This window comes from Dreissena polymorpha, chromosome 6, assembly GCF_020536995.1.
Source record: "Dreissena polymorpha isolate Duluth1 chromosome 6, UMN_Dpol_1.0, whole genome shotgun sequence".
In the NCBI taxonomy this organism is placed as follows: Eukaryota; Metazoa; Mollusca; class Bivalvia; order Myida; family Dreissenidae; genus Dreissena; species Dreissena polymorpha.
In genome coordinates this window covers 10,244,679-10,504,568 of record NC_068360.1, presented here as the reverse complement: position 1 = coordinate 10,504,568, position 259,890 = coordinate 10,244,679, and the positions used below count along the sequence as shown (strand labels likewise).

Sequence of the window (259,890 nt, the reverse complement as noted above, 5' to 3'; positions counted from 1 at the left end):
CTATTATCACAACTGTACCATGCGTTTGTGGAACGTGATTTTTCTACAAGTCAAGCTTTTTTTTGCGAAAAATCTTAAAGGTATTGCGAATTCCTTTCTTGCAATGATCGCAAGGGATTTGCGCGTATAGGTTTTTAAACTCATGTAAACTTTTTACGTTTTTGCTATAAAATTACAGTAATACAAAGGACCATCTATTGATGAAATGCGGACTTTATTTTCACATAATATGGAATTTAAATAAATCTTTACACAACTGAAAATATGAATATAAGGGACTCGTAATCAACCATTGTATTCGTATGATTTTTACCATATGTGATTAAAAATTGCCCCTGTGTCAAACTGTGGCGTGTTTAATTTCGTAAAATAAGGACTGCTTATATGGCTTTCTTATCAGATTGAAAACAATAGCAAAACCCACTTGACATATGTTATGCGTTTTCGGAAACGCTAATGTATGACACTTGGCGATAAAAACTGTATTGTAACAATTAAATGCTTACTTCAACAAAAACCGGTTATCGAGACTAAAATTGTGTCGGACCTCATTAAACGTGAAAGTGTTTTGTACAACGAATGACACAGCATCCTAATTTATATGAACATGATGAAGTATTACACGATATGTAACCTGACCTTCGCAGATTGATATTCGTTTTGATTCCGTTTATAACCGTAGTCGGCTCTATTTTATTAGTTATCATATTGTTACATTATTATAAGGATATTGAAAGAGACCAGAAAAAGCGTAGCTTTAGACCAGTCCGTTCAGGAGCGAGCCTGTCCCCTATTAAGTCACGCAAGCACGTGTTTGCGGTGTCATTAGCGGAAAGCATAGCTCCTGACTCTGGATTTTGTGTAACTTAAGAACCCTGTTTGTTGATTTTTGACTAGCAAAACGATGGTGACAGTGTCAAACTTTTTCCGTAACGAACTGCATTATATTCAAATGTTTATCAAAGGATTTTACGCTATCACCATACCCACGACTCAAAAAGAACCCACGACTCAAAAAGAACATATCATATTTTATATGAACCACTGCATTCAAAATAAAGAAACTCCTATACACACTATTCACTAACTGAATACCGCGAAAAGTAGAAATGTAGAGACATTTTGAAAGTTATGAAACAGATAAAGAGTTTTTATAGCTAACCGAAATAAGTTTTTTTTATCAATAATATTTCACTGCGATGCATGTGAAGCGCTAAGAATATAGGTTATTGTAAATTTTAAATAAACAGTATACATAATTTGTGTACATGTTTTCGTGTTATTGTTTGTTATCAAATTGTTTAAGAAATTGTCAATTCGAGCATTCGTGAAAGGCAATCGGATGATGTTAATATGTAAAATATTATAACGTAAAAACGTGAAAGAGTGTTAGATTCATTTCGCGGAATATAATGTACCACTGAGTGTTTTTTTTAATAATGCCCAATACAAATCTGGTATTAAAATGATTTATTAACGAAAAAAACTGCTAATACTTCGTCTGTACCTTTTTGAACCATAGAGCTATACGCTGTGTAAAATACAATGTGAATCGAATTTACGAATAACTGACCTATAGTTTCACACGACTCCTTTTGTACGTGTTTCCATATGGTGTTCGATAATTGTTGCCTTTATAATATTTATACATATATGTGTCGTGTTTCTGAGAAAACTGTGCATATGCATATGCGTATTACTACTGCAATGTGTGTATTTAATCAATAGTGTTTTACAGCTTGTAAGACGACATTGACCAGTCTAGTGTTTATCATTGAAATCTGAACATACTGGTTGCTTGCAGGGAAACGGGCTTAATGCAATCAAATAAGATAAGCCTGTGTACACTGATAAGCCTGTGCAGTCCGCACAGGCTAATCAGGAACGACACTTTCCGCCTTAACTGGATTTTCGTGTGGAAGAGACTTTCTTTAAACAAAAATACCATAAAAGCGGAAAGTGTCGTCCTGATTAGCCTGTGTGGACTGGACAGGCTAATCTGGGACGACACTTTACGCACAAGCATTAAGCCCAGTTTTCTCAGAACGCGTCTCATTTAAACATTAATATTATTCAATTGCAGTATGATGAATGTCTCAGTTGACAATACTTAAGAAACGTGCATTCACATTTAATTCAGCGAAAAAGAAGCTAACACTCGTTTCTTGAAAAAAACAGCATTATTTAAATAATATAGTCCGCAAAATAGCACTTACCCATAAAATAATCCCTAGGCATGTTCGTATAACTTCTTCCAGCTTATAATAGAAGCCCGTACTCCCTCGCGTTACAATTATTGAAGGCTGCCTGGCGAAGCACAAAACGTTAGGTAATAGTTCGAACAATTTATTTTATCACAGAAAATTTCCACGCCACTGTCTGTTTTATACATCCATGATCTTAAGTGGTGGCTGACTTCAGCACGATGTTAAGTACGGAACCAGACCTGTATGTAAACACTTCAAAGGCGTAGCACTAATATCCATAGAAATGATGACTGCGGTGATTGATATACGTATCCATATATTGATAATGGTGAGATTAGGACAGTTCTACATATATTGTTCTTATTGATGAGTCCGTTATGAGGAAGCTGGTGACGACACAAATAGTGCTGCTGCTGCTGCTGCAGCTACTTCCGATGATAATACTCACTATACTGATGAAAAGGACATTATGGTTATGAAGAACATCATTATGATTTCATGGTGTGATGATTATGTTGATAATGATGATGATGATGATGATGATTTATGATGATGATGATGATGATGTTGTTGTTGTTGTTGTTGTTTAGTTGATTATTATGATGATGATGATGATGATGATGATGATGATGATGATGATGATGATGATGATGATGATGATGTGGTGGGTGGTGATGATCTTCTGCTGCTGCTGCTGCTGCATGCTGCTGCTGATGATGCTCTGCTGATGCTGCTGCTGCTGCTGATGCTGCTGCTGCTCTTGCTGCTGCTTCTGCTGCTGATATGATGATGCTGCTGATTCTGATGATGCTGGCTGCTTGCTGATGCCTGATGCTGCTGCTGCTGTGCATGAGCTCTTGATCTGATGATGATGCTTGGCTGCTTGATGATCGTGATGATATTCTGCTGATGACGACGATGATGACGATGATGACGATGATTAAGGCTGATGCTGCTTGACGACGATCGATGATGATGATGTGATGATGATGATGATGATGATGATGATGATGATGACGATGATGAGCTGCTGATGATGATGATGATGATGATGATGATGATGATGATGATGATGATGATGATGATGATGTGATGATGATGTTGATGATGATGATGATGATGATGATGATGATGATTGATGATGATGATGATATGATGGATGATGATCATGATCATCATTTGATCATCTGATGATGGAGGTTAGAGATGATTCATCATGATCATGAGGAGGAGGAAGAGGAGGAATTTAGAAAGCAAGGCCAGCTACATGTATGTTGATAATGTCAATACATTTAATGAGAAGTCGAGCTACGGACGTGTAGTATAACAAACTATCCCGTTTACAAATGATGCGACTTGCTTTTTAAGACGATGATAGGATTGGTTTATATAATTGGTTTGTCTCTTTCACCGAACATGTTAGTCACTTTCATTTGGTTATAACCTGGCTCGATCGTATCCGAGATTGGAATCGAAGTAATTAAACGGGCGCGCCGTATTTCTGTTTATTGCATTTCTATTGCAACCACAGGGCATTGAGAAAACAAAAGCTTTCATAACTCGACATACATTGGTAATTACGCCGCAATGAATATTAATGTTATGAATAATAGCGAATCTGCGTTCTTTAAACATTAACTTTGTGTTAATACGTAGTACGATAATAATATATTAATTTCATCAAAGCACTGAGTGGAAATAAAACAGTCAAGTTTTTTGGGGAAAATTCACACTGGTGCAGTTAATGTGTGCGGTATGATTATTCTTATTATATGTATAAAACAACAAATAAAATAATTGGAATATCAATAATGTGACACATGCAGTATAAATGTAAGGTTATAAACAATTTCTATACCGCGTGAAACTGAAAAAATGTGTAATTTACCATATAATAGCCGTTTAAAATCATACCCTCTTAAGTTTTAATCAATCACAATAGTAAGTGATCCATTTTTATGAAGTGTACTATCGCGTCTCCAAGTGCTCGAGCTTCTTCAGTTATACTGGTCATTTTGCAAGAATTGAGTGCATTCTACTTTATCTCTTAAACAAATCAATTATAAGCGGGTCGTCTTGTTATTCCTGTGACGTCATCGTTGTCTGAACTTCGTCTTTACGACCACGAGCTTTGGAAAACGAATGTTGTGAACAAGTGAACGAATTAATGAGTCAACTAAGGAAATGGTATATCCTTATGAACATGTTGCCTTAAATTAATGTGTTTACTACTTGAATTAAAAAAGAAAATATATATAGTGCCACTAACACATTATGCAAATTACAAACAGTTTAAAACTCTAATACAATGCAAAGAGAGTATCATGTGTTTCAAAAATGCAACAACATCATCGGATAGTATGAATACAAATAGGTGTATTTGTCTTAAAGAACAGAACAGAACAGAATGGTTTATTTTGACTTCAGCATATATACAGCTCATCGTCATAAACATACATATACAATAACAGCATGCGTTTCAATTAAATACAAAACATACATCATTTAAAGAAAGATCGATTCACAAAGGAATGATATACAACATGTTTAAGTGAGAATGTCACATGGAAGAGGTTAATACTTAGTGATCACATAAGATAAAAACGTTGTTAAATGATTGCAACAAGTATTACATTATTATACGCTTATTGGCTTTATGAAAAATATATAATGCATACTACATATAAAAGACATTTTCTCGCATTTCAAAGCCTTTTAAACAAAACATGGCTAGTTTTCGTAACACTTTTTTCTTTGAACTATTAAGTAGTTCGATAAACTTAAACAAATTTTGGCGAAATCTATGTATGTATATGTCTTAAAATATATTGGACTGATCAGATATCGTAGCCATCTTTAAGTAAAAAATTCAATAAAACACAATACAACAGAACACTCTGTGATAAATTTCAAAAGCCCACAAAAAATTGTCTACTTAAATGGTATATCGACAGACACAACACTGTCTCTCTTGGTAGGTTTTGCCAGTGGGCAACGTTTAAATGAATAAAATTGCAGTGTGTGTGTGTTTGCAAGTTCCGCCAAAAATGTTTGTGTTAGTAGCCTTTCGCTACTTGTCCAGTACTTACATGTGCTGAATTTACTTTCAGAATAGTAAATCATACACGATTGATGAAGAAGTTTTAAACCAACATCTGATCCTGTTTTCTAATTAAATGATTAATTGAAAGCAAAAAACGATGCGCACCCCTAAAATCAAACACCAAACAACACTACGTAATACTGGGGTTAACGCACTGGAACGGTTACTTTTAGAGCAACACTGCGTAATACTGATGGTAAGTGTATGTACTTTTGATATAAAGTACACAATTGTTTGATGGAATCATAAAGAAATTATAGATATGATGCGCAGTATCCCACCATAGGAACAAGGCAGTAATTTGAGTGAGGATCCTGGGAATGTCGGTCGGATATAAACATAACAACCCATCGACCAAGACGTTGTGAAATAATGGCAAATAATCAAAAGGAGAAGCTCATACGCAATATAATGATGTTTAAAAAATGTATCTCATTCTGTAATATGTACTTTGCGATAGTAATTAATTTCCACTAACAACACCCAGTGGCGTTCGTAATATTACATTTTATTTATACCCTGTTAATGCGTTTGTGTTTCAAAAGAAACTCATTATAAATATATTTACCCTGCTTTTTATGTATGGCATGAATTATTTTAACTTATCAAGTTTCACATGATAAAATCATTATAATTATTGCTTAAGCCATGAAATCAAAAGCGCTTTTGCGTAGATAATGCGTGCGGAATTTAATTTGTTAGCCGATCACAACAAGAACAAATCGTCTGGTAAAGGTGTCTTTGAATCTTCCGAAGATAAACCTTTATTTTTACCAAAAATTTAAAACAAAGTATTTATTTGAGCAGTGACTGATCTGATGCATATGTTACGAGAAGTATTACATTTAATGTTAAAAACATGGATGACATTACTAAGTTACATTTAGAAGATATGTTTTCCCACAAGAAATAAACATATTTTGCTCAAAGCGGGTCGTGTATCATTTATTTAGAACAAGAGGTCAAGTTGACAAGAGGTCAAGTTGAGTGTTTTCTTCATGCTGCAAACATTTTATAGGGATATTATGTCATTTAAATACTACATTATAAAGATTTACCTTCATTGTCGAACATATTGGTATGAGTTAGTTTATATAAAAATGAATGTGTATATATTGCCTTGGCTATCTATTTGTAATGGTAGTACATGCTGATGGAAATTGTATGACATGAATATATACGGAACTTGATTAATTATTATCCCTATAGCATAATAAGTGAACTGTTTGTCTATATGAAACGTATTAACTTTATGCCTTTAATTGTTTCTTTCCCAATAATGATGCATTTGAAGTCATTTTTTGATAAGCGCATCCTTGTTTATTGATACAGGTATTCATGCTCACGTAGTGCACCGATATATTAAAATCATAGATGATAATTGACCCGTGGTAAAACCATTGATTGTAAGATATGTCAGCATTGCACCGAAATGAAGCCAATAACAGTAAATCCATACAGAATGGAGAAGATTTTAACGATGTTATCAAGTTCACAAAAATTCAAACAAAGAACATAATTTAAACATGTATAACACTCATAAACAATATACATTAATTATATGTTTATGTTGTTCTAAATGAATGTCATTTCTTCAAAAGTTTGTACTAAAGTATTAAACATCAACGTAAACATGTTTGTCAAAATCGAAGCCATGCGATTCGACGGTCTAACAGCCAATGAAAATGCACAAAATGGCAACGGACGCATATCTAAATTACCAATATTCGTAACGGTTGTTCATCAACTGCATGAAGGTCTCGAATATTATATCAACGGCGGTTTATTTGCGTATTAACAAATACAACACACTCAATTTTAAAAAGATATGTTTGCTTGTCATCTAAACTGCGTCGTCATGTATGCGGCGCAAACACATATTTTATTAAATCTTTAGAAATGACATGTTTGTCTCATCTTATGAAACTTTGTAAGATTATTGTTACCAGTGACATTTCGCCTGAAAAAACATGGGTGATGCTTTAAAAACATTGCGTCACTATGGCACATGGAAAGAAAACGTACAGACAAACTCTGGAACCTCATTAAAGAGAATCGACCAATGAAAAAAAAACGCAATACAGAATAACGTCCATCACGTAAAATAAAAGCCTGAAAATACGGTGTAAAATTAAATGCAGTGCATTGCAGCATCAAATACAAGGCAACGCACTTGAATAAATTAAAAGAAATGTATACAACAATGCGCAATACACTGAACCCGTAACAAGACCAGATGTACCTGGTATTACCTCTTTAAACATGTTAAAACAATTAGAAATATCCCTACGGCATGGCAATTGTGAATTTATTGCAACATTTAGTGCAAGAACATTATCTTTATTATAAGATATAATAAATAAACACATTTCGTTAATAGTCGCATTATCAGAAAGAGGATATATAAACCAAAATGAAGTGCCAATATTTATGCACCAGTTAACGTGTTATAATAAATGTTTATTTATTTTGTTAGGATTCGTTTTTCCCCCATAACTACGTTGCAACTTCTGATTTATCTAGCAGTACAGTTGTTTATGCCTACTGGCCGTGCACGCTTTACTATACGCTATACACCATGGGTGGTGAAGTCGAGTGGTAACACTCTGGTCTACCATTTCAGAGGTCCCCGGTTCGATTCCTGGCCGGTGCACTGGTTTCAGAAATGCTTCAAGTGTTTCCAACCCAACTAGAGATGTACTGGTATAAAAACTCAGGTAATTCTTGCGTGTATCGGTGCTAAACACTAAGCACGTAAAAGAACCAGGAGATCTTTTCGCAAAGTGGTAGGGTTCCGCACCCGGATTCACTGCATCTCAATACTGTCTCTTCTGCTTGCTGCCTCTTCAGCAAAACCAAAGGACCCAATGAAAATAAGTGCTTGCACTTTCATGGGTTATCTTTGACTCCAAGGTCAAAAGAAATACATACATCTGAACATATGGCTTTATTTGTCTATAAGATCAAGTCATGATACTGAACATACGCCACAAACACAATTTTACTATACTTATTCTTAAAGACATCATTTCAATAGAGAAATAGCAAAATTTTAGAAAATACTTATTTCAGGAAAAACAAATCCAATTTGAATATAACAAACATTTATAAGATCTTAAAAAGTATGTCCGATGAAGATTAAAAATTAATACTATACATTTACTCGCTGTTTTTGTTGAATGTTTATATTTTAGCAAAAGCGTTTAAGTTTTTAATGTCATGAACAGGATACTTAACTGCTCGTCATTAATTTTCTTAAATACAAGTTAATGTTAACACTTGTATTATTATATCACCGAAATTGTCACGTGCAATGTATTACTGAGTCAAACAACTTACTCACACGTCTTCCCTCGCGAACCCGTTTTCCTTGCCCTTGCATTACGGAACCTTTAGTGAATTGATTTTAAACTCTAAAAATAAACCCTTATGAATTTAAATAGAATGTTCACTAAGTAATTAATGGTAGTAATTAGCCCAAACTGTTTATGATTAGATGGTGCGTCAATATATTTAGATAGATGTCAAATTTAATGAATGAATATTAGTACTATTTTGTTATAGTTCAGACCCATATGAAATAAATTGATGAACACGTGTACAAACAAGGTGAATGAAACCATGATATGAAATTAAGTACATACCAAGAGTATATCAAATCTTAAAAAAAATTGTCGTGACAAAAAAATAAATGAGAAAGGTGTTTATGTATATTTACATTTATGCCAAATCCAGCATATATGTTTGATCGATATTTTCCACATATTTTTTTACGTAACATAACATAATATTGAATGATACAAATGCGTAGTATACGATCATTAGTTCTCTTTAAGCACGACTGAGTCATATTTACTGTCAAGGTAATTGAACCACACAAGACAGACGTTAGTATCTATATTTGTTTTGGTATCTCTTTATAGTTTTTAATCGTGTTCAAATTTCAAATTGAATAGTGTTTTAAGTGTAAAAACGAACTTACTTTTTCTTTGTCATTGTCCGTTCCCATATTTGACGATATTAATTTATATTGTAACATTCTTATTGTATAGCCTAGCGCGATAATTTAAAAACCCTTCTAAAGAATTGAATCATTCATAACAGAGCATCACATGTTGAACAAAACATAGCCTAAATTAAAAAATAATTAAGATTAAGAATCGCAACTAAAAAGTAATACAAGGGCATATAAATTAGATTTAATTCCAGAATATTTAATACATTAATTTAAAATCACTATTGCATCTATACAACTTTTAGAGGAATTGGAATACATTATATCTCTGATCGAGAACGCATATTTAGTATGGCGAACCATCACCCAGACTTGACAAAGACGGATTTGGTGCATTTGCATGCGTCGTTCTGGGACATTGACATAAATAACCATCCAGTGATTCCTTGCAAACTATTTTTTCATGCTATCGATGCGTATTCGTGACATTACAACCGAACAACTGAAGCTACCATCAAATCTCAATACATGTATTCAAATTATAATTTAAAAATTTGTGGTAAAACAAGGATACACATGTTTGATGAATAATACATTGAAGAAAAGCTTAAATGAGTCCATCCAGTGTGGCCATTTGATTGATGGACGTCTCTGAAAACGAACATTTCGAATGTCGCTTTAAATGTGGTATTCTTTCTATTATTTCTGTGTGTGCAGATTGGCCCAAAGCCTGTATGACATCAATGCCTACAAGATGTAAACGCTACATGAAACTCCAATGCTATGTGCGATGTCGTGTTATGTGTGAAACATATCACTTTCATGGTTATCTTTTCATGGGTTATAACAAAAAAGGAAATCATTTTTGCAGTATGGTTATATAAGTTCGAATATTTGTGTGATTTGTTTCTTTGATATTTATCGAGTCTGTGAATTAAGTTGATCGTCAACATCAATATGTCTCATAGAAAGGCACACCACGTCCTTCCTTATTTCTAATAATGGGTGCGTTTTGACGCATATAAACTGAAGAAACAGGATGAGTTTGTTTGTATATCTATATTACATTATTTCACCATTTGTTATTTACAATGAGTAAACAGGGATGACTTACACAAAACTCGTGTCACGTTTGAAATATCAAACCTACGAAAAATATCCTGTTTTTATTGTCATATCCGAGTGTGTCATCAAAAAGCTATAGATGTTGATATATAAATGGTTTGGCGCAAGAAGAGATTTGTATCGATATCGGACGTTAAACAATATGTTGATAGTGAAAACAATGAGATAAACTTTAATTGCACTTTAAAAACAATCATGACAATATGAACGGTAATGTAAGTACACATTGTGAATGTTAAAGATTTTAACTAAGCTTTGTGATAGCATACAATAAAGATTTACAGATCATAAAAACATTTAAACAATAAGCAATGATCTATATAATCTCATCACAAATGTTTGAATTTGAACTCAATATCCGATGCATGACAATGGTCAGTCAAAGTTATTATTGCATTCGACCAATGATGAATATTAGTATAATAGGATAATGCAAACACAACTCAAAACCAGAAATTGCATTATCAATATTATCTGGTATTATGGCATTATGCATCTCATTCAATATCGTAGTTATATACTTAACACTCCAAACATACTGAAGAGGACCTTAGAATGTCATTAGAAGCCATGCAATTGCTAGTCATAGAAATATATGTGCTTGCAATAATAGAAAATGAAAAGTGTATTGGGTAATTAACCGAGTTAATGAATAAAGATAGTATCGGCATAAAGAAATTTCATATGTAATCCTTTCAATTAATATGAATACGGCTGAACAGTAAAACTCCAAGAATAATATCAGGAGTAAATTACTTGCAACATTCGATAATGCGTTTGTTTTAGGCAAGTTACCCTTTGCCTATACAATACACGACATCATATATGAAACAAGTCCAAAACCAAGACCTGAGTTCGATTAGTGTGTGAGTCAGACCATATTCTATCAACTGGATAGTGTACAGTTCTTAAAACAATAAAGAAAACATATTAAACAATCGAAGACAATAACTATTTAATATATCACTTAAGTATAGCGATTGGGATTTAATTGGATCATATAACTTATTAAAATGTACATTCTATGCGATTAAAAGAGACGTTCTAGAAATACGCACATTTTGTTCGTAGTGATATATATATACCAAATAATATACCAATATGTATTCACCAGGTTAAGTTGATAATTTGTGATATGTTTTGTTAGCAAAAACATTCAGTTTGCGCCTCTGAGTTAAAACATGTGATACTTTAAGGCGTTGAATGTTTGTGCATAAAACGCTTATGCAGGTAATTGTCCTTTAATTTATGAAATGTGTTCCGTTCTTAAGATTGTCTCTTACTCCTTCATCAGTTTTCTGAATTTACCACAATTACATAACGCTATCTACATTACTGGACATTCATTTTAAAAGCGGATAACGTAAAAAAAATATTTTTTCCTGAAAATGAGCAAGTTGTATATAAGATATGTTGATAACAATTTATTAACATTTGCTCATTGTGAAGAATAGATGAAATTGAATGTGTTGAACAATGTACAATCGCCAATGACAACTTATTACCTCAATACATTTTTAATAAACACACTTTTATAAAAAAAAAATAGCGTATGTGTTATCTCTTCAATCTCCTTATTGGATGATACCCATTCCCTACCCATTGCCTTGATTCGTGCATGAATGTTTTATAATTTTTTTGATTATTATTTTAATTATAATTATAATAATAATACTAATAATAATAATAGTAATAATAATAATAATAATAATAATAATAATAATAAATAAATAAAATAAATAATTATTATTAAATTAAATTATTATTATTATTATTAATTATTATTATCAATTTGTTATTTTGTTTACGAGTAAAATTTCGGTGTTAATTAAACGAACGTGTTCATTATCGTAATGTGCGCCGATGTAAGGACATGTTAGACCAATATATATATTATTGATTCTAGTGTTGTTCCAAACTGCACCCACATGAAAGTGCAGTCACATTAATATAACGTTCATGGCATACATACAATTCTGCTTAACACAAAACATTTAGCAACATGGATATGTTGATATCTTCTAATTTTGGTTATTTCTAAATTGATTATTTCTACAGCATATTTTCAAAAACATAATATTGAAAAATAGTATGCATTAACACGTGATTTGTTCTAACACGCCATAGTTGTTTTAGCCCGGGTAAAATTTAATGGGTGGACGAGACAGATTGATTTCCCTATAGTTTGTGCAAACTTGTGCCGACTACCGAATAGGTGTTTGTTTCTTAATTCTATTTTCAGCAATGACTTCCAAGACAACAAAAGCAATCAAATTCACGATGTTTGTAGTGTTTGAAATGTTAATAACCGGCATGCACATTTACAAACTGTATTACTTGTATGTAGTTAAATAAAAAATCTTTATTTCGACCAAAATATGTCGCAAGTTCTGACGCGCATGCTTATTATGTCTGAAACAAACAACGCCTTATAGATGTCCGGTGACGCTATCAGTACCGACTCTGTATGTTAATAATGTAGTTATGAGCGTACGTGATAACCACTTCAGCCATAGGCATAATAAGACTTTTTCAAGTACAAGTACATAGAAAAAAAACAATCACGATAATGGCTTAGCCATTTTATTCAAGAAATATAAAGAATAATATACAGTGTGGAATTGCTATAACACGTCATAGCAATATAAGTACGTGCGTGGCAAGGTGTTGCGTCAGCTTAGCTGCTTTGAACAAAACATGAGACTGGAATAACAACGCTTAACGTCCCGGTCACACCGAGGTAACGGACGAGAAACGGACATAAAATCATTGTATCCGTTCGTGTCCGTTCTTATCCGTGTAATATCCGTTTCATATCCGGTGAATCCGCTCCTTGTTCGGCGATGTCCGGTGACATCCGTTCCGTCTGGTGGGAAGTTTTGAGCATGTTAAAAGTTTTCCACCGGATAAAACGGACAGAGATCTCCGTTTATTGTGCGGTCTTCATACGTTAGTTTACGGTTTGTTCGGAACTCGTGCGTTACTTCTCCTGTACGTATCCGGTTAATGTCCGTTAATGCCCGGTTGTACTGGTCCTAACGCATTTCAACAAATAATAACGGACAGCTAACGTATACAAATTGCATTGTGTATAGTTATTGGTATAGGAAAAAAGGCAAATATATGATTGCGCGCACTACAACACTAACCTCCTAAATTATATATTACCATTAGTACTGTCTTGTGCGCATATCTTGAAATGCACATAGTTATATGCACCGTTTATCAAGTAGTATATTTTTACCTAATCATCCACTCGCAAACAGTCATGGATTATCTACTGTGTCATACACTTATAGTCTACGCTAGCTTATCATACTGTTATCTTTTACACGTCAGATTTGTAGAGCAGTCATAGATGGGTATGCTGACGAGGTGATGCCGTTGCCAACAACAGCTGCCGATTGGACGCAGAGAATAGCTGACGGCTTCAGGGGCAGTCGGAATTTTCCCCATACTATTGGTTCTATTGATGGCAAACATATTGCCTGCAAATGTCCACCAAGATCCGGGTCTACGTATTTTAACTACAAAAAGTACTTTTCCGTTGTCCTGCTAGCTCTGGTGGATTCTGACTATAAGTTCGCCTGGGCTGACATTGGAAGTCGTGGTGCTGCATCCGATGCACAGTTGTGGAACGAGTCAGACCTGAAGGCAGCAGCTGATAACGGAGACCTTGACCTGCCAGAAATTTCAGCTTTGCCACATGATACTGAGGATGTACCTACTTTTTCATAGGAAAGAAAATATAAAAGTGTTCGACCGGCCAAGATTTATTTTTGGCTTAAATGTGCCTAAACATTCATGATACAGAAACAAACAAGCAATTCCATTAAAAACAAAGCAAATAAAGTTATGATACTTTAAAATATAAATAAAGCATGCCATAATATGACCGTTTTTTGTACGTTGGTGTTCGGTACTTTTCCGTTTTACTCACGTTGGGAGGACGTTTTTTCCGGTACTAATGCGTTACCCTGCCGTTTTATCCGGTATAAGTCTGTTACTGGCACGGTAGTATCCGTTAGCAGACCGTTGATTATTCGGTATATATCCGTTAAACGTACGTTTTTTCCCGTTACATCACCGGTACTTGTGCGGTCGTTGTGTGTTTCATACGCTTCACACACCGATTGCGAGCGTCTTGAGCGGCACAGCAGGTAAATTGTATCACCGGATAACCAAAATCTGCATATTTTGTCCGTTTTCTCTCCGTTACATATTCGTTAGTCGGTCTGACCGGGCCTTAAGAAATTAAACACACGTTGGGCTGACATCTTTCACTTTACGATCAATATAGAGTTACTTACATATATCATTCCGTATGGTGCAGCTTTCAGTCAATGTGTTTATTGCGTGAGGGCTATAAATGTTTACAGCACATCAAGAATGATCATGCAGACGTAAACTGTAATATATGTTTCTATTGGCAAAGTGGAAAGATATAACAAATTATGATGAAGATGTTTCTGTTTTGTTAAATTTGTCGATGGTGAAAAGCCATAGTTGCTGTTAAAAAGCTTGAGCTTATCAAGATAGAATCCTCTTTATTAAACAAATTTATATTTCTTTAAAAATTATACTTTACAACACACACTTAGTAGTACGATAAACATAATAACGACGTCATTTTACTGCACGTATTGACTGTATTCAAAAGGGTTTTAATACAGCTAAGTTTAGCTAGGTGTCATGTTGTTAATGTAGACTTGAAAAAATAATAAATACAGAAAACGTTTGAAGATGTAGCTTAATACGCAATGCGTCGACCTCGGTCATTCCATACGCGATGCTCAGATTCGATCCCGGTATGAACGCCGCGTTTTATATTTTACCGTACCTTACCGTTGTAATACCGGTATAGTTTGCCTAAAGGTTTTGTTTCTAGGTACAGGGAGAGGGCAGAGGTATGTAAAATATATGTTGATCGTATCCAGATCGCTTAGGTTCCGACGGTTTTGTTTTTAGATTGATGCTGATTTACACATACATGATAGAACTGAAAGGCAATATGGCACAGTGTTTTTCTACCTATATAACCATGGCATACATGTCTTAAAACGTAATGTTTTAGTACAAATACTTGAAACCTCAGAATAAATATCAACATTGCAGCCAATCGCTTATTGGTGCTGTTCAACACACATTCAACTGCGTGGAACTCCTTTTCACATCTTTGTGTCCTCCTCGCCCATGGCGGTGTTTTTTTCATTATTTAACATTCTGACGACAACTTAATTTGCATATCCTGATACATGTAGAGTATCTTTCACCGTGTTCGTAAATCACAAGTACGACTGATCAGAGCTGTATCCACCTGGAGAAAATAAAGATGAAATAAGTAATCTTATTCTAATTGAGTGGATTTCAACAACGTTTGTACGACTGTCTTTATCATTATCGGAATTACTAGTAAATGCACAGTACAACGCCACTGGTTCTTAGACGCAGGATCAGGTAGGGGATTGACGATCCGATTATCGGTTTAAGATTAATGCCCCATATAATTGGGACAAAAGAGTGCTGATTATCGTCTTTATATGTGTATGTTGCAGTGCCGGTTAGCACCGTGAATGTCCATCCCAGTAAAACTGGTGGGGTCCAAGAGCCAATGCTGGCAAGAAACAAAAATGTGACAATTTCTTTTTATATGTATGAAATGTCATTTAAATACCGTAACCCCAGTCTGAAAATCATTATGAATATCTTAATAACGAAATCACCAGCAAAACAATGTTGTTTTGCAAATAGTTAATGATTGTTATTTGGTTGTCTTTAATCGGAACAAAACATTGATAAGAAATAAGGAAAATGATACAGCAACACAGAAAGATAGACATATCGTTAAACGAACACCAAACAATGCAATAAAAAACTGCGGCAGCTCATTCAAACAGTCAATTTAAAACCATATTACATTTAACGTTTACCGGTTCAGAACTAACGCAATCTATTTGACTAATTAATATTCATATAACTAAATGTTAAACAATCAATTCAAAGCCATATTTCGTTTACTGTTTGAGAAATAACGCAACTCATTTGACTAATACAAATATAACTGAACGTTAAAATTCGCAATTCTCTGAAACAGCAACAAGACAGCATATGTACCCGGTATAATCCTAGTGATATCTGGAACAACATGGTAGAAATAATATACATATCCCTCCAGCGTATAAAAGTTAAAATACTTGCATCATATAACAAACGAGCATGGTCATAAATGCTCTTTTAAGCGATTGAAAATAGGTTCTTTTGAAGTTACATCTTCAGAAAGCATTAAACTAAGTCATGCGAAGACCAATAGGTGTAAGTCTGTTTGAATTGATTGCTTGATTATTTATTTGTGATTCATGAATTGTTTCGAGATCTTTGTTTTAGTTTGTTTTAGATATACCTAAAGGTTTGTAATGTATGAGCTCAACAAATTATGTAATTGGTGCACACTGGTCCTAGACATTATATAACTGCTACTGCACTGTCCGTATTGTTATAAATGTGAGATGTGAATAAAAATTTGATATCAACAAAAAGCGTTTGATGTTCTAAAGAATAGATCAAGATATAACTCATGTCGAGACCACGTTGTAATAGGTTGTCATATAGTAAATGAAACGTGTTGACTAGTGTACACATTTTAATACACAAATCAGAGTATGCAATTTGTAATCTCATAACTGAGTGTACGTCATCCCTCTCCCACTAGGTTCCCTTGTTCGTGAAGATTTGCACTTGTTTTTCTTGAATTTTTATTCTGAAAGTTTATATAATCGTTTACGAAGAACATCACGATGTTTATTAATCACAAATATTAATGGTAGGATGGTGTGCCTCTTATTTATAGATTTTAAACATCATAAATTATAACTATTTTTGTTTTTAATTCTCCCAGCTTCCTCATAAAAGGAAGTTCAGTAACATAGTTTCAAAGTAGCGGATTAATATAATAAAAACAGTAAATACCACAAACAAAGATAATCGTGTGTGCTTAACAAAGCTGATTTCTTTTGGCAAAAGTTTCGAGGAATCTGTTTGTTACCCTACTATAGAAACATAAATGCACAGTAACGCTAATGGTACCAAGACTCTCAATGTGTTAAATCACGATATTTCGAAGAAGAACGAGGCAGATCAATAGCTCATATAATTGGTGTAAACTAGTGCAGATTTTCGTGCTTGTTTTTGTTATTTACATCTTGTTTCAAAGAAATCAATGTCTGTGAATCTCGTTGTTAATATCAGTTTTAATTTTGTAAGAAGTGGTATAAACTTATACGTCTTTTGTTTACTGAACTTTGATGTGTGTCAAGAAAGTAAAGTCCAGTGTCGTTTCCATTATTGTACGATTTATTTTCTATTGACTTGATAATTCGATGGCTTTCGTCGTTTTTAAAAGGTTCGAAAGTTAAATATCTGATTTAAACTTGGAAAACATGCATTCAAAGCATCTTAATCTACACAATAACTTGTTCAAAGCACTTTCAGAACGGATTGCAAGTTGAGACATTCAGGCCAATGTATGACAAAGACAGACTAGTACATAGCTGTCTATCGAATAGGCAACAATCTAAAGGATGAATACCAGAAATACGTGTTAATAAAGTGGGTGGCGTAATAAAGACGGCATAGTGTGTGCGTTTGTTTTTGCTGTTTATAATTACATATTCCCTGCAGCTCTGACCCGTCTTTTTTTCTCAATTCTATGATATATTTGTTGAAAACTGGACTGGATAAACACTTAAGTTGCTTTACTTTGAGGAAATCATATCACAGTATAGACCACCACACTTAGTGACGTGGCAGGCAGACATATCAATTTATTCCACAAACATGTCGAACCCAAATCATGCTATTATTTCGACAGAACCCGCAATATTCATAATTTATATGTCGTATCCAGTAATTCAATCATGTACACATTATTTTATCGTTAAATGGTTTTATAAGCGCTCAAAAAAGAATTAACAACATCCGCGGAGTCATTCCGTATGCTAGAACTACCGGTCATCACGTACAGGGTCTATAATAATTGGTCGGGGCGGCACATGTATTGACTATAATGCAAATCAACAAGTAAGAACAATTTATATCAGGATGAGGTAATTCATTTCGCACAAGTGGCAAAGTGCGAAACAGTATAGAGCAGAGGCATGAAATACGGCACAAAAACGCGCCACAAACACAAACATGACGAAAACTACCGTCTACGGAACGGTCAATTTAAAACCATTATGGACTATAAGCACTTTTGACAAAACAGCGATACTAAAATAAGCTGAGACAATTACCTGTCCGGTCTTTTGCTATCGCGGATACAGAAGTAAGCTTTAAGAGTGAACCGTTTCAATAATTTATAATAATCATTATAAGTCGTTTAGTGGGAAAACATATGAACATCATCATAACGTTTCCTCGTGCATTAAAATAAATGTCTTTCATTTACACATCACTTTTTCATGACATTCAAGTTATAAAATGGAGATAAAAAATAAATGTCATATTTATAGAGCAGCTCTAATAACGGTTTATTTGTACGTATATGCATGGAATGTTCAAACTTCAATAACAGAGCTTCGTGATATTCATTAAAAAGTGGAGGACGCAGAGATCAATTTTAAAACACAAAATTAGCGAGACATCGCCAGTAACTCGATCATTTGTAGAATATTCGTTCCAACCAAGCGTTACTTTTAGCGCGTATTCCTATAAAAAAACTGGTTCATGTTATTACCTTAGGTAAGTTTAATGTACAATTCTCGCATATTGTATGGATTAGTCTGCCCAATGTGTAATGTCGCCTGTAAAACGTCAATTGCAGATTGCTTCTTTGCTTCATTACATTTTTCACATAGACCTCTATAAATCAGAGTCTTTTGAAGTGACGATGTGTGTGAAATCAGTCTGTTTTCAATGCTGACACGATGTAAACAAAACATAACGTACGGCTGTTTATCTGTTTCAATAACATTGTAGCCCGAAAAATTGACGGAATGCCTCGAACAGTCCGTTAGTAGGGCTAATGATTAATTGTTGAAATCGCATCAAACACTGACACATTCGGTACACATGGTTTTCGTATATTAAAGTAACAATCACGCTAAAAAATATCGAATATTTCGTTAAATAAAGCTAACCCATAAAAAAATCACTGTTCCTTTTAGCAAAATGCAAAGTTTCAACGTTAGATGTTGTCTGGTAGCATTGATTTAACGAGATACAAAATGCTCGTTTTTATTTTTTGTGGCCACAAATAATTCCATTTATATCTCCCGTGAAATATCCGAACATTTACGGGCGAACACGAAATTGGATACGGTACGCGTCGGAAGCATGACGTAGCTCTCATGAATAATCATTCTGTGAAATCAAAACGAATTCTGGGTAACTGGAACTTAGCGAATGCGAAAATGGCTTGTATAAATTGTAAAATTAACGCAACCCGAATGAATCTGATCCTGACTCGAAAGCGAAAGTAGATTACATCGTGGAACGATATTTAGATATTTAGATGCTTAAAACTTGCCGAATGCTTGTAATATAACGTTTTTACATCAATGTTACTTGTTTTTATGGTCTTCCTATTGTAATTAACCATCGTATGGTACTACTTGTTGTCGAATGTTTTTATATAGCATAATACAGTAGCCGTATGTATTGGTGAGCGTGATAGTGACTTTAAAATGGGTTGATAATGTTTATATCCAAATATATTTAAACACTTAATGAAAAATAAATGTAATACTCAAGTGTTTAAAAAAGTGCATAAAATGCATGTTTTCGATAAAAATCCAGCATGCGTTTAAATGAATTTGTATTGCATGTTTCACTAAATTGAAAGTCTATACGAAACGTACATTTATAGTTTGGTATATCAAACAGGGTACATTATGTTTACGTTTGTTTGAACAAGCGTGACTCAGCAGTGTAACGGACCGAAGTGTGTTGACAAGATTTAATCTGAGTCCAATAAGTGCGAACAAGTTGAAACAAACAAAACATTTAGGATTTCGTTCTGCACCAAAGTATTTCTCCATATCACATTGACGCGCTATTGAGAGGTCGTGATGACCACTTCAGGTATGTAAACAGCAGGACTTGTCTGTTTATTAAAGATTAGGTAATCGTGAAAGTGACTTTTGTGGTCATACACGTATTTCCGAACCAATCAAACAACCAATGATATGCGGAAAGGTTTTGCAAAAGTCGTAATAATTCAATTCTGTTTGTATTTAACTGGGTATTGTGGCACTTTTGCTTTCTGGGGACGTTTCGAGATTGCGCTCATAAGAAAAGTACGACTTGTAAACCACTTGCAATTCTCTTGTCGTAAAACAAAAATCAATGGACCATGTTTACGAATCTTCTAGATTTTGTGTCTCAAACATTTTCCATGAACGGAAGGTATGTTACTAAGGTCGGGCTACATCGCTTCTTTGGGTGGATTACTGCACTGGTTCCTTGTGTTAAGGATAAGATCCAAGCCCTCATTTTAACTGCTTAAACATAAAACAAGTTATAGCGCAAAAAAAGCAAAGTTTACAAGGATACGTTAAAGAAGATATTGTAGCATTTGCATTTTTCAAAGGTATATATAATTTGACGATGCAAACGTAATGATTTTACTTTATTTGTATTTTGTTTATGGCTTCGTTTTTTTCACGTACACACTTAAACAAATTAACTATGTTTAAAATCTTAAATTTTGTATATGATCACTCATGAGTACCTATATTGCTGTCAATTAGTCACACAAATATGTTTTGACGAGATAATGATTCGCAAACGGACGTGTTTAACGTTCATACGTCACTAAAAAAGTACGTTTTTAGTATCCATTTCCTGTTGACAATTCACTGACGAATTTTTGGTTGTTGACGTAATAAGTTGATTTCCCGACTTAGCATAGTGATATACAAACGATATGACATAGAGGATATTTGTTCATGTCAGTGTAAGATTGCTTGTTATTTCACTCGTGCTCATAGAAAAAATTATTTTTCTATGATCACGAGTGAAATAGCAAACGATCTTACACTGACATGAACACATTTTCAGTTTCTTTTATGCCCCTTTAACAAGAAAATAATTAACAGCTGTTTCCCTTTCGCTGAAAAGTTTCCATTTCTCCCGTGGCTTGCCTCAATACATTTCATTACACAAAATGCCGTCATTATTCCTGCGAAATTCTCCAGTTTAACTCTTTAACAATGTAACTAAACGGTGAAAAAAGCATAAAAGTATAAAAGAAAAAGAAAATTTGAAAAAGCATAAAAGTATAAAAGAAAAAGAAAATTTGTTGGATTCGGTGGAATACCGATTTTAATTCACTCGTGATCATAAAAATATGATAATCTTGATATGATAATCTAAAAACAGAAAAAGTAGTTTCGACAATGTGTTATTTTCACCAGTGAAAATAACAATTTGTTTATTTTCACTGCTGTTATTTCACTGCAGACATGTCATGTTTTATCATAAGATATAAAAGAAAATTTAAGATTCGAATTTGTAAAATGAAGTCGTATACTTAAAATGTTATGTTTCTATGTTAAAAAATCAGTGACGATTTTTATGGCAATCACAGAGAATGCGTTTGAGTCATAATATTACCGACGTTAACATGTTGTAGTAATACGTATGTTTGCACTAGTTTTTTAGCACGTATACTTTACAGTTAACGACTGTGTACTCAATTTCTTATGATAGATAGCCCGTTTTGATTTGAATTAAAAAAATGGATCGAGGCAAAAACCATTTGTAGAATGCATCACTCAAATCATCCATTGCTCATAAAACAACAAAAGTGATGACTTACAACCATGTTCTAGGATGTGTTTGAAGTTATCAAACACACATAAAAGCTTTTGTATGAATTGCTATTTCCGAATGCACTTGTACTCGATGAATGACCTGTCTTTATCCAAAATGACATAAAAAGACAACACAAGGCAATCATTTAAGTATCATTTAATAATTATTTCCTTGTGTTTATTACTAATCGGAAGTGAACTATTTATTGGTATTGAAGTGGGTTATTTTTAACGCTCCTTATAGAGGTTGAAGTGAAATTGTACGAGTTACAGTATAGTTTGTGTGTGAAGGAACAAATTAAAATGTTTGTCTCTGAAATGTATGTATTTGTTTTATAACGATTAAACATCGGGACTTTCGAGCCGTGCTTGAAGAACATTTTTATATTAAACGACACACATTGAATAATATATATATATATATACCTACATGTATATACTTATTTGTACAGCAATTAAAAAAACACACTATACTACTCGACAAACATATATTTATATGACGTCACTTTTATCATTATAACGTCATTTTATTGCGCGTGTATGTGTTTGAAATAATCTAAGTTTGTCCTTTGTGTAAAATCATAATTGCAGACAGGTTGAAAACTAGACTCCACTTAGAAATCGTCAAAATACACTAAATTGAATGCAACTATTTCAATAAATGTACATTTAATGTATAGAACGAGTCCGACTTTCTGGGGCCTCCACCAAGCGATATGTTCGCAGGCAGTCTCACAATAACCGTTTGCCTTCCGGCGTGGTCCGAAAGCCAATTACATAATAATTATAATAATAAAAATAATAAAAATAATAATAGTAATGAAAATAATAATAATAATAATAATAATAATAATAATAATAATAATAATAATAATAATATAAATAATAATAATAATCATAATAATCATAAAATAATCATAATAATAATACTAATAATACTAATACTACTACTACTACTACTACTACTACTACTACTACTACTACTACTACTACTACTACTACTACTACTAATAATAATAATAATAATAATAATAATAATTAATATAATAATAATAATAATAATAATAATTATTATTATTATTATTATTATTATTCAATAAATAATTTTCCTCGCGCTGTTTGCCTCCGATTTAGTATTAAGTTTGTACAATGCGGCATACAAGGGAACTCTAGAGGGTCCTCAGCTTTCCTGATCTCAATGAGGTCCTTCTGGAGCGAACCTGCCTCAGCGTATCCCGCTTCTTCGAAACTTCTTGCATGAATGAAGCCCTTAAACACCGCTCCACTTACTCAATTATTGTTTTAACGTAATAATCTGTTCATCGTACTGATGATGAGATTATGCGACCGCACATCGGCATCGCCCATCGCCCATAGAACACCGTTAGTCGTTCAATGTCATGAACTATCTTTAGAAAACACAAGCAGCCATAGTTAATACCCTCTCGTTCTTAAACTTGGTAAGATTATTTAACACCATGATATATCGGCTATAATTGAAATTTTATAACGTGGGTCAAACATTTTACATCAAATATACGCATCAACACATACAGAAACTCCTCACAGAACGATGCCCATACCTTAAAAATCATTTAATGCAATAAGATTCTAGCAGATGCATAACAACTATTAATAAAAATAGGCATTGCATAGTTATAATTACAGATAAACGTGTATATGTCCATGTATCCTCAATCTTGTTAGTTTATTGAATGATATTTTCCACGTACATGTTACAAAAATGCGAGTTTAACATAATTTGTTTTCACGCGCTTTGGTTGCCCAAGAATTTTTAAGATCTCGTGAATCCATGGGGTCGAATAATATCCCATACATTTGGGACAAAGGAATGCGTCTAGACAACCGTCCTTATATTGTTGTGAATTTTTATCATCGGTTTAAAAAAACAAGCATACAAGGTATGAGAATATCTCACTGTTTATATTGTTTGAAACGTTTTTCGGCGATTTAACTTTGATTTTCAGGAAACTATGTAGTCATCGTTAAATACGTGTAAATTTATTGTACATTTATTGTACGCAATATTCTACCATACAAACCATCCTAAAATACTTATTTAAGATATAAATAACAATCTTTTTTTCGACAAGTGTCAATAAAAGATAAACTGACATACTTGTTCAACCAAAGCTGACCTATATCATTTCTTTTATCAACGAATTGTGCTTGATTTTACTCCACTATGCTAGTGCGAAGAAAAGTTAGTTTACGCTTTCTTCACTATACAAAAGTTTAAATTATAAAGGTTTACAGTATTCTAAGATTTTAAGAACATGGGATTATTTATTGCGGTTTGCAATTGTTTATGGTACTCAATAGTTTTCGATGCCCATATTGTAAAGTTAGAATTACGAGTTCGATTATTCTAGGGTTTAAGTATTAATCAGTCTCCATGATTCGAACCTCACACAAACAATTGTTGAAATCACTGTTCTTAATATCTTTTGAAAGCATGCGTTCAGAATTACCTCTTGTAATGTTAAAAATGGTGCACGCCTTTTTGCATTGATTCTCGTAGAGTAGTTTGAGACAAGGACTGGATGCTCTATAAGTCTGATCAAGGTATGACTCGCAGACTTGTGCATCGCTAAACATTGCAAATTACTTATATAAGAAAGAAAAGGTGTATATGTGCTTGACGTATAATGGACGATATTATGGGGGGTTTCATCAGACATTCCCTGCTGCCCTGCACCGATTTTTAATTTATAAAAGCAGTTGCTTGTTAAAAGTTTACAAAAACAATAAGCGAAAAAGTGTTAATAGTTGCTTTATTATTAATTTCTTATAATTGCTTAATAAGCTGCATTATTCTGTATTATTTTCACCAAACGTGAAGAGTGTATCTACTGAAGTGAACAATTGAGATCTTAAATATCCGCTTTGTTAGTAGTAATCTAGTGTTCAAAACATTATTAAAAACTAGCCAATGCGTGTTGCAGTATTCTTTTTAGAAATCATTCCTCTAGAAACAGTATAATAAACGAATGCTTTACAAGAAGCATAAACTGGATATTGCAAGATGTCAAAACGAGAGAAATCCTACTGCCGGCATGTGATTTATGGCGTTGAAGCAAATTTCAAACAGTTAGATAAAGCATGAACGCTGTAGAAAAACACAACAGCACTAGTCACAACATATAAACACTAGACACAGCACAAAAACACTAGACAGAGCACACATACATTAGACACAGCAAATGTGCACTAGACACACCATTTAAACACTGATAGCAACACAAAAACAATAAATACAAGACATAAACACTAGACACAACACATAAATACAAGACACAGCACAAAACAGTAGACACAGCACATGTGCACTAGACACATCATTTAAACACAAATTGCAAGAGAACAGCGCTAGGCACAGCATATAAACACTAGGCAGAGAACAGAAACACGTGGCAAAACACAATATACAGAGCATAGAAACACTAGACAAAGCATTAAAGCACAACACACAGCACACAAAAAAACCACTAGACACAGCGCAAAAGCTCTTCAAACAGCACAGACGCATTACATAGCAAAGAAACAGTAAACACCGTACAAAAGCAATAGTCACAGCAAAAAGCGCTACACACAGCGCAAAAACACTAGATACAGCTAAACACTGTACATCAGCACAAAACACAGAAAATGCGTACTAGAAATATTACAATAATACCAGACACTGCGCAGAAGCAGTATAAGCAGAACAAAAGCACTAGACAAATCAACGAAGCACTAGGCACAGCACAGAAACACAAGAAAAGCCCAGAATCACTAAACACACTTAAGAAGCTCTAAACACAGCACAGAAGCACTAGATACAGCTCAAATGCTCTATATACATTACAGGAGCTGAACACACAGCACAAAATCACTAGACACAGCAAAGAAGACATTGACACAGCACAAAAAAAACTAAACACAGCACAACCACACAAGACACAGTAAAGAAGGACTAGACGATCACAAAAATATTAGACACAGCACGGAAGCAGTAGAAACAGTACGAAAGTATTAGACATAGAACCGAATCACTACACATATCTTTAAAAACGTGCAATAAACATAAACCAAAAAGATCCAACCTTGGGTCTGTCTTGGTAAATTCAAACCATAAGGACGACCGTGAAAACGTAAGTGAAAATCATGAAGGACTGTTATCAAAATTGACAGGGGAGCCATACCAAAATTTAGAGTAATATAATATAAAAACAATGATTGCTCTCTGGCTTAGGGTTTCACGAATATAAATGTTAACAGATGTAATCGCCAAGCATTTCAAAAATACGAAATACTAAGACATGGTGCATGAGCAAGATTATATAACGAGATATATATTATGACGATATATAAAGAAAAACACAAATAACCATGCGAAATAACGTGTCTTAAGTATTTATTTGACACATCGCGATTTCGTTAGATCTAAATTGTACAACTGGAAGTAAAATAATGACACGATTTTTAATAAAAAGCGATGTTTAAAATTTAGTCGTATACACATTGTACGAGCAAAAATTAGTTCATTATTCGATACTTATATTAAGTCTATTGCATATGGATATCGAAGAATTCCTTTCCAATCGGTACGCGGACATGAAATTAATATGTCCTTACAAGTTATCCTAATATTTTTTAATAAAACTTGCGTTCCTTCGAAGCGTTTTTATTATCAACCGTTTTTGTACCACCGCACATGCGATGTTCTTATGTGCGGAACGTGTTCGTGTTGATGTATGTATAATGCAGGGGTCGTTCAGTGAATTTGACTGACGCCCGTTAACCGGCCCGCTGCATGTCGTTACTTTGTTTCACTGGATATTATCCACACTAATTTAGATTCTTACTTATTTGCGTTGATTCTGACACGATGTAAACAGAACGTGACGCACTGCTGTCTGATTTGTCTCGTGTGTTCGTTCCAGTATATCTAGGAATTCTGACGATATTGTTCATTGTGGTCTGATGACGGGTAGAAATTGATATATTTGCAGCAAACACAACCTATGTTGTTTCCTCGTGTTTTATCAGTTATTAAAACATTAAATATAGCAAATTAAAGAAAAATTAAACCATTGAATTAAACAAAAAATCGACTATGCTATAACATAAAATAAATTGTGTCGAAATAAACAATCCAGTGAGCAATTCAATTTGAAAAGCTTTCAGTTCATGTCATTTGCTGCATTTCATGTTGTTTTTTATATTGACAGTATCATTCAATTTTTTATTTCAGTCATACGTAGTTTTTCTAACAAAATATTTGTTACAATGCAAACAGGTTTGTGTTAACAACTGTTTGAACCAGTAAAACTCAGCAGTGTACCGGACTAGATGGAAACTGTCTTTTATCGCAAGTGGGGGTATTGGAAACAAACAAAACGGTGGATTATCTGTTGATACAATAACAAATGACGTATCGCAGTATTGGACGCGCATGATGAACATGTCAACCATGTAAGCGATGAGACGTTTGTTTAGAATCCAGAAGTATCAAATAACGATAATATATACCTAGTTATTACAAGAGGATCCGCCAAATCAATCAACACAGTAATAGGGCTGTTTGTCTGCTGGAACCATTGAAAAGTACGTATGACGTCCGTTGCAAGATGATGCGGTACTCACCTTACAGAACAGATGTAATCAGGGTGCACGATCACGTGACTTTGTGGAGTTCCCCCTTTTAACTTTAATGGATGTATAAACGACGCTAAGGTGTGCTTTATTTATAAAAAAAAATAACATTATTTTTCTTAAGAATTTCAACAAATGCATAAAAGAAAGATTTGTATGCTGCTTATGGAAATGTGAAATACATCGGAATTATTGTATTTAATACGCATGTGTTCTTGTTAATAAATTCTACTGCATTCATAGTACACGGTTATTCTTCACACAAGGTGAAATTTTGTCAACGATTTCAGACGTATTCAAGGATTTATTCTTACACTATAAGATATCGGTACACACTGAAAGAAAAACTGTCTTTTATGCGCTAAAGATTTTTGCAAATGTATTTCAATAACTTGAGATTTTGCAAAAATAAAGTTCTTAACAGTGTGTTTACACTCTGTCCAGCCCGTGTGTAAAACCCGGGAAACCCCGTTGATTCTGCACCCTCGTAATATAGATCACAGCTTATAAAGCGCATTTGACACGAACTAAAGTTTGAACTTCATCGTGTCCTTGAAGAGTTTATCAGCTGTACCGGTATGTGTATACATGTTCATTTTGTAAAGTTTAAATTTTAAGTCCACAGGCGTTTTGATTAAACTTCATTTATCATTTATAAACGGTATTTACACGAGATAGTAAAATGTAATATATAGTGATATGGTCAATTTGAAAAAATAGTAAATGGCCGGCATTAATGAACGAGAAAGTAAAAATTGTACTATATTACGATTATTTTATAGATCCGCTGCGTTAAAAAAATACTTCGTCAGTTATATTTTCTGTCGAATAATTGTATTCTTGTGTGTCTTTCAGATATTTTTACGTTATAAGCAACATGAATCAATTTTCGTTTTATTGGACGAAAAGATGGTATTCAAACGATATGACCATATCAAGTTCGAATTGGTATCATGAAGTCATGTACAAGTCTATATTACTATGACAAAAGACTTAAAGAGGTTTATTTATATGACAAGTAGCCGCAATGTCCCCAATATCCTTCATGAATAGTGTTCATGAAAACTAAGTCGTCCGTAATTCATGTCTTTTGCTCAATTTCATGTTGTTTTTATATTGACAGTATCATTCATGTTTTGTATTTCAGTCAAAAGTGTTCATGAAAACTAACTTGTCCGTAATTACTCATAATGGATCACGTTTTTATTTGGATTACTGGATCAGTACTTATATCTTCGATTGTTGCATGTCTTATTACCAATAAGTAAACAGAACTTGATGACTTTCAAAAACGCACCAGGATAAGCTTTAAGTATCAAAGAAGAATACAAGCTTTCGTATGATTGTCATTTCCGATTGTGTCATCCAAACACTTGTGTCTGATGAATATGGACGATATTAAATGACAACACAAGGCGGTCATTAAAGCAACGGATTAAATTTCTGTTGTGGTAAATCACTCATCGGAAGGGAAAATATGTATAGCTATTGAAGTGAATGTATTTACAATCGTATTGCAATGACAATGCTAACTTTCACGTGTTCAGAGTTTGAACTCATGTAAATGCTGCGAATAAGGGGAGCTTAGAACCGAGAAAGATAGGCGCCTTATATTTAACACATTTACTAGTGTGTTTTTTTTAAATTATTATCTAAACGTGTTTGCATTTATGTTGCAAACATAGATTAAAACACTGTACAACAATGCCGTCACTTTCATCAACAAAATAACGTTTTGTTCGTTGTCTGTTGTTGTTGTTTCAGTCATTTCCTTTTGTTTATTTTTTTAATCGTAAGTTTAAAAGTTTAAAAGTACCGGTATATTTGCTCAGCAAAAATTCTGAACTTCCGGCCCATTGTGCTGGTTATAATGGAAGATCTTGGCAAAGGTAGAACTAAAACCCGTATTAATGGGATTCATACGGTTATGTAGTACGGGTCTTATTGATTTATATATACAGATTGAACTTAAAACTGTTTTTAACAATCGTGTTTTTCTTCAAATATACATTTATAACATGAACAAACTGAACAATAAAAATAGAATCATTTTTATGAAATCTTTATTTCAATGAAATAACTAAATAACATGACAGTGAATGTATGAGTGTATTTATATCAAACCGCTTTACCATCTAAGGAGCATAGTTTTAAGTTTATACATGTAATTAACTACGTTTTTTATTCATTAAATCAACTTGAGAAGATACAAGCTTTCACATGGGTCTTTGCATATATGTAGTCTACTCTTCGAAAACAAAGCACCGCATAAACCTGTTAACTAATCCAATTAATTTGTTTTTTCAAATACATAGGGCTGCATTCTCTAGATAACGAAACAGACGAAAACTACCAGAGAATGTCGGAACACCCAGGGAATGCTTAAATCTCTGTTGGTTAAACATACCACGTTAAAGCGTGAACTTACATGCAATAGGCAAACGTTCATAGAACATAAAAAGAAGGTCGCCAACACGTCAGCACAAGAAGATGATAAACAGACCCACCACAATTACTCAGAGGACGGCAATACAAGAATTATGACATCAATTGTCCTGTGTGTCGTTCTGGTGGGTCTATTTGTCGTTCTTCCATGGTTTTGTATTTGCGACCTACAAACCCGCAATAACGGTATGACAGAGATCAGTCGCCGTGTGAACGCGCGCATGCATACAACTAAGCATACATTTTAACACTGACATTACCACGAAATATCATTCTGACATACGGGCCTTACTTTTTTACCTATCGACATATGAAGTTATTTCACCCGATAATAAAGTAGACATTTCTCGTTGGTTGTAAAGTAATTAGAGTTATAAGAGTCCGCAAAATGCATTGTCTGTTTGAGGTGTTGTTTTTGCACTTCTTAACCAGATTGTAATAGACATATACAAAACTATGGACAGATCTTTTTACCAACATTTTGGAATGGTCAGATATGCAATATACTTTTATAAAAGAATATTATATTGTCTCGGAAAAGTGTGACTATTGCATGAACTGAAACTGTAAATAAAAGGAATTGTTTCCACATAACAACTTGCACCGAGTCTTTGTAGCTAGTATCTGATGATATAGTGAAATACATATTGTGAAAAATGCTTGGAACACTCTATTTTGTATTCGTGAGATGGACAAAAGAACTACAGGAATTTACTTAAGTCTATCAAGCACATGTAATGGATACCAATATGTAGAATATATTAAAAACTATGATCGTTTATTTTGCTTACAACTGATAATGGATTTACGAAAACTAGTACACTATCTAAAAAGACGTAGAACAGCAGAATCAAATATAAAATGACTGGCCGAATTTGTGACTGCCTCCGCTACCACCAGAACAACCAAAGGAGCTTCTCGAAGTTTTCATGGCGTCTGCTGCACCGACACCACCAAAGCTCCCGGTGTTCCCAAAACTTACGAATTCGCCGTTTCCGGTAAGTGCTCCAGTTTTGCCTCCGAGCGCGATGCCCCCGGTATTTCCCGACTGATGCCGCATAACCGTACTCTCTGTCATCGTTCGGGCATTCTGTTGATGATTCATACCATTGATATCCCCAACGCTTCCCAAACCAGAGAACCCGGTGTTTCCGGTCAGCGAGCGAAGGACCTCGTCGAATAGGTAGCCTCCGTTGTTTCCGGCATTGCTTAGAACGGTGTTCTCCATAACCGTCCGCGTATCTTGTTGCTGACCAGGATAATTGAACGCAACACTACCGCGCAGAGTATCCATGTTGCCGCCGCCTTCGGATGCATTACCGGAAGTCACGTAACTCGCAAATGATCCACTTCCGGTTTGATTTTCCGTGGAGCCACTTTGGCCGAATCCGCTTGTTCCTCCGAGATAATTCATCGAATGGCCAGCTGTAAGCGCTTGGACGCTGCCTCCCTCGACGGGTTCAAAGTTCGGTGGACCCAGAATCCGGGTAAACAAGTCCAGGGTTTGATTCCCGTCCAGTACAGCCTCTTCCTGACCTTGCCTCATCAACTACATACATAGGATGTCAACATATGAAAACACCGTGACAAAACTTATAAGCGTTAATAAATCATATTTCAATGCGATATGTTTTCTATCTTCAACATTTTCCATTCATTCATTGAATATTACATTTGCTCAGATGAGCTCACAAATTAAGTGGTCGCAGGGGGTGTCAGGTATTTTTGTAAACAGACTGCAGTTTTCTATGTTATAATTAATCTGAATTACCTGACTGGATTTGTCCATTTTAGAACGATATCCACACTTAATTTAACTGAAACTATGCGCAAGTATTCACTGTCTCTAAACTGAATCAACAAGTTTGAGCGCTTAATAAGCTTGTATTACTTACACATTAATATTAACCGTGATCATGTATGCTAATGTATATAAGCATCACTTTCGAGTTTAAAATTAGTTAGTTGAATTTAAGACTAAAGCATTTCATTTCAAGCAAAACTATAAGCACGTGATTTTAGTTATTTTGTCGAGGCATTATTATATATTTTATATATTGTCTGTGCTTTGATTAAACGAGATTTGTGTGAAACTAACCACAGTGGTCTCCCCTGATACACATTTTTCCAAGTTTTTCCGGGCTTTACTTGAAAATAGTCCTATTCCCAATATTATAAATATTCATAATGCACAACAATCGTATTTTTATCATAACAGTGCCTTGGTCAATTAAGCTAATAAATAACCGGCTTGAGTATCAAGACGTTGTTGTTGCCGGGAACCAATCCGTAAACGTTCCCTTTTATTGCGAAGAAATGGAGAGTGGGCATCGTTAGGTATTAAAAAATACAACATATAGATACATAATGCTTGAATAACTAAACGTGTATGATGCATCACTATTTTACTATAGACCAATAAAATTAACCTGATATCGTTTAACGCGATGTCAACATTGCCTCACCTGCTGGTACACCTGGCGGCGGTGTTGCGTCGCCATGAGGTCCACGTTGATGGTGCGCGTCACGACCGCCTGCTTCCGTCGCCACACGTCAAACTGCATGTCAACGGGATAAACGCGCTCTGCCGTCACCGTCACGACTATCTGCGCTTTACCGTCTGTAACAGACGCGCCAACAAATACCAATCATGTGTACACCATAGACTATTCCACAAATGTCAATCATATGTTAACTATAGACGACTCAACAAATTTCAATTATATTTTAATCAAAGACGAGTCCACTTATATCAATTATATGTAAACCATAGACGACTCCGCAAATATCAATCATGTTTACAGCTTAGGCGAGATCACTAACGTCAATCATATTCAAATCATAGACGAGGTCACCAATGACCATCATGTGTAAATCATGGCAGAGTTCACTAATGTTAATCATAAGTTAATCATAGTCCACTAATGTCATGCATACGTTAATCATTAACAGGTTCACTCATGTTAATCGTATGCTAAACATTGTCTTTTCCACTAACTTCAATCATATGCAAATATTTTACTACTCCACTTTTGTCAATCACATGTAAATCATGAACGAGGGCACTAATATCAACCATATGTAAAACGATTGATTTGCTAACTAATGTCAAGTAAATGTTAATGATTGACTATTATTTTCTGTCTCATCTAAAGCATAGACGAGCCCTTACATGTCGATCATCTCAGGTGTTTAACGTTTTCTCTACCACAAAGGAGCACAGTACACAAACTTGTACGGGTTTTGAGGAATCGAAATACATGTAATTTATAAAATAAATTAGATGCGTTTTTAAAGTAATTGAATATGTTTTAAAGAAATGCAGGAAACCGATATACTAAAAAAATGTACATAAAAGAGCATTTCATGGTATATTGCATAACTGTAAACAAATACGTTTTAATTACGTCTATTTAAAATATATATTAATTTCAATCCGTAAATTGGCTACACCACACTCATGATTCCGAGGATTACCTTTGATAAATAGGTCAACTTTTTCGTGCACTGTGTTGAAGTTGCCATCGTACGCCAGTCCGTCCGCGTTCAGGTGCCTTGGGTTGCCATGGAAATCGTCAGAGTTGTGCTTTACGGCAATCTTTTGCTGGATGTCCACGTTTTCCACGTGCTTCAGTCTGCTCAATAGATACTCGCTCAGACTCTGGCCCTTCCGGCGCACAAGTGCCATCTGGTTGCCGTCGGCGTTGTTTTCCGTATAACTGCCGCGAATAACGACGTCACTTTCATCGTAGGAGTACCGGCTTTCTTCGACGTCAGGTTTCTCCTCCTTTATAACTTTGTCGAAGCGGATACATTTCTCCTCTTGAACTTCGTCGAATTGGATATGAGATTCTTGTACTTCCGTTTGTGTAAGTTTAGGCTTGGGTTTAGGTTTTGACCTCGGGGGCGGAAGTGGTTCGATACTAGTTTTTACGGTCGTCATTGTCTCGTAAATCGGCGTTTCCGGTGTTCGGACCCTTAGAGGCTGGTTTAGCGGTTTTGGGGTTTCATCAACCTTGACAAGAGAGTAGTTGCTTCCGGTCTGAATACAAATCGGCAGAGGCGGTAAGAAGATCGGCGGGGGAGCCAACGGGTACTCGATAATCTCCCCATCGATGATGTATCGTTCAATAGTTCTGCTGCCTTTGTCGGCAGTCGGCAGAGACACGGTGGTGACGCTGTGTGTGTCGTCACCGCCGTATATTCCTTGCAGAGTTTGAGAGTAATTCTGGACCATGCTGCTGTCGTAATAGTTCATCATGGCCCCCGAGGCGGCGGTCTGATGCGAGGTCTGGTAGTTTTCGTTCGATGCTACCTTGACCCTTGGGAGAGTACCCCCGGGTTCTTCAACCATGTAAGGGGTCTTGAATGCGTCTTTGCTGTAACCACTTCTCCGGCATGGAATCTCATAATCGTACGATCTTTCGTTCCATTCCTCGTCTATTTCTCTCATTTCCTGTACGTCATTTCCGCCGAACATGGTCGAAAGGATTTCCTGAGCTGTAGAATCGCGAATTCCGCTGTTTCCGTTTGACTTGATTTTCGAGATGGTTTGGTATTCATTATTGTTGGTATGACTACTATAGTGGGAGCTTTGCTCACTTTCCTCCGTGATGTCTTCAACGTAATACAATTCCCCCCTGGAATCGTTCACCAAATATAGCTTGCTGTTTTCAAGGTCATCCACATGTATAACCGGATGTTCCTCTTGTTCCTGATCCTCAATTTGCCGAGTCATTGTCGTAATAACCAAGTTTCCGCCATTTTTCAGTTTGGTAATACTCTGCGTTATTCCGGGAAGAATCTCTTGCGCTTCGGTGTTCTCCAGCTTGCTGATGGATTCGGCAATCTTCGGTAAAATTGCGGACATCTGCTCCTCGGATAGAGTGTTCCCGGCTCCATCTTGAAACAAGAGCGTCTGCATCGATTCGCCATGTTCCTTCAGGAGCCCTTTATAGTCTCCCGGAAGTGCGGTACTCGTATGGTAGCGCTTGACGACCCTTGCCTCTGGTCCCTCCGAGCTCTGCTCTAGGCTTCTAATAATAGTCATCTTTCTGGTTAACAGATTATTTTCTGTGTAGGCCGTCACATCTACAACGATCAAATCAGTCACCAGTAATTTTGTTAAGGGCTTAATATACACATACATTCTACTTTTACTTCTTTAAGGCATATACTTTTGAATAAAATATAATCATTTGGCTTTGCAGATTTACTACGTGCAAACCGACCATCGTTACTAATTGACATGATAAAAAATCTTTTTAAAGCAATAGTTAAAAACTTTTTATCATAATTACACGCGGATGTATTCTTTCATCGTTTTCAACGCCTTTATGTACTTTATTATAGCAAATACAACCTCAAGTTTGTTGATGAAATTTAAAAAAAACTGTTAAATATATACGATACTGTAAATAAAAACGGCGATGTTTATCGGGTCGTGTATTTCCAACATAAAAAAGAGTTTTTTTTTTCAAGCGTTATACTAGCAATCGACAAACTAGTTCTAAAGCGTTAGATTTCTTTAAAATATAATTTCAATAATTTACATATATAATGTCGGTTTTAACGAGTTCACTGTGATTCGACCAAGCATCTACAAATGGTCACCACGGCGTTGTTGGTATGGTGTCCGCTTAGCGATCGGGAGTTCACGGGTTCGATTTCCACTGTGGAAGTGTTCCTATGATCCCCCACATAGACACCAAGTACTGGTTCTAGTCCCAGGAAACGGACTCAACAGTGTTTCAAATAAGCCATAGGCTTTCGATGCAATCGAGCTGAAATTATCAGGTTTAAACTGAGCGTCTTAAATAAGTATTCAACAATAATTGAAGAAATTCTACACAGATATGAATACTGATAATTGAATAACCAAGTTTGTTTTACTAATAAAATATCTTGCCTTCCTAATAAAACGCAAATTAATCCGCAAAACACGACTATCCACACACGCGTCTTGCTCACAAACGTTAACGGAATTAAGGAATGTTGACGTCGCAAGATTGTACAGCAAATAACGCGCCATCGTTACGGTGACAAATGGGGGCACGAAGGAGCACAGGCCTCGCCGACACCACGGGCAATTAGCAACACATTAGAAACATGCAATAAAAGGGATAATGTTTCATTTTTTTGAAAATTAAATGAAAGACACGCGGCCCATAAACTTTACATGCTCTACTACTAAAACGTTCTTAACCCTCACACTAGAATAATAATGCATATTTAATCAAATTATTTTGTTAAATTGAAATTATATAGAAACATATTATTATAAGTTGTTTAAATATTTTCGGTGTCTGCTTCGGACTTTTCAGTTTTACCGGTATATCATATCAAAAGTAGAACACCGAAACATAAGTAGCACATAAGCGACATACATGTTCATATTTATAATACATCATTGTTTATTGCGTACATTTTTCTAAACTCGTAGCTTAGTAAAATATTTTGATGTTTAGGTCAAAGATTCAGAAATAGGTCAACGTTACTTATTTACATGAACGCTCAGATGACAAAATGTGTCTTTGGGTTGGGTGAAACCTTGCGAGTAGTATAACTCTATAATTTGCTAGAATTTGGCACAGCCCATTAATCCGCCCCGTTAAAAGTCCTTTCAAAATCACATAGATGTGAACTAACACATATGAGGCCAATTTTTTATTGTCTAAATATTACAATCGACTACTCATTTTCTTACGATTTATGACATTAGAAGTGATTACGGGCCATGTGTAGCGATTGTGTTCATAGAGAATGCAGTTTCCGTGCAATTTTGTGCACTAAAGACTTTTCACCTGCGGTGGAAACTGGCTATATACTGGCTTGCGATCTTAAATCCCATATGTAGAAACGGTTTCAATCCCACGGCTTCCATTTTTTTTAAATTTAACAGGCAGTTTACGAGCGCGGTAGGCGCACCTTAGTCCAAATATGTACTTAAAGGTAGAACCGATATGACTACATGCTAGGTGTAGCAATGTTTAGCTTTATCTAATGACAACAGCGAGAGTCAAAATGGCATATTCAATAGCTGATATTTCTTTTTGATATTTTGATAATGAAAAAAGCAACAATGCTATTTTGCAGTAAATTTGACAGAAGATAAAAATACGGTGCATGTGTATGACCAAGTAAATTGTTTACTTCCACTATTTGTCCTAACAGACACTTTGATAATATGATGATATTTGCATTTGTATTAGAAATGTCAAACTATTGTGAATATTTCTATTTGATCGGGCATACAGCAAGACAAACATACGTACACGTCGCTTGACAACAAGCAACGCCCAGGGCTAGACACGGACACGTTTGCTCTCTTCAATCTCGCCCTGTCGTCTTGAAAATAAACTTAAGCCTCGCATCGCAGCATGGTGGATAGTTCAGTCTTGCACTGATACTGGCATGTAAAACTTGTTTTAAGTTGAAAACATCGGCAACGCCTATGGGTCATCCTTTCTGACAAATGATGGCTTCTCATTTGTCAAAGCAAAACGGCGTACGTCTTGGGCCATTTGGTCAAGTAAAGAAGCAATTAACTTACGGGATGTGGCAAAAACACATTTCGCGGTATTAATTCGTGAAGTGAAACAAACATACAAACATCGTGTCACCGGAAGGCCATTTTAGATATATTTGCATGTAATACGTATACATTTATTTTACATATTTACAAAGAATTTTCAAGTCGTTAACTTATAATAATTCGGTAGGTCAAATCAACGAGCATTTAACGTTTAACCAAAGTTTCCAAAGGTAGTTGGTATAATGTTGTACAAGTATTTATCGGGAGTTATTCTTCATCTTGTTTGGAAATTAAATCATATATAATACCGCCCATATAACACGCGCACAAAAGCATAGCTTTACGGGAAATTCGGTTGCACTGTAAAACAAAACGCGGGTGTGTAATAAATTATTTTATTCTACCGATGTAAACAATAATTCATTTCAATAAATCATGTATGGTTTTTATACAAACAATAATTTTAACAAAAACCGAAATTTTGTTTCAAATCACAGAAACATATATTGAGACATTTATATATGACTACATATTGATTAAACCATCGGTGCAATTTGTTCTTCATTTAATCAATACAATTCCCATAGGTCTGGGCCCGAGCTTATAAATCCATTCGTAGAATTAAGAAAACTAACTACCGTAGATACTAAATATAATGTTTCATCCATTTTGATTTTTTCCTTAAATCGTTTGCGGAAACGAGCAATTCATCACATAAAATAGAAAATGTCAAATATCAAAAAATCACCATACAACCATTGGAGTGACCAACCTCTGGATATGCACATAGCCGCACTATGGGGATATTACTTTTAAAAGTGTAATAAAGTTCGAAGCATATATTACGGAGATAATTTCGCAAAAACTAAACAAAGATCATAACAATATCATTTAATAACTTCAAGGGTTATGACTTTCAGCAAAATACTTGTAACTGAACAGCAAACCAATAAGTGCATGTCAACCCTTTATACCACCTTCAAGCGTTCTTAAGACGACCCAACGATGTTATTGGCGATTTTATCGCGTCCTAGGTCGCCGCAGGAACGCAGTTTAAACACAGTCCGGTATATAAAGTCCAATCAAATAAGTGACCACACGCGTTCTAGATCTGGCGAAAAACTTGTTTAATTTGGCAATAATTCTCTCAAATACATCAGGGCGAAGCAACCTGACAACATGCGCACACTGCATATACATTTGTGACAAATTGGTTGCTGTCATATCGCACGAAAACGAAAGGTTCCTGCAGAACTGCAACAATTAATGAAAGGAAAATAACTTATAAACAAGAAATGTGTTTGTCAGAAACACAATGCCCCCTATTGCGCCGCTTTGAAATAAAATTTCAATATATAATTTGGCAGGTTTAGAACTTATCTCCCTTTTAAAGCTTATTACTTCCCTTGGATTTTATTTTTTGACTTTTGAACTTGAAGGATGACCTTGACCTTTCACCACTCAAAATGTGCAGCTTCATGAGATACACATGCATGCCAAATATCAAGTTGCTATCTTCAATATTGCAAAAGTTATGGCCAATGTTAAAGTTTTCGGACGGACGGTCAGACAGACAGACAGTCAGACTGACGGACAGTTCAACTGCTATATGCCACCCTACCGGGGGCATACAAATCAGTGGAGCAGAAGGCCATGAACATGCGCAAGTTCGCTCTCCAGCGATGCTGAAAAGAAAGTTTTACCATAATTCAGGTCATTGGTGTCCGAGATCTCACGCGGAAACTAAATGTTGTTCAATGAAGAATAACTCCCTGCGGTCATTCGGGCGGAACGGAAGGACAATATGCAAGAAATAAAACTACAACGAATTTTACAAAATACCAACAATAAATTAATAAATGATGCGATTAGAATTGTGAACAACTAAATACATTTATTTGTGAACATTCTATGAATACTATCATTTACAAAGTAAAGTCTGATTATATCAATTAAAGCTAAATTTTCCCTTAATAGCACTGGTTTGATTGCAGTGCTGATTTTACACTCGTAGTATTCGAATATTAATTCAATTTAACATAAATTTGGTAATGAGAGCATATGCACAGATATAAGTTAATTTCAAACAAAAAGAAACCGAATGCACCCCATAACGGCGACAATAATTAATAATTTAGGTCATCATCCAGATGTAATGTAGTTAACTATTTTTAAGTCGGAACCTTATCAACAGAGGCTATAGAAGTGGATTGCACAAAAAGCATTAATTTTTTAAAACATAGTTAAGAGACGACCAATATAACAACATTTACAGAAAACACGGCTGCTATTAATTGCATTCATAACTGCAATGCTTTTTCGTATAGATATATTTTGGTAATATCAATTCCTGTTATATACCGTAATTAAACGCTAAAATGCGCATTTTTCACTGTTGAATTGAGCTGAAAAGAATTTACAGGTCAAAAGAGTTAGTTAAAATGTGGTAACTGACCAATTATCTGCCACTCATCTTGCTACCAGTTGTTTATAAAAAATATATATTATATTCGATATTTTACATGACTGTCCCAGTCCTCTAAGCCGAGCGGAACTGTCGTTTTATTAGAATCGGAGTTAGTGTTCGTGTGTCGTATGAACGAATCTGCAATAAAACTAAATTTAGATTCACATCATTCATCGAATCATTTCTGTCGTCAGTTGTCAAAACGAAAGTACGGTTGATATTCAAATGCATTCTTTTTCTCTTTCCGGGATATTGTTTTAGTATGTGGATGCTGCATTAACAAATATAAGTGTATATGAAGTGCAAACACCAAAAAATAAACAACGGTTGCGATAGACACCTATAAACATAGCATATACTGTTAGATGCGCATTATATCACTTTAATTAGTTTTTTCCGTGTCCGAAAATATAGATACGAAAACTACTCCAAATATACAGGTCTCCAAAAATTTACAGACATATAGATATGTTATGTTTTGTCAACGATTATAATAAATATAAACATGAATCCATTTTCAATACTTTTCGTGTGTTGTATTCTTCTTTCTCTTCTTTAAAATAATAAAATCTTCACATCATTGCATTCTCTTGACTGAAATTGTATATAATCAAGAGCTGTCACCATAGGATGACTTATGCCCCCTATAAACGCTTGATAGAAATTATGAGCTTTTTTCGAAACCTAAACACACATTTCGAAACCTAAACGCGGACCCTTAGTTCAAGGTCAAGGTCTCAGTGGTCAAAATTTGTGTGCGTATGGAAAGGCCTTGTCCATATACACATGCATACCAAATATGAAGGTTATATCTCAAGGAAAATAGAAGTTATGAGCATTTTTCGAAACTTAAACGCAGATTTCGAAACCTAAACGCGGACCCTAAGTTCAAGGTCAAAGTCACAGGGGTAAAGTTGTTTTGTGCGTATGGAAAGGCCTTGTCCATATACACATGCATACCAAATATGAAGGTTACATCTTAAGGGACAAAGAAGTTATGAGCACTTTTCAAAACCTAAACGCAGATTTCGAAACCTAAACGCGGACCCTAAGTTCAAGGTCAAGGTCACAGTGGTAAAATTTTGTGTGTGTATGGAAAGCATGCACATATATACCAAATATAAAGGTTATATCTCAAGGGACATAGAAGTTATGAGTATTTTTCGAAACCTAAACGCAGATTTCGAAACCTAAACGCGGACCCTAAGTTCAAGGTCAAGGTAACAGGGGTAAAAAATTGTATGCGTATGGAAAGGCCTTGTCCATAAACACATGCATACCAAATATGAAGGTTATATCTCAAGGGACATAGAAGTAATGAGTATTTTTCGAAACCTAAACGCAAAGTGTGACGGAAAGACAGACAGACGGACACCGATCACTATATGCCACCTTTTCTTCGAAAAGAGGGCATAAAAGTAAAACAATCAAACAAACTGTTTCCATAATACTATATCATTTAAAATGCTGTTGGATGAAAACATTGTTTATATGATCTGTATATGGTAATTTACCCAATAACGCAAATTTTATAACCAGTTGCCATCCGTCTGCCAATTTTTTTATTACCTTAATCCGGTGGTAAAAAAACATGGACAGGTAGTGTATTAAAGTCTAATGTCTGCACATACAATTGTATGATCGAATGGGCACCAGATAAGCAAAAAACAGGGCAAAAATCTGGTAGCGCTGTAAAATATGAAATCCGACAATTTAGAGTCATCAATTATAGACGCAAACCAGTATGCCCGAAAATTAGAGACACGAAAAATGTTTATTTTGGCTAAAACAGAGGTTTCCGTAAATGTAGAGTAGTAGCAATAGCAAGAAAGTACTAAAATTTCGATTTCTGATATGGAGCCCTAGGATTACGCAACAAGGGGGCCATATAACGGCGCTATGTCTCTTTGTCTGTTTAAAAAGAATTAGGACGTTCATCGAAGTTCACACATTTGTTTTTCCGTTAGTTTTTAGAGAATTCACAATTCTGCATAATTATTGTTGAAACAAATAATCTGCGCTAGTTGAAAGAAATCTGTGCTAAAAATATTAAACTCTAGTAAATGTTAATCAATTTGACCAAGTGACCTAGTTGTTGACATGACAGTTAAGACTTTGTGAAAAATATTAATATCATTATTATTATTTTGGGATGGTATTGATGATTAATGGCTATCACAATAGATCGGGTGCACAAAAATATGTAACACAATGAAATGGACATAAAAGTATTGGTGCATATAAAATACAAATCAGCATCAATTCTGGGTCACATCTTCATAAGTTCTGAATTTCAAATTTACACATAATTAATTTAGGGAATGAGATTCTAAGTTAGTATGTTCTTCACATATTTTAAGCAATCTTTTCAGTACAAATTGAAAAATGACATTGTTCATACTTAAATATAAACATATAAATAATAATCATATCACACAACTTATAAAACTGATATGTTTCTAATAGCTACATACACAACTAATATGTTTCTTATAGCTACATACACAACTAATATGTTTCTTATAGCTACATACACAACTAATATGTTTCTTATAGCTACATACACAACTAATATGTTTCTTATAGCTACATACATAACTGATAGGTTTCTAATAGCTACATACACAACTGATTTGTTTCTAATAGCTACATATACTGAAGAATGCTTTTTGTTGTCAATACAAAGCAAATATACATGCAAAATAATCAAATCCTAAACACATAGCAGCTGTTGTTGAGGTCCTTTTTACAAGTTGAATACTGGTACATGTAAATTAAATTACACGGCTTTGAAAGTTTCTAAGCAAAACAGGAGTCATGCTAAAGCCCAAGTACTCACTATTGCCGGTAGATCATAATGATGTGTATATTTTATCAATTTCAAATACAGTTAAACGATAATTAAATTTAGAAATGTTCTTTCATAAAATATGGCAAAACGTTCAATTAAAGTGATGAAAGCTTTGTAATTTTTTTATATATTAAAAGTACAACTGTCATAAAACCATTTATCAAAGTAAAATTAACACATACCAGTCAATAGTTTAAACATATTTGAAGTTTCGTATTCATTTCCAACCCAAAACAAGTTTTACATGTTTACTTTTTTGTCTGTCATGAAGACCGCCAGTATCAGAAATGATACCAAACCGCGGGAAATTTTATCAGAAAAATCCATGGTTTGACGTCTTATGCATGGGTTGTTATTATTGTACTTTGGTAGCAGTAACAAATAGAATGAATCCCGAACACAGGCGGAAAAAGCAAAAATGATGTGATGGAGTCAAAGTAGACATTATTTAAAGTGATCTGTAACCAACATCAAAAGGGTCTTTCTTAAACAATATTTTGTGACCTTGAGAACACCAAACCTTGAGAACACCTGATGTAAAGTGGAAGCTAATAAACATGCAATCAGTGTCGCTGATATTAAAGTTGCCATGATGTCAAAAGCAATTTACTGTGCTTTTGACTCAGTTAGCTTAAAAAAAACTGCAGTTTGGTAATGTCCAGGCTAACTGTCACATAGTCATGCACTAGACCAAGAGGCTCAAGCAGTAGAGAGAAAATATCAGGATCCACAACCTTAACCACAATCCTCACATTGGTAAATTGTTTCTATCCCTTATTCTCATAGTAACGGCCCTCCTCATAGTATCATGACTTTAACACACAAAAAATACACTGAAGAAGTGCTGAAAAGTTAATGCTTTTCAATTGTTAGTAACAAATCTTAGCAACCAATCAGCAGGGCCAATATTATCAAACACATAGTACTACAGGGAGCAAAGTCTAGCCAGTAGTTTGTCAAAATCATGCCGTTTTCAATGCAGTTTTCGTTGTTATGTCCAATAATGCACATTTAAATATAGATTGACATTATATTTGTTAACTTCCAAAATTCAGATGTATTCATGAAGAGGAACGATACCACGGATAGACATGCGTAAGGCTGTTTTTCATTCACTTTTTCAGAAGCAATGTGCTTAGGCATTGTTAAATGCAACAAATATGCCTCTGTGTAGGCTTTGAAATTTTTTTAAATCATGAAATCTTTCAGGAATTATCTTCCTTATATAAAATGTTTCAACACTGTTCATGGCAATTTAATTCATTTTGATTGAGGCTAAAAGCTAAATACCTTGGTTTAAGTAAAGCAATTATGACTAGAGTATTGCAATGTGTTGTTATTGTTTAAACATGGTATTAATCTTCTATGTGTGTCTTACAACACAACGTTGGAACAGCATGTCTGTAATTTGTACATTTCATTACAGAGACTCTTGTGTCCTATGGAGACATAATGTAACCCGTTTTACAGTTTCTTGAGCATGTTCCATCAAGTGCTAAATGTATCAAACAAATTACTTGAATTCTTAATATTTTAAAATTGTCTTTTTAAGACTTGTCACCCCATTGAAAAATTTCATTAAAGTATTTTGAGCTACTGCAGGATCACAAATGAACTGAACGATATATGGATGAAGAGCAAACATATAGCCCCCTCTGGCGAGCAGTGTAAGGGATTTAACAAAAAAAAAACTTTAAAAATTAAAACATTACATAAAAAGCAAACCAAACACAACTCACATTCACACTAAAAGAAAAATACAATAACATTACATCTATATTGAAACAAAACAAATAATTTAATTTTTAAAGAAGACCTTGACAAGGTCAAATATTAAAAAATATACAACATAATTTCATTTCATAATAATAAATACAACATTATTATTACTGGGTTATCTATAGATTGTCCGATAATATAATGAAATTTTGTAATAATTGTAAAAAATACATGTAAATAAAAACTCAAATCCAAACAAAGTGATACAAAATACAATAGAGTCAAAAATGTTAAGTAAATAACTATACCATGACTAAATCAGATCAACAGGTAAAAAAGTCATTGCCCTTATGTGATTTTGGCATCCTAGTTTGGAAATGATATATTTTTTTACCAAATCTTGGTATATTTATATAAAAATAGTGTTTTATTGTAAAAACAAACATTATAAACACAATCTACCACAGAAGTTGACATAATATTAATAACAACAAGAAATACAATATCAAATATCAAGTGATTCATCTCAGAGACTTTAAACGATTGATTCTCTCCAAAATAACAATAAAACTCCTTACTAACAAAGTGGAGTTAAATTTGCAGTCAAAAATATTACTGGGTCACATCGAGATTCAAAAGAAGCTGTATAAAGGAGGAGTGATATATACCCTGAGTCATAACAATACTGTGAGGAAATGAAATCTGTATTCAGTAATGATGAAATTATAACTCTTTCAGTGCTGGCACCGGATTTTCGAAGGCCTTTGCAAACAATTAGGATCCAGATGAGACGCCACTATACATGGCGTCTCATTAGGATCCAAACTGTTTGCTATTCTTATAGTATTATTTGAAACAAGACATGTGTTTGTCAGAAAGACAATGCCCCCTATTACGCTGCTTTGGATTGTATTTTTTTACTTTTTACCTTGAAGGATGACCTTGACATTTCACCACTCAAAATGTGCAGTTTCATGGGATACACATGCATGCCAAATACCAAGTTGCTATCTTCAATATTGCAAAAGCTATTGCAAAACTTAACTGTAAGGTTAAAGTTTTGGGACAGACAGGCAGACAGACAGACAGACAGACAGACAGACAGACAGACAGACAGACAGACAGACAGACAGACAGACAGACAGACAGACAGACAGACAGGCAGGCAGACAGACAGACAAACAGACAGACAGACAGGCCAAAAACAATATGCCCCCAATCATTCGATCCGGGGGTATACAAAATCGAAGAAAATGCTAATTTTAGAAATTCAGCAGACGACATATTAGCAGATGACAAAATTCCCAGCATGCAAAGGGTTAACACCTTTCCCTCTTTAACTTAAGAGATTATTTTCCATGTATCAATGTAAACAAACGTGAAATCACTGTAGTTTATGTGACATAGTTTGACTGTTAAACACAACAGTGTTCCAGTTTCACAGTATTGCATGAAATAAAGAATGATTGGTTTTTAGGAATCATTCTTGATGAGAATATGAAAGATTATTGCAAAAGGATACACAAAAAAATGAAGATCAATTTAAATGTGTTTGTCCTTGGAGAGAATGTCAATTGTACATGTATTTCTAAGTAAAAACAGGTCAATCTGATTATATATAGGACAACAGATTTTATAGGAATACAGGAAAGGATTTTGTAAAATATTGAAATACACAATAGATGAGGTATGTGACAGTTGCAAATCACTAATAATAAGAAAAAATACTATATTTAATGTTATTGTATCTACACTGTATTTAGGATTAGCCATATACTTACACTAAAAATGCCCTTTAAATGAATAATGCAAAAGCGTTTGTAAAAAATATTGAAACGCACAATGGCTGAGGTATGTGACAGTTGAAAATTAATAACATTTGAAAATAATACTATCACAACTTTATTGTATCTTCACTGTCCTTAGGATCATCAATATACTTAACACAAATAACACAATTTGAATAAAAACTAAAAGAACTCTTCTTAAGCTTCTACAATGATATTTATGTTGTTTTCCCGTCGTTTCTGAAGCCTCTCTACCATCGGATAGAAGAAGAGAAGCATGGAGCCAAGGAGGGCAGATGCTGAACAGACAATATGGACGGATACAAAGGACCCTTCAATATCCCTGATGGCACCTGGAACATAGCAATGTGAGGGATGGTGTTCAGGGACGACACTTTCTGCTTAAACTGGATTTTCGTTTAGAGGAAATTTCCTTTACAATGAAAAAACCCATTAAAGCTTAAAGTGTTTTCCCTGATTAGCCTGTGCACATTGCACAGGCTCATCTTGGACCAGACTTTACGCAGATGAATTAAGCCCAGTTTTCCGAGAACGTGGCTAAATCCCATCCTCATCCCCTTTAATTTACGGTTTAATGTAGCTGCAATAATTATACGTGTAATTATATTTGTTATAAACATTTAAATGAAGAACAAATGCTTTCAAATTACACTTCTGCAACATTAATGAGCGTGCACTATGTAAACAAGGGGCTTTGATGGCCCTTAGTTGCTTACTTCAGTTTAAAGGGACCTTTTCACAGATTTTGGCATATTTTGAAGTTTGTAATTAAATGCTAGAAATTGATAAATGTAAACATTGGAACTATATATACAATGTATCCAGTATAAAACAAAAATACAATGAAAGAAAGAAAAAAAAGTAATCCACAACTGGGTTCGAACCACTTACCCTTGGAGTAAAAGTCTAGCGCTGAAACCACTCGGCCATCCATGCTCATTTACTATGAGACGCATTTTATACCTCATATACACAATCCTCGTCATGTCACAAATTATAACTATCACAACAGAACTCTCCAAATTATTCAATCATTTCATGTTTGTAACGCTTGATAATTTTCAGGTTTTCAAATTGTCAAAAAATGCAAAGGATGTTTTAGAGCATGATTAATGTTCAGTATTACTGTTTCCTCGCAAATATCATAACTACAGAGAAAATTTGCAAATCTGAAACAGTTTTTTACAATTGTGTCAATTTACCAAAATATGAAAAGATCCCATTGAGGTATATACACTAAAAAACCTATTAACTAAAAGCAAAATTAATAAACAGCTAAAAGTTGCCGTGGTGCAAAGGATAAGGTCCCCTTATCCACAAGGAGGTCCTAGTTTTGAACCCGATTGCATGAGCGTTCTTTAGATCTCCCCTTAAGCACAAAGTATTGGTTCTACCCATAAAATGGACTCAAAGAGCAATTTATCATGAATTTGGCTTTAACTGAGCCAAAACAAATAGGTTTAAACTAAACAACTATGACGTACCTAGCAACGGTTGTCCAAAAGCAGCCCCAAGTCCCTGAATGAACAGCACTACTCCCAGCACCTTGGGCATTGCAGCCAGTCCCACCAGGTCTATGAGCACTGGAGCGTTAATCGCAACATAACACCCTCCCAGGAACCCGTACAGTCCAACTAAAATCCCCATCAACCAATACTGGGTGGCAAACGCAAATCCAAATATCACCAGACTGAATAGCAGGGATGCAGTGGCAAGGATTTTGTATCGGGCGCAGAAATGTAGGTCCCCCGCCACGCCAACTAGTATTCGTCCAACGAGATCGCATATTCCTGAAATGGAGACTAGGAACGCTTTGTCATATTTGGAATATCCCCGATCACTTGCTGTGGCTGGCATAAAAAGAACAAAGTTAAAATGTCCGAAGAAAATCAGGAAGCTGACTACTACAAACATATCTACGACAAAATTCTTTAAAACACTGAAGTCTAACAAACCAACAATGAACTGAAGGCATTTGTTTGTTATCCTATTTTTCTTCTTATTTCCTTTGTCAGCCACGTTTAATTTAGACTGGTCTTCAGTTTTTAATGCTATTGAATGCAGACTGTCAACACTTCCTATTAGCACGTCCTGATTGTTAATTTTGAATTTATAATCCTCCGCATCTCTATCAATATCATCAAAATCAAATGGCTTCTGCTGATCACCATGGTTTTCACCACTATCAACATGTTTGCGAACAGTTCCTAGTTCAACATGGTTTTCTGCAGGCTCGGTGCCCAGCAACTTGTTTGTTTCTGACTTAGTATCCACTTTGGGATCGGTGTAGTGGGAAACCGGTCGATACAGAGCACCTGCTAGAGCCGCATTCATATACATCCCACCTATTATTATCATTGTACCCTGAAATGAGACACAAAGACTTGTAGTTGAAGAAGAAGAAAAGTTTAATATTTTTCATATATGCTTTTTTTCTGTTGTTTTCATAAAACTTTAAAACAAGTAATTTAATTTGGTATATTTATTATTGAACATTGAACAATCCAAAGCTTTGTCTGGATGCAAGGTATTCATTTCATTAACTCCATTAGTTATTGCAAATTTAAGTGGGGTCCATTCGCTATTTTAGTAACTGTGATCGTGACCCCACCTATTTCATTCACAATCCCAAGTCTTGGTACAAATGAAGTCGGATGGAAATATTTCATTTAGATTAAAATGTTCAAAAAGTTCATACTAGAGTTTTCAAACTTAGCCTATGGTAAATACAAATTTTAAGTTTAAATGAAATCAATCAAGTTATTCCTTAACAAATATTTTAATGAAAAACTTTTACCAAACCCGGACGCAAAAGTTAAAGCCGGGCAAGTAGAATAGCTTGCCCTTTTTGTAGAAAAGTTCAGCTAAAAATATTTTGAAATAATGAGGAAAACTGAATACTGGTGGCCTACAATTCATGGCTTACCCTTAAGGAGTACGTATCCAGAAGGTACTGTAACAGAGGGGGCACTGCAAACATCCCAATGCTGGCCCCGGACAGGGCTAGACCATTGGCCAGGCTTCTTCTCTTCTTGAAATAGTGCCCAAGCATCACTAGGCCATTACCGAATATGCAAGCGTTGCCAAAGCCTGCAAGGGTTAGGTGCATTGTATAAAGATCAACACACTAAATAGTGATTTTAATGCATGCATTTCCAAAAGCCTGCATGGGTATGATACCTTGTAGATAAAAAACACTGTAGTGTTCTTTATGTATGCATTGCCGAAATCTGGATAGGTAAGGTACGTGTAAGGACATTGTATTTTGTAATAAGATCAAAGCACTAAATAGTATTTTTATGCATGCATTGCCGAAACCTGCATGGGTAAGGACTATTTTATTAAGAACAGCTGATGAAACATATCTCCAGCATCTCCAAGTCATTATGCACGCATTGCAAAACCTACTTTATCTTAATATTTATCAAAGTTCGCTACACATGTTGTGTAAGTGCCAATAACTTTTAATTTCTTCTCTTTTAAACAGTATGCTGGCGATTACTTGCAGTATATAGATTTATTTTATGCTTTCCGGTGGTTTATAGAGATAGTCCAGTCATTCTAGCCTTAAAATGGCTAAAGGTAGAAAAAATTGCAAAAGAATTTATTTGTTTGTTTTTAGGTATTTTAATATACGTAGAATTGCATGACAAGGTTAAAAATTACTTTTCTTTGGCGGAAAGTGCTCAAATTTGTAACGAAACAACATGCCTAGAACTTCAGCTGAAACAAGTGGAAATTTACAAAATTGATTATATGAAATGCATCTGGCCAGTAAGTATTAATTTTCATAGTTTATGAAGCATAGACGACATACAAAGCATGTCTAGATGCCGGTGATGATTCTTAAATTGACTTCTCTTTTTATTTTGATCATATTTATCGTATGTCGTGGGTCAATTTACCCCACCCACTTCTTACAAACAGGTCCATTGTAAACTCAAGATCATTCTTCTAAGAAGATAATTCATTGCAACCAGAAACATTTATGCAGCCCAAGAATATCTAATTTAAGTAAAAATAAGCAACTAATTTTTTACTTAAATTCCTTTTAATATATTCATGGTTAATATAATGTGAAGACAATATATACTTCACACCTTTTATATGAAAAGCATATTAAAATAAATGTACATAAATTGTCGAAAAACATATTTTTGACAAGCTTATATTTTCTATTTGTTCAATATGGAATTAAAGATCATATATTGATTTGATGTCGTTTAATAATAATATTATTAAATGAATGATTAAAGTATATTTTATATTTCAAAATTTTCCACAGATACTCTATTTTGGATACTTATCATAGAAAATAAACATCCAAAATCAAATACACTCATTGGCAAATCTGGCGTTGTCTAATTTGAAACAATAATTATATATGCACACACTAAACTAACTGCATTCTTAATGCAATATATAATTATTTAAATCTATACTTCTTTGCTTATATACATATTGCATCAATAATATCGTGCGAATGCTATTTAGTACAGAAATATACAAATAAATGATGTGCATAATTATTGAAATACCTGAATGGTTTAAAATATTATCTTAAATGCATTGAATCCTTTCACAATTTTTTATCTCTATATACAGGTCGTTCATATGAAACGTTCAGGTTTCAGACACAAGGTCGTCATCATCATTGACGGAGGAGGAGTTTGCGCAGTTTCCTCGACAGTTCCCACAGCCTTATGAACATTCGAGTCCATGTTTTCTACACGTGCATCGTTTTGAGTCACAACTTTGTCGGCAATTACAGCGTATGACTTTGAGTAGATGTTCAGGAGCAGGCAGCAGATGTGTCCTTACTGGAATCAATTTGTTGTTGGATATTTCCCAGCCCCAATCTACTGCATCCAGATTGTTGTTTCCTCGCCATATCTGTGTCTGTAGGTATGTGCGCAGTGAGTGAAAGCGAAAGGCAGCCGTGGTCGGTGGTAATGTCTCTACTTGGACGGATGTTTTACTTGTGCAAACCTTCTGGGTGAACTTTCGGAATCTCAGGATATCGAGCCCTTCAGAAGGAACACCGTTGTTGAGAAGAATCATTGCCTCTTCACTACGAGTTGTTATTTCGTTAACGTCTGGTTCCTCTTCATTAAATATCGCAATGGTCCGTCTGAATTCGGAACTGGTTTTGAACAACTTTAGTACGGCTTCTTTGCTGATACCATGTATCCTAGAAGTCGTATCACAACCTGTGTATGCATGTATGAACGGAAGCATGCTGCTTAACTCTGGTCCAAGTACAGTTTTCGTTTTCTTGATATCCCAGACTTTATTTGTCTTATTTGCTCGCCTTATATCTGATTTATAAAGCAGATTGTGACTTGAATCGTCCCCATGGTGACACAATAATACAAGCACGTCAGTGTCTTCGTCGACAACGACCGTATCATGCGATGTTGCTTCTTGAACTGCAGTGCTTACTATCAACGTATCAGCGTCATCGACTGCTTGTATTGCATCCACGTTGTTGTCTCTCAGGTATTTGCTCAGGATGGTTAGAAAGTTCTGCTTGTTTTCTGTGTTGTTGAGGAATTTTTCATTATCTGACCTGAACGTCGTATCAAGGTTAAATAATGCCTTTGTCCCTATTTCCTTTCGTTCGCCTCATATGTGTAACATCCTTGAGACTTGGTGAGGAGGAATACCCGTCAAACACAACTTTTGCTCTGTTGCCATAGTGTTGTTGAATACTTCGAAGGTATTGTTGGCATATCTGCTGAAATGTACTGTTTTTCTTCCATGGAACACGTTGCAGCAATGACCCACCATCTAAAACATATGTTGGTGATTGTAGGAAGGTGTTAGCTTGACAGTCACCCATATTCCAAATAGCTTCGGATAAATTCGGTTTGTTAGCCTCTCTTAGAAGTCCACTTTTGTCAAACATAGACGATGGAACTTGGCACAATTCATACTTGAATATATCTGGCATATTTGGCATGTTTCTGTCAGCAACAGTTATGAGACGCTGAAACAAAAGTTGTGGATCGAATTCTATCAGTTCATCATCAACTTTCAGAGTGGACTTGACATTCATTCTCACAACTTGGTCTGCTCTTCTAAATGTATACACATCTACATTTTTGTCTTTCATGTCCTTTAAAACACTGCTTCCAACGTCCTTTGCTTTGTCAATATTTACGTTCAGTTCAGCAAAAACACCGGTTTCAATGTTTCTTAGATCTTGCACAGCCTCGTCAAACGGGTTTCTCTCTGACAGAAACTTGATTATAGTTCTAGTTTCTGTACTGTCCTTTGAGTTTCTTGTTGTTCCTACGTCTTTGTGTTGATCACTGGTGGCATAATATACTCCTGTCAATTCCTGTACTGCAGCGTTCATTTCTGAACACGCAGGCATGGATAGTACCCATAGCGATCTCTGATTGTCAGTCATGCCTCGGCCACGTGTTAGTCCACCACTTGTCTTAAGCGCACGCATCAAAACTTGCTCGATAATCAAATCAGTTGACAAGCCCGCCCAGTACCGATCTGTTCTTCTGACCACATGGAGTCCCTGTGAGAAAGCTTCACTAACGTCTGGATGATCAGTGGACAAATTCATCATATCCATTAGGTATAGGTAGCACGACTTTAGATAGTGTGTATGACCCGCAGCTGCAAAATAGGGTAACATGCTTTTTACACTTGATAAGTGACCTTCCCAATCGCCTGTTCTCTCAGCCATCAAGAACTGCTGCAAAAGTGATACCATGTCCATGAATTGGAACCAAAGCTGAGCTGTCCTATTTTCTTTCAACTTCTGTCTGAAATGTGATATATTTTCATCAATCGCTTTCAGGTGTGTGTTTGTTTTGGTATCATCTAGTGTTGCATTGTCGCTTGAAATGGCGTCGTATAAGTGACCGATAGCTTCTACATCATCATTAGGAGCGTCGTAGATATTTTCATTATGGTCTATCGATTGTCTTGACGACTCTGATTCCTCTGTTAAACCTGTGTTTGGAAAAGCGATTGTTGAGCCATTCGCATTTTCTACAACATGGTTACTCAACTGCTCAGATATTGGTGCGTCCAGCGGTCTGTTATACAGTTCAGACAACATCAAAGCATGGAGTGCAGTGTCAAGCATAAAATAACCTCTAACAGCTCTGTGGACAGACTTTCCAGTCAACATGTGAACAACTGCGTTTGAAGCATAGACTGTCTCCAATATTTCTTGCAATCCAGTGTCAGTTAAAAAGTGCCCTATGCACCCCAAGAAACTCATCTGCATATGGAATCCACCCAGTCTCAATACTACCCGTCTTAACGGACTGTCAGCATTCTGTTCTCTTATTACTGTATGAGCTTTCAGGTACAGTGGTTGGTCAAAGGTTATGATAGGTGTCACACTAAATTTCTCTGCTTGCTTTGCAACAAACCATAAAGTAGAGTTGATACATGTGAGATCACTAGGCGCCATGTCTATCATTGGCAAAAATGTCATGTCAAAAAAAACATTTGCTGCCCCTGGATGTGTTCCTTGCTGAAATGTCTGCATAAATCCTGACCAATAAGGTCTTGTCTGTCTTGCAATCCAAACAGATTTGACCAACAAGTTGGCAGAATGGAAGAAATTCTTATTCTTTGGGGAAATCTCAGTCAGTTCATTAAATTTGATGGGCGGGACTGAAGCCTCGGATGGCATGTAATACTTAATTTCAATGTTGGCCTCTGATAACTGGCTATAGTTGGCATCCGTCCTTGGTATATTCCAACTGGTCTTCTGCCCTGGGGTTTTACAAGAAATTATACCCATTCCATGAAAAGTATTCAGTCCATCAAGTGTCCTCGAATTGTGGTCGACATTGTCTGCTACAAATTGCATGAATTGTCCAGGGAAGTAATCTTTGAACAATGTTGAGTTTGAAGCTGCTGCATTGATTTCAAACTTTTGTACTTCACCATATGATGAGCATAGGCCTAATTGAAACAAAATATCAATAAGGAACCTCGAACTAAACTGGTGATGCATTTGTAAGCCTAAGGACAAATAACATTTCTAGGGGCACAAGCTTGCATTATTGCTTGCCCGACAACAGCGATTTTCAACTTACAATCTTTCTCAACAAATATGTTGTTCAAAAATATCAGTAAACTCTTTGGCAAAAATGCTAAGTTGTCTTCAATTGATTTAACATTTTCTGATGCTGGGTAGAACGACTTATAATACTGCATGGGTTGGATGTCATTTTTGATAAGTTTAGCTGCTGTTAACAAGATATTTTCTCGTTCATTTGATACCTCATTTTTCTGACTCTTGTGAAAATTATGAATGAGATATGAAGCTGTAATCTGTAAGGTTATAATGTCACTTTTACCATCTAATTCTCCTATAACAATATCAGTACCAAAGTGTTCTATCAGTTTGTTTTTCATATGTTTTGTACTGTAAGACTTGTCACAACAGAGTTCAGTCATTTTTTGGACGAGGTCACTCACTGATATGACTTTACCTTCCGAACTTTCTACATATTTCACAACTTCTTGAAATGCTAACAATTGGTCCTTATCAACAGGCCTTCCTGGACGTTTTGAACTTGTTTTTTGTCTTTTATTTGAACGATATTTCAAAGGTATGTCTTTTCCAGTCCGGAAGTTTGTATTACATGTCTGGTGGTAAACTGCATCAGCAGCAGGCAGATCTATGATGTGCTCAATTCTTTCAAGCACTGATATACCCCAAAGGTCATTTCTTTCTTTACATTTCTTTATTATAGTTTCTTGAAAGTCAAAAGTTTTGACATCCCATACATCTCCACCCCTTTTCTTTTTGTCCGATTTAGCATAATTAGCACAGAATAAGCAGTCAGACTTAATATCAAAAGTCTCGTCCGATCTTAATATTCTGCTGTTCGCCTGGTCATCCATCATACCTTGTCCTGCAACAAAAATAATGTTTGCATAAATATATTTTAATATAATTGTAATACATACCACTGTAACTGAAGTAGAATAACGTTAAATAATGATTTGTGTTACTTCCAATAAAAGCCGCCCGGCATTTTGAATCAGTGTTGGTTGCATTTTTCGTGACCGACTCGATCGTGAAATATATGTTCTTTATATAGTAACATTCTTCAGTATACATGTAATTAGGTACAAACTGCATGGTGGCCTGAGTGGCATAGTGTTAATAACCACTTGTGAAAAGACAAAATCCAAATATCATGGACTAGCAGTATAATTATACTTTTAACTTATCTTTTGTTCTGATTATAATACATAAAATATTTCATAAAATCGATTGTTCAGTTAATGTAACATACCATGCTGAATGAGAAAGATGGCAAAAACTACATGATCTGCTGGTCTTCTCACATGCTGTATATCACTGATGTAGTGACCTGAAATGGTGTTAATATAGATAATATTTAATATTTAGCAATTTCATGTACTTAATGAACTTTTTTAAATCAAAGAATATACATAAAATGCGAAAAACTAAGAACTCATATTCCCCGAAATTTGCGAATTTTGACACAAACACGCTTCCGTAGTTTTAAAAATTGTGCAGACCTCGGTTTATAAGTTGTCAAAAAAAAGTTTTTTTTTTTCATGTATTTAGGATGCCTTTGGTAAATTTCAACTCTCCATGTGTATTTTATATGAAAAAAAGTCTACAAAGATGTATAAACGCCTCAATTCAATAACTTGATGATGCATGTCTTTTAAGAGGGCTCTGATATTCTTATAATCTTCTTTCAACTAGATTTCTGCTAAAACAGCGGCACCATTAAGCATTGCTCTATATTGAAATATTACAATTCACATCGTTTGAAATACAAAACTTCTACTTACTGTCTTTATAACGTCAAATCACAGTTGATTCCACATCGATCAGCACTTTCAACTGACTTTGCCCGCCATATTGAACTGTTTCACGTCACTTTATGACGTCATATTTATTGGAAGAAACCGTATGGTGTACTACATGGGACATAATAAAACTTCGCATTTTTCGCCATTTTCAACGTTGAATTTTAACACTTTCCCCATTGAGTTGAGACTTGAAAAAAACACTATGAATTAATAAGACGTATGAGAATACGACCCACACGGAATAAATTCTTTTGCAATTTTTTCTAGGTTAAAAATAGACCGACTGGAGTAAGAAATATCAGTGAAATAAAATTGGTATTCCACTGTTTTAAACAGTGAAAAATAACAGTGACAAATATCGATATTTTTCACTGTTTTACTGTGAAATGACGTCATTTTTTAGACGAAATGACGTCATTAATCCAGCGAAATTATCCAATTAAACTCATTTACAATGTAAATAAACGGTCAAAAAAAGCATAAAATAAAAAGAAAATTTGTTGGATTCGATGGAATATCGATTTTATTTCACTCGTAATCATAGAAAATATATATTTTCACTCGTGGCTTCGCCACTCGTGAAAATATTGTTTTCTATGATCACTCGTGAAATAAATTCCATATTCCACCGAATCCAACAAATATCCTCTATCTGTTGAGTTAAAAAAAAATATTACAAAAATTAGTATTTTCCTATAAATATGTGGAATGAACAGACTGATAGGTAAGATATGAACAAAAATGGTTGCTTAGGTTCCTTTTTATAATAAGCCAGTTACTAAGGAAATACCTGAGTGATATGTAAATGTTTGTGTTGTAAATACATACACAATTAAATTGAATATGTCAATGGTGTTGAAAATGTTCTCATTCTGTACACAAAGTCAATTTAACTATTTCATAAGTGGCTGAATATACAGGAAAAGACCCCAATATCAAGGTTGGTTCTAAGCAATCCTACCCTTGGAAAAATTATATCCCAACTTGAATTTGCTGTTTTATGTTTGATGACTCCTTAGAAAACAATTCCAAAATGTTGTTTCTAAACAAAGGAAACAAACTCAATACCAAACCCAGACGTCCCAATATGAGACAATTTGTCCGGACATTTGTAAAAAACGTAAATTTTATAAGTTCACAACAAAATTCGCTATTCAAGCTCTGTCTTATATTTACCATTTACCATTGCTTATCACTTTAAAGGGATCTATTCACGGTTTGGTAAATTGACAAAATTGGAAAAAGTTGTTTCAGTTTCGCAAATTTTCGGTTTAGTTATGATATTTGTGAGGAAACAGTATTACTAAACATTTACCATTGTCTAATATAGCCATTATATGTATCTTTTGACGATTTAAAAACCTAAAAATTATAAAGCGTTGCAACGCGAAACGATTGAATAATTTGGAGAGGTTCTGTTGTTGTCGTTTAAATTTACGTAACTACAAAGATTGCTTATATAAGGTATAAAATGCATGTACAAAGTACACTCGGCGGAATAGCCGAGAGGGCTAATGCGTTTTTACTCCAGCCTAACTCCAGGACTTCGGGGGTCACTGGTTCGAGCCCTGGCGCCGGCTACTTATTTTCCTTTTTTAAATTTTATTCTTGATTCTTTAATGGAGCTTTTAAGATAAAATGTTTACATTTATCAATATAAAGCATTTGATGACTAACTTCAAAATTTGCCAAAATCTGTGAAAAGGCCCCTTTAATGCCCACTATTAACAAACCATTTCTACTACTTGAGTGCATCTGGTCTGTTTTTGACAACTTATCAGCATTTGATTGGAAAATTATTGATTTTATCAAATATAAGGCATTCACACCATGGTGTTTTTATGATAAGGGTTGTTTATTGCTATAGATAGCCATCGTAGTGAAATTAAAGCCAACTGCTATTGTATTTCATTGCCAAATCAATTCCAAAGATACTACACTGTATTCCCTGAGATATACCACCAGAGGCTAAAAACCTCGTAAAGCACCAATTGTGTACAACAAATTAAGTGCTGACCAATGCCCATAGATTTTTTGCATAAATTCACTTTCATTTGCTACTGATTTTCATAAAATAGTTAGAACATATTGCATTATTAAATCTAAATTTAGAGTTAATTGACGATTGATTGAATAAAAACAGGGGTCCCTAAAAACAGTGTTTGATTCGTGCACATCACATTACATGATATACACATTTTCGATTGGGGCCTCTGTCCCGATTAGATGTCAAATAGAGGCATGCCCCACATTTCACTTTCTGTAGTATTTAGCCTAGTGCACACGAGTGTTTACTTCCCAAAAATGAAGAACATTTGTGTTCATGAAATTCTAAAATACATTTATCCTCAATATTGGCCAGATATTATGAGTTTTGGTAGTAATACATGTATACTGATTACTGACTACACTAAAGGTGGCATGAATGATTATTTTTGGTGTCCCACTTTTTGGTCAAATGCCCCAACAGTTCTGGCATGTATGCTCAAATCATTATTTATTTCTTAAATCTAAAAAATCACCATGTACACACCCAACATTGCCCCCGAGGTGAGTATGACCCACTCTATGCTGAGTAGGAGCCCTGCAAGTGAGAGCCCAAGACCGCCCACAAAGGCCCCTACCATGACGACCTTGCGCTGAGTGAAATGCTGACCAGCGAGTACACACACTGGAGCTGAAACACACAATAGTATATAGAAAATTGCTTTGGATACATTTTTACTTAAATGGTGTCTCTACATTTTTAATTTACTTTTTAATTTACTTTTTAATTACAATAAATTAGTGTTTACCTTCCAACCAAGGACATAAAAATGCTGAGTTAAATAGAATACCAGGTAACTGTCAGTAACACACATATTAAACAAGGCTTGTGTGTGCAGCCCTACCAAGAAAAACTTTCATGACCACTTCCAACATTAGTGATTTGGCAAGACCGAAAATCAAATTATGAAGACTGGATTTGCAGTCTAGTGCCAAGGTTTGTTTGTAAGGTTTTATATGCCTCTCTAATTAAATTAATATGTTTTAAACACTAACCTAGCCTAGTATTTTCTATCTTACCAACTTGCCATAGTATACAACCTCCCAAGAAATGATTTAATATATATATATATATATATATATAAATATAAATATATTTATATATATATATGGCAAAAGTTATGTGTCCAGGCAGAGAATCAAAACTGCGATCCTCTTATTTGTTTTTCCAGTGCCAAGACTAGTGGTTTAACCCCTTCACCCATAAGAAGCTAAGTGAAATTGGCTTTTGCAACCAGCATAAAACCAGAACAAACTACAAGTAACTCGCAGCCTGTTCAGGTTTTATGCTGTTTGCTGCTCATCAGTATCTGAGGGTTGGAAATGAAGCCTTTAAAACTTGAATATTGTAAGAAAGATCTTTTAATTAAATTCAACTTTCTAAGTTACTTCAAATGTGTCAAAATACATATCTGAGTGGGAAAGGGTTAATTTTTAATAAGCCTCGCTTTATAAACTAATCAGTATTGAACTCTAATCAAGTATTCTTTAAGTTATCTGGTTGCCAATTTATATTATACCCTGCCCAATATTTCAAGACAAAATCCCCAATAAGTTTTACAGCGCGGCATTGATCCTCAAATTTGTAGTTCAGTGCTCTACATATTGTTATTGTCACCCACCTGCCACGGTATACATCCCTCCTGAGACTCCCATCACTAGGGCTGCTTCGGCAACAGAGACATTGAAATAGTCAACAAACTCTTCCATCAGAATCCCAAACGACTTTCCAATTCCTACCATGCAGAATACACTCACAAAATAGCCTGAAAGTAGAAAATGGTGAATTTCAGGGCTTACTCTGCCATTCGCAAAATTAGCCAATGGCTACAAATAGACTTATTTGGCTTAAGAAAATTCTATTTGGCTACAACTTTTTCTTCATTAAAACGTGAATATAGCCAAAAATAGAAGAATTTTGCCATAGTAATACAAATTTGGCTAAAGAAGTTTTTGAGCCAGGGGAAGCCCTGAATTGGAACTTGATCATGATTAATAGTCATGAATTAATTACAGTAATATTTATTTTGTATTTAAATTTCAACAGTTCCAAATAATTCTGTAATATAAGTTCATTATTAAATATAAATTTCATATTTTAAATGTAAAAAAAAGCATGAGATTCAAATCCCTCAAAAATTGCGTTTTCTTCATGCTTGATAAAGAAACAAAACACAAACCAAGGCATATCATCCAAGCCCAGCCGGTATCCATGGGAACAGATTGTCTCACTGACATTGTACGAGTGGAGAATTTCTACTGCCATAAAGAAATCATAAAGACAACATTTTTTAGCTGCAACATGACATGCAAATGTAGCACAACTTCTAGATACATCTATTGACAGTTATTATTATTATAATTAAAATTAGTGTTTGCATTGCTCAAAACAATTATTTAAGCAGAAGTGCCCACATAAATATTACAAGCACTGAAACAAATTTAGTGTTAATTTTAACCAGGGACCCATACACAATTGTTTGTATAGGCCCCTGTTATAATAAAGATTTAAATTCACAATACATTATTCAGGGAAAACATTGTAAAATTAAAAAGCATTGTTCATCAAGAAGACTATGTTTTGAAATTGTCTGTTTATGCTAAGTGCAAGCAATTATTTTATTAACTGAACTCTTCTCAGTTGATTGAAACTGTAACACTTATTGACTTATACATGTCTGTAAGGCTATTTAGAAGAAATCATTAAGCTTTAAAGAAGTTCAGAGACGTCTCTGAGAAGTTCAAGCATTTGACTTTGTCAGTCAGTTCGTGGTCGAATTTCTGTCCCTAGTAAGGCTAGTTAGATTTCTTTCGTTTTCAGTTAAATATTAACATCGAGTACCTAAATCTGAAATACATAAAAACAGCTTAAACCAAGCAATTTACTTTTCGCAACAACTTTCCATAATAACCCAAACACAAATTGTCAAATTGGAAATTTAGAGTAAACAAACAATTAAAATGTCAACATGTTTGGCGAATTCTACAACACAAATATTTTTCGCTGGCACGAGGAAGGAAGAATCGACCAACCTGACGGTTCTAGAATTTTAATTATTTTACAATTTAACAATCACATTACATGCAATCTGCCTGCTCTTTGAAGGTGCAGATAACCGCTTATGCACAATATCATACAATGATTTTTGAAAATGCAATGAATGTCATTATCTGTTATTGTTTAAATTTCAAACATATCTGGCTGAATTCGGGACAGAACGGCCATGGCTAAAATGGCGTCGGTCAGCAAAACCGGTGGTCTTATAGCTAAAGAAACTTCAGCGTACAGTATATATAGTTTTGACATACCTGTACGCTGAAGCGAACCCCGTATCGAAAGTCAACCAGAGTCGTAACATATTTATGTCACGCTATAAATTAAAGAAAGCTCATTTTCTTGGATACATTTCTACATATGTGACGTCGTCAGCGAAAATCAGTCTTGTGTACGCTGACGTTTATGTCGGGAAATCGCGAGATAAAAATCTTGTACGAAAATGCGCTGGATGTTTCGTCTTTTTCATACAATTTCTCGGCTCATAATTTATGACATGCTTTGAAAATTTCCACAATATAGCATGAAGATGTCCTTTAAACACTGGCACAATTGGTGGTTTGTAATCCGCTTATTTAATTCAAATTATTCCCCTTGAAAGACACTGTTTCGTTTGAGCAGTTCACAGGTAGCGCAACCTCTCTCGTAGTGCTCATTTTCAATGGCTATTAAACGGTGTAAATCAAAATGACATCGTGTACTAATGGATGTCTTCAATCGAAGAAGGTTCGGAAATGATATTTCCACATGCTTAAAATAGGTAAGTGAAAGATATATGTGTATTTTGGCTTTGTGATTAATTTTCGCGACTCGCAAGTTTGTACCGGAAGTAAACTGTGCGATAGCAACTGAATTGTTTACATGAAATGGTGGAAGATTTAAATTTGACTTTAAAATATCATGTCTCAATTTATTAACACCAACACTATTCAATGTGAAATTTCACAAGACCAGGACATTTTGTTTTTAAATTTAAATGATTTATCGAATGTAAATGAACTTTATTTTGAAACTTCTCACCCCGCTACTCAAGATTTGTTTGATGTGGTAGATGATTATGAAAGTAACCTTGTGTCAAACCATATTGAGTCTGATATTGATATTGATGTAGAAGCTGTCAAAAAAACCATCAGATACTGCGTTTATTGAAAAGTCTGAACTTCATGTGGCAGAAGCTGATAAACAAAACAAATTTAAGGTTGACTTTTTAAAATGTTTAAGCACAAATTTAATTAATTATTATTATTATAAAAAAGTGTTATGTAGATAAATAACCAATAATTTGATATTCTACAGGTTGGGAAGTTATTTTTCAAGACCCCGAGGAAGTGTGAGGTGTATGGAATCAGCTGTGAAGGATCTGGTATATGAATTAATTTAATATCATTGCTATCCACAAACTGAATCAGTCTAAATGTAATCAACTACCAATTGATTATTTACTTTTTATTGTTGTGTGTGTGTGTGCGTGTGTGGTCTAGAGGATATCATTCTCGTCTATTATCAATCTTTTATGATAAGACAATAACCATGCATTATCTAAATGTTTCAAACCACCTATTAATTAATTGGAAAAAACAAACTATTTGGGTATCTCAAGTAAGTTATTACGGTTCATTATTGGTCTTCTGTTTCACAGGAAAGCAGGTGTTTTACCTCGCAGATAAAGGCCAGTCACATGGTAAAGATGCAAATGCTGTGGTCAGCAAGGTTCACCACTACCTCAACACATACGGTCTTGGCGAACAGCATGCTCACTTTCAGTGTGATAACTGTTGCGGCCAAAATAAAAACAACATAGTCATCTGGTACCTTCTGTGAAGAGTTCTTGTAGGTAATAACAAGCCCTTAGTTATTGTGTTTCTGATAGCTTTTTTAATGTTGAGAAATTAATTTAGCTAAACCTGTTGTTAAAAATATTTGTTTGCAGTAATGCAATTGCAAAATGGTAAAGCATGTTGATATGTAGTAAATATGTAAAAAAAAATTACTCTGGTATCAATCCCAAAAGGAAAATTCTCGTAAAATAATATATTGAAATGAGTCTACATTTTTAAGTCAGTCAATTACTACAAAATACATATTCTAAATTGTAGCCTGACCTTTTTTAATAATTATTTTTTAACATTTCAGGTTTACACAGAATCATCACACTAAGCTTTATGTTGATAAGACATACAAAGTTTACACCAGATTGGCACTTTGGCATCTGGAAGTCAAAGTGGAGGTAAATTCCTTATCACAGTATGGTGTATGTGACCTGCATGATCCTTCTTGATAAACCTTGTTTGCATTTCCATAGGTCTATCTGTTTGTATAGTTCTGCTATGTAATAAAATAGAAAAATAATAAAACATAAATCAATTAAAAATAGTGTGTAGGTACATTATGTCTTGTAACAGGAAAATAAATATTCATTTTAATAGTTTCAGCTGTTTTATTGGTATGAAATTCTTGATATGGCAAACAAAATCCCATGCAAAATCATCCTTCAAACTTTGTAGTTTTTATTACAACAAAAAAAAAAAAATTTGATAATAGGAAAACTATATTTTGCAATTGTTTCTTAATTAAATGGTAATCTTGATACAGAAACTTCAATGCAGAAATGTTGTCTGATGTCGCTGCGTCTGTGGGGTTATCGTCAAGGATGAGCCACAACATCCCCCAGCTTGTGGGGGACTCTTCCAATCCTGTTGTTATCTAAGACAGGAAGGATTAGCTTAGGACATTGTTTCACCACATAAAGAATGTCACCAAATTTCATCAATTTCCATGTGTCAGCGGAGCATCCTGGTGTTGTGGAATGCAGGGAATTTAGTGACTCGCCTGTAGTCAGAATCAGGAAGGTCTCAAAAGTGAATGTTAATGTGAGCTGTGACAACCTGCCATAAGAAATGTTTGCAAAAGGGCTTGATCTGGACCATCAGTGGTATTTATTTGAAAACATTCATGAATTCTGTCGCATAGATGAATAAAAAACTTGACAAGTCCGAAACGCGCTACTGGTGAGCAACAAAAAACAGACTGTGCCCCCCAAAAAAGAAGATGCATTAAGATGCGCATCTTATCTTCTCTGATAGTGCCACAACAATTACATACATCATGTATCAGTATTTATTTTGGCCAAGGTATTGGGTGATATATTTTCCCACAAACAATGCAAAAAATCCTCTATTCCTAGGAAAGCTAAAACATGTATACGATTGCTAAATGTGTCAGTTGATACAGGTTTTGAAATGTTCAATGCAAATGTTTGTTGTTCTAATTGCACAAGCTTGTTTTCAAGTTTTTTATATCTCATATTTACAAAACAAAAATCATTTTTTCCATGTAACCATGCAATTGTTTTCACCATATGGACACAGACTGCCTTTCCGAAAAACTGGAAAAAAAATCAGTGTGAATATTGTATTTATTTATGTTTTACAATGAAAATCCTATATTTTTGTTTGTTTGCTACATTGTTTCCATAGTAACAAAAACAAACAATTTTTATGTTTAAGTTATTGTTTATTTTGTCTATTTTTCTCTATCAGAAATAATGATAAATAATGATTATTTCATTTACTGAAACATTTAGTATCCAAGTGTAATTTCAACCAACACTTTTCAATGCTGTGTTTTTCCATTCTGTTGTGTTTAAGGTTACATCATACTTAAATACACATGTAACTGAATAAAAAAAGGAAATTGTTCATGGAACACACAAATTATTGATTGTTATTGTTCAACTAGTTACAAAACAGTGAAATTAATGTTGTGTTTGCCTTTAAACAAACACTTGATTGAAAATACAATTCATAGATTTATAAAAGGCGTGATTGTGTGCTCTGGTGATTATTAACATGTAGATCGGTTACCATAGCAACACAAATGGTACATTTTAAATGTCCATAATGCTGTTGTCAGTTTATTGCACTATAATTATGTATTTGACTAAAGGAAAGATTATTGTTTTAATAAAACAATGTGCTTGTTGTTTGAATGTTTTTGTTGTTTTTTTGTATTAAATGATATCTTTTAGTGACGGTAAAATGTAGGGTTGGTCACTTTGGAAGGTCATAAAATAAGTTTTGAATGTGCTAAATAAAAAATCTATATCATTTTTGTGAACTTCAATGATCAGAGAATCCAAAATTGCCAAAAAGTAAAAATGTGATTTTTTTAACACAAGACTGATTTTCCCAGCTTTGGTCACATATATTGGTGAATGAATATAAATAACTGCATCGGGGAATATTTTAAGGTTCAAATGTTTCAAATGCATCTGACAGTAGATGAAAATAACTGCCATCAGTCTGAAATTCACAATTTTGACGCCATTGTCGCATTGTCACGTGACGAGTTTTCATTTGGATACTTTCGGATCGACCTGGACATTTTTTGCTGAAATTGTAAACACAGTCTTCGAAATTAGCACACGCCTTATCGCCCGTGGCGAGTAAAATTACTGTAGGGCACATAAACAAATTCACGTTTGTGGCCCACCAGGCATGTAAAATATTGAAGGCAAGTGACAGTTTATAAAAGAAATCGTAAGTTTTTCTTGATATTTGTAAATCTATTTTTCAATTTTGCGAACAAACACCTTGCCGGAAGTTGTAAAACAATGAAATTTGATTGGTTTAACAACACGCACCTGCTTGCGCACGTCATTGTTATTGTTTTTGACAGATGCATTTCGGTAACATTCGGTTCTTATTGACGGTTTCTCTAGAAATTAATGGAGTAGATTCTTTTTGAATCGATTATTTCAATCAAGTAATACGCTTCCGTTTTTGTCAATGTCAACAAATGTCATTGTCGACATAGAGGCTGTGCAATATCTAAGGTATGTTGACGGGGCTAAGCCCGATAAAGCACTTCCAAAATAGAAAATTGACAATGATTTAGAGAAAAAGGAAGCCAAGAAACGGTACGATCAACCGTCTTTATTCTAGTGACTGATTAGATGTCATTATATTCACTACTATTAAAACAGCGATTTTCCTTGTCCAATTGGGAAAAGTACCTGTACCGGTCCAATTGGGAAAAATTGAGTCGTGAAAACCTCAAAATTGGGAAAAATCGAGTCGTGAAAACCTCAAATTGGGAAATTGGTGTATTTGATTTTTTGCTCCCAAATACTTTAAAATTGATAACCAAGTGTTTTCAAGCTGTCAATATTATATAAACCTAAGTTCAAGCTATAGAGCTGCAAAGGGAAACTAACTAAATGTTGCTTAAAAAAAAAAAAAAAAAAAAAAAATTTTTTTTTTTTTTTTTTTTTTAGCTTTAATTGGGAATTTAAGGACAGCAATTGGGAAATTTGTATTTTTTTCGTAATTGGGAAAGTGCCGTTTACCGGTACTTTATAAAGAAGGAGGAAAATCGCTGTAAAACAAATGTTTTGCTTTACTATGTGTAGCATTTAAGTGCTAAAATGTTGTAATTTGTTATATATTTTTGGTTATAAAAGTTCGGGCATGTAAAAAATGTGTTTGGCATGTAAAAATTCTTAAGTAACTGGCCCGACTGGCATGTAACTTTTCAAAGTTAATTTCAAAGACTGTAAACATTACTTTCGTTTTCTGAAATCTATTATTTTTTATTAACAACTTACGTCTGGTGGATTATAAGACTGATTTCAGTGTGAATCAGGTAGTTTTAAGTCATATGCACTTTGTGTTTGTATTTACACTACTATTTGTTTACAAAACAAGCCAGAATAATCTAAAATACCGGGAAATGTCATTCTGAATTTGAAAACACCTTAGCACATGGTATGTTACTAAAAATAGAAATAACGTCATATGACCGTGAAATCTCGGGAGATTCGCATTTCAAGAAAGTCTGTCACATCGCTGTTTTTCTCGATATGTAAGAGCAGAATAGATACATTTTAAATGTTTAAGATAGTATTTCGTGAAAGAATATATCAGTTAAATGTGAAAAATGTCAATCTTTCCAATCAAGTGGTTGATTTGAGCCAATAACTTCATTAAAAACCTGTTTTGGACCGGTCTTTGTTACCTGTCAACTTTTCGGGAATTTCTGGTTGACTTTCCTATTGGGGTTAGTCCATAACTATAAAGTCGCGCCAGTCAAAAATCATAAATAGCGACATTTAAAGTTATAGAAGCCAGAACTAGTGGTCTTACAGTTAGATTAGACTAACCAGCCAAAAAGTAACTAACGAACCCTTGTGGTTTTGTCAGTTGAGGTTCAAAACTTTTGGCAGCCACCATTGACGGAAAGGACTGAGGATGAATCATAGCTATGGGCTCTCTCTTCTTTTATCTCCAAACTCTTCTTTCTTCCTTGGCAAAATTGGAAAAAATATGCTGGTCATCCAGACAGGCATTTCAGAAAATGTGGCGGCCCGGAGAAAATTTAGCCGGACCGAAAAAAACAACATAAAAACGACATATTGGATGATGATCATCCAACGAAATATGTAACAGGGCATCTTATTAGTCAAACTATACTTAACTGACCAATTATATCCATTTAGGCATTAAAACAACGTAAACTAAAGAAACAAGAAGTATCGAAAATAAAATTGGGGTTAACGGACACTAACTTGTCAATGTAAACATTTTTGATAACATTTTTGGAGACCAATGACGAGTGCATGTTATAAAGATATTACTAGAACATTGTTTATATTTAATAAACAACCTTTTTAAAGCCATGCTTCATAAAGAAATCAGGGATGGAAATTAGTGGTTGCCTGTGAGCCCGGGGCAAGTAGATTTTGGCCTGGGCAACTTAATTTCAAAAGTTGGTAGTCCGGCCGGGCTACTTACTTTTTTTAAAGCTTGAAACAATTCAGTGCAATAAAAATTGGTGACTGTGGTTCAATAATGTTCATTATTCACTAAGGCATAGGAAATGATTCAATTCAGGCTCATAATAATGCATAATGCATTGAAAGTGTGTCATGTCAGCAATTTTATTTTAGGTTCTATTGTATTTAAAGAATAATTATTAGATACACATGACACGACATGTAGGTTGCCGATTTTGCGACTGAGTTTGAAGTCTGTGTTGTGTATCCAGTCTGATTTGCTAATTGTACATAACAGACTTATTGCAAACATCAAAACAATGAGCGAAAAAAAATCATTTTCATGATGTAGAAAGGGGTTTGCTCTTTGAATTTTCAACTTTGAAAAAAATATGATTTGTTTGCATTCATTTTACATTTTGCCAGTCGCCAGGACCGACATTCTTGTTAAACCTGTCGGACCAAATGGAAATTTGCCGGTCAAGACTGGCGGACTGGCAATTTCGTCAAGCCTGAAGAATACTATTTTTAAATCTTTATCATTATTCTGCAGCAAGAAACAATGTTGATATAACCCTAAGAACTAAACCCAAGTCAGCAAAACCAATGTTTTTAAAAAAAAATTATTGTCATCATTAATATGTTAATTAATATGAGATCTATAAGCATAAATTTCAATTTGAATTGTGTCTTCCATAGATTACTCATAATTGTGTCAAAATATGCCTATCTTTTTTTCTTTCATTGTAACACATCTTATTGTAAATGACATGAAAGTAATTGAGGGGGATATTCTTTTTTATGCTTCCAGGTAGGGGTGGCATATAGTAGTCACACTCCAGTCTGGGAAATAAGCGCACGCCGGGCGGCCTGGGCGTGTAAATTATAGCTCAGGCCTATTAAAATTGCCATATTATACGCCCGTCGGGCCAGTAGAAATTCTGTGTATCAATATTGTTTACATTTTTAAGTGTAATAAACGTCATTATTTTGTTAGTACTTCACAAAGATTTCCGACAGAACTTCGTTTAACTTCACCTAAAATACGAGATTTAAACGCGTTCCGATTGGTCCATACATTCAACGGTCATTTTCGAGTTGTAACCAAGGCCACGTGGTGAACAATTTAGACTGGTTATTTACTATTGGCACACTCCATGCTGATGTGTTTACTGCTGAAGTAAACCAATCAACGTCCGCGGCTTGCATTTCCGGAATAAACATCGTTTTATTTTGTAACCTTGTGTGTGTGTTTATTTCCAAAGTTATAAGTCTCTACAAGCATAAGGCTGCATAATGCTTAAATACGTAGCGGGAGCAAAGCCTGGCAAGAAACTGCCCACAACTGATCGTAAGTCAACAAATGACTATGAAAAATCACGGAAAACATGAATTTCAAGAAAGGTGATTAAAAATCAGTAATGAAAGAGAAGCTACTTCTGTAAGACAGAGTTTAATAAGCTATGCTTAAAAACACAGCATAAGAAAAAAGTCAACATGTATGATTGATAAAAGTATGCCAATCCAGTGTTTTTTTCACCTATAGGGGAATGGTGGCGAGGCCTGTCCAAAGGGGAAAAACACGTTGTCTTTTAGGAAAAGGGGAAAATTAAAATTTCACTCTTTTATATGTTATGATATTTATTATATGAATACACATTTATGTATGAATGTAATATTCACAGATGAAAGTCTTTGTCCTTTTTCTGATACATATGTCAATGATTTTTTCAACATTACTTTCAGACAGTTCAGCCGTCATGCACAGTCTCAGTTTTCTAAGCCAATTTGAGTCTAATTGGGATTTTGTTAACCAGGTTTTCCGAAGGAAAAAACTGGTTATTAGATTGGCGAATGCGGGTGGGCTGGCGGGCGGGCGGGCAGAACAAGCTTGTCCGGGCCATAACTATGTCGTTCATTGTCAGATTTTAAAATCATTTGGCACATTTGTTCACCATCATTGGACGGTGTGTCGCGCGAAATAATTACGTCGATATCTCCAAGGTCAAGGTCACACTTTGAGTTCAAAGGTCAAAAATGGCCATAAATGAGCTTGTCCTGGCCATAACTATGTCATTCATTGTGAGATTTTAAAATCATTTGGCACATTTTTTCATCATCATGGGACGGTGTGTCGCACGAAAGAATCACGTCAATATCTCCAATGTCAAGGTCGCCACGACAAAAAATAGATTTTTTTTAAAAACAAACTTACAAAGGGGGTTAATTTTGTTTGTTCATTTCAAAAGTTCAGTTTGAGTTTTCTCCCTTTATCAGATTTTTTTTTCACAATGAAAACCTGGTTTTGTGACAATTTTGTCCCTTGTTAATCTATAAAATGGCGAATTTGAGCATTTTTATGCCCCCCTTCGAAGAAGAGGGGGTATATTGCTTTGCTCATGTCGGTCCGTCGGTCAGTCGGTCCGTCCACCTGGTGGTTGTCAGACTATAACTCAAGAATGCTTAGGCCTAGGATCGTGAAACTTCATAGGTACATTGATCATGACTCACAGATGACCCCTATTGATTTTGAGGTCACAAGGTCAAAGGTCAAGGTCACTGTGACCCGAAATAGTAAAATGGTTTCCGGATGATAATTCAAGAACGCTTATGCCTAGGATCACGAAACTTCATAGGTAGATTGATAATGACTAGCAGATGACCCCTATTGATTTTCAGGTCACTAGGTCAAAGGTCAAGGTCACGGTGACCCGAAATAGTAAAATGGTTTCCGGATGATAATTTAAAAACCCTTATGCCTAGGATCATGAAACTTGATAGGTAGATTGATCATGACTAGCAGATGACCCCTATTGATTTTCAGGTCACTAGGTCAAAGGTCAAGGTCACGGTGACCCGAAATAGTAAAATGGTTTTGGATGATAACTTAAGAACGCTTATGCCTAGGATCATGAAACTTGATAGGTACATTGATCATGACTGGCAGATGACCCCTATTGATTTTCAGGTCACTAGGTCAAAAGTCAAAGGTCAAGGTCACAGTGACCCGAAATAGTAAAATGGTTTTCTGATGATAACTCAGGAAAGCTTATGGCTAGGATCATGAAACTTCATAGATACATTGATCATGACTCGCAGATGACCCCTATTGATTTTCAGGTCACTAGGTCAAAGGTCAAGGTCACAGTGACAAAAACATATTTACAAAATGGCTGTCACTACAACTTAGAGCCCATATGGGGGGCATGCATGTTTTACAAACAAGCCTTGTTTATCAATAATATGGACCACATTGGAATGTTTTTATCAACAAATATTGACAAAATAAAGATATAATTTAACATCAGGCCTATTCCTGGCCATTTTGGGAAAAAATGCAATTCATGTGAAAAGTCAACTGATTTGGGAAAAACTAATTTAATATAATTCTTTATAATAATAAAAAATCCTACTTATTATAGTAATAAACTTTGTAAGTTGTTTATGAAATAAATTTAAGATATATTTATCATAAGACAGTTGTTTTTAAAACTTTTTTTTTTTACTTTTGGAGGGGATTTTTTCTACAAAATTGGGGGAAAATATATACTCTTTTTTGAGGATGCGGCCAAATATCGACCCGAAATTGCCATAAAAAACACTGCCATCTATGCCTTCACTTGTCAAGTAAACGTCTTGAAAATAACTATCAGGTTCAGTGTTTTTTTTATGGCAATATCGGGGCCGAATATTCGGCCCCATTCCCCTAAAAAAAGAGTATATATTTTTCCCCGATTTTGTAGAAAAAAATCCCCTTCAGAATAATAAAATTTTATTTTTTTATTTTTTTAGAAAGAATTCTCTTATGATAAATATTCATTTCATAAGAACTAACAAAGTATATAACAAATTAGTATTTCCCAAATCAGTGTACTTTTCACAAAATGCTTATGTCTCAGTCAGTCCGTCAGTCAGTCCAATTTAACATTGGCCATAACTTTTGCAATATTGAAGATAGCAACTTGATATTAGGCATGCATGTGAATCTCATGGAGATCCACATTTTGAGTGGTGAAAGGTCAAGGTTATCCTTCAAGATCAAAGGTAAAATATATGGCTTCAACGCGACGCAAAAGGGGGCATTGTGTTTTCTGACAAACACATCTCTTGTTCATTATAAAGTTCACATGTACTGATCAGTTTCCTGTCTATATTTAGTTACAGCACATGGTCTGTTGCAACATGCACGCTTTCCATGGGTGGAACTTGACAGATGACAGCAACAATTTCGCTCTTGTATTGAAACATGGGTTTTGCATGGCATACATGTATAATAAAAGTATAATAAATGGTCAGCGACTTTTTCCCTTCTTTATAAAGTACCCTTAAAAGGTACTTTCCCAATTGCAGAAAAACTACAAAATTCCCAATTGCAGTCTAACAAATTTCCAAAAGAAAGGAAAATTTCGTCAGTTTTGTTCCAAAAGTGCATTATCTGCAAGTTAACAATTAAAATGTGCACTGACACTGAACATTTCAAGCCAAAATGCATGTTAATCAATATTTGAGTTGTTTTGTGCTATTGATACCTGCAAGCAATTAAAAAGAACCATAATTTCCAATAGGGAGATTTCACGACGTTCATTGATTTCTCTGATGTAAACTATTGTTCTCGCAGTTTTGATTGAAGTGTTGACAAATGATAATACAGGTCGAACAGAAATTGTTGTGTTTATGTCATTTAATAATTGATATTTGTGTTAACAAAGCAATTAGTTATAGGTGTTTTCGCAGTTAGGATTTTAGTTTGGATGGTTTTGGATTATAAACTATAATTCAAAGGTACTGCTTTAAAGCCTCTATAACGCTCCAAAATCAACGAAAATGTACGTAAGTATTTCGTAAAATAAAGTGAACACCTAAACAATCAGTGTTCCTTATAGCAATAGCCATAATTTCAACGCTAGATGTGGTATGATTACATAGATTTTTGTAGATACAAAATGCTCATTTTTATTTATTTGTGACACAATTAATTCCATGTTAATTTCCCGCGAATATATCTGTTCATACGACACAGGAACACTAGAATGGTACCATGTTAGTGTTCATGTGTGGTATGAATAGATAATGTTGCAAAACAATAATAAAAACGAGCATTTTGTATCTACAAACCTCTCTTTTACCAGACCACATCTGGCATTGAAATTTTGGCCATTGCCATAAGGAACAATGATTTTCAATTGTTTAGCTTTTATTTTACAAAATATTGTACGAACTTTTAGTTGATTTTGAGCAGTAATTTAAAGGCAAATGAGTGAGCTGCTAGTTTCCCAATTAGTGCACACACAATCTGTAGACATTGAAATGTTAATTGAAAGGGATGAGATAAGATAAACGACACCTGGGCAGTGTTCTGCCATGAATCTTTACTGTTGGGGACAGTGACCCGTTAGGGCTAAAAAAATGGGGACAAAATGAAAAATACTGGGGAAATATATTTGTAGCAGAATTAAATTTTCAGAAATGACGTGTCAAAGTACTTGTTATATAATTAGAATTACCCACAGTAAAGGCGTTTTCTTTTTTGTGCTTTATGCACAAACTGCATGTCATTTTGTTGTTGTCAAACAGTAACCAAAAAATTGTCGAAGCCAATTGGCTTGGAATGTACATTTAGGGGCAGACTTTTTTGTCATTGCTTAACAATGTTGGGACTTGGGAAGACTCTGTTGCAATGTTATTATTATCATCATATTTTCTAATTTTACTTGCTGGAGGAAAAAAACTCAAAATTAATTTTGTTTTCTTCGGCCGGTCACTTTCCGCCATTTTGATAGGTGTGGAAATTTCCTTGATATCTGGTTGTTATAATCTCAACTTACCAAAGAAATAAAGTGTTATTAAAAAGAAAATTTACCATTGGCTGTGAAATAACGTCACGTCCAATGAAATAACTAATTCTAGTTACGCATTCACTCGATTATTTTACCGACTTACAAATTGAATCTATTAGTTTTTATTCTTAATTCCTGTGCACCTGTGGACCCATGTACGGAAAACGGGTGGGGACTAATCTTTCTTTTTTTGCGCAATGCCTGGGGTAGTCCCTCGATGTATAGACTGATTGTCAAATACACGGGCATGAATGTCATAATGAGATTTGTTACCATGGAACTAAGATGCTAACTGTAAGACATGTGGGTAAAATTTTTGGTGCATCAAAATAAGGCACAGCAGAAAAAATAGTCGGGTACAAAACAAGTCATTTTCATTTGCTCGCGCCAATTTAAATGCAGTATTCTGCGTCTATTGAAATCCCTGATTCTGTTACTGTAATTGTGTACTATTACATTGGGATTTTGCTCTAACCATGCCATATAGCCACGACTCACTTAGTGACCAGTATTGTCTAAAGAAAGGTGTTTTGCTTGATTTGTACTTAATAGGCATTGTTTTTTAGCTCACCTGATTGCTCAGGTGAGCTTTTGTGACCGGTCTTTGTCCGTCGTATGTCCGTCCGTCCGTCCGTTAACATGTGCTCGTAAACACTCTAAAGGCCACATTTCTTGTCCCATCTTTATGAAACTTGGTCAGAAGCTTTGTCCCAATGAAATCTCGGCCAAGTTCGAAACTGGGTTGTGTTGGGTCAAAAACTAGGTCACTAGGTCAAAAAAAAGAAAACCTTGTAAACACTGTAGAAGTCACATTTCATGCCCAATCTTCATGTAACTTTGTCAAAATGTTTGTCTTAATGATATCTTGGTTGAGTTTAAAAGTGGTTCCAATCCGTTGAAAAACATGGCCGCCAGTGGGCGGGGCAGTTTTCCTTATTTGGCTATAGAGAAACCTTGTAAACACTCTAGAAGTCACAATTTTTGCCCAATCATCATGAAAGTTGGTCAAAACATTGGTTCAATTGATGTCTCGGACGAGTTCAAAAATGGTCGAGATCGGTGAAAAAACATGGCCGCCAGTGGGCGGCGCATTTTTCTCTATATGTATATAGCGGCAGTTTTCCCTATTTGGCTATAATAGAGAAACCTTGTAAACACTCGAGAAGTCACAATTTTTGCCCAATAATCATGAAAGTTGGTCAAAACATTGGTTTTATTGATTTCTTGGACGAGTTTGAAAATGGTCGAGATTGGTGAAAAAACATGGCTGCCAGTGGGCGGGGCATTTTTCTCTATATGTATATAGTGAAAACATGTGAACACAGTTGAAGTCACATTTTTGGCCCAATTTTCATGAAATTTGCTCAGAACATTTGTTTCCTTGATACGAGAGTTGACAGTGATTTTTTTTGGATTTTTTTTCTTACAGCCTGTGCCTTTTGGATTGGGAAAATTAGCGCGATAAACCATGAAATTGGGAAAAATTGCGCGATAAACCATGAAATTGGGAAACATTATAAATATGATTATAAGAACAGAATTAAAATTATTAAAGTATGTTTGACAGCATCTTTATGTTATAAAGTACTAATTTAATGTGTTCTTACAATGAAGACAATGTAAAGTTAATATCCTTCCACATTCAAATTGAACTTGCAATAATCTATATAGATTCTTAGATATACCATTTAATCATAACCTCATTAACAGTAAGAATTTAATTCAGTATTTTTTAAAATTAAATATCATATGGTGAAAACATTAACACATATTTATAAAAAAAAAACGCTTTAGTGGTCTTGCTATGTTAATGATGTATTATATGGAGTTAAAATAATTTATTTCATTTCTTTACCTTTCAACATCTTGCACTTCAATGCTATTTCAGTAAACTGTAAAGCGTGACAAACATAATAAAGCAGAATATGAATATGAATCTGATTTTACACAGATCCACTAACATATAAATCATATCATGTTTGTCTCTTTCCACTTTCGAACGATACTCATCTTAAATGCATTAACTTTGTGAGTAACGGTAGACTAACTCCAATTTCCCAACACTGATTTCCGTGATGTACATTCACTGTGAAGATTTGTAATAAATATTTGTTGTTTTTATCTCAAACGTTATATTTTGCGTTTATTGACACGCGCATTAAATTATTCCGTAATAACCATATGATATCCGTTGTTAATTTGTTATTTATCATTTACGCCGCGCATCGCAAATTTCTCGTCTGCTTGCCGCCATCTTGGGCGTGTGTAAAAACAGGCGTTTACAATCGGGATACATCGATTATCGTCGGTATCCTCCGCAATATAGAGAGAGATGTGGATAGCAACGTAAAATCGTATTCGGCTAAATTCGCGAAAAATATGTAAGTCAGTTGTTGTTCGGCGACGACTCAGCAACTCGATCGGCACTTGTTCGAAATTATTGCTTAATTACATTGTAATCTTATTGGCTTTATTGGGAAAATTTTGTCTTTTTTTGGGAAATTTTAATCAAATTTTTGGGAAAAAACGTCATTTTTTGCAATTGGGAAGCAGCCGAATATCGGCTGTAATTTCTGGCAAAAAAATCACTGGTTGGTTCAAAAATGGTTCCGGTCAGTTGAATAACATGGCTGCTGGGAGGGGGGCAGTTTTCTCATTATGCCCCCCCCCCTTTCGAAGAAGAGGAGGTATATTGTTTTGCTCATGCAGAATTTTTTATCTGATTTTGAGTAAAGGGCCTGTTTTTTTTTAGGGGAAAAAAAATCGCGCGAAATGCCGGATTTTGGGGAAAAAAATCAAGCGAAACGCCGGATTTTGGGGAAAAGAAGGAAAGTCTTTAATGATCAATATAACATATTTTGCTGTTTTTAAAACAAATTCAAGGCAACAGATAATTTAATTGTGCAATATGTTATATTTACTACACTGGATCAGGTTAACTTAGGTATTTAAATTAAAAAAAAAAAAAAATTTTTTTTTTTTTTTTTTTTAGGGAAAAAAAAAGAAGTCTGGGGGAAAAATTACCTCCTGAGGGGAAAAAAATCCGAGGGGAATGGGCCGATTTTCGGCGGGTCCCAAAGAAGGAAAAAAAGCCCTGTCATGTCGGTCAGTCTGTCCACCAGATGGTTTCCGGATGATAACTCAAGAGCGCTTATGCCAAGGATCATGAAACTTCATAGGTACATTGATCATGACTCGCAGAAGATCCCTATTGATTTTCAGGTCACTAAGTCAAAGGTCAAGGTTAGATGACCCGAAATAGTAAAATGGTTTCCAGATGATAACTCAAGAATGCTTATGCCTAGGATCATGAAACTTCATAGGTACATTGATCTTAACTCGTAGATGACCCCTATTGATTTTCAGGTCACTAGGTCAAAGGTCAAGGTCACAATGACCCAAAATAGTAAAATGGTTTCTGGATGATAACTCAAGAACGCTTATGCCTAGGTTCATGAAACTTCATAGGTATTTTGATCATGACTCGCAGATGACCCCTATTGATTATCAGGTCATCAGGTCAAAGGTCAAGGTCACAGTGCCAAATAACGTTTTCACACAATGGCTGTCAAGGTCACAGTGACTCAACTTAGAAAAATGGTTTCTGGATGATAACTCAAGAATGCTTGCGCCTAGGATCATGAAACTTCATAGGTATATTGATCATGACTCGCAGATGAAATAATGATGAAACTTGACCAGGATGTTTGTCTGGACAAGATCTAGGTCAAGTTTGACATTTGGTAAAGATTGAATTAACCGACTCCTCTCAGGTGAGGGAACTAGGGCCATCTTGGCCCTCTTGTTTTGTAGTGTTTAAACCAGTTTAATAATATCTTATTGATATTAAAAACACAACTTCCATGAACATAATTATTTCAAGATAAGTCAATATATGGTACTGCATGGTAAACTAAAACTTTGTATCCAAGAGAAGGTGTTGGAGTTAATGAAGTGCAATGTTCTCAACTATCGTATATGCTGCTTTTTAATAACTAATGATTGTTCCATTTGTGAATCGTGACTCAGGTTTTTTTTCCCACTTTTTGGGAAGATAGCCCATGGCTTTGGAATTGGGACTTTTATCGGCATTTTCATGAAATTGGGAAAATAAATTCATTAGCCTTTTTTTCCACACGAAAAGTCCACTGATTAGCTGATTAGGGAAATACTAAATTTGATATAACTCTTTATAATCATTCAAATTAAAAGAACAAAATCATATAATACTTTGTTACCTGTAATTGAATTAAAATTGAGATAAAATACGCATTAGACTTCATTAAAAAAAAAAAAAAAAAAAAAAATTTTTTTTTTGGTAATTGGAAATTTTTTGCCACATTTTGGGAAAAAAGTATACTTTTTGGGATTGGGAACATAGCCGAATTTCGGCTTTTAAATCGGGCCAAAAAAAACCTGTGACTCATGAATTGTGGATATGATTGTCAATTGCTTAATGATGCATATATATTTCTGACCATTTTATAATTTTCTTAATATAAGTTATGAATTGATCTTAGAAGTCAAATGTATAACTTAATTAAATACATTTATAAATATAAAGAAATAATCTTTAGATCATCATAATATTTTCAGGCCTGTTGGTCTTAGGGATGTGTGGGTTGTTAATTATACTTATGCCGCCCTTCGAAGAAGAGGGGGTATATTGTTTTGCACATGTATGTCCGTCCGTCCGTCCACCAGATGGTTTCTGGATGATAACTCAAAAATGCTTACGCCTAGGATCATAAAACTTCATAGGTACATTGATCATGACTCACAGATGACCCCTATTGATTTTGAGGTCACTAGGCCAAAGGTCAAGGTCACGGTGACCCGAAATAGTAAAATGGTTTTCGGATGATAACTCAAGAACGCTTAGGCCTAGGATCATGAAACTTCATAGGTACATTGATCATGACTCTCAGATGACTCCTATTGATTTTCAGGTCACTAGGTCAAAGGTCAAGGTCACGGTGACCGGAAATAGTAAAACGGTTTCTGGATGATAACTCAAGAACGCTTATGCCTAGGATCATGAAACTTCATAGTTACATTGATCATGCCTTGCAGATGACTCCTATTGATTTTCACGTCACTAGGTCAAAGGTCAAGGTCACGGTGACCCGATATAATAAAATGGTTTCTGGATGATTACTCAAGAACGCTTATGCCTAGGATCATGAAACTTCATAGGTACATTGTTCATGACTCGCAGATGACCCCTATTGATTTTCAGGTAACTAGGTCAAAGGTCAAAGTCACGGTGACTCTACTTAGAAAAATGGTTTTCGGATGATAACTCAAGAACGCTTACGCCTAGGATCATGAAACTTCATAAGTACGTTGATCATGACTCGCAGATGACTCCTATTGACTTTCAGGTCACTAGGTCAAAGGTCAAGGTCACGGGGACTTGACACAGTAAAATGGTTTCCGGATGATAATTCAAGAAAGCTCACGCCTAGGATCATGAAACATATAGGTACATTGATCATGACTCGCAGATGACCCCTATTGATTTTCAGGTCACTAGGTCGAAGGTCAAGGTCTCAGTGCCAAAAATGTATTCACACAATGGCTGCCACTACAACTGACAGCCCATTTGGGGGCATGTATGTTTTACAAACAGCCCTTGTTTGAGATGATTCTTTACAATGAAAGATGCTAACATTGTATTTGTTATAAATGTGTGAAAGGCTATAAGAAGGAACCAGAGATTATTAACCCTTTACCAAACACTAACAGGATTTCACGGGTTTGCAGCTGATGACTTTATAAATAATTGTGATAAAAGGAGAAATTGCTAAAGATTAGCAATTTCTCCTTTTATCACAATTATTTCTACCCTACCTGATCATTTCAGTCTCATCCAAACATGGCCGGACCGACAGACATGTCCTGTAAAATTGTGTAAGGTCCGGCCTGTCCGTCAAATTTACAAGACCGATTGTCCGGTAAAAAAAAGAGAACAAGTTTGTCGGTTTGACTTTTGTATAGAGGTTTGTTTACGGTTCTGAAAGTTTTCTGATTTGCAAAAATAGCGATTGCGTCTTCATACACGTGCTTTTCCATACCAACGCTCTTTCTGCTGACGGAATTTTCCGATGTAACCCGATTGGTCCATTTTTGTGCATCTTACGAATGCGGGTCATGACGGGCCGAATCCATGACAGCCTAGTCGCTTGACAAGATAATCATAAATCTGATTATTAAATGAAACATATATTCATTTGTGTGGTTGAAAAACATGTAGCAATAGTAATATATAATAATGATCATTGTCATTCGAACCGTTATTATCTTGGCTGTCAATGTCGATGCGTGAAAAAAGCAGGTCTTCATTTATCGAGGCCGTCTTCGGTTCAAGCCGTATTGACCAGACTCCTATCTAACATGGACGCTATTGAGAAGCGTAGCCGGTTGGTCCTGTAAAAAAAGAGAAGGTCCTGTATTTTTGCCATTTAAAAATTTGCCGAGTTTGGATTTGACTGTCATTTCCTTCATATTTCATTACAATTTAATTGTCGTCTGCAACCTCTTTCAAATTGGGAAAGTCCAATATAAGTCGTTTGGTAAAGGGTTAAGTCATTTTGATTCCTATGGCTCCTGTGAATCTGTTTCAAATCAAATGCGTAGATTTGATCTTCAGCATCTAAAAATATGTGAAATAGAAAGAACAACAATATCTTTTGGAGAGATAAATGTACCTTATCTCCTTCATATGTTCATTTGCAGTGATTTATTTATATTGAAAATCCATGGTGAATTGTTAATTTAACATCAACAAAACACAGGCAACACATGTGAACTGAAAGTTATTTATGGAAAGATCAAGCGTTTAAATAAATACTTGTCATAAAACATGGAGATCCTTAACCTAAAATTGTCTCCATGCATTCTTATTGTGTTATTTAAATTGTGCACTTCTTATAGTGAGTTGGATTTGGTCAGGTGATGCAACAACACTAGTTGATATTTTCATTTTGATATTCTTAAAATTGTCAATACATTGTATACATTTCTACTGATGTCATTTTCAGGACTAATGAGTGCCAGTCAGTTAGTACAGATGACCCGACGTTTTCTCTGGAAGAACCGTAGTGAAGTGGCCTTTGTCATAGTTACTGTCATCTTCTTGTACATCTGGACTGACGGATTTGGTAGACGGTCAAGCTATCCACTCGAGTATGTTGACCTTGATTATAATCGTTGTGGTGTTCCATGTGTAGGTCGAGACTGTTTGAAGTGTCAATCAAAAAGCCCTGTGGTAAAGGTGAAAGATATCGATATTGTAAGTTACTTGCATTTGCGGAAGGCCTTGCGACCAAAAACCTTGGAACAGTTCAATGACTCCATGATAACTGTAAATGGAGGACAGTTCTGTCAGCGACCCAGCTTCGATTTGAACCATGACAGTGTGAAATATGCATTCTTTAAAATGCCAAAGTTGAACTGTTCAAAGCAGGAGCTTTTCTTCATTGATAAGAATGTAGTAAGGATAAACAAGACAAAACTGTTGAAACTTTCTTTGAAAAAATGTGTGTACTTTGGGATAGAAAGGGCTTCAGATGATTTTGCCAGCTATACTGAATCATTGACAAAAACATCAGTACCCTTTGATTTAATACTGAAACATGATTTTGTAAGAATAAAATGCTATACTCAGAAAAGTGAGAAGACTAAAGAAGATGGTCCAACAAATAAGCAGAGTGCTGAACTGTCATTAAAAAGACGATTGATGCAATTGAAATCACTAGAGCAACCAACTACTGCTGATGAAAACCACAAACAAGAAATATATAGAAGACATTTTTATAAGCATACAAACAATCTTGATGGCAAAGTAAGTTTAAGAACTTTGATTAACAATGGTAAAAACATAGTGACAACAAAATCTGCACTGTACAGAAACAGCAGCAGAGACTTGCTACATGCTGTTGAAACAGATCTGGCTGAACAAGATGATGAGCCAGATCACCCACTTCAAAATTATGGAGTCGACATCGAAGAGGACAATTACGGTGATGCATATAACTACAAGGAATCGCATGACATGGACTACGAAGAAGCAGACTTTGACCAGTTCCTTGTACAGGTGTATCCAAAACCTGAAGTGTTCAACAGAATCAGCAAGATAGCTCTGCGGTCTGATTTCCAGGAACGACCCAATGTTCTCATGTTTGGCCTGGATTCTATGTCTCGCTTGTCTTGGCAAAGGAAGATGCCACGCACATATAAATACTTGCAGGTAATTGTGTTTTTCCAAGTGATCTGGGTTCAACCCTTGTTTGGTAATTGTGTTTTTCCGAGTGATCTGGGTTCAATCCTTGTTTGGTAATTGTGTTTTTTCTAGTGATCTGGGTGCAATCCTTGTTCCTGTAAGCATGTGAGTGTGGTTGGTGGTCACCATACCAGAAAGGTGGAGCTTCTTCAGGGAACTCCTGCTTTCCCCCTCAACACAAGACCACAACAAAATGAAACATATCTTTCATTAAAAAACAAATAGCTGGAAATAGCATCAATCATTCTAAGTTCTTTCAATCTTTTGTGAGTCAAACGGTTAATTAGATAGGAGTGCTGGGTAACAGACAGGATCCTCACAAAATGCAGCCTCAGGCGCAGAAGGACAGTCAGCCACGTGATTGAGATATTTTTGCATCCTGTTTTGTTACAGGAGGAGTTTTGTAATTAAACCATAATACTTAAAATTGCCTTTTTCCAGAAATACAGTTTTGCTGATAAAGCAGTTGCTTAAGAATTACAGTGAGTTATTCTTTTTTAAAGGACATCTTTAAAAGCAAAATGATAATGTTGGTTTTTGTTTGTATGTCAAACTTTTTGGTTAATGTTTGACTTTTTAGCAGGAAAAAATGTACTTTTACTGAATGAGGAATCTGCATTTTGGCTGTACAAGTTTTAAGTTTGACTTCAAAGTTTCTGTATATTCAGTTATATTAAATTTTTTGATGAAATTTTAACCATTGAGACTGAAGCTGAGATTGTTAATATATGAATTCTGAAAAGTTTCAAATCTGTGTACAGATCTGTGTATGCCCCCCTTCGAAGAAGAGGGGGTATATTGTTTTTCACATGTCGGTCCGTCGGTCAGTCGGTCGGTCTGTCTACCAAATGGTTTGCGAATGATAACTCAAGAATGCTTAGGCCAATATCATGAAACTTCATTGGTACATTGATCATGACTGGCAGATAACCCCTATTGGTTTTCAGGTCACTAGCTAGGTCAAAGGTCAAGGTGTTAGGGGGGCATATGTCTCCGACCATGGAAAACTTGTTTACTTTTAGTTATCATGTAGCAAGCAGAAGCATGTTGTAATAAAGGAAGTTTTGTTGCAGGAAGTATTGGGTTCTGTCATCTTTGAAGGCTACAACATTGTTGGGGACGCTACAACAGCAGCTCTCATTCCCATGCTGACAGGTATTTTGTCATTCACATGCCACCCTGTAGTAATAACCCTTTCCCACTCTGAGGCAAAGTGATAATGGCGATGTGCGAACAGCATAAAAGCAGAACAGCCTGCAAGTAACTCGCAAACTGTTCAAGTGTTATGCTATTTGCTGCTCATCAGTATCTAAGGGTTGGAAATAAATCGTTTAAAATTTGAATCTAGTAAGAAAGGTCTTTGATTAAATTGAACTATCTATTGGACTACAAACACGTCAAAATACCTATCTAAGTGGTAAAGGTTTAGTATAAGCATGTTTCCAATAAAGTTGAAATTCCTGTTCACTAGATTGGTATTGCAGTATTATTGCAGGCAGCGGACAAGCTTTGGCATCCAACAGATGGTTTTTGATCAATAGCTTAACTAAGCATTGACCCATCTTGATTAAAGTCTTGCATGGAGATTTGGCTTAGGATTGTATTTGGGGCTGTTCAAATCAAGGTCACTGGTTATCTGAATATTTGATATCTGTTATGCTTTTCAGCAATTTTTTTCCTTCTGTATAAAGTAGCTGAAAACGGCACATTGCAAATGGGGAAAAAAACTTAATTACTGTCCAAAAAAATCCCAGTTGAAGGTTTCCCCCCCCCCCCCAAAATTTTTTATACGCCCGTATAAAATACGGGACGTATTATGTGAAACCCCTTGGCGGGCGGGCGGGCGGCGGGCGGGCGGCGGGCGGCGGGCGGAAGGCATCACTTTGTCCGGACTCTAATTCAAATTGTATTCATCCGATCTTCACCAAACTTGGTCAGCAGTTGCATCTAGTTGATATCTAGGCCAAGTTCGAATATGGGTCATGCCGGGTCAAAAACTAGGTCATAGGGTCAATAAGTGCATTTTCAAAGGGGCCACTTTGTCCGGACTCTATTTCAAATTGTATTCATCCGATCTTCACCAAACTTGGTCAGCAGTTGCATCTAGTTGATATATAGGCCAAGTTCGAATATGGGTCATGCCGGGTCAAAAACTAGGTCATAGGGTCAATTAGTGCATTTTCAACGGCGCCACTTTGTCCGGACTCTAATTCAAATTGTATTCATCCGATCTTCACCAAACTTGGTCAGTAGTTGCATCTAGTTGATATCTAGGTCAAGTCCGAATATGGGTCATGCTGGGTCAAAAACTAGGTCAAAGGGTCAATTAGTGCATTTTACTTTGTCCGGACTCTAATTCAAAACAAAAACAAATACATCAATCATCAGTGTATCATCTCCAATGGCACACGAATCGGGCGTATATTGCTCCGTCATGCGGCGCTCTTGTTTTTTTTTTAATGCAACATTTATTTCCCTATACAGACACTATAATATTGACAACTTGAAAACACTTATTGAACAATTTTAAATTATTTGTTAGGAACAAAAAAATACACCAATGTTCTAATCTGAAGGCTTCACAATGGGAATTTTCCCAATTTTAGTTTTTTTCCCACTAATAAGCCGCTGGCAGCAGTACTTTTCCCAATAGGGCTAACAAATTGCTGTTTTATAATAAAGTACACAGTAATTGTAATTTGCAGTGTACACTTTCAGGAAAAAGTGAAGTGGAGCTCCCTGAGGTACGCAAACACTTTGTGGAAAGTGAATACGTAGATAGCTATCCATTGGTCTGGAACAACTTCGCGAGCAAGGGCTATGCCACATTGTATTCGGAAGATGAGCCGAGCATTGGGGTCTTCAATCTTAGACTTAACGGGTTCCTGCGACCACCCACGGACCACTACATGCGGCCCTTTTGGCAGGCCCTCTGGGAGAGTCCTGTACACAGGGATAGCCCAAGATATTGCACTGGCAATGTCCCCAATCATGTGTACTTGCTCAACTATACTAAGGAGTTTTTTGTGAAGTATGCAAATGTGTCTAAGTTTGCTTTCACCTTTGGCAGTGAGCTGACACATTGGGATAACAATCCTGGGGAGTATATTGACGCAGACTTTGTGGAGATGTTTGAATATCTACATAAGGGTGGTTTTCTTGACAATACGTTTGTGATGGTATTTGCTGATCACGGCGCAAGATATTCTCGTGTCCGTAAAACAATTCAAGGTAAAATGGAGGAGCGACTACCAATGATGTCCATAGCTATGCCAAAACAGATCAGGGAAAACTATCCATTGTTATGGAGGAACTTACAAAGAAATGCTGACAAGTTAGTAACTCCTTTTGACATTCACGAGACTCTTATAAACATACTAAATTTATCACGTAAAAGTAAAGTGCATTCCTTCAAGACTATTCCAAGAGGAATAAGCCTGTTAGATGAGGTACCGGCCAACCGGACGTGTTCGATGGCTCACATAGACATGCATTGGTGCACGTGTTTGAAGCAGCTTGAACTGGACGTGACTGACACTCATGTGCAGAAGTCTGTGAACGCATTTGTGGATTTCCTAGACAGGCAGACAAGGCCTGTGCGCCATTTATGTGAGGAACTTCGATTCAAGTCTCTTCTCCATGCTGTCCTGCTGATACCCAATGAAAAGGTAACTCTTTATTAGCTGATACCCAATGAAAAGGTAACTCTTCCTTAGCTGATACCCAATGAAAAGGTAACTCTTTCTTAGCTGATACGGAATGAAAGGTAACTCTTCCTTAACTGATATCCAATGAGACGGTAACTCTTTCTTAACTGATACCCAAGGAAACTGTTTCTGAGCTGATGCCCAATGAAAAGGTTACTCTCTTGGCTGATATCGAATGAAAAGGTAACTCTTAGCTGATACTCAATGAAAAGGTAAATCTTTTGTAGCTACTACGCAATGAAAAGTTTCTCTTTCTTAGCTGATACACAATAAAAAGGTAACTCTTCCTTAGCAGATACCCAATGAAAAGGTAACTCTTTCTTAGCAGATACCCAATGAAAAGGTAACTCTTTCCAAGCTGATACCCAATGAAATACCCAATGAAAAGGTAACTCTTTCTTAGCTGTTACCCAATGAAAATGTAACTCTTAGCTGTTACCCAATGAAAAGGTAACTTTCTTAGCTGATACCCAAGGAAAAGGTTACTCTTACTTAGGTGATACCCAATGAAAAGGTAACTCTTTCTTAGCTGATACCCAAGGAAAAGGTTACTCTTCCAAAGCTGTCAGGACAACTCATGTTGAATGCTGCCTCTTTCAGGTTCTGATGTTTCAGAAGTCCATTGATGACGACAATCGCCATGGGAACTTCTCTAGTCACATAAATGTGGACCACGCCCATTTTCAAATCACCATAGCAACCAGTCCAAACAAGGGCTTGTTTGAAACTACTGTCCAGGTATAGTCCCTTTTGTTTGACTGTAATTACAGTAGTGTTGGTGTTACCTTGCCAGGAATTGTAAAGAAGTTCTGTTTTTAGCTCGACTATTATATATGAAATATAAATAGTGGAGCTATCCTACTCACCCTGGCATTAGCGTTTGTGTTGGCATTAGTGTTAGCGTGCAAATCTTAAAGTTTGCGTACTACCCCAAATATTTTCAATGTTCCATTGTCTATAAACAAGAGCAATCTATCAAGCATTTTTAGCTCATCTGTTTTTTGAAAAAAAATTATGAGATATTGTCATCACCTTGGCGTCGGCGTTGCCATGGCGTCGGCGTCCGGTTAAGTTTTGCGTTTAGGTCCATTTTTCTCAGAAAGTATCAATGCTATTGCATTCAAACTTGGTACACTTACTTACTATCATAAGGGGACTGGGCAGGCAAAGTTAGATAACTCTGGCGTGCATTTTGACAGAATTATGTGCCCTTTTTATACTTAGAAAATTGAAAATTTTGGTTAAGTTTTGCGTTAAGGTCCACTTTTCTCAGAAAGTATCAATGCTATTGCATTCAAACTTGGTACACTTACTTACTATCATGAGGGGACTGGGCAGGCAAAGTTAGATAACTCTGGCGTGCATTTTGACAGAATTATGTGCCCTTTTTATACTTAGAAAATTGAAAATTTTGGTTAAGTTTTGTGTTTAGGTCCATTTTATTCCTTAAGTATCAAAGCTTTTGCTTTCATACTTGCAACACTTACTAACTATCATAAGGGGACTGTGCAGGCAAAGTAATGTAACTCTGACTGGCATTTTGACAGAATTATGTGCCCTTTTTATACTTAGAAAATTGAAAATTTGGAGTTTTGTGTTTAGGTCCACTTTATTCCTACAGTATCAAAGCTATTGCTTTCATACTTGCAACACTTATTAACTATCATAAGGGGACTGTGCAAGCAAAGTTATGTAACTCTAACTGGCATTTGGACGGAATTATGGGCCCTTTATACTTAGAAAATTGAAAATTTGGTTAAGTTTTGTGTTTTGGTCCACTTTACCCCTAAAGTATCATATATATTGCTTTCATACTTGGAACACTCGCAAACTATCATAAGGGTACAGTAAAAGGACAAGTTGCATAACTCTGGTTGTCATTTTTACGGAATTATGGCCCTTTTTTGACTTAGTAACTTTGAATATATGGTTAAATTTTGTGTTTCGATCCACTTTAATTCTTAAGTATCAAGGCTATTGCTTTCAAACTTCAAATACTTTTATGCTATCATGAGGTTAATGTACCTGGCAAGTTGAATTTTACCTTGACCTTTGAATGACCTTGACTCTCAAGGTCAAATTATAAAATTTTGCTAAAATTGCCATAACTTCTTTATTTATGATTAGATTTGATTGATATTTTGACAAAACTACTCTTACTTGACATACCACAATAGACTCAACCCAAACCATCCCCCATGCCCCTCCCCTTTCCCCCCCCCCCTCCCCCCCCTATTTTTTATTATTATTATTATTTTATTTTTTTAAATCATCTCAAAAATGACCACCACACCCTCACACTATACCCCCCCCCACCCCACCCCACCCCCCATTTTTTTTTAAATGGTTAAAAAACACAGATATTTATTTTTATTATTTTATGTTTGAAATACCGTCCAACCATCGCACCCAAGAATCCCCCCCACCCCCCCCTCCCCCCACCGGAATCCCCCCCCCCCTATTTTTTTTTTTTAAGATAATCTCACAAATTACCACCACACCCTCACACTAAACCCACCCCACCCCCTCAATTTTTGTAATTTTTTTTTGAAACGGTTAAAAAACACAAATATTTATTGTTATTATTTTATGTTTGAAATACCGTCCAACCATGGCACCCAAGAATCCCCCCCCACTCCCCCCCCCACCCCCCCCACCCCCGTTTTTTTTTGCGTTTTTTTCCGCATTTTTGGAAGATAATGTAATAAATTCCACACCTCCACACTATACAACCCTCTTCACTCCACCCCTCCCTCCTTTGTGATTGAAAATGAGAGTCCCTTCACCTTTAAAAAGAAAATAGATGAGCGGTCTGCACCCGCAAGGCGGTGCTCTTGTTTAATAATTATGGCCCCTTTCCCACTTAGATTATGCAGCAAATGTTTAAGTTATGTCCCTTGACATATAGCTTTCATATTTTGCATACTTCTTTACCAACATGACCCCAACCTATACACAAGAGCAGACAACTCTATCAAGCATTTTGTAATAATTATGTCCCCTTTTCCACTTAGAATATGCATATTATTGATAAATCTATGTAAAAGTTTGCATACCACCTCAAATATTGTCCCTTGACATATTGCTTTCATATTTTGCAAACTTCTTTGCCAACATGACCTCAATAAACAAGAGCAGACAACTGTATCAAGCATTTTGTAAGAATTATGGCCCTTTTTCCATTATAATATGCATATTACTTTAGTTACATTGCCTTAACTTCTTTATTTATGATCAAATTTTATTAATACTTTGACAAAACAACACTTACCTGAATACCACAATGGATTCCACCCAAACAATACCCCATGCCCCAGCCCAGAATCCCTACCCCCCCCCCACCCCCCAGCACAATTTTTTATTTTTTTTTTCCTTTTTTTATTTTTGAAAGATCATCTAATAAATGACCACACCCCACATTATACCCCCCCTTTCACCCCCCAGCCCCCCCCCCAAAAAAAAATAAAATGAAATAAAAAATGTTTCCCTTTTTTAATTTTGAAAGATCGTCTATTAAATTATTGAATATGAACAATTTCCCCATGATGGCTTACGTTATACTGTCAAGCACTTGAATAGTTGTGGGCGCTGTCCTCTGACAGCTCTTGTTAAGTTCTGTAATTAAAGTTGCTGTTTTAATTGGGACACTGTCTCCTTCTAAACACCCCGTTCAATTTGTATGCCCCCGGATCGAAAAATCGGGGGTATATTGTTTTTGGCCTGTCTGTCATTGTATGTGTCAGTGTGTGTGTTTGTGTGTGTGTCCCAAAACTTTAACCAAAACTTTAACCTTCTTCAAAACTTTTGCAATATTGAACATAGCAACTTGATATTTGGCATGCATGTGTATCTCATGGAGCTGAACATTTTGAGTGGTGAAAGGTCAAGGTCATCCTTCAAGATCAAAGGGCAAAAAAAAAATTCAAAACTTTAACCAAAACGTTAACCTTCTTCATAACTTTTGCAACATTGAATGTAGCAACTTGATATTTGGCATGCATGTGTATCTCATGGAGCTGCACATTTTGAGTGGTGAAAGGTCAAGGTCATCCTTTAAGGTCGAAGGTCAAAAAAAAAATCAAAGCGGCGCATTAGGGGGCATTGTGTTTCTGACAAACACATCTCTTGTTTTTAAAGATGCCCTAAAATTATATGCCAAAGCAATTATTTTGTTTGCTTTAACAGTGAACCTTTTACTTTTATAATTTAAATAATTAGCGGCACAGTCAAATTATTATAATTTTCTTTTAGTGGTATATATAAACTTATACCATAATTTTGACCTCAAATAAATGCTCCAAAGCCTCCTTAGGAAAATATAAGGCCCATGGGGCGTTTATGAAAGAGAATACAGCATTTGAAGTAATAAATCAGTATATGCTGTTCAATGACCAAGCAATTGATCACTAGCTTAACCATGCTGTTTGGTAAATTTTGTTTTATTGTTAAAAGAATAGTTTGATTTTATTACCTATGAAGAATGCAACCATGCTCTTATATTGACATTTTAGTACATGCTATAAATCCATAATTAGTTAAAGAAAGCTTTTGTTGATGACATATAAGTAGCTTCTTGTTAATTCCATTGAATTCCAGTGAAGTTAATTCCCTTCACCACTTAAAAGCAAAGTTAAAATGGCTATGTACAATCAAGTAACTCACAGTCTGTTAAGGTTTTATGCTGTTTGCTGCTCATCAGTATCATAGGGTTGAAGATGGAGCCATTGAAACAAGAATTTAATAGGCAAAGTCTTAAATTTAATTTGATTTTCTAAGGGACTGAAGATGCATTAAAATGCTTATCTAAGAAGTAAAGGGTAAAGTTCTCTCCTCTAGGTGAATATGACATCTGGAGCGTATACAGTGCTGGAGTCAGCAGTGAGTCGACTTGATCGCTATGGCAACCAGCCAGCCTGCGTGCAGGACAAGTACCCAGATCTGCGTAAATACTGTTACTGTAAGCTATAGCTACGATCTACACATAGAGGAACCCAGGTCAATAGTTAGTGTTGTGAACAGCAAGGTAGATGTCATCACTATGTATACCAAGTGTGTGTTAATACTGTAGACAATTTTACATCAGGGCTCCTTGTTCTCACACATATACCCTATATTGGGAGTCGTTCTGTCAGTCCGTTTGTCTTACAGTCTGTTAACTTAAATTGTTTTAGTTTGTGGAAATGCTAACTACTTCCCCTTTGAATTAACTATACAAAATGTAATAACTATTAGTTGTTCAAGTGGAAGACCCTTTTATTTCCAGTCATCCACACATTGATGACTAATTTGCCCTTGAACATAGCTGACAAAGTGGGGTGTTAGTGGCATTTGTGACAAAGATTTAGTTTTAAATATGGATTCAAGTCCTATTCTATAGTGTGATTAACTGTTAAGATTATCAAAAAAACATGTTAAGGAATGATTGCATAAACATAATTATTATACCCCCTGTTGTGAAGTTAACCCATTTATGCCTAGCATCTAGAAAAAAGGCCTTGGCAAACAGCGTAGACCCAGATGAGACGCCGCATGATGCGGCGTCTCATCTGGGTCTGCGCTGTTTGCTTAAAGGAATTTCTGTAAGAAATATTGTAAATATAGAAATAAATATACAAGACATCCCTAATTTTGGAAATAAATTGATCCAATTTAGAAGGGTGGAAGAGTCCACTAGGCATAAATGGGTTAAGGGGGTATACAGGATTCACCATGGACGTCCGTCCGTCCATCTGTCTTTCCATCCATCTTTATGGCTGTAGACACAAAATTGTACGCAGGCAATCTCCGACATTTTTCAGCGTACAACAATAAAACTTGCAGGCATTTTTTTGTAATGACACCAAGTTGTGCATGTGCTATTTATATGCTTTGGATAAAACTGGCCCCATCCCATGGTCAATTTTATATTAATTTCTGCAGGGTTTGTGGGTATTCGTCACTACTATAAAAAGTGTATTTAGTCATCTTGGCCTTTGAAATCTTAAGCAAATTACACTCACGTTTATCAAGTTAACTACATGTTAAAATTTATAATTAATTTAATGTTTTTATATCTTGTTTACTGTATTTTAGTCCTTCATTAGAGAAATCCTGTTATTTTTATGTTTTCCAACATTTAAATTATTTAATAAGCCCAGATCTCCTGTTAATTTATATTGCAAAAAAAAGAAGATTTTCTTGAGATTTGTTCAAAAAGAGAATTGGAACCCTATGACTGTGTGGGTTCTTCTGGTTTTTAGGGTGTGCTAAAACTGGATAAAACCAGGCTAAATCAGTGATAATAAAAAACGGTTTAAAGGGTGTGCTAAAACTGTTTAAAACCAGGCTAAATCAGTGATAATAAAAAACGGTTTATAGGGTGTGCTAAAACTGGTTAAAACCAGGCTAAATCAGTGATAATAAAAAACTTGAATAAATTAATGGATTTAAATTGATACATATAAGATTAAGTTTAAGTTGATAAATAATATTATGTCTATTGTTTATATACCAATTGTTTTTGGGGTTCAATTAAAAGCCCTTATAAAGATAGTTTAGTAACTCAATACTGTGGCTCCATGGTCACAAAGTGGTATTAGGATGGCAGAAAAATCGGCTTTAGAGAAATCCCTTTATGTCATGCATAATATATGTGTTGAGTAGAACTTTATGGTATTTTCTTGTTTTACAGTGCAAACTCTCAATATCGTAAAAACTTTTTAAAAATAATAGTTTATTGTTATAATGGTGTTTTGGGGGACAGCATAGAATATAATTATTACCTGCATCTTCCGACATTGATGAGCTGCACTATATCTATATTAGTTCACAGAAAACAGAAAGTGATATGAGCGCCAGCATCCAAAAGATGCTGTATATTGCCAACATAGCTTCAGACTAGCCTGCTTATTCTTGAAGTCTGGTCTGAAGCTACCCTGTCTGCTATAAAGTCAGGCAAAGTTTTGGAGTTATGTCAGTGGACGTCATAATGTAATGAACTAAAAGGGATTCTGTTGATATTGACTGTCATTTAAACGTTTACTGTTTTTGTAAACTTTTTTTAGCAAAACACGAAAGGCGACCGTTAAAATGTTTTAATGTGATACCGTTAGGGCGGGGACACTATGCCCATATCTGCAGACTGGCTAGAGGTGACCTGGCCATCCTAGGCAGGTCTGTCTGCCGCCTGTGCCATGTCAAACTTAACGAGGCCACTCTCTGACCTCGTGAGAAGTCTCATTTTGTCTTGCAATACTTAATTTGGTCATTTGCCAAATTGCCTTTTAGCCTCAAATAGGATGTTTCGGATCATCTTCCATATAGCCTCTGGGAGCCAGGACCCTCATGGACAAACAATCTTGTAAGACCTGTCAATGCCTCATTCAGCCACAGAAACTGGTACTCCTGCTCAGCATGAGCTCTTCTTGCCAGCCTTTCTGCTATTGATATGTAAGGCATCTTTTTATGCCCCCAGTAGGGTGGCATATAGCAGTTGAACTGTCAGATTTTTGTCTGTCTGTCTGTCTGTGTGTCCGTCCGAAAACTTTAACACTGGCCATAACTTTTGCAATATTGAATATAGCAACTTGATATTTGGCATGCATGTGTATCTCGTGAAGCTGCACATTTTGAGTGGTGAAAGGTCAAGGTCATCCTACAAGGTCAAAAGTAAAAAAATACAATCAAAGGGAAGTAACAAGCTTTAAAAGGGAGATAATTTCTAAACCTGCCAAATGATATATTAAAATTTTATTTCAAAGGGGCGCAATAGGGGGCATTGTGTTTCTGACAAACACGTCTCTTGTTCTGTGTCGCGTTATTGCTGGTCTTATTGCCCGTGATGGTTGGTTAAGTGGCTTCTTTACTTCACTTCAATCCTGTTCAACTGTGACTATAACAAATAAGTGTAGCATAATAATGCATACACAAAACTCGAAGAATTGTTCTTTGCACTTTATTTTGTCATGATCATAACATTTCTAAGTCCACATGATATTCTTATTAACTAGTTACATTTCCAGGACTGGACAAAATCCGTCCTACTCCGGTAGGGGTGGAAGAAAGTAAAACAACTTCCTAATAAGTATCTCAGCTCTGTAAGATCCTTCTCTCAATGTCTTGTCAGGTAGTTCTACTTCAATATATGTACCATTCCATAAAGCTAGGTTCATTATTGTCATTTTGATGAGATCAAACTAATTTGTTTAACAGCATATTCGAAAGTATGCATCTATCTGATACATGTGTAAGTGCATTTTTTCATTCAATACCAAGACCAACACTAATTAATCATCTAATCTTGTCACGCTCTGTTATTAAAACAACTTAAATGCAATTGCAAGCATGGAATCTACTGTCATGAAACCAATTAGTTATTGTATTCTCTCTTGCTAAAATGACGTTAATATATGATATGAATTATTGGGAAGCAAGCACAAAGTGTCACCAACAATCTGTACTAATAGTAAGAGACAGGCAGATTAAGTACATGAGATCGTGGTGTGAAAAGGGGGAGCACACTGTAGGAGGTGGGTCCTGTTTGTCACATGCCAAGTAATTAGTCTTTTGTTATCAAGTGATAGTAACGGGCCCTTTTAATGTATGTCATTGACATGTTCACTGTTATGATAAGTGGATAAGTGGGACCAAATTGTCCAGTTTAATTTTTGTGTGAAAAGGACATCATTTCATATAGAGAACATGAAACAAACAACAGCATACAAAATTGTTTTCATCAACAAAGCCATGTCATGTAAAGTTACACTTCTTTCTTCCACGTCCAGTATCCTGAAGCCTGCCGTGATCAAATCAGCGCGTCCTTCCATCTTAGAATGGGTTGAGATAAGCCATTCCGCATGGATTGGCTTCAGTGAGTGTTTAAGTCTTCAGGTCTACATTTGCCATGTTACCATTGTTGTCACCAAGCAATGCCGCCTTGGCCAGGAACTCTTCCTGGATGGTCTGATAGTCAGTCGGCATGAACTTAGTGGCTTTGGTCCCCTTTCGCTTGACGAACCCCATATGATGGAGGACTGATCTAGCTAGAGATTTGTCGATTCAGATGTGCCCACCGAGTCGCTGAAGTTTTTGCAGAGCATTTTTCATTAAGATGCCCTCTGCAGCCGTGGTTACTGTCCGCACATTTAAATTTATTTTATACAGTTGATAACGTATTCACAAATGTGGTCAAATATCTGGTTCATTTGTTGCCTCCTATACAGTTGTTCATGTAGTTGCAATGGTGATCAAATTTGCTGGTTCATTTGTTGCCTCCTATAGAGTTGTTCACGTAGTTGTAATGGTGATCAATTTTGCTGGTTCATTTGTTGCCTCCTATACAGTTGTTCATGTAGTTGCAATGGTGATCAAATTTGCTGGTTCATTTGTTGCCTCCTATTCAGTTGTTCATGTAGTTGCAATGGTGATCAAATTTGCTGGTTCATTTGTTGCCTCCTATGCAGTTGTTCACAAAGTTGCAATGGTGATCTAATTTGCTGGTTCATTTATTGCCTCCTATACAGTTGTTAATATATTCACGGTAGTAATCTAAGTTGCTGATACATTTGTTGTAGCATAAAAAATTGTCCACAATAACAATATGTTATCCCCAAATATCCTTGTGCAAGTGAAATACAACTTTTTTCTTCAGACCTTCTTTTTTTAAGCAGACAGAAACCAAAAGCCCAGGACTGGTGATCCAAAGTTTTTCATCAGTGTTTACAAATTTAAAACATCTAAACACACATGTATATCATAAATGGCCGCACATATGATTCATACATATATGGCAAAATAATAATATTTACAAAATAGAAAGTAAAATAGCCTCTGAATTTACTGTGGACAATTAAGTGAGGTATTTGAATTTGACGAATTTAATGACAAATACTTGGTATTTTATATATTGGAAGGACGTTTAAATACAATCATACATTTATATTAATGTTGAGGTATCTTTTTTTGCAAAGACTTTACTGTAAATAAAACTTGGGGAAGACAAGTTCATAGATCCTGATGTCTACCCCAGTTGAGACTTAGTCCTCCTTATCAATATTTATAATGCCATGCTTCCTAGGTTTGTATAAAATACATGCAGTGTTTAGATTGTCTGAATTGTTCCAAGACACTGTAGAACGTGTGTGGATTTGTTCACATATCACACAGATATTCGCTACATTCCTTACAGAAAATCGGGGCTAGTCTCATGAGTTGTGTCTCTCATGTGTCTTACACAAAAGTGTCACTAATAGTTTTAGTGATCTTGGTTTGCCATGGGTAAAATTTTTGCTAGACACAAAACACTATTCACTATAGTTTGGCTACCTTCAGTAAATCTATGTCTCATGAGATCATGTTCGCTAAACCCATGCAAATACGTCACAGTACAATCTTCCCCCATCACATTGCATGGAATCAAGCAGTGGTCCAGTGAAAACTGCTGCTCTCTTTGCTTTTTACCTGATGCCATTGTTTTTCACTGATTGTCACAGTTGTTGTATGTTTACATTTTAAGTAAAATGTTCTCTTTTTAAACGGGGTTTCCAATTTGTGACGAAGGTGAATCGTTACAAATGACATAACAATGATATAAATGGGTTTCATGACAAAGGTCTTTATGGATCAGTGAGGGAAAGTCAATGTATTCCCCATTTACAATTTTGTTTAGAATGCCTTGTTCCATGGGTGGGTGCACAGAAGAAAAAACACCCTAAACTAAAATCACACTGGGAACTAGTCGAAGCCCTGTTGCCAAAATTTGATGCTGACAGCATAGAGGTGCTGCCGTCATTCTCCGGATCGACGCTCTGTTCAGAACATGTGGAAGAGGAAGAGGTCGTACCGTCTGGTTTTTGCTGAGGTTGGGCATGAGAAGACGGCACCGACTGGATTTCCTCCAGGACTTCCTTGTCTTGGGAGATGGCCTGTGCGATGAGACTTGCAAGGCTTCTCTGCTTTGGCGCTGGCTTCTCCGATTGAGACGGACATCTTGTGCCCTAGACGCTTGCCACTTTTTGCGGTGTTGGGATTCGCTTTACCCATTGGACTGAAATGACAATCAACATGTAAGGGAAAAATAAATACGTATACTAGATCATTAGTACTGGGTACAACAAATACCCAGTAATATTTAATGGGTACACAACCAATACCCGATATAATACAATGGGTACACAACCGATGCCCAATAATTGTTACTTTGTAATGGGTACACAACTTAATCCAAAGATATGTAATGGGTACACAACCAATAACCGATAAATGTAATGAGTACAAAACCAATTCATGATAAATGTAATGGGTACACAAGCAATACCCAATAATATAAAATGGGTACACAACCATACCCGGCAATATAATGGGTACACAACCAATACCGGATAAATGTAATGGGCGCACAATAAAAGTTCAAGATAGTAAATGGGCACACAAACAATACCTGATATAATATAATGGGTACACAACCAATACACGAGAAATGTATTGGGTAAGCATCCAATACCCTATAATATAAATTGGGTTCATAAACAGCACCCAATAAAATTAATTATTCGACACACACCTGCATATAAGCAAGAGGAAATAAAAATTTACATTTGGTGATGCATCATGAAATGGTGAATTGAAAAAGCTTGCCCTTGTGTAATCGTCCGCTGAGGTTACAGTGGAAATATTCCAGGTACCAGCTGATGTAGAGACTTATTAACACCTGATAGGCACACTTCAACACCGATGCTGTCAATGAATCAAGAAGATGGCCACCAAGGTTTATCTGAAAATATGTCACCATAATTTCTTGATATAAATGTACACCAGAATAAAGAAACAATATTAAAACACTATTTTGGTGTGTTTTATTTGGCACTGGAAGTCTGCATTCTGCAAATAGCAAAGCACAAAGTGTACAGACATATAATATTGTGGCATGCCAAGGGTAGGGTGGACATGCACAACATCATCTGCAACAAAAGATTCTGTAAAACGCAAGTTAAAATTGTTCCGTGAGTGGGTCCAGAGAAAGAGTTTACGCGACAATTGGCAACGAGCAGAAATGAGAGCATTTGCCCGACAAACACGCTTGTTGTACATAGGCTCATTATGTCTTGGCAAAATTTCTGCCAGAATCACCAGTCTGCCACCAGAGTTAAGGATAGTATCTGCAAGATCAAACAAAGATTTCACTATATCTTCAACAGATAAAGACAAATCATGCAAATTATTACTCCCTGCCTCTACAAAAGTTACATCAATTTTGAGTTCAGAGACAAGGTAAGTGGCTTGTGGCAGGAACTTAGTTTTGTTTGTTGGAAGCAGTATACCCCCACTTACGCCGTGCCAATAAATGTGTATCCTATTGGTGGATAAATTTAAATTGTGTTTGTGATTTGAGGCACACCACTGATGTAAACGTTTGACAAAAGAGTGTTCTAACAACAAAACTGATGTAGTCATTGTGCGAATCCCTGCCACAGAAAAAAAATGCTCTGGTATATAATCAAGTTTGTGTACCCACGCTATAAAATTTAATGTTGGCCAACCACGCCTCATAATTAAGTCAAACATCAAATGACGCTGAGTAAACAAACTGCACGTCGTATATTAAAAGCTGAGATTTAATACATAAACTCAGCTGTAAAGTAAATATAAATATTTACAATCAAAATCTAAGATAACAAACTTGTCTGGAAATAAAACAGTAACTGTAAACACGTTAAGCTACGTAACTTTCTAAAGTAGGTCGAACAACAAAAGGACGTTATCTAAATTCTCATTAACGAGATAATTTGTACCAGATAAGCGCCTTGTTATAAGAAACTTGTTGATAAAATCAATGTGTACAATGATACGACAATACTGGGAATCCGATGTTTGTCCAAAATAATCTAAATAAAACGATTAAAATTGCGCTTTAGAAACAATGAAAGATGCTTTGTTCTGAATCCGGATGAAGTGAAGCAACTTTTGGTATAAATAATACCTGACGCAGTTGTTTTTCACTGATTGTCACAGTTGTCGTCTATTTTCATTTCAAGTAAAATGTTCTCTTTTTTTAAATAGAAATTCCAATTTGTGATGAAACTAAATCATTACAAAATGACATAACTATGAAATAAATATAGAATCTCATTATTTCAGAAAGCAGCTCAGTACCTCATTTGTTAAACAAGATTTGATTCATTCATCCGGTTGGAGTTAATCGGATTATAAACTGTAACCATCATTAAGCATTTGTCTATGTCATGAACGTTGCCTACTTATCAATTGGATCCCTAATCCTTTGGCGACATCCACTTGTTCTACACGTGAACATATACACTCCTGCTACGGACGCCTTGAAGTGTCCAGTGTCTGGGTCATATACTCCACCTTCGTTTACAAGGACAGTTTTGAACACTTCTTCTTCGTCTTGGTTAAGAGCATATGTAAATGTGCTACCTTTGGCTACATACACTTGTTCTACACATGAACATGTACACTCCCGCTACGGACACCTTGAAGTGTCCAGTGTCTGGGTCATATACTCCACCTTCGTTTACAAGGACAGTCTTGAACACTTCTTCTCCGTCTTGGTTTAGAGCATATGTAAACGTGCTACTTTTGGCGACGTCCACTTGTTTTACACATGAACATGTACACTCCCGCTACGGACGCCTTGAAGTGTCCAGTGTCTGGGTCATATACTCCACCTTCGTTTACAAGGACAGTCTTGAACACTTCTTCTTCGTCTTGGATTAGAGCCTATGTAAACGTGCTACCTGAAGGCTGAAGACGGGCATGGAACATTATCAGAGGAACGGCACTTCTGTCTTAAAGTTTTGTTTAGCTAACTATAAACAAGAGCAAGAACTGCTGAATAATTATTACAAAAAACAACTTTGTCAGTAACATATCTATTATACATTTTTTAATGTGTTACATTACGTAAACACATTTTGATACTCTATCTTCAAACTATACAAAACATATGAAAGGAGCAATACATAAACATTAATGGAATTAAATGGCCAAATTGCGGAATATAATTTATATCAGACTAGCACTAAAGTAAATAAAACCTCAGCTATAGACAAGCACTACAACTAAGGCATGTCGTGGAGGCGACCGGAAGTACTGACCTAAAGATAGCCAAAATCTCAGTTTCGCTATTGATCTAGCTTCTCATTTATGCAATACTTGCCACCAGACAATGCACCATCTTCTATGCTATTTCGCATGAGCTCCACAACGTGCTCACATTTATTTATGCAATTCCTACTTCAACAAAAACCTGCCTGGTTCGGAAATAGATATTATACACCCGCAATATTTAAGGCCACAGCAACCGAACAAATAAAATCTCGGTACGCCGTACCGTAGATTGTATATTTCAACATACATGCGCAATCCTTTAGGCCACCATTGGCCAGTGCAACATACAGTAAAAATTCACAATAATTTCCAAAGCAAAAAAGAGCTATTCCACATACGCCTAAGCACGCCGTGCCATTGAAACCATGAAAGCATTCCTGCCATCCTCACACAGACAAGCATGTGATCGATGACAACAAATTGCAAAGTTTATCATTCTATAATTACATTTATACTTTAAATGCTATCTAATCACCTCTAAGACATACAATTTCCGCCACAAAATAAATTTATTTATTTTCCCCCAAATTCTATGACATGTTTTTAACTTGTTTTCATTAACACTCACGCACTGAATCTAAATACATGTCGAGTCCGATGTCAGATAAATGAACACCATTATTTCTGAAAAAACCTGGCATTTCAAAGTCAATGTCTACTTTTAACACATCACCTCCTACAAAGCGCATCATGTTGTGGCAAATTTGATTCACATGTTTCTGTTTTTTGTCTCGTTTGTTTTCCGTTTCGGTGCCCTCCAATTAAATCTGGGCAAAATGTTTGTCCAGACTATGATGCTCTCAGGAAATGCCCTTAGTTGGCATCCGGAATAGAGCGGAGAGCTGCATCTGGTGTGCGGTGTCTGCCCACACCATATCGCAAACACCCATCCATACCACTTGTGTCCAACTAGGGAGGTTCAGATCCGGCATCCCTCGCGACTCAGCCTGCAGACCACCCCAGAAGGGGATAGAATCTCCCATGAGATTCCCAAACTTGATTTTCGGCGCTATCTTCTGCGGGTAGACGCTTTGCAGGTGGCACTGCTGCAGGTGCTGCTTCTCGTTCCGGCCCAGGAACAGGGGTTAGTGCCAGCTCTGGTACAGGCACTGTTTCTGACGCAGCCCTTCTACACTGTCTGCATTCACTGGTGCCGGATCGACAGCCGCTGGCATCCCTCTTCCCTCTGTCTGTCCCTGTTCTGCTACAGCTTGCCTGCCGGTCTTAACACGCCCCGACTTTTACCCAACATTGTAGATTTCTGTTATATGGATGTGTATACACGTGTTTTTCAGCCGAAGCTATTTCGCAAAGGGACGAGATAAGTGAAACCCAAGCTTATATACCGTATATACATGTTTATATATTGGTGATTTCATGCATGGATTATTGTCATCTACTTGCATCTAATTATCGATACGAGATGTTAACCTTTATCAACCGCAGACATGTATTCGCTACTTCAAATAAAAGAAATGAATTTTTATATAATTTTTTTATTATCCTACACATTCCATTATGCAACCATCCGTTGTCTTTCCTATTTGACACATTTTACTGCTTTTGATTGAAGATTGTATGGCCATGGAACAATCGTACCAATTTACAGGAATATAATTCAATGCACATTATAACTGTTAGGCTACTATTCCATCTGTTCGTATTCACATCCGCATATCCGCATCCGCATAAAAATAGAACCAGTTGAAATGCACTGCGCTTATTACATTCATCCGCATATCCGCACCCACAATAGGCGTCCGCAAAAGAACGCTCAAGTGAGCATCCTAATGAGGATGCGGACAAGATACGGACAGCATTTAGCATGATGAGGGAAGCTGTCATCTCAAAAATCAACTGAAAAACTAATTGAATTCGTGAAAAATTACCCTGAATTTTACAACCAACGCAGTTAATTCTGCATATCAGGACTGTGATTTCACTTCAAATGTTTGGAAAAGCATAGCCAAGGCACTAGAAGGAGATGTTTCATGTATTTACCATTTGTATTATTTTACAGACAGAGTGATGTTTTGTACATTATATCTACTTTAATTCACGATTGTCCTTCATAATAAGTATCTCAATTATAATTTTCAGTTTTATCCATATTTCCCCCCCCCCCCCCCCCCCCAACAAAAAAAGATACCTTCGAAGTATGCGGATAAATGGAATATGGCGTCCGTATTATGATTTTGTGGATACAGATGCGGATACAAATGCGCATACGGATAGATGGAATACTAGCCTTACTCTACTTGAAAGTTTGAGTGATTTTGGTATTATCAGCTTTAATCCCATAGCATATGAAATGAAGTCCAAAACAATGTGTTTAAAGTCTTGAAACACATTACACTCGCGTATTTCAATGAAACACATTGTTTATAAAATGTACCATATTGTTTTGCTTCGCAGTAGGAAATATGCAAAAATTTAGGAACAAAAATAGTTTTATTTTCTAACAACTTTTTTTCTCGTCGAATGTTCTTAAAAAAGTTATAAGATGAAAATCTTTGGAAAAAACACTTTATAAAAAAAAAAACCATAGTTCTGAATAGTTTCTAGCAGGATAACTTAAATCATAATAAACCACAGAAATGTTTTAATTAAATTCATAATAATTTGCACAGGGACTAGCTAATTACGTATAGCTTTTCCATAAGAGCCTTTATGTTGGCCGTATAGCTTATCGTAGTTGTTAATTATTTTCTCAAAATGGCAGAGCCTCTCGGTCTCAGATAAATTATCTGATCTCGGCATCGTCGCAGACGAAAAGAAAACTGACACTGTTTCCTGTAAAAATGTTATAAATAAATATCCTTTTGAAGAACGTTGCTTGTTCATGCATCATCCCCGTCATACTCAATTCTCAGGTGAGTGGGAACTAAAATGTCATATTCTGAATTGAGTTTAAAACCTGAGAACGTTCATGGTACTCATCCCTGGTATCATTGGGGAGATTAGTTGTCAAGTTGATGCTTATCAGTCTTTCATAATCCAGTGTACCTGTAAAAAGTGAACTTGCAACTAATTATCAAGAACAGGTACTTGTCACTCGTGCATGTAGGGGTATACACACATAAAAAAGTATGCATGTAGACTTATTTAGTTATCAAAATGAATCACTTTCCACAATTTTGTAGCAATGGCATTCTAGTAATTTGGTAATGCCATTTTCACTTTCCACTCTTGTAGCCTTCTCAGGATCATGCCTAATGGCAATATTTTCTCAATATTCCTTGGCCGTTCAGTGAAAAAGATCTAAATTAATAGTTTTAAACGAAGTAATCCAAGTAAATTTACATTAAATTTAATTAAGCCCTCACCTGCTGTGCCATTGTGCGAGTCCTTACTCTGAACAGAGGAATCTTGGATCAGGGAACCCTTGGTCTTTCCAAGCTTTCTCCTATATCGCTCCATCTCAGAACTCCAAGAGTTGTCTCCCATATCTGGCTTGGAGCCCCAAGAGTTGTCTCCCTTTTCCAGCTTCCTGGTAGGAACAGGTCCGGTAGAAATGTGGGTAGCCATGTCATAATTGGACATGAAGCCATCAAGATCTGTCCAGGTTTGCTGCAGGCTGGTCAGGATACCCTCCTCTATTATTGCTATAACCCTGCGCTGTGCACCCACTGAGTTTACATTACGATTATTGTAGCCTTGGTTGTACTGATTGTTTGCATCGAGGCCGGGACCACGCCCATATGCGTTCTGGTTCCATTATCCACATGGACCGGCACCACCCGCACCCTTGGGGTACCCATCCTGGCGTTGGTCATTGTATCCCCGAATCAGGGCGTTCCCTGGGTAGGAGCCCTCCACAGGATCCTCACCATAGCCTCCATTACTGAGCGGCTGACCCAGTTGTGGAAAACGTGGATCAGCGCTGGAATTTTTTTGGAGCCGGACAAATGCCCCACAGGGCCCTCTAGCCTCTAAACTACTTGGGCCAGCTTGTCAACCAATTATTGCACCTGGAAGAGACTATGTTCACAGCATGAACCCGCCGTGATTCTTCTGATTTACACTTTCCCTGGGAACGGATGTGCATGCATCCAGGACAGCTATGCATCTTTATCTGGTTCATTGCATCCCCCATCCATGTGGGTAATTTCAAGCTTACATGCTTGCCTGCCCCCTTGTCACTCAGGCCCTTACAAAACTTTTCCACTGCCAGCTCAAGAGGGTAAGTGAAGGGTAAGACCCCAAAGGCTTAGATTGCCAGCGTCAAAACTCCGTCCGACCAATCATCCAGGGACTCACCTGATTCCTGGGCAACCTGAAAATGGCCCAGTCCCTCTCCCTTTGGCCAGCACCGCATAAAAGTCTGAAGCTTTACCTACATAACACCAGGTGAGGCAATCCTTGCTCTCTTCGACCAACCATTGGTGTAACCTTGCCTAACGCTCAAACTTACCATGGAAGACTGGTCAGTTGCTGCCGCAGTCATATTGTAGGGTTTTGGGTAGTTTGGTAAGTACATCCCTTTTATTAGGGGTAGAGAGCTTTTGTGTAGTAGGAGGAAGTGGAACAGGAGGGTTATTTATGACAGAAGGGTGCGTGGTGGCCGGACAAGACACAACAGGGGGATTATTTGAAGCAATAAGGTTCTTTTGAGCAGGAGTTCTAGTTACCGGAAGACTTAAAAGCAATTGTACGGCTTTTACTAAAGTAGACACAACATCATGACAAACAGCATCACTTAAAGACACAACAGAATTATCATTTACGTCACAAGCACTGACAGGCGCATCATTGACATCAAACGCATCAGGAACAGTTACATCACCAGAAACAGCCTCTAGAACTTCACAGGCCACCAACCTTCGTAACTGTTTCTCAACACTTCGTACTTCACTCTCAAATGAGTCAAGTTTCTTTTCAAAACCATCAAGCTTTTTACCCACATAGTTTATGCAAACGTAGCCTGCTACCTCTTCTGCAGTAAGAAAAGTCATTGCAGGCTCAGTCATCGTTGCTTTGTGGCAATGTTGGCTGTTGATATGACTTGCCAACAGCTCCTGTTGGTCCTGGTATATATATATATAGTCAACAGTTGGGCGTTGTCATTATTTTCGATTGGTGGGTCTTACTGTAATCTACAGGAAAGTATATTGGATATTACAACTGCAGTTTTGATGTTATGTATATTATTAATTATAAAGTTTTTTTGACAGTGTATATTGGTTCCTTGAACCCAACAGTGCACATATGACCCCAAGGTGTTAGCCGAGTGGTTATAATTATGTGCACTGGGAGGGTCGGGTTTAAAGAGTTTAAATTTATACCTTGAGGATTTGGCTTTAGGACTACAATTTTCAAAGTCTCACTTGTTACAATACACCTCCCTAAAAAAAGGAGCCCATTTTTAATGCTGATCTATAAATGGGTCTAAGTAAATATAATATAATAGTAAAATTCAATCTTTTACTTCATTTACTTCACTTTTTTGGGGGCTACTGGTGACGCTGGTGGGGCATGTCTACTTCCCATATCCATTTCAAATTAATAAGTTAATGAGAAAAAATACTTTAATAAACAACCTGGAAGTTATTGGACCCAGACATTTTTAAATAAAATTTTGTGATACAACAGCATGGACAATTAAAAACATTTTCCCAAAGAAATAAACTTTCTACCAAATGCCCACCTACCACGTGAACTTATAAGCCCTCAATTAGGCTGATAACAAGTTAACAAAGATGGCCTACACGGATGAGAAAACACGTGGCCGGGAAATTCGAATACTCTTTCAATTCAAAGTTTGGTGGAAATTGTTTACTGGACTAAAACAGGGATATATTCCAAAGTCTTCACACATAGTGTGGCTGGTTAAATCCAATAACCAAAACGTCAGGCTGCAACACATGATAGGCCAAAAGACAAAACCTGAAACACACTAGACACTAAATTCCATTTCTGACACCTATGCACCGTCGAAATCAGGCATCGCAACGACACCGTCAACGTCCGAAACATTCCTCTTCGGACAAACCCCCATCACTACCAACAGCGGAAGCCGAGCCGTCACCGCCGGATCCACTTTCGCCGTTGTCGTAACCACCAGAACCGTTTTTATTTTACCAATTCCATTCAACTGTTTGACGTTGAAGTTCATTTATACGATATTTGATCTCTTACCATCTCTGTACAGCTCTCTTATAGGCAATGAAATCTATGCTTCCCCAGGGTTTACTTTTTGTCTAACCATGTTGTTCAATTTGTTCGCGGTGTAAACGTTAGTTGGCCACAAGGCATAACTGGTTCCTTCTAACCAGTTGTGAGGAATTACTACAATTTCTTGGGTGTTAGTGTATTCCACAAGGATGAACATTGCATCTAAATATATAAGGAAATAACAGAAGCTGCATGACTATTTTCATATATTGTATTCATGCTAATTAGGAGTGCTGTTTTTGAAATATAAAGCTTAAAATACCGGTAATGTATTTCAATATTAAAGGTGCATATCGAGGATATTTCCATTTATTAAGCCAAATATTCAAAATCACTCAAAGTCTAATTTTTATGAAAAAAAATTTGTGAGTAACAATTCTTTATTTATGAATTTGTTAAAAATAGTTTAAAAAAAACACCAAAAAAAATTTCAATATGGTCGCAAACGGATTCAAACTTACCTGCCACAGAAGTCAGAAGCTTCAATGAATATTGTTTTACACTGACATACCTTTAAAAGTCGATTATCGTCAGTGAGCATGCACATAGCGGGATACTAGAGTACATTTCATCCATAATGGTGTTACTACTATCATTACTCTGCACTCCCAAAAGTGTCCAAGGGGTATAAAAAAAATCAATAGTTTACAGAATATTTTTACACCAAGATCTGTGTTTAAGAAGAAATTATTTAATAAGTATTTTAATGTATAAATTTATTTTTGATGATAAAATACTATTCTAGTCATCTATATGCCTCTTTGACGTAGAACACAATTGTTTGTAAAATACTGTCCGATATGCCGTTTTGCAACCGATATCTATCCAATAGTGGTGTGCTAGCTGGGTTCCTCATCTAAATGAGTGCATCGTCAGTATACAAGAACTCGTGTAGTGCAGCATTGCTGCTAATGATCCTGAAAGAACTCATTTGATCTTCTCCTCATGCTCATGATACGTTTTAATTTGAATAATGTCATGCTTTCCAGGTTTGTATAAGGTATGTGGATTTCTTCACTGATCACACAGAAATTCGTCGCATTCCTTGCAGCAAACAGGCTGTTTTTCCGAGTTGTCTCTCTCACATGGCTTACACAATAGTGTGATTACATAGCTTCAGTGGTCTTGGTTTGCCATGGCAGGCTGTCAAGCGGTCATCCTTTTTCCAACTTTTTCCTACTATTTCCTACTTTTTCATCAGGATCCTGTGGCATTTCTGCCCTTATGTAATCTATTGGTTCTCAAAGTTCGTTTAAGTCGCGTTGTGTAATTTTTTGTTTTGACTTTAATGTCCCAGGTTCGTAAACTACTCATCAGTTTGCAAAATAAGGCAACAAGTCTTTTTCTAGCATATATCAACTTTTATTCTTGATTTAATGTTCGTATATATATTGTATTGTAAATGTATATTATTCCTAGTTGTATTGCAATTGTATATAACTCTTATTAAGAAATTGCAACAAGAATGAAGATAATAAATAAACGAGATACTCCAACACAAATATAAACCGTCCAGAAAAACAAATGTCCGTCTCAAGCACTTTCCCGTGAAGCCAGAAATTAGGAAGTATATTGTGCGTTGACATAAATTCATAACCATAAAAAATATAACTATAAACGGGTTATAACAATGTCCATCACTTTCTGGTCGCTAAATTATTTCTTACTATTTAGGCTTATTTAACCTGTTTATATAAGCTGTTTATATAAGCAGTTCGTGTATAATAAACACTATTTTGACCGCCAGATATGGTCGAATGTACGTCATTGTTGTCCACAATGTATTTCGCCAGTGACCATGCATTTCTAGTTACTAGGACAATGATGACTTAACAGAAAAAGTGTTACAATCCTACTTTTTAACCAGGTTTTCCGAAGGAAAAAACTGGTTATTAGATTGGCGAATGCGGGCGGGCTGGCTGGCTGGCGGGATGGCGGGCTGGCGGAATAAGCTTGTCCGGGCCATAACTATGTCGTTCATTGTCAGATTTTAAAATCATTTGGCACATTTGTTCACCATCATTGGACGGTGTGTCGCGCGAAATAATTACGTCGATATCTCCAAGGTCAAGGTCACACTTTGAGTTCAAAGGTCAAAAATGGCCATAAATGAGCTTGTCCGAGCCATAACTATGTCGTTCATCGTCAGATTTTAAAATCATTTGGCACATTTGTTCACCATCATTGGACGGTGTGTCGCGCGAAATAATTACGTCGATATCTCCAAGGTCAAGGTCACACTTTGAGTTCAAAGGTCAAAAATGGCCATAAATGAGCTTGTCCTGGCCATAACTATGTCATTCATTGTGAGATTTTAAAATCATTTGGCACATTTGTTCACCATCATGGGACGGTGTGTCCCACGAAAGAATCACGTCAATATCTCCAATGTCAAGGTCGCCACGACTAAAAATAGATTTAAAAAAAAAAAAAAAACTTACAAAGGGGGTTAATTTTTTTTGGTCATTTCAAAAGTTCAGTTTGAGTTTTCTCCCTTTATCAGATTTTTTTTTCACAATGAAAACCTGGTTTTGTGACAATTTTGTCCCTTGTTCCTATTTTTTTACCAAATCTTCCTACTATTCCTACTTTTTCATTTTCAATGGAGAATTATTTTTTTAAGAGTTAATTTAGTAAACTTGCAGGATGAATGAATCTATGGCATGACTGTATCTGTTAATGTGCATTCATCTAGATGAGACCTGACAACCCATGCCGACTGTCTACTAGCACCTCTTCAGGAAGCATAAATATTTATTTCTTATGTAACTTTTAAAATGATTGACCAAATTTTTTTTTAAGAAACAATAGTGCCTTGTTTACTTCCTTAGCATTTGTACACTGCAGACTTCACTACCTTAGTTCCCAGTGATGCAAGAGCTGAGAGAACCCATTGTTTATTCCAGTTTTATTTTGTTTCCATTGACAACAATTTGACAAACCTTATGCATGTTTACATGATATTGCTGTTTGGAATGTAGATATATAGAGATACATGTATTGTATGAGTGGTTATGTAATATGGAATTTATTACGCAAGTTATTTGAAAGTGAAAAAACTGATGCTTTGCAGAGTTTTCATCATTTACAAATATAATGTAATACATTCCGTATTACATGACAACGGATATGATGTTCTATTGATATCATTGGTACATCATGTTTAGTAATTAAAGATAAATTAATGCACAAAGCCTAAATGCCCCGATACATTTTTATGCTCCCGGTAGGATGGCATATAGCAGTAGTGCTGTCAATCCATCTGTCTGTCTGTCTGTTTGTCTGTCTGTGTGTCCGTCCAAAATCTTTAACATGGGCCATAACTTTTGCAATATTGAAGATAGCAACTTGATATTTGGCATGCATGTGTATCTCATGAAGCTGCACATTTAGTGGTGAAAGGTCAAGGTCATTATTCAAGGTCAAAAGTTTAAAAAAATACAATCCAAGGGAAGTAATAAGCTTTAAAAGGAAGATAATTTCTAAACCTGCCAAATGATATATTGAAATTTTATTTCAAAGTGGCGCAATAGGGAGCATTGTGTTTCTGACAAACACATCTCTTGTTCTATGTGGGGAACGGTCTCATTTAATGTGTGAATGTTCGCATTTGTTGCATTATTTGGTGATACAATATGGAATGCCAAGGTCAGTCTTCGGTAACACTTGTCTGGCCATCCCGTATGCTTGACCTTCGAGCAAGCCTTAGCACCTGTGATGGACCTGGTTTTTGCGAGTAATAAAAATCATTTGATATCATAGCATTTGCTTTAAATGCCCCCTGCAATACTCTTATGACTGAGCAACTGCTGTAACTAGTGTCAGAGTTTTTCGTTCATTTTCTAAGAGTTTGTAACAAAGACAATAATTATGATCCCGACCGTTTCTGGCTGTAAAACTTTAAACCGCTGAATAATGAATTGATTTTTAGCTGTAGATGTGAGGCAAAATTTAAAAAATAACTGACCATTTTGTAACTGTCTGATTTACTCAATTGCCCAGTGCTATGTATATCTGCCTTTCTCACCAATCCACAACAATAAATAGCTGACTCTTATTCCATCTTATTCTTTAAAAGACAAAGAAAAGATTACACTGACATGACTGAGTTTCTTGAAGGCTTCTGATGGGTTACAAGTATCTCAGTTCGTAACAGTAGGTGCAATTCTAGCAAGCTCTATGATTATAAATAGAGATTTACAGACATTTAATGTGCATATATCAGTATATTTAAACTGTCATGCAATAGAACATATTAAATTCTTACTTCAATTTACACATGTAAAATATATACACACCTGCAGTACACCATCTTTAATTTGTCCTTATACTTTTTATGCCACCGGTAGAGTGGCATATAGCAGTTGAACTGTCAGTCCGTCTGTCTGTTAGTGTGTGTTTTCATCCAAAAACTTTAACGTTGGCCAACTTAATATTTGGCATGCATGTGTATCTCATGGAGATCCACATTTTGAGTGGTGAAAGTTCAAGGTCATCATTCAAGGTCAAAGGTCAAAAAACAAATCCAAGGGAAGTAAAAGCTTAAATGGGAGATAATTATCTGTACCTGCCAAATGAAAAAAATTAATAAAATAAATCAAAGCGGCGCAGTAGGGGGCATTGTGTTTCTGACAAACACATATCTTGTTTATTTAGTTTTTTTGTGTGCATTTTTATTTTCTGTCTCACAGATATACGTTTGTAAGATTACTTTCTTTTTTTTGTACATTCCTTATAATGCCCCCCTTAGAAGAAGAGGGCGTATATTGTTTTGCACATGTCGATCCGTCCGCATGTCCGTCCACCAGATGGTTTCCGGATGATAACTCAAGAACGCTTCAGCCTAGGATCATGAAAGGTCATACGTACATTGATCATGACTCGCAGATGACCCCTATTGATTTTCAGGTCACTAGGTCAAAGGTCAAGGTCACAGTGACCTGAAATAGTAAAATAGTTTCCGGATGATAACTCAAAAACGCTTATGCCTAGGATCATGAAACTTCAAAGGTACATTGATCATGACTCGCAGATGACCCCTATTGATTTTCAGATCACTAGGTCAAAGGTCAAGGTCACGGTGACTGAACTTAGAAAAAATGGTTTCCGGACGATAACTTAAGAACCCTTATGCCTAGGATCATGAAACTTTATAGGTACATTGATCATGTCTCGCAGATGACCTCTTTTGACTTTCAGGTCACTAGGTCAAAGGTAAAGGTCATGGTGACCCGAAATAGTAAACTGGTTTCTGGATGATAACTCAAGAACGCTTATGCCTAGGATCATGAAACATGAAACATGGATACATTGATCATGACTGGCAGATGACGCCTATTGATTTTCAGGTCACTAGGTCAAAGGTCAAGGTCATGGTACTCAACTTAGAAAAATGGTTTCCGGATGATAACTCAAGAACTCAAGAACGCTTACACCTAGGATCATGAAACTTCATAGGTACATTGATCATGACTCGCAGATGACCCCTATTGACTTTCAGGTCAAAGGTCAAGGTCACGGTGACTTGACACAGTAAAATTGTTTCCGGATGATAACTCAAGAAAGCTTACGCCTAGGATCATGAAACTTCATAGGTACATTGATCATGACTCGCAGATGACCCCTATTGATTTTCAGGTCACTAGGTCAAAGGTCAAGGTCACAGTGCCAAAAAAAGCATTTACACAATAGCTGCCACTACTGCTGACAGCCCATATGGGGGGCATGCATGTTTTACAAACAGCCGTTGTTAATTTTATTCTCGTAAGACAAATGTGCATACAAGGATGTAAAATTCGTCAAATATTTGTTGTCATGACGCCTTTATTAACTTTTTCAGTGCAATTTGGTAGGGTGACGAATACGATACATATCACGAATACAGGGTTGCGAATACGAATATTTATTCGTGAATATGAATTTCAATGAACAAAAGTAATTCTGACAACTTGACATGACATTATATGAAACTATGAGTATTTGTCAATTTGATTAATTGAGTATCATTACATACTGAAAATAGGAAATATAACACTTAGAAACAACAAAACACTGACTAGAACTGCTTAAACTTTGAACACAGTTTCCAAACTTTTGAGAAAACATGACTAGTACCAATAAAATCCTTGCTAGGCTCCATGTTTGTTGATAAGTTGCACAATCATTGTCGTAAAGATAAACAAAAAAGAAATTCCAACTGCTAGTATTTACCTAAATAAACATTAAACAACCATCGAAAGATTTTTCAATTGAATGTCGTAAATATTCAACCAGTGCGCGCCATTTTTGTTGATTATCTCACTGTGTAACATAGTGGGTGGCGTATACATGATAAAAAACGCCGGAACAAGGAGAAGAATATTTAAATATAGGGTTTATTGTATAAACCTTCATTTGTAAGGTAAGAAAAGATTATTAAACTTTCAAACTCGAAATCACGTTGTTTGTATTCGTCAAATATTCGGTTCGGGAGGTGGTGAATAACGAATATGATTTGTCCACAGCCCTATTTTAGTATTGTAGGTTTCCACGTATAGCGCGCTCCCGTGTATAGTGCGCAGGCTGTTTTTTAAATGCAAAAATGGATAAAAAAATATTTAAAGACAATAAAACCACCAAATCGGACCGAAATATTTTAATATGCAAAAATGGATAAAAAATATTTAAAGACAATAAAACCACCAAATCGGACCGAAAATGGCCGCCATTTTACTATTGCACAATCCAATAATTCGGGGTTATTCGATATTCCAATGTATCGTTACAGCCCTTCAATTTAGCATTTTGGGAAATGCCATCCCGCCGCACATGTATGCAATAATTTTATTTTCAATGTTTGTCAGAATATCCTCTAACCAAAAGAGTAAATGATGTATATAAATAAACCGAATTTCATCATCAAAGTTGTAGCTGTCAGTTGCTCGCAATGGTGATTAGTGCATGTGGCACTTTTCCTACATGTACCTCTTATGTCTACACCAATTTGGACTAGGTCCACATTTTTTATTTGAATAATGTCATGTTCCCTGGTTTGTATACGGTGTGCGGATTTTTGCACTTATCGCAAATAAATTTGCTACATTCATTGCAGAAAATCATGGCTGTTCTGCAGGAGTTGTTTCTTTCACATTGCTGAAACATGATAATAAAGACTCGGTGATCTTGGTTGGCGATTGTTAAAATTATTTCTTTGAGCAATAAATGAGATGTTGTACACTTATTATTAAGTCGCCCATTTAAATAGCTAAATATATTTAAGATATCATTGTTATCCTGTTGTACATTCCATACAATAAAGTAATGAATTAAATTAAGGAACATAAAATACCCCAGAATCTTACTGAGAAATTTCTTTATTCTTTTCTTTTCCTTTGTTTTTATTAGTTTTATAAAGAAAATATGCAATGTCTGTGTACCTTGAACATTGTATTGTTTAAATTCAGTAGGTCATTTTCTAGCAAAATGAAATGTTAATTGATTGCTAAAAACATGCATACACATATTGAAAAAAATAAATATTATATTTACTGTTGTACAGTTATGAGAACATCAAACATGAACATGGAAAACTTCAACAGTAAAATTATGTTACCAAAAATCATAAATGTTTTCATTGCTTTTTGAGCTTGGTGATGAGTATTTTTGCCAGTCTTAAAAACTTGATGTAACATTTCACTGCGGCCTTATGAACATCTGTAAGGCTGTCCAGAGTCTCCAGCTTGGCACCTCTCAGAGTCCTTTAAGATAAGTATGCAAAACCGTGTCACAAAGTACATATATTTATGCCCCCCTTCGAAGAAGAGGGGGTATATTGCTTTGCTCATGTCGGTCTGTCTGTCGGTCGGTCTGTCGGTCAGTCCGTCCACCAGGTGGTTGTCAGACGATAACTCAAGAACGCTTGGGCCTAGGATCATGAAACTTCATAGGTACATTGATCATGAAGACCCCTATTGATTTTGAGGTCACTAGGTCAAAGGTCAAGGTCACGGTGACCAGAAATAGTAAAATGGTTTTTGAATGATAACTCAAGAACGCATACGCCTAGGATCATGAAACTTTATGGGTAGATTGATCATGACTTGCAGATGACCCCTATTGATTTTGAGGTCACTAGGTCAAAGGTCAAGGTCACGGTGATTCGAAATAGTAAAATGGTTTCCGGATGATAACTCAAGAACGCATACGCCTAGGATCATGAAACTTCTTGGGTAGATTGATCATGACTCGCAGATGACCCCTATTGATTTTGAGGTCACTAGGTCAAAGGTCAAGGTCACGGTGACCCGAAATAGTAAAATGGTTTTCGGATGATAACTCAAGAACGCATACGCCTAGGATCATGAAACTTCATAGGTAGATTGATCATGACTTGCAGATTACCCCTATTGATTTTGAGGTCACAAGGTCAAAGGTCAAGGTCACGGTGACCCGAAATAGTAAAATGATTTTCGGATGATAACTCAAGAACGCTTTTGCCTAGGATCATGACACTTCATAGGTACATTGATCGTGACCCGCAGATGACCCCTATTGATTTTCAGGTCACTAGGTCAAAGGTCAAGGTTACAGTGACAAAAATTGTATTCACACAATGGCTGCCACTACAACGGACAGCCCATATGGGGGGCATGCATGTTTTACAAACAGCCCTTGTTGATCATAGTCTTTACATGTAAGTCTGCGAGTCTCGATGTGGTGGGTCAGCCGGTTTATTAACCTTCCTACCAGCATCATTCTTTTCAATGTGACCCTGTACTCCTTTCGCCACACAGACACCAGCAATTAAAAAGATAATTAAGTTTTGTTGAAACTTTGATTGAGACTGTGTTTGTATTCTTGATTATGGAATCAAACGTTTTTAAAATAATAATCATAATTCAAAAATATGTATTGATATATTTTCAATACTGTGAAACCATTTATTTTCGACAGCACAAAATTTCGTCATTTTTATAAAAATGACGATTTCGTCAGCACTTAAATTCGCCAATTTCTGATTTTGAATTTTAAAAAATGCGTCAGTCAATATCCGAATTGTGTGTAATACATATTCGCGATCAATCGCAGTTGCGAAAAATCGTGGTACGAATGCGGGAACACACTTGAGAATCACTGCAGGAGGTGGGACCTGTTTGTCACATGCCAATTAACTAGTCTTTTGTTATCAAGGGACAGTAATGGACCCTCTTAATGTATGCCATTCACACGTTCATTGTTATGATTAGCGGACAAGTGGGATCGAATAACCGTTCACGAGTGTTTGTAACAACGAAGCCAATTGCCAATTAGTCTTATTCTATTATTATAATTGCCATACTGATAACAATCGTACCTTTATCGGCACCAATTAGGGAAGGTGCGAACAATATGGGTTATAACTAGTGTTAGCAAATTATTTTGTCACTTTTCTGATATCAACATTAAAATTATAAACTCTATGTGTGTGTTTGTTCTTAAAAAGTAAACTACCGGTATATAAATCAATAATGTCAATAATTTAAAAATAAATAAATTGATACATATAAAATAGTAATAAGTGTGGTTAAACGCAAACAATCAAACAACAAACAGCAATTTAAATATTCTTTATTAATTTGTGATAAATACGCATGCTGATCACACATCGTCATCTTTTCATTTGGTTTATTGTCTTTCATCGGCATTTGCTGCGTGATGGCTAATATGCAACACCCCTGAAAAACACAATGCACCTAATGTGTAATAAAGTTATAAACAATTAGCGCTAATTCATTACCATTCTACATAAACGAAGTCAACGCATTCGATACAGCTGTACTGCACACGCGTTTTAAAGACGTGTAACGTGTCAGTTAAGTACCTTGTGTAATCTACATCCCTTTGTGTCAAAACCGGATTAATCTTGACTACGAAACAGCAGTGAATGTGTGCATGGATTATGTTGGAATTTAATGCCTCATGTCTACGGTAAAGTTTTAAAATATTGTTCAACTTAGTGTTTGTTTTTGTTCAAACATTGAGCATGATTGTTCGTTAGGATCTTAAATTCGCCGATCGGTCAACTGACGAAATTTATGAAAATTAATGCCTGACGATTAATAATGGTTTCACAGTAATTAAAACGGAAAATGCTTGCCTTGGACGTTCACACGCATATGATATTTCATTAAAGATCTACCTCGCCTTGTTGACATTCCATCACATATTTGCAGTGTGGAGGACTTGGGATGTCCGTCAAACAGTCAACTGGAACAAAATAATTAAAATCCGTCTGATATAGCTATGTAAATCAAAAAGGCGTCGGACCAAACTTCTGTGCGTTAAATGTTTTTAATTACGCTGGAATCTGAAACAATTATCTCCCCATTCCTAATTTGAACTTTTTCCTGGAATGTTTGTCTGGATTTTGGTAAAAGCGATCTCAAGTCAACAAATTCACCTTTCCAAATTTGTTGTCTCTTCTGCAAAGCTACATGGGGGTACATGTTTATCCAACCTTGTTCACAATCTTGTCCGCTTGTACCCGGCTCGGACGTATCCTCGTGGTTGATTCCCGGTGTCGGCAGCTCCGGTTCCGCGCGACCCGTGGTCTCTTCCTGGTCTGCGCCCATGGCTTGTAGCGACTGGGCGACTTCAACATGACGTCTTTTGGCCTGTGGTGGCATTATAAAACCATAAAAATAGTCATGTTAATAAAGACAGTAAGCAAACAATGTTATAGACAATATTGCAATTGAATGCGTAACTAAAGTAAACGTAGAATTTAAAGCCACAAAACTTTTTTTAGCATTTTTTTTTTTTTTAGCATTTTTTTTTTTTTGATAATGATACTTTATTTACCTCGTCCATAGGTATGTGCAGGTCGAGGTCATTCTGCTCCATACCGTACATACGTTTGTGTTAGTATGCGTCAATAAACAGTGTTCTAATCAAGTGTTAGAATATAATATCCTTATACATACATATACACTAAATCATCTACAAACGTTTAAAACATCTTAAAAAAGCAAATAAAGTATATTATGAAAAATGGAGAGCAAATGTACATGTAGTGTTATGTAAAGCATACGCACAAACTATTTTCATTGTGGAAGTATAAAAAGGTTTCGGGCTAGTGATAATTTTATTAAGAAAGGATAAGGTTAAGTAAGGTTGATTGTGGAGATTTTAAAGGATAAATGATAATCATATTATGATATTGGTTCAGCAAACAAACTTACAATTGCCCAAGACTGAACTTCTGTTTCATGACACTTAACCTTGTTTTGGATTTTAAAAGACATATTCAGGCTCATTGTTAGCCCTTGTATAGATGGAACTATCCCTTTTCTCTGACATAGGTATATATATATTTTCAATTCTAGCAGAAGAATATTTATATCAGTCATATTACTTTTTGTACTTCCCAATATCATTGTTTTACAGCTTATTTCCGAGTATTTTTGCACATTATGTGCACATAAAAATTCAACAACATAATTCACAATTCTTTGTGTAAAACAGCAATCCCAAAACAGATGTTTATAGTTTTCATTTTCTTAACAAAAAGTACACATGTTATCCTGCACAATATTCATGTTATACAAAAGAGATTTAGTTCCTAGGACTCTATGTATTATTCTTGTTTGAAACCATTTAGTGTAAGTATTTTTGGAAATATTAAAAACGAGACTATGTACTTTTTTCCATTCAATTTTGTTGAAAAATGTATTCCACTTTGTTTGGAGGGTCGGTATATCAGAATTGATGATAAAAGTTTTATTAACATTTTGGTTTGGGTTTTGCATAAAAACTATGCTATTTAAGTAAGATGATATAAATGCACATTCTGTATTTGGCTTTTTAATAACTTGGAAGTCAGAAAGACTGAGAAAACTTTTGACAGTTCTAATCAATCCTTCATAAAATAAGAAGTTGATCTTTGTGCCAATATGATTTTCTAAAACAGATTGATGTAAAAATTGTCCAGAGGTATTAACAATATCCCTAACAAATCGAATTCCATTGTCATACATGGATTTATTATATATACTACTAAAACCTATTTAAAAATTGTGATTATAAAATAAAGGCATGTTAAGTAGAGTCGATGCGGCTAATTCCGTACGCATTCGGACAAGAATCAATATGGACGGTTATCGGCTGTTTTCTACCGAGAAATGAAAACTGGAGTGGACGCCGGGACCATTGGGCTATATTTAACTTGCTTTTTATATCGCGAGTTTTGATTGGATACTTCAGAAAGTGTTGCCATGTACATTAACCTACACGAGTCTAATTTCGTACAGTGTGTGGGTAATTCCGTACACGCAAAAGCAAGTATGCCAAGGTCAATCTCGACGGGTTTGTGATAGAAATATCGATACCTATATTGGATATAATTACTAATTTATTTTTTAGAAACTCAAATATGAAATTAAATTTGTTTTAAATTAAAATATTTTCATGTTAAATCATGTTGAAATCGTATTTTTTGTATTCGAAGTTTGATTCTTATTTATAATGTACGTGTAAACGACACTAAATTGTTTTTAACGAATTCATATTTATATTTGTAATTGTTGTTTTATTTGATTTGTGTTGCTGTATTAGTTAGTTTAATTGTTTGTTGTGCTAGAGAGTGACAGTGAAGACTCAGTATCTGTTAATAACCGCAATGTTAATCAATGACAATATATAAGATAGTAAAGAAACACTTGGTTAATTGATGAAACCTTGTATAAGCATTAGTTTAATATGGTACAGTCTATAATGTTAGACACAAACATTGTAATAAACTAACCGTTATTTCAACAATTATTGAAAATATAGATATTTAAACTTGTTTTGAATGTCATACAGTTGTTGTGTTGTTTTTTTACACAATTATTAGCTCATCTATTTTTTGAAAAAAAATTATGAGCTATTGTCATCACCTTGGCGTCGGCGTCGGCGTCGGCGTCCGGTTAAGTTTTGCGTTTAGGTCCACTTTTCTCAGAAAGTATCAATGCTATTGCATTCAAACTTGGTACACTTACTTACTATCATGAGGGGACTGGGCAGGCAAAGTTAGATAACTCTGGCGTGCATTTTGACAGAATTATGTGCCCTTTTTATACTTAAAAAATTGAAAATTTTGGTTAAGTTTTGCGTTTAGTTCCACTTTTCTCAGTAAGTATCAATGCTATTGCATTCAAACTTGGTACACTTACTTACTATCATGAGGGGACTGGGCAGGCAAAGTTAGATAACTCTGGCGTGCATTTTGACTGAATTATGTGCCCTTTTTATACTTAAAAAATTGAAAATTTTGGTTAAGTTTTGCGTTTAGTTCCACTTTTCTCAGTAAGTATCAATGCTATTGCATTCAAACTTGGTACACTTACTTACTATCATGAGGGGACTGGGCAGGCAAAGTTAGATAACTCTGGCATGCATTTTGACAGAATTATGTGCCCTTTTTATACTTAGAAAATTGACAATTTTGGTTAAGTTTTGTGTTTAGGTCCATTTTATTCCTTAAGCATCAAAGCTATTGCTTTCATACTTGCAACACTTACTAACTATCATAAGGGGACTGTGCAGGCAAAGTAATGTAACTCTGACTGGCATTTTGACAGAATTATGTGCCCTTTTTATACTTAGAAAATTGAAAATTTGATTAAGTTTTGTGTTTAGGTCCACTTTATTCCTACAGTATCAAAGCTATTGCTTTCATACTTGCAAGATTTATGAACTATCATAAGGGGACCGTGCAGGCAAAGTTATGTAACTCTGACTGGCATTTGGACGGAATTATGGGCCCTTTATACTTAGAAAATTGAAAATTTGGTTTAGATTTATGTTTTGGTCCACTTTACCCCTAAAGTATCATAGATATTGCTTTCATACTTGGAACACTCACAAACTATCATAAGGGTACAGTAAAAGGACAAGTTGCATAACTCTGGTTGTCATTGTTACGGAATTATGGCCCTTTTTTGACTTAGTAACTTTTAATATATGGTTAAATTTTGTGTTTCGATCCACTTTACTTCTTAAGTATCAAGGCTATTGCTTTCAAACTTCAAATACTTACATGCTATCATGAGGTTACTGTACCTGGCAACTTGAATTTTACTTTGACCTTTGAATGACCTTGACTCTCAAGGTCAAATTATTAAATTTTGCTAAAATTGCCATAACTTCTTTATTTATAATTAGATTTGATTGATACTTTGATGAAACTACTCTTACCTGACATACCACAATAGACTCCACCCAAACCATCCCCCGTGCCCTCCACCCCCTCCCCCCTCCCCCCCCCCTATTTTTTTTTTTTTTTTTTTTTTTTTTTTTAGATCATCTCACAAATGACCACCACACCCTCACACTATACCCCCACCCCACCCCCCCCACCCCCACCCCCCCACCCCACCCCCCCCAATTTTTTTTTTTGATTTTTTTTTTTTTTTTTTTTTTTAAGATCATCTCACAAATTACCACCACACCCTCACACTATACCCCCCCCCCCCATTTTTTTTTAAAACGGTTATGTTTGAAATACCGTCAAACCATCGCACCCAAACCCCCCCCCCCCCCCCCCCAATCAACCCCCCCCCCCCTCTCCCCCCCCCGATTTTTTTTTTTTTTTTTTTTTTTTTTTCGCTTTTTTGGAAGATAATGTAATAAATGTCCACAACCCCACACTATACACCCCTCTTCACTCCACTCCTCCCTCCTTTGTGATTGAAAATGAGAGTCCCTTCACCTTTAAAAAGAAAATAGATGAGCGGTCTGCACCCGCAAGGCGGTGCTCTTGTTTTATTTTGTTTTGAGTTTCGCTTTTTTAGAAGACCTAGCCAATTTCCGATTTTCTTTTTCTTGTTTCAGCCTTTCTTTTTTCTCCTTGTCAGCTCGTTTCTTTTCAACTATTTCCTCGGAAGTTCAAATTCTATGGAAAGTCAACTTTCTGGCATTGGGTTTCTCCGTTGTTCTTTCAGATGTCGGCAGCGCAAATTCCTGGTCAACCACAACTGACCAGTCATGTACGGAGGGTCTTCGCTCCTCGCTTTGTTGCACGGACTGACCATTGAACAACAGCAGACTGACTTCCAGATTCCCTGTTACGGGATCAACAGTACAGGGATACTGTCCTGATGTAACCAGTTCTATCAGTTCTGCTTCATTTAGAACAGTTCTGGCGTGGGCAGTTTCCAACACTTCCGTGTGATGGTCCCGTGGATCTGGCTGCTGAGCAACAACATTATCAACACCGGATGGTGTTGTGATGTTATGCGTGGTTGGTTGTACATCGAAAGAAACCGAGGGCGTAAGAGCTGTCTTTGGAATGGCATTTCGGTCCACAGGGTATATACCGCATTTGCGAAACCCGCTTACAATGTTAGCAACGCTAAAGGATTTGTCATGAGCTTGCCTGAACAGCCAAGGCCACTTCCACTTGTTTACAATATTGTTTGGACTAAGTGCCATGAATTCGGTACAGATTCTTGAGTACTCTCTAGAAAGTGGACCGAATATGGACTTGTCCAAAGGACACAACCACTGGGTTGTGTGGGGTTGAAACGCTAAGAGATGGACATTGTTGGCTATAGCAGCGTCTATGAGACCAAGTGTCTCGTGGGAAGAGTGAGAGTCCAGAATTATAAGCTGGGGCCTCGCTGGACCACAGTGTTTATGAAAATGGCCCCGAAACCAGATCTCACCCAATGTATCCTCCATCCAAGCTCAAAACAACAAAACTCATAATTAAAAATTTATTGATCATTTTACAGAAAATACGGAAGCTTTGTTAAAGAGTGTTGGCTCTTATCTCGTCCACGTGGTCAAGCAAGTCACAGTCCTGCAAAACTCTACCCCAACGTTCCATGCGAGATGCACTATGCTAAGTTCGTCCCTATCAAGACTGCAATATGCATTCCATATGACCTGCTGATTAAACACATTTCCTGTCAATAGCGTTGACAGTCTGGTGAAAACGTCAAAAATAAGATGATGTTCATATTGCGTTTCACGCAAAAACAACTGGCACAAAAGAACGTGTATTTTCAGGCCGGTCGCCCCAAATCCAATTGATCTCAACATCAACGCATGCGGGGTTGTTCTAAATTGGAAATTCATGTCTGTAAACAAATAAACAACAACTATATAGCACATTTCTTTTCTGTACAAACATTTAAAACACCTTTTTTCATTCCAAAAATTTGAATAGATATATCGACCTTTTAATCAATATTATTTTCGTATAAAGGGGTACGAAATTACCCGCACATAACTTTTACTGGTAAAAATTAATGCGGGTAATCTCGTACACTTTTATTTTACATATTACTAAAACAATAATACGATTTAAACATATATGTTGAGCTTTAAAAGAAAGAAAAAATATTTCATAAAATTATTTTTAACACACAACCTCGCACACAATTCATAACAACTAAGATATTCTTATTACCGTTGGAGTTGTCGTTTCTGAGCGCTTGCTGATGATGCGGGAGAAAGCGGGGATTTTCAAATTTCGCGCCAAATACCTATGCAGCCAATCGGATTTAGACAGTTACGTCATCGGCAATCGATTTCACAAAGCGCACATTTAAACAAGCGAAAATAGGACTATAAGCGATATGGCTTCATTCAGTGTTGTGTAACCAAACTATGAAGATATAAACAATAAATTAATAGTGTACAAAATTAGACGCCCGTACGGAATTAGCCGCATCGACTCTATATCTTCACATTTGCAAACAACTTTCTTACTGATATACATAATGTGGCATGTAAGAACATCTTTCCAAAAACTATTCTTTAATACTTTACAAATTTTCTCAGCATAATCTTTTCCTAAATTCATCATTTTTTAACATCAAATATTGAATAAACAATTTGAAAACATTTTCAAGTGCATAAGACAATTTTTCTTGACCTTGTAAGTTTCATAGTTTTTTCAAATGCATATACATCTATCATAGATATTCCTTCCTTCTCAAAAGATTGAATAGCAATACTATGCTTTATTTTCGCATGGCCATTCCATACAAAATTATGGAACATGGTGTTAATTTGTTTCATTATTTTCTCTCCTGAGCTAGGAAGGGAGATAAATAAGTGAGCAAGTATGGGAAGTAATAATGTTTTTATGACAGTTATTTTCCCTAGGGGGGGTAAATTTCTTCTATTCCAAAAATGTATAGTATTTTGTAATTTAGTTATTTTATTTGCGAAGTTAATATCCATCATTCTATTTAAATCAACATCAAGTAGAATACCTAGAACTTTAAATTGTGTTGTACCCCAAACTAGTTTGTATTTTGTTTTTATTGATTGTGTACTGTACTTTTTGGAGCCAATCCATATTAAATTTGTTTTGTCATAATCTATTTTCAAGCCAGAATACAATGCAAAGTCATTTAAAAGATCAGAGTAGCATTGAGTGAAGCTTCTGTGCCATCTAAAAAAAGTGATGTATCATCAGCAAACTGAGAGATTTTATATTCAGTGCTCTCAAACTCGATTCCTTTGATAGTATTAGAATGCCGTATTTTAATTGCTAAGATTTCAGCGCATAGAATAAAAATGTATGAGCTGATGGGTTCCCTTTGTCTGCAACCTCTTTCTATTGTAATGAAATCTGAAAGAAAGCCATTAATTTGAATTGATGTTTTGATGTTGTTGAGGAAGAGGGAAATCCATTTTTTAAATGTTACTCCGAAATTAAAATAGTCAAGTGTTTTTTCAATAAAATCAAACTCTAGGGTATCGAAAGCCTTTTAAAATCAATGGTCATCAAGAGCCCAGGGATGCTGTTATCTTCTGTATATTTCATTATGTCATATAATAATCTAGTGTTTTCCCAGATATAACAGCCTTTTATGAATCCTGTTTGATCTTCAGATATCAGAATTTCAAGAACAGTTTTAAGTCTGTTGGCAATTGTGCCAGATGCTATTTTATATACAACATTTAAAGTGTTAGAGGTCTTAAATTTTTTAGGAAGTGTCTGGGTTTATCTTCCTTGGGTATACATGTAATAATTCCTTGTTTTTGGGTTACTGACATAGATCCACAAATAAAAGCATAATTAAGGCTCCTTGCAACAAAATGACCTATATCCTTCCAAAAGACCTTAAAGTCGAATTCCGCAGTAAACCCATCTCAGATCCCAGGCTTTTATCACTTTTCAAATTTTTTAAGGTTTTTGAGATTTCTTCTAATGTTAAAAGGCCTTCTAAAGATTGAGATTGCTTATTTCTCAGTTTAACAGTGTGAATATTTTTTAAATCTTCATGCATATTATAATTTACATTAGTATTATTTTTTGTATACAAAACTTTGTAAAACTGTGCAGCTTCTTTTAGGATATCATTGTTATCAAATATTTTTTGACCAGCACTATTTTCAATAAAAGAAATTGTTTTATTAGACGCATACTGTGTTTCAAGGTTGCAAAAATATTTAGTGGGTTTTTCACCTTCTTGAATCCATTTTTCCCTGGCTCTAATAGAAGAGCCTTTCATTTTTATACGAATATTTTGGAGTTCCTGGTGTAATAGATTAAGTTCTGACATGTTTTTAAGTGTAATATTTTTTTCAATTTGTTCAATTGAATTCAATAGATCACATTCTCTTTCTTTATGTTTTTTTGATTTGTAGCTTGCATATGAGATGGTTTTGCCTCTTATTTCCATTAATAAGGTTTCAAAGAAAAGTTGGTCATTAACGACAAACTGTATTTCATTATTATCCAAAGTAATCGAAAGATTCAAAATTATAGACAGGCAAGGCATATTGCTGTTTTACATCTTCTATCTTTTGTTTTATACATTTCAAGTATTCCAAATCATTAAGCAAGGAATTATTAAACTTCCATAATCCTTTTCCATGTGTTACCTTACCAAAATTTAGTTCTAGAATAATAGGAGAGTGGTCTGATCTATAACTTGCATGTATATTTGAGTTTCGGATATGTGGTATATAATTATTGGTGACTAGAAAGAAATCCAGCCTGGCTTGTTGGAGGGTGTTAGGTTTTCTCCATGTAAACTGTTTCTCATCTCCATTTATAAACCTAAATGTATCTACAATATAAAGAAGTGAAACTCCAGCTGCTGGAGCAGTATTGAATTTTCATTAAAAACAATTAGTTGGTCCTTTATTTAAGGCAAGTGACCGATTGCCCAAACAGTACAAAACAGCATAATACAGCACAATACAAACCAACATAAACACAAAATATAAATAAAGCTGGGGTCACCGCCTTGGAACGGTCAATGCAAAGCATTGGGGGTTTAAACCTGGTTATAGAGCGCTCAACCTTAAGACTTCTATCATTGACTACAGAAGATAACAGCTCCCTAGACTTCTTATTATTATGTAATGATTTATAATTTTTATAGTCAATGTTCACATCCAGCACAACGTTAACCGCATCAGATGTAGAAGTCATTTCCTATTGTATCAATAATATTAAAAATTTTACCAAAAAATAGTGGAGTATCATTATTTGGTCCATACAGCGAACATAAAGTAAATCTATGAGTATCAATTGTAAGATCTAATATTAAGTAATTTCCGGATGTATCTCTTTCTATGGTATGAATTTTAACAGGCAATTTAGTTTTAAATAAAATACCAATGCCTCTAGAGTTGTAGGTGCCAAAACTAAAATAGCATTCCCCATCCCATTACGAATAGATAAGTTTTTCCATTGATGGTGTAAAATGACAGTCTTGTAAACAATAAATGTCGGCATTTAAAGATTTCAAAAAGTTAAAAACATCCTCTCTTTTTGAGTTGTCATTTAATCCACGGCAATTGTAAGAAATAACTTTTACATTATCCATAATACATATTTAAAAGTGATTAAGTTGTTATTTGAAATGCCATTAATAAACAGCACAATATCACATATACATCCATTTACACTTCCAATCAATATCTTGAGCATCAAGCAGTGCACTTTCCTTCTTCCAGACATACAAAAGCAAACAAACAAAAAACACAAAAACACGAAACACAGAAAATAAAAATATACAATTTAACAAGAACACACTGAACAAAAGTAGGTCCAAGTGCAAGAAAAATAACTTTTACATAATCCATAATACATATAAGTGTTTAAATTTTCATTTGAAATGCCATTTATAAACAGCACAATATCACATATACATCCATTTACACTTCCAATCAATATCTTGAGCATCAAGCAGTGCACTTTCCTTCCTCTAGACTTACAAAAGCAAACTTATTAAAACAAAACAAAAAAAGAAACACAGAAAAAGAAGAAAAACACCAAAAATAACATCAAGAAAATAAAGTAATAATGTAAAAAACTACAATGAGAAGAACAGGTATTTAAACTATAAGCTGCAAATGCTTAATACAACAATACACATCTACTTTTAAGACTAACAATTACTAATCTACTAGTACATGTAGTTATAGTTAGAAATTTAAACTTATATTTATGCATTGTAAATGCTTCTGAAAAACATTTTCACTAATCAAAATATTCATTTGGATGATGAAATACTCACAAGAAACATGTAGTTGATTCTCAAACAATGTTAACATTGCTATGATTTAACGAGAGCGCCGATGGCGCTGAAAGCATAGTTGCAAGATACAGGGAAGATGCTGCTGAAGTAAATGTTTAGGTCAAAATATACTAAATAGTTTCCTTATATGTTTCGATGTAAAAGCGACAACTTTGAGCGAAAATAAATACAACATTTTGCACATAGAGACCCCCATAACCATACCTTTTCTTGACGGGCATTCTTAGCTGAATCGATTTAAGCAATAAAAAAGATTTGTCATGTTCAAACCAAAAACAAATTCGACTCAAATCAAAATCGACTGTTTTTGCGCCTTTTTCGGCCGTTTTCTAGTGGATTGTAACCTTTTGCAGTGCCATTTTTTACTTTAATCTCCAACTTTATCCTATTTCAGGGATTAAGTAGTGAACACCTATGCTTACCCTATCAATATCTCCAAACGATAAAACCAGAACAAAGTGTACAACATGCCTTCGAGGAAAATATGATGATTTGTTTAGAAAGTACAGCCCTTCATGACTCGATTATTTAGTATATTGTAGCCTTAACGATTGCTGACATCACGAGTCGCCCCCCTTGTTAACAAAATGCTCTATTTTTAGAAACGGGAATTCCAAATAGTGACGAATGTGAATGGTTACAAAATGACATAACTATGAAAATAAATACGTAGAATTACATTATTTCACGCATACCATTATGCAACCATCCGTTTTCTTTTCCGACTTGATGCATTTACAGCTTTCCATTTAATATTTTACAGACACAGCACTCGTCCAGAATTCACGCTAATCCATTAAATCCGATGCCACATTTAAACCGTTAACTCTACTCGTAACGTAAATTTCTGGCTCAAAGTAAATCATTTTAACTTCAATTAACACATCTCTTACTTTTAAACTCTACTTCATCAAATCCATAGAAAGGCACTTCAGAATCCATGTCATAAATCAGAAAACATTCATCGTACTCCGCCATTTTTTACACATTTTCAAAGAATAAAAGTGCTTTATGCCCCACTACCTGCTGAGAATATGTTTTAATTTCTATTTATAATTAACCGATGAAATGTTACATATACTTTAACCAGGGCCTTATTAATTCAGTTATGTTAACATTTGACCTCTCACAGAACAGTAAACGAAGGAAATAGAAATTGGGATCCCATATAAATTAGGTGTGAGGTCACTATCAACAAGAACAGAATTGTTTTACGAACGAAATTTGTTTTAGGTTATAAGAAGATTTTTTGACATAAAACGGTCTTAGAAAAATTCACTAAAAACGGTGTCAGCAATATTCTTGGAAGAAAACGTTAGAAAAACGTTTCCCCCCAAAAAATTGTAAGAATTACCATATGCTAAATTAAATAGATATTTCGTCTGATTTTTGATCAGGTAAGGCTTCATAAAGGGTAACCGACCGATGTGGATTTTCAAAATGTGGTATATACCTTAAGCATAGGTGCAAGCACCTATGCTAAAAATAGAACTTTACAGTGTAGCTGTGTTTAATCCAAATATAGAAACTAGGTCAGTTTCTAAAAAAAAAACAACATTCTAAATATAGTTTGTATACAATGTTAAAATACTAGGTCATGTTTATATGCAGAGTGTGTCACAGCACAAGGTATACACTATAGTCTTTGTATGAACAATTGTTTGAAATATTTTATGTAAATTTACTATGCATACAGTATGCATCTATTCTGAGCATATTAAATTAGATAGCTATATAGTCTTTTGTCATATTATAGACAAATATGAGGTTGTTTTCTTCTTTTTTCTATATTTGAATAATACTACAAATATTCATCATGAGAAGACATACATGTATATCTACAAATATATCTCCAAATATGTGTCAAAGTACATGTACATGTAAAGAAGGGAATAAACATTATACACATATGATATATTGAGCACCTTACACGTACTTCAAGATCGGACATCTAATGGAAAGAGACAAATAAGTGTATCTTAAGTCATACATAAAAATAAACTTGTATAATGTGTTTATATACTTATGACAACAGATTGAGAAGAAACAAACATAGCAGCAGACTTCTGATAATGAAAAGGAACAAACAGCGTAGTGTGGTTTTTGTTATCAATAAAAACCAACTTGTATTATGTGTCTTTCTATATAGCTGTGACAGCAAACTGGACAAAAAAGCAAGACAAAAATAACAACAACAGCCTTTTGACAAAAGGAAAGGAACAAAACTCATAGCATAATATTGTTGCTTTGTTATAGCAAAAGTAGTATTATGTGTCTTTTTAATGGTGATACCATTAAAAGGAATACCAACATTACCACTTACATGAAGTGTAGCTTCTGTTATTAAAAAAACTAAACAACAAATATTTACACATAAAATAATATACAACAGTATGGTAAAATTACAATGTAGTTGCTCACCCCTGTCTTTTGTTGTGCACTTCTTACTTGCAGCCCATCAGCACTGTGACAAGGTGATAGTAGCAAAAATAACATACACTTCGCTTAGCACATATAACTTGCACTCTATAGTGGGTTTCATATATACACTGTTTTAACACAAACATCAGCGGTCTCAGTGTCACGTTTGATTCACTCTGAGGGTGCTTACTTCCGCTTGGCTCGATGCTCCTGGATAGTTAAGTCTATATTGTCATATAGGTCGAATCTGATTCTCTCATTTCTCTTGGTTTGGGCAAAGACCGAACCGTTAAAAAACCAGGTAGACTCTATCTCCTTGTGGAGTTGAAGGCGACTCATAAGGCCTGTGTTGATGTTTGTGACGTCATATACAAGTCGGTAACCAGCTTGTTTCATCTCTTTGGGCTTCCTCATTACAATGCTTTTATCATGGTTATTTCTGAATTTGATCAAAACAGGTCTTGTTTGTCCCGCCTCGCTATCTGTTTTTCCCCACAGCAACTTCCGTTCCCTATGTCCAGCGGGGGTATGGGATAAATATGGGGGTATGTGACAAAGTCTGCAATGAAAGAAAAGGTCTTGGCCTGTAGGGGGGGCTGGGTGTCGATATTTGGTCTGGCCAAGCCAACTGGTGTTGTACATGAATAGGAAGGGATCTTTTGACAAGGGGTTGTGACCAATCTTGCAACTGTGATTGCAGTTCTGAGATACTTTCCTCCAGGGTATTAATCTCCGCAGCAAGCACAGCCTTTTCTCGAGCGTCTGGTCGGTTCCTTTGCGCACCTAACCCCCACTTTTTGTGTGAGACTGACACCAGTAAACAACCGCCCCATATCTTCTTCATGGGTTTCTTCATCCCTCCAACGTTATTGCAAATAACCTTAGATTAGGACAGAAGTCCAGCATCTGCATGGCCTCTTCATTCAGAGGTCGCTGCATGAGTATTCCCAGAGATTCGGGATATCGGTTAACAGCATTCTCCCGGAGATTTACAATGGCTTTAGCCAATTTTGGTCCAATCCCCAGAATAGATGTCAAAATGTGAGGAGAGTCAAAGTTTACCTGTACCTTCCTGTGTGATACCGGTGTCCTTGGTGTGGCGGGTCTACTGCCCATATCCGCCATTTTAGTTTAAGATGTTTAATAGATAACAACAACCAAAAAAACAAAAACAAAAAAACAACAACAGGAATTCAAGAAAGAAAAATTCGTGTGCCAATGACAATGAAAATAATGTAAAAAAACGTTTTCCTTTAACATATAACTACCACAGACTGGCCCACCTACCACATGAACTTAAACCCCGATTTCATGTAACGCACATGTGACCAGGAAATTCAAATATTTCCCATATCCATTGTTAATTGAGAACTTTACAAGTAAATGAAGAAAATTTAAACAAAACAAAAAAAAAGCCGACTGGAAGTTACTTAATCCAAAAATTCTTAAATGAAAACTTGTGCTAAAATGAAAGGACAATAAAAACGTTTTTCAAAAGAAACAATAAATTTCCTACTAAATGCTTAGCTTCCACGTGAGCTTAAGCCCTAAATTGTGGTAACAACAACAAAGATGGCCGATACGGACGAGTTAACACGTGGCCGGGAAATTCAAATATTTCTTATAATTTAATACAATAATAATAATAGCAGAAATAACGTTGCTATAAAATTTGACAAATGGTTACGATACAGTGTGGTTTCAATGCAGCATGGTTCAATACCCTATTTTTCAATTTTTTCAAACACGTGGTCAAGCAAAAGACCCAACCTAAAAACACAAGTCGACACTAAAACCCCACCCGTACTACCAATAAAGTGTTTATCTAGGTTAGCTTTTGCTCTGGGGTACTTGTACTGGTAGTCTATCAGGAAAACACTTAAAACTATAACACTTACGTTACGTTGAAACGTGAAGTTCTTCTTAGAATTCTTGGCGCACTCGGACACAACCTTTCTCGTCAGCAGTCCAGCAAGAAGAGAGTGAGATTCTCGTCCCGCACAAAGATCTTCGGGAACTCTTTTCTCGTGCCTCGGCTAACTTCCACCAATCATGCTTGCTCTGGCCAGTTCCCTCATCGCAAGGGACTGGTGCCCGGCACAACATGCTTTAGTAGGGATCCGACGATGGAGTGCCACAATCTGGTCTGGTGCAATGTCAATGGCTTGATTTTGAAGATGGATGTTATTTAAGTTGTAAGAGTTGGAATGCTTTCATTTATCTCTTCTTTAACATCCATGACTTTTACATTTTTTTTCTGGAGTATTGTTGTTATGATTTGACTTTTTGCTGTTCTCCTCTGTCAACCTGATGTTGGTGTTGATCTTTTCCTTTCACGCTTCTATTTGACTTATGTGTTCGTTGATCATCTTTTCTTGTTTTTCTCTGAGGGTCTCATTTTCAAATTCAATGTTTTTTATTCGGTCTGTGAGATCCTTAGTATTTTTTTTAATGCTATTTTCTGTAACCTGGGTAAGTTTATTTTCAATTTCTGTCTGGATGTTGTGTTTCATTTTGTTCAGCAAATCTTTATATCGTTTTTCCATTTCACTGATAATTCTTGTTATGGTGTTTGTAATCAGGTTTTCAATGTCTTCTTTTTAAGAATGTGTTTTATTTCATCGCGCAGACCTGACAATGAAAGTTCCAAGCAATCAAGTTGAGATCTGATTATTGATGTATCATTCATACTTTCATTGCTGACCTCAGAGTTGTTCCTTTTTGGTCGTTCACTCCCCTTTGCTCTCATTTTTCCAGGTGGTTTTGTATTTTGAGGTTTTAGTGGAGTCTTTAGCACTTATGATCAATTCAGTCAGATTTGTTTTATTTATCCACTTGTTTTTATAAGACACACCTCCTGTCAATAATTATGTTCACTGCTCTTATAAAGAGGTAGCACTGTTTGTTTTGTACTGTTGACATAAGCTTATAGATCTGTTCACAATGTAACAGTACTTGCTGTACACTCTCTAATCCAGCATTATAATCCAATAATTGTTATTCCAATTTTTCCCAATTTTTTACTGAGTTGTTAGCAAAAGCTATTTTTAGCTGTCAATAAAGCTGTCAATATCAACAAAAGCAATTTTTATTTTCACCTATTTCAGAGCTTATTTCATTTTGTCAACAATAAAACTTATTCCATTGAAAAGTCAAAATCATTCCTCACATTTTTATGTAAAAAAAGTCCATGGTTTATCACTATTTTGCAGAGTATTTTGCAATAAACACAAGAGCTCAAACTTTGTGACCCATCACCTCTGAAAACCTGGGACCTCTTCTACTGCCTGATCGTACAATTGGTCCTCAATGTCAGCTTCCTGCATCTTGCTGTTGAAGGTTGTCAGAAAAATGTTAGAAGTTGTATGCTCGTTCCGAAGAATTTGTATGTTTATTTTTGGCATAGTTAATTTAAATAAGAAACATATTTTATCTATGCCAATTAGAATATATCTGGTGGCTACAAGGTAGAAATCCGTCTTCATTTGCGCTTTAAAACTTGTGGGTCATGTAGGATTAAAACTAGGTCAAATGATAAGAAAGCCTTGCTGACAACCCAGAGGCCATTATTTTGCTGATAATTGCTGAGCGCAGGATCTATGATAATCTTGCATATTTATCAAAGGGTTTTGAAATTATTTACCTCAACTATTCACCATAATCAGGCAACACATCACACCCAATACCAACCAATTACCTCCCTTTATAAAACATATTTCTCTTTTCATATTATCTCCCTTTATTATACCCTCATTACCATTGGTAATGGGGGCTATAAAGGAGTCACTTTGTCAGTCTGTTGGTCATTTGGTCTGTCGGTCTGTCCCAAAATTTCATCCGATCTTCACCAAACTTGGTCACAAGTTGTATCTTGATGATGTATAGGTCAAGTTTTAATACGGCTCATGCCGGGTCAAAAACTAGGTCACAGGGTCACTTAGTGTGTTTTAAACCGAAAGTTTGTTCGGATCATAACTATGTCATTTATCGTTAGATTTTAAAATAACTTGGTACATTTGTTCACAATCATTGGACGATGTGTCATGCGAAAGAATTATGTCCATGACTCCAAGGTCTAGGTTACACTTGGAGTTCAAAAGTAAAAAAAATGGCCTTAAATTTGGACGGCATGTCATGCGAAAGAATTCAAGAGTTCAAAGGTCGAAAAGGCCATAAATGATAATGGCATTATAATTCTAAAAATTTGCTTCTCTTGTTTTGTGAAGACAGCATTCAAAATAGTCTGTGTCAATGCGGCATGTGGGGGTATATGTCACATCTGTGACAAAGCTCTAGTTTATTAAAAAATTGAATTTTTCTAGAAAATGTGCTCATGGTGGGAGAAGCTGTTACAATTTCTTGTCACAGAATGTTTTTAGTTGAATATAACTGAAAAATGGATAAGCTTTTATCATTTATTTACACAGTATTTACTAAGAAACACAACTGTTCAATAAAAATAAAAAAACAGGACTTTATCCAACAGACTGTACTGTAGAAGAGGGGTACTGTGCTCGGATATTCAGGACACAGCAACTCAGAATCACTCTCCTTACCCCTGCTCTGAGACTTCCCCACCTCCATACCGTGAAATGTCGATATGCACAATGGCGGTTCCGCTTGCAGACTTCCTCAATTCTTTGGAGCCTCCTTGCCAAAACTGCACTGTAATAATTATGGCCTAAAGTAAGGACTTGTTGATCCAATACTAGTCTGTCTAACTCATGAATTGAGAAAAATAAAAAAAAATAAACAATTGCTTGAGAAATAGAGGTAGAATGCAGTTATCATAAAGGGTGCAATGAAGACGATAAGTCTCGATGGTCGGAACAAGTAAGTATGGTAGACCTCATTTAGGCTGTAGACTGGTTTTAAGGGAAGATTTCACTCAAAGTTTGTGCACTAGTTTGTTAAGCAGAGAGGCTGAAAAGTAATAATTTTAAGTCTTTAATCTTTACTTATCAACATATAAAACAAATGGTTTTAAAATATATTCCAATGTATAAGTGGGATTTAACATGTTATGAATTTCAAATGCAATATTTTTGGTTTTGTGCACAGTTGTATGCAAGGTAATAATAAACTTTTTATGCCCCTGGTAGGGTGTCATATAGTCGTTGAACCGTCAGTCCGTCCGTCTGTCTGTCTGTCTGTCTGTCTGTCTGTCTGTCTGTCTGTCTGTCTGTCTGTCCGAAAACTTACACATTGGCCATCACTTTTGCAACATTGAATATAGCAACTTGATATTTGGCATGCATTTGTATTTCATGAAACTGCACATTTTAAGTGGTGAAAGGTCAAGGTCATCCTTCAAGGTCAAAAGTCAGAAAATACAATCCAAGGGAAGTAGTAAGCTTTAAAAGGGAGATAATTTCTAAACCTGCCAAATGATATATTGAAATTTTTAGCTCACCTGATTGCTCAGATGAGCTTTTGTGACCGGTCTTTGTCCGTCGTCCGTCCATCCACATTTGTTCGTAAACACTCTAGAGGCCACATTTATTGTCCGATCTTCATGAAACTTGGTCAGAAGATTTGTCCAAATGATATCTGGATCGAGTTCGAAACTGCGTCATGCTGGGTAAAAAACTAAATTAGGTCAAAAAAAAGAAAAACGTAAACACTGTAGAAGTCACATTTCATGCCCAACCTTCATGTTACTGTGTCAAAATGTTTGCCTTAATGATATGTTTGTTGAGTTCAAAATTGGTTCCAGTCCATCGAAAAACATGGTCGCCAGGGGGCGGGGCAGTTTTCCGTATTTGGCTCTAGAGAAACATTGTAGAGATTTTAGAAGTCACAATTTTTGCCCAATCCTCATGAAAGTTGGTCAAAACATTGGTTTTATTGATATCTCGGAAGAGTTTGAAAATGGTCCAGATCGGTAAAAAAAAACATGTCCGCTAGTGGGCGTGGCATTTTTCTCTATATGTAATTGTATATAGTGAAAACTCTTAGAAGTCATTTTTTGGCCCAATTTTCATGAAATTTGGTCAGAATATTTGTTTCGTTGATACAAGAGTTGAATTTGAAAATGGTTCCGGTCAGTTGAATAACATTGCTGCCGGGGGGGTGGGGCAGTTTTCTTATATTATTTATATAGTAAAAAAGCTTGTGAACACTCTAGAACTCATATTATTTGCCCAATCATCATGATACTTGGTGAAAAGATTAGTTTTATATATATCGCAGATGAGTTCACAAATGGTCCCCCCGATTGGTAAAAAAACATGGCCGCCAGGGGGTGGGGCAGTTTTCCTTATGTGACTAGAGACAAAACCTTGTGATCGAACACTTTAGAAGTCACATTTTTAGCCTTATCATTTTGAAACTTAGTCAATACATTGGTTTTATTGATTTCTCTATTAAGTTGGAAAATGGCTCAGATCGGTTAAACACACTTTTTAGCTCACCTGATTGCTCAGGTGAGGTTTTAGGATTGGTCATTGTCCGCCGTCCTTAAACACTCTAGCATTCACATTTCTCAAGCATTCTTGTTCAAAGTTGCTGAAAGATCTCCGTCAAGTTTGATTATGAGCAAAATCAATTAATTAATGCCATAATTATTGCCCTTGGATTGTTCAAATTTTCATTATATTTTCCAAAATCCTTGTAAACACTCTAGAGGTCACAATTTTGTTCCAGATTTTATGAATCTTGGTCATAATATTTATTTTTGTAAGCAAATTTTGATGTTTGGTAAGGGGGTCAACTCAAAATATAGGTATACCAGGTCAAATCTTACAAAAAACAAAAACACTCCATACGCCAGTGTTTTGGTTCAATTGGTTTAATAATGATGTAACTTGACCAGGATGTTTGTCTGGACAATATCTAGGTAAAGTTTGACATTTGGTAAAGATTGAATAAACCGACTCCTCTCAGGTGAGCGAACTAGGGCTATCTTGGCGCTCTGTATTTCAAAGAAGCGCAATAGGGGGCATTGTGTTTCTGACAAACACATGTCTTGTTAAATCTTTGAAGGCAAATGTGCAGTAGTCTAAAGACTATTTAGTGGGCTGCAGGGTTTATCACTTTAACTGATGGCTTATGGTGGTTAAATACTGCTAAGCTGTTATTTCTACAATACAGTTGGGTTGGATGACAATTCTTTCTGGAATATTTAATCAATCAATCCCTTACCACAGCCTTGTTTACATTTATTTAACATGAATAGGATCAACTGGGTTACTTCATGATAAATTTTATCTTTTGAATCGCTTTTATATTTCATACTTAACATGAATGTAGGGATTTGTTCTGTGTTGAAAATGAACAATAAAATCACCAATTTTCACTAACTGCAAGTGCAATATATTTTATGAAAATGATCTTTTTTATTGCCCATTCGCGCAGATGGAATCATTCCGAGCAGTTTCACATATGTAAACAAATGGGAAATTGAATGATATTGTGCGTGATTGCCATGAAAAACTTCTATTAAAGGAGAATCAAGCTGACGCTTTGTTGCATTTATTGAACGTCAATAAGAGGAACTCATTGTTAAGTTGCCAGTTGGGTACAGAAAGAGCATAATTTTTCATTTGCTACCTAAAATTCTTGACAATAATATGTTTAAACCTGTTGCGATAGTAGTGTCTCCTTTAAATATTATACAAAAAGACCAGCTTATGAAACTTCAAAGTCACAACATAACCTCATGTTTTTTCCTGGACCTGTTCTGCTGTACATTCAGGGGTCCTTGATTCATAGTTTTGGGTGTTGCAGGTGAAGCTACACACCTTTTCACTCATACACCACATTCAGTAGCATAATTTGTTACTGACTCTTAAGCTGAATTAAAAACTTGTGCGTTTGTTTTATCTTCCTGTAACAGTTTCTGCATCTGAATCTGAATTATAATGCTTGAAAACAGACTATCATTGTTTAAAATTAATTTTAATTTCCAAAAAAAAATTGCTCTTCTGATTTGCATCAATGTAATTTTATACATCTAACTCTCGCCACAAAACACACAAAGTAATCTTATATTAATTTAATGCGCGTATGTGTTGCCATCTTGAAGAAGATATGTCATGCCTTTTCAGGGTTTCCCCTGGCAAAAAAAGCCTTTTTGTAAATCATTGTTAATGTATAATGATATTATCACAATTCAGATTATATTTAAGCTTACCAAAATCCTCCCCTTTATTTATAAACTGCAGTTAATATAATTAAAACTAAGCATTACAATAATTACATGTATGCAATATCAACGTTATTTTGCAAAGAAATGAGCGGCAAATTTGAACACAATGGTCGCTTTTGCATTACTGGGGTCATTTGATGTGCTCTAAATCCGTTAAAGAGTGCGCAGATCTGTATCGCCTCATTGAATTGTGCTGTCACACACACTGGTTCTGTTTGACTCGGACAGTTATGTTTTCTAACGCACGTACAAGTATTTCAACAAACTGAACAGTGTAAAGTGTTGTCAACACATGTGTAAAGAAAGCATGAGCTTTTAGGTACTTTGCCACTTCCATACATCCTGGCACCCAGCATGTCTTTTCATTCCATCGATTCCAACGTTTCTTTTCCACCTCCCGACGCTCTTTAGCCTTCCCTTTGGCTTGGGCAAGGAGATCGCTTGTCTTGACCCTTTTTAACATGGACATTGAACTCAACAAATCCTCTACTCCCCTTACAGCGGGAATCTTCTTTTTCAAAATTCCTACTGGGTGCTCAAGGTTCTTGACTTGTACCATGCGAATGGGCTTCACCACATCGCGAAGACTACAAGTCATTAGCCGTGCATCCGCCCACTGGACCTGATGAGACTGGTCCTCAAAAGAGCCACAGGCCCCTTCTGACAAAGGGCTTTTCTCTGTCTGTAGAGCTGAATGTGCTGAAACTTCCAGGGTTGAACTACAATCCCCAACCACTTATGTGTCCTGTGGCACGGAAGTGAGGTCCTTGGTTGGACTACAAGTCGCAACCATGGTTTCCACTGCCATGGGTATTGCCTCTGTATTTGTGGGAGCTGTCTCGAAGACATTCCGGGTCGGACTAGAAGACTGGACCCAAGCTTTCCTTCTTTCTGGTGTGTGAGGAGAAGACTTACGGAGTCGTCAACCTACAAGGACTGTCCATACTGTTGCTGTGAGCTTGTGAGGCCAACAGCTTGTCCTCGTCAACATTCTCATAATCCAGGACTTCTTTCTCCCCAACTGCCTGCAACAAGTCTGATCCGGTTTTGTATCAGATATCACTCCTTCCCTTTTTTGGATCGTAATCCTGTTCTTTTGGTGGAGGTAATTCAGGGAGTCTCCATATATTGGAATTAATCCAACTTCGGTCAACCAGCTGGCACATCTCCAGTGATCTGGCAGCGTCCTTCAGCCAAGCAGTATAATTCTTTGTGTTCCGCCATTCAGGCTTGTTCGACTAAGCTTTCACTATGGATACCATCCGCCTGACCACCCCCAACATACACTCCACTTCTTGTCTGCCCCCACAGCAACTTGACACAATGCCAGCTCTGTAGGAGAGGGGTACTGTGCTCGGATTTTGAGGACACAGCAACACGGAATCACTCTCCTTGCCCCTGCTCCGAGACTTCCCCACCTCCATACAGTGAAATGCCGATATGCACAATGGCGGTTCCGCTTGCGGACATCCTCAATTCTTTGGAGCTTCCTTGCCAAAACTGCCCTGTAATAATTATGGCCTAAAGTGAGGACTTGTGGATCCAATACTAGTCTGTCTATCTCCTGAATTGAGAAAAATAAAAAATTATTAACTATTGCTTGAGAAATAGAGGTAGGATGCAGTTATCATAAAGGGTGCAATTAAGACGATAAGTCTTGATGGTCGGAACAAGTACGTATGGTAGACCTCATTTAGGCTGTAGACTGGTTTTAAATGCAGATTTCACTCAAAGTTTGTGCACTAGTTTGTAAATCAGAAAGGCTGAAAAGTCATAATTTTAAGTCTTTAATCTTTTACTTATCAACATATAAAACAAATGGTTTTAAAATATATTCCGATGTATAAGTGGGATTTAACATGTTATGAATTTCAAATGCAATATTTTTGGTTTTGTGCACAGTTGTATGCAAGGTAATAATAAACTTTTTATGCCCCTGGTAGGGTGTCATATAGTAGTTGAACCATCAGTCCGTTTGTCTGTCTGTCTGTCTGTCTGTGTGTCTGTCCGAAAACTTTAACATTGGCGATCACTTTTGCAACATTGAATATAGCAACTTGATATTTGGCATGCATTTGTATTTCATGAAGCTGCACATTTTGAGTGGTGAAAGGTCAAGGTCATCCTTCAAGGTCAAAAGTCAGAAAATACAATCCAAGGGAAGTAGTAAGCTTTAAAAGGGAGATAATTTCTAAACCTGCCAAATGATATATTGAAATTTTCAGCTCACCTGATTGCTCAGGTGAGCTTTTGTGACCGGTCTTTGTCCGTCGTCCGTCCATCCACATTTGTTCCTAAACATTCTAGAGGCCACATTTATTTCCGATCTTCATTGAACTTGGTCAGAAGATTTGTCCCAATGATATCTCGATCGAGTTCGAAACTCGGTCATGCTGGGTAAAAAACTAGGTCATTAGGTAAAAATAAAGAAAAACATTGTTAACACTGTAGAAGTCACATTTCATGCCCAACCTTCATGTAACTGTGTCAAAATGTTTGCCTTAATGATATGTTGGTTGAGTTCAAAAGTGGTTCCAGTCCGTTGAAAAACATGGCCGCCAGGGGGCGGGGCAGTTTTCCGTATTTGGCTATAGAGAAACCTTGTAAACACTCTAGAAGTCACAATTTTTGCCCAATCATCATGAAAGTTGGTCAAAACATTGGTTTTATTGATAACTCAGACGAGTTTGAAAATGGTCCAGATTGGTGAAAAAACATGGCGGCAACCCATGCGAAAGACATCGGACCTCGGACATTTCCGATAAAATTTGCTGAGGTCCTGTACTATTCCCGACATTGTCGGACCTTGTGTCGGACCATAAATAAATTGTGTGTTTTGGTAAAACAATGAAAACGAAACTTGAATATTAACAAATACTGAGTTCAATGATCAAAACCAAAATATGACCAGTATTGATGCTAATGTGATTCAGAATTTTGTAAACACAAAGTCAGCCATTTTTTGCAAACACTTATGAAAAGTGAATTTTTGGATGGGATCATTCCCATTTAACATGCGTAAATCAAGTGACGCAATGTGCGAGTATATTCATATTCAGTGGTAATATTTGATTACCAATCAATGAGCGACTTTAATTTAATTTATAATTCATAAATTTACGTATTTTGTCTATAGTTTCAATGTGTCAATAATATCTCATTGTGTGCATTAATGCCGATGTATTTTTTGTATTTTAAAATACTACATGTACCGAGTTGCACGTCTATATATAGTTACGGCACATGGTCTGTTTTGACACTCACGCTTAAACCTTGCCATGCGTGGAACTCAACTCTGTCGGTAAAAATTTCGCGCTCTTATTAAAACACAGGCTTTACATGGCATCATGTGTAGTGAATGGTTTCAGATGCGTGCAAATAGACTTAAATAATAGTATCACGTGGCTGTAGAAAAATGTGTAAATCAGTTCTAAAAATGGACATGATGAAATATACTGCTATATAGATTAAATTGTTACCGCATGCAATTTGTAACGGGTATTGTTTTCACAACTTACTCGCCATAAGTTTTTAATTGCTAACCATTTGCATTTAATTTCTCATAAGGAACAATGATTGTTTAAGTAATTGTTTATGGTAAAAAGGTGCGATGATACCCGACACCATCTTTCATATACTGTTTAATTACCATTGGATATTTAGTAAATTTTAAAACTGTGATTTTGTGTAAATCAATCAATGCGATAAACTCTAACCTCAAGACCCGTCTGTAGATCTGCCGTGGAATCATATGGAATTCTATGGAAATCGTAAAATGGAATTCCGTGGAGTATTGGCACTAACCTTCCATCCGATTCCATGCAATCAATGGAAAAGTGGAAAAAAAAACAGAAGGGGGACTTGATATGGGATGGAATTCCATAAAATGCCATGGAATTCCATAGAATTCCATGGATTTCCATATAATGCCGTGGAATTCCATAGAATGCCGTGGAAATTCATAGAATGCAGTGGAATTCCATAAAACGCCGTGGAATTCCATAGAACGCTGTGGAATGCCGTGGAATTCCATAGAATGCCGTGGAATTCCGTGAAAAGCTATGGAATTTAATAAAAAGCTGGAATAAAATAGAAAAAAAACAACAGATTATAGATCAAAGGCATTTTATTGATTTTGAAAAACAAATGTGAATGTAACTAAAGGTTTCATCATAGAAGTTAAACAAGAACAAGATCTGGCATCAATCATTAACCACACACATGCAGTCACAGTACATATTCAAAAATGAGTGGTTTTACATTTTCATTAAGTACCAACTCTCTTAACCACAGGCATGCATGCACACATTCAAAAACACATCCATAAACATGCACGCATAAACAGGTGAGAAAAGAAAAACTTATAAAAGGCACAAAATAAAACATAGAAGTAGAATTTTACATTTCTCTTATGACAAGTATACTTCCTTTCTCACATATGTTCATAAACACACACAATTACATGCACACACACATCACGCACAATTGTTCTAGATTTTTTTCTCATAAATTTTAACGTTCAACAACTGTTCCTTATTAATTCTAGAACACTTTCAGTATGATAACAGAAGTTCAGTTCTAGTTGATGTGTTCCAGTACAATTCTAGAAAAGTTCCGAAGGTTAACTTTAAATATTTAAGTCTGAAACCAACTTTCTAGAAAACAAATTCCCATGCAGATAGCCAGTATTCAAGTACTGAGCATAGTTAATAATAATACATAACAAATTAACAACTGTTGTAAATTTGCTATTTATTATACTATGCTCAGTACTGTTGAACACAGAATTAATTCAATTATCCAAGTTTCTAATTCCTAAATTAAAAAAAACAACAAATAAATTAAGACAAAAAACAAACACAAAATACAATTCACAAAATAAATAAATGGTCTTTTTTATACAAGAAGTAACCAAAATAAAACATGTCACCAGCCACAGACTGCAAGGCTTAACACAGAGGCTAGTTTTTAAAAATGTTTGTCCAAGTCTTCCACTGCCATTTTCCTTTTCTTCTGAGAATATTGAACACCAGTCACTGCCTCCGGGTCTTTTTTGGTATGAGGTACATTGTATACTGCTCACATGTGCTCTACAGAATAAAAAATCATAAAAATGTCTCAAGCAAAGAGTTATTTACATTCAAACTATAACAAGAGATTGCAAAGCAATATGGTCCCCTACCTGTTAAACTTCACTATTTTAAGTTTGTTAAATATATTTGTTGCCATAGCAACCATAATTCTTGCATTATAAACAACATGAAATGACCTGCAAAATGTCCTTATTGTCATCTGTTCATGTTTCAAGTTTCATGAACAAATACTTAGAACTTTTAAAGTTATCCCAGGATCCAGAAAAGTGTAACTGACTTAGACCAATATATTGAATTCCAAAAAGACAAAATACTTTCAGGTGGTCAACATTAAATAACTTATCTAGCCCAGGGCATGACAATATTTACCATGAATTTGTGGCCCTGTAAGTCCTCTAGGTAAATGCGCTTAAAGAGCCGCTTTGCTGTTGGATTATTTCCCTGCCAAACTCTGCAGTATCTTCCATCAACTGGTCAATGGTAATTAAAGCACATAATGAAAATGTATAGGGATTGTAATTCATGAATTGTTTTAAATATTAAGTTGTTAAATGGTCTTTAGAAAGAGAACTAAAAACGAAGTGAATACATCGCAAAGCACTAAGCATAACTTAATTTGTTGGTATGATTAGTACAAATTTATTATTGCTATAATTAGAATGATGTGTAATTCTATTGGTATGAAAATCCACACTCGGATACCTAAAAACCAATTCAATTGGTTTAATTTTTTTATTTACAAGCAAATACGTTCAGTGTTTTTCCTCCTTCTTTATAAAGTACCGGTAAACGGTACTTTCCCAATCAAGCAAAAATTCCCAAATTAGCATCGGAAAAAATCCCAATCGACGTCCGAATTTTTTCTCAAAACGACCGAAATTTTCGTAACAAAACCCAACTTTCGGCGAGCGAACAAAGAAAATCGTATAGTTGTGTGTAACCACGCTCGATTAATTTGGGGTTTTATTATTCAGCGCGTGCAATCAATAGTGTCGTTACTGTTTCCGGTTCTTTTGTCAGGCAGCGAGCGTACTGTTTGTTGGTTTGTAACCTTGCCTCTGTGGAAAGGGTGTTCAGTCTAATGAACAATCTTTGCACAAACAATTGGGACCGTCTATCACACGACACATTGACAGCACTAATGATGCTGTGCAGAGAGGTATGCCAGCAACTGATAGATGATCACACATCAAAGATAGTTGAAATTTTCAAAAAAATGAAAGACAGAGACATTGCTTAACAAGAGATTAAAACAACTTGTTATTGATTTTGTGTGTTCTTTATAATATTTTGTTATTTATTTCAACTTAATTACTAAATGGTCATTAAGGCATGCCTGCAAATGATTCTTTTAATGGGTATGTTCAATTAAGTATGAACTGTATGATGTATTCAATAAGACCCAAACTTAACGACGCGATTTTCCCAATTTAAGGATTTCACGACTCGATTTTTTTTCCAATTTTGAGGTTTTCACGACTCAATTTTTCCCAATTGGACCGGTACGGGTACTTTTCCCAATTGGACACGGAAAATCGCTGACGTTGAATTGATATCCCCCGCCAACATGCTTCTGGACACATAAGTATTACATTTGACACTCAAACAAGCATTTTTTTAAAGATACAAAGGGCCATAACCCCGTTTTTAACAGATGGTGTACAATTCCATTTGGCGTGCATCATCCTCTTATCCATATATATACTCGAACCAGGTTTCAATGAAATCCGCCAAAGCACTTCCAGGATATGGCCTTGGACACACAAAAAGCATTTTTTCAAGATACAAAGGGCCATAACTCTGTTATTAAATAATGGTGTACAATGCCATTTGGCATATCATCCTCTAATCCATATACATACTCATACCAAGTTTCAGTGAAATCTGCCAAAGCACTTCTAAGATATGGCTACGGACGGATGGAAAGACGGACAGATGGAAGGACGGACAGACAACGCCAAAACAATATCCCTCCGCCTATGGCGGGGGATAATAATAAACATTAACACCATTAATGAGCATTGAGTGCTCAACATGCACAGTAAAAAACTTCCTTAGCCTGCAGTTCCATAACCTTGCATGATAAAATTCCGATACTACATTCAACGTTATTAATTTCTCCACATAGGTCTTATTACTTCCTTTTTCAACCTGCAAACTCCACTAAGTGAAAATTTGGGTGACAGCTGCTTTTAAACTAATATTTGCCATACTAAAACCTCAAATATAACATAAAAAGGTCTTCAATAATGTCATAAGAAGATTTAATTTAAAGGAATATTTAGAAATAATAAAAATCACAAACCTTCAGTTGTTGTTCTATTCCTAGACAGACTGCTCAAACACTTGTATGCATCACTCTTAAGCAATATTTCATGTCACTTTCCAAATGATATAAATACATAAGTATTTTAAGAAAGTGTTTTTAATGGAAAAACTAATGAACTCTTCTGTTTGTTAAATGTCTTTAACTTTATTTTAACAAGTTAAACCAGTACATTGTCCACCATGTTTCATGTTTCAATCTAACAGGTAAACTTTCTGTATTTGAATTCAGCCAATTAGAAAAGGCTGTTATATCTTATAACCAATAGATTTGCAGCAAACATACCCAACATCTGATGTACAACACATGCTTGGCTTATCAGATAGATTGTTATTTGACTACCTGGACTGGCTGAGTTTGATATTGAGAAAAAACAGTTTGTATACCACTTGGAGAGGGTTAAGGAATTTAAACTTGTGGAAATTGCTTTGAAAGTAACAACTACTCCTACTTCTGCAGAACTACTACTTTAATTACTACAGCATCAACAACACCACCACCAACAATAACAGCAGCAACAACAACAGCAGCAACAACAACAGCAGCAACAACAACATCAGCAACAACTTCTACTACAGCAACAACTGCTACTACTGCTACTTCTATTGCTACTACTATTGCTACAGAAACTGTTAATGCTACTTCTTCTACTACTACTACTACCACCACAACCTCTACTGATATAAAAAACACTACTGCTACTACATCAATTACTACAACAACAACACCTACTACAACAACAACAACTACTACTACTAATACAGCTACTACATCTACAACTACTACTACTACTGCTGCTGCTGCTGTCGCTAATATGAAGTCTATTTGGCTATTTGTATGTGTAAGGTGTTCTATATGTGTTCTTATTCCCCATAAGAACTTTTGTAGAACTTACTGGTTCTTAAAGCGTTCTAGATGTGTTCTAGAACTACATTTTAAAACATTTTTAGAAATTTTTGACCATATTTTTTCCTTGAAATGTTCTAAAAAGGTTCTTCAAATTATTGGAACAGTTTCAGTCCTAAGCCATTTTCCACAAATGTTCTGAGTTTATTCTAAAAAAACTGTTTTGGAACAATTCCAGAACATACGTTTTAGAACACAAATATGGAACAGTTCCAGAACTGTTCCAATTTCTAGAACAAATTTATAATTATCTTTATTGCATTTTCTTTTAAATACAAAATACATGATGCAAATAAATTCATACATGTATTAAACAACAAATACATTTCAGACAGCCAGCGAAAATTTTCTAAGTTATTTTCCATTGATTTCCATACAAGAAAATGTATAAGTTATTTTCCATAACGATTTCCGTTGAAAAAAATGGCTAAGTCCAACTTTCCATGGTGTTTTCCATAAATTCCGTGGAAATGCATGGAATTTTAGTCGAGATTCCGTGGAATTCCATAACAGCTTCAGATGGAAAATTGGCAAGTGGATGGAATTCCATCAAATTCCATGGATTTCCATCGATTTCCGTAGAATTCCATAATATTTTCTATGGAATTCCATAGAAAAGTGCTAATGACTATGGCAGATCTACAGACGGGGACTAACGTCGATAAAAAATAATGATCGCCATTTATCCCTGCCCTTATGATACGCATTCTCGTTACCGATTGGACGCTTTGGCGACTAAAAAGTTATCCTAGAAGTTTTCGTGGTGCATGTTTGTCAGCATACATTGCTGTGTAATGTGACTATTATTCGATATTAGACAACAATATGAGTGCGGATTATCGGACGTCCGAGTGCCTTCCACCATTTGTTAAAAGGACGTAATACGGCCGATTTTTGGCGTAATTTACGGCCGGTAGTGCTGACTAAACGGGCATAAATTTAATTGTTATTTTATTGTATTTAGAGTTGTTAAACATTGTGAACATCATAACGATAAAAAACTATACCATGTATTTTTATTGTTTGTTTAAAGCAGAATAAAGTCCGGTAAAATGCGGTGAGGTCCGGTACATTTTAAAAGTTATCGGACCTCATGTCCGGTAAGATTTTTTTGTCTTTTGCATGGGTTGATGGCGGCCAGTGGGCGGGGCATTTTTGTCTATATGTATAGAGTGAAAACATGTGAACACTAGAAGTCACATTTTTGGCCCAATTTTTATGAAATTTGGTCAAAATGTTTGCCTAAATGATATGTTTGTTGAGTTCAAAAGTGGTTTCGGTCCAATGAAAAACATGGCCACCAGTGGGCGGGGCAGTTTTCCATATTTGGCTCTAGAGAAACATTGTAGAGATTTTAGAAGTCACAATTTTTGCCCAATCATCATAAAAGTTGGTCAAAACATTGGTTTTATTGATATCTGGGACGAGTTTGAAAATGGTCCAGATTGGTGAAAAACATGGCCGCAATAGGGCTGGGCATTTTTCTCTATATGTAATTGTATATAGTGAAAACTCTCAGAAGTCACATTTTTTGCCCAATTTTCATGAAATTTGGTCAGAACATTTGTTTCGTTGATACAAGAGTTGAATTTGAAAATGGTTCCGGTCAGTTGAATAACATGGCTGCCGGGGGGGGGCAGTTTTCGTTTATTATTTATATAGTAAAAAAAGCTTGTGAACACTCTAGAACTCATATTATTTGCCCAATCATCATGATACTTGGTGAAAAGATTGGTTTAATATATATCGCAGATGAGTTCGTAAATGGTCAAGATCGGTAAAAAAACATGGCCGCCAAGGGGGTGGGGCACTTTTCCTTATGTGACTAGAGAGAAACCTTGTGATCAAACACTTTAGAAGTCACATTTTTTGCCTCATCATTGTGAAATTGGTTTTATTGATTTCACAGACAAGTTGGAAAATAGCTCAGATTGGTGAAACACACTTTTTAGCTCACCTGATTGCTCAGGTGTGGTTTTAGGATTGGTCATTGTCCGCTGGCCGTAAACACTCTAGCATTCACATTTCTCAAGCATTCTTGATCAAAGTTGCTGAAAGATCTCCGTCAAGTTTGATAATGAGCAAAATCAATTAATTAATGCCATAATTATTGCCCTAAGATATTGTTCAATTTTCATTATATTATACAAAATCCTTGTAAACACTCTAGAGGTCACAATTTTAATTCAGATTTTATCAATCTTGGTCATAATATTTATTTCTGTAAGCAAATTTTGATGTATGGTAAGGGGGGCCAACTCAAAATAAAGGTAACCAGGTCAAATCTTACAAAAACAAAAACACTCCATATGCCAATGTTTTGGTTCAATAATGATAAAACTAGACCAGGATGTTTGTCTGGACAATATCTAGGTAAAGTTTGACATGTGGTAAAGATTAAATAAACCGACTCCTCTCAGGTGAGCGAACTAGGGCCATCTTGGCGCTCTGTATTTCAAAGAAGCGCAATAGGGGGCATTGTGTTTCTGACAAACACATGTCTTGTTAAATCTTTGAACGCAAATGTGCAGTAGTCTACAGACAATTTAGTGGGCTGCAGGGTTTATCACTTTTAACAGATGGCTTATGGTGGTTCAATACTGCTAAGATGTTATTTCTACAATACAGTTGGGTTGGATGACACTGCTTTCTGGAATATATAATCAATCCCTTACCACAGCTTTGTTTACACTTATTTTACATGAATAGTTTCAACTGGGTTACTTCATGATAACTTTTATCTTTTGAATCGCTTTTATATTTCATACATGCCATCTTGAAGATATGTCATGCCTTTTCAGGGTTTCACAATTCAGATTATATTTTAGCTAATACCAAAATCCTCGCCTTTGTTTATAAACTGCATTTAATATAATTCAAACTAAGCCTTACAATAATTACATGTATGCAATATCAACGTTATTTTGCAAAGAAATGAGCAGCAAACCTGAACACAATGGTTGTTTTTCCATTACTTGGGTCACTGATGTGCTCGAAATCCGTTGAACAGTGCGCAGCTCTGTATCGCCTCATTGAATTGTGTGGTCACACACACTGGTTCCGTTTGACTCAGACAATTATGTTTTCTAACGCACATACAAGTATTTCAACATACTGAACAATGTAAAGTGTTGTCAACACATGTGTAAAGAAAGCATGAGCTTTTAGGTACTTTGCCACTTCTATACATCCTGGCACCCAGCATGTCTTTTCATTCCATAGATTCCAACGTTTCTTTTCCACCTCCCGACGCTCTTCAGCCTTCCCTTTGGCTTGGGCAAGGAGATCGCTTGTCTTGACCCTTTTTAACACGGACATTGAACTCCCCAAATCCTCTACTCCCCTTACAGCTGGAATCTTCTTTTTCAAAATTCCTACTGGGTGCTCAAGGTTCTCGACCTGTACCATGCGAATAGGCTTCACCACATCGCGAAGACTATAAGTCATTAGACGTGCATCAGCCCACTTGACCTGATGAGACCGGTCCTCAAAAGAGCCACAGGCCCCTTCTGACAAAGGGCCTTTCTCTGTCTGTAGAGCTGAATGTGCTGAAACTTCCAGGGTTGAACTACAATCCCCAACCACTTATGTGTCCTGTGGAACGGAAGTGAGGTCCTTGGTTGGACTACAAGTCGCAACCATGGTTTCCACTGCCATGGGCATTGCCTCTGTATTTGTGGGAGCTGTCTCGAGGACACTCTGGGTCGGACAAGAAGACTGGACCCAAGCTTTCCTTCTTTCTGGTGTGTGAGGAGAAGACTTACGGAGTCGTCAACCTACAAGGACTGTCCATACTGTTGCTGTGAGCTTGTGAGGCCAACAGCTTGTCCTCGTCAACATTCTCATAATCCAGGACTTCTTTCTCCCCAACTGCCTGCAACAAGTCTGATCTGGTTTTGTATCAGATATCACTCCTTCCCTTTTTTGGATCGTAATCCTGTTCTTTTGGTGGAGGTAATTCTGGGAGTCTATTGGAACTAATCCAACCTCGGTCAACCAGCTGGCACATCTCCAGTGATCTGGCAGCGTCCTTCAGCCAAGCAGTATAATTTTTTGTGTTTCACCATTCAGGCTTGTTGGACTAAGCTTTCACTATGGATACCATCCGCCTGACCATCCCCAACATATGCTCCACTTCTTGTGTGCCCCCACAGCAACTTGACACGATGCCAGCTTTTTTATTATGCTCCCCAAAAATTTAATTTGGGGGGAGCATATAGTTGCCGCTTCGTCAGTGTGTCCGTCCGTGCACAATTTTGTCCGGGCTATTTCTCAGCAACTAATGACCGGAATTCAATGAAACTTTATGGTAAGCTTCACTACCAAGAGGAGATGTGCATATTATCAGCAGCTTCTGGTCGGATGATTTTTCACAGAGTTATGGCCCTTTGAAATTTTCCATTAACTGTACATGTAGTGCAATTCTTGTCCGGGCTATTTCTTAGCAATTAATGACTGGAATTCAATGAAACTTTATGGGAAGCTTTACCACCAAGAGGAGATGTGCATTTTATCAGCCGGTTCTTGTCGGATGATTTTTCACCGAATTATGGCCCTTTGAAATTTTCCATTGTACATATAGTGCAATTCTTGTCCGAGCTATTTCTCGGCAACTTATTACAGGAATTCAATGAAACTTTATGTGAAGCTTCACTACCAACAGGAGATGTGCATATTATCAGCTGGTTATGGTCGGATGATTTTTCACAGAGTTATAGCCCTTTGAAATTTTCTATAAACTGTACATATAGTGCATTCTAGTCCGGGCTATTTCTCCCCAACTACTGACTGGAATTCAATGAAGCTTTATGGGAAGCTTAACTACCTTTAGGAGTTGCGCATGTTATTTGTGGGTTCTGGTTAGATGATTTATTTAGAGAGTTATGGCCCTTTTAAATTTTTAAGTTGCTTAACCATCCATCGTATTATTTTTTCCAAAGTTATGCCCCTCAAGATGTTTCCTTTTATTTGAATATATAGTGCAATATTGTGACAAAAAAAAACTTTGGGGAGCATCACCCGTCTCCGACTAAGGTAGTCTTCTGCTATCAACAGAAAATCTTTAGTTGCTGATGCCATATCTGCTGTTTAGATCTGAAACAGAAGGTACAAATTAGTACCTAACCTTTATGCTTACAGGCCCTACACTTGTATTTGTCTATTTCAAGCGCCTCTGTCGCCATTACATTCCCGAATAATCCATAAAATTAGAACCCCTTAAAAATATACTTACCCCATTTTTACATGTACATGGATGGGCATTTCCAGCCCACATGTGTATTCGATCTGAAATGCCGCCACCCGCTCTAACCACATCGATGATCTGATCTTCGCATTTTATCTAACTTGAGAATGTCTTAAATTTTTATTTAACAGAAGAGGAGATAAAGTGTTAGATTCATTATTTGTTATTATATTTAATTGAAATTTTGAAATACGATGATGCCATGGGATTTATTTTAGTTTGTAGACTTTGTTAATGCGCTTTTTTTTTGCTGATGTGTAGACTGGTTGTAATGTTTCACTCACATTTTTACGTTTTTAGGGGTTGACTGTGGTAAACCAGTTTACAAAATTATTTGTTTTGTAAAAAACAGCAAAGGCTAAGATACACTATCAAATATTAATTTTTTAAAGGCCACTTTTTGTTGGATGCGGAGGAAAAAGTAAAAATATTTTTTTCTGCATTATTTTGATTTCACTATTCGGAAAATTGGATGCGGCACTCCCATTAAACAGAAGATAAAAAAAAACTCTGGCCTAAGTGTGCAGATCAACTTTCAACCTCATCTAAATAAGTGCATCGTCAGTATACACGAATGCATGTAGTGCTGCATATATATTAGCTGATGATGATCCTGTTAGAACAGATTTGATCTTCTCCTCGTGTTCCTGACACGTTTCCATACCTCTCATCTCTACCCCACCTTATTAATATTGATAATGTCATGCTTGCCAGGTTTGTATAACGTGTGTGGATTTCTTCACTGATCGCACAGAAACTCGTTACATTTGTTGCAGAAAACTGTGGCAGTTGTTCATTAATTTTTTCTCTGGCATACACATTAGTGTGACTAACATAGCTTCAGCAAATTTTTTGTTTTCCATACCCCATATTTTAACCCCAATAGGTACGTACTAAGCCTACCTTTATTAATAAAGTCTTGATTCACGGGTTTTGTGGAACTTCTGCCTTTAAGTTATCTATTGGTTCTCAAAGTTCATTTTATGTCGCGTTGTGTAATTTTTTGTTTTGACTTAATTGTCCTTGGCTTGTAAATTACTCATCAGTTTGCAAAATAAGGCAACAAGTCTTTTTCTAGCATATAACAACTTTTATTCTTGATAAAACATTCGTATATATATTGTATTGTAAACGTATCTTATTCTCATTAGTATATAATTCTTCTTTAAGAAATTGAGACAAGAAATAATCAGTAAAGAAATAAACGAGATACTCCAACACAAAATATAATCTGTCCAGAAAACAAATGTCCGTCTCAAGCACTTTCCCGTGAAGCCAGAAATTGGGAAGTATATTGTGTGATTCTCTATCGACAGTGGCTCGGCTCCATTAGAGGTTCTAACACGGTCCGTTTTATACAAAATTGGTAACCTTGGCGTTGACCCACTTGTTTTAAGGAGTAAACAGCCTTTTCCATCACTTTGACATAAACTCATAACCATAAAAAATATAACTTTAAACGGGTTATAACAATGTCCATCACTTTCTGGTCGTTAAATTATTTCTTACTATATAGGCTTATTTAACCTGTTTATATAAGCTGTTTATATAAGCAGTTCGTGTATAATTAATACTATATTGACCGCCAGATATGGTGGAATGTACGTCATTGTTGTCAACTATGTATTTCGCCAGTGACCATGCATCTCTAGTTACTAGGACAGTGATGACTTAACAGAAAAAGTGTCACAGTTTTTATACAGTGTGCATTTTTTTGTAAATATACTAAGACCCTGTAGAACCTGTGTGGATTGTAAACATATCACAAAGATATTCGCTTCATTAATTGCAGAAAACTGTGGCTGTTCTCATGAGTTGTTTCTTTCACATGGCTTACACACAAGTGTGAATACAAAGCTTGAATGGTCCTGGTTTGCCATGGTAAAAATGTTGGCTTTGTGCAATAAATAAGATAAAGGTACAAATATCAATATGGAAGCCTCTTTGTACCAATAACATTTATATTAGAAAGTGCAAAATTGTATTCCAAGAAAACAGCAGACACATTAATAAATTTTTGGAACATGTGAGTTTGGGGTCCAACATTTAAAAGAGCAATCCTTATCAACCCACTGCTATCATTATAATGCAGCCTTTAGATTCCATTGGGCATCAGCATCTAAACAGACACTGTGCTTTTTGTTAGGTCAATTTCTTGAAAAGCATGAATTAACTTTTGCAATAAATGGCTTGAGAAGTTTTAGCAACAATTATTTACATTTGTGACATCTTGATTAGATTACTTTATGTGATGAGCCATAAGGTTGGGAAAGGGATTCGGTTTCTTTATCTTATACTGGAAGCCCAATGGGGATCTATTGCATGGAAAAGGAGGTCTCTATCATTGTCATTGCTTTTCTTGAAATCTCACATGGCAAATGGAATTAGGATATGTTCTTTCGATGACATACCATTTGGGAATAACAGACCTGTCGCTTGTTCTATTATTTTTGCTTTTGTTGCAATTCTTGTTAATCTGAGGTTTTCTAAGTACCCCTCCCATTATTTCATCACATGCTTTACCCTGTTTCCCATGTTATACAACCATTACATATTTTTCTTTATTACACATGTATAATAAAACATTTTTAAGCGTTTTCATCGGCTTAGTTTGCGTTTATTGACCAACCGCATTTTGTTATTTTCCTGAAATGATGTGGTTACAGCAAATGATGTCACGAAGTGTAAACAACATTCGGGATTTATCATTATATTTGAGTAAATATTTATTTAATTTGCTCATTTAAAAGCATGTGATAAAAAAGATCTGACACTAGTTGTCATATCATACCTTTTTTTTTTTTTAAACTCGTCCAGGAAATTCTTTAGTAAGATCGCCACAAGCTCGCTTACTAACAAAATTCCTGAACTCATTTAATAAAATATGGTATGATACTACAACTAGTGCCAGATCCTATATATATATATAAAATCAAAGCAGCGCAGTAGGAGGCATTGTGTTTTTGACTAAACACATCTCTTGTTTACATTTATTTTACGACTGCAACGATAAAACAACACATAATAACTCAAGTTAACTAGTTTAATGACACGATTCCAATATATATTTTGCCCCCCAATAAACATCACAAAAATGTACTAGAATGCATTAAGTATTCACTAACAGATCTATTTAATATATTATATAAGTTAAAAAGTGGGATATAAAGGCCGCAGCATTACACAAAGAAAAAACAGCCGGTGGTAACCACGAGCCCGGAGAGATCAGCTACTCACTCGTGGAAACCTGTTACTTTGAAAATATGCCTACCAAAGGTTGATGAGCTGACGTTAAAATTACAAAAACGTGAAGTAACGCCATACAGCAGCAACACCGTCTGCCAAAAATAAAAAATGCTATTGCTCATCCAGCAACTGAACTAGGAAAAACCATATACTTGACTGGGCTTAACCTAGTTCTACCAATCGCATGACCATTGAGAATCGCTCTTGAGTTCACACATTTACATGACTCATTTATTATCAATAATCGCTACACTTGAGATCACACTTTTACATGACTTTTCATATGAATAGTTGCTACACTTGCAATCACACTTTTGCATGACTCTTTTTATGACAATGCTCGCTACACTTGCGATCACACTTTTATCGCTACACTTGCGATAATACTTTTGTTGCTAAAGGACAAGGTTGATATACTGCGCATGTAGTCACAGAGTCCATTCAGATAAATGTTTAAGAATAAATGCGCATGCCCATCCGACCCCCGGAAAACAGAATTTTCCGCCACAGTAAATTTCAAAAATTCATCCCCCACAAATTCTGGAATAGCCCTTTAACAGAACTTTCAGATATGGCTCACTATTTGGTAATGGTCAATATTAGATGATGGCTAGGGTGGTCTGATCCATGTCATCATATCGAGCAACTATTACAAAAATTCAAAAAAGTATGAATTACTTTCCAAACATATATGTCTTCTCCAATACATATGATAAAAAGAACCGTGAGATTTGCTTACTTTTTAAAAAAACGATGAAATTATCATGCCGCTCGCGCCATTTTGCTGCAGTGGATGGTAACAGATTTTTGGTGGCGATTTTCTCAAGATTATTTGTGGTGGATGACAAGCAGCTAAAGGATGGTAAGTGCAGAAATTTATTATATTAAAGCATCGAAATTAAGTCTACCATACTGATTGAATGTTTTTCTTGTAAATATTGTTAATATTTTTAAATTTTTGGTTGCATGACGGACGTTATTATTTCCTGTCCAACATAAGTGAATTTCCAAAGTAAAAGTTCGTCTCTAATGCATAAACTGTCGGTGAAACAGTAGCCAACTAGTTAAACATTACATTAAACAACAACGATTTCAATTGGAAATATAACAATATATTCATAATATTGTCTAAATTTACGAACTTTCCAAACACTACCACGAATTCCGTCCAACTTCTACGTCCGTAACACGAGTGTTAGAAATCAACATATATCGAGTGGTATTCATCATTGTTAATGCGCGGGAGTTTAAACAATTCGCACGCGCAAATATGTATGACGTCATCGGTATAAAAACAACAGAAAGAAACAAAGATGGCGAGTACGCGGTCGCTTTCCTCGTCCGTCCCGGTAAGTTGCGTCCGTAACTGATTAACGAGCGTCACAAATTTTGTTGAATATTGTCAATTGTTTGATACTTGTTCATTGCTAAGCCCCAATTTCACAAGATTATCGAATGTCCATTATATTTCATCGACCGTCGTAATTTTCACGGCTGTTTAGTTTGTGTGCGACGATTTATCGAGATTTAAATGTAGTATTGGGACAGAATGATGAGTGACGGACGTCATTTTAGGACCAAAAACTTATGACGGACGTTATAATTGGACCGTAATATGCCGTGGCGGACGTTTTTTGGACCGGATTATATGTGACGGACGTTAGTGAAGACATGAAATTGAACTTAAAAACCAAGTATTTTAATCATCTTTGGATAAATATGCCACCATTAATATTATTTTACGATCTTTCCTATTGAGGAAGGTATTTTTCATCTTTATAGAGACAATAATCTTTTCAATGGTACAGATAACACATATTTGCGTGACGGACGTAATATGTGGACAGTATATTTTTTGACGGACGTTGTTGGTGCGTTACTGTGTAGAAAAAAACGTTGTTTTCCTTATGTAAACTGCATTGAGTACGAAAAGAACAAAACAATATGATTCTAATCAAATTTTTTTTAATAAACATGCATAAATGTCATAATTGAAACGATCACAATCAAGAAATGGTATAAGCCATTATGGCAACAAGACACACGCCAGCCATATATTAACCACATATTTATCACACAGTGTGATTTTCAAGTAAATCCATAAACAAACAATACCTGTAAAGAAACCCCCAATTTAATTCCACAAACACAATTTATTTCCTCACACCCGATAAAATAATACAAATAATCCATCAAAGTCAAATCTCCGATAGTTTTCACACATTGCATTCTCTATGGGATAGATGTATTAATGCTGTATCTGACAGTTCTGCATGCTGCCGGTAACGTAGTATTGATCAATGCCATTTGGCCATTTGATACCTGCTGAGGTGTAACAAGTATTTAACTCCTAGATATCGGTCCCAACATCAGAGACCTTTGATGTGTACCGACAGCATTGGTGCTTGCAGTTTTTGGGGGATTGGTTTATTTGAGGTCATTTTGTAACACTGTTGTGATTGTCAAAGACTTGTGTATTTAAATGGTTTTATTGTTGTTGTTATTTTATACTGGAATTTGAGTATGAGGTAATTCAAATGTTTTTATTTAGAAGATAAAATTAATATTAAATGAATAATACCAAAATATACCCCCTAGAACATTTTTTAAATATTTTTTTTAATTTTGGGTGGATGGGTAGTGTATGTAAAAACAATTTAAAGTAAGCACTTTCAGGCACACTTGAATGCCGTAAGAGGGTCGTTTATTCTGTTGATGCCAGTCAATGAAGAAGTCACTTCTCCATAAATTTTAACCCGAGGCCAACCCCTGATGACGCGTTTGACTTTGCGGGAGTGTAATAATCATTAAGTATTTTCATCAGAGTCGACATTTATTTCCCAGCCACTTGCCTTGCAGGGCGATTAGCTAAGGAATTTCACTCGTCATGCTGTAATATGTACTTGCCCTGCAATTTATTGAAAAAATGCAATAAATCACAGTTCTTTCCACTGGAGCTTTTTCAGGCGCTCCGGGGCTTAAAGGGGTGGCTTCGGGAGGAGTGTCCCCTCCTGACGTTATTTTTGTTTATCGTGTAAATTGACGTTCCGTGGTTCGTTATAATTTAAAAAAAAACAGCGTCAAAAGACGTCATTTGGTGCGCTATGACTCTTCAAGGAAAACCCCATGCTATACAGTCATTTGTCAAGACATTTTTTAATAATAGTTTTACAACTTTCCCGCAAAGATAGTAAAATCCCGACTGGAAAGATTCCCCAATACATCCGTATCAATCCGACTTTAATACTGCATACTTACTACTTATCAAGTTTCTATTAATTACCCATTAATCCCATCGTTAAAAGCACTTTCTGGTATTTTATCGACGATAAAAGTGCTCTATAATTTCCTTTCAAACAAACGTTGCCATTTCTCTTAAGTATCAACTCAATTTCGGTTATAATCAGTAACTAATATGTTTTTTTGTGATTTTCTATTGGTTATCATATAGAACTGTTAACTCATGAACTTCAATAAAGTTAATAAACTGTTTTAACACATCTTTAAATGGTAACAATTGCGCTACGAAGTTTTTATGCGGCCGCGGATACGCCCACGCGTTTCCTGAAGATATGTGACATAGACACAAAGGCAATTTGGCGCTCTTTTTAAACACGAAAAACACGTGGCTTGTAAAAGAAATTTGCTGCGTTTCTTAAAAAATAAATACGAAATGTCGATGTTTAAGCATGTAATAAAACGATTATTCAATTTGTGTCTTTTGACTTTGAATTTATTATTCAAACTCGTTGAATAACATGATACAATGTTCGGCAGAGCCTCGCAATATATTATTTTATCCAACTCGTTTAATGCATTTAATTTTGAAATACACTCATATACTATCCTCTAACATCGCAAGTATAATTATTTGAAACAAATCAATAAATATAAATTATATATACGTATTATCATATAGCCCCCTGAAGATGCTCAGGACCAGTTAAAGAAAATGAAAGCCGCCGAACGGGCAAGGGCATATCGAGAGAGGAGAAGAAATGATACCCAGCACAAAGAGAAAGAGAGGCAGAGAAAAAAGGAATACAGAGCGAGGATGAAGGAATCTATCTCCAATGACGAAATTTTGAGACAGAGAGAAATGAGTAGAATCCGGCAGAAACGATTCAATGAGAATAAAAAGCGAAAACTCGAGGGAGAAGGAGAAACAGAAGCTGTCAAACCAGCGAGGGCGAAGAAGGCCATTACCAGAAGAGAAAGCCTGAAACAAAGAGAGTATTGGAGGGCAAAGAAGCGGGAACAAAGAGCCAACATGACCTCTCAAAAAAAGCGCAGAATTCGAGAAAAGGAGCGTGCCCGCTATGCAAAACGAAAACAGTCATTAGCACCATGTACGACGTTTGCTGAAACCACAACAACGTCTGATTCATATACCGCCCCTACCGAATCACCTTCACTTCTATCATCGGCGGCGACGAAGCAAAGGGCATACCGGCTGAAAAAGAACATTCCAAAAACACCAGAAAAGTTTGCCCAAGTTATGGGACACATTCTCTTAAATTCTACCCCTCGTCAAAAGACGTGTTTAAGAAGGATTGGCATTTCAAGCAGTCCAAGAAAGGAGGAGGCCTACCGGTATTCTAAGTCCATAATAGAAACGATTCGATCCATCAAAGAAAAACGTCAACAGAAATGGCTAGCTGTTAAGAGATGCCTTATTACCTCAATAAAGAGCACAAGGAAGGCAAGAAACTACAAGAAAATGTCAGAGGCGACAGGACTGAGCTACAGAGCGCTCAAGAAATACACACACGATGATTTGAGTGATCTGACAAGTTACCAACGTAAGAGAAGACAAGACTGTCTTACTGAAGAAACCATTGAACAGGTAAAGAGCCATTATGAAGCTAGCGCGTCCTTTGTACCCGACATCAAGGCGGTTAGCAAGAAAACCTTTAAATCGCAAAAAGTGCTGGACAGACCATTGGCAAGGATATACGAAAGTTTTAAGTCCAAGCATCCTGACATTGACATATCACAATCTAAATTTTCAACATTACGTCCGGCTAATGTGAAAACAAGCAAACACCAACGACTGTACCAAAGTATGTGTGAATATTGCACTAATTCAAAATTAAAAATGCAAGCAATCAACACCGTGAGTGAAAGGCTTCAAATTCAAGACTGCAAATTAAGAGAAATAGATGACTTTGTTGACCTTACTACATGCAAAAAAATGGAGGGTTCCGAATATCATGAGAAGAAATGCCTGACTAGAGACTGTGATGACTGTGGTGTCGACGGTCTAGACAAGTTTTACGGGGCGCTTATTGCAGCTACTGAACGTGAGGAAGACAAAGTTTCATGGAAGCATTGGTCAAATGTGCAGTACTGCCAACCAGGCAAAAGGCCGTCAACACGCAAGACTTTATTGACCAAAAGTACGAACTTGGTTGAATTAAAAGATGCACTGAAAAAAGATGTTGCCTCGCTAAGTGAACACTTGCTAAATGCATACTGGCAAAAGAACTGCTTCCAAACTCTATCCAAGAGAGTGCCGAAAGACAGCATAGTAGTCCATATGGACTTTTCAGAGAATTACTCTACATTTTATCAGCAGGAGATCAGCAGTGCCCATTGGATGAAGAATCTCGTGACAGTACATCCGTCAGTTGCATTCTACACTTGTCCAGACTGCGGAGACACTGCAAAACCTGTCATGGATGTACTCGTATTCTTGTCGGATGATACCAACCACGACCACCATGCCGTCCAAACTTTTGTAGAAGAAACTGTCCGTTTTCTTAAAGAAGATCGCCACCTTAACTTCAAGAACATGTATGAGTTCACAGACGGATGCTCGTCCCAGTACAAGTCCCGTGGCCCCTTTGTCGATATATCATATGGGATGTCTGACTTTGAAATTCAGCGAGAGCGATTCTTCTTCGGGTCCTGTCACGGAAAAGGGCCATGTGATGGTGCCGGTGGTGTTGTAAAAACAGCGACAAGGATGGCAGTGATTCGGGGAGAGGCTGTTATCACTGATGCCACAACAATGTATAATCATCTGAAAATGAAGTTGACCAGAATTGCAAAGATACAAAATGTGTGTAACCACAGTAGGCGTGAATTCTTCTTGGTAGATATCAAAAGGGACAGACCAGATCGGACTGTAAAGGCCCCACTCAAAGGAACTAGGAAGGTGCATTCCATCCGGGGCATTTCGCCTGGAGTGGTACACACACGGACCCTTGGGTGCGCTTGCTCATACTGCATTACTGGGGAGGGAGATGTCTGCAATAACATGGAGTATGTCGGTGAATGGAGTGAAGAAACGCTCCGCATACCAGGCCAGAGAGGGAGACCGGAAAGGAGAGGCACAGGCAGAGGTGTCAGGACCAGGGGTGGGAGGAAAGCTGCTCCTGCAGAGCCCATGACAGACTCAGGGACACAGAGGGGGGCTAGGCGTGCAGCAAGAGGAAGTCGAGGTGGAAGAGGTGTAAGGACACGAGGCGGTGGAAGAGGTGTAAGGACACCAGGCGGCGGAAGATGTGTAGCCAGACCAAACGTGTCGTTTTCTGAAGGTAAGTCCTGCTATAAAGCTATTATTATGTATCAAGCACTCATAATGAACTGTTAACATTCTATATCTCTTCCTAACACACATAAAATCCAAATCACGTATTTTAACAAAATATGTGATATCGTTGTCATTTCCCAAATGTTTGATGTAATGGGAGTGTAAATTTAACCATCAAACATTTTTATATACATTACGTAGACTAGTGCAATGAAACTGTCATGGTGTGCATGTCGTTGTTAGTTTAAGGATGTTTATTAAATTTACCCAGTTTTATATTGAATGACAAAAAAAGACAAACGCTATCATTTATACAACATTTAATGTATTTAATATTTACACTCCATATTATTCTGTTCCAACATTCATGTTTTATTCAGCCTTAATTTGTATGCAATTTCTCACTCAGATTCTGATACTTCAATCTCCGAAAATTTGATGGACATGTCTGACTCCGACTCTATGGATCCCTCCCTTGATATTGCATTCGATGACCAGGAAGTGAACTCCCTCGAAGGTAAGGTAATAGATGAGATTGTTGTAGCTGCAGGGTCATGTCCTATAAAAATAATCAAAACCTATATGAACCTAAACACAACTATAACTTATATTTTACCGCATTTATTTTTTAACCAAATGAACACATAACTATACTTTTTGTAGATGTTTCATTTTAAAGTGTCATTCAACTTTTGATATTTCAGACTCAGATGATTCAAATGTAGAGCCTGTCTCCGTGATCTTGCATGATCCCAATCCGTCCCTCGACCAGGAAGTGAACTCCCTTGAAGGTAAGGTCACAGATGAGATTGTTGTAGCTGCAGGGCCATTTCCTATAAAAATAGTCAAAAGCTATATTAACATAGACACAACTGTAACCAATATTTTACCGCATTCATTGTTAACAAAATTAACACATAACTTTACTATTTGTAGATGTTTCATTTTAAATTGTCATTCAACTTTTGATATTTCACTATCAGATGAGTCATACGTACACCCTGCCTCCATGGTCTTACCTGATCCAAATCCGTCCCTTGACCAGGAAGTGAACTCCTTTGATTCTGAAGGTAGGTTTGCAAACAAGTGATTTTTTGTGCTGTGCTGTATATTTCATTTAAACGGTCAATGTTGGTCAAGTTTGCATTATAATTGCAATAATTGAGAATGCAATATTCTCCTTTAGATACTGATGAATTACCACTCGGGGACTATGTGTCTGATTCTGAAAACAGTTTGAGTAGCAGTTTGTCAGCATTAATTGACTCTATAATACAGGTAGATAAATATTGCCTTTTTTTATAGCCTTCTTTAAATATGTTTGCAAGTTGTTACGTATATTAACAGAATGCTTGCTGACTGTATTTTTTAAATTTTATTTTACACTATTTTTACATTTGATTTTCACTTCTGTTGCCAAATAACGTCAGCAGTAATTTGTATGTTTCTCTGGCAATTACTAAATAATGACCTGTCTTTGACTAAATACATAATATTTACTGTCATACCACAGAAGCAAAGTTCTAGTTCCTGTGATGAAGATATCAAAGATGGAAGTTCTAGCTCCTGTGATGAAGATATCATAGATGGATTTGCAATCGTTAGTTTCAAGACAGTCGAGGATTTGGAGGTAATCTTTAATGATTGGGTAAACTTTTGAAGAATAATTGATATATCTTTTTGATTTGCTTGCTTACATAATTAACTGACATATTTGACTATTACAAGCACATAACTTTGTTTGACATCAAATAATACAGTGTGTATATGCATTGGCAGTACACATTCATTTTTTCAATACAGTGTGGTTTTTTCACCATTTTGGGAATGGGGCCCGAGTCCCTTCAGATTGGGAAAAAAATGCGGGGTTTTGACGAAAAATTTGGAACCTAAGTGTTGTAGTTGTTTTGCTAATAAATGCTTGTGAAGACGTTGCATAACATTTCATTTATATAAATGCAACATTAATCAATAACAACTCATGAACATGTATAAATACATGTATATGTTCTTGATGCATTTGTAATTATTCAACATTTTTTCAGCAACATGGAACTGATTGTGACAGCTGCTTGACGACAACAAATGTAGAGATAGATGGTATTGCATTTTTTTCCTTAAATTAGCGAATTGGTCGATAGAACTGAGATTAAAATGGCTTTAATGTTGCGTATCCCCAATTAAACAATATCTGGTGTCCAAAATTAAACATGTTTTTTACTTTTATACCATTGCAATGCTGTAACCAATGCTCTGTCCAAATTTCTGGTTATATTTTAGATGCAAGATTAGAAGACCAGGAAACGAACGGTACAAGTATACCAGGCATAGGACAGCAACAGACTCTAAGGTAGGTTATTATAATCAATTCTTGGTACAGTTTGTTTTAAATTGTTGGATAACTATCAGGTCACAGGTTCAAGCATAACCAACACATTCTTAGTTATTTCATAGTCAAACAAATCTTCTACATATCTATATTTACTTGCCATAAAAATGCACTGACAACTTACCTTATGTGGTTGCTGTTACTATAACCACGTCACTGTCTGAACATGCTTATATAGTCACTGCTACCAAGAGCAGTCATTTGATACATTCATAATTATGATTGCTTTTTTTTTTTAAAGAAAATGGTATAAAAATGGTATTCAAACATTTATTTTAATTCTCTGCAGCATGAGTTATCAAGATGGAGCATATATTATTGTTCAACATGGCACTGAAAAGTATCCTGCAGTAGTGAGTTGACAAAGTTCAATGGTTGTTCTTGTTCATTTGAAACAAGTTTTCTTCAAAGTTTACATTGAATCCTGAAAATATAGCTATATCAGAATTATAAATGCATTTTTACCAGCAAAATTTAACAGTCTGGAAAACTTGGTTTCAGTACTTACATGTTTTTGTTCATTTTGTTGTTTGAAAGAAATGCACCTCTTTGTTGCAGAAAGCGCACAGTGAGATTTTAATAAAGTCAGAAATTTATCATTTGGAAGCATAGAATGCAACAAAAACTTCATAGCAGACCAGTTCTGGTTTGATTCATTAAACCTTACTATTTTATGTAAAAGTAAAGGATACATCCAGCAATTATCTTTTTCATATAGAATATATTAAATAAGTTGAATAAAATTGAGCTCTTAATCATGAGTGTTAATTTAATCAGTTATAAATTATTATTTTAAGGTTGATGGATGGCCATGGGTCAGATTTTTCAAGAGAAAGCGGGGTCAAACCAACCACTGGGAGATGCAAGAGACCAGGCATGTAGTAGTGCTACAAGACGTTGCCGGTCTATTACAACCACCAGAGTTAGTCTGTTGTGGATCCAGATTCCTCTACGCGTTTGAAGGTACAATGGATCATGTTTATTGTTCATTTTCAGAGCAAAACTGTGATATCATAGTAGCCTGCTTTAGGCTAGGGTCTTGTTTTGCAGTTGAAGGTTAGAATAAATTTACCTTGCATTTAATTATATAATTTTAACTGCTTAATCCCCTGTTTCAAAGTTTGGTACAGGAACAAAATTGACGAAATGCAGACTGATATCGGTTCATAATTGTATTTTGATCACAAATAAACGATAGCAGTAAATATAATTATGAAATTAAATGATTGTCATTGATTTTGTTTTCAGACTTCTAATGACAAGCGGGTGGAGATGGCTAGCAAGATGGCGTTATCATCATCTGACATTTTGAATCTGAAAGCTTTGTTAATAGTTTGAATAAATTTTACTTTGAATTAAAATGTGTACTTTTTTCTTTGTAAAGATATACAGTAGTTGGAATCCCAAGGATCCATTGTGTTTAGGCTTGGCTTATGGTTCTTGTGTATATGCAAAGCACCCTTTACCATGCTAATATATTTAAAACCTACTAGCACTAAGCAGTGGGTGACCGACACCATTTAAATGTCCATCAAAGGTATTTTCAGTCCAAATGATGTCCATCACAGGTAGTTTTAGTCCAAAATAACATCCATCACTTGAAGTTTCAGTCCAAAATAACGTCCATCACTTGAAGTTTCAGTCCAAAATAACGTCCATCACTTGTAATTTCTGTCCATAATAACATCCATCACATGTAATTCCTGTCCAATATAACGTCCATCACAGGCTATATTTGTCCAACATAACGTCCATCACACCAGTATTAATTTTATAATTTTTAATTATAGAAAAGAGAAGAAGGTAATTAGTTTTTACATTCAATGAAAGGAACATATATATTTGTTTGTTTGAAAACACTTAAATTACCATTTGTATAATGTCAAGTTGGAGAAAGAATAAACAGAAAATGCCCAGTTAATTTGTTGTTCATGGGTGTTTCTATATGTGGAATATACAAGATTTTACATAACGTAGTTTACTTTAAACCATGAAATAATATAGAAATTTCAATCTGCTAAAAATCATAAGTGTTATTTTTTTGTTTCACTCAATAATTATTTTAAGAAAAAGAAAGCAATGAGATTTTCCTGTCCATATAACGCCCATCACATACGAAAATTTATCTAGTTGTCATGGTAACACAATCCATATTATTATCTTTCTGATAACGATTTCTGATGTCTGAAATACTTGTTAATCATATGGAACAGAAATAATGGCCCTCATGAATATTTTTTATTCTCATTATTTTATTACCCAAAATTGACCATTACCAAATAGTGAGCCATATAATAATTTTATTTGTGCACATAACATAATACTACAATCCATATGAACAGTTATTAACAATTCAGAAATATCACAGATAGTCACCATCATAGATAATAATACATATATATATATGGTTTATATTCTATTACACTTTATCACACTTATTGGTTTGGTCAAAATTAAATTATATTGAAATATAGATATAAAAGTGCACTGGATAACCCGTAAAGTTTTGACGAAAGATCGTACAAAACTTATTTCCAATGGGGTCCAAAGCCGTCACATGTAGATCTGAGTGACGTTATATCATAAATTCGTAATATATGATGGAAAAAAGTGACAACCGTCTCACAATTTTTCCATTTCTTTTAATAAATGTTTCTTAACAAGTTTTTTGAACGTATTCTTAGACTTTGTGCATCGTATATTTTTATGGCAAGTTATTCCAGTCTTTTATTGCATTATGGTAAAAAGATTTGGAAGTAAAAGTATCAACTGGTTGTACGTGATAATCACCCTTATCATTAGATCTAGTCCCGTAAGAATGGATATTACTACATTTTAGTGAATATTACTACAGATGGCGTCACAAATGCAATCCAAATACAATTCAAGGCCAACATCCCACAGATGAACACCTGATCACTCCGAAAAAACTATTGCGTCACGGCATTGATCGGTAACAACACTATTTCATGCTTGGTAAACTTTTCCGCTCAGGTAACCCCAGCAATTGATGCGCTTTTGCTTCATGTCAACCACTTGGTCCGAAACACCAGCTCTGTTCCAAGTTAGTCAAGGTAAAATGTCAATCCACGCAAGAACGGAATCTAGAAGGGCGGCCAGAAGGTAGTTTAATTCTTGTTTAATGTTTTTCTTTAGTTAAATCACTGACGTATTGGCAAGATCTTTATTCCTAGGTTTATAAAAAGAATGTATGGTGCTTTATTTAACCAAATGTTCCACTCGACTGCATGCCTGAACAGTGCCCATGTCATTCCGCGCATTCCCCACCAACCGATTTGTTTGTGGTCGGGGATTTTCAGGTTGCTCTTGCCTTTCTGTAAGGCGCGAACGCCGGCCCAATACGGGATCGAGTCCCCGATTACCCATATATCTCGGTCCAGTTGAAGGAGCCGGGAATCATCCTCCACAACCTCCTCCACATTTTTCGATAATTTCCTTTTTCTTCCATGAGGCATGATTTCAGATGATTTGAGATTTAAATTAAATGTTTGTTGACGATCCAAATGAAAGCACAGGCAGTTTGCAAAAGTTTCCTTCTTTATCAACTGAGTAACAAATCTATTTATTAAAATTATTAGTAAAAAAAAAAATAATTGTTAAATCTGCAAGTTTTTACACAATAATGGCTAGACTTAGCTCCTTGTTGAATTCTTTATTAGTGTTACAATTTTCAAGTAGAAAGTTAATAACTTCATTAGTATCAACACAGTATATAATATCTACATTTTATTTACACCTTATGCAGAGGCGTATTTAGTTGGGGGGCTAGGGGGCTAAAGTCCCCCCAGCTGGCTGGCTAGACACGATTTTTAATAAAAATGAGCCCCTTACAGTTTCAATCCACTTGTGTATTTCCTGTCATATGTCCCTAATTAAGCCATAAACAGGTGTCGATTTGTGTGATTAGCCCCCAGGCATGTGTACAGACGATCTAACCTTCGTCAGCTTAAGTGCACGCTTCATTGACTGTAAGTAATAAACTGTGCTATTTGATTGGCTGAAGAAGATACATTCATCCATACATTTAGCTATAGATAAATGTTTACAAATGGCTGCCGCATGAGACTTGTGAAAAACAATATTTCAATTTGTAGCAATTAAAGAGTTTAGACGAACGCAATGGACATTAATAATTATTTTTTCGGTAATTTCTTTGATGAATTTAATTGGTATTAGCTCTTTAGAGTGATAATCCTTTTGAGTAACAAGTTATTGCCAGTGAAATTCAACTGCACACTTAATGAATGGCAATTATTTTTTATTTTATTTTATTTTTTTTTTAAATCAGGCTAACTGCTTTGATGTTCATCCATAGTTTTTAAAATTAAAAAAGACTCAAAAATGAAGAATTACTTTGCTATATGAAACTAAATCATTTTCTTAAAGCGTGACAACATCGAGGCAACAACAACCGAATTAAACTACACAAGAAACCTAACGACTCCCTTTGTTGACACTTTTGTGAACGAAATGGACACCAAATTCAGTGATTTGCAGACTAAGGCAGCCATGGGATTGAAGTTTATAACTGAACAAATGTGCTCCTCTCCTATCAGTGCTAGTGACCTTGAATGGTTCAATGATGATCTCCCTTCCCCTCAGTCCCTCCCTGCTGAGTTGCACTTTATATGGAAGGCTAGGTGGAAAGGTGTACCCAACCAACCTACTACCCTTCAGGGCTCTGTTGCACATTGTGATTCCCAGCTGTACCCCATCATTTACACTGTTTTGTCCATATCATGTGTGTTCCCTGTCACATCATGCGAGTGTGAAAGGAGTATCAATGCCCAAGGACTTGTTAAGACAAAACTAATGTCATCAATGGGTCAGGACAGGTTGTCCGCTGTGTGACTGCTTTCCATTCATAGGGACATGGACATAAACATTTTAATGTTGTACCTAAGTTGACCTAGTAGGATATCCAACAAGGTTAAATAAGAGGTCCACCCATCTAACTCTGTTAAAAAAGTTATGGATACAGATAATGTCCTCCCACCACTTTAGTGGTTTGAGAGACATTTGATTTACCCCTGTGTGTCTGTCTGTCCGTGTGTCTTTCACACTTGATGTGTGAACTCAAGCTCTTATTTGTTTTACATGCACTTTTATCATGAAAATGCTGATTAGATAGCAGGAAATCGCATCATTTCAAGGTGCCATTAAAAAAAAATCGACGACGGAAGGGGACAACCCTCCCGCACCCTCCCCTGTTGAGCCCCCCCTCTTAAAACTTTCTGGATACGCCTCTGTTATGATAATATAAACCCATTACATTAATAAATAAGTGACTCAAATTTTTTGATCGACTATTATATATGAAATATATATAGTGGAGCTATCCTTCTCACCCGGGCGTTCCTGTTACATTAGCGTTAGTGTTCAAGCATGCAAATGTTAAAGTTTGTGTACCACCCCAAATATTTCCTATGTCCTTTGACATATTGCTTTTATATTTTGCTTACTTCTTTAACAACATGACCCCAATCTATAAACAAGAGCAGACAACTGTATCAAGCATTTTGACAGAATTATTGCCCCTTTTATACTTAGAATATGCATAACATTGATAAGTTTGCGTACCACCTCAAATATTTTCCATGTCATTTGACATATTGCTTTCATATTTTGCATACTTCTTTACCAACATGATCCCACTCTATAAACAAGAGCAGACAACTGTATCAAGCATTTGACAGAATTATGGCCCCTTCTATACTTAGATAATTGAACATTTTGCTTAAATTGCCATAACTTCTTTATTTATGATCACATTTGATTCATACTTTGACAAAACAACACTTACCTGACATACCACAATGCACTCCAACCAAACCATCTCCCATGCCCCACCCCAGAATCCCACCTCCAAAATAAAACAATAAAATAGTCGAGCGCGAAAGCTCTTTTTTGTATCAATATGATGTTATGTATAATACAAGAAGAAAACATGGAGTTCATTACAATTTTCTACTTTTTCTATAATTTTCAATTATACTTGATCTTGTATTTTGTTGTCTGTAATCAATCTTTGTTACTGCGCATGACAATCCATTGACTAAACCATCGTCTACATCTAGATTAATTAAGACACAGGACATAAGTTATGCCTTCAGCTATGCCCCTGTTTTGCACAACCCAGCAGTGTGTGTTGAATCATTAGGTATTCTGGAAACAAGTTGCTCTTTAACTGCTGGAGAATCATGACTCATAACTTGATCAAAGGTAGAGATAGAAACTTTTGAACTGTTTGTACCCTGGTAAAGGTTTGCATTAAAATCATTTAATCGTTCATTTGTGTTAAATGCACAGCTTTCTCTGGATGTTCAGAATTTGAGGTTATTATAGTTTGCTTTATAGCACATCCGTGTCACCTTGTGTATGGTTTCCCTCTCGAAATCTATTAAGTAGTTCTGCAAATTGTTTATCATTTTTCTGTTGCATTATCGCTTCAAGTTCATGCATTTTAACAGCATCCTTTCCATAGATTTGTTTCTAATGGCCCAAAGTTTGCACTCAAATTCTCAAAAATCCAACCATCCATGACAGGTTTCAACTTGAAAAAGTCACTAATGTAAATCGTGTGTACTCCACCAAATGGTAAAACACTTCCATTTATTTGCTTCAGTCTATCATTAACCAGTTTAAGCATATCGTTTCCTTCCATTAAAACCTCATCAATCATGACAATTGCAAGTTGGAGCACCCAGGAGAACTTTACAGTTCTGAAGTCAAAGTCTGAAGTCAAACACCGCAGTAATGCTTCAAACAATGCAGTTACTAGTACAGATTTCCCCACTCCTGCACCACCTGACAAAAACACTTGCAGCTTGTCCTTATTGATTTAATCAGTCTGAAGGACATGTGTAAAGACCTCTCTTTGTTTGACATTCTCTGTACTTTAAATCAGTTTTTTTGTGAGTACTTAAATGTCTACAGAGGCAACTGAAAGCCCAAGATCTTGCGCAATATCAGATTGCCTTTGAGTTTCTGGCCTATCTGGGTTAATAAATATATGAAGCATTCACTGTCTTTATTACCAGCCTCTACATCATCTTAATTAATCTGCTCAAATCCAGGTGCTAAGTTATCAAAATTATTTTCATCATTTGGGGCCATTTCAAAAGCTTTATCTAGTGCTTATGCATTTTTTTCACATTCTCTTGCCTTCATCTCTATGAAATGTTTAAGAGACATATATTTTGCTTCAAATGAGTCAAAGCCACATATCAAATCTGATTCTTCTTTTCTCCATGGTGTAAACAACATAAGTCTTTCCCTGTAGAAATGTTCACTGTCAACTTTTTTTGAAAATTGCACATACCTAATGACCTTCTTTTGTTTTCTTTGAATAATAGTAATGCCACCTTTAAGTTCAATTCTACCTCCTGGAAGTGAGTTACTAAGGAAATTCTGGCCATTAGTATCTCTACTGACTTCATTTATGTCTTGCAAATGTGTATCATCATGTTCATTTAGATCAACTCCTGTCTCATGATAGTTTTTAGCATCATATTCAGTACAAGTACTTTTAATATCTGTATGTTTAATTTAAAGTTGGGAAACATAATCTGCTAGACACCAATTTTCAAGAGACTTTGGTCTTTTGGAATACCTTTTAATGATATTGTCTGCCTCAATGTCTGTAGAACTGCCAGGTAGGTTTTCTAAAGCTTCCTTTGATTTCAACAAAAATGTACTATCTGTAGGTGGTGATGTATTTATAAATGCAACTTCCCTTGTTGCTTTTGCAAGAGGCAATTGTAAAAGCAAATAACAAGCTTCCTGTGCACTGACTTCAACACGGTTTGTTTCCAATGCTGTCTTAGTTCCATATTTCCCCGCCTGGCTTCTTCTGAGTTCCAGATTTCCCCGCCTGGCTTCTCTACATGCTTCATCCATCAGTATGCTCAAACCTCTTTGAGGTTGCTTATATAAGAAACAATGTAAACTGCACATGCATAAGGATCGAAGACAAATTGTAAGTCATGATTTGCTCCCCATGCATTTAAAATAGGTTTCATGTATGCATTTACTCTGGCTTCTTGTTCACTCCTCTTAAGAAAAGCCTTGGGAGATTTCAAAGAACTTCGTACTGCTTGAAGTTTTTTCTTTTGATTCACTCCAACATTTGATAAGAACTCTTTAAAGGTAACGTTGTCTTTCACTTCATCCAATTCTTTCTGATTTTACCAAATATGTCATTCAGCTGTTTCATGTCAGATGACTCATCGAAAGGCTCGAGAATAGTAGTTTGTTTTATGGGTGGAATAGGGAAACCAAATCTGCAAATAGCTTTTTGTTTTTTCCTACATGATTAAGAATGTTTGTGGATCTGTAAGTTCACAAGTTCTTCATTGTCATCTTTTTGACAAGATACATATGTATCAATAAATGTTGTCACTTCTTCGACTGAATTTGTCTTGTATTGAGGAGCATTCCCGATCCATACCAGCATATGTATATGAGGTGATCCTCTCTGTTGGAATTCAACCTGATAAAAGAAGTCAGCAATTTTTCCAAGAGACTTCAATTCCTTTGTAAGCAGTCACAATCTGATCTAAAATGGCACTAAATGGCAGGGTTTTATCTCATGTTTACAAGCAAATCAAAAGAAAGCAACAAAATCGACTTTTTTCCCACAGCTCCGTGACCCAATTTCCGATGGTCTGTATAAACATTGATTTCCAATAAATAAAATAAATAGTTGTGCATCTACTTACATGTTTTGATAGGTTTTTTATTGATAAACATCCCCCATGCTTCAAAAAGTAAAAATAATGTCTACAAACGGACGCAAAAAGACTTGATTCCCAAGCATGCATGTAGGTTTGTTGTTGTTGTTGTTGTGACCTTTGAACTAATTATGTAAACAACGTCTTAGACTGGTCTGCGCATGCAGAATTGTTAATATTCTTTGATATTCTAATAGATAAAAGGGCCTTATTCTTATTTATTAAGTTATTAACTTATTATATACTAATACAATGTATTTATAATTATTAATAATTAACTTACTGGATCGTCCGTAGTGACGGTTCCCTTGTAGCTCTCTCTTTGTCGCCGGGAACATTCCAATCAAATAGTCGACTCGTTTTCCTCTGTTGTATGAGAAACCTTTGTAACATAGCTTTGCAGCGCCTCTCTGACTCTTAACAAACTCCATATAATTATTTGATGCAATGGTTATGGTGATTTTCAACAGTCTATGTTATATTTTAAACATTTGACAGAAACAGTTTGCAGTTTGAGCAGAGCATGTCAAAAAACAAACTCGGTTTCCCCACTTGATTCAAACATGTCCTTTATATTGTCAAGATAATTAATTCTGACTTCTGAAGCATCAATTTCAAATGTTCTTATGTCAAAGTCGGATAGAAGGTACTCTTCAATATTTCAGATTCTTTTGTCCATGCTTATCATTCCATTTATCCACATCTAATAGGAACTCTACTTTCGCTCATTGCGCATGCTGTGATGATTACAAGCATCTTTAAATTCTTTGTGGGCAGCATTTTTTTATGGCACAAATCCAAATACATAATGGAGACGAAAAAAGTCAGTTTCACTTTCAAAACTTAAAACATCTTGACTTTCAAGGTAATAAAACAAAGAGTAAAATGTCTGTACAACTGAGTAAAGTGCATTGTGCCATTACACATTCTGAATCCTGGGGAATGAATTTAATATCCCAAAGTCCATGCTTTCTTTCAATTCTTTATAAGTTTTGACATTCTGTAAGCGGCGAATCATAGAACAGGTGTTTGCCTCTGGAAATCTGTGTTGGAAACCTGTACTTTCACGAAGAAACTCTAATGATGGGTCTTGAATTTTGTCAGTTCCAGTCCCAAATATCAATAGGTCTTCAAATGAAACCCCAACATTTCCATTTGTAAAAAACACAAGAAATTTTGAATATAAATTTAAAATCAATCCAATACAATAACTCTGTATTGAATTTAATAAGAGAAAAACTGAAAAAAACAATGAAGATTAACTATAATTCATTGCTTCAATCATATTTTTGTAGCAATGGAGTTCATCTTTGCAAATGGTAGGAGTTGGTCATAAATATGGACTTTTTTGACATTTTTGGTCAAAAGGAACAGAATTCAGGCAAAGACTGTGTGCACATCTGTAAAAATACACTGGAACAAACATAACTCGAGGGCCTAAAACCCTTTTGTAAACTTCACAACATTCCATGGTAGATTGTGTCAACAAAATATATTTCATCACTGTACCTATTTCTATCAAATTAATTTGTTTGGCAGACTTAATTAAGTGCAAAAAAAAACAATAAGGAACGCAAGCAAAGTAATGTACTTAAGCACATACACATATTCTCATACAAGCACACATACACATGTGTATATATTTTACCCTCTATATCAATGAGGTAATATTTATGCACCCCTTCGAAGAAGAGGGGGTATATTGCTTTGCTCATGTCAGTCTGTCGGTCCGTCCACCAGGTGGTTGTCAGACGATAACTCAAGAACGCTTGGGCCTAGGATCATGAAACTTCATAGGTACATTGATCATGACTCGCTGATGACCCCTATTGATTATGAGGTCACTAGGTCAAATGTCAAGAACACAGTGATCAGAAATAGTAAAATGGTTTTTGAATGATAACTCAAGAACGCATACGCCTAGGATCATGAAACTTCATGGGTAGATTGATCATGACTTGCAGATGACCCCTATTGATTTTGAGGTCACTAGGTCAAAGGTCAAGGTCACGGTGACCCGAAATAGTAAAATGGTTTCCGGATGATAACTCAAGAACGCATACGCCTTGGATCATGAAACTTCATGTGTAGATTGATCATGACTCGCAGATGACCCCTATTGATTTTGAGGTCACTAGATCAAAGGTCAAGGTCACGGTGACCCGAAATAGTAAAATGGTTTTCGGATGATAACTCAAGAACTCATACGCCTAGGATCATGAAACGTCATAGCTACATTGATCATGACTTGCAGATGACCCCTATTGATTTTGAGGTCACAAGGTCAATGGTCAAGGTCACGGTGACCCGAAATAGTAAAATGATTTTCCGATGATAACTCAAGAACGCTTTTGCCTAGGATCATGACACTTCATAGGTACATTGAACGTGACCCGCAGATGACCCCTATTGATTTTCAGGTCACTAGGTCAAAGGTCAAGGTCACAGTGACAAAAATCGTATTCACACAATGGCTGCCACTACAACGGACAGCCCATATGGGGGGGCATGCATGTTTTACAAACAGCCCTTTTTCCAGTAGGAGATTGTGCGCTCCTCATCCCTCTAATGATTGCTTCCGTTTTCGAGTATTGCCATATATTACATTATATACATATCTACATAAGTGCCAATCTAGCAGTAGCACATTTACTATAATTATATATATTGCCATTGAAATCAGGCAGGTAGGGTTCACCATTGTCTTTCTTGAAAGAATTTAATGCAACAAATTTCACAGCCAGTGTGGCAACACTGGACAAACATGTTGTTGATGTTGTTGCATTATGGGCCTTCTTTGACCCTTTGGCGCTAGACTTGGCAAGTTGTTCCCTGCTAAAAAGGACAACCAGCAGGGCAATTGTTAACTTTGTTGGATTATTTGCTCCAGCATGCCTTAATTTGGGAATGTTTTGTCCCTGAGTGATGTACGCTTCGTACTCTGGATTAAGGCGATCCCTTAATATCCTCTTTTTTTATCAACAAGTTATAGACATTCAATATAAAGGTCAATTACTGTGACAACAGTGCTAAATCTTCCTGTTATCATTCTGCAACTCCACATTCTTCTTTAGGATCATAACATTCTTCTGTGCTGAGAAAGGTTGATCTGCATAGATCAAGCAACATAACATGGAGAATAATAGAACATGTGTGTGCATGTCTCCTGGAATTTGCAATGATCACTTTCATCATTTCATGGAGAATAATGGAACATGTGTTTGCATGTCTCCTGGAATTTGCAACAATCACTTTCATCATTTCATGGAGAATAATAGAACATGTGTTTGCATGTCTCCTGGAATTTGCAACGATCACTTTCATCATTTCATGGAGAATAATAGAACATGTGTTTGCATGTCTCCTGGAATTGGCAATGATCACTTTCATCATTTCATGGAGAATTATAGAACATGTGTTTGCATGTCTCCTGGAATTTGCAATGATCACTTTCATCATTTCATGGAGAATAATAGAACATGTGTTTGCATGTCTCCTGGAATTTGCAATGATCACTTTCATCATTTCATGGAGAATAATAGAACATGTTTTTGCATGTCTCCTGGAATTTGCAATGATCACTTTCATCATTTCATGGAGAATAATAGAACATGTGTTTGCATGTCTCCTGGAATTTGCAACGATCACTTTCATCATTTCATGGAGAATAATAGAACATGTGTTTGCATGTCTCCTGGAATTTGCAATGATCACTTTCATCATTTCATGGAGAATAATAGAACATGTGTTTGCATGTCTCCTGGAATTTGCAATGATCACTTTCATCATTTCATGGAGAATAATAGAACATGTGTTTGCATGTCTCCTGGAATTTGCAACGATCACTTTCATCATTTCATGGAGAATAATAGAACATGTGTTTGCATGTCTCCTGGAATTTGCAACGATCACTTTCATCATTTCATGGAGAATAATAGAACATGTGTTTGCATGTCTCCTGGAATTTGCAATGATCACTTTTATCATTTCATGGAGAATAATGGAACATGTGTTTGCATGTCTCCTGGAATTTTCAACGATCACTTTCATCATTTCATGGAGAATAATAGAACATGTGTTTGCATGTCTCCTGGAATTTGCAATGATCACTTTCATGAAGAAACTATTGAAGAGTCTTCTCAAAAAGCACAAACATAACTGTTTGATGTTCCAGTCCTGAATACCAATAGGTCTTCAAACTAAATTATATCTACAGTCTTTATGTAACCAGGGTCAAGTTATGAAAGTATATTTTAATATGTTTTATGATTCACATTAGTTTATCTCTCATGTATGTTGATAAAAATGTAAGTTGTCTTTAATTATATTGATGTGCTAATACCAGAGACCCTTAGATATATAATTATCAAAGGGATTCAGGAACACCTATAAAGAAATAGTTCCGTTTATAATAAAATAAATATTCAAGGCAGTTAGAATAATGTCTCTCTTGAAGAGTAATGTCAACCTTGGCCTTATACTTGCATTATTTACTTTACACTTAAAGTGCCTATGATATTCATTCACTACTATCCTTTCAATTATCTCCCTCAGCATTATTGCTTTTATCATCTTTGTCATCAATGACACTCTGAGACTCAATTTCATTCAGCATCTCTGTGACAATTTGTATGTCAGTGTTTGTTTCGTTATGCAAAAGTTGTGAAACAAATACATTGTGAAAAATACACGGAATGAATTCTGAATTGTTTAAAAAACCTAATCTTGTCAAGGATTGAGCCAAATGTTCTAATGTATAGTGAGAGAATTACAAAACATAATATTGCCTTTTGAAAATCTATCCCGGTTTAAACTCAGCTGTTGGATCTCAGTCACTATTTCTTTACTTTGTTTTTAGCTCATCTGAGCACAACATGTTCATGGTGAGCTTTTGTGCGTTGTCCGTTGTGCGGCATCAACATTTTCCTTGTTAACTCTCTATAGAGGCCACATTTATCGTCCAATTTTCGTAAAATTTGGTAAGAAGATTGGTCTTAATGATATCTTGGATGAGTTCGAAAATGGTCTTGTTTGCTTGAAAAACATGGCTGCCAAGGGGCGGGGAATTTTTCCTTATATGGCTATGTATGGCTATAGAATTACCTTGTTAACACTCTAGAGGCCACATTTATGTCTAATCTTTATGAAATTTGGTCAGAAGAGATTGGTCTCAATGATATCTTGGATGAGTTCGAAAATGTATTTTTTTGCTTGAAAAACATGGCTGCCAAGGGACGGGGCATTTTTCGTTATATGGCTATTGTAAAACTTGTTAACACTCTAGAGGCCACATTTACTGTCCGATCTTCATAAAACTTGGTCAGGAGATTCAACCCTTTAATATCTTGGACGAGTTCAAAAATGATGCCCCTTGGTTGAAAAACATTGCTGCCAGGGGCGGGGCATTTTTCCTTATATGGCTATAGTAAAACCTTGTTAACACTCTGGAGGCCCCATTATTTTGCAATTTTCATGAATTTTGGTAAGAAGATTTTTCCCTACAATATCTTGTTATCTCAGGTAAGCAACTTTGGACCTTTCAGGCCCTCTTGTTTTATGTTTGTCACAAAAGTTCCGGATGATAACTCAAGAACCCTTATGCCTAGGATCATGAAACTTCATTGATACATTGATCATGACTCGCAGATGACTCCTATTGATTTTCAGGTCACTAGGTCAAAGGTCAAGGTCACGGTGACCCAAAGCAGTAAAATGGTTTCTGCATGATAACTCAAGAACGCTTATGCCTAGGATCATGAAAATTCATAGATACATTGATCATGACTCGCAGATAACCCCTATTGATTTTCAGGTCACTAGGTCAAAGGTCAAGGTCACGATGACCCGAGAAAGTAAAATGGTTTCCAGATGATTACTCAAGAACGCTTAGGCCTAGGATCATGAAACTTCATAGGTACATTGATCATGACTCGCAGATGAAAAAATGATGAACTTTGACCAGGATGTTTTCCTGGACAATATCTAGGTCAAGTTTGACATTTGGTAAAGATTGAATGAACCGACTCCTCTCAGGTGAGCGAACTAAGGCCATCTTGGCCCTTTTGTTAACTGTATAACTTTTTGAATAAATTATACATGTATTATTAGCAACCTTCGTGCAAACAATTGCCTTGCCTTTCGTTTACTCAATAACTACATACTTTCAACAATCTGCAGATGTGGAACGTTGTCTTGAAGAAGCTTTTTTTTCACTTTGAGTTGTCTCCCTACTGCTAGAACATGAGATGTTTCAGTGTTTTGAGGAAAAAAATCAACTTCCAGAAACCGTTTGTTGACCCTGGTTTAGCTTACCATAAAAGTATGTGAATTTCTCTTCTTTACTTTGATACAACTTTTGCTTGACACTTTAATACCATTTACAACTATTTTCTTTACAAGTTTGTAGTGACTGTCAATTCAATGGCAATTGCCATTTTATTGATTTGTATTTTTAAGTTTTATATTAAATGTCCGTCTAGCTTGTATTGTTTTTTCACTATACATGGTTGGTGCACTTTCCAGTTGTTGGATCATAACCTGGAATTTCGTTGACTTCCACTATTGGGAAGACTACATCTTTGTTGATAAATCTGTGGAGCTCGTAATGCGCGCACAGAAGTAAATTGTTGGGATTTTTTAATGGTCTAAAATAAAGAGAATATGTTCTTTACAAAAACTGTAAACTTTAAGGTACGTATCATTTAAAGTTTCAATGGGGGTTTTGAAAATTATGTTATTATATATAGCTCTAAAATTTACATTTTGATTTTTACAGTGAAATAATTTTTCGCTACAAATATATGAGATTGATTATGTTATAATAAATGAGGAAAAAAACAACAGTTTTTGCCTGTAAACAGCCATTTTTATTTATTTATTTTTCTTAAGTATTCGGTGATTGTTCGAATATTTTAGTTGTGGTTGCAGATAAATGATCTATTTTCACTCCAATTGTTATCAATGCTTATTTTATTTTACCACGCATTAAATAAAATGTGATCATACAACGAACACAACAAACAAATTTCCTGTCTTTGAACATTACAATTTAATTTAAAAACTGGTATATGTACCTTTTAGGATGTGGACTTCATCTACAAGTTTTTTCACCGTAACTGTTGCATTTGCTTTAATGTCTGAAGTAGCTTCACTCATTTCGCTCACGCAGCCTATGTCGAGTTCATATTGTAAAAAGAATTTTTAATAAAATCACTCAGTCTAGATTCAATCTGGATTTTTTTCTTTTCCATTTCTCACATATTTACAGCCAATATCGAGTTTATATTGTTATAAGCATTGTTAATTAAGTCACTGAGTCTTAATTCCATTTCGATTTGTTTCTTTTAAAAAACTGCCAAGGTTAAAACTCCACTTTTGCTTTTTCATCTTCTAAATGTGTTAGCACATGCATAACTTTGGCGTTTGTTTTTATTATTTTACTAAGTGTGGTTTCTGGAGCAAGTTCTTTTTTAAAACTCTTTCTAGTAACTGTTCCATGTAGTGGATCTCGAGCAAAACTGACTCGATGGCTCTCGTGCACACATGGCGACAGGCACGTTTAAAAGCAAATATAAACTCTTCTTCTGAGGGTGCATAGTGAGTATGTGCTACTTTGTTCAACAAACACTGAACAGTTGAATTTAAGAGTAAAACAGTCTGGTACTTCTTGGTCTGTTAAACTGATGAGTAAAATCAAAGACTTTTGCCAGAGTATTTAAAATATTCCCGCAAAAGTCTTTGATTTTGTATTTTATAAAATTAATAATAAAGAACATCTACTTTTGTTAACATAAACATGCATTTTGAAATGGCTCATCAAATAATCCGAATTTGGGCACTGTTGGTCCAACTGATAATTGCACAAGATGCGGATGCCAATTTTTATGATTTTTTTTCACTCATGAAATATAATTCATGCATATTTGGAATTTTTTCTTGAGTATTTGACGCAAATACGCATTGTTTCTGGACCTCTGAACATGTTAGTCTTTTTTGTCAAGTTTGTCTGCTAATCTTGTTTTCTTTGCTTTGAGATTAAACATGTTTTCTACCCTTGTCAACATCTCCTTTTTTGTTTGGCTTGTTATTCCTGTTATTAAATACAATTATTTCATTCATTAAACAATTAACAAGCTAAACACATTGATTCTATTACTTTAAATGTAGCAAATAAAGCAAATAAATTGGTATGAAGATGTTGATGGTTATTTATTATTATCATTAAAAAGAAAATTATGAATGTGACGAGATTTAAAAAGAAAACTATGAATATGATGAGATTATCTTCCATTTTAACGTTCATACAGTGAGATTAGAAAATGGAAATATGCACCTTTTTGGATCAAACTATACTTACCATCATTCCAACAATGTCATGGATAACGCGCATGCGCACAACTGCAAAAGTGCTTAATCTGTCGATTTATATAATATAAATTTTTTATGAACTAAAATGGTTATATTTTCTAAGAACGTTTTTTTCCAAGAATGGTCTTAGAAACAATCTTAGATGAAAATCTTGGAAAAAGACTTTTGAAGTGAAAACTTTAATAATTCGAAAATTCGAAATTAAATATCTAAGAAATGTTTAAAATAACGCCCCAAAATAACGCCCCTGGTTTGCATTTGTATCCAAAGTTCATTTTTGAACGTGATTCTCTCCAATGACAAGCCGGCACATGCATGTCCAAACAACAAAATCACACCACCTTCGACCACTAGCTGCCATTTGTCCCTGCACTTGATAATAATACTGGTGATTTTGTTTCAAAGCCACATTTCTATCAATAAAGGGGTGATTATCCGCCATTTCATCGATGCGGGGCATTTAAATTCAACTAAGTTCATGACTGTCTTCACAATGTGGACAATTATTTTTCAGCCTCTAATCAGACGTTTCCTTCACATCTTTCACACTAGGCCATCTTGACTAGAACCAAGATGTGGGTAGGTTTGGTTTACAATCCCTTATCACATATGGTCAGCTGTTATGGGTGGTGATTCTAGGGCAAAACACTTATTTATTATGCAAAACATTTACCCTCATCATGTAAGGAGTCGAAATGTCTGAGGACCTTCTCTCAGTCTACAAATAAGCAAAACAAAATTGTAATATTAATATCACAAGAGAGCCATGAAGGCCCTGAAGTGCTCACCTGAGTTCAAGATACACAATGTGCTAAAGCATTTACCTGGTGACATAGTTTTTTTAACCCCACTTGATTCAAACATGTCCTTTATATTGTCAAGATAATTAATTTTGACTTCTGAAGCATCAATTTCAAATGTTCTTATGTCAAAGTCGGATAGAAGATACTCTTCAATATTTCAAACAGTTTCTTTTGTCCATGCTTATCATTCCATTTATCCACATTTGATAGGAACTGGAGCAGTATTGAATTCTCATTAAACACAATTAGTTAGTCCTTTATTTACCGATTGCACAAACAGTACAAAACAGCAAAATACAGCACAATACAAACCAACATAAACACAAAATATGAATGAAGCTGGGGTCACCGCCTTGGAACGGTCAATGCAAAGCATTGGGGGTTTAAACCGGTTATAGAGCGCTCAACCTCACACTTGGCCCAGCAATATTCATAAAACATTTAAGTGTAAATAAAATTTAACGTCATAGCATTGTAACTCAAATCAAACAATAATAAAAGGGAATTAAAACGTATTCAATTTAATTACAATTTAATTACTCAATGGTATTGAAGATACCAGAGCAACAGAGTTACAACTTGTTGACGAACGATAAAATGAAACTACAAACAAGTGTCAACTACATTCCTTCTTTATAGAAAAAGATTTAAGAATATAGCGTCATTAAGTTAATATTTCAGATAATCATCGCGCAAATTCAGGAAGAAGCAGCAATAATGGGTGTTAAAATTCCATATTACATTGCTTGGTTGCTTATGTGACTGCTAAAAATTAAATTAATAATAATTAAATAAAAAAATAAACACCTATCAGAGAGAAAATATAAATAAAATTGAACGTTATAAACCCAATGACCTATGCATGAAGCTTACAACTGGAAAGTTGATCGTATGACGTCAAAAAATACATGTATCCAGGAACAGAGAAAGAGTAATGACGTAATTGACAGGCGAAGACACAATGACGTGAAAAAATTCCAGGGGCAGTACTGTAAAGTAATAATAAAACTATTAATGGGGAGCTACTGCAAAATTGTACTACTAATAAAACAAGTTTAGTTGATTAAATATTAAGAATCAAATATATAAAAATAGTAATTCCATTAAAGCGACATTATTTGAATCAAACAGTATATAGGTGTTTTGACAACTGACGACAGAAATGATTTGATGTACGATCTGAGTCCAAATGTAGTTTTCATGCAGATTTGTTCATACGACACAAAGACACAATTTTGTTCAACAGTGAAAAATGCCTATAATATCACTAATGATTCCAAATTTTAAGAGAAGAAAGATATAGCGAATCGAAAACCATCAAACACGTGTCTTTAAGTAAATAAGCATCGTATCCTTTTGATAAAAACAAGTAAATTAACTTGAAAAGTTTAATAAGAACATTTGGTTTAACATATTTTAATTTGCGGACACGCTTCAAAACATCTCTGTAAAATGATGGATGGGAGATTCCATTATTTGAATGCCATTTTAAAGAAACATTATATTTTGAAATTAAATCACCATACTTAGAATAAAAGTTAGCAAATTTACTTCTAAGGTTATGATACAAAAGGCCTTGTTTTAGCATTTTTTTTGTTAATATTAGATTATGATCATTAAAATCTTTAATACATGAACATGCTCTGGCATAACGTACCAGCTGCGAAATGTAAATACCATAGGAAGGTCCTTTAGGGATGTTGCCATCTAGGAACGGAAAATTCACAATTTCAAAGTTAAAATCGTCCCGTTTGTCGTATAAACTAGTTTTGATCAAATTATTATTAATAGTTAAATGTAAGTCTAAATACGCAGCGTCTGTATTTGATATACAAGATCTATTTAAGACTAGTTCTTTTGGGTAGATTTTGTGAATATATTGTTCAAATAATGGATTATCTAAATTAAGTATATCATCAATGTATCTACTAGTAAGGTTAAAACAATTAATCAAATCTACTTGCTTAGTTTTAGATAATTCTAACATAAATTCGCTTTCATAACAATATAAAAAAGGTCAGCTATAAGTGGCGCACAATTAGTACCCATAAAAACGCCAATAATTTGTTTAAATATTTTACCATTAAATTCAACAAACAAGTTATCCAGAAGAAAAGTAAGTGCTGCACAAAAGTCAAGACCAGTTCAAATGATGTAATTATCTAATATCTGATAATTAAAAAAAGCTGTTATAGTGTTTAAAGCTAGATACAAACACTTCTTTCTAGCAAAAGTTTTTTCAATCAAAGAAACAAGTTTGGATTTTATTTAAAAGCGTGAGGAAGCGTTGTATATAGTGTAGAAAAATCATAAGTACTTACCTGTGACACCTTATGTTTTTTATTTTCAATTTTATCAATAACTTCTAATGTGTTTTTTATTGACCAAAATAGGTTAATATTACTATTTAATAATGGATTACAAAATTTAGCTATATGATATCTAATAGCACTCAATGCAGATGTAAGATACACTGATAATTGTTTGGTGCTACAAGACAGCATCTTTAAATTCTTTGTGGTCAGCATTTTTTTATGGCACAAATCCAAATACATAATGGAGACGAAAAAAGTCAGTTTCACTTTCAAAACTTAAAACATCTTGACTTTCAAGGTAATAAAACATAGAGTAAAATGTCTGTACAACTGAGTAAAGTACATTGTGCATTTACACATTCTGAATCCTGGGGAATGAATTTAATATCCCAAAGTCCATGCTTTCTTTCAATTCTTCATAAGTTTTGACAATCTTTAAGCGGAGAATCATAGAGCAGGTGTTTGCCTCTGGAAATTTGTGTTGGATACCTGTACTTTCATGAAGAAACTCTAGTGATGGGTCTTGAATTTTGTCAGTTCCAGTCCCAAATATCAATAGGTCTTCAAATGAAACCCCAACATTTCCATCTGTAAAAAAACACAAGAAATATTGAATATAAATTTAAAATAAAATCAAAGTCAATAACTCTGTATTGAATTGAATAAGGGAAAAACTGAAAAGAACAATGAAGATTAACTATAATTCATTACTTCAAGCATATTTTTGTAGCAATGGAGTTCATCTTTGCAAATAAGCATAAGTATGGACCCATACATTTTTGGTCTAAAGGACTTCAGGCAAAGACTGTGTGCACATCTGTAAAAATACACTGGAACAAACATAACTCGAGGGCCTAAAACCCTTTCGTAAATTTACAACATTCCATGGTAGATTGTGTCAACAAAATATATTTCATCACTGCACCTATTTCTATCAAATTAATTTGTTTGGCACACTTAAGTGCAAAAAAAAACAATACAGAACGCAAGCAAAGTAATGTACTTAAGCACATACACATATATTCTCATACAAGCACACATACACGTGTGTGTATATATTTTACCCTCTATATCAATGAGGTAATCTTTCCAGTAGGAGATTGTGCGCTCCTCATCCCTCTAATGATTGCTTCCGTTTTCGAGTATTGTCATATATTACATTATATACATATCTACATAAGTGCCAATCTAGCAGTAGCACATTTATTATAATTATATATATTGCCATTGAAATCAGGCAGGTAGGGTTCACCATTGTCTTTCTTGAAACAATTTAATACAACAAATTTCACTGCCAGTGTGGCAACACTGGAAAAACATGTTGTTGATGTTGTTGCATTATGGGCCTTCTTTGACCCTTTGGCGCTAGACTTGGCAAGTTGTTCCCTGCTAAAAAGGACAACCAGCAGAGCAATTGTTAACTTTGTCGGATTATTTGCTCCAGCATGCCTTAATTTGGGAATGTTGTCCCTGAGTGATGTACTCTTCGTACTCTGGATTAAGGCGATCCCTTAATATCCTCTTTTTTATCAACAAATTATAGACATTCAATATAAAGGTCAATTACTGTGACAACAGTGCTAAATCTTCCTGTTATCATTCTGCAACTCCACATTTTGTTCTTTAGGATCATAACATTCCACTGTGCTGAGAAAGGTTGATCTGCATAGATTAAGCGACATTTCATGGAGAATAATAGAACATGTGTGTACATGTCTCCTGGAATTTGCAATGATCACTTTCATCATTTCATGGAGAATAATGGAACATGTGTTTGCATGTCTCCTGGAATTTGCAACGATCACTTTCATCATTTCATGGAGAATAATGGAACATGTATTTGCATGTCTCCTGGAATTTGCAACGATCACTTTCATCATTTCATGGAGAATAATGGAACATGTGTTTGCATGTCTCCTGGAATTTGCAACGATCACTTTCATCATTTCATGGAGAATAATGGAACATGTGTTTGCATGTCTCCTGGAATTTGCAATGATCACTTTCATGAAGAAACTATTGAAGAGTCTTCTCAAAAAGCACAAACATAACTTTTTGATGTTCCAGTCCTGAATACCAATAGGTCTTCAAACTAAATTATATCTACAGTCTTTATGTAACCAGGGTCAAGTTATGATAGTATATTTTAATATGTTTTATGATTCACATTAGTTTATCTCTCATGTATGTTGGTAAATATGTAAGTTCTCTTTAATTATATTAATGAGCTAATACCAGAGACCCTTAGATATATAATGATCAAAGGGATTCAGGGACACCTATAAAGAAATAGTTCCGGATATAATAAAATAAATATTCAAGGCAGTTAGAATAATGTCTCTCTTGAAGAGTAATGTCAACCTTGGCCTAATACTTGCATTATTTACTTTACAGTTAAAGTGCCTATGATATTCATTCATACTATCTTGTCAATTATCTCCCTCAGCATTAATGCTTTCATCATCATTATCATCATTCTCATCATCTTCGTCATCAATGACAGTCTGAGACTCAATTTCATTCAGCATCTCTGTGACAATTTGTCTGTCAGTGTTTGTTTCTTTATGCAAAAGTTGTGAAACAAATACATTGTGTAAAATACAGGGAATGAATTCTGAATTGTTTAAAAAAACCTAACCTTGTCAAGGATTGAGCCAAATTTTCTAATGTATAGTGAGAGAATTACAAAAACATAATTTTGCCTTTTGAAAATATATCCCCGTTTCAACTCAGCTGTTGGATACCAGTCACTATTTCTTTACTTTGTTTTTAGCTCATCTGAGCACAACATGCTCATGGTGAGCTGTTGTGCGTCGTCCGTTGTCCGTTGTGCGGCGTCAACATTTGCCTTGTTAACTCTCTAGAGGCCACATTTATCGTCCAATCTTCATAAAATTTGGTCAGAAGATTGGTCTTAATATTATCTTGGATGAGTTCAAAAATGGTCTTGTTTGCTTGAAAACCATGGCTGCCAATGGGGCTTTGCATTTTTCCTTATATGGCTATGTATGGCTATAGTAAAACATTGTTAACACTCTAGAGGCCACATTTATTTCCAATCTTAACTTGTTAACACTCTAGAGGCCACATTTACTGTCCGATCTTCATGAAACTTGGTCAGGAGATTCATCCCTATAATATCTTGGACGAGTTCAAAAATGATGCTGGTTGGTTGAAAAACATTGCTGCAAGGGGAAGGGGCATTTTTCCTTATATGGCTATAGTAAAACCTTGTTAACACTCTAGAGGCCACATTTATTTTCCAATCTTCATGAAACTTGGTCAGAAGATTTGTCCCAATAATATCTTGTTATCTCAGGTGAGCGACTTTGGGCCTTTCAGAATATAGGCAGGATATCCTAGCCTTTCTCCATGTGTCATGTCAAGCATCATCACTGAGAGTTCATGTTTACACACACTTCCAAAAACACCTGAGTTATGTCCAGCTTTTTATGTCTCCCACCACTATAGTGGGGGACATATTGTTTTTGCCCTGTCTGTCTGTTGGTTTGTTTGCTCCAACTTTAACATTTTGCCATAACTTTTGCAATATTGAAGATAGCAACTTCATATTTGCAATGCATGTGTATCTCATGGAGCTGCACATAAAGTGATGAAAGGTCAAGGTCATCCTTCAAGGTCAAATATATAGCTTCAAAGCAGCGCAGAAGGGGACATAGTTTTTCGGACAAACACATTTCTTGTTGGTTTTAATTTTTGAACGAATGGCATTGCCGGCTTGAAAATAAGAGCAGTCCATAGTATTACTTTTCTTGTCAATGCCGTAATGGGACAGGAATTTTTTTATGTCGTCTTGGTTTTCGAATAACGAATTCTTATGGCGACTAGCCAGCTGACTTGCCCCACCCCTGCTGATGCCTTATGGACCAATCCAAAGTTCCCATCCATAGATAGAATAGGGGGTGTTTCATGACAAACTGGGCAATCTCGTCCTAGGGTCTGACTTGTTACACTGTTTCGAGTCAAGAGTGACATTCTTAGAAAGGAGTACTCAACAATGCAGTCTCCAACAAGAGCTCTATAAATGTTTCTACCCTCTGTAAACAGTTCAACACTAAATGTCTTCATTGACTCTAAAGCTTTTTAGAAAGTTTTGCAGGCATGTGACATTCCAGTTGGAGAATGTTCAGGAGTTCCATGAAGCGCAGATCGAAGCCAGTTTTAGGGTTTGTTGGTTTTGCTGGCCACAAATTATACCTTATAAAGGTTAAAGCTGACTCTTCACAAGGGCAAAAGGACGCCCTGCATTCATGTTGCTGACCTTCATGATCAACCACAAAGATGGTGCTTGCATACATGCTGCTGCATTCATGGTATGCGGGGTGTAAATTCCGCTGTATAGGAAATGGAACATTTATACATGTTCCATTCCATTTCTTTGGAAGATGAAACAACATCGGCTTGTGGATATGATTGCAAAACAAATCGCAATAGTATGCATTTTTACCGCAAGTGTCACAATGTGTAATGTTATCCACGGTCGAATGACACAATACACAGCATGTCCTTGCTGGGCTTTCTTCTATGCGTGTGTTCAACATTTTGGACTGAATTGCCTCCCAAGCTTTAAGGTTTTCTTTCTCATCAGAGTAGCTCATGCCTGGTTTTGATAAAGAAGCAGGGTGGGGACTTGGAGGATCCAACATGTCCATCGCAATTTTCTGATCTGTTGCACTCGAAGTCGATGCTACATTGGCTGAGCCCTGGTTGTGTCTAGCTCAATTGTACCTTATGTATTCCGTACAAACTCTGCCATATTTAACGACCCATCTCTTAACTTTTGAAGGTTTTCTACCAAATTTGAACCTCTTCATTTTGATGATTCCTGAATGTAGAATAGAAATAAAATATAGAACTAGAACTTTAAATGAATTGTTATTACACCCACTACAACAATGTTAATAGCGTCATGTGACATTTTACTCTTTTATAATTTCAGTTAATAAATGAAAAACTAAAGAAACTGTTGGAGAGTAGCTTTCACTATTATTCTGTATTCCATGCATATTTTGTACCAGTAGAGTTCATCTTTCAAATAGTTGGTGAAGAGTTGTTCATAATTATAACCCATACAACTTGGGGTAAATGATACAGTAGTCAGGTGTCAGGCAAAAACTGTATACGCATCCGTTAAAATACACTCGACCAAGAATCAATCAATGGTCTAAAACCCTTCTTAACATTTGCAAAATTCAGTTGTTTTCTACTTCTATTATTATTCTCTTCTCTTCTTGTAATCGTTTCTGTTTCTCTTCTTCTAATATCATTAACTCTCGAAGTTCTAACTTCCTCTGTTCGATCTTTCCTAGCACCATACTGCTTTCTGCATGAACAACTTTAGTTTATTACATGTCTGTATACATCAATATATAAATACTGAGTGCCATCATCAAAACATATAAACATATACACACATACATTACAAATTATACCGGAAAACAAGTGCATATAATACAGGTGTATTGATGTTTTAGGATAGATTACAAAAGCATAATTAATGGCTTATAGAATAAACTAATCAGACAAGCTAAGAAAAATCACATAATACAATCAATGACAAAACATAATGACAAGCACTAACCTGAAACAATGTAGATAAATATCATAGATAGTTTATTACATATCCAATCATGTTTGTATACATTGATACATATATACTGAGTACAATGATGACTTCAGCATTTCAGCATTCATGAACATCTATTTTTACAGACATGGGCGAAAAGTTAATACTATACAAAGTGACCTAATAAAAGAATAACGGGACTTTTGGAAGAGTAAAAGATAGGGTCATAGTATGTATTGATAACTTAAGGACTAACTATTATATTTAGAGGTGTAACATAAATGAAAAACAACAACCCGATTATAATTCATAATCTACAATAATAATATACTAATGCACCTTACAACACTTATCAATGCATTCATTTTTAGAATTTTCATGGAGATACAAAACACTCAATATTCACACTGGTTTGAATTTCTTGCAAGCACTTTGGGCGTGCTACCTGACCTCCCATAGGAAGAGAATCTGCCTTATTGGCGTCCTTGATATGTGTCTGTAGGTCTGTGACTCTTCTTGACATCTGTTGAAGCCTTGATGCATTTCATGCCTTTTCAGATAGTATTTTTGGCTTTTGAATGCTTGGGACGGCCAAGACTGTAGCATCTACAGGATTGGCACCTGCTTGTCTGCTTGCACAGGGTTGAAAGAAAAACTAATTGATGACAAATGTTGTAAAATCATTGATGTTTTAAAATAGCTAATAATGCAATCTGCAAACAGATATATGTTTAATGTTTATATATTGCGACCCAAAACAATAAAATAAAGCTGAGATGCTTGATTTATTTAGAGCTTTGATTAAGAGACAAATATTCAGAAAAATACAATACCAAGTCTCTAAACTGACGAAAATGTACTTGTTCTTAGTGATAAACCAAAAATAGGTACACACTGTATAAGAAACAACTGCACACTGTCGAATTAGGATACTGTCAATTTTATAACTGAAATAGTATGACGCAATAGAATTTATTTTTCAATTCAGCGTTCAATACATTCTTAAGTAAGTCAGTTTCTGTCAACTTTCAGCCTTCAAACTTACATCTTTGTCAAACACTTCCTCAAGTCCCATAGCATATTTGACAACAAGGTTATTCTCCTGCAGGGTTCTCAATAGGCCAAAATATGAAACCAACAGGCCTTCTAGGCTCCCCCGTAAAGTTTTAAAATTGAGCACTTGATTTCCTGCACTTTGGGCCATTTTATGGCTAATTTAATGGTCAACCAGGCACTTTAATTTGTGCATTTTTGTGTGCATTTTATGAATTTTAACTTTTTTAACTAACAAAAGATAAATGAAATGTATTGCTTTTGTAAAATTTTAACTCGTATTTCTGGACATTTACTAATCATCCTAGTCACCATTACTGTCATCAGATTCACAGCCACTTAGTTCAGCATCTAATAGTATATCTTTGATGACAGACCTTATATCATCTCTTTGGTTGCAGATAGACATTTCCTAAGTCTCTGTTTGAACACTCACACTTTTTCTAGTTTGAAACGTAACTGAATACAAACAAAAACCTTGCATTAACACAAAAAACGCATGCAATCAGGAACAAAAACTCACCATGTGATGAAAAAACGTCAAAGTATTTGACTGCTTTTGACGATTCCAATTTGCGCCTTTTCATTGTTGTTGTTGTTGTAATGCGTTAAGGTGATATACAAGCGACGTCTTCGCTTTATAGTAAAAAGGAGCAAAATTTCCAAAAAGACACGCAATTTTCGAAAAGTAATTTCCGATTTTCCAAATCTGAGCGATTTTCAACCGGCAAAAATCGCATTTCAAACGGCCGATTTGGCCGGCGGCCGGCTCTAATTGAGAACCCTGTCCTGTTGTTGACATTGGTACAATTTCCTATAACTACTGCATTTGAATTCAATGCTCGCATAAGTATTCTCTAATTTCAATTAAATCTTGCCTTGGGCTGCCTCTGGAGCTACCATATTTTTCGAGGTATAAGTCCCGACTTTTTTACAGGCAAAAGTAACATGCGTCGTATGCTCCGTAGCGTCTTATGTATGTACAAATTCAATTTTTCCAAAGTCAGAATGTCAAATGTTTAAGTAAGAATTGCATAAATCCGCGAGTTTGATAACCATTTCTGGTAATTTCTTTCGCTGTTTTTGTAACATAATTTTATTTACACCGAGTCGGTTACACACTACTAGCGATACTATTGGGGTACTATACAGTACTGAAATGTAAATTAAACAACGCACCAAAAAAAATAGTCGTCTGCTAAATTTATTTTACGAGCTAACTTTACGATTTTTACAACAATTCATAACAAAAAATAACAAAGTACAGCAAACAAACACAATATCAATGAGAAGCAGAGTATACAATTATACAATAATATACGGCACAATAACAGTTCACATCATTTATTGGTCGTCGACATCGGAGAATCCGTCAAACTCTTCATCCTCAGTGTCAGAGTTGAAGAGTTCGGCCAATGATGACGGAATTGTTTTCGCGATGGTGGCCAGAGGTATATTGTCCTCGTCGTCCTCGTCATCATCAGTATCATCATCAATGGGTTTGGCGGCAGGTGGCAGTATCTCCGCCTTTCTAAAACCATTGACGATACAAGGCACGCTTACTGCACCCCAGGCCTTCAAGACCCAAGCGCTGACTTCCGCAAGTGTTGCTTGCCGCAATCGGCCAGTGTTTGTGAACGAATGTTCCCCGGAGAACATCCACTGCTCCCAGCACTCCCGCATCACCATTTTGAAACAGTGATTAAGCTGATGTCGAGAGGCTGAAGGAGCTTCGTCAGTCCTCCAGGGATGATGGCCGGGATGGCGGTTTTTTGTGAGGACGCACTTCTATACTTCATCAGTGATGTGTGCCCTCATGCTGTCCATCACAAGGAGCGCATTCCTTTGATGAAAAAATCCGTCTGTACGCTTCACAAAGCACTCACGGAGCCATGCTTTCATTTTTTTTCGTGTCCAACCAGCCCTTCTTGTTCACAGTTATGACAATGCCGGCCGGGAACTTTTCTTTCGGCATTGTCTTACGCTTAAATATAAGCATCGGTGGCAGTTTTTTCCGGGCCCCAGTCTCCACACACCATCAGCTGCACTGCCTTCTAAGGCTCTTTGAAGCCATAATATGGGTTGGTCATTTGTAAAATGTTTTACTTCTTATCTGCATTGCTATCATTTGAAAGAATTATAATTCACTTTGCTGCTCATTACGTCTTCTCAAAATAATATTGATATTCGTAGAAATTGATGATCTCCAGCCTTATCAGAACCTGTTTGTGGTCTTGACCTGGTGCCCCAAGGTAAGGGATGCAGATATCTGCATAGTCGCACATGGCCAATCTGTTACCTGAGACCTGTACTGTCTTGCCCTGGTCGACAATTTCAAGGGCAATATATTTCTTGCTATAAACACACAATACTGCACGCTGAACAGGTACATTCCATAGACAGAGGCACTCGTCTCTAGATTTGCCACTGATTTCCAACAAATGCCACCGTTTGCCATGTAAAAGTGTGGCAAACGGTGAAAATTTTATGGAAAACAATGGAAAATGGTGAAATGCCATCGTTTTCCACTAATCGATGGAAATCAACCGTGGCATTTGATGTTAAACAGTAGAAATTTGATGGTAAATGGTGAAAAATAGGACTTAGTAATTTTTTGAAGTGGAAAATGTACATTTTGAATAGGAGAAAATGATCCCTCTTCAAAGCTTTAGTGAAGGATGAGGGACATTATTTGAGTAAAGCCGGAGGCTTTAGCATGTTTACTAAGCATATCGGGATGACGATATCGAGTGATCCGCATTTTAAATTACGCTCTTAAAACACCACGAGACTCACCTACATACCCGGATATTCAACCAGATTTTACCATTCTTTAAAACTGTTTTGTTGCTTCAACATCGTACAAAAGCACAAAGGTAAAGGAAAAGATCAGTTGATCAAACTTCAATCAACCAAATAACCATATATTAAATTATATTCTCAGCATAGATAATATAATTTCATAAAGAAGGGTGGGAGTATACATGCTCAAGCCTCCGGCTTTACTCAAATAATGTCCCTCATCCTTCAGCTCCCACAACATGTCTTTTTATAGAGGTATACATTCACCACACAAAGTTCAGTTAAATAAGAATTATAATTATTACAACTCTCAACAGATATCTGATACAACTAATTCCCTTGCACAGAGTTTGGAAATTCTGCAATTTTGTACTGCCTTCTACTCTAAAACTCATCAGTACTTGTTGAATGTTAATTGCCTTTTCCACTGTTTGTTCAGCACGGAAACAAACAAAAAATGACAAAATGTGTTTAAATGGACAAGGGAACAAACATTTTAACACAAAACCAGGCAACTGGAAACAGGTTGACAATTTGTAATGTTAGTAATTTTTTTAGAGTTTAGAGTACACATTGTGGTTTCGTTTTGACTGTATTGGTTGATCTATATACATTTTCCAGTTATGATTTATATATCATTTTGAAGACATTTATAGACAGAATATTATTATTTTTTCATAAAATTTCCGCCTTTGGGGATTCTAACTGCTATAGTACCTTTCAAATGCAACATTTTGGCAATTTATGATTGGGAAATTGTTTAACTCAAGTATTATCTAATCAAGCACTATATATATATATACACTTGTATTCAACAATCTGCAGATGTGGAACGTTGTCTTGAAGAAGCTTTTTTTCACTTTGAGTTGTCTCCCTACTGCTAGAACATGAGACGTTTCAGTGTTTTGAGGAAAGAAATCAACTTCCAGAAACCGTTTGTTGACCCTGGTTTCGCTTACCATGACAGTATGTGAATTTCTCTTCCTTACCTTGATCCAACTTTTGCTTGACACTTGAATACCATTTACAACTATTTTCTTTACAAGTTTGTAGTGACTGTCAATTGAATGCCAATTTCCATTTTATTGATTTGAATTTTCAAGTTTACAAATAAATGTCCGTCAAGCTTATATTGTTTTTTCACTATACATGGTTGGTGAACTTTCCAGTTGTTGGATCATAACCTTGACCTTCGTTGACTTCCACTATTGGGAAGACTACGTCTTTGTTGATAAATCTGTGGAGCTCGTAATGCGCGCACAGAAGTAAATTGTTGGGATTTTTAAATGGTCTAAAATAAAGAGAATATGTTCTTTACACAAACTGTAAACTTTAAGGTACATGTCATTTAAAGTTTGAATGGGGGTTTTGAAAATTATGTTATTATATATAGCTCTAAAATTTACATTTTGATTTTTACAGTGAAATAATTTTTCGCTAAAAATATATGATATTGATTATGTTATAATAAATGATTAAAAAAAGTTTTTGCTTGTAAACAGCCATTTTTATTCATTTATTTTTCTTAAGCATTCGGTGATTGATCGAATATTTTAGTTGTGGTTGCAGATAAATGATCTATTTTCACTCCAATTGTTATCAATATTTATTTTATTTTACCACTCATAAAATAAAATAAAATGTGATCATACAACAAACACAAGAAACAAATTTCATCTCTTTGAACATTACAATTTAATTTAAAAACTGGTATATGTACCTTTGAGAATGTGGACTTCATCTACAAGTTTTTGCACCGTAACTGTTGTATTTGCTTTAACGTCTGAAGTAGCTTCAACCATTTCGCACACACTTGCAGCCAATGTCGAGTTCATATTGTAAGAAGAAATTTTAATAAAATCACTCAGTCTAGATTCGATCTCGATTTTTTTTCTTTTCCATTTCTCACATATTTGCAGCCAATATCGAGTTTATATTGTTAGAAGCATTGTTAATAAAGTCACCGAGTCTTAATTCCATTTCGCTTTGTTTCTTTTAAAAAACTACCAAGGTAGACTCCACTTTTGCTTTTTCATCTTCTAACTGTGTTAGCACATGCATAACTTTGGCGTTAGTTTTTATTATTTCACTAAGTGTGGTTTCTGGAGCAAGTTCGTTTTTTAAAACTCTTTCTAGTAACTGTTCCATGTAGTGGGTCTCGAGCAAAACTGACTCGATGGCTCTCGTGCACACATGGCGACAGGCACGTTTAAAAGCAAATATAAACTCTTCTTCTGAGGGTGCATAGTGAGTATGTGCTACTTTGTTCAACAAACACTGAACAGCTGACTTTAAGCGTAAAACAGTCTGGTACTTCTTGGTCTGTTAAACTGATGAGTAAAATACAAAATCAAAGACTTTTGCCAGAGTATTTAAAATACTCCCGCAAAAGTCTTTGATTTTGTATTTTTATAAAATTAATAATAAAGAACATCTACTCTTGTTTACATAAACATGCATTTTGAAATGGCTCATCAAATAATCCGAATTTGGGCACTGTTGGTCCAACTGATAATTGCACAAGATGCGGATACCAATTTTTATGCCCCCCTTCGAAGAAGAGGGGGTATATTGCTTTGCACATGTCGGTCGGTCTGTCGGTATGTCCGTCCACCAGGTGGTTTCCGGATAATAACTCAAGAACGCTTGGGGCTAGGATCATGAAACTTCATAGGTACATTGATCATGACTTGCAGATGACCCCTATTGATTTTGAGGTCACTAGGTCAAAGGTCAAGGTCACGGTGACCCGAAATAGTAAAATGGTTTCCGGATGATAACTCAAGAACCAGTACGCCTAGGATCATGAAACTTCATGGGTAGATTGATCATGACTTGCAGATGACCCCTATTGATTTTGAGGTCACTAGGTCAAAGGTCAAGGTCACGGTGACCCGAAATAGTAAAATGGTTTCCAGACGATAACTCAAGAACGCATACGTCTAGGATCATGAAACTTCATGGGTAGATTGATCATGACTCGCAGATGACCCCTATTGATTTTGAGGTCACTGGGTCAAAGGTCAAGGTCATGGTGACCCGAAATAGTAAAATGGTTTTCGGATGATAACTCAAGAACGCATACGCCTAGGATCATGAAACTTCATATGTAGATTGATCATGACTCGCAGATGACCCCTATTGATTGTGAGGTCACAAGGTCAAAGGTCAAGGTCACGGTGACCCGAAATAGTAAAATGATTTTCGGATGATAAATCAAGAACGCTTTTGCCTAAGATAATGACACTTCATAACATGTACATTGATTGTTACTCACAGATTTTCAGGTCACTAGGACAAAGGTCAAGGTCACAGTGACAAAAATGGTATTCACACAATGGCTTCTACTACAATGGACAGCCCATATGGGGGGCATGCATGTTTTACAAACAGCCCTTGTTATGAATTTTTTCACTCGTGAAATATTATTTGTGCGTATTTGGAAATTTTTCTTGAGTATTTGACGCAAATACGCATCGTTTTTTGGATCTCTGACCACACATGATATAAACTTGGGATCAAAATTAACAGAGTTCCACTTACCAAGGGCCCGTTTATATCTGAGAAAACCTTTATGTCATTATATAATAGTTCTACATGTATAAATATAGATTTATAACGTATTTAAAATCATTACCTTTTTTTAACCTTCCATTATGTTAAACTATAGTAATCCAGGTTTTACTATGTTTATTCACACCTAGAAATTTGTTTCTGTACATGTCTTAACCCTAGCCGCTGAAGCCTCGTTATGGATTACCTGGCCGCTGCGAGCTGCATCCTTCATATGTGGGGTCGTTAAGGGAGTTTATGAGTTGGATGAAATATTGAAGTTTTCACACGGCCAACAGTATTCATTAACCAACCAATCCAGTTAGCTCAATGTGCCGCAATAGTGAAACATAAGCTTATACTATAAGATTTTCCTAAGAAGACAATTAAAAACAACAAATAAAATGCTTTCGGTCTCCCCAGGACCGCCACAAAAAATCCATTATATATATTTTTAACACAGAAAATGGCTTACACAGGCCTAGGAAACAATCTTTTGATTCCACCAATGCCTACAACGATAATTTCCAGTTTTCGTTACCTATATTGGACAAGTGTGTACCAGCTGACCTTAACAAATCAGCCTCATCTACCATTATATAACTGTCATAATCCCCACGTTTTTCGGAGAAAAAGTGGGGATATTGTGATGTGCGTCTGTCAGTCCGTCCGTCCTGGCCATCTGCTCCTCAGCACTAGAACCTTGAAACTTACATACATGGTAGCTATGAGCATATGTGCGACGGTGACAGTGGCGGAATTTTGATCTGACCCCTGGGTTAAAAGTTATGGGGGTTGGGGCGGGGCCGGGTCAGAGATTTTCACTCATTTTTTAATGTTATTTTACATTAACTTCTTCATTTCTGCACCTATTTACTTCAGATTGATGCTGAGCCTTTCTTATGACAATACGGTCAATCTCAACTATGCATGGCCCCATTACCAACCCTGGGGCCCCCCAGCCATATAGGCCACGCCCACCAAACATTGCCTTTTACTATAATTTCTTCATTTCTACACCGATTCACTTCAAATTGATACTGAACCTCTCTTATGACAATATGGTCAATCTCAGCTATACATGGGCCCATTACCAACCCTAGGGCACCCCGCCCACATAGGCCACGCCCACCCAAAATTGCCTTTTACTATACTTTCTTCATTTCGACACCGATTCACTTCAAATTGATAACTGAACCTCTCTTATAACAATACGGTCAATCTCAGCTATGCATTCCCCCATTACCAACCCTGGGGCGCTCCGCCCACATAGGCCACGCCCACCCAAAATTGCCTTTTACTATTATTTCTTCATTTCTACACCGATTCACTTCAAATTGATACTGAACCTCTCTTATGACAATACAGTTAATCTCAACTATGCATGGTTCCATTACCAATCCTGGGGCGCCCCGCCAACAAGGCCACGCCCACCCAAAATTGCCTTTTACTATAATTTCTTCATTTCTTCATCGATTCACTTCAAATTGATACTGAACCTCTTTAATGCTAATACAGTCAATCTTAACTATGCATGTCGCCATTACCAACCCTGGGGCGCCCCGCCAACAAAGGCCACGCCCACCCAAAATTGCCTTTTACTATTATTTCTTCATTTCTACACTGATTTACTTCAAATTGATACTGAACATCTCTTATGACAATACGGTCAATCTCAGCTATGCATGGCCCCATTACCAAACCTGGGGCGCCTCGCCCACATAGGCCACGCCCACCCAAAATTGCCTTTTACTATAATTTCTTCATTTCTGCACTGATTTACTTCAAATTGATACGGAACATCTCTTATGACATTACGGTCAATCTCAACTATGTATGGCCCCATTACCAACCCTTGGGCCCATTATAGGCCACACCCACACAAAATTGTCTTTTACTATAATTTCTTCATTTCTACACCGATTCACTTCTAATTGATACTGAACTTCTCGTATGACAAACCGGCCAGTCTCAACTATGCATGGCCCCATTACCAACCCTGGGGCGCCCCTGGGTCAAACATGCCGCGTGGGGATACGTGTCGGCCTCTGCCGCGCCATTTCTAGTTCAATATATAACTTTTCTCCCTACTTCGAGTTTAAAATTTCTTTTAGCAATTTTTACCTTTTTTCTCTTCTCTTCCATTAAGGGACAAGAATTAGAGAGGAAAAATGCCAATATCTCCTTGGCAATGTTGACGACCAGATGAACATTGTATCTAATACCCGCAATGTATTAAACACATATTTGGTAAATTAAAACGTCCCCTTTTTGTATTCGTTTGTCAAACTCGCATCAAGTTTGTTGAGCGTTTGACCTCTCTCCTCTCTCTAGCAGATTTGCACCCTCAAGCCTAGGTTTGGGTGCCTTCATTTCATGATATTGTGTCCAACCAATGCACTAGGGAATCCCCCACAATTCATAGTCTAGTTCCTGCAAAATACTTTAAAACAGTTTGTTTTTTTGACAATTCTTTATAGTAGTATGTATTTTTGATACGCTAGGGATTTAGATCTGCCTGCTTCCATATTTGTGCCCTCCGCTGTTCCTTATTCTGCCAGGTGGGAGGCGCCACCTATAATGAGTATTGTATTAGCAATTGGAATTGTTTACCTCACATTGGAATTGTTTACCTCACATGGGGCATTGTATGTGATTTTTAGCTTGGTTGTTTTCGGAGAAAACTCAAGGTATTGTCATAGCTAGCTCGTCCGCCGTCCATGTCGTGCTAAAACCTTAACATTGGCTCTAAAATCAAAGTGCTTCCACCTACAACTTTGAAACTTCATATGTAGCTGCAACTTGATGAGTTCCACATGCCACACCCGTTTTTGGTTCATTAGGTCAAAGGTCAAGGTCGATGTGACCTCTGATATAAAACTTAAACATATGCTCTAAAATCAAAGTGCTTCCACCTACAACTTTGAAACTTCATTTGTATATGCACCTTGATGAGTTCTAAGTGCCAAACCCATTTTTGGGTCACTATTTCGAAGGTCAAGGTCACTTACCTTTCTTCAGTTTCTTCTGGCAAGCTTTCATTAATTCAAAACTGCACCCACAGCTGAGCGTTGGCACCCGCTATGCGGAGCTCTTGTTTAGTTTATATAACTTGTTATCAGTTACCTGTTATAACAGACACTATGCATTCTGTGTAGGGACTTTATTCTAGGTAAACTTTTGTGTATTTTTTAAAGTGGTTTGTAAATTGTTTATTGTATTGTTGATATTTGTTCAAACATTATCAATGCAGTATGCAGGAAGCATTGTTCAGAAAATGGGAATAATCTTATGATGTTAGTTTACATGATGTTTTGATATAACTTGATTGGAGCATAGCTCGATCAAATCCTGTCTCTGTTACACAGCTAATAATGATGGTCAATTCAAAAATTTACTCAAATCTGCAGCTGTTACACTGAATGGTGTTTGGTTTCCATGTAGTTATAATTTTATGCAATATGTCAATATGTATTACAGTCAATAGTTGTGCGCTATTTTCTGATATTTTAAGTTATTTATCATCTTTGTATGCATGCCAATACAATAACATTTGTGTAAGCAATATTTAAATGTTTTCAAATTTGTATGTCTGTCTTATTTAGTGTCACTTATAATTAGTCATACACAAAAATTATAAGTTGATTAATGAATGTTTTACATTGCACGCATGGTATTTTGTGTCACAATGATATTAATATACATGTTATATGTTGTATTTTTGTGGAAGAATATGTCTTTTTATGCAGATTAATCTATAACATGTTGCTTTTCTTTGTATGTATAATTTGCAGCTCGTTTAAAATAATTTAATTTGTTAATTTATGAACCAATGAATTATTTTAAAGACACATCTGGCAAGTGTATTTTAGTTGTTGCATTCTTTAAATGGTATATACTACTTGTTAAGTAATAAATCAAAGTAAAAAAAGTACCAATATTGGTTTAGTTTTTGTTATTACCCCTTGTATATTTAAACTGGCAGCATTTTGAACAGTGATTTTTTCTTTAATCAATGTAGCCTTGAATCTAGCCCTGATTTGAAGGAAAATTAACTTCAGAACAAATGTTCACTTCATGAGTCTCGGAGTGTCCTGCAAGAAACACATGGCTTACTTCAAGGTTAAATGTTAATGTCAAAGTTAAAAATATCACTCTATTATCAGATCAGAAATGTTATATGCAGTGAAAGATTTGACAAGAAAGATCTTTAAACAAGAGGACCATAGGCCCTAAAGAGCTCCACTGAGCAACGAAGGAACTAAACTATTCTGACTTGAAATGTGACTTCTAGATGTAAACAATCTATTTCATTCATCCATGTGACATAAATATTCAGTTGACCCTATGTTCAACTCAGCTGAAATTTCATTTAATTTATGTTTTGACTTACCTTCATGAAGATTGAACAAAAAATGTGACTTTTAGATTGTTAACTAGGTTTCCTTGTAGTCATATATGGAAAACTGACAAGCAACCTGTTGGTCATGTTTTTTAACAGACCAGACTCATTTTCAAACTGGGTCCAGATATATTACAAAAATGCTCTGACGAAGTTTAATGAAAATTGGATTAAAATAGTAACTTCTAGAGTATTAACAAGCTTTTACTCCAACCATATAAGAATACTGCCCTAGCCGTCTGGTGGCCATGTTTTTCAACAGAATCATTTTCAAACTCTACCCAGATATCATTAGAACAAATGTTCTGACTAAGGTTTATGAAGATTGGACTAAACATGTCGGTGCTTACAAGGTTTTACGACAGCCATTTAAGAAAAAGTGCCCTGCCCCCTTGCGGCTAATTTTCACAAGGGACCAAAACCATTTTTTAAACTCGTTAGTTTAAGCTGTTTTGAAAATAAATGTTCCGACCATGTTTCATGAAGATTTGACAATGAATGTGTCTAATAGAGTGTTAACAATATTTTACTATTGCCATGTTAGGAAAACCGCCGCGCCCCCTGGCAGCCATGTTGTTCAATGAACCAGATACATTGTTGAACTCCCATACTGATATCATTCGGACAAATGTTCTGACCAAGTTTCATCATCATTGTACTATAAGATTGTACTATAAATAAGACTTTAGCTAGAGTGTACCCGAGCTTTGTCTTTAATTTAACCTAGCGACCTAGTTTTGTACTTTACTTGACCCAGTTTTGAACTTGGCCCATATATCATTTGGACAAATCTTCGGACAAAGTTTCATGAAGATCTGACACTACCTATGGCATCTACAGTGTTAACAAGAAAAATAATTATGAAAATGAAAGGCGACCCAAATTGCTAAACGAGAGCATGTTGTGCTGAGGTGAGCTTCACAGATATACTGTGTTGATTTTAATTGATTTTGTTTTTTGCAAATGATCATTTATAAAATCAAAGTGTTATTACTAATACTGCGGTTGTTTTTATTATCATTTGAAAGCCACTTTACATACATGTATATTCAGATAAAATACTAACATAAAGTTTACAATCTTTATAGGAGACCCTGATCAGAAAATTGTCATGCACAAAAATCATAACCCTACACTATCTTTAATAAGATTTGTTGCCCTTGGTTTTTTGTATGATGAATTTTTCCAGGGCAATACCTAAGATACCATGCAAGATTTCAACATGAAACTTCATGGGTGGGTTGATAATTATGAGGAAAAGTGCAATTCTTAAGACCCTTTATCCTTCACTGTCTTAAATAGGAGTTATTGCCCTTTGTTGTTTTTGTATGATGTTACTTTTCAGAGCTATATCTCGGATATAATACACTATTTCAACATGAAACTTCATGGGTGTGTAGATTTTAATGGGAAAAAGGTCCGTGTGCAAGAACCATAACTAAGAGTAATATTGTGCTTTGATGTTTTTGAATGATATAACTTTTCAAGGATATCTCAGATTCCCTACAAGATTTCAACATAAAACTTCATGGTGTGTAAATATCAATAAGGAGGATTGCAATTCATAAAAACAATAACCCTACTCTTAATTATGACCTATTAATATTTACGCTACAATAAATGATTATACTATAAATCAAGAGATTTGCACCGATCCATAAACATTTTTTTTCTGGTAAGGGGGGGGGGTAGAGTGATTTCAAATCAACGCATTGTTTTGTTAATTGAAAATTGGTTTAGCGACTTGACAAGTAATCATGTTGCTGGATGAATATAATCCGTCTAACGTCTAACTTAATGTCTCATATTGACATCTTTCATATCTGAAATTGAATTTGAAAATGCATATTTTACTTGCAATACGTTTCTTTGGAAACTTGAATACAGGATTTTGCGAACTGGCTCCAATGTTAACATGTTAACCATTTAACTTTAAGTTATTATGAGCACAAATCTGAAACCAACACGTTTACTCGCTGTAAGATGCACAACCAAAATTGTGATGATGCAGGTTACAATACACTAAATACTTTTGGTGTTCAATGCTATACCCTCTAAAAACAAAATCTTCATTTATATGAAGACACAATTCTCTGTACGGGCACTTGCCATGACTTTATTTTTGAATATTTCTGTGTTCATGTGGTAGGGAAAACATTGTTGTATACTACAAATTCCCTGTTTTGCTTTTAGGTTGGAGACTACATAAGACTTTGACAGTTGGCGGGAAACCATCATCAACTGGAGAGATGCCGGTAAAAAGATGGCCATAAAACAGTGACCGCTGATTCGCATTGAGTTCTTTCTTACATATTGGATGACCTATGTTTTTTATTGTTTAAATCATTGCGGCTTGGAATGCTCTTTAAGAAAAGGTATGGTTATGGGGGTGTCTACGCGCAAAAGTTTGACTTTATTTTTTGTTAAAGTTATTGCTTTTACATTGAATTTGTGCGTGAAATCTTTTGGTATGTTGTGACCTGCATGAAATAGTGGGGGATTCACAAATGCGTTCATGCTTTACGCTTTACTGAAAACGAAAGATAGTCAACCAGTTTTTCATGTCGTAATTAAACACAATTTGAAGGCGAAACGAGACTAAGGTCTTAAATTTTGACACGTGAAGAGTTTTTTAACAAATGCAAAATTTTCAGTTATTCATTTCAGCTTACTGGCGGTAAATTTCTCAAACATATAATTTGCTATTCTTAAGGTCTTTAATGTGACTCGACACAAACGCCGACAGATTTCTAAGCACATATGTTCACCTTTATCATGATCAATGTGTATGTTGCATCAAAGGTAATACTACAGCAGGTTTTTTTTGTAGAAATATATATTATCTGCTCTGTAACTTTACAATGAATGGAAGGATGTCAAACATGGCGTAAATTTCCCACTATGGTATACAAGATAGGTTTTCCTGCTCAAGAACCCAATTCACCATTGTCCACGATATATCTAGTTGAACTAGCCTATTGATATTAAAGTTGTTTCTGTTTTGTTTAGAACAAATGTCAATTACATTAAAATGTGGATGTACATAGTATTTGCTGATATGATTCCATATTCCACATTTCACCCAACGTGACGAATTGGTAACAATCCTATGTTAACAAAGTATAATGGGCTGAAATATTGCAATGTAATAATTAATCTTTTACACCAAGACCATCAGCGGACAGTCCTATCTGCACATGTGTACCCCTCAACGAAAGGCGCAGGGAAATAGAAATGGTAGGCGTCATTTCATCCCTGTATACGAATTATATCGTAATTAAACGATTACAAGATTTACGATCTCTAAAACTAATGCATGTGAAAGATATAAAAAGGTAATGGTTATGAGGCGACAAAAAAATGTTTGTTACTACTTATTAACTCGTAAAAAATAGGTAAGCTATGTACACGTATGTTAATTAATGTTGGCGTTAAACATTTTGCGATGTACCTTTAATTTCCATTTTTATTTAACACGCTTTAAAACGTTTTCGTTAATTAAGCGAATATGATGGAATGTATTCGTTGTATAAAACAAATATTACTGGAGATTCATGACGGGCACAAGCAAAGAACATTATGATTTGTAAAAAAAACATTTTTGTCGGTCGGGTTCGTGGAAACAAAGTAATTTCAAACCTAGAATCACTCTTTCACGAACTAACAAAATATATAACCGGTATTATCGTTTCGGTGGGTTTTCGTCTTCATAACACAACACCAGGCCAATACTTCAGAACAATTAATGCCAGAATTACCGTTCGGGGGCATATACAATTATATCGATTTGCCATGTTGGCGTTTATTCGCCTTTAAAACACGCAAACACGACAATTAAGAGGAACAAAGAGGCAAAAAAAAAAAAAGAAAGACATATATATGTAATGTGGTCGTTCGGTACATCGGATGGATACTTGTCACGGGGTCTCTGAATTGTCGTTTTGGCTGTTGGCGAGTTTGAAAGGCGTAAAAACTCGTCAAGTCGACGAGGGCGTCAGTTTTACGTTTTTGCGGGTATACTCGTCGCTCTAGTGCGTTGTCAGGCTATTTCTCTATAAAAAAAACATGTCAGAACGATATGGCAGCGATAAGTCCCATAGTTAACACTGCAACATTGTATAGTTGCCATATTTTTGCAAATTGGAAAAAGCCGCCGTTTTTTAAATTGAATTGTTTTGAAAACATACCATTTGAGTATTTCCTATCGAAATTTACTTAACGTTGATTAAAAGAGTACAACTTGTCTTGAAAAATATACGTTTGCTAAGAACCCGAGAATCAAAATATTGGTATACTCATACTATGTTGTGATATCTGTGCCGAAGGATTCAAACAAGTCAATAATTAATGCGGGTCGGGTTGCGGTTCAAAGTGGAAAAATAAACTACCGGAATTTCGGATCGGGTCCGGATTTAAAGGGACCTTTTTTACGCTTTGGTGAATTGACAAAATTAAAAAACGTTGTTTAAGATTCGCAAATGTTCGTTTTAATTATGATAATTGTGAGGAAACAGTATAACTGAACATTTACCATGCTCTAAAATAGCCATTATATGCATCTTTCGACGATTTAAAAACCTGAAAATTATAAAGAGTCGCAACGCGAAACGATTGAAAAATTTGGAGAGTTCTGTTGCTGTCGTTATATTTTGTGAAACTACGAGAATTGCTTATATAAAGTATAAAATACGTCCTTTCATGCATGTGGTCTAAACGGTAGACTTGAACTCCAGGGGCCAGTGGTTCAAGCCCTGTTGAGGTTTACTTTTTTTAAATAATTTTATTATTAATTTTTTACTGGAGCATTGAGATCCAATTTTTACATTTTTATCAATGTAAAGCATTTAATGACAAACTGCAATACACGTCAGAATCTGTGAAATGGCCCCTTTAAATGAATTTATTTAAAATAAAATAATTACGCGTTTTTTTTAGCGGGTAACATTTTGAACTAATCACCAAGTCAAAAATATAGATAGTTTATCTTTAAAGAAGAAGTAGCATAATAAATTCAATGCATTCATCTTTTGACTTAGTAATTACTATTTAAAATTTATAATATATGTAAGTATTGTATTAAACGACTAAGGTCGTTCTTTTTTACATCATTTACTGGCTAGCACGATAAAAACGCAGAAGAAAACAATATGTGTTCAGCCTTAATTAAATCTTATCTCACTTTAAGTTGGATACAACGAATAATCTCTTTAATGTAAGCTTTATATTTCAAAGAGATAAGCCAAGAACTAAAGGAAAGAAATAAAATATTCAAAAGGCAATTTTTTTACTTCAAGCGGTCATTTTGTTCAATGGAGCAGAACCTTTTCATTTTTTGTTGGATGGATCATCCAATGAACATTTGTATGATAATATTTACAATTCGAACGATTGTGTAAGAACAAATACTGTTTAGACATTTTGCTGTTTATAAATTAATATTATGCGGGGAAGCAGAACTTAGTTGTCGTGTTTTTGACCCCACATGATCCGGCTGCAGTATTTAACAGTGATAATAACAAGGTCGTTAGAGGTAGGCTTTAAAAGGTCCGATAATAAAAAGACGTATTGCTTGTGTATTTTTATACTTAACAATTTTAGAATCTAGATGGATCCGACAACCTTTTTATCTTTAACAGATCCTCTCAAAATGCATAATTGTTAAAACTTTACCGAAGATTTATTTTAAGACCTTTGACTTATCCAGTTCCTTTAGACGATATAGGGTTTCATGATTGAAATCATTTCGGTCTAGTTATTGTGAATCCCTACACCAGAATAACTCATGTTAATTAAACATATTTGACCTTAGTTTATCTTGACCTATGGCAGATTGTGTGTTATTGTACTTCACAGTTAAGATAAGATGATGAGGTTCAATATGTGGTTCAAAAACTTGTTAAGTTGATAAGAATGTTTTAGTGAGATGAATTTATGTTCTATCGTATATAGTCGGCCTTATTGTTTACGCCGAAACGCACGCTTGTCGTATTGGCCTATACTTCACATAAAAATTGCGTGCCTAGTGGCCATTTAGCGACTGGCATATGCGATTATTTATTAACGGTACAAACAGGGTTACACACATCTGGAAGACAGATACAATTATGATGTTCAGCACTGGGACAATATTTTTGGCAGCGTCTACAATTGCGCTGTTGCTCTGTGTGGTCGACAATGCTGTTTCTGGCAAGAAAGGTGTTTGCGCCTATGCACCATATATCCTGTGCGATGACTTTCGGGTACTGAATAACATATCGTGGTGGTAAGTGTTACATTTATTGTATGGAAAATCCAGATATACCAGGCTATTGCTTATAAAACAGTCAGCTATGAAATAACATTTTTACTGAATAATATTTAAAAATCATTTTTGCGAGGAGCTAAGAAGTTAAGATTATTTTCTAGTTTCAATTTGCAATTTTGGAATTATTAAAGTGCCAACCAATAGCACATTCTTAAACGGTGACCTGTCCGTGTGTTTTTGTGTAAAACACACCAAACTACTAAGAATATTTTACATTTAAAAAAACATTGCACACATGTCCATGTATTCTGAGTTTACCTGTATTTTAGCTTTCAGTGTGTACATACATGTATATATAAGTGATACGATGATCATATTCATGTTTAAATGTCTACGCACAACAACACATTCATTTTTTATCTACTTTCATAAAATAGCAAGAACACACTTATTGTAGGTACGGATGGCGTGACGCCTACCGACTTTATGATCAGCACGTGACTCAAAAATGTCCATCCCCTCACGCGCAGATGCCAGAATTCGTACCTATGGTTTGGTCGATCCACAGCAATGAAAGTTCCCGCTGGATCCATATTCCGCCAGGCTCGCAGTTCGTGCTCGGATACAACGAGCCCGACCATGTCCCCCAAGCTCACATGACGCCCCAGGAAGCCGCCATGTACTGGCCTATGATCGAGAAGGCGGCCGTTGGCATTTCGCTTGTTGCTCCTGCGCCGGCGAGTCACGGCTTTCACTGGCTTGATCAGTTTTTCCACCTGTGTAATTCATGTCGGATCGACTACGTCGCTGCACATTCGTACTTGTGCAATGCTGATCAAACCATGGCTTATCTAAAGGTAGGAACCGAAATGTGTTTCTTTTACATGATGCTTATAGTTGAAGTCATTAGAACCTATGGTGCCATAGAACTGCATTAATTTCGCAACAACATTTCGCAAACAAAATCACGTGAACTACGTATATTTTTTTCAGTAGCTTTAATATTTCTGATATAATTAAATTACTTTTTACTTAATCAAGGTATCAGTTTTGGCAACCTGAACAGATAATTAACTGATAAAAATATAATGTGAACATCATCATGAAAACAGATAAATAACGCGATACTTAATTTGCAATACATATCGCGAAACTTAGGTAGTTTTTCACAATGTCGTTTTATGCTGCTAAAAAGAACCGGAGTGTTTTCATTGAAGGACACGGGGAATTCGCGGATCGATAACTTGACCCAGGATTATACTGTATATGATTTAAACAGAACTGTATTGAAATGGTTGTCGATTTAATGCAAGTTGGCCGAATACCGCCCTACTAAATGAGGGTTTCGACGCTTGTATATGCACGACCCGGTACTCTAACACCGTTTAAACGTCAGTGATATGCCAGAGCAACATTCTATACATAGATGGTGACGTCACTACGTTATTGTCACCTCTATACTTAGACGCATCACGCACCTCCATTTGGAGGCATTTATGACTACGACACAAAGAAGTCCGCGGATGAATGAAGAATTTGCTTTATAGGTAAACATTCATGTTATGATTTAAAAGTTAAGTATTATTTTGTTCAGTCTTACGGTCTTATGTTAGTATCAATCATATTTCGTTAGTTTTCAACAATTTCGCTCTTTATTCATATTTTTTTTAAACAGAACTTTCACTTTCGGTTGAATAATAAACAACATGTAACCTTTATTGACGAAAGTTTGCAATGAAATAGCGTTTTCAAAACCGCTTAAAAAGTTTCAGAAGGTGTGCCTGATGCATGTTTTGAAAAGACACAATGTCATAGCTATATTGCCGACTAGTATGGGAACAATTTGATATTTCAAGTGGCTCCATTTGCATTGCAAGAGAAGTTCAAATTGACTTGTTCAGTTTGTTAAATTTTGACACCCTTATTATATATTTTTTTATAAGTGCCTGATAGATTTCTTTCTTTAAATAATTGAAATCATTGAAAAATTTAGTAAAAGCACAGCATTGATGTTCTATGATGGTTATTTTAAGTGGAATAGTATGTTACAATAAAACAATTATAACTATTGTATTAATGAATTTAGATTAGGTGTCATTTTTAAATGGGGTAGTAATTCATTATATGAGATTAGCACATTATATAGTTGAAAAATAAATAACACTTTAATGACTTACCATAGTGAAATAAAGTAGCATAGAATATGTTGCAGGTCATAAAATGTAAAACTGAAGTTCAAACTCAGAAGAAGCTTTACAAATATTTTACACTGACAACACTGTTGATTTTCCAAAAAAAATCCTACCTATCTTCATGCCCTAGTTTTTTGGGGAAAATTTAAATATTAATAATATCATTGAGTTAAATTATTAAAATATCAATATGTTTTTATTACATTAGCTAATTATAGTATTATATTATTAATAATGAAATACTTTGCAAGGAAAGTCCAATTCTGTTTTAATTAGTCTTAATTAGCTACTAGTAAAATTGAAAATATCAGTGACATCCAATAATTGGATTATATGCGTGTGAATGCATATGTTTTTTTGACAGTTACATAGTACCCTATTTAATTATATAACAAAAAACAACTATAGTTCCACAACCCAGCCCAAGTTTACACAAACTGAATTAATTCATCAATTGATCCTATTTAATTATATTAAAAACAACATGTGTAAGATTTTGATAATATCCCATGTATTCCTCTAGTATTCCTTTAGTACACCCAAGGTTGGCACCAATCGACCGCCCTCGGTTTTAACCGGCGGTTTTTACCGGTTAAAACCGCCCCGGTCAATACTCCCAAATTTGTCATTACTGGTCAATACTGGTCAATTGAACTTTACCCCCAATTTTGATTAATATTCCATGCTTAATTAACAATATTGATAATATAAATTAAACAGACATGTTGCCAATAATGTCTTAAGCTTTTAATACCTACTATTTCATACCTGTTGATGCAAATAAGTCAAAGTTGGTCAACTGGATTCTTCTGGTTGATTGATTTTTTTTCAATTCTAATGAATCATGAATGCTCAGAAAATTCTGTGCTTCATTCAACACGAACCTGTCAATTACTGTGTATTAGTTGTTCCTCATGCCCCACTGTCCCCAGTCTTCTCACAGTCTTCTCACCTATACAGGTTAGGGCATCCAAAACTGATAATAGGGCCTTAAATGGCACCTTCTTGACACAAACCTTACTAGTCATGTATTCTTGCCTGGATTTCTTTAAGTACTTTTTAAAGAAAATTGTGAAAAAATATTTTATTTTCCATTGATATAAAAATTTTAAAAAAACATAATTAGAAATAATTATTAAAAGAAAGTAGAGTAGACCCACAATTGGTAAACATTATTTGTTGGCAAAATCAAGAACTTTGATTGCTTATTCATTTGAAGACCAATTGAACTTTAAAATATGAAAACCCTCTTAATACAGAAAGGAGACAAGTTAGAAGTAACTATTACATAAATAGCAAGTTATCTCCTTTTGTGTGAGTGAAATGAAATAGCCTAAGGGAAGATTTGCTTCATTGTCACTTTCAGAGACATAACACTGCATGCATATTATTACCAATTAAGGCTTAGGGGCCAGATTTATGACCCTAGAAACCACACTAGTTCTGTTTGTCTTTCTGCCTATCAAATAGATATATCAATTGATCAGTGAAATGATTTATTATGGTTGTTTTTAGGGAAGCCTCAAACAAATTTTACCAATTAAATAGATCCTTGAAAAATTGAGTAAAAACACAGCTTTGATGTTCTTTGATGGTCATTTAAAGTGGAATAGTTGTGATTTTTAATGAAGAATAATAACTATATCCAAGTTTTAACTGAAACACAAATTATTTTTACTAAATAATTATTATATTGGGATATTTATTTTGAGACAAGTAAATAAAATTGTTATGTAACATTTAAATTATAATGTCCCAATACAGCTAGTATGAACATTTTACATTGATTTGTAGTACTCAGGTGTTACCTCTCAAAAATATTCTTAAAAAATTAAAGGAAACTCAACGATGAAAATATTTTCAAAACCAGGCAAATAATAGGAAAGTTTTTTTCTCACTAATATTAAGTAACAACACACACCTACCAATGAACAATATATCAGGCACTTATGGTGCAATATACAAGCGTTAATTGGATTGGCAAGTGTATATAACAAGATAACAGCTATTGTATAAAGGGGTACTTATGGTGCAATATACAGGCCCATTAATCAGCATTGATGAGAATAGGTGACATCTTTGAAGGGGGATAGTCATTCATAAGATGAGATTAGCACATTATCATACAAAAACATTTTTATATAGTAATAGTTTATCACTGTTTTAATTATTATTAATAAATTGCTTTGAATTTACCTTTTTTTAATTCATAAAGTTATTAATTTTTCCTTAAATTCCACAAATTCATTTCATAAAAACGGATAATTGTGTTTTGTGTTTTTTATATCAATAAGTTTTTATTACATTTGCTTATAAATTATATTATTAATAATGAAATAATGTGCAAGGAAAGTTCAATTTTGTTTTAATTAGTCTAAATGAGTTATTAGTAAAAAATAAAATATCAGTGACATCCAATAATTTGATAATAAACATATGAATGCATGAAAAAAAAATGTTGACAGTTACAACGTAAATATTTATTTATCATATTTAACTGTTACAAGAAAAAACAGTTTTGAAATTAATTTAAATTTGATTTTACCATTTTTCAATTCACCAATTGACCATATTTAATTGGATAAAAAACAACAAACACTACATTTGCACAACCCTGCCCAGGTTCACTCAAACTGAAATAAGGTGTTAATTGTGTATTCAAAACGGGTCTTGATTACACATTATTCTTGGTTGCATTTGTGTTGAGCAACATGTATAAGATACTCAGTAAGATTTTGAGGATATTCCATGTATTCCACTAGTACACCAACATGCACTTACTAATGATTTACATGCAATAATTACACAGTTAAACCCTCAAAAAAAACAATTCTAAAACCAAAAAACCATACAAGCTGCTTCATAGATATTAAAAGTTAATTAAAGACTTCATAAACAAAATAATAATTTTGATAATAAACAAAGATTATACTTCAACCGAACAATTATAAATTTATTGGGGGTGGGGGGGGGGGGGGTGGGAAACATCTGCACTAAAACTAAAATGGGGGGGGGAAACGTCTGGGGAGGAAACGTCTTTGGGGGGAAACGTCTTGGGGAGGAAACGTCTTTGGGGGGGGGGGGGGGGGGGGGGGGGGGGGGGGGAATGACCGGAAACCATTCCCAAAATGGTGAAAAAAAAACACTGGCATATAAATAAAATGGAAAACATACAATATTATGTCAAGAAAAATAAAGCTGTAAAAATCTCACCTGCTTGTCTTTGATGTTGCAATTAGCACATTCAGCATTTTCAGTATCTACTAAATAAATATATGAAAGTGCCAAATGTCCACGATACCATGACGTCTTCCTCAAAATGTTAGATCCTTCGAACTCCATTTTATTTTATCCCTGACTAATCCTCTCACACATAAGGCCTACATGTAAGATTCCTTTTAATATTCAAGGCGTTTATTTTAAATCGTTTACGTTCTCAAATTTCAGCAGGTATTTGATTATAAATATTGATTTGTGATTTAGATTTATTTACTATTTCGAAGATACAGTCTTGCAACATGTTTAGTTTGTCTAAGTTACGTGTTTAGTGATTCTTACAAACAATCGACTGACATGAAAAGTGGCTCCTTTTGAAGCACAAACTGCATCCAACTATATATTACAGTGGCCCGTTTTGATGGGGCCTGTTTTTGATAATAATTAATTACCCTTTTTCACTTCCGTGTTTATTATGTTTACCAGCATTGTGGGAAACGGACTTTTTTCCATCATGGCGATGGAAAAAAGTCCGTTTCCCACAATGCTTAGCGCGCATTCACACAGGTCAGTAAAGACCGGTGTGACACAATGCCAGAGCAATGTTCTATAACTGCTCGGTTGAACTAAAAACCGTCCGGCTGTAGGTCGAGCTTTTGACTTTTACCAAAATATTCGCTTGGCGCCCTTAAAGTTTAAGTATTTGATAAACTTATTGCGCCATCCGAAATGAAAACGAGTAAGCTCTCATTCCTTGATCGAAACTGCTGTCCGACTAGCAACAGCCGAATTTGAGTATAACAGACGCTGTTACGCTTAATTACTTATTTCAGCATATTTTATGTTCAAAATAAAGTATATATTGTAATGACATGAATACATGTTGAAGTTATATTACGGAGGCATTAGTTTGAAGATCTATCAACATTATAAATGTTTTTTTCCTGATAGGTAAATTTACTTATTAAGGCGATTGACGTGGCTTTGTCAAAAGTATAGTTTTATACAAGTAAATTTAACAAACACGGAAACGCCTGTCGTCCTGTAAAATTGTTGATCATAATTTAATTAGAAATATTCATGTATTGTGACTAGGGCAAATAATTTTGAAAGCAATTCATTTGGTAGCAATTTCGTTCTGACGCAACATATATTGTCCCACAGTTAAACATAGTTATATTTTCAATTAACGGGATATTAAACTATATGCATCACTTCAAATATATTTCACTTTAACAGGCGATGTACAGCCGCTACCACAAGAAGGTATGGCTGACCGAGTTTGCCTGCGCTCATACTCCCGACGACCACGTGCAGTTGGGTCTCATGAGAACACTGTTGCCAAAACTGGAAGCGGCTGAATTCGTTTATCGGTAAACAGTAGGCACGTATTTAGCGTCTCGCAAACGTCGGCTGAGGTCGGTTTTTCTGATTGAGGGCTGACTGAGAGGTCAAGGTATGTCGTTCCGATGCTTGTAATCAAACCACTCGGGCTTCGCCCTCGTGGTTTAATTCCTGCGCATCGGAACTCCATACCGTTGGTTATTACCGCAATAACCAACTATTACCCGTCGATTATTTTTTAAACAACCACCGATTAACAAAACTGGGTCTTCTCTAATCTGCATCAGTACTAAAAAAGAAATCAAAATGGTATGACTGGTTACTTTAATTTTTTCAACAAATAAGTTGTCTTTTTCTAAACGAATTTCAGAAAAATATTACACTTAAGGCTTCATTAGGACTGTATAACCACAAACTACTGGCCCTATGGTCTCAAAGTCCTTAACAATGTAAACCAGGACGTCGAAGAAAAAAGATAACTTATTTGCCCATTATATGCTCACTATCTGTCACAGTTGATGAACATTAAACGTTAACGTCCACCTGAACATATTTTATAATGTTTGAAATGCATTATAACAACTGTTTGAGAGTAGGAAACACCTCGTGTCAAGTTTGACATAATTAAAACATTGTGGAAAGTTTTGTATGTGGAGCAGAACAGATGCCATTACGTATTGGTAAACTACAAAAAAAGTACATTGCTTTGTAGAAATGATTTGTTTTCTTGTCATTCAACAACAAAATAAGCCTGTCTTGGGTAAAGCTGATATTTTTGTTGCTGAAAAAACATTTAGGGGATCCGAAAATGGTTTTTCGGGGATATAACAGAAAGACAATGCAGTCTGTCGAAAATGCTGTGCGCAATGTGTAATTGTTATAAGGTGTGGCTTCATCATGTTGTTATGATATCTTTTAAAGTTATGGCTTTAACAGACATTGATAACGATGACAAAAGTTACAAACAATCATTTAGTATCAAATATCTATAAATAAGTATCGATTTTATTCGGATTAGAGTGACAGGTTAATAATTATGCATTATACAGAAAACAAATATACATTTATAACAAAGATTCAATTCAATTTTGCGGGGACAGGATTCCTAGATCTTCTCTAATTTTGCTGTCAAAACTTCTGTTGATTTCAACAATTCTACGGTAAAAATTGTAAATAAAAATCACGCGCTATCTTGAGAATGACTTAATCGAGAAATTAATAATATGGTGACCTGTCGGTTGCATATTTAATACAACATTATTTTAACGCTTAAATACGAAGTCTCACTTGGGTCCTGGAACAAAATAATTAAAAACTTTTTGCGTCAAATAAAGTTGGTTGCAACTTATAGTACACTGTTTTTACTCGTTAAAAAAGATTGGGTGCGAACGCACCCAACGCACCCCACTGGCTACGGGTAGGTGGCATTTATTTTCGGTTTGCCGCACCAAATTTCCACACAGCCTGTATCTCAAAAAGTGACCAGTTTGTGTTAACTTATAGTCAAAATCTGTAATTATTGATTTTCTGTTCAAGCTACTCCTGGTTCAACGGTAGAATAAAGAGCGATGACCCGACCAAGTTTGTTCGCCAATCTGCCAGTCTACTCCATAGCAATGCCTCCACTTTGACGATGATTGGTCAATTCTATAACGCCTTCCAGCCGGAGAGTCTCGGATCTTCCCTCGTTGGATAAAGCAATCGGTGATACGCACTTAACTTAAATGTTCAATTTCACATGTCTAGGCAGATTGCTGATTAAACGCCCTTTGATATGACGGGGTTTCTTCTTATTCAGTTGTTTACTTATACATATATGTCTATTTCGCTCGTAATGGGCGTATTTTTATTACGTGTTTAACGACGTGTAAATTGAGTGCTTTATAATCAGGGAGGAAAACATAAATATTTCGCACTGATTTGTTACATACTTATCACAAATGCATTTAAAGAACTGCTCATTGTAGTGTTTTAATAGAAAACGTTTACGATGTTTACGTGTTCACATGAAATCTTCAATCGGAAACACATGGCACCAGGACATGTGTCCCGTCAGTCAACGAGTCAACGAAAATTTGATATAGTTACCTTGCTATTACTGGTCCAAATTTTTAAATAAAACGGTGCTATCTAAGTACGAGGTCGTTTCGTCTAAACGATGGACGTTTGTCTTCTGTACAACCGATATAAACTTAATGTTTTGCTTTGGTCGTACCCAGGCGATAACCCCGGTGTGTGCATTTCATTTGTTCTACGTCGTTTTGAGTAATTATTGGTCACGTGGTCACGTGTCATACATAAATGACCTCGTTCTGAAAGATTCCTCTCTTGTTGGCGCAACTTGATATTCAAAGATTTACTTTGTATGTGTAAATTCATGATTGAATTATTTTTTTATGCCTATTTGTTTCGTGGAAATTTCGGTTTATGTCGAAAACATTTCGACGGATTTGGCAAAGTCTCTGAATGCACTTATTGTGTTGTCCATTTCAAACGCCCGTGAAAACCAGTATATGTGTACCAAAACTTGTGCATAAAGCCGGGCACGTGCTTGAAAAGTATCACCCAGCTACGTTTATCTAAATTTTGTTATGGTTCAACTTTGAACTTCATAAATGAAATGTCAGTCATTAACCTGAAAACGCATTTACAATTTAGCATTAAAGAAGTCTTTGTGCAGTTATGAAGTGTTTTGTTGTTATGTTTTTTTTTTATTGCTAAGCAAGTCAGCTGTTGGACTCAGTTTGCGTTTTCAAATTGGGCTAATGGCGCTTGAATGACATAAAATGTGTTTTACAATTAGGTCTCAGTGACTTAAATTTATCGCTCGAAAATTACCGACCAGGTGTGTTTATATGTCAACATCAAAAACTATGTATCGACGCACGCCGTCTTGCTTATATTTATCAGCATCGTATATATCATGATTACAGATTTAGTTTGTTAACGGATTGTAAGTATCAACTAACAGAACCGTGACACAAAGCCATATCATACCATCGCGCAACGCGCCAAAAATAAAGAATTACATAATTAAACTTATACCGCCAAAAAATGGTATCGGACTCTTCTCGTGCAAAAGCATCCGATTTGACATTATATTGTTACATATACATGTACCATACATGTATAAACTTTAAACGAATTTCCTGCTTTAATAATTATGGAGAAGTGTCAAATATATTGTGTCGCATACTTTAATACGACCTCCTTCACTTAAGGCAAGTGATTGATTGCCATACAAAAAGAACAAAATAAGTATACGCTCCAAATGTTATTTTATACACGTTTAAGATAAGAACATTATCGTATGATTGAACTACTCTGGACATACACATCAAACGACCTGCTTTCAAACAGCCAAATTTATTTTGACTCGGGGCCGTCTTGTTGCCAGCGGTTTCACACGCTTTTCCGGCCTCAGTGCAAGATTATGTTGATTGTATGTGCAGTGTTAACATTCGCGTCGTTTTTGCCTCTTGTTGAGAATGCTGGTTCTAGCAAGAAGGGAATCGGCGCCGCCGCGGCTACTTTGAAGTGCGATGATTTCCGTGTGCTGAATAACATATCCTGGTGGTGAGTTTGCGCTTTTTATCCCCCCGATAGGTCGGCATATAGCAGTCCGTCCGGATATCCGTTTTTGGGAAATTGTTTTAAGCAACGATTTCCAATATTGAGCTGATCTTTGTTAGGTGAGTCTACCTACATGACCTTTAACAGAACAGAACATAACATAACCGTTTATTTAGTAAATCAATTCCAGCAGTCCATAATGCATATACAATCACACAATATAATACGATTTCAAAGTTGTTTCATGTGTTTCTACAAATGTAAGATTTTACTTTTTAAGTGTTTATCGCCTGTTAAAGATTGAAGAGGATGACTGTAGATTGTAATAGAGTTGTCATTTTTCGAAGACATAATGTTGATAACAAAATCGTTTAATGTCTACAGATGAGTTCCGTTCCGGTCCATTGATTTTTTGCGAAGTTATGGACGTTGGACTAAGAAATTTTCTCTATAATAGACGTTTTCCGAGGTGTTTTTTACGCAACGCTTTCAGACGTTACGCAACGTTATTCATTTTGCTGGATACTTTACAGACGAAGCAAGAATACTGACTGCATACGGTCATGTTATGTGGACAGTTTGTGAGATCCGTTCTTTATGAAGCCTTGTTTGTAATTTATGGCCTTTATTTACAAAATAAATTGTCTTGTCTTGTCTTGTCTTGTCCTTGTTTGTAATATGAACTGATTTCTATCATTCAGTTTAATATTTGCCTCAAATATTCACGTATTATTGTTGACAAGTTGATGTTTACTTAGAAATACGACGTTCAATGTCATAATATAACAGAATTAAACATAGAAACTAAATAGTTCGTATATATTGGTCAAAACAAAGTACATGTACTATATATTTCAAAAGCAGGCAAAGGACCAACCTTTAGGATAAAAGGCTTCTTACCATTAGCTCATGGTCATTCCAGCACGTGCTTCTATGCAATAATTGTTTGCTTTATGCATGCGCACACTTGTTTTCAACAAAAACAATTGATAAATAACATTTATGATATCGTTCCGCTTTACAAACGCGTTGTTATTCTTATTATATGCCTATTTTTTAAATCACATTTACCTCCCCAAATGGCAGGTACGATTGGACACAACATTACCAACAGCTGACCAATCATTGCACTGCCTCTAACGTTCACGTGCCTGAATTCGTGCCCATGGTGAGAGTCCTGCATAGCAACGAAACCGCTCAAAACATCCACATTCCGCCTGGCTCTCACTTCGTTCTGGGATACAACGAGCCCGACCTTGTCACTCTCAATAACATGGCGCCACAGCAGGCCGCCATGTACTGGCCTATGGTCGAGAAGGCGGCCGTCGGAATTCCACTATTGGCTCCCGTGTCGTATAAACATGACTTCGTGTGGCTTGATCAGTTCTTCCAGCATTGTGATGGATGTCGAATCGACTATGTCGCTGCCCTTTTGTAATGCTAACCAAGTCATGGCGCATTTGAAGGTATGTTTTCACAGACTGTCAATTTGAAATCTTATACAACTAGGAACAAATCAGATATTTTTTTCTGAAGTTTACGGTATAAAAACATAGGGAATAAAGGAATGTGCTATAAAGAAATAATTATTTAAACAAACTGACCATGAACTGGCAATTTTACTTTACTTATTAATAATAATCACAGGCAACTGTTCAGCATTAGGACTTGTGAACTGGATTTTTTGCATAAAACTTAACATTTTGTTATTCTTTATATTTCAATTAATTAAACATCAATTATATATTGGTAACGTTTTGTTCGGTTCCATACATAGGTTATTAGGTTTTATACACAGTATAGGCAACAAGCATATTTTTGGTAGGAGAGCCTATGAACCAAGCGATTGGTTATGATTCTGTTCTGATAAAACCATGCATCGACAAATACACAGACGCACAATAAGTTAAAAACATCCACTCCATAATGAGATTTCAAGATAAAATAATAGAGGTTGAGGGAAGAAACTAACGCTACACTTATGTTGACAAAACGATACTTTTATATTTATATAAAACCGGAAGAAGTGTAATGCAAAGCAGTCAAGAACTAATATGAAATGATGTGATTATTCACTATTTAGAGTAAGTAAACATAAGTATCATTCCAGGTTCAAGATATTCCAAAAAATCGATAAGAAACCTTTCACGGAACATTCTATACCTAGAGTACCCTGCGTAAGTATTTAGCTGAAAAAGGAGAGTGGGGAGGGCTTTCAATGTATGTGACCCGCCCTTTTAAAATATGAGGCCCTTCGATGGGTTTGCCCAACTTCTTTGCAATGCTTTTGACGACCAGAGTTAAATCAGTCGTATGATTTTCTTGTTTAGAGATATGAAAGACATTCAAATAAGGGACACTGTGGTGGTTGTTAAAGCACACATATAATTTGTCAAAGGTAATATAGATAAAAACACATTGAAACACAAAAAAGACTGAGTATTTATCGTATGAATAAATATAGAAAGAAATCTAAACAGGAAAAAATATGTCGAAATAATTGCACATTTCCAAGTTAATTCCCCGGACAACGACAATGCTCCCTCAAAAAAAGATCATAAGGAACAATTAGACGCATAATGCATATCATACTTGCAAGTCTACATTCTGCTGTGCATTACTTGACATTTAATAGAAAAACTGATTTTTTTTGACAAATTACTTGATCATGACATACTTACAGCCCCAGAAAATAAAGAGAGACGTCTCCAACATCCGAAGAATGTGGTGAGGTGATGACATAGTACATGTATCTCAGCAATGTGGTGAGGTGATGACATAGTACATGTATCTCAGCAATGTGGTGAGGTGATGACATAGTACATGTATCTCAGCAATGTGGTGAGATGATGATATAGTACATGTATCTCAGCAATGTGGTGAGATGATGACATAGTACATGTATCTCAGCAATGTGGTGAGGTGATGACATAGTACATGTATCTCAGCAATGTGGTGAGGTGATGACATAGTACATGTATCTCAGCAATGTGGTGAGATGATGATATAGTACATGTATCTCAGCAATGTGGTGAGGTGATGACATAGTACTTGTATCTCAGCAATGTGGTGAGGTGATGACATAGTACATGTATCTCAGCAATGTGGTGAGGTGATGACATAGTACATGTATCTCAGCAATGTGGTGAGATGATGATATAGTACATGTATCTCAGCAATGTGGTTAGGTGATGACATAGTACATGTATCTCAGCAATGTGGTGAGGTGATGACATAGTACATGTATCTCAGCAATGTGGTGAGGTGATGACATAGTACATGTATCTCAGCAATGTGGTGAGATGATGATAAAGTACATGTATCTCAGCAATGTGGTGAGATGATGATATAGTACATGTATCTCAGCAATGTGGTGAGGTGATGACATAGTACATGTATCTCAGCAATGTGGTAAGGTGATGACATAGTACATGTATCTCAGCAATGTGGTGAGGTGATGACATAGTACATGTATCTCAGCAATGTGGTGAGGTGATGACATAGTACATGTATCTCAGCAATGTGGTGAGGTGATGACACAGTACATGTATCTCAGCAATGTGGTGAGGTGATGATATAGTACATGTATCTCAGCAATGTGGTGAGGTGATGACATAGTACATGTATCTCAGCAATGTGGTGAGGTGATGACATAGTACATGTATCTCAGCAATGTGGTGAGGTGATGACATAGTACATGTATCTCAGCAATGTGGTGAGGTGATGACATAGTACATGTATCTCAGCAATGTGGTGAGGTGATGACATAGTACATGTATCTCAGCAATGTGGTGAGATGATGATATAGTACATGTATCTCAGCAATGTGGTGAGGTGATGACATAGTACATGTATCTCAGCAATGTGGTGAGGTGATGACAAAGTACATGTATCTCAGCAATGTGGTGAGGTGATGATATAGTACATGTATCTCAGCAATGTGGTGAGGTGATGACAAAGTACATGTATCTCAGCAATGTGGTGAGGTGATGACATAGTACATGTATCTCAGCAATGTGGTGAGGTGATGACATAGTACATGTATCTCAGCAATGTGGTGAGATGATGATATAGTACATGTATCTCAGCAATGTGGTGAGGTGATGACATAGTACATGTATCTCAGCTATGTGGTGAGGTGATGACATAGTACATGTATCTCAGCAATGTGGTGAGGTGATGACATAGTACATGTATCTCAGCAATGTGGTGAGGTGATGACAAAGTACATGTATCTCAGCAATGTGGTGAGATGATGATATAGTACATGTATCTCAGCAATGTGGTGAGGTGATGACATAGTACATGTATCTCAGCAATGTGGTGAGGTGATGACATAGTACATGTATCTCAGCAATGTGGTGAGATGATGATATAGTACATGTATCTCAGCAATGTGGTGAGTTGATGACATAGTACATGTATCTCAGCAATGTGGTGAGGTGATGACATAGTACATGTATCTCAGCAATGTTGTGAGGTGATGATATAGTACATGTATCTCAGCAATGTGGTGAGGTGATGATATAGTACATGTATCTCAGCAATGTGGTGAGGTGATGATATAGTACATGTATCTCAGCAATGTGGTGAGGTGATGACATAGTACATGTATCTCAGCAATGTGGTGAGGTGATGACATAGTACATGTATCTCAGCAATGTGGTGAGGTGATGACATAGTACATGTATCTCAGCAATGTGGTGAGATGATGATATAGTACATGTATCTCAGCAATGTGGTGAGGTGATGACATAGTACATGTATCTCAGCAATGTTGTGAGGTGATGATATAGTACATGTATCTCAGCAATGTGGTGAGGTGATGACATAGTACATGTATCTCAGCAATGTGGTGAGGTGATGATAAAGTACATGTATCTCAGCAATGTGGTGAGGTGATGACATAGTACATGTATCTCAGCAATGTGGTGAGGTGATGACATAGTACATGTATCTCAGCAATGTGGTGAGGTGATGACATAGTACATGTATCTCAGCAATGTGGTGAGATGATGATATAGTACATGTATCTCAGCAATGTGGTGAGGTGATGACATAGTACATGTATCTCAGCAATGTGGTGAGGTGATGACATAGTACATGTATCTCCGCAATGTGGTGAGGTGATGACATAGTACATGTATCTCAGCAATGTGGTGAGGTGATGACATAGTACATGTATCTCAGCAATGTGGTGAGGTGATGACATAGTACATGTATCTCAGCAATGTGGTGAGGTGATGATATAGTACATGTATCTCAGAAATGTGGTGAGGTGATGACATAGTACATGTATCTCAGCAATGTGGTGAGGTGATGACATAGTACATGTATCTCAGCAATGTGGTGAGGTGATGATATAGTACATGTATCTCAGAATTGTGTAGTATACAGATTGAACCCATCAATCTATAACATACTAAACATTCCAAAGATGCAATGTAGAGTAGGGTGTTAAAATGTATCTCCCAACAGGAAACAGTAATAACAGGAGTTCTGTAAGAGTTAGGAGGAAAACTTTTGGTCAATTTAAAGGAGGAGGCAAAAAGTATCAACAGTTACAGCGTGTTGTCTTTAACCACAATTACTGTTGTACGCAATAAAGTATATTGAGAACAAACGATCGAATATTGTCTATTCAAATACATAAAACGCGTATCTTATTGGCATTTCATATTTAGAAAAGCTAGGTAAGGGATAGATACAAATGCTAATTTAGAAACCAGAACTACGAGCCTTAACGGTTTTTTTATCGTTTCGAATAAATTAACTTACGTCACATGGTATTTTTTTATCCGATCATTTTTACACTTATCTGTTGTAATTAAAAAAATAACAAAGAAATTGGTGAACAAAAATAAAAAAAGCAAATTACGTAATCAACATGAATTAAATAACTTCACAATATGGCGCGTGTTTGCTGTTCTCAGTAATATTGAACTGTATCGTAGTTTCACCCAATGGGTATTGTGTCAATAATGCAGAGTTGATGGCCAAACGGCACACTTTAAACTTAAAATGAAATATTACTTAAACCTTTTCAGGCGTTATACAACCGCTTCCACAAAAAGGTGTGGCTGACCGAATTCGCCTGCCCTCACACTCCCGACGAGCACGTGCAGTTGGGTCTCATGAGGACGTTGTTGCCACAACTGGAGGCGGATGATTTCGTTTATCTGTATTGATCATTACATGTGTTGCTATTTAAGAAATAAAGACTATTTTTATTTAACGATAAGCAAATGTATCTATGTGATATTATCGTTTAGTATGCATTATGCAAATACATCATAGTTAAATATATATGAACAGCAAGTATGCATAGGTATGGATTTTTTTGTTTTCAGTATACGTAAATTCATTTAATATGTAAAAGGCAAATGTGTGTAATATTTTGCATAGCTTGCTAGCTGATTTTAGGAAATATATAGTGGACGATACTAAGTTATACGGCACAAGTATCACCAATTATAATGAGTAAATAAGTGACTTACAAATATGTGTTGACATTGACGTGTGTGAAGTTAGCCTATTTAGCCTATTTAGCCTATTTAGCCTATTTTGTAAATAGGTTGAAACAAACATCCTATTTAGCCTATTTAGCCAATTTAACAGCCTCTTCAGCCTTTTTAGCCTATTTTAGCCAATTTAGCTTATTTAGTAAATAGTTTGAAACATACATCCTATTGAGCCTATTTAGCCTATTTAGCCTATTTAACAGCATTTTCAGTCTATTTAGCCTATTTAGTATATAGGTTGAAACACACATCCTATTTAACCTATTTAGCCTATTTAACAGCCTTTTCAGCCTATTAAGCCTATTTAGTACATAGGTTGAAACATACATCCTATTTAGCCTATTTAGTACATAGGTTGTAACAAACATCCTATTTAGCCTATTTAGCCAATTTAACAGCCTCTTCAGCCTTTTTAGCCTATTTTAGCCTATTTAGCTTATTTAGTAAATAGGTTGAAACATACATCCTATTTAGCCTATTTAGCCTATTTAGCCTATTTAACAGCATTTTCAGCCTATTTAGCCTATTTAGTGTACAGGTTGAAACGCACATACTATTAAGCCTATTTAGCCTATTTAACAGCCTTTTCAGCCTATTTAGCCTATTTAGTACATAGGTTGAAACATACATCCTATTTAGCCTATTTAGCCTATTTAGTACATAGGTTGAAACAAACATCCTATTTAGCCTATTTAGCCAATTTAACAGCCTCTTCAGCCTTTTAAGCCTTTTTTAGCCTTTTTCGCTTATTTAATAAATAGGTTGAAACATACATCCTATTTAGCCTATTTAGCCTATGTAGCCTATTTAGCCTATTTAACAGCATTTTCAGCCTATTTAGCCTTGTTAGTATATAGGTTGAAACACACATCCTATTTAGCCTATTTAGCCTATTTAACAGCCTTTTCAGCCTATTTAGCCACTTAGTACATAGGTTGAAACATACATCCTATTTAGCCTATTTAGCATATTTAGTACATAGGTTGAAACAAACATCCTATTTAGCCTATTTAGCCAATTTAACAGCCTCTTCAGCCTTTTTAGCCTATTTTAGCCTATTTAGCCTATTTAACAGCCTTTTCAGCCTATTTAGCCTATTTAGTACATGGGTTGAAACATACATCCTATTAAGCCTATTAAGCCTATTTAGTACTAAGGTTGAAACAAACATCCTGTTTAGCCTATTTAGCCAATTTAACAGCCTTTTCAGCCTTTTTAGCCTATGCCAGTCTATTGAGCCTATTTAGTAAATAGGTTGAAACATACATCCTATTTAGCCTATTTAGCCTTTTTTACAGCATTTTCAGCCTATTTAGCATATTTAACCTATTTAGTATTTAGGTTGAAGCGTACATCCTATTTAGCCTATTTAGCCTATTTAACAGCATTTTCAGCTTATTTAGCTTATTAAGCCTATTTAGTACATAGGTTAAAACATACATCATATTTAGCATATTTAGCCTATTTAACAGCATTTTCAGCCTATAGTTTACAGTATTTTCAGCCTATTTTGCCTATTTAACAGCATTGTTATTATATTTAGCCTATTGAGTACATACGTTGAAACATACATCCTATTTTGCCTATTTAGCATATTAAACAGCCTATTTAGAAAGTTTAGTACATAGGTTGAAACATACATTGTATTAAGCCTATTTTGCCTATTTAACAGTCTTTTCAGCCTATTTAGCACATGCCTATTTAGCCTATTTAGCATCCTTTTCAGCCTTTTAAGCATATTTAGAACATAATATTGAAACAAACATCCTATTTAGCCTATTAAGCCAATTTAATAGCCTCTTCAGCCTTTTTAGCCTATTTAGCCTATTTAGTAAATAGGTTGAGACAAACATCCTATTTAGCCTCTTTTACAGCATTTTCAGCCTATTTAGCCTATTTAGTACATTATTTGAAACATACATCCTATTTAGCCCGTTTAGTCAATTTAAAAGCCTCTTCAGCCTTTTTAGCCTATTTAGTAAAACGGTTGAAACACATGTCCTTATTAGCCAATTTAGCCTATTTAACAACATTTTCAGCCTATTTAGAACAGTAGTTGAAACATACATCATATTTAGCCTTTTTAGCATATTTAACATCCAATTTAGAAAGTACATATGTTGAAATAAACACTGTATTTAACCTATTTAGCCTATATAACAGCCTTTTCAGACTATTTAGCACATGCCTTTTTAGCCTATTTAACATCCTTTTCAGCCTATTTAGCCTTTTTAGTACATAGGTTAAAACAAACAACCTCCTAGTTAGCCTATTTAATAACTTTTTCAGCCTATTTAGCTTATTTAGTACATAGGTTGAAAAATACAGCATATTTAGCCTATTTAACAGCATTGTCAGCATATTTAGCCTATTTAGTACATAGGTTGAAACATACATCCTATTTAGCCTATTTAGCCAATTTTACAGCCTCTTCAGCCTATTTAGCGTATTTTAGCGTATTTAGCCTATTTAATAAATAGGTTGAAACATACATCCTTTAAGCATTTTCAGCCTATTTAGCCTATTTAGTACATAAGTTGAAACATACATCCTTTTTAGCCTATTTAACAGCCTTTTCAGTCTATTTAGCTTATTTAGTACAAAGGTTGAAAAATACATCCTATTTAGCCTATTTAACAGCATTTCAGCCTATTTAGCCGATTTAGAACATAGGTTGAAAAATACGTTCTATTGAGCCTATTTAACAGTCTTTTCAGCCTATAAGTACATAGTTTAGCCTATTTAGCCTATTTTACTGCCTTTTCAGCCTATTTAGCCTATATACATGTAGTACATAGGTTGAAATATACACCCTATTTAGCCGATTTAACAGCCTTTTCAGCTGTTTTAGTACATAGGTTGAAACATACATTCTATTTAGCCTATTTAACAGCCTTTTCAGCCTATTTAACCTATTTAGTAAATAGGTTGAACCACAAATTCAATGTAGCCTATTTAACAGCATTTTCAACCTATTTAGCCTACACATGTATTTAGTATATAGGTTGCAACATACACTCTATCAATCCTATTTAACAGCCTTTTCAGCCTATTTAGTACATTGATTGAAATATACACCCTATTTAGCCTATTTAACAGCCTTTTCAGCCTATTAAGCCTATTAAGTATAGGTTGAAATATACATTCTATTTAGTCTTTTTAGCCTATTTAACAGCATTTTCAGCCTATTTAGCATGTTAAGTACATAGGTTGAAAAATACATCCTATTAATTCTATTTAACAGCCTTTTCAGCCTTTTTAGCCTATTTAGTACATAGGTTGAAACAATCAACATCCTATTTAGCATATTTAACAGCCTTTTCAACCTATTTAGCTAATTTAGAACATAGGTTGAAAAATAATACATCCTATTCAGCCTTTTTTACAAAATTTTCAACATATAAGCATATTTAGCCTATGCAGTACATAGGTCTTAATATACATCCCATTTAGCCTTTTTAACAGCCTTATCAGCCTATTTAGCCTTAGTACATAGGTTCAAACATACATTATATTAAGCCTATTTGGCTTATTTCACAGCTTTTTAGCCTAATTAGCCAAATTAGAAAGTTTAGAACGAAGGTTAAAAATTACATCCTATTTAGCATATTAAACAGCTTATTTAGCATATTTGGCAAGTTTAGTTCATAGGTAGAAATATACATCCTGTTTTGCCCATTTAGCCCATAGGTTGAAACACACATCCTATTTAGCATATTTAAAAGCCTTTTCAGCCTATTTAGTACATATGTTGAACATAATATCCTATTTAGCCTATTGAACAGCCTTTTCAACCTATTTAGTACATAGGTTGAAACATACTCAGTACATCCTATTTAGCCTATTAAACCGCCTTTTCAGCCTATAAGCCTATTTAGCCTTTTTAGTACAAAGGTTGAAACATATATTCTATTAAGCCTATTAGACAGCCTTTTTAGCATATTTAGCCCATTTAGTACTTCGGTTCAAACATACATCCTAGTTAAAATATTTAGCTTATTAAACAGCCTTTTCATCCTATTTAGAAAGTTTAGTACAAAGGTTTTCAAAAATTCATCCTATTCAGCCTAGCCTTTTTAGCCTATTTACAAGTTTAGTACATACGTAGACATATACATCATGTTTAGCTTATTAAACATCCTATTTAGCCTATTTAGTCTATTTAACAGCATTTTCAGCCTATTCAGATAGTTTAGAACAAAGATTAAAAAAAACATCCTATTTAGCCTATTTAACAGCCTTTCAGCCATTTTAGAAAGTTTAGTACAGTGGTTAAAAATGCATCTTATTTAGTATTTAACAGCTTATTTAGCCTATTTAGCAAGTTAAGTACACACGTACACATAAACATCCTTCTTAGCCTATTTAGCTAGCCTTTTCAACATCCTATTTAGCCTTTTTAGTCTATTTAAAAGCCTTTTCAGCCTATTTAGAAAGTTTAGTACAAAGGTTTAAACAAACATCTTTTTTAGCCTATTTAATAGCCATTTTAGCCTATTTAGCCTATCTAGAAAGTAAGTACAAAGGTTAAAAAAATACATCCTATTTAGCCTTTTTTAGCAATTTTAGTAAATACGTAGACACATTCATCCTATTTAACAGCCTATTTAGCAAGTTAAGTACATACGTAGACACATACATCCTATGTAGCTTATTTAACAGCCTATTTAGCAATTTTAGTAAATACGTAGACACATACATCCTTTTTGACAGCCTTTTTAGCAAGATTAGTACATACGTAGACACTTACATCGTATAAAGCCTATTTAGCCTTTTAACAGCATGTTTAGCAAGTAAAGTACATACGTAGACACATTCATCCTATTTAGCCTATTTAACAGCCTGTTCAGCCTATTTAGAATGTTGAGTACAAAGATTAAAAATACATCCTTTTTAGCCTATTTAACAGTCTTTTTAGCAAGTGAGGTACATACGTAGATAAACATCCTCTTTAGCATATTTATCCTATTTAACATCATATTTAACCCATTTAGACTATTGAACAGCCTTTTCGGCCCATTTAGAAAGTAAAGTACAAAGGTTAAAACATACATCATATTTAGCCTATTTAACAGCCTATTTAGCCTATTTAGCAAGTTTAGTACATAGGTAGACATAAACATCCTATTTAGCCAATTTTACAGCCTATTTAGAAATTATGTAGACACATAAATCCTTATTAACTCATACATCCTACATAGCATATTCATAACAGCCAATTCAGAAAGCTTAGTACATATGTAGACGCATACATCCAATTAAGCCCATTTAACAGGTTATTGAGCCTGTTTAGCAAGTTTAGTACATACGTAGACATATTTATCTTTTTTAGCCTATTTAACAGCCTATTCAGCCTTTTCAGCAAGTAAAGTACATATGCACATGCATCCTTTTTAGCCTATTTAACAGCCTTTTTATCATATTTAGCAAAGTTAGTTCATAAGTTGACACATAAATCCTATTTAGCCTATTTAGCAAGTTTAGAACATACATGAATGTAGACTCATACATCCTAATTAGAATATTTAGCCTATTTAACAGCCAATTTAGCAAGCTTAGTACAAACGTAGACGCACACATTCAATTTAGCCCATTTAACAGGCTATTTAGCGTATTAAGCAAGTTTCATACATACGTAGACACATAAATCCTATTTAATAGCGTATTTAGCTTATTTAGCAGGTTTTGTACACATATAGACACATTCATCATATTTAGCATTATTTGCCTATTGAACAGCCTATTTAGCTTTTTAAGCAAATTAAGTACATATGTTAAAACATATATCATATTGAGCCTATTTAGCTTATTTAACAGCCTTCTCATGCTTATTATCCTATTTTTTAAGTTAAGTACACAGTTTCATACATGCATCCCATTTAGGCTATGTATTAGCCTTTTTTAGCCGTTTAGCCTACTAGTATTTAGCAAGTTAAGTACAATGGTTAATGCATCATATTAAGTATATTTAATGACCTGTTCAATCTGTTTAGACTATAGCAAGTTTAGTACAAAGGTTTTATCATACAGCATGAGTGGCCTATATATTAATCGTTATTGAGCATATTTAGTAAGTTCAGTAAATAGATTCTGGCTTAGTGTACATCCATTGCAGCCTATTTACCACGCGTAGTACATAGGTTGAAACGTACAACCTATTTAGCCTATTAAACAGTCTTTCAGACTATTTATCATGTTTAGTATATAGGTTCAAACATACATCCTAGTTAGCCTATTGAAATGCTTATTTATCAATCTTTTCTGCTTATTTAGAAAGTTTAGTACATATGTTGAAAAATACATCATAACAAGTCTATTTAGCCTATTTTAAAGCCTTTTCAGCCCATTTAGCAAGTGTAGTACAAAAGTGCAAACATACAACATTTAAAGCCTATTTACACAGCTTTTAAACCTATTAAGCAAGTTTAAAGTATGGTTATTACATACTGGGCACGTGTTTTTCCCAGTGTACACCAGTCCCCCACACACACCATCCACGCCACAAACAGATGGAGACTAAATCAAAATTAAATGTCATCTTTGTAAAAATTCAAATATCTTCAATTAAAACTTAAGTACATAGGAATTGACAGTGTATTACTACATTTGTTCAAACATTTGCAGTGTAGTAAGTTTATTATTTAGGAGAACATGGACACAATATTTGTACTTACACTATGCGACTACAGGTGGGGAAAGTCTTTGAACACGCGCATGTGAATGAAACGAAGTCAATACAAAAAGTTAAGTTTTGTAGTAACATTTGTGCTTTTTTAATGTATTATTGATTGTTATTCAAGTAAAATAATATGGTAGTTGCAGCTAGAATATCAGCAGAAGTTGTAGCAATAAATGCGATCATGGTGATTGTGTAATATTATTGTTGATTGTGGTGTTCTTGGTGTTCATGCTGTTAAAAGAGTTTTTTATTTAAATGTTTTTTATTGCTTTTCGTGTGTTTGGGTTTATAATACAATTGTTGATGTTGATGTATTTAAAAACAACATCAAAACAATTTGATGAAAACAATTAAAATATGTACGGGAAGGATACACAAAAAACAAATTCCATATGCTTGACAATTGTATACACCTTTTAATTTATTTAAATTAGATACTAATTATTAGTCATCATTATACATTTTTACTTTCACAACATCACAACAAAAGACGTCCTAAGGGGCTTTTGTCCAAAGGGGCAAATGTCCTAGGGTGATAATGTCCTATAGGGCTTTTGTCATAGGGGCTTTTGTCCTAGGGGCTAAGGTCCGAGAGGGCTAATGTCCTACACTCAGATGATTGTATGTGTTAAACATTGATTGGCGTATACTGTTAAGTTGGGTTTCGCATCTAACTGTTGGAACAAATGTAAAAACGATCGTCCGGGTTGTCAATATAACGTTTGAACGAATGTCCGGGTTGTAAATACAATGTTGGTACGAATATTCGCCTTGTGAACATTAGCGTAGGAACGATTCTGTGGGAACGAAAGTCCGGATACCAGTTTTCTCTGTGCGATACATTTTATTTGAGACTTTAATAAAATACTAACAGACGAATGTTCGTTGTATATTGTATAATTATTTTAGAATTTCAATGACAATGGCATACAAATTTAGGCACATCTGGTGCGGGAGTATGATGTCGCTATTTTTACTGATAACAATCATAAGTACAAAGGCAGCGCGGTATAAAAAGCAGCATCGCGCAATCGTGCGGCATGGTCAGGTCGGACCTCAAAGACCTCGTGAAGAGGCCCTTAGGATCTGTAAATAAACTCTGATTTAAATTAAAAAAAGCATGCGGCATGGCGCATGCTCGTGGACAACAACATAGGTAAGGCTACAAAGACCTCGTGAAGAGGCCGGAGGCAAGTAGGTCTCTGATACACACACGCTCGTGGACAACCGTCGTTGCGTCATGCTATTATGAAAACTGATATGATTGATAAGAACACAGGCATTGCGGTATGAAGAGCAGCGGGGCGCATCCTTAATGGTTACCGTCGCTGCGTCAAGGGACCTACACAAACACTGTGATTGTATAGGTCCCTGCTGCGTCCTACTATTTACTGCTAACGGGATCACTAAAATTACATTGAAATATAAAGAAATGTACCCAAACGTATTTTTTAAATTATGTTGTACCTCGTACTTTCAAATGCATGACATACTAATATTACTTTTACCAACAACAAATTTAAACAATCAAATATAGTGTATAATTTATCTTGTGTGCTTGACTACAAATATTTAACGAAGTTGTGTCATGAAACCCTCAATTTATAAAAAGTATTTATACTATTTTGTATTTGCTTCTCTATTGATATTATCTGAGTTACCATTTGCACTTATAAATACAATCATAATTCAATAACATTTATTAATAATGAAATGATTTAATTAACTTTTGGTTGCAATATTTCAAATCCAAATTTGTGTTTATTATCCGGAAAAATGACAATATTAAGGAATTCATAAATTATATATAAATCATTAATGTTTTATGACATAAGTATAAAATACATATATCCTTCTAAGCCTATTTAGCCTATTTAACAGCCTTCTCAGCCTGTTTAGCATAATTTACAATTTTCTTTAGTAATACTTTTAATAATTTTAAACTACATACTACTCAGCCTGTTTAAATTATTATGCAGGTTTATTAAATATGTTGAAATATATATGATATAAAGCATATTTAGTAGACTTTTTCAGTCTAATAAGCGTATTAAGCAAGTTTTTTTAGAAACGGTTGTAACTAGGGCTGTCACGATTCACCGGTATACCGGTATATCGCGGTGCATGTCGTGAAAAAAATCGCACCGCGGTACGGCGTTGCCGCACCGTTTTTTTTTAATATTATTAGATTAGCACAGATATAAATACATTACATAATTATTTTGATATAGATATCGTTTTGAAAAATGTAGAAGCGGTTCAAAAGGGCTAAATAAATAATCCGTTAATATCCAGGTCAAGCAAAGGCTTCCACTTGTAGATGTTTAACTTTCACGTTTAAAATACGTCGATGTATGGGTCCGTACCTTTTTTGGAATTAGGGACAGATTTCCTTTGCAAATAAGTTCATAATTATCCAAAAGATGTTTATTTTATTTCTTATTTTCTTTCTTTAGTATATCGATCGTTCAAAGCATGGCACTTCCGAATCATGTTATCTTAAGATTCTGAAAGTCGAGGAAGAGTCAGAACGCTACGGATTTTCAATACTGGGCCCGCTGACTCCGCATTTTGAACATGCCATTGAAGCGTTCGATTTACACAGATCGTAGTCACAGCTATTGTAAACAACATGGCGGACATTTTAGAAAAAGACGCGAACAATAACAATGACTACTTCTATCAAGTTTATTACAGTTTCTTTTACAGTTTCTAGTCATACTATGAAACCAGTATTTTCTGATTATTAAGTTTAATAAAGTTTGTAAAACTTGTTATTCTGCTGTTTTCTTCACAGATACATATTCTGTAAAATATCGCGGTACGTACCGCGATACAGTGTTGCCGTACCACGATATACCGCGGTACGCTCACGGCGTATCGTGACAGCCCTAGTTGTAACATTCATCCTTGATTAAAAAAGGCTGAAATGGCCGCTAAATAGGTTAAATATGCCAAATCGGATGCAGTTTTAGGCCTTTTTCGAAAGTTTATTATAAATGTTGAAACATATATCATATTTAGCCTCTTCAGCAAGTTTATTTAATATTTCGAAACATACATTCTATATAGCATATTTATCAGCTTGTTAAGCCCATTAGCATATTAAGCAAGTTTATTAAAGACGTTAAAATGCATTTTATTTAGCATTTTGAGCTTATTTAGAATAATATTTAGCATATTCAGCAAGTGTATGAAATAGAATGAAATATACAACCCATTTAGCGTTCAAGCATATATAGCGTCCTATGTATTCTGTTCTGCAAGTTAATTAAATAGGCCGAACCATAGCCTTTAAACAGTCATTGAAGCCTATGAAGCCTTTTAAGCTTGTATGTTTAACAGATTCAGCACATTTAGCCTATTTAACAGCCTATTTAATATAGTTAAAATAGTTAGAAAGTTAAAAGAAGGATTTAAATATAGAAAGTTTAGCAAGTTTATAAAATTGGTTACAACATGCATTTAAAACACATGTAATCTATTTCGCAGCATATTTGGCAAGTTTAAAAATTATGGAAAAATACAGCCAATTTAGCCTTTATAACAGCCTATAACAGATAATTAAGCATAATTAACACGTTACATCAATTGAATTAAATACAGCCTATTTAGTCTATTTAACAAGTTTATTGAAAAAATCCTATTTAGCTTTCTAAACCTTTTATCAGCCTATGTATCAATTATATAAAATACGATACAATATATAGCATATTTGGCACATCAATCCTTTTAAGATGCTTAAAAATGTTATTAAGCACATTTATTATGTAATAAACACGATTAACCGAGAGTCGTTTTAGCCTTTTGAGAAAGTTTAATTTATGGGTTAAAACATACATCCCATTAAGCATATTAAGCAAGTTTATAAAATATGATAAAATATAAAGGTTATGCAATACATCTAGCCTGTTTATCAGCATATTAAATATAATGACCACATACAGCACTAAATACTAGGTATTAAATACTGCATATTAGGTATTTTGTTAATTAATTTGAAATGTACATTTTATTTTGCACATTTTACATTTTCAGCAGAAACATAAGCAAGTTAAAATATTTTAAAATATACAGCTTTTTTATTTAGCTTATTTGAGATAGTATTCATCTTTAAATTTAACATCAGACCGTGTATTTATGGCTAGACAAAGACGTACTCAAAGCTGTACTTGTCAAGACGGATTGTAGGACAAACGGCAACCTTACAATTGGAACCCAATGTTTTTTTGCATACCCGGACAGTCGACACCCTGTAAATTTGTCGACCTGGACAAGAGCCCCGATTAAATTGTAAACCCGGACAAACGGCACCCGATTTAATACTAAGAAGCAGTTAATGTTGTTTTTTACCAATAAAGACACTTGACTTGATATGGCTTTGTAGGGAAAGAAAATCCCGTCAATACCTTATCGTACTGATTAGTCTAATCCGCTGAATGGTTGTAAAAAAAAGATCGCTAATTTTTAATATAAATAATACCTGACGGACATTGCGATAGAAAAGTACTATCTTCATGGATTGTGGTGTTTTCAAATAATATATTGTATACATATATTGGGTCAATCACATTTTTTACTAAACCAATGAGCGGTTTAGACTAATTAGTTAAACAAGGTGCTGACGGGCTTAATCGATTGTCTTTCGGGTGCCGTTTGTTCGGGTTTACAATTAAATCGGGAGCCGATTGTCCGGGTCGATATATTAACAGGGTGCCGACTGCCGACTGTCCGAGTATGCAAGAAAACACTGGGTGACGATTGTCCGGTTGCCGTTTCTCCGGAAATCGTAAAAACGTTTATTCGGTCTTAAATATTACGAATGTTCGGTTTCATATTGCCTCAGAGACACATATTTTATTAATCTATTATGTACAAGTTTATATCTTTTTTTGTTTAAACAATCTTTTTTTAAGGTTTATTAATGTTAAAAATGTGTTGCGCGTGTCAAAAATGCACGTGTATTGAAATACACGCTGAAAACGCGTGATAGCGCCAGACACGGAGCGTGTATTGACCTCTCATCTAGAGTCCGTGCGCCAGATAACAGAGTGCGGCGGATGACCTCCCGGAATTTTCTCTCGATGAAACCATTCTATTTTGTTAATAGATAGATCTTCGGACACATCTGGAGCGGCAGCGGGAGCGTGTTGTGTAGTGTTTATTGATATTAAGGATAAGAACAAAGGCAGGGCGGCATAAAGAGCAATCGGGATGCATCCTTCTTGGGAACCGTCGCTACGTCCTGATATTTATTGCTAGTTGGAGCACTGAAACGACAATAAGATATTACGTTATAAAGAAATTTACACGTTAATACTTAAAAATGCAAAAAACTTTAAAATAATCGAAATTATAATTACGTTCACAAACTTAAAGATCGATTAAAATAATATATATTTAAATAATAAAACTGAATTTCTTGATAATAAAAGTGAACACAATTCTGCATTGATTTTATCTGAGTAAAATTGGCACTTATAAATAGAATAATTATACAAGTAGTTTTATCCTTAATGAAATTATAACATTCACTTATGTAAGAAAGGTTTTAAGTAAAATTTGGCGACCCATTTATTCATGATCTGAATGATACATATCCATGTCTGATGTTTCGACAGGGCGGACAGTCGCTCCTACATTATTTTGCCAACCCGGACAATCGCTCCTACATTATTTTGTCAATCCGGACAATCGCTCCTACATTATTTTGACTCCACGGCAAAACATATTATTCGCCGATCAAATGCTTACACCTATAATTAACCAACAATTAAAATTGCCAACCTGTTAACCTTTGTCTTTATTTTCGCTATCGCTTTAAGACATATCCTCGGCGAATTAGTTACACTGAAAAAAATATGATTTTAATTATTATTTCAATGTGAGTATTTTCTTAAGGAATTAACAATTATTTATCATCTACATAGCTATGTAATATTTATCTTTGTAAATAATCTAATTGCATGTATTGAGTTGTTTCATTTATGATCTCATGTGTGTGTATATACTCGATTGTACTTCCTTGCTTGTATTATATGTTATGCTCTTCATGAATGGAGGAAAATAAAAGTCTATCTATCAAAGTAAGCCGATTCAACATGAGCCGATCAATTTGATTTTAATTAATCAATTTACTTATTAACAAACTATGTTACAGCTTGTCGATCCTGTAAATATAAGGTAGTTATAAGGGCACTTCGGACAATGGTTCCTACATTATTCCTATCACGGACATTCTTTCCTACAATACATTTATTGGAATAAGTGCCATTTTGCGAATGGAATAAACATAAAAACCGCATTTAATCAATAATTGCTATATCAACAATGGTAGTATCAATCGATAATGACCACTTTCACACATATGATGTGCGAACCGTGCACAAAGATTACAGACTGGTGTCACATTAAAGGGGCCTTTTCACAGATTTTGGCATGGTTTGAAGTTTGTCATTAAATGTTTTATATTGATAAATGTAAACATTAAATATAAAAAGCTCAAGTAAAAAATCAAAAATAAAATTTAAGAAAGGAAAAAAAAGTAGCCCGCAGCAGGACTCGAAGTAAAAACGCATCAGCCAACTAAGCTATCCTGCCAAGGATACATAAGATGCGTATGTTATACCTTGTATCTTCGTAGTTTCACAAATTTTAACGACAACAACAGAACTATTCAAATTATTCAATCGGTGCGCGTTGCAACGCTTTATAATTTTTAGGTTTTTAAATCGTCAAAAGATGCATATAATGGCTATATTAGACCATGGCAAATGCTCAGTAATACTGTTTCTTCACAAATATCATATTTAATCCGAAAATTTGCGAATCTGGAACAACTTTTCTCAATTTTGTCAATTTACCGCACCGTGCAAAGATCCCTTTAAAGTGAAATAAGGTTAGTAAACAATTGGCTAGTTCATTTTTTTACATTTGACCCACTGATTGATACGACACTGCACGATTTCTTAATCGGCATTTCTATGATTATTAAAATAGTGTGTTAAAGTGATACTGAACTATTTTTGTATGTGTTGAATTGCACTATATTGATAAAATGTTACATGTATATGTTACAATAACACAAAATAGACAAGAAAAATTATACATTGAAGACGAAATTCATAAAATGCAACATGCTGGCGAATTTGAATGTACAGACATTTTCGATTTCAGAATAAAATATCTGGCTTACAGTATTTGGCATTTTTCGACACAAGTTGGCAATTTTAATTGTCGGTTAATCATAGGTGTTAGCCTTTGATCGGCGTACAGTACGTTTTGCCGTGGAGTCAAAATAATGTAGGTTCGACTGTCCGGGTTGACAAAATAATGTAGGAGCGATTGTCCGGGTTAGCAAAATAATGTAGGAGCGACTGTCCGCCCTGTCAAAACATCGAAGGAGCGACTGTCCGCCCTGTCAAAACATCGTAGGAGCGACTGTCCGCCCTGTCATATACATCGTGAAGCGACTGTTCGCACTGTCAAATTTAGCGTAGGAGCGATTGTCCGGATACCATGTCGGATTACTAAATAATGCAGTATTTCAGTATATTATTATAGAAAAAAGAAATCTGGTTTAATGTGTACTGAAACAACTTAATACTGACCTCAAACATTTTATTGTTGTACTGACATATGTTCTGTAAAAAACATGTTGTCTTCCTGTACCTATGAAGTTTCATGATCCTAGGCGTAAGTGTACTTGAGTTATCATCCGGAAACCATCTGGTGGGGACGGAGACCCCACGACACCAGTTCATAATATGATCTGCAAATCTTCTCTTAAACTACATCCAAGAACGAGTCACTGTGGCATTAACCTTAGACCTAGTGACATCAAAATCAATAGGAGTCATCCGCCAGTCATGATCAATGTACCAATGAAGTTTCATGATCCTAGGCGTAAGCGTTATTGAGTTATCATCCGGAAATCATCAGGTGAACGGACCGACCGACCGATCGACAGACCGACCGACCTACCGACCGACGGACGGACAGACGGACGGACCGACCGACCGACATGTGCAAAACAAAATACCCCCTCTTCTTCGATGGGGCATAGTTAGACAGAGATTTCACTTTATATTAATTAAAATCAGCTGTTTACAAGCAAACAAAATACAACACAATAAGTCATGCGACCGGGATAATTGACACGCAGAGATATCAATATCGTGTTTTGACATATAAGCACCTCAATTTCAACAATCAGTATCAATATGTGTTTCACCAAAATGCAAAATGTTCTAATCTTATGTCTTGTAAGTAAACTAGTAAATATTAGACGTGCGGTTTCAATATTAGTTGCAATTGTTAATTCCCTTCATAACTTACAATGTTAACCAGTTCATAAAACTATCATCCAACTTCAATATTCTACCATTACTTATAAATTGTATAATGCATATATAATGTAGGTTATGAGCGTGTATATACGTTATTGCTGAATTTATAAATATTGTTGTTGTCTGCTTTTGAATAATGTTATGTATATGTATATAAATTGGGGCAAGGAGAATGCAAGCCATCTGTCATTTCCGGTATTTAAATACATGTACATGTATTGTGATCGACCATATTAAAGAAACAATTAATTTGTAAAAAAAATACATTTACCTATCAACATTGAAAGGCAGTCCGCGCAGAAATATCATAATTGAATATGTATTCTAATAGCGAAAATAGGGGAAGAATATTCGGGAGCCGATTGCCTGAGTGACAAAGCAAACTGATGCCGATTTTCCAAGAGGACAATTTATTCGAGGTTCATTTGTCCTAGTGGACACATTTACGAGGAACCCATTGTCCGGGAATGCCAAAAACGCAGGGAGCCGATTTGCCGGGTGCCGTTTGTCTGGATACAATGTGTTTGGACCTTTTAATATTTTAACCTATTTGTAAGATAATTAAACATAATATGCATGTTTACAAAACAATAAGTACTGTCCCCCTACTCTAGCTCTAACGGACATAAATTCAGTTCGGACGACTACCAACGTTTTGAGCTTCAAATGAGCTCATCAACTTTTACTAACAATTGAGATAGTAGTTTTATAAACACAATTTAGTATTTTCCATAGCATCGATACTTGAATCCTAAATAGATTATACACCAGTAACACATGTGAAACTGCACAATAAAAATGCCACAAAGCAAATAACATTTGGGGCGGGCAGACGTTGCTATATTATGTCTAGAGTGTCGTGTGTCATTTAAAGTTAAGTTATATAATTAAGCGTCAACAGTATTATTTACTGAAAGTTTTTTCGACAGAGCATCAAAGCAGACTTTCGCCTGGTTGAAATTAATTCATTACACCGTGCGATAGTCTAATTTATTACCGAATTATTATTCGTATCCCTGATTCGTTGAGATGTAACGTAACAACCAAATATCTGAACAGGATCATCACTCATTATCACGTTAATGCTGAAACATACATGTCTTAAGGCGTGACAGTGTGCACGATGTTGCACGTATATTTTGTTAAATTGGTCTTTTTGAATTAAGTTAGATAAATATATCCAATTGCACATCATGAACTACACTTAATTTTGTCAAGAACTCGGCAATAGCAACGCAAAAATAACAGTAAAAAAATCCGAGAGCCAGCTTAAAGGCGCGAAGAAATAATAATAAACACGAATCCGGGAGCCAAAACGCCCCGCATGCGCGTATGGGTCAATAATGGTAACACTAAACCTATATTTCCCACAGGCAAAAATGTCGCGTACTAGGCTAAATAGGTTGCACCTGGCTCCGGTCCTAATTAAAAGTCCCGGCCGAAACTAGGTCAGCCCGACAGGCAGTCGACGGCTGGTCAGCGTGCACTATGTCTCTACCGGGGGATAACTCTTGTTCGTCCGAAAGGGGCCCTCAAAGGGGCATACTCGCTCACTGGGAAATCACGCATACGAGATGAAGGCAAAAAAGGCTGCATGCTCGGGGCCGATCCTAATTAAAAGTCCCGGCCGAAACTAGTGCAGCCCGATGGGCTTTCGACGGCTGGTCAGCGTGCACTAGGTCTCTTCCGGGGGATAACTCTTGTTCGTCCGAAAGGGGCCCTTAAAGGGGCATACCCGCTCACAGACATAAATGTCGCGTAATAGGCTAAATAGGTTGCACCTGGCTCCGATCCTAATTAAAAGTCCCGGCCGAAACTAGGTCAGCCCGACAAGCAGTCGACGGCTGGTCAGAGTGCACTATGTGTCTCTACCGGGGGATAACTCTTGTTAGTCCGAAAGGGGCCCTTAAAGGGGCATACTCGCTCACTGGGAAATCACGCATACGAGATGAAGGCTAAATAGGCTGCATGCACGGGGACGATCCTAATTAAAAGTCCCGGCCGAAACTAGTTCAGCCCGATGGGCAGTCGACGGCTAGTCAGCGTGCACTAGGTCTCTTCCGGGGGGATAACTCTTGTTCGTCCGAAAGGGGCCCTTAAAGGGGCATACCCGCTCACAGACAAAAATGTCGCGTAATAGGCTAAATAGGTTGCACCTGGCTCCGATCCTAATTAAAAGTCCCGGCCGAAACTAGGTCAGCCCGACAGGCAGACAACGGCTGGTCAGCGTGCACTATGTGTCTTCCGGGGGATAACTCTTTTTCATCCGAAAGGGGCCCTTAAAGGGGCATACCCGCTCACTGGGAAATGACGCAAACGAGATGAAGGCTAAATAGGCTGCATGCACGGGGCCGATCCTAATTGAAAGTCCCGGCCGAAACTAGGACAGCCCGATGGGCAGTCGACGGCTGGTCAGCGTGCACTAGGTCTCTTCCGGGGGATAACTCTTGTTCGTCCGAAAGGGGCCCTTAAAGGGGCATACCCGCTCACAGACAAAAATGTCGCGTAATAGGCTAAATAGGTTGCACCTGGCTCCGATCCTAATTAAAAGTCCCGGCCGAAACTAGGTCAGCCCGACAGGCAGACAACGGCTGGTCAGCGTGCACTATGTGTCTTCCGGGGGATAACTCTTTTTCGTCCGAAAGGGGCCCTTAAAGGGGCATACCCGCTCACTGGGAAATGACGCAAACGAGATGAAGGCTAAATAGGCTGCATGCACGGGGCCGATCCTAATTGAAAGTCCCGGCCGAAACTAGGACAGCCCGATGGGCAGACGACGGCTGGTCAGCGTGCACTAGGTCTCTTCCGGGGGATAACTCTTGTTCGTCCGAAAGGGGCCCTTAAAGGGGCATACCCGCTCACAGGCAAAAATGTCGCGTAATAGGCTAAATAGGTTGCACCTGGCTCCGATCCTAATTAAAAGTCCCGGCCGAAACTAGGTCAGCCCGACAGGCAGACGACGGCTGGTCAGCGTGCACTATGTCTCTTCCGGGGATAACTCTTTTTCGTCCGAAAGGGGCCCTTAAAGGGGCATACCCGCTCACTGGGAAATGACGCATACGAGATGAAGGCTTAATAGGCTGCATGCACGGGGACGATCCTAATTAAAAGTCCCGGCCGAAACTAGGACAGCCCGAAGGGCAATCGACGGCTTTTCAGCGTGCACTAGGTCTCTTCCGGGGAATAACTCTTGTTCGTCCGAAAGGGGCCCTTAAAGGGGCATACCCGCTCACAGACAAAAATGTCGCATAATAGGCTAAAAAGGTTTCACCTGGCTCCGATCCTAATCAAAAGTCCCGGCCGAAACTAGGTCAGCCCGATGGGCAGTCGACGGCTGGTCAGCGTGCACTATGTCTCTTCCGGGGGATAACTCTTGTTCGTCCGAAAGGGGCCCTTAAAGGGGCATACCCGCTCACAGACAAAAATGTCGCGTAATAGGCTAAATAGGTTGCACCTGGCTCCGATCCTAATCAAAAGTCCCGGCCGAAACTAGGTCAGCCCGACAGGCAGACGACGGCTGGTCAGCGTGCACTATGTCTCTTCCGGGGGATAACTCTTGTTCGTCCGAAAGGGGCCCTAAAAGGGGCATACCCGCTCACTGGGAAATCACGCATACGAGATGAAGGCTAAATAGGCTGCATGCACGGGGCCGATCCTAATTAAAAGTCCCGGCCGAAACTAGGACAGCCCGATAGGCAGTCGACGGCTGGTCAGCGTGCACTAGGTCTCTTCCGGGGGATAACTCTTGTTCGTCCGAAAGGGGCCCTTTAAGGGGCATACCCGCTCACAGACAAAACTGACTATTGGGGTTATTTACCCTCGGGACTTCGGTTAAAAACCATTGCCCGAGCACACTGCTTAACATAGAACTCTGCATAAAAAGCCGAAAACGGCCATAAAATGGACAGCCCGATTTTACTGGGCTGTACCATTGGTATAAATATAAAACTTTGCAGTGTTGGTGCGGTGCCTTAATAAAAATCTATTGGTTTAAAAATATATAACCTTTATATGATGCGTTAAAAAGACGCAGTGCTATACAGTGAGTAGGCCTAACGCGGTTAAAAAGCGGCGTTTTAATTGGTTGATGCGCTTATATAACGATGGCGCTGATTGGCCGAATTTTCTTATTAAGGATTGCCAGTAGGTCAATCCGTTTTAAAATAGATTTTCCCACGGCTGACTTTGTACTTTTAAGAAAAAGTAAACAATGATGGTTGATATGCAAAAATATAAATGAAAGAACAAGAATGAGTTAATACAAAAAGATTACTATGTTTTTGTTACATTAATGTACTTATTATTAATTTATATCATTCATATGATGTTGTTATTGTATGTTATTCTTTGTATTGTTTTTTAAGGAGGAGAGAGAGAAAGAATAACCCAATTTTTATAAGTAAAGATGGTGAAAACACACATACTGTTGTATGTGGCAGCATCATTACCAGACCCACTGTTCAGTATATACTGCAATGGGTTTGTTGGAGTCTTTAGACTTTGTGATCTGTGGTTTAAGAATTTGAATCCAAATAGGACTATTTAATATATTAATTATAGAAAAAGGAATACACAGATGTGTATTATGTTTGTGTAACAATATAATAATATTTAAGGGTTTTCCAGATCACAAAGTGGTTGAACATTGCCACAATATGTTTACATGCATAGTCAGGTACCATTTTTATGTGTATGTTTAACGTGTAAACTAAACGCCAAACAACAAGATCTAATCATAAGAGAGATATGTTTATATCTAAGAACATTTATTAATAGGGATGCCAGAGCCTGATTTAACAGCTCTCAATTGTAGAGTGAAGTTGCATGTGCAAATGCAATTATATGAGAAGGAAAGGAAAAAAAAGACAATATATGATATAACATAGAGTGTGTAACTCTCAATTATATATTAATATTGCAATTGAGTATTGAGTTGTTAAAAAAATTAATGAGTACAAGTTTATGTATGTGGCTCAATGTTGAACACTTGCAGACAGGGAATATAGCCGTAATGCTCCAACATAAGACCCTGTCTGTATGGAACTTAAGGAGGATTGGGCTATGGAAAAGAGAGATCCCCCCAGAGTGGCATTAAAACAATATTTAAAAGTGGGTTTAGTAATAAACCCTTATATGTTAAGGGCAATAACTTACGTGTCTCCAAACGGTCACCTTCATAGGGCCACATAAAAATTAAGGGTAAGACAATGTACTTTACAGTTAAAAATAAGACAAAGACAGCTAAATTTGTACAAGATGTACATTATTTACAATATGTACAGGACTATATGCATATATATATTAAAAATACATGTTGCCACCCTGGAGGGTTGAAAGAAGGAGAGATTTTATGGAAGTGTAGGCCGATGTCGGTGGGGGAAAAGAAGAGCCAGCAGGGGTGGTGTCACTCAGTTGCACTAAGGGAGATAATTGTGATGATGAAGTCTACAATGGTTGTTTCCCCTGAACCAGAGGGAGTGCACGGTAGATGAAAAATAGTTTGTATACTATTGAAGGAAAATTGATAATGGTGAAATGTAAAATAGTAAAAAGACCAAATATTACCTAGGTACGTTAAGATAAACCCAAAAAGCTCTAATCTATCCAGTATTATTAGTATACTGATGATAACATTGTAGGAAATAATACTAAAGTACCTTATATGGTATCCAAATGACAATTAGACAGTAAAACCGAGGCAATTTGCTATATAAAATAGCAATTTATTAGAAAAAATTAGGATATTTGCTATAAAAGTAGCAATTTTAACATGAGTTAATGCAATAATAATAAAATTAAGGAAATGTGCTATATAAAATAGCAGTTTTCACAAAAATAAGGAAAATGCTACACAAGATAGCAGTTATAATAATCCTTAATGTGCTCCAAGGTACAAGATTAGTACTTTCGACAATACTTTGTCCTAGATAGGGCTAAATAGGTGTTTATAATGGTATAAGGCCCTGCACCGTGCACTCCAGTCCGACATGGTTCTTCGAGCATGAAGGGGAAAGGGTGGGGTGTCAAAGAGGAAGGGAGGGGGTGCAATGCAGCCAACAATCCCAGGTTACTGGACAGCCTCGTCCTTTCTTGTAATAAGAACTGCCATAAAATATGATTATATTCAAAACTGAAAAATGTAAATGGTGGACTAACGTCATGCTCTCATAAAAAATGTATTAAAATAAAGAAGACCAGGTCAATGCCATTGGCCTGATTTAGAAAGGGCGGGGTAGAACAATAAACCCATTAAAAACTAAAATAAAGGTTGTGTAAAAGCGACACAAATCCAACACAATTATTTGATTACATCAGGTTTGTGCAGAGATTACACATTTTTAAAAGAAAACAGTCACAAGACTGTATAATTAGGTGGGTGTTGGCTGCTCTCCCTCCCCCAATGACCTAGATTTTGTCAGTTATTTGACAATCTAGTAAGTATTTGGCGAGGGCAGAGAAGACCGGGCCCCTAGCTGCTCCCTTGGGGTCTAGCACGTTGGTAAGGTTAAAAACTAGTCCATGGGAGTGCAATGCAGCTTCAAGGTGGTCCCTCTGCGCCTTATGGTTAGGACAGTGTAGCAGCATGTGGGGCGCAGTGAGAGGTTCCTGGCACCTAGGACATGCAGGGTCTATACCGAGGACATACTTTCCTGCGCCACCGGGTAATAGGGTGGTTCCCATCCTCAGGCGCGTGATGGCTCTGTCAAGCACAATGCTTGCCGAGTATCTGTCAGGCGGCCTGAGGGTTTTCGCAGGTCTAGTAAAAGTATGTCGACGGGAAGACAAATTGTCGGTCCGGAGATTCCACTCGCCCAAAACAAATTTCTTTGTCAGGGAGTAGATCTCAGAAGGTGCCAGGGGTTCCCCAACATCTACGGCCCCCCTCAAGAGGCCCTCTTTGGCCCCCCTGTCGGCCTGTTCATTCCCACTGATGTTGACATGTGCTGGACACCATACTAATGTGACCTTTAAAGATTTATCTAGGCACTGTTGATGAAGTTCCAAAATGCTAGCTAAAATATCAGGCCTAGATCTGCTATTTCTGTTTTTTATGGACTCAAGAGATGACATTGAGTCTGATAAAATAGCAGTTTTAGTAGGTTTATTGACCAATATCCAGCACAGAGAGAATTTAATTGCCAAAAGTTCTGCTGTAAAAATAGAAAGATTGTTGCTGAGCCTGTGCGTTTTACTAATGTTTTTTGAAGGGATTACAAAAGAGTTGGCTACCAAACCAGAGTTAGGGCATTTGGAGCCGTCAGTGTAGATTTTTAGATGCTCAGCATACATATTATCTATAAGAGAGAGAGCTTCTGACTTGATGAGTTGTGGCAAGTCAGTTTTCGTTATTTTATTAGAGAGTGATAGGTCAACATCAATGGGTCCAAGCGTCCAGGGGGGGGGCCTTGGAGGGCCTCAGGTCTGCTACATGTACCTTGTCGAGACCGGCATCCTCAACCAGGGTCCTAATACTCGCACCAAAAGGAAGGGCGACATGCTTACGCTTAAGTATTTTCCCCTTGACGAAGGTGCCAGTCCCGACAAGTTTGTTTACGGGGTTTGAACCATGCCGAGACTTAACCCTGGCCCAGAAATTAAGGGACTGTTGTTTTCTACGCAAGTCAAGAGGTAACACACCGGCCTCCTCCTCTAGCAGTGCACCCGGTGTACAGTTTAGGGCTCTCAGAGCTATCCTTAGGGCCTTGTGTTGAATGGCATCAACCATTTTTAGGGCGTTTGGCTTAGCACATGCATAGATTTGGGCTCCATAATCTAGCTTTGGACGTATAAGGGACTTGTAGAGTGTTAAGAGGCTATTTTTATCTGATCCGAAACCTGTGCCTCTTAACATTCTCATTAAATTTAGGTCCCTTTCGCACCTTTCTGCCAAATATTTAAAGTGGTGAGTAAAGGTTAACTGTTTATCTAGGTACATACCTAGAAATTTCACCACTTTTTCAAAGATAATTTTGGTGCCGCCTAAATTTAAGTCCAAAGAGTGCTGAAATTGTTCGCCAAATAGTACTCCTACTGTTTTGGTTGGAGAAATTTTGAATCCCCATTCAATTGCCCATTTCCATATGGAGTCTAAGCCTGCTTGAGCCCTCTTTTGCAGGCGTAACATGTTAGACCCCTTTAACCAAGTGCCTGAGTCATCGGCAAACTGGGAGATAACCATTCCTGAGTCTTTTACGGCATCAGGTAGACCGTTTACGATGAGGGAGAACAGAGTTGGGGATATTACGGACCCCTGAGGGGTTCCGCGATCAGTTATGGCTACCTCTGATAACTCCCCATCGACCCTGACCTGGATTTTACGGCCCTCTAGGAATGCTCTGAGGTAGTGGAAACAGTATCCAGTGATTCCATAGTCAGCTAGCTTTTTTAGTATGCCGAATGTCCATGTTAAATCAAAGGCAGCCTGAAGGTCCAAAAAAATTGCTAATACTGATTGCCCTTGATTTTTTGCAGAAAGAATATCATGTTGTAATCTAGCTAGCTGATCAAGAGTAGATCGCCCCTTCCTAAAGCCAGACCGGAAGGGGTTTAGTATGTTATTTGATTCCAATAAGTGTTCTAATCTATTTTTGACCATTATTTCTAGTAATTTACCTGCATGTGATGTTAGACTTATTGGTCGATATGAGTTTGGATAATTTTTGTCTTTACCAGGTTTAGGAATTGGAATCACTGTGGCCTGCTTCCACTCGGGTGGTATCCTGCCTGTCCTATACACCTGATTGAATAGGTTAAGCCAGATTTTTAGAGTTATGGCTGGCATATTTTTAAACATTAAATATGCTATTTTGTCAGGCCCCGTGGCGGTGTTGCTCCTGCTGTTAATGGCACTTAATAATTCTGTAATAGTGAAAGGTAAATTGAGAGGCGTGCTATTATCCCCAGGCTCATTTAAAATATTTCGGTGCTCAGTCTCAAACCGCTTTTGATAATTCAGAGTTTCAACGGGAAGGTTTGAGTCACTGGAGACAGATTGGAAATGTCGTACCAAAAATTGAGCCTTGTCCCTTGGGGTTGTGGCAATTTCGCCTTTGTATTTAAGTAGCGGTACAGGAGTGAATGAATTTCCTTTAATTCTGTGAATTTTTTGCCAAAAATCCCTAGTATTTTTCTTATTAATGATAGCTGAATCACAGAATTCTTTCCAATTTTGTGTTTTTGCGTCCAAAATAACCCGCTTTGCCTGATTTTCGAGGGACCTATAATTAAGAAGATTATGCTCAGCGGGGTTCTTTTTAAGGATTTTTAAAGCATTTTTACGATCCTGTACCGCATTGGAGCACGCCTCATTCCACCACGGGACCCTATTTCTGGCTTTGACCTTGCCGGAGGAGACCGGTATGCTACATTCCGCTATGGACAGTATCCTGCTGGTTAAGTTAGTGCAAAACAGATTTGGATCCTGGGAGTGAACATCTGCAAGGGAGAGATCTGAGCAGAGGTCCCTAAACTGAGCCCAATTAGCTTTATCCAATAAAAACTTTTGCTCCCCTGAGCATTGGGCCTCAGTTCCCTGTGCGATATAGTTGAGCAGGGTAACCTGTTGTGGGAGGTGATCAGATCCCATGGTATCTTTAACAGTTGCCCATGCAGACGCACTTGCTATCCTGGCATTAACAGCAGTAAGGTCAATGTGGGAGTTTAAACCATTGGGGTTAAGCCTGGTTGGAGAACCGTCATTGAGCAGTATAAGATCTTGCTCGTCCAACCATTCTATTACCGCCCGACCTTCTGCATCTGAATTTATGGAACCCCAAGCAGGGTGATGTGCATTAAAGTCGCCTGTGAATATTACATCAAAGGGTCCTTTAATGGTCCTTAATTCCTTAAAGAGGCCGTTCAGGGTTTCAAGATCACATCCTCTTGAATATAAGTTTACCAGGATAAGAGGCCGGTTCTTGTCAATAACCAATTTAATTGCTAATGCCTCAATAGCAGTGCTACCATCAGATTTAAATTGGTTGTTCACTCCCAGGTGTTCATAATTAATTGTATTTTTAACATATATGGCAATACCACCAGCAATATTTTGGTTTGAAGTAACATAATTCTTAAATTCGCAGTTATACCCTGGTATTTGCTTTACAGAAATATTTGAAAATTTAGTTTCCTGTAAACATATAATATGGGTATTAGGGTTGCAATCAATAAAATATTTTAATTCAGTAAATTTGTTGGCGGAAAGACCACCAACATTGAATGATATTATTTGCAGGTTACTGTCCATAGTGGTGCGAAATTAACTTCCGTTTAATCTGATTAATTGAGTGGTGAGGAGATTTAATCACAGACAAAAATGTCGCGTAATAGGCTAAATAGGTTGCACCTGGCTCCGATCCTAATTAAAAGTCCCGGCCGAAACTAGGTCAGCCCGACAGGCAGTCGACGGCTGGTCAGCGTGCACTATGTCTCTACCGGGGGATAACTCTTGTTCGTCCGAAAGGGGCCCTCAAAGGGGCATACTCGCTCACTGGGAAATCACGCATACGAGATGAAGGCAAAAAAAGGCTGCATGCTCGGGGCCGATCCTAATTAAAAGTCCCGGCCGAAACTAGTTCAGCCCGATGGGCTGTCGACGGCTGGTCAGCTTGCACTAGGTCTCTTCCGGGGGATAACTCTTGTTCGTCCGAAAGGGGCCCTTAAAGGGGCATACCCGCTCACAGACAAAAATGTCGCGTAATAGGCTAAATAGGTTGCACCTGGCTCCGATCCTAATTAAAAGTCCCGGCCGAAACTAGGTCAGCCCGACAGGCAGTCGACGGCTGGTCAGCGTGCACTATGTATCTACCGGGGGATAACTCTTGTTCGTCCGAAAGGGGCCCTCAAAGGGGCATACTCGCTCACTGGGAAATCACGCATACGAGATGAAGGCAAAAAAGGCTGCATGCTCGGGGCCGATCCTAATTAAAAGTCCCGGCCGAAACTAGTGCAGCCCGATGGGCTTTCGACGGCTGGTCAGCGTGCACTAGGTCTCTTCCGGGGGATAACTCTTGTTCGTCCGAAAGGGGCCCTTAAAGGGGCATACCCGCTCACAGACAAAAATGTCGCGTAATAGGCTAAATAGGTTGCACCTGGCTCCGATCCTAATTAAAAGTCCCGGCCGAAACTAGGTCAGCCCGACAAGCAGTCGACGGCTGGTCAGAGTGCACTATGTGTCTCTACCGGGGGATAACTCTTGTTAGTCCGAAAGGGGCCCTTAAAGGGGCATACTCGCTCACTGGGAAATCACGCATACGAGATGAAGGCTAAATAGGCTGCATGCACGGGGACGATCCTAATTAAAAGTCCCGGCCGAAACTAGTTCAGCCCGATGGGCAGTCGACGGCTAGTCAGCGTGCACTAGGTCTCTTCCGGGGGGATAACTCTTGTTCGTCCGAAAGGGGCCCTTAAAGGGGCATACCCGCTCACAGACAAAAATGTCGCGTAATAGGCTAAATAGGTTGCACCTGGCTCCGATCCTAATTAAAAGTCCCGGCCGAAACTAGGTCAGCCCGACAAGCAGTCGACGGCTGGTCAGAGTGCACTATGTGTCTCTACCGGGGGATAACTCTTGTTAGTCCGAAAGGGGCCCTTAAAGGGGCATACTCGCTCACTGGGAAATCACGCATACGAGATGAAGGCTAAATAGGCTGCATGCACGGGGCCGATCCTAATTAAAAGTCCCGGCCGAAACTAGCTCAGCCCGATGGGCAGTCGACGGCTAGTCAGCGTGCACTAGGTCTCTTCCGGGGGATAACTCTTGTTCGTCCGAAAGGGGCCCTTAAAGGGGCATACCCGCTCACAGACAAAAATGTCGCGTAATAGGCTAAATAGGTTGCACCTGGCTCCGATCCTAATTAAAAGTCCCGGCCGAAACTAGGTCAGCCCGACAGGCAAACAACGGCTGGTCAGCGTGCTCTATGTGTCTTCCGGGGGATAACTCTTTTTCGTCCGAAAGGGGCCCTTAAAGGGGCATACCCGCTCACTGGGAAATGACGCAAACGAGATGAAGGCTAAATAGGCTGCATGCACGGGGCCGATCCTAATTGAAAGTCCCGGCCGAAACTAGGACAGCCCGATGGGCAGTCGACGGCTGGTCAGCGTGCACTAGGTCTCTTCCGGGGGATAACTCTTGTTCGTCCGAAAGGGGCCCTTAAAGGGGCATACCCGCTCACAGACAAAAATGTCGCGTAATAGGCTAAATAGGTTGCACCTGGCTCCGATCCTAATTAAAAGTCCCGGCCGAAACTAGGTCAGCCCGACAGGCAGACAAAGGCTGGTCAGCGTGCACTATGTGTTTTCCGGGGGATAACTCTTTTTCGTCCGAAAGGGGCCCTTAAAGGGGCATACCCGCTCACTGGGAAATGACGCAAACGAGATGAAGGCTAAATAGGCTGCATGCACGGGGCCGATCCTAATTGAAAGTCCCGGCCGAAACTAGGACAGCCCGATGGGCAGTCGACGGCTGGTCAGCGTGCACTAGGTCTCTTCCGGGGGATAACTCTTGTTCGTCCGAAAGGGGCCCTTAAAGGGGCATACCCGCTCACAGGCAAAAATGTCGCGTAATAGGCTAAATAGGTTGCACCTGGCTCCGATCCTAATTAAAAGTCCCGGCCGAAACTAGGTCAGCCCGACAGGCAGACGACGGCTGGTCAGCGTGCACTATGTGTCTTCCGGGGATAACTCTTTTTCGTCCGAAAGGGGCCCTTAAAGGGGCATACCCGCTCACTGGGAAATGACGCATACGAGATGAAGGCTAAATAGGCTGCATGCACGGGGACGATCCTAATTAAAAGTCCCGGCCGAAACTAGGACAGCCCGAAGGGCAATCGACGGCTTTTCAGCGTGCACTAGGTCTCTTCCGGGGAATAACTCTTGTTCGTCCGAAAGGGGCCCTTAAAGGGGCATACCCGCTCACAGACAAAAATGTCGCATAATTGGCTAAAAAGGTTGCACCTGGCTCCGATCCTAATCAAAAGTCCCGGCCGAAACTAGGTCAGCCCGACAGGCAGACGACGGCTGGTCAGCGTGCACCATGTCTCTTCCGGGGGATAACTCTTGTTCGTCCGAAAGGGGCCCTTAAAGGGGCATACCCGCTCACAGACAAAAATGTCGCGTAATAGGCTAAATAGGTTGCACCTGGCTCCGATCCTAATCAAAAGTCCCGGCCGAAACTAGGTCAGCCCGACAGGCAGACGACGGCTGGTCAGCGTGCACTATGTCTCTTCCGGGGGATAACTCTTGTTCGTCCGAAAGGGGCCCTAAAAGGGGCATACCCGCTCACTGGGAAATCACGCATACGAGATGAAGGCTAAATAGGCTGCATGCACGGGGCCGATCCTAATTAAAAGTCCCGGCCGAAACTAGGACAGCCCGATGGGCAGTCGACGGCTGGTCAGCGTGCACTAGGTCTCTTCCGGGGGATAACTCTTGTTCGTCCGAAAGGGGCCCTTTAAGGGGCATACCCGCTCACAGACAAAACTGACTATTGGGGTTATTTACCCTCGGGACTTCGGTTAAAAACCATTGCCCGAGCACACTGCTTAACATAGAACTCTGCATAAAAAGCCGAAAACGGCCATAAATGGACAGCCCGATTTACTGGGCTGTACCATTGGTATAAATATAAAACTTTGCAGTGTGGTGCGGGTGCCTTAATAAAAATCTATTGGTTTAAAAATATATAACCTTTATATGATGCGTTAAAAAGACGCAGTGCTATACAGTGAGTAGGCCTAACGCGGTTAAAAAGCGGCGTTTTAATTGGTTGATGCGCTTATATAACGATGGCGCTGATTGGCCGAATTTTCTTATTAAGGATTGCCAGTAGGTCAATCCGTTTTAAAATAGATTTTCCCACGGCTGACTTTGTACTTTTAAGAAAAAGTAAACAATGATGGTTGATATGCAAAAATATAAATGAAAGAACAAGAATGAGTTAATACAAAAAGATTACTATGTTTTTGTTACATTAATGTACTTATTATTAATTTATATCATTCATATGATGTTGTTATTGTATGTTATTCTTGTATTGTTTTTTAAGGAGGAGAGAGAGAAAGAATAGCCCAATTTTTATAAGTAAAGATGGTGAAAACACACATACTGTTGTATGTGGCAGCATCATTACCAGACCCACTGTTCAGTATATACTGCAATGGGTTTGTTGGAGTCTTTAGACTTTGTGATCTGTGGTTTAAGAATTTGAATCCAAATAGGACTATTTAATATATTAATTATAGAAAAAGGAATACACAGATGTGTATTATGTTTGTGTAACAATATAATAATATTTAAGGGTTTTCCAGATCACAAAGTGGTTGAACATTGCCACAATATGTTTACATGCATAGTCAGGTACCATTTTTATGTGTATGTTTAACGTGTAAACTAAACGCCAAACAACAAGATCTAATCATAAGAGAGATATGTTTATATCTAAGAACATTTATTAATAGGGATGCCAGAGCCTGATTTAACAGCTCTCAATTGTAGAGTGAAGTTGCATGTGCAAATGCAATTATATGAGAAGGAAAGGAAAAAAAAGACAATATATGATATAACATAGAGTGTGTAACTCTCAATTATATATTAATATTGCAATTGAGTATTGAGTTGTTAAAAAAATTAATGAGTACAAGTTTATGTATGTGGCTCAATGTTGAACACTTGCAGACAGGGAATATAGCCGTAATGCTCCAACATAAGACCCTGTCTGTATGGAACTTAAGGAGGATTGGGCTATGGAAAAGAGAGATCCCCCCAGAGTGGCATTAAAACAATATTTAAAAGTGGGTTTAGTAATAACCCTTATATGTTAAGGGCAATAACTTACGTGTCTCCAAACGGTCACCTTCATAGGGCCACATAAAAATTAAGGGTAAGACAATGTACTTTACAGTTAAAAATAAGACAAAGACAGCTAAATTTGTACAAGATGTACATTATTTACAATATGTACAGGACTATATGCATATATATATTAAAAATACATGTTGCCACCCTGGAGGGTTGAAAGAAGGAGAGATTTTATGGAAGTGTAGGCCGATGTCGGTGGGGGAAAAGAAGAGCCAGCAGGGGTGGTGTCACTCAGTTGCACTAAGGGAGATAATTGTGATGATGAAGTCTACAATGGTTGTTTCCCCTGAACCAGAGGGAGTGCACGGTAGATGAAAAATAGTTTGTATACTTTTGAAGGAAAATTGATAATGGTGAAATGTAAAATAGTAAAAAGACCAAATATTACCTAGGTACGTTAAGATAAACCCAAAAGCTCTAATCTATCCAGTATTATTAGTATACTGATGATAACATTGTAGGAAATAATACTAAAGTACCTTATATGGTATCCAAATGACAATTAGACAGTAAACCGAGGCAATTTGCTATATAAAATAGCAATTATTATAAAAAATTAGGATATTTGCTATAAAAGTAGCAATTTTAACATGAGTTAATGCAATAATAATAAAATTAAGGAAATGTGCTATATAAAATAGCAGTTTTCCACAAAAATAAGGAAAATGCATACACAAGATAGCAGTTATAATAATCCTTAATGTGCTCCAAGGTACAAGATTAGTACTTTCGACAATACTTTGTCCCTAGATAGGGGCTAAATAGGTGTTTATAATGGTATAAGGCCCTGCACCGTGCACTCCAGTCCGACATGGTTCTTCGAGCATGAAGGGGAAAGGGTGGGGTGTCAAAGAGGAAGGGAGGGGGGTGCAATGCAGCCAACAATCCCAGGTTACTGGATAGCCTCGTCCTTTCTTGTTATAAGAACTGCCATAAAATATGATTATATTAAAAAACTGAAAAATGTAAATGGTGGACTAACGTCATGCTCTCATAAAAAATGTATTAAAATAAAGAAGACCAGGTCAATGCCATTGGCCTGATTTAGAAAGGGCGGGGTAGAACAATAAACCCATTAAAAACTAAAATAAAGGTGTGTAAAAGCGACACAAATCCAACACAATTATTTGATTACATCAGGTTTGTGCAGAGATTACACATTTTTAAAAGAAAACAGTCACAAGACTGTATAATTAGGTGGGTGTTGGCTGCTCTCCCTCCCCCAATGACCTAGATTTTGTCAGTTTTTGACAATCTAGTAAGTATTTGGCGAGGGCAGAGAAGACCGGCCCCTAGCTGCTCCCTTGGGGTCTAGCACGTTGGTAAGGTTAAAAACTAGTCCATGGGAGTGCAATGCAGCTTCAAGGTGGTCCCTCTGCGCCTTATGGTTAGGACAGTGTAGCAGCATGTGGGGCGCAGTGAGAGGTTCCTGGCACCTAGGACATGCAGGGTCTATACCGAGGACATACTTTCCTGCGCCACCGGGTAATAGGGTGGTTCCCATCCTCAGGCGCGTGATGGCTCTGTCAAGCACAATGCTTGCCGAGTATCTGTCAGGCGGCCTGAGGTTTTTCGCAGGTCTAGTAAAAGTATGTCGACGGGAAGACAAATTGTCGGTCCGGAGATTCCACTCGCCCAAAACAAATTTCTTTGTCAGGGAGTAGATCTCAGAAGGTGCCAGGGGTTCCCCAACATCTACGGCCCCCCTCAAGAGGCCCTCTTTGGCCCCCCTGTCGGCCTGTTCATTCCCACTGATGTTGACATGTGCTGGACACCATACTAATGTGACCTTTAAAGATTTATCTAGGCACTGTTGATGAAGTTCCAAAATGCTAGCTAAAATATCAGGCCTAGATCTGCTATTTCTGTTTTTTATGGACTCAAGAGATGACATTGAGTCTGATAAATAGCAGTTTTAGTAGGTTTATTGACCAATATCCAGCACAGAGAGAATTTAATTGCCAAAAGTTCTGCTGTAAAAATAGAAGATTGTTGCTGAGCCTGTGCGTTTTACTAATGTTTTTTGAAGGGATTACAAAAGAGTTGGCTACCAAACCAGAGTTAGGGCATTTGGAGCCGTCAGTGTAGATTTTTAGATGCTCAGCATACATATTATCTATAAGAGAGAGAGCTTCTGACTTGATGAGTTGTGGCAAGTCAGTTTTCGTTATTTTATTAGAGAGTGATAGGTCAACATCAATGGGTCCAAGCGTCCAGGGGGGGGCCTTGGAGGGCCTCAGGTCTGCTACATGTACCTTGTCGAGACCGGCATCCTCAACCAGGGTCCTAATACTCGCACCAAAGGAGGGCGACATGCTTACGCTTAAGTATTTTCCCCTTGACGAAGGTGCCAGTCCCGACAAGTTTGTTTACGGGGTTTGAACCATGCCGAGACTTAACCCTGGCCCAGAAATTAAGGGACTGTTGTTTTCTACGCAAGTCAAGAGGTAACACACCGGCCTCCTCCTCTAGCAGTGCACCCGGTGTACAGTTTAGGGCTCTCAGAGCTCAGAGCTATCCTTAGGGCCTTGTGTTGAATGGCATCAATTTTTTTTAGGGCGTTTGGCTTAGCACATGCATAGATTTGGGCTCCATAATCTAGCTTTGGACGTATAAGGGACTTGTAGAGTGTTAAGAGGCTATTTTTATCTGATCCGAAACCTGTGCCTCTTAACATTCTCATTAAATTTAGGTCCCTTTCGCACCTTTCTGCCAAATATTTAAAGTGGTGAGTAAAGGTTAACTGTTTATCTAGGTACATACCTAGAATTTCACCACTTTTTCAAAGATAATTTTGGTGCCGCCTAAATTTAAGTCCAAAGAGTGCTGAAATTGTTCGCCAAATAGTACTCCTACTGTTTTGGTTGGAGAAATTTTGAATCCCCATTCAATTGCCCATTTCATATGGAGTCTAAGCCTGCTTGAGCCCTCTTTTGCAGGCGTAACATGTTAGACCCCTTTACCAAGTGCCTGAGTCATCGGCAAACTGGGAGATAACCATTCCTGAGTCTTTTACGGCATCGGTAGACCGTTTACGATGAGGGAGAACAGAGTTGGGGATATTACGGACCCCTGAGGGGTTCCGCGATCAGTTATGGCTACCTCTGATAACTCCCCATCGACCCTGACCTGGATTTTACGGCCCTCTAGGAATGCTCTGAGGTAGTGGAAACAGTATCCAGTGATTCCATAGTCAGCTAGCTTTTTAGTATGCCGAAGGTCCATGTTAAATCAAAGGCAGCCTGAAGGTCCAAAAAAATTGCTAATACTGATTGCCCTTGATTTTTTGCAGAAAGAATATCATGTTGTAATCTAGCTAGCTGATCAAGAGTAGATCGCCCCTTCCTAAAGCCAGACTGGAAGGGGTTTAGTATGTTATTTGATTCCAATAAGTGTTCTAATCTATTTTTGACCATTATTCTATTTCTAGTATTTACCTGCATGTGATGTTAGACTTATTGGTCGATATGAGTTTGGATCATTTTTGTCTTTACCAGGTTTAGGAATTGGAATCACTGTGGCCTGCTTCCACTCGGTGGTATCCTGCCTGTCCTATACACCTGATTGAATAGGTTAAGCCAGATTTTTAGAGTTATGGCTGGCATATTTTTAAACATTAAATATGCTATTTTGTCAGCCCCGTGGCGGTGTTGCTCCTGCTGTTAATGGCACTTAATAATTCTGTAATAGTGAAAGGTAAATTGAGAGGCGTGCTATTATCCCCAGGCTCATTTAAAATATTTCGGTGCTCAGTCTCAAACCGCTTTTGATAATTCAGAGTTTCAACGGAAGGTTTGAGTCACTGGAGACAGATTGGAAATGTCGTACCAAAAATTGAGCCTTGTCCCTTGGGGTTGTGGCAATTTCGCCTTTGTATTTAAGTAGCGGTACAGGAGTGAATGAATTTCCTTTAATTCTGTGAATTTTTTGCCAAAAATCCCTAGTATTTTTCTTATTAATGATAGCTGAATCACAGAATTCTTTCCAATTTTGTGTTTTTGCGTCCAAAATAACCCGCTTTGCCTGATTTTCGAGGGACCTATAATTAAGAAGATTATGCTCAGCGGGGTTCTTTTTAAGGATTTTTAAAGCATTTTTACGATCCTGTACCGCATTGGAGCACGCCTCATTCCACCACGGGACCCTATTTCTGGCTTTGACCTTGCCGGAGGAGACCGGTATGCTACATTCCGCTATGGACAGTATCCTGCTGGTTAAGTTAGTGCAAAACAGATTTGATCCTGGGAGTGAACATCTGCAAGGGAGAGATCTGAGCAGAGGTCCCTAAACTGAGCCCAATTAGCTTTATCCAATAAAAACTTTTGCTCCCCTGAGCATTGGGCCTCAGTTCCCTGTGCGATATAGTTGAGCAGGGTAACCTGTTGTGGAGGTGATCAGATCCCATGGTATCTTTAACAGTTGCCCATGCAGACGCACTTGCTATCCTGGCATTAACAGCAGTAAGGTCAATGTGGGAGTTTAAACCATTGGGGTTAAGCCTGGTTGGAGACCGTCATTGAGCAGTATAAGATCTTGCTCGTCCAACCATTCTATTACCGCCCGACCTTCTGCATCTGAATTTATGGAACCCCAAGCAGGGTGATGTGCATTAAAGTCGCCTGTGAATATACATCAAAGGGTCCTTTAATGGTCCTTAATTCCTTAAAGAGGCCGTTCAGGGTTTCAAGATCACATCCCTCTTGAATATAAGTTGACAGGATAAGAGGCCGGTTCTTGTCAATAACCATTAATTGCTAATGCCTCAATAGCAGTGCTACCATCAGATTTAAATTGGTTGTTCACTCCCAGGTGTTCATAATTAATTGTATTTTTAACATAATGGCAATACCACCAGCAATATTTTGGTTTGAAGTAACATAATTCTTAAATTCGCAGTTATACCCTGGTATTGCTTTACAGAAATATTTGAAAATTTAGTTTCCTGTAAACATTAATATGGGTATTAGGGTTGCAATCAATAAAATATTTTAATTCAGTAAATTTGGTGGCGGAAAGACCACCAACATTGAATGATATTATTTGCAGGTTACTGTCCATAGTGGTGCGAAATTAACTAACTTTCCGTTAATCTGATTAATTGAGTGGTGAGGAGATTTAATCACAGACAAAAATGTCGCGTAATAGGCTAAATAGGTTGGCACCTGGCTCCGATCTAATTAAAAGTCGCCGAAACTATCAGCCCGAAAAAAAACAGGCAGTCGACGGCTGGTCAGCGGCACTATGTCTCTACCGGGGATAACTCTTGTTCGTCCGAAAGGGGCCCTCAAAGGGCCTACTCGCTCACTGGGAAATCACGCATACGAGATGAAGCAAAAAAAGGCTGCATGCTCGGGGCCGATCCTAATTAAAAGTCCCGGCCGAAACTAGTGCAGCCCGATGGGCTGTCGACGGCTGGTCAGCGTGCACTAGGTCTCTTCCGGGGGATAACTCTTGTTCGTCCGAAAGGGGCCCTTAAAAATGGCATACCCCGTCACAGACAAAAATGTCGCTTATAGGCTAAATAGGTTGCCCCTGGCCTCCGATCCTATTAAAAAAAGTCCCGGCCGAACTAGGGTCAGCCCGACAGGCAGGCGACGGCTGTCGCGGTGACTTGTCCTACCGGGGGATAAACTCTTGTTCGTCCGAAAGGGGCCCTCAAAGGGGCATACTCCTCACTGGGAATCACGCATACTAGATGAAGGCTAAAAGGCTGCATGCACGGGGCCGATCCTAATTAAAAGTCCCGGCCGAACTAGTGCAGCCCGATGGCAGTCGACGGCTGGTCAGCGTGCACTAGGTCTCTTCCGGGGGATAACTCTTGTTCGTCCGAAAGGGGCCTTAAAGGGGCATACCCGCTCACAGACAAAATGTCGCGTAATAGGCTAAATAGGTTGCACCTGGCTCCGATCCTAATTAAAAGTCCCGGCCGAAACTAGGTCAGCCCGACAAGC

General features: G+C 36.1%; 6 protein-coding genes across 10 annotated transcripts; 4 read left to right on the top strand and 2 right to left on the bottom strand.

Annotated features, from left to right (window-relative positions):
• Positions 1-29,962: 29,962 nt before the first annotated feature.
• LOC127834229 (uncharacterized) lies at positions 29,963-35,356 on the bottom strand. The gene is made up of 3 exons (XM_052359898.1): positions 33,784-35,356; positions 32,772-32,926; positions 29,963-31,855 (listed from the first exon to the last, which is right to left on the bottom strand). Exons 1-3 carry the CDS (start codon positions 35,354-35,356, stop codon positions 31,157-31,159), a joined length of 2,427 nt encoding a protein of 808 aa, XP_052215858.1. The 3' UTR covers positions 29,963-31,156.
• Positions 35,357-42,135: 6,779 nt separating this feature from the next.
• LOC127833588 (monocarboxylate transporter 9-like) lies at positions 42,136-61,624 on the bottom strand. 3 transcript variants are annotated; one of them, XM_052358932.1, is made up of 7 exons: positions 61,461-61,624; positions 60,755-60,833; positions 60,197-60,340; positions 59,062-59,205; positions 49,612-49,775; positions 48,170-49,049; positions 42,136-47,017 (listed from the first exon to the last, which is right to left on the bottom strand). In XM_052358932.1, the coding sequence occupies exons 2-7, from the start codon at positions 60,810-60,812 to the stop codon at positions 46,863-46,865; spliced, it is 1,545 nt and encodes a 514-aa protein (XP_052214892.1). In that variant the 5' UTR covers positions 60,813-60,833; positions 61,461-61,624; the 3' UTR covers positions 42,136-46,862. The 3 variants fall into 3 exon arrangements, with proteins under 3 accessions (XP_052214892.1, XP_052214893.1, XP_052214891.1); XM_052358933.1 differs by having other exon boundaries at positions 60,755-60,830; XM_052358931.1 differs by having other exon boundaries at positions 60,755-61,624.
• A 20,658-nt stretch (positions 61,625-82,282) lies between these two features.
• LOC127833586 (uncharacterized) lies at positions 82,283-204,279 on the top strand. 2 transcript variants are annotated; one of them, XM_052358930.1, is made up of 6 exons: positions 82,283-82,489; positions 83,596-83,677; positions 85,241-86,190; positions 86,830-86,967; positions 91,066-91,171; positions 203,160-204,279. In XM_052358930.1, the coding sequence occupies exons 1-6, from the start codon at positions 82,295-82,297 to the stop codon at positions 203,237-203,239; spliced, it is 1,551 nt and encodes a 516-aa protein (XP_052214890.1). In that variant the 5' UTR covers positions 82,283-82,294; the 3' UTR covers positions 203,240-204,279. The 2 variants fall into 2 exon arrangements, with proteins under 2 accessions (XP_052214890.1, XP_052214889.1); XM_052358929.1 differs by having other exon boundaries at positions 91,066-91,186.
• Positions 155,230-165,207, top strand: LOC127833585 (uncharacterized). 2 transcript variants are annotated; one of them, XM_052358928.1, is made up of 12 exons: positions 155,230-155,754; positions 158,325-160,947; positions 161,353-161,460; positions 161,648-161,734; positions 161,927-162,013; positions 162,130-162,221; positions 162,457-162,573; positions 162,989-163,043; positions 163,224-163,293; positions 163,622-163,685; positions 164,130-164,295; positions 164,581-165,206. In XM_052358928.1, exons 1-12 carry the CDS (start codon positions 155,719-155,721, stop codon positions 164,586-164,588), a joined length of 3,513 nt encoding a protein of 1,170 aa, XP_052214888.1. In that variant the 5' UTR covers positions 155,230-155,718; the 3' UTR covers positions 164,589-165,206. The 2 variants fall into 2 exon arrangements, 1 of the variants encoding a protein (XP_052214888.1); XR_008027497.1 differs by lacking the exon at positions 163,622-163,685 and having other exon boundaries at positions 164,581-165,207.
• A 2,608-nt stretch (positions 204,280-206,887) lies between the features above and the next one.
• Positions 206,888-215,755, top strand: LOC127834461 (uncharacterized). Its single transcript, XM_052360318.1, has 4 exons — positions 206,888-207,228; positions 207,668-208,067; positions 213,858-213,991; positions 215,499-215,755. The coding sequence occupies exons 1-4, from the start codon at positions 207,011-207,013 to the stop codon at positions 215,656-215,658; spliced, it is 912 nt and encodes a 303-aa protein (XP_052216278.1). The 5' UTR covers positions 206,888-207,010; the 3' UTR covers positions 215,659-215,755.
• A 1,534-nt stretch (positions 215,756-217,289) lies between these two features.
• On the top strand, positions 217,290-224,044 carry LOC127835005 (uncharacterized). Its single transcript, XM_052361170.1, has 3 exons — positions 217,290-217,538; positions 218,622-219,001; positions 223,583-224,044. Exons 1-2 carry the CDS (start codon positions 217,396-217,398, stop codon positions 218,971-218,973), a joined length of 495 nt encoding a protein of 164 aa, XP_052217130.1. The 5' UTR covers positions 217,290-217,395; the 3' UTR covers positions 218,974-219,001; positions 223,583-224,044.
• The last annotated feature ends 35,846 nt before the right edge of the window (positions 224,045-259,890 follow it).

Coding starts and splice junctions, on each gene's coding strand:
- LOC127834229 (XM_052359898.1), bottom strand. CDS start 35,356: ATGACTATTATTAGAAGCCTAGAGCAGAGCTCGGAGGGACCAGAGGCA. Junction 32,927..33,783: donor AGTTGACCTATTTATCAAAG/GTAATCCTCGGA, acceptor CGTCTGTTACAG/ACGGTAAAGCGCAGATAGTC. Junction 31,856..32,771: donor GCCGCCAGGTGTACCAGCAG/GTGAGGCAATGT, acceptor CTATGTATGTAG/TTGATGAGGCAAGGTCAGGA.
- LOC127833588 (XM_052358931.1), bottom strand. CDS start 60,812: ATGTCAGTGAGACAATCTGTTCCCATGGATACCGGCTGGGCTTGGATG. Junction 49,776..59,061: donor CACCTCGGGGGCAATGTTGG/GTGTGTACATGG, acceptor TAACCCTTGCAG/GCTTTGGCAACGCTTGCATA. Junction 49,050..49,611: donor TGGATACGTACTCCTTAAGG/GTAAGCCATGAA, acceptor GTCTCATTTCAG/GGTACAATGATAATAATAGG.
- LOC127833586 (XM_052358929.1), top strand. CDS start 82,295: ATGGACTACGAAGAAGCAGACTTTGACCAGTTCCTTGTACAGGTGTAT. Junction 86,191..86,829: donor TGCTGATACCCAATGAAAAG/GTAACTCTTTAT, acceptor TGCCTCTTTCAG/GTTCTGATGTTTCAGAAGTC. Junction 91,187..203,159: donor TCTGCGTAAATACTGTTACT/GTAAGCTATAGC, acceptor TTTTGCTTTTAG/GTTGGAGACTACATAAGACT.
- LOC127833585 (XM_052358928.1), top strand. CDS start 155,719: ATGGCGAGTACGCGGTCGCTTTCCTCGTCCGTCCCG. Junction 162,014..162,129: donor GAACTCCTTTGATTCTGAAG/GTAGGTTTGCAA, acceptor ATTCTCCTTTAG/ATACTGATGAATTACCACTC. Junction 163,044..163,223: donor AACAAATGTAGAGATAGATG/GTATTGCATTTT, acceptor GTTATATTTTAG/ATGCAAGATTAGAAGACCAG.
- LOC127834461 (XM_052360318.1), top strand. CDS start 207,011: ATGCGATTATTTATTAACGGTACAAACAGGGTTACACACATCTGGAAG. Junction 208,068..213,857: donor AAACCATGGCTTATCTAAAG/GTAGGAACCGAA, acceptor TCACTTTAACAG/GCGATGTACAGCCGCTACCA. Junction 213,992..215,498: donor GCGGCTGAATTCGTTTATCG/GTAAACAGTAGG, acceptor TTTCTGTTCAAG/CTACTCCTGGTTCAACGGTA.
- LOC127835005 (XM_052361170.1), top strand. CDS start 217,396: ATGTTGATTGTATGTGCAGTGTTAACATTCGCGTCGTTTTTGCCTCTT. Junction 217,539..218,621: donor CTGAATAACATATCCTGGTG/GTGAGTTTGCGC, acceptor CCCAAATGGCAG/GTACGATTGGACACAACATT.